Genomic DNA, 252,798 nt, shown 5'->3' on the forward strand with positions numbered 1-252,798 from the left:
GTGATTTAATGGTTGAAATACATTTTTGGTGCTGATTTTGTGGAAAGACAGCTTGAAAATTCTAGTTTATGGCACATTTCTCAGTAAATTATTTGGAGGGTAGATTGGCATGCCAATAGGTTTCTATTAAGTAATTTTAATGATGTATCTGCATACATCTTATTGTCACCTGACTCCCCAAAGTCTGTACAAGGCACAAGTCAGGAATGTGATGGAATATTCTCCACTTGCCTGGATGAGTGCGGCTCCAACAACACTCAAGAAGCTCGACAATCCAAGATAAAGCAGCCGCTTGATTGGAATCCCATCCATCACCGCTGCACAGTGGCAGCAGTGTGTATCATCTACAAAATGCACTGCAGTAACCCACCAAGGCTCCTTCGACAGTACCTTCCAAACCCGTGACCTCTACCACCTAGAAGGACAAGGGCAACAGATGCATAGGAACGCCATTACCTGCAAATTCCCCTCTAAACCACACATCATCCTGATTTGGAACTATATCACTGTTTCTTCACTATTGCTGGGTCAAAATCCTTGAACTCCCTAACAGCACTGTGGGTGTGTACCTATACCACATGGACTGCAGCGGTTCAAGAAAGCAGCTCAACACCACCTTCCCATGAGCAATTAGAGATGGGCAATAAATGCTGACCTAGTCAGCGATACATCCTGTGAAAGAATTAAAAAACACAGCAAATAAATACTTTGATTATGGATAACCAAGTGCTCATGAATTTCGTGGTACAATTATGCAGGTAGATTTTTATTCAGCTGAAAGATTTATGGATAAAGTTTTGTCTTATCCTGTTTCATATTTGATCTGTCTTTTTGATCATCTAACCCTCCTCCCAAATCAAGAATCAAAGTTAGACATACTGAACAAAGACTCATGAAAAACCGTTAACTGCTTATGTGGAAAGCTTTTTCATTTTGCAATGAACATTTGGTATGCTATGTCTCATCAACATCAAATTGTATGATTTAATGGAAGCCTTTGTGCAGCAATTAATCATGCCTGTGCCTCTTAGGGGGAAAAGATACTACCTGCAAACTCTACCAATGTATGTTCTTTAGAATAACAATTTGGAATTTGTTCCAACAACATAATTCATTTTGAATTAAAAATTGCTAGAAAAGCACATGAAAGATTAAGATGTTAGACCTTTTAGAGTGCAACCCTTCAGTTCAAAAGCCAATCCTATAGCTAAGATTCATGGAGATGTGAATGGTAGAAAATAAAAAGTCATCAGTCATCAAAATTCCAATTCTAAACCCAAATTTCAGACACTGGAGTGCTGTATATTTTAGCCGTTCCCTTCTGACTAAAGTGAGCAACTGGAAGTTGTCTGCTTGGCTCAATTGACAAATCTGTTGCTTATGGGTCAGATAGTTGTAAACCTAACCCCTATATAAAGACTTAAGTTAATAAATTGGGGTAAATCTCCAGTGCAGTATTAGGAGACTTGCATTGTTACAAGTGTCCTTGAAGTGAGTAGCTAAATTTAGGCTTTGTTATAGTTCATGGGCAGAATTTTTAGGTTGGCATGCGGGCATGCCCCCTCAAGCATAAAATAATGTGAGATGATGTTGGGTGAGTGTCCCGACGTCATCCCACGCTCGCACGATATTTCGGTCAGCGAGCATGAGCAAAAGCCGGAAGCACGCCCACCGACAATTAGGGCAATTAAACCCATTAAAGTTCCAAATGTCGCCAATTTGTTGTGGTCTGTCCAACCTTACAGTTGACGGACAGACGAATCTGCCAGGTGGACTTTGCATTTTTGATGAAGCCTCTTCCAAGGGTGAAATAAGGTTTCCGTTATTAAATTAAAATTAATAAAAATGTATGGACAGAATTTTCATCGCGTATATGTTCAGGTGGCTGATTCTGATGTGTGGACATTTTTTTCCCTGGATTTTAAAATCTTTATTAGTTTTAAATGCTTCAGCTCCCTGAGGCAGCTCTCTGCCTTCAGGAAGCTTACATTCCGCACACACCCCTGCATGCCCGCGTTTATGTCAGTGCCTGCCTTCCTCCTGCCCCCACCCTAGCAGCGCTGAGCATTTCATACCACGGGCTCCAGTCTGTTCCCTGGGTTCTCCTGGGCCTGCCAATTGCACCCTCATGCCAACCTAAAAATCCTGCCCTATGTTTCTCCTAAACATCTTTTTATTATTTGCCAGTAGAAGGCAATTTCCATTAATAATCCAAGAAAATTAAGAATAAATATAAAAATAAAATACTGCAGATGCTGGAAATCTGAAATACTCAGGTCTGGCAGTATGTGAGAAGAGAAAAATGTGATGGTTTCAGGTTGATGGCCTTTAGTTTATGACCTGACTAAAGGTGATCGACCTGAAGCATTAACTCTTTCTCTCTCCACAGATGCTGCCAGACCCACTGAGTATTTTCAATTTGTTGTGTTTTATTCTATTAAGAGCTAAAACCACCATCTTTATAGTCCACCTTGTACAGGTTAGGGCCTCCTGGCTTAACAATTAACCATTAATTTTATATTGTTGAAAATGTGGGACGTCCGGTGCATTCACTCAAGATAAAATGTGTGATGCTCGATCAATGTATACAATCTAACCTATTTTGTTAAAGTTATGGGTGAGATACAGAAACTGAAACAATAAGATACTAATGCAACTCAGAAACCAGTTTTACACAATTTGTAAACTTAGTTGACTCTAAAATAAAAAGGTGTTCTAGATTCTGGTTTTTTGAAGCAGCTTCTGAATGATAAATGTTGTGGAATGACTCCTTACAGGTCTTATTTTATATAACCTGAAGCAACAAACTGATGATCCCAAGAAACTCTGTGGATTATAAGATAACCTTTTGAAGATCATATAATTTCTCTCTGAAGTCAAAAGATCATCACTTTTATCACTAATGCAAAAGGTGTGAATTGAGATTTTTGGGTTGATTAAATAGCTTAATTTGACACCTGACAGCAATTGGAAAAGAACTACCACCTTCAGGGGCAATTGTGATACAAAATACCCTATGTTTTTCAACAGATCTATAATCCACTTAACTTAAACAGCAATTTACTAGAACATTAAATCAGGCATATTGGTCCAGAACTTCTGATCTCCAGTTAGTTGGGGGGGGTGGGGGGGTGGCGGGGGGGGGTCGTACCCTGGAGGTACCCCACAAGATACCCACACAAGGACTACATGGGAATTACCTGAGAGATTTAAGCTTCCGATGGGCAATTACCCTGCCCCTAAAGCCATCCGAAACTCTGATTCAATCGGGCACTTGAGATGGTTCCGACTCTCTTAGCAAAATAATTACCCAGGAAAGGTTAGAGGGATTAAAAGCACTTCTAACTCCTCGGTACTATGGTATTGATTCCCACTGGAGCCCCTACCCTTGCCCCACAATTACCTTCCTGACCACCCCCAACCCCTGCCCTACCACCTGACTCCCCCCCCAAACTCCCCCCACCACAAGAACAACTGGACCCCTACCCCCTCCACCTACCCTCATGAATTACCTGAACGTCTGACCCTCCTAATTCTCCTGACCATCTGACACCCCCACCCCTTGACTATCCTCCCAACTACACAACAACCCCCCATGCCATGACTACCACCCAAACCCCCTTCAACCAAACTGCACCCCTACCCCCTCCCCCTGTCATTGCATATCCCTACATACTTATACTTCCGTGGGTCCTGCCAGATGTGTTTCCTCAGTTAGTGTCACAGCTTCACCTGCCCAAGGCCTGATTTTTTTTAATAAGCTTCCTCCTACTGTCTTTCATGCTTTTGAGGTTATCAATTGTTGAAAGAACATCCCTCCTCCCTGATCTCACCTGTCACCTCTCCACTCCTGTCATTCACTTTGAGTTTCTTTGCCTCCACTCTGAAGACCCTGCTGTTGCCCTTTAGCCCAGCCATAACATTTCTGAAAGCATTTTCGGTGCTCTTACTGAATTAGTAAAAGTAAAGTAAGTGACTGATTCCTTTTACTGTAAAGATTAAATTAATGACCTTAATTACCTTCATCATAACTATGTGACCTTCATTTTCCACATTCCTTTATTCATGTTTACCATTTTTAAAAGCTGTGGATACACAGAAGCCAGTATGTAAAATATAGAAAATCAGAGATAAGCACCTGAGCTCTGAAATTTGGGAGACAAGAGGTCTGGATTTGAGATGAAAGTCAGTTCTTTCGGACGCCATCATCTAATCAGTACATGGTCTTTTGGTTAGGAGAGACCAGGCTAGCCTTCTACCTGCCACCCACACCCCCACCTCCAACCTCACCCACCATTACCCTACCCCCCCACCCTCAAATTAATAGGGTGTATTTGGGTGAGCCGCCTTACCTTTCTATGAAACCCAGCATAACTCTCACAAGCTCAGAGCTGGCATGAATTTCATTGAGGGCTTTTCTAAAACCCCAAGGCCACATCGAGGAAGGTGATTGATTCTCTACAATGACATGTCTTGCTTCCTCATTTAAAAGCAAAGGAAACAATAAGAAAGATGTATCATTCAATCTTCTCAGAGTTACTACATTCAGTGTGGCCTGGTGTCATTATACTAAAAAGGCACTACATAAAATGCACATCTTCCTTTTGTGCTTTCCTCCCTATCCCATTGTTTCCAGTGTTGTTGGCTGAAACTTGAATCATCTAGGCCACAGGCTCTGGGTTTCCCTCCTTAAGCCTCTCCTCCTCCCTATCTTCTATTAAGTCCCTCCTACCTCTTGACCAAGTGTTTAGTCACCCATTCTACCATCTTATTCTTTGGACAGAATTGCCCCAGATTTTCACTAAAGTCAATAGCGGATGGGTAAAACAACGTTTTACCCGCCAGCCACATTAGCGGCTTATCACGCTGCATTGCCCCAGACGCCGCATTAATTATACATTCCTGGGAAAAACACTGTTTCCATGGCGAACGGGCTCATATGGTCTGCCCGCCATCATCTCGCCACTTCATCATGCCGGGCACCACACTTAAAGTGTAGCTGCACACACATCTCGGTGCTTCCAGCCCACGACTGCTACACAGAAGACAAGAGGAAAGGCAAGAAGACCACAGCCCCCAGGTTCAATGAAGCATCCCTTGAGCACCTTTTGGACGCAGTGGATGCCAGCCATGATGCCCTCTACCCCTGCTCCGGCCATAGGATGGGCAGCAACATCACCAATCCAGCTTGGGAGGCAGTGGCAGCGGTGGTCAGCGCCAACACCCTGTGAAAGAGGACAACTACCCAATGTCGCATTGGGATGAATGGTCTCCTCTGTTCTGCCAGGGTAAGTCATTCTTCTCATCACTCTCAACTCACACACTCATAAATCCATCACACATCCACAGGGCCCTCACTCACTGCCATTTCACGGTATATCACCATTCACTCCCTCACACACACCTACATTGTTCTCATTCTATCCATGGGACCACTCACCACCTACACATGCCAGGCAGACTTATCATCTGGCCTGGCAGGCATCCTGCTTACACTCGCTCCATCTCTATTCATGCAGGACAAGCTGGCAAGAAGAGAGAGAGGTCGCAGAAGGGTGGAGGAATGCCTGAAATCAAGGACTTCACAGACTTTGAAAACAGATCCATCCAGCTGGCCAGCGAGGATCTGGATTGGTCCTGTGCTGATAGTGAGGTCGGCGCTGCTCTACCAAGTGAGGATCCAGCCGTGCAACATCCATCAGACAACCATGCTGTGAGTGATGTGTCCTATTTCACAGGCCACTGCCATGCACTCATTATCTCTCTTTGCTTTCACAGGCACATCTGGGAAACAGCCAAGACAGTCCACCACCCAGGGCCTCCAATCAAGCCCTGACGGAAGCTCAGATGAGAAATCTGTTGAAACCCTCCCTGAAGTCCCATCACGGTGCTCACCCACACCCTCCACCAGAAAGAGACACAGACCTCGGTGGGACCTAGCTTTAGAGTAGCCTTGGGATCACAATCTGGTGAGAACATTGCACTCTGATTCACAGCAGGCAGTGGCAGGGACTTCTCTGGCATCTGGCACTCAGAGGACTGCTGGAGGACCGAAATTTGCCGAGTCTGAGTCAGATGAGGAGCCTCTGGACTCGGTTATATTTCAGTTGCTGAGCTGCAAAGGCAAGGGATGTCTGCTGCACTCCTCAGATTGCAAGGCACAATGGGAGGGTCCGTCCGCCTTCAGGCTGAGGTGATAGTGCCAGCATGCCAACGCACCGAGGTCAACACTGGTAGGATGACAGTCGCCATGGAGACCTTCGTCCAGGACATCGATCCTGCACTACTGCACAGGCTGAAATCCACCGTTGATGCCATAGTTAGCCTCCAACAGCGTGTACATGAGAGGGGTAAGGGGCAGCCCGATCTCACTCCAGCTACATTTACTCCTCAAGGAATCAGCCAGGGACCCTCGGGCACCCATAGGGAGGATGATCAGCAGGTATACCCCTCGGGGCCATCCATGCAAATGACTCCGGGAGTGTCCAGCCCATCCAAATCCCCTCTTCCTGTGACCTCAGCAGATCCAGCTCCACAGGCCAAGGAGCGAGCCATAGGCCACTTCCTTCCCCACTACCTAGCAAGTGCTTGCACACTACCTTCAACTGCAGATCAGCACTAGCACCCCCCACCCCCCCCCCCACCCCCCATGCGCCTCAGCCACAGGGCAGCCCTTGCCCCCACACCCCCAATGCACCTCAACCTGGAAGTCCAACAGGTTAACTGGGCAAGCGCTGCGCATCGTTACTGTGTAATCACCTCTGAGCTCCCCTCAAAGTGCAGCCCGCCAAGTGCACACCTTATATATGCTGTTGTGAAACATGTCATCATGCAATCACACAAATGCGGGCAGTTGATCCAGGATGATCCAGTGGTGGGGGATGATCCCAGTGGGCTGGCCTTATATTGATACGTAGATGTATTACAATGAGATTCCTGATGTCCAATGGCTGAGCGGATGATCGCAAACTGGTTTCACAACGCTGATTTTTGGCCTTCTCCCCATGTTGTCCGCTCACGCCGCTGAACATGCCAAACTCCAGTGAGCACGGATGATTCTGACCTTTGGTTCAGTGACAGGTTTTTTGATTACACTCCTAGGAAATACCTTTTTCTAAACTAAAATCACTGTATAAATGTACATTGAATAATCCCAAAGTGTTACAACAATGTTTTGTTCACAAACTGCTTTGGCGATTGATTTATTCTTCACAGAGTAATAATCGGGCAAAAATGGATAAAGGGGCCTTGAAGAAGAGAAGGAGGAAGACAATGAGTTTAGGATGGAAATTGGGCCTGGATGGCTAAAAGCACTGTTGCTAATGGTGAGGTGAAGGTAGTGGGAATTGCACACAAGGCCCGAATCAAGAGAAAGACTTTGTGATGGGGCGGGGAGTGGGGCGGTGTGGATTAAGTGTTATAGGGCTGGGGAAGGTTATATGGATAGAGACAGCGAGAGCATGAAGGAATTTAAAGATAGTCAGCTCTGAGTTTGCTAGAGTGGATATCTCACGTGGTACCCTGTGCATTAAACATGCTCCTACACTCTTCAGCTCAAAAATGTTTTGCGCACAAGTTTCTAGGAATGCAAGCCAATAACAGCAGTGAAAGAGCAACAGGGCATATGGGACCTTGGGGAAATATGGGACCAATAGGCCAATGAGATTAAAGGAATTTGAAATAAAGGCCTGAGAAGGAGAAATCAAAGCAGATGGAATCGCTATCAAATCAGGTTCAGAAAGAGAAACAAAAGGCCTCGATGTTAAGATGATCCCACCACCCACTGCCCCATTCCTTCGACATTAAACTCAGCAGGACCTCTGTGTAGTATATTGAAAGAGCTAGCCTCTGTTCTGTTGGGGATGGGCAAATAAAGTTAGTGCAATAATGGCTGACTGCTGTGTGTCCCCATGTTAACCTTATTCAGTGTGATGCACAACAAAAAGATGCCGCCAGGCTGTGGTGGAATTTTCTTTCACATTTCATCTGAGAGATTAAGGACTGAAGAGGGTTGCGATTTTGAGGAAGTTCAAGCGATTTGAAAGATTGTTTCATGTGCCTCATCGTGTTCAGGTACACAGTGGGCGGAATTGTCCCAGATTTGCACTTAATGCAGTAGTGGGCAGGAAAAATGACATTTTATCCGCTGGCCGCAATAGCGGCCTTTCACACCGTATCATCTAAAAGCAACAGCATTAACTATGCATTCCTGGGATGCACGCCATTTCATCACACCACGCACCACATTTAAAGTACAGCCGTGCTCAGTGCTTCCAGCCCAGCACTGCAGCAAAGAAGCCTGGAACACTAGAGCGCCTTTTGGACACCATGGAGGCTCACTGTGATATCATCTACCCCCAATCTGGCCACAGGAGGGCCAGCTATATTACCACACTGGCTTGGTAGACGATGGCTGTGATGATCAGTGCCAATGTTGCACAGAAGAGGCTGGCCAACAATGCAGATAGAGGATGAATGATCTCATCCATGCAGCCAGGGTATGGCAACCATCTCACATTCGAGCCCATCACAAGTTCACTGGCATCTCACTCACTGCCAGCTCAAGGGACATCACCACCCATTCTCACCCACATACCCACACATGCCCATCTGACCTCATCTCCTCTGGAGACTGCCCCCTCAGCCCTCACCATCTTGAGGCCACTTGCACAGATCAACATTTGCCCTCACACACACCCTTGGACACCCTCCTTCCCCAGTAAAGCCCTCATCCTGCAGCCTCTTCCTTTGCATATGGCCACTTCTCCCCCTTCCCCAAGCAAGCCCTAGCCCTGTAGCCATTGAAAAGCTACCCATATATGGCTGACCTGGTAGATAGACACCTGTTGTGAGCCCCCCTAAAAGTGATGTGGTGCTGTGAAGCCTGAGGCTGATAACTGTGAGTGTTGACCAAAGAAAGGTAGGCAAACAAACCTTGAAGTCCTGAGTGAAGTGCAGCTTGCCAAGTGCAAGCCTTATATATGCTGTTGTGAAACACGTTGGCGTGTTTTCCATCCGACGTGGGTGCACGATACAGCGGGGATGGGGATGAGTCCGGTTGGCTGGCCTTATAATGATATGCTGATGTATTACAATGAGGTTCCCGACGCCCAATATTGGGGAACGTGGCTTACCATCGACAGACCTGGCAGACAATTGCAAACTGGTTTCATGACGTTGTGAAACCAATTTTTGGCTTTCTCGTCATATTGTCGACTCACGCCACTGAACATGCCTGATGCCAGCAGGCACGGAGAATCCTAGCCGGTGAGTCAGCATGGTGTGTAATTGAAAACATACTCGTGAAGGCATATTTGGGAACAATGGGAGAATTCAACCCTGAAAGAGGATTGGTGAATGAAGCTTTCACATTTGGCTGAAAGTGAATAAAATAGGAGATGAAGATAAAGTAAATATTTTTTTCACCACGATGGGGCCATATGCTGTTGATGTAGTTTTTAACCAACTTTGCTCGTGAGAAATTCTGGACTCATATTATGGCACGGCAGAAAATGAGATTGCATTGTGAGTTGCATTCCGTGAAAGGAAACAGTTGCCAAGTGAGATTATTGGAGATTACATTTGTCATGAAGAGATATTAATGTCTATAATGTTGTTGGAAATTATTTTTAAATTGGAATTGTAGGGTCTGTGTCTATATGTGTGTCTATAGGTAAAATTTTTAGCTTGGTGGGCAGGCACACAGCTGACCCGACTGAGCATAAAATGACACGTGATGACGCCGGGCGTGCGTCCCGAAGTCATCGCACACTCGTGCAATATTTTGGTCGGCAGGTGCACGCCGGAGTCGACAGCGTGCCAGCTGACAATTGAGAGGCCTATACAGCCATTAAAAAGTTAATTGAAATAACTTTTTCGCTGCCTGTCCACCTTATGGTTGGCGGCAGGTGAAAAGGCCAAATGGCCTTTGCACTTTTTTGGAAACCACATCTACAGCGGGTTGAGGTTTCTAAAAGCAAACAAAAATATAACAGAAGTTTTAAAATTTAATTAATAACATGTCCCTGCTCATGTGACAGAGTCACATGAGGGGGGATGTTTCATAACATTTATAAAATCTTGAATTTTTTTGTGAAATCAGTTCATTTCTCTGCCTCAGGGAGATTATGTGGTGTGCTCTTGCACGCATGCGTAAAGCTTGCACTTCGGCTGGCTCACCTTCCTTCCCCTGCCTGCACAGGCAGTGCCCAGCGCTGCCACTTGCACTTCACGCTGGTTGGGCCTTAATTGGCCCGCCAGCGTGAAATTGCCTTCTGGGTCCAATCACGGGTGCGAGCCCGCACACTAAAGGCAAAACTCTGCCCTATGTGTGTGTCTTAATTGGATTAATGCCAGCATAGCACTTTAAGATGTTAATTAAATAAACATAAGGAGCAGAAGGTAATGGGCAATTTGCATTTTTAAATAAACCATTCAAAAGAATGGCTAAAATCTTGCACCTGGCCGGGAGACAATGTGCTTATATTTCTAATAAAATTGGTGGAATGAAAGGATTATTGTTAGGAGAGGTAAAATTTAAAAATCTAGTAATAGAGTGGAAAATTTACATTCAAAGGGGAAGCTAGGTATAAACAGAAAGGAATTTATGTGTGTCAGACAGAGGCATGTAAGATCGAACCAGCCTGTAAGCCTACAATTGTGCAAAGGAACCAAATTGAAAGGGACCTCATTTTCAATTCATAAGGTCAAATGTGCTTTACCTGGTGTCTGTTTAAAGTCAATGGGTATTTGTTGCCTTGGTGATGATTTACCTGGGAGTGATTAATTTGGGGATTTGTTTAAAAGTTATTATGGTAGTAATTTGTAGACGTGTATGTGTTTAATTTGTGGTTAAATTAATAAATGTTTAACTTAGTTTTATATAAAAAAAACCTCTTGAGGTTTGGTGGTTTTATCCCTGAATTCAGAGCTGTACTTCAATCATACCAATTGAAAATATAGGTTATGACAGTAGTTCAAGTTTCCCTCTGGGATTTAAACAGCTTTTACCAACTGCTGTGTCATCACACATTCTAGAATTAAATAAATTCTCTCGTCACAGTGGATATGGTGCCAATTTACAAGTTGACCTTAGAACCATGTTCACAGGAGGCCTAAAGAACAATAAAATCCAAGCCAGGCTTTTGAGTAAAGGCACTAAGCTGCCATGAAAGGAGGCCTCATACAGAGGCCATCACCATGGAAATGGCAGAAAAAGAGAGTTACAAATTGCAAGGGAGTTCTTTACCTGAGGGGGCTTGGGACGCCCATTGGATTTCAGCGAGATCAAGGCCACAGCAGCCAAGTTCACAGGCTTAGAGTTAAAAATTTAGATGCTACCATCGATATGGGAACCACCAAATGCCCCCAATTCCAGTCCAAGTGCTATGCTTGTCGGAGTCAGTCATATCCATACAACATGCAGGAGTAAAGTAAGGCTCCAGGTCATGATAAGACACCAGGTCGAGTTCATGGTATATTTAAATCTAGTTCAGGCGTCTGGAAATCCTCAAATGTGCACATCGTAGATGTGGAAACAGAAATTGATGCTATCAAACAGGAAGATCAAGAGTTGTGCCCATTCAGAGACTAAGAAAAACAGCACATAGAAGATGAGAGTAAAAGGGCTGAAGATAAAATTCCAGCACCCACAGCAAAAATGAATATCAGAGATTCATAACTTACTTTCATTGTTGTTACAGCTACAGTTGCGTCTATTATCTCAGAAGGACAGTACAAGAAATCCTTAAGTCACATTCCTTTACACAAAACTGGTGTGAAACTGACTAGCTATTTCAATAAGAGTATCCCAGTGTTAAGTCAAGTTAATGTTAGAGTGGAATATGATGATGCACCCAATTACTTGCCATTGTTAGTAGTAGGAGGGAACAAAGTCCCCTGGTGGGAAGGAATTGCCTTAAGAAGATATGGTTAAACTGGGATGCATTACTTACAATAGAGATCAATAAGATTACTTCTGATACTGAGGAAGCGCTAACAGAGCACAAAGTGATCTTTGAGCAACGAGGACCAAGTAATAAAATTAGGCATCACAAGGCTGAAGTCAAGATAAAGGACGATGTAGAGCCAACATTTTGCAAGATTAGTCCAGTGCCTTATGGATAGTTTAGAAGCACTAAGTAAAGAGCTGAGTAGATTCGAACAAACATGGTAAAACACAAGAAAACAATGGGAAGAGGTACATGTCAATTTCTTTGACGTGGAAGGGAAAGAATACATTGTTTTGGTCAATAGCTATAGCAAGTGGATAAATGTTGACTCTATGCCCATTGCTATGAGCCAAAACTATTGAGCCTTTGAGAACAAAAACAGAATTACCTGGAAAAACTCAGCAGGTCTGGCAGCATCGGCGGAGAAGAAAGGAGTTGATGTTTCGAGTCCTCATGACCCTTCAACAGAACTAGGTGAATCCAAGGAAGGGGTGAAATATAAACTGGTTTAAGGTGTGTGTGTGTGTGTGTGTGTGTGTGTGTGTGGGGGGGGGGGTGGGGGGGGGTGGTGGGGGGTGGTTGGGTGGGGGGAGAGAAGTGGAGGGGGGTGGTGTGGTTGTAGGGACAAACAAGCAGTGATAGAAGCAGATCATCAAAAGATGTCACAGACAAAAGAACAAAAGAACACATAGGTGTTAAAGTTAGTGATATTATCTAAACGAATGTGCTAATTAAGAATGGATGGTAGGGCACTCAAGGTATAGCTCTAGTCGGGGTGGGGGGAGCATAAACGATTTAAAAATATTTAAAAATAATGGAAATAGGTGGGAAAAGAAAAATCTATATAATTTATTGGTAAAAAACAAAAGGAAGGGGGAAGAAACAGAAAGGGGGTGGGGATGGAGGAGGGAGCTTAAAAACCTAAAGTTGTTGAATTCAATATTCAGTCCGGAAGGCTGTAAAGTGCCTAGTCGGAAGATGAGGTGTTGTTCCTCCAGTTTGCATTGGGCTTCACTGGAACAATGCAGCAAGCCAAGGACAGACATGTGGGCAAGAGAGCAGGGTGGAGTGGAAGAAGGAGGACATGTCAGAGGAACTGTTTTTGAAGGTAGCATCATCGGAACAGATGCGACGGAGGCGAAGGAACTGAGAGAATGGGATGGAGTCCTTACAGGAAGCGGGGTGTGAGGAGCTGTACTCAAGGTAGCTGTGGGAGTCGGTAGGTTTGTAATGGATATTGGTGGACAGTCTATCACCAGAGATTGAGACAGAGAGGTCAAGGAAGGGAAGGGAAGTGTCAGAGATGGACCACGTGAAAATGATGGAGGGGTGGAGATTGGAAGCAAAATTAATAAATTTTTCCAAGTCCCGATGAGAGCATGAAGCAGCACAGAAAGTAATCATCGATGTACCGGAGAAGGAGTTGTGGAAGGGGGCCGGAGTAGGACAGGAACAAGGAATGTTCCACATACCCCATAAAGAGACAGGCATAGCTGGGGCCCATGCGGGTACCCATAGCCACACCTTTTATTTGGAGGAAGTAAGAGGAGTTGAAGGAGAAATTGTTCAGTGTGAGAACAAGTTCAGCCAGATGGAGGAGAGTAGTGGTGGATGGGGATTGTTCGGGCCTCTGTTCAAGGAAGAAGCTAAGGGCCCTCAGACCATCCTGGTGGGGGATGGAGGTGTAGAGAGATTGGACGTCCATGGTGAAGAGGAAGTGAAGCAGCATTTCACTTGCATTTCCCCCAACTTAGTCTACTGCATTCGTTGCTCCCAATGTGGTCTCCTCTACATTGGAGAGACCAAACATAAACTGGGTGACCGCTTTGCAGAACACCTGTGGTCTGTCCGCAAGAATGACCCAAACCTCCCTGTCGCTTGCCATTTTAACACTCCACCCTGCTCTCTTGCCCACATGTCTGTCCTTGGCTTGCTGCATTGTTCCAGTGAAGCCCAACGCAAACTGAAGGAACAACACCTCATCTTCCGACTAGGCACTTTACAGCCTTCTGGACTGAATATTGAATTCAACAACTTTAGGTCTTGAACTCCCTCCTCCATCCCCACCCCCTTTCTGTTTCTTCCCCCTTCCTTTTGTTTTTTTCCAATAAATTATACAGATTTTTCTTTTCCCACCTATTTCCATTATTTTTAAATATTTTTAAATCGTTTATGCTCCCCCCACCCCCACTAGAGCTATACCTTGAGTGCTCTACCATCCATTCTTAATTAGCACATTCGTTTAGATAATATCACCAACTTTAACACCTATGTGTTCTTTTGTTCTTTTGTCTGTGACATCTTTTGATGATCTGCTTCTATCACTGCTTGTTTGTCCCTACAACCACACCACCCCCCTCCACTTCTCTCCCCCCACCCAACCACACCTCCCCACCACCCCCCCACCGCCCCCCACACACACACACACACACACACACACACCTTAAACCAGTTTATATTTCACCCCTTCCTTGGATTCACCTAGTTCTGTTGAAGGGTCATGAGGACTTGAAACGTCAACTCTTTTCTTCTCCGCTGATGCTGCCAGACCTGCTGAGTTTTTCCAGGTAATTCTGTTTCTGTTTTGGATTTCCCGCATCCGCAGTTTTTTTTGTTTTTATTTTTGAGCTTTGAGAAGTTAGTTTGCAATTTATGGGTTGCTACAAGTGTTGGTATTAGATAATAGCCTATAGTTTGAGAAAAGTTTGAAATATTCCTGAGTAAGAATAGAGTCAAACACACTCTAGCATCACCATATCACCCAACATCAAATGATGCTGCAGAAAGAAGTGTACAAATTGTGAAGAGCCTTCTTTAAATATATAAAAAAGAAGAGAGGTCAAAGTGAACATAGCCCCCTTAGAGAATGAGGCTAGGTAAATATTAATGGGGAACCAGGAAATGGCAGAGCAGTGGAATAAATACTTTGCATCAATCTTTATGGTAGAAGCCACTAATAGCATTTTTTATTATTCATTCATAGGATGTGGGCTTCACTGGCTGGACCAGCATTTTTTACCCAATCCTAGTTGCCCTTGAGAAGATGGTGGAGAGCTGCCTTCTTGAACTGCTGCAGTCCATGTGGTTTTGGTACACCCACAGTGCTGTTAGGAAGGGAGTTTCAGGATTTTGACCCAGCGACAGTGAAGGAAAGGCGATATATTTCCAAGTCAGGATGGTGAGTGACTTGGAGGGGAACTTCCAGGTGTTGGTGTTCCCATCTACCTGCTGCCCTTGCCCTTCTAAATGGTAGTGGCAGTGGGTTTGGAAGGTGCTGTCTAAGGAGCCTTGGTGAATTCCTGCAGTGCATATTGTAGATGGTACACACTGCTGCTACTGTGCATTGGTGGTGGAGGAAATGAATGTTTGTGGATGTGGTGCCAATCAAGTGGCTGTTTTGTTCTGGATGGTGTCAAGCTTCTTGAGTGTTGTAGGAGATGCACTCATCCAGGCAAGTGGGGAGTATTCCATTACACTCCTGACTTGTGCCTTGTAGATGGTGGACAGGGTTTGGGGAGACAGGAGGTGAATTACTCGTCGCACAATTCCTAGCCTCTGACCTGCTCTTGTAGCCACAGTATTTATGTGGCTAGTCCTGTTCAGCTTCTGATCAATGGTAACCCCCAGGATGTTGATAGTGGGGGATTCTGTGATGGTAATGCCATTGAGCATCAAGGGATGATGGTTCGATTCTCTCATGTTGGAAATGGTCATTTCCTGACACTTGTGTGGCGTGAATGTTACTTGCCACTTGTCAGCCCAAGCCTGGATATTGTCCAGATCTTTCTGCATTTGGACATGGACTGCTTCAGTATCTGAGGAGTCATGAATGGTGCTGAACATTGTGCAATCATCAGCAAATATCCCCACTTCTGACGTTATGATGGAAGGAAGGTCATTGATGAAGTAGCTGAAGATGGTTGGGCCGAGGACACTACCCTGAGGACCTCCTGCAGTGATGTCCTGGAGTTGAGAGGATTGACCTCCAACAACCACAACCATCTTCCTTTGTGCTAGATGTGACTCCAACCAGCAGAGAGTTTTCCCCTTGATTCCCATTGACTCCAGCTTTGCTCTGGCTCCTTGATGCCACACTCAGTCAAATGCTGCCTTGATGTCAAGGGCAGTTACTCTCACCTCACCTCAGGAGTTCAGCTCTTTTGTCCATGTTTGAACCAAGGCTGTAATGAGGTCAGGAGCTGAGTGGCTCTGGCGGAACCCAAACTGGGTGTCAGTGAGCAGATTATATATAGCTAAGCAAGTGTCGCTTAATAGCACTGTTGATGACCCCTTCCATTACTTTACTGATGATGGAGAGTAGACTGATGGGGCGGTAATTGGCCAGGTTGGATTTGTCCTGATTTTTGTGTACAGGACATACCTGGGCAATTTTCTACATTGCCAAGTAGATGCCAGTGTTGTAGCTGTACTGAAGCATGTTGGCTAAGTGCATGGCAAGTTCTGGAGCACAAGTCTTCAGTACTATTGCCGGAATATTCTCAGGTCCCATAGTCTTTGCAGTATCCAGTGCCATCAGCCATTTCTTGATATCATGTGGACTGAATCGAACTGGCTGAAGACTGGCATCTGTGATGCTGGGGACCTCCAGAGGAGGCCGAGATGAATCATCCACTCAACACTTCTGGCTGAAGATTGTAGCAAATGCTTCAGCATTATCTTTTGCACTGCTGTGCTGGGCTCCTCCATCATTGAGGATGGGGATATTTGTGGAGCCTCCTCCTCCAGTAAGTTGTTTAATTGTCCACCAACATTCACAACTGGATGTGCAGGACTGCAGAACTTAGATCTGATCCGTTGGTTGTGGGATCGCTTAGTTCTGTCTATCACTTGTTGCTTATGCTGTTTGGCACGCAATTAGTCCTGTGTTCTAGCTTCACTAGGTTGACATCTCATTTTAAGGTATGCCTGGTGCTGCTTCTGGCATGCCTTCCTGCACTCTGCATTGAACCATGGTTGATCCCTTGGCTTGACTGTAATGGTAGAGCGGGGGATATGCCGGGCCATGAGGTTACAGATTGTGTTCGAGTACAATTCTGCTGTTGCTGATGGCCTACAGCACCTCATGAATGCCCAGTCTTGAATTGTTAGATCTTGGTTCATTTAGCACAGTGGTGGTGCCACACAACATGATGGAGGGTATCTTCAATGAGAAGGCGGGACTTTGACTCTGCAGCGGTCACTCCTATCGATACTGTCATGGACAGATGCATCTGCGGCAGGCAGGTTGGTGAGGATGAGGTCAAGTATGATTTTCTCTCAGAACCTGCTGCAGACCTAGCCTAGCAGCTATGTCATTTAGGACTCAACCAGCTTGGTCAGTAGTGGTGCTATTGAGCCACTCTTGGTGATGGACATTGAAGTCCCCCACTCAGAATATGCTCTGTGCCCTTGCCACCCTCAGAGCTTCCTCCAAGTAGTGTTCAACATGAAGGAGCACTGATTCATCAGCTGAGGGAGGGTGGTACATGGTAACCTTGCCCATGTTTGACCTGATGCTATGAGACTTCATGGGGCCCAGAGTCGATGTTGAGGACTCCCAGGGCAACTCCCTCTCTGATTGTATACTTCTGTGCCGCCATCTCTGCTGGGATGGTGATACTGGAGTCTGGGACAATAGCTGTAAGGTATGATCCTGTGAGGATGACTATGTCACGCTGTTGCTTGACTAGCCTGTGAGACAGCCCTCCCAATTTTTGCACTAGCCTCCAGGTGTTCATAAGGAGGACTTTGCAGGGTCTACAGAGCTGAGATTGCCGTTGTCATGTCCGGTGCCTAGGTCGATGCCAGGTTGTCCATCAGGTTTCATTTCTTTTTTGTGGCTTTGTAACAGTTTGTTACAACTGAATGGCTTGCTAGGCTATTTTAAAGGGCATTTAAGAGTTCAGTCTGGAGTCACATGTAGACCAGACCAGGTAAGGATGACAGATTTCCTTCTCTAAAGGGCATTAGTGAACCAAATGGGCTTTTACAACAATCGACAATGGTTTCAGGGCCATCATTAGACCTTTCATTCCAGATTTTTATTGGATTCAAATTCTGCTGTGGTGGGATTCAAACCCGGGTCCCCAGAGCCATTACCCTGAGTCTCTGGATTACTAGTCCAATGACAATACTGCTATGCCATTGCCATCGCCTCCCCCCCAAATATACTAAATAATTAAGAGCAAAAGAGGGGGAGGGAATAAATACAATAACTATCACTAGAGAAAAAATATTAGGGAAAGTAATGGGGCTAAAGGCCAATAAGACCCCTGGACCTGATGGGTTGCATCGTAGGATATTAAAGCAAGTAGCTACGGAAATAGTGGATGCACTGGAAGTCAGTCATCCCAGCTCCAGGACATGACTGCAGGAGGCCCTCAGAGTAGTGTCCTAGGCCCAGCCATCTTCAGCTGCTTCATCAATGACTTTCCTTCCATATAAGATTAGAAGTGGGGATGTTCGCTGATGATTGCACAATGTTCAGCACCATTTGCAACTGCTCAGATACTGAAGTAGTCCATGTCCAAATGCAGCAATACCTGGACAATATCCAGGCTTGGGCTGACAAGTGGCAAGTAACATTTACGCCACACAAGTGCCAGGCAATGATCATCTCCAACGGGAGAGAATCTAACCATCGCCCCCTTGACATTCAATGACGTTACCATCACTGAATTCGCCACTATCGACATCCTGGAGGTTACCATTGATCAGAAACAGAACTGGATGAGCCATATAAATACTGTGGCTATAAGAGCAGGTCAGAGACTAGGAATCATGTGATGTGTAACTCACCTCCTGACTCTGCAAAGCCTGTCCACCATCTACAAGGCACAAATCGGGAGTGTGATGGAATATTCCCCACTTGCCTGGATGAGTGCAGCTCCCAAAACACTCAAGAAGCTTGACACCATGCAGGACAAAGCAGCCCGCTTGACTGACACCACATCCACAAACATTCATTCCCTCCATCACCGAAGCACAGTAGCAGCTGTGTGTATCATCTACAAGATGCACTGCAGGAATTCACCAAGGCTATTTAAGCAGCACCTTCCAAATCCATGACCACTACCATTTAGAAGGACAAGGGCAGATAGATGGGAACATTACCACCTGGAAGTTCCCCTCCAAGTCACTCACCATCCTGACTTGGAAATATATTGCTGTTCCTTCACTGTCGTTGGATCGAAACCCTGAACTCTCTCCCTAACAGCACTGTGTACCTATACCAAATGGACTGCAATGGTTCAAGAAGATCGCTCACCACCACATTCTCAAAGGCAACTAGGGATGGGCAATAAATGCTAGCCCAGCCAGCGAAGCCCACATCCTTTGAATAATTTTTTAAAAATCTTCCAAGGATCCTTACATCTGGAAAAGTCCCAGAGGATTGGAAAACTGCCAATGAGACACCCTTATTCAAAAAGGGAGGGAGACAAAAAAAACAAGTAACTATAGGCCTGTTAGCTTAACATCTGTCATTGGAACAATGTTATAGTCTATTATAAAGGATGCAATAGCAGAGCATTTGGAAATACATAATATAATCAAGCAGAGTCAGTATGGCTTCATGAAGGGGAAATCAAACCTAACAAATTTATTAGAATTCTTTGAGGAGGCAACAAACAGAATAGATAAAGGGGAAACAGTGGATGTAATATATTTGGATTTCCAAAAGGCATTCAATAAGGTACCACACATAAAGCTACTTAATAAGATAAGAGCCCATGGTGTTGGGGGTAGTATATTAGTATGGATAGAGGACTGGCTAACTAATAGAAGATGGAGACTTGGGATAAACAGGGCATTTTCAAGATGGCAACCTGTAACTACTGGAGTGCCACAGGGATCATTGCTGGGGCTACAATCAAAGGGAATGGAGTATAAAAATAGGGAAGTCTTGCTAAAACTATACAAGGCACTAGTTAGACCACACCTGGAATACTGTGAACAGTTTTGGTTTTCTTATTTAAGGAAAGGTACACTGGCATTGGAGGCAGTCCAGAGAAGGCTCACTAGGTTGATCTTGGGTATGGAGGGATTTTCTGATGAGGAGAGGTTGAGTAGGTTGGGCCTGTACTCATTTGAGTGTAGAAGAATGAGAGGCGACCTTATTGAAACATATAAGATTCTTAGGGGGCTTGAAAGGGTAGATGCTGAGATGTTGTTTCCCTTGTGGGAGAGTTTAGGACCAGAGGGCATAATTTCAGAGTAAGGGGTCACCCATTTAAGATAGGGATGAGGAGGAATTTCTTCTCTCAGAGGGTAGTCAATCTGTAGAATTCTTTACTGTAGAGGCTGGGTCGTTAAATGTATTCAAGTCTGAGAGAGACAGATTTTTAGTCAGTAAGAAAATCAAGGGTTATGGGGAAAAGGCAGGAAAGTGGAGTTGAGGATTATCAGATCAGCCATGGTCTCATTGAATAGTGGAGCAGACACAATGGGCCAAATGGCCCACTTCTGCTCCTATGTCTTATGATCTAAAATGTCTTTGCAGAAGTATTTACTCGATGACAAGCTGGGCAGTAATTTCCAGGTTTCTCTTGGACACAGGCCAGACAATTTTCTGCTCTCTTACAGATTAACTCCACAGTCTGCAACAGGTTGCTTACCTTATGAGTTAGTGTTTAAACATGTTGCTAGAACAATGTTTAGTTTGCTTAAGACTGATGCCAAGAGCAAAGTAAGACAAAACCAACACAACATGATGATGAGCCATGATACATGAGGCATGAAACTTAGAGAGTTCAGTGCTGGTGTGAAGGTCATGATGATAAGCTACCAAGGTGATAAGGAAAAGCATGTGGTTGGAATTGTTGTGGCGAGGCTAGGTGCATTCACATATCTAGGGAAGACTGGAGAGTGACTGTCAGTGCTATGTAGATCATTTGCTTGTATGGGGAAATCTGACGAAAGGAGAGCATGATAAACCTCCTCTAGTCCAAATTCTTCTTACTGTCCAAAGTGAAAGTCAGAAATAAAGTGAAAGCCAAAAAGAAACTGAATGTTTGCTGGTATTACAGAATCCACCAATAGGGCAAAGTGAGTTAGGGTTTAAGGTTAAGACAAATGTCACAGTCGCAAACATTAGGTGGAGTTGATAGTCAAAGTTCAGGCTTGACACAGAGATGTTGAGAAAGCAGAGTCAAGCTAATGGAAATGGAAGAAGATACCTGGATAGGAAATGAAAGAAGACAGAATGATTAATTGAAAGTATGTAGGCAGGAAGAAGAAGGAAATTGTCTTTTTCATTACTTGTCAAATTATGATATTTTTGTTAAGCACATACTGGTGTTCAGAAAAATTACTCTGACAATATCGGCCATATACGTTTTGATTGTGATTACAGCAGAAACAAATAACCAACCCAACCTGCTAAATTTCAGGTATTGTTGATATGTATCAGGAAATTATGTACATGAGCTATTTTACATTTTAATGTATACGTTTTTCTAAAGTGGGGAATGAGTGCAGTATATAAGACCTGAACTCTCTGCTGCCCTCTTTGTTCTGTTGGGAGGTGTAAATAAAGTTCGTTCAATAATGTCTGCTGGCTGTGGGTCCACATGTTAATCTTAGTCAGTGCAATACACAATACTCTGCATCATCAGCCTCTCTATGTCTCTGGGTTCTTCTCCCTGCCCCCTACCGCTGCACCCCCCCACCGCCCCCCTCCCCAACCCCCCCAACCCACCCACCCCCATCCCACACCTCAACTAGCATAGTGCACTCCTGCGGCCTCCCCTTAAATATTGTGGCCAAGGAGAGGGAAAGAAAGATTAGATTGAAAATAGAGAAAAAGAGGGAAAAATTTAAAAACGACATTTTAAAAATAACAATTCACTATATACAAAATGGGATTTGTGGATTAATAATTGTGTGCGTCATTGAGACACCTTTATCAGAAAGGTAAAGAACATTATAAGGGCAATTATTTACACACAGAAAATGAACAGAATTATGAAATTTGACCCCTTAACATTGGTAAATATAAATAAATTGGTGAACATAAATCACAGATTATTTTTAAAGAAACAAACAGAATTTGACGTCACCATAAATTAGTAGTCCTGATAATACAGTGTGTGTTATGTGTCACAATACCTCTTTTGTTATAAAGCATCATATTATCTACTCAAAATGAGCAGCTCAATGGATAGTTTACTGGAACTGCAACAAACTATAAATAAACAGATAGGAAACTTACTAATAAAAAACCAGTACCTAAACTTATAATGAGAAACTTTTAGATTCTGTGTTTCTAACTAACCAAGCAAATGAGACATATGGTAAAGATAAATAAATTACAAATTTTACAAGAAAATGGTTCGCCTTATCTGCACAACCGTATTTTATATGCTCAAGGTAAGAAAAGCAACATTTTCCTGAAATGAATTATAACCCTAACCCCGTTTGGGCCTACCCCAGATCAAGGACACTGCCCTAATGATCACGATCACCTGAGTTTAAAATTATTACTTCCTGCAGACACTTGTTTTGGTTTTAAGCAATTGAACCATTTCTCCCACAGGGAAGATAACCATCAAGAGATAGTACCTTCTTTAAATAATTATCAGCTAGGTTATAATTACTCAGATATTATAAAGTTCTGGGGGGTCTCTCTTCAAAAAATTGCATCTCTCCACTTTAGGAGTATACAGAGAGAGGGTCCTTAAAGTTGTGTATGGAATACTATGTGAAACATTATATCTTACTAAATTATTTATAAGTCTCTTAAATTACCATAATATGCAATACACGTTAACATGGATAAATACATCGCAACGTTAAAAATTATAGAAAGATGGAAAACATAGTATTAGCTCTAATATAAAATCCAGTAAAAAAGGCTCTCAAAATACTACAGACTAAAACCTCTTAGGATATCCATCAAATATTTAAAGCTATGTGTTACCTTAAATCCCTGGGTAACTTAGCTGTCTGTATAACAAGACACAAAAACCACTTGATCAAAGTGTCCAGCTCTTCAACAGCTTGAGAAGAATCAGTTTAAGATTTCTCCTCAATTCTTCTGAGTCTTCTGAGTTTCTTTAATTTTATACCACATTGAACTAAATTACATCACCCTTAGTAGCTATGGGTGTGCCTTCTTTCTTTAATTCACTATTATTGATAGTTATTTAATTGTTGAGGATTGCCTTATAATGTGAACACTGTGAGTATTTGTCTGTTCAATAAATGTTTGTAATGTGTTCTAATATCAGCTATAATTAATTTCACTTGTTTTTGTATTTTCATAAAGTATTTTTAAACTCTAACACAGAAATAGTTGTTTTAGGTCATTTAAAGGCACCATTCTTATAGAATCTGTCCTTTGTAAAAGGTGTCTGATAATGTTCAATTCTGGTTAGAAGCCCACTAGTCTTTCATGGTATCCTGAGCTAGATTTTAAGAATCCTTCCTTAATAAAAAAAGACACCAACTTCCAGGCTGAATTGTCATTAATGGATGTTACAATCCTTTTAACATTCCTTAGGTAAGGAATGAAGCATTTATAATTGTGAGAGGATAGTCCTTATTGATACCTGTGTCCCAGAAAAAGTGGGCATTCTAAAATTCCAGTGAATTCTACAAACACGAAGTAATGCTCATCTGTCTTTAATTACATTCAGTGTTGCCCTTGTAAGCGTGTGAAAGGCTTTTGGGTAAAAGGGTTTTTTAGCCCCTTTTCTAGCTGTAATTTATTCAATTCTAAAGCATAATGTCCTAATTATATGCGAGTTCTACCTAATATCTACATTCTACCTATCTTTTTTTTTCTTCATTCATGGGATATGGACATTGCTGCCAAGACCAGCATTTGTTGCCCATCCCTAATGCCCTTGTTCAGAGGGCATCTATAATTCATGACATCTTGTGACAATCCATCAGAGGCTGTGCCTCCCAGAATAATGGAGTGTAATTTCTTGCTATAAAGAGAAGCAAAAATACACAAAGTGACAGGAGCTGCAAAAACAGAATACAAGAAAAAAGTTGCAGGAAAAGCAAGGACAACGAACATACGAACAAGGAGAAGGAGTAGGCCATTTGGCCCCTCAAGCCTGCTCCGCCATTTAATAAGATCATGGCTGATCTGATAGTAGCCTCAAATCTGCATCCCCCCCTTTCCCCGATAACCTATCACCCCCTTGCTTACCAAGAATCTATCCACCTCTGCCTTAAAAATACTCAGACTCTGCTTCCACTGCCTTTTCAGGAAGAAATTACCAAAGACTCATGACCCTCTGAGAGAAAAATGTTTGCCTCATTTCCGTTTCAAATGGGCGACCCCTTATTTTTAAACAGTGATCCCTAGTTCTAGATTCTCCCACAAAAGGAAACATCCTCTCAGCATCCATCCTGTTGAGTGCCCTCAGGATCTTATATGTTTCAATCAAGTTGCCTCTTAATCCTTTAAACTCCAGCGGATACAAGCCTGTCCAACCTTTCCTCATAAGACAACCCACCCATTCCAGGTATTGGTCTATTAAACGTTTTATGAACTGCTTCCAACACTTTTACATCCTTTCTTAAGTATGGTGACCAATACTGTACACAGTACTCCAGAAGTGGCCTCACCAGTGCTCTGTATAACTGAGGCATAACCTCCCTACATTTGTATTCAATTCCCCTCACAATAAAAGATAACATTCCATTAGCTTTCCTAACTACTTGTTGTACCTATATACAAGTCTATTACGATTCATGCACTAAGACACCCAGATCCCTCTACATCTCAGAGCTCTGCAATCTCTCCCCATTTAGATAATATTCCTCTCTTTTATTCTTCCTGCAAAAATGGACAGTTTCACATTTTCCCACATTATACTCCATTTGCCAGACCTTTGCCCACTCACTTAACCTATCTATATCTTTTTGTAGGCTCCTTATGTCCTTTTCACAAATTACTTTCCTACTTATCTTTGTGTCATCAGAAAATTTGGCAACCATCCCACGCGCCTCTTCATCCAAGTCATTTATATAAATTGTAAAATGTTGAGGGCCCAGCACTGATCCCTGTGGCACACCACTCGTTACATCTTGCCAGCTTGAAAAAGACCCATTTATGCCAACTGTCTGCTTTCTGTTAGCCAGCCAATCTTCTATCCATGCCAATATATTACCCCCATACCATGAGCTTTTATTTTACACAATAACCTTTGATATGGCACTTTATCAAATGCCTTCTGGAAATCTAAGTACAGTACATCCACCGGTTCCCTTTTATCCACAGCACATGTTACTTCATCTAGGAATTCCAATAAGCTGGTTAAACATAACAATAAAAGATTTTACAAATATACTAAGTAAAAGATGATGGCTAATGGTAATGTGGGCCCTTAAGAAAGATGCAGGTGCTATTGTAGTTGAAATTAAGGAAATAACATACTTGCTAAATAATTATTTTATATCAGTCTTCACAGTAGAGATAATAAATAAAGTATCAGAGGTACAAGGAATACTAAAAATAAACCAAGGGGAGACTCTTACTAGACTTAATATATTTTTAAAATTGTAATAGAGAAAATAATGCTGAAAATAAGCAAAGCCCATGGTTCAGAAAGAAGTAGGTGAGGAAATCATAGTTGCTTTTGGACATGATCTTCCAAAGCTTTCCTGATTTAGGAATTGAGACTTTCCACTCTCCCTGTACCCAAAGAGGACAAAACCCCAGGTTCAGATGGATTGCATCCATATATTTTAAAGTAATCTAGAGAAGAGATAATAGAGACCTTGCTACTCATATTATAAATTTGTCAGAAGAAGGTATAGTGCCAGAAGTCTGGTGGATAGCTAATGTAATTCTTTAATTTAAGAAGGGGAACTGAACATTTCCAATTACAGACCAGCCAGTTTAACAACAGTGGCAGGAAAAATAATGGAATCCTTACTAAAGGAGAGAATACAAGAACAACTATAAATGAGAATATAATAATGAATAGTCAGCATGGATTTCAAAAGGGAAAATTTTGTTTGATGAGCCTTATTGAATTTTTGATGAGGTAGCAGAGAGAGTAGGTAATGGTAATGTAGCATATAATTTATCTGAATTTTCAGAAGATCTTCGATAAGGTGCTCCATAATAGACCATTGAATAATGTTAGAGAATGTGGAGTCAGGGAACAAGTGGCAGAATGGATTGCCGGCTGACTTCAAGACAGAAAGCAGACACTGGGAGTAAAGGATAGTTATTCAAAGTGGCAGAAGGTGGGAAGTTGTGTTCCACAAGGATCAGTGCTTGAATCACTGCTATTAACAATTTACCTCAACAGTTTGGACTTTGGAATCAGAAATACAATTTCTAAATTTGTGGAAGATACCAAATTGGGGTGGAGGGTTTATAGTCAATACTGAGGAGGACTGCAACAAGTTACAGGAAGACATTACTAGAGTTGCAGAATGGGCAAATAATTGGAGAATGATGTTCAACACAGATAAATGTGTCATAGGACGTATTAGTAGGAAGAACAGGGAGGTCACATTACTTGGAATATGCGATTCCAGGTGTGGTAGAGGAGCAAAGGGATCCTGGAATACAAACACATCGATCACTAAACATTGCACCACAGGTTAGCAAGGCCATAAAAAGGCAAACCAAACACTAGGCCTTATTTTTAGGGGTAAAGAATTGAAAAGTAAGGATGTTATGCTAAACCTGTATTGAACCTTGCTTAGACCGCACAGATAATTGCATGCAGTTCGGGTCACCATATTATAAGCTCATAGAGGCACTGGCGTGGGTACAGAGAAGGTATATAAGGATGATACCAGAAACGCTTGGCCATACATATTGGGAAAGGATTGGCAGACTGGGTTTCTTTTCTCTTGAGAAAAGAAGGCTGAGTGAAGAGCTAATAGATGGCTTTAAAATTATGAAAGGTTTTGATAGAATGGATACAGGGGGAATGTTTCCTCTTGTGGGGAAAACCATATCTAGAGGCCATCAATAAAAGATAGTCAGCAAGAAATACAACAGGGAATTCAGAAGCAACCTCTTTACCCAAGAATGTTGCCAGAGGGAGAGATTGAAGTGAATATCATAGATGCATTTAAGGAGAAACTAGACACGCATTTGAGAGAGAAAGAAGTAAGTAGTTAGGATTGTAGATTTAGATGAGAAAAGATGAGTGGAGACTCAAGTGGAGCATAAACACTGGCACAGACTAGTTGGGCCTTTTTGAGGATGTCTCTAATGTGGTAGATCAGGGAAGGTCTATGGATGTTATTTATATGGACTCCCAGAAAGTACGTGATAAGGTTTTCCACAAGAGACTTTGAGAAAAATGGAATCATGGAATTGAAGCAACCTTTTGAAATGGGTAGGGAATCAGTTGGGATGTAGGAGATAAAGAGTAAGGAGAATGGGTATTGTGATGACTCTATACTGGTTTCATCAAGAGACAGTTAAACTTTATTACATTTTCAGTGTTTGCACGCTCAACCAGATCTCTCATCTGAAAAGCCCCGTGCCACAGATTGCTCACGCTAAGAACTCACTGGTTGGAGCCCCTGCAACACATCACATGGCCTGTGATTGACAGGTGGGAGGAACTATACATCCAGTTACCATGTTTCCTCCCCCTTTAGTTTTTTACAATTACTCTACAGAAAAACAATTAAACAACCCAAAACACATATATACAATTTCAGGTGCTTATAAATCAAGTCTCTGAGGTGTGCTTCCTAAATGGCTAGAGCGATGTACCTCTACCACTGGAGGTTCCTGAACAGAATTGACAGGATCTGAAGCTGCACTATGAGACAAATCATCAGAACTAGGCAGTTCATGATTTGGCAACTCTTCTGAAACATCTGGAATGTCTGATCTGTGTCAATCACATATCTCAGAAGTTGACGGTTCAACATTAACCACAGGTCGATCAGTTAATTGTTGGAATGTCTCTCTGGCACAGATGTGATCTATGTGCTTACGGATGATTCTATCTCCCACTTGTACTTGGAAAGATGATGGGCCAGTCTCTGAAGCAATGGCTCCTGGAGCCCAACAGGGTTGACTGCTAAAATTTCACATGTTCACCGTGTCACTTATACTGAATATGCAAGCCTTACTGTATATGTTACTGTTAAATTTCTGATTACTCTAGTTCTGTGCTACCTTCCCCTCTAAATTCGGAAACACCAAGTATAAATGTGTACGCGGACAACATTTCATTCATATCTCCGACGGTGTTGAACCCATAGTCGAATGTTGTACAGTAATGGAAGAGAAACCATGAAAGTCGAGATTCTAGAGTATCTTTTGATAGCTTTTTCATACCAGACTTAAAAGTTTATACTGCCCCTTTGACTAGATCAATCGATGAGGGATGCCAAGTTTTAACATGTCAGATTCCATTCAGGTCCATAAATTTCTGAAATTCAGTGCTGGTAAAGGCTGTACCATTATCAGAAACAACAACTTCAGGTAGGCCATGTATATTGAGACAGTGACATAGCGTCTCAATAATTGTGTTCGATGTTGGCAATTTGACTTCGTACAGATCCATCCATTTTGAATGTGCATCCATAATTAACAAGAGCATTGTACCTGAGAATAGTCATACATAATTGATACGTAATCAAACCCAGGGTCGACCAGGCCACTCCCATGGATGCCGGGGAGCTGAAACAGGTAACTTCTGTTGTTGCTGACAGTAGATACAGTGCTTGACCATGCTTTCAATGCCACTGTCAATGCCTGGCAACCATACATAGCTTTGTGTGAGCATTTCCACCTTTGATATGTCTGGATGCGCACTGTGGAGCTCTGTCACCAGTGGCTTTCCACTTTGTGATGGTACGACAACCCTTGAACCCCACAACACAATTCTGTCTTGACAGCTTAATTCATTGTTTCTGTCATGGAATGGTCTCAATTCTTCAGATACAAGTGAGTTTGGCCATCCTTGCAAAACAAAGTCATTGGGCTGAATTTTGCCGTCAGTGAGCAGGGGGCGAGGTCTGCTCGCCAACGCACAAAATGATGCGGGATGATGTTGGGGGAACCCCTGACGTCATCCCACCCATTTAAACTTTCAGGAAGGTGGGGGCACAGCCAAATCAACCAATTGAGACCATTGACAGGATCATTAAAACAATTAAAGGACCTGCCTGTCCAAAGTTAAGGTTGGCAGACAGGCCAGGAAAAGAAAAAACGTGAAACCTCATCCACCGGCAGGATGAGGTTTCATGTCGGGTTTAAAAAAATATAATAAAGTTTTTGTGAAATTTATTAACATGTCCCATCTCGTGTGACATTGTCACATGAGGGGGACATGTTAAGGATTTTTTTTCTATTTTTAATGTTTGTACAACTTTCAGCGATCTCCCTGAGGCAGCACTTAGCTTCAGGGAGATGAGCATTTTTTCATGCGCATGCGTGAAAGAGCGCATTCTCACATTTGGGGAATCCCCCCCTCCCCCGCCTGCACAGGAATCGCATAGCGCTTCCCGCCGGATGTCACGCTGGGCGGGCCTTAATTGGCCCACCCACTTAAAATGGCGGTGGGGCCCGCTTCTCCGGTGGGGATCGGCTCCCCGCCCACCAGAGATTGGGTAGGGCCTGCCCGCCCAGTAGGCAGAAAATTCTGCCCACTGACTTTGGACAATATTACAGGCGAAGAATCTGAGAAATTCAATAATATCACTAATTCTTGTGGAATGGGAATATTTACAATACTACCTTGGTAACAGTATGCAATTAAGTGCATCTGCATTTGCAATGTGTAAACCAGGGCGGTACATAAAAGTATTTTCATACGCAGATAACGTCAGAGCCCAGCGTTGTATTCTTGCTGATGCTTTTGGCGGAAGGCCTTGTCCTCGTTGAATAATCCCATTAATAGTTTATAGTCCAACACAATGGTAAAATGTTGTCCATGTAGGTACTGGTGAAACTTTTTTACATTAAGTACTACTGATAATCCTTTTCCTAACTGAGAATAGCCTTCTTGGCTTGGGAAAGGGTTCTCAAGGCATATCCAATGGATCTTTCTGATCCATTTTCCATTTTATGTGAAAACACTGCTCCTACACCATTAGAAGAGGCATCACATGTTAATAGTAGCTCTTTTGATGGGTCGTAATGTATCAATAAACACAACAACTGCAGCAATTTCTTTGCTTTCACAAAGGCTTCTTCCTGTTGTGAACCCCATGACAATTGTGAACCCCATGACCAATGGCGGTTATTATTTTTAGCAGCGAGTGTAATGGTGCCAAAACAGTTGGTAGGTTGGGTTAGAAGCAGCTATAGTAGTGATCATACCCAGGAAGGACTTGGGTTCTGTTACATTGGATGGTGATAGTACATCTTTTATTGCCTGAACTTTATCTTCCAGATGATGTAAACCCAGCGCATCCATCCTGTGACCTTGATAAGTGACTCCTGGGCTTCTTATGTGCATTTTTCCTTCTTGAACCATACGCCGACTTCCAGGAACCTTCATAGCAGCTCCTCCAGGTTGACCAAGTGTTCGGTCTCCATTGGCCCAGTGATGAGAACATCACCCAAATATACTACCACTTGTGGGAGACCTTGCAAAAGACTCTTCATTGTTCTCTGGAAAACAATGCACACTGACAAGACTCCAAAGGGTAGATGAGTGTACTGATAGAGAGATTTGTGTGTGTCAATAGTTGTGTATTCTCTCGATGTGCTATCCAGTTCTAATTGTCGGTAGGCAATCCTGACCTAAAAGACTGGATCCCTCTCCTTTCACTATTATTACAGGTAGTTGGGCTGTCTGTCACTTGTAAGAGACTGGGACAGAGATGATGCCCTTTACTTGAATAGGTTCTCCCATGTAAGTTAATGGGAGTTGTCTGCTCCAAGTTTATTGGCTGTCTTCCTTCATTAAGGTGCCTGAAAGTGTGCTCTCCTACCACCTACCACCGGAGTTGAGGTACCAGTATCCACTCCCATTGTCAGTGGCTTCTCATTCAGGGGGAACGTAGCAAGCTGGATACAAAATTGGCTCAGTGGCTAGAAACAGAAGGTAATTGTTGTTAGTCTTTTTGAGACTGGAAGTCTGTTTCCAATGGAGTTCCATAGGAGTCACTACTAGGTGCTTTTTGTGGTACCTATTAATGATTTGGATGTAAATTATGGGGAATATAAAGAAGTTTGCAGATATCACAAAAATTGGCTGCATGGTTAATAGTGAGAAGGATAGCTGTAGACTGCAGGAAGATCTCAATGGAGTCGTCAGGTGGGCAGAAAAATAGCAAATGGAATTCAACCCAGAGAAGTGTGAGGTGATGCATTTGTGGAAATCAAACAAGGTAAAGAAATGCATAATAAATGCAAGGATACTGAGAGGTGTAGGTGAAATGAGGAACCTTGGAGTGAATATCCACAGTTCCCTGAAGGTAGCAGTGCAGGTCTATAAGGTGGTTAAGAAGTCATATGGAATCCTGCCCTTCATGAGCTGAGGCATAGAATGTAAGAACAGGGAGGTTATGCTGGAGCTGTATGAAATGCTAGATCAGCACATCTTGAGTACTGAGTGCAGTTCTGGTCACCTCATTACAGAAAGGATGCAATTGCATTGGAACGGGTACAGAGGAGATTTACAAGGATATTGCCAGTGTTATGACATGGCAGATGATGTGTGTCAGGTGAACCAAATCCACAAGGGAAACTTGGCTGCGCTATCACAAATGTTTTTCAATTTGTATTTATTATGAGATATGTGAACTGAATTCAGGAGTAGTAAGTCCAAGACCTTTAGAGATTTTAAAAATTACATCAAAATATTTATTAACAAAATATAAAAGGTTTCAAGCACATGCATAAGACTACAAATACTTACTACTATAATAGCTCCCAAAATTCCTAATTAACCTGACTCCCAGTTACACTCCCTTTAAGGCAATGGTCTAAAATAAGTTTTAGATTTAAATCCAACTTAGAAAGTTAACCCTGGACAGTGGAATTTCAAATGGCTTTTCCCCAACGCCAGTTTCGTTATATAGCAGACTTAGGTATAAATGTTGGAGGCTTCATTAAGGCTATTTCACACACTTATGTTAGGGCTTACATGGCCTTCTGACACAGCCTTTCGTTCTCCTTTATATATGTTTCTCTCTTAATATGTAAATTCTATTGTTCCATAAGTCTTTGAAACTGTATCTTCCTCATAACATAAAAACTTTCATGTTACCAATACCGTCAGTAATCTTTGGGAAAAGTAAACACATTTCTTAGTCTTGTTTATCTGGCTAGTTGTAAACAGACTAAGATCCCTTTGAAATCCAAATATCCCTTCATTTATTCTAAAAAGGCAAACTCCCTTCACACCTTAAACGCTAAACCAATATCCATGGTTATTCATTAGCATGTCAAGCACCTAGCTTCTTTTGATGACTTCAAACTTGCACACACAGATCCAACTTTACTTATTCCTACAAACCTACTTTACAATAAACCACAATAATATAATAAAAATATTTATCATGACACCAGGACTGGAAAATTGCAGCTATGAGGAAAGCTTGGATAGGCTGGGGTTGCTCTCCTTGGAACAGAGGAGGCTGAGGGGAGATTTGATTGAGATGTACGAAACTATGTGGGGCCTGGATAGAGTGGTGGGAAGGGCCTATTTACCTTAGCAGAGAAGCGTCGGTGATTTGGGGGCATAGATTTAAAGTGATTGGTCGAAAGATTAGAGGGGAGATGAGGGAAAATGTTTTCACCAAGAGGATGGTAGAGGTCTGGAACTCTCTGCCTGAACTTATTTCAAAGTTGCCTGGATGTGCACCTGAAAGGCCATAACTTCTAGGGCTACAGACCAAATATTGGAAAGTGGAGGTTGGGTGGCTCATTTTTTCAGGTGGCATGGACATGATGGGCAGAATGGCCTCCTTCTGTGCCATAAACCTTCTATGACTCTAGTATTCAGAAATCTGGGTGTGTACTCTGATGTCCTCTCTTTCCTCTACTCTTCACAATATCAACAAAAATGACATCAACACATATTGATATAGCACCTGTAACATAATAAGTTATCCCAAGGCACTTCACAGGAGCATTATGAAAAAACATGACAATCCACATAAGGAGATAGTAGGTCAGTTGATCAAAAGCTTGATCGAAAAGATAGGTTTAAAAAAATGTCTTAAAGGAGGAACTTGAGGTAGAGAGGCAGAGAGGTGTGTGTGTGTGTGTGTGTGTGCGCGTGTGTGTATTGGGGGGAGGGGTGGTGGGGGTAGTTGTATTCTTTAGGGCCTAGGCAACAGAAAACATGGTTATCAGTGGTGGAACAATTAAAATCAGGCTGCTCAAGAGAACAACTTTAGAGGAGTGCAAAAATCTTGGAATGTTGTGGAGCTGGGGGAGATTGCAGAGATAGGGAGGGGTGAGGCCATGGAAGGATTTAAAAACAAGGACGAGAATTTTAAAGTCAAGACATTGCTTGACTGGGAGCCAGTGTGGGTCAGCAGGCACAGGGGTGATTGGTGAACAGGACCTCATGCAAGTTAAAATATGCACAGCAGAATTTTGGATGACCTCAAGTTACCTGATTGTAGAATATGGAATCAGCCAGCAGTGAGTTGGAATAGTCAAGTCTAGAAATAATTAAGGCATGAATGAGGGGTTCAGTAGCAGTTGATCTGAGACAGTGAAGTCAGGTGATATATTACCAAGGTGGAAATAGGCAGTCTTCGTAATGGCATAGATATGAGGTCAGAAGATCATCTCGGGGTCAAATGTGACACCAAGGTTGTGAACAGAATGGCTTAATCTTAGACTGTTGCTAGGGAGAGGAATGGAGTCAGTAGCTAGGAAACAAGTTTGGAGCGGGGTCTGAAAATGATAGCTTCATTCCTCCCAATAATTATTTGAAAGAAATTTCTGCTCATCCAGTGCTGGAGGTTGGATAAACAGTTTGATAATTTAGTAACAATGAGGAGTGGACAGAAGTGGTGCTGAGGTGGAACTGGGTGCTGTCAGAGTACATGTGAAAACTAATGCTGTGCTTTGGATGATATCTCTAAGGGGCAGCATACAGATGAAAAAACAGGATGGGCCAAGAATAGATCCGTGGGGTCACCAGGGATAATGGTGCAGGAGCAGGAAGAGAAGACACTGCCAGTGATTCTCTGGCTATGATTAGATAGATAAGAATGCGAGAGCATTCCCACCCAGCTGGACGACAGTGGAGAGGTGTTGGTGGAGGAAGGTGTGGTCAGCTATGTCTAAGGCTGCAGACAGGTTGGGAAGGATGAGGAGAGAATGTTTACCTTTGTGACAGTCGCAGAGACTGTCAATTTGTGATATTGATAAGTGCTGGTTCGGTATTGTGGCAGAGGCAAAACTCTGAGGGGGGGGGGGGTGAGGGAGGAGAATTTGGTTAATCAGCAGTTTAGTGGGAATAGATTCAAGGGAACAGCAGATGGGTCTCATGGACGAGATGAGCTCAGAATGGGCTTGAGGGGAGATAAGAGAGAAAATAGAGAAAGGTGTGAGTTCAGGGCTGGTTCTGAAGGTGGGGTGGTGTGGGGGAAGGGGTAAGTGTTAGAGGAAGTTTGGCAAGGTGGGCTAGTGGAAGGGGTGGTGGGGAGAGTGACAGAGGTAGCTGATCGGATAATTTCAATCTTGGTGACTAAGAAGCCGATGAGCTCCATGCACTTATTGTTATCCTACCATTTATTGCCTTGCCTTGTTTGCCCTCCCCAAATGCATTACCTCACACTTCCCTGGCCTGAATTTTGTTTGTCACTTTTCTGCTCATCTGCAAAGTTCATTGATATTTTTCTGCAGTCTACAATTTTCTTCCAAACTATCAATCACACAGCCATTTTCTTGTACCATTAACGAATTTCTAAATCATGCCCTCAATATTTACGCCTAAATTATTGATATATACAATGAAAAAGCAATGAATAGTTGAAGGGAAAACATTTCAGGGCAATGGGAAAGAGCAGGAGGGTGGGACTAATGGGATGGATCTTGCAAAGAGTTGGCACAAGTATGGTAGGCTGACTGGCCTTCTAATGTGATGTTTCATGATAAAACTAAGAGCCTCAACAGAAGTAGTTAATAAAGAGGGAAGATGTACATTAATTCAATTTTTTCTCAATTTTTATATTCCTTAGGTCCAAATTTTAAAGCATTTCTCTAAACAGGTGTGGCAGTGTTGCCGATTTGTTATCCTGCTGTTCCCCGGTAGCCCATCAATTAATATGTGAAATTTGTACCTGAGGAAAACAACTTTATGTAGTAGGTCATAAAACCATTCTTTTATTTCCAAAAACCATTAAATTAGCATGCCATTGTCTCTTAGCATATCCCTCAAACTATTTTTTTTTCATATCCATTCATATCCATTCATGCGTTCACTCTTATAAAAGCATAATCCCTAATTTACCATGTGTACTGCCCACAAATGTGACGGTATAGATTTGTATATTTCTAATTGTTATTATTGTCATATATGATTTGCTGTTCCTTTAATAAGCAGCATTATGCCTTCGTTAAGAATCTATATTGAAACCCAAAGTGAATATCCAATCTTTCATATATATATCTATATATACAATAGAAAATTATTTGTCTGACTAAAGAGGAAGCCAGCGGGTGGCAGTAGCGTAGACCCACTGTAAAGAACACTGAACCGACCCTCAGTATGTTACAGACGACTTGGGCTTCCATTTACTGTACAACGCGAGGTCATAATAGGGCTTTGCGAGAGATCTTAATTAATTTTTATTTATTCACTTTTAGCTCCGCCTTACAATTAACTCGCGGCCAATAGAATTATTGCGAATGCTGTTATTGCCGCTTCATTCGATGGCAGGAGCCGATGTGACCGCACGGATGACTCATGGCCACACCCACCAGCTCGTGAGGTCAGCCAATATGAATGAGTGAAACTTACCGACTGCTGGGTAACGGAGTAACAAAATCAGGATTGTATCAAGCAGGGTAGAGACGCTGACTACGGATTGAGATAATGGGAATTGCTGAGACTGCAATTTCAGGGAATATGGAAGCAATCAATTAAAATCATTTTGCTGCTATGAATCCATCATAGATGAACATTGTCTTCAAAGGGCAGGGGAAGGGAATCGGGGGGGCAGGGTATATCAACATGACAGGCGTTAGTGGCAAGAGCGTTGGTGTTAAAGTAGGCAAGCAACCCAAATCAAAAGCTGCTAATACTACAGGTGTAAATCCGGGAACAGCTTCGAGCAATAATGCCAGCAAATCTTCCGGAGAAGAAGACGAGAAAGATGGTGGTGTGCTTTTCTATGTGAATAAAAGTGGCTTCCCAATTGATGAGCGAACTTGGCAAAGAATGTGGATGCATGTAGCAAAAATACACCCAGGAGGGAAGGAGATGGAGGAGAGTATACGGAAAGCTACATTTATACCCCGTGTAAGTGAAAGCCTCTGGCTGTGCAGGTAGTGGCATTTTACTGGTGGGCAAACGAGGTTGTCCTTTCTATTATCATGAGAGCTTCGCATATTTAGCAATCATGCATGTGATTTGGACAAATTAATTTCTAGTACATAAATCCTTGGTGGAGGAAATCGATTTTAGTGGGTCTACTAACTTCATAATTAGAAATTCTTCTCTTGGTTTGAAAATGGATAAATTGGCATTGATTGTTTTGTTTACTAGAGAAGCACCGACAAATCGGAATGAATGTTACTGTGTCTCATTATGTTTTCGTTTTCTTGTTTATTATGTAGCAATAAGATTGGAGCCTTTCAGTGTGACATTTTTTAGTCACTTGGGCAAAGTTAGAACAAAGAATGACATTCAGAAAACAGTTTAAAATATTGTCCATGAACTTTCACTTAAGTGGCAATTCTAAAAGTGTAATAAAATGTCATGAAAATAAATTCCACGTTTATCTAAGTGGGAACGTGCATTACACTCAAATGAGCAAAATAACGTTTATATGAGGTGGATTCGCTCATCTATTGATGCATTGACAACAGTGGGTTGGCAACCTAGATCTTACATTGTTTTTTTTGTGTGTGCAATTTGGACCTATAAGTCCTGAGGAATAGTTCGTGATATTAATCTATTGGTTAAGACCATATACAACTTAATTTGCCTTTTCTGCTGAACTACCAGAATCGTTATTAGTGTGCAACTAATCAATGTGCCTATTTTCTCCCATCTGAATTGTGAGCCATGTTTATAACCAAGAAATAGGTGGTCTCAAATGTTCTTTAATTCAAATTTGCAGTGTTGATTGTAAGTAAGTGTGACAACTAAGCTTTGCATGTGAAATTTTGCATTGCTTGATATTTTTAATATGTTCCGCGTGTTATTGGAGTTCAACATATATCTGAAACAGAACACTTAAATAAGATAGGCAGAGCAATGGCTAATTTAAAGAAGAGAAATTTTAGATGGACAATTGAATAAGGAAAGGCTATTATATAACAAATGCTCAATTTATACCTAACCAGTAATAGCCAGAGAATCACCTCCTATGACTTCTCTTGCTGTGCACTTTTATCTCTGGAATCCATCCTTCCATGGCCTCACCGCTTCCTATCTTTAACTCCCTCCAGCCTTACAATTCTCCAGGATCTCTGTGCTCCTCCTATTCTGGCCTCCTGAGTGACCCTGATTTTCATTACTCTGCCATTGATGGCTATGTCTTCAGCTGCCTAAGCCCTCAGCTCTGAAATTTCCCCCTTTAAGTCAGTCCTTAGAATTTTACCTCTTCAACCAAGTTTTTGGCCACCTGTTCTAATGTATCTATATGGCTCAGTTTCAAATTTCATCTGTTAATGCTCCGTCCTTGGGATGCTTTTACCACATTAAAGGCTCTACATAACTGCAAACTGTGTTTGAGTGTCCCAGGGATCTATTATTGGCCCATTCCTATTTCTCATCTACATGCTGCCCCTGGACAAAATCATCCAAAAGCTGAAGGTCCAGTTTCATGTGGATGCTGACAATGCCCAACTCCTATTGCACCACCACCTTTCTTGACTCCTCCATTGTTGTCAGATTGTTCATCCAACACGCAGTCATGAACCAAACATTCCTCCAATTAAACATTGGGAAAGATGTAGATAAGGGTAGTTTATATGGATTTCAGCAAAGCCTTTGACAAGGTCCCACATGGGAGACTTATAAAGAAGGCAAAGGGTAATTTGATAAGGTAGATTCAAAATTGGCTTAGTTGTAGGAGGCAGAGGATGATGACAAAAGGATGCTTTAATGACAGGAAGCCAGTGTCCAGTGGTGTACCACAGGGATCTGTGCTCGGGCTCCTATTATTTATCATTTATATAAACAACATAGATGACTATGTGGGGGGTAGGATTAGTAAGTTTGTGGATGACACAAAGATTGGCTGGGTGGTTAACAGTACAATTGAGTGTCTTGGGCTACAGGAAGGTATAGACGGGATGGTCAAATGGGCAGATGGAATTTAACCCTGAAAAGTATGAGGTGATACACTTTGGAAGGAGTAATTTGACAAGGAAATATTCAATGAATGGCATGACACTAGGAAGTTCTGAGGAACAAGGGACCTTGGCATGTGTGTCCATAGATCTCTGAAGGTGGAGGGGCATGTTAGTGGGGTGATGAAAAAGGCATATGGGACACTTGCCTTTATCAATTGAGGCATGGATTACAAACGTAGGGAGGTCATGTTGGAGTTGTATAGAACCTGGAGTTGTATAGAGTTGAGGCTACATTTGGAGTACTATGTGCAGTTCTGGTTGCCACATTATAGGAAGGATGTGATTGCACTGGAGGAGTTGCAGAGGAGATTCACCAGGATGTTGCCTGGGATGAAACGTTTAAGTTATGAAGAGGGGTTGGGTAGACTTGGGTTGTTTTTGTTGGAGCAGAGAAGACTGAGGGGCGACCTGATTGAGGTGTACAAGATTATGAGGGGCATGGATAGGGAGCAGCTGTTCCCCTTAGTTGAAGGGTCAGTCACAAGGGGGCATAAGTTCAAGGTGAGAGGCAGGACGTTTAGGGGGGATGCGAGAAAAAACATCTTTACCCAGAGGGTGGTGATTGTCTGGAATGCACTGCCTGGGAGGGTGGTGGAGGCAGGTTGCCTCACATCCTTTAAAAAGTACCTGGTTGAGCACTTGGCACATCATAACATTCAAGGCTATGGGCCAAGTGCTGGTAAATGGCATTAGGTAGGTAGCTCAGGTGTTTCTCATGTGTTGGTGCAGACTTGATGGGCTCTTCTGCACTGTGATTCTGTGATTCTGTGAAATCCAAAGCCTTGACTTTGGTTCCTGCTACTTACTGCATTCCCTAGCTAATAATTGAATTGCCCTCTTTGGCTACAGCCTCAGGCTGAACCAGGCTGCTCATAACATAGGTATCCTATGTGACCTGAGCTGAGCATCCGATACGATTTCCAACCCATCACCAGGACCGTTTACTTCCACCTCCATAATATCACCCGAGTCCACCCCTGTCTCAGCCCATATACTGCTGAGACCCACATCTGTAATTCTTTTCACCTTGTTACGACCCACCCCCAGTTGAGGTTTCCCAAAGTTGTTGATCCAGACGAGATCAATTTGCCACAGTCTGGCTGGGACACCCCCAAATTGTTATGCCCTGGGCGAGGAGGGACAAACTAGCTCCCTGTCTTTATTCAGCACCCTCCCCTCTGTTGGTCGCAACAATAACTAGTCTAAAAAGGATCCCTTTTCACTGACAACTTTTCCCCAGACCCAAAGATTCTGGTTTGTCGGTTTTGGGGTTCCACTAGTGTTGAATTCGGTAGAGAGGGAGAGAGATTGGGATACCTGCAAAATGGCAATTTGCAGGGGTACTGTGTGGCAAATTCACAAATCTGTCTGGGCATTGCTCACAGGATTTCTTGATGAGATGATACTCATCTCCCATTATGTCCCATTGTCTCTACCGAAGGGAGCAATTAGTTTCTGGATGTCTTTAGAAGTTCCTTGTCTGGCAACAGGGTGGGGTTCCATTACCTCTTAGGGAGTCACCCTGCAGCATTGCAGCCAGTGGCTTGTGTGGATTTTTAAAAAATTCAGGTCTTATTTTTAAAACCCAATATTTCCGGATGCAATTCAGTGTTTTTCCTTCATTACCTCGACAACCTCAACTATTCCAATGCTCCTTTACTTATTTTTTTGACCCTCCATAAACTTAAGTTCATCCAAAACCCAGTTCCCATATCTTAACTTACAGCACGTACCATTCACTCATCATCCTGTGCTTGCTGATGTATAGTGGATCCTGAACCACAAATAGCTCCATTTTAAGTTTCTCATCCTCAAACTCAAATCCCTACATGGCCTTTGCCATTCCTATCTCATCCAACCTTCCAAGAAATTGCCTTTCTACAATTATGGCCTCGTGTGCAATCCCACACATCCTTCACCCCCGCATCATGGGCCATGCCCATAACTATGTCGCCTCAAGAACTCCTTCCCTAAATCTGTCCACCTCTTTTTCTTCTTTTAACATGCTCCTTAAAATACTACTTCTTTGGCCATGCAATTGGTCACTTGCTCTAATGTCTTCTTCTTTGGATCAATGTTTTTTTTGACTAAGCTCCTGTGAAACACCTTGGGTTTTTCATTACTTTAAAGTACTATAGGAATGCAAATTGTTATTGTTGTTAAACATGGTATGCTAACAGGACCCCTTTGATAACAATAAATAATATTGTAAAGATCCTGAATTGATAGCTTCCCCACACTTTGCCTTTTTGCTCATTCTTTTATCCTATTTTAGCTTCAGTTGCAGTCAGTGGAGAAATTCAGCATCTAGTTATTGTGGTTCAGGAGCAAATAATGCACGAGGAGGTCAGTTACTCAAAAAGAGATACAGATGCACTGGTCATGATTTTGCAAAATTCCTTAGATTCTAAAATGGTCCCAGCAGATTTGGAGTTAGCAAATGAAACACAGCTATTTAAGAAGGAGACAGAAAATAAAGAGCTACATATCAGTTAGCCTCACAACAGTTGTTGGGAAAATGCTGGAATCTATTATTAAGGAAGTCTCAGCAATGCACATAGAAAATCATAATATACTGTAACAGAGTCAACATGGTTTTACGAAAGGGAAATTGTGTTTGATAAATCCATTGATGTTTTTTGAGGATGTAACTTGTAGGGTAGAAAAAGGGAAGCCAATAGATGTGGAATTTTTTGATTTCCAAAAGGCATTCGAAAAGGTACTGCATAATGGAGGATTAGTTAGCGGACAGAAAGCAGAGAGTAGGGGATAAATGGGGCGGAGAAGGGAGCTGCTGAGGCTATAACAATCTCCCAGGAGGTACTTCCTCTCTGACTCCCAGCCCCTGAATGTTCACATTTTTTAACTTACCGGCTGGAGGCTTGAGGTTTGCAACCCATCTCAACAAGGCCCAGGTCTCCCGGTGCTGCTGCTGAGGCGTCAGGGCTGCTGGCCCTCTGATTGGACTGACGACATCAGGAACCTGCACACTGTCCTTAATTGGATGGCTGCCAGATTGGCCGCCTGTGATAAAACTGCTGAGCCAGTCCTGCTGCTGACAAATGTGGGCTCAGGACCGGAATTTCACACTGAAATCGGGGTCTTGAAACCCACCCTAAAATTTAGCCCAATGTTTCAGAATTGAAGACCAAAAAAGTGTGATTGTTTGTGTCCATTTTTTGGGCAATATTAGTTCCCTTAGACCTCCAAAGTGGTTTTTGAGTCACACTTTTTTGGGGCTAAATCAGCTCAGCCACCATATTGGTGAGTACCTTAATGAATGGCTACCTAAAATATGCAGAGCAGGCAGATCATGACGTTGATCAGCATGCAATGCTGATTTGATGGCAGTGTTGCCATCAGCCAATGCTCCAGCTAATGCCTTCTCTTAACCTTGCATGTATTCAGCAGCAGGAAAGACTAAAAACGACGGAATTGTCCACCATTTATCATCGCCTGTCCAACCTTATGTTGGCGGATGGGCAAATTGGTCAGGTGGCCTTTACATTTTTCCTGAAACCTCATCCTAGGGCGTGATTAGGTTTCTGTTATGAAATAAAATAAAAATAAAAATCTGCGGGCAGCATTTTATAATTCAGGTGCCTGATTATGATGCTCGAACATTTTTTCTCTGCTTTTAAATTTTTATTGGAACATTTTTTGGGTCTGCAGCTCCCTGAGGCAGTTCTCTGCCTTCAGCGAGCGTTCTGACGGTGCTCGCCCATGCCTGCGATGACATAATTGCCCACCGTCCTCCTGCCCCCACCCCGGCAGCGCTGAACTTTTCAGTGAGTGCTTCACACTGGCTGGCCGGTAGTTGGCCAGCAATGTGAAATCGCGGTCGGAGGCTGATTGCACTCAGAAGTCCATTTCCTGGCTGATCCCGGGCCTGCCAATCGTGCCTGCCTGCCAAGATAAAAATTCAGATCTATACTTAAGAGAGTATTGTGGCAGGTACTGAAAGAGTTATTCAAGGCCTTGGCACAAAACAGTTGCTGACTGTCATGGGTGCATTAGTAGATATTTTCCTTGGAATACAGCATGACTGGAATATTGAACAGGGGACAGGCAGAGCAGGAAAGCAATTTAAAGAGGGAAGAAGGGGAAATGTATTACAGTAGTCCCACACTAACCCGATGTGTGCCAGACCCTTATACTACACCTCCCCCACCACTTAGTCCTTATCTAATGCATTTCAAGTTATTCCAGTTTACCCCATGTACTTACATCATTATTACTACCCCATCTCCCCTCTTCAAGCCTGAGTTCATAGGTTCAGGCGGTCTGGAGGCCTTATAACCAATCATTCCATATGTTGTTCATACTACTGTTGGAGGAGAGATCTTTTCATTCAGCTCAGCAACAACTCTAATAAGTTGAGTTGTTTTTGTTTCAGGGAATTCTGTGGAACTCCTATAAGTTTAGCAACTGTGCCCAGGTATTCAGTTCTTTTCGGAATCTTCCTTCCATGGTCACTGACAGCTCAGTAGATGCTTTCACTTCATTCATTAGATCTTCAATCTGTTCCTTAGAATTCACCTTTTCTGCTTTTAAGGTCTGTATTTGCTCTTCCATACTGCCCATCTCATCCTTCATGTTGTTCACATTGGGCCAGTGCTCAAGAAGTTCATCAGTTTTGGTTGTTAATTCTGCTTTTAAGCAACAGTTCTGATTCATCAGCAATTCCTCCTGTTCCCAGCCTTTTACACGATGCTTACCAGAGAATTAATTCATCAAGTTTTAATTGAAGGTCCATTTTTATTGAATTTGTTTCTACAAATTCATCATTTAAGCATTTCAAGCCCTCTTTCAAGTGTTCTACTTCCTGTGAGGAATATTCCAGTGTTCTAATTAATTCTCATTTTTCCTTGTCAAACTTACCTTTCGTTCAAGAAAGTTGATTCTCTACACTGACCTTGACGGAGTATAATTCCTCAGTGCTATTATTCAAGCTCGCATCCTGTAATTGTGCTTCTGCTAATTGTTTTTGAGACTGCTCACATACTTTTGTGAGAACTTCTACATTCTCTTGCCATTCTAAGTTCGCTACTTTTATCTCTACATATATCTTTTTGGAAATGTAATGTTTTTCCAAGTTTTCTTGCAAATGGCCAAACATTTTCTTCAGCTCTGTAGTCTCTTTCTTGTACCTCTGTGACACCTCAAAAATTTGTTTGTTTAGATCTTGAACAGTTTGGTTCATTAATGACTTTAGTGCCTCATATATTTCCAAGGGTATACACTCATCTTGAATCTTGAGTTTCAAATCTTCAAATCCAGTCCTGATATAAACATTTCCAACCTATTTTATTTTCCTTTTGCAGGGTTTGTTTATTTTGGGTTTCTTCACAGCCAGTTGCTCACTCTGCACTGTCACCTGCTGCTGCAGTTCAGGTAATGTGTCAGGATTTCCAAAAAGATATATTTTTGAGACTTCTGGAAAGTTCCCTGCCTCATTGGTGCCCTCATTTGGTTTACTCGAGTATTGTCTTTTTTCCTTTCAGTGCTTTACTGGGTATTTTCTGTGCCTCTTTCTAAGCTCTGTGTACTCCACAAATTGAAGATTAAAATATTTGCCAAAGGCTTTTAATATTTCATCAAAGCTGGTTGAGGATTCATCAATGTACTGCATTAGGGTTACTTCATCAGCAAGTTCATCAAACCAGTCTAAAAAGGTATTAATCTGGACTTCTTCTGACTTTCTATTTGGACCTGACATACTTCAGTAGTTTAAAAATTCTCTTTTCCAGGATTTCGAATTTTTCAGTAGGCTTGGCCCATGGATGAGTTCAAACTGATCTAGTGAGTTGGATTTTTGATCCATGGTTAAAAGTTTTAAAATGTAGGTTCAGCATTAAGTTGTTGCTGAAATTCAAGATGGAGCGACTGTTCATTTGAAGACAAAGGTTTTAGCCTTGCTTCTGGTCTTGGTGGGCTCCCGCTGCAATGGCACTCGTGCTCAGCCTTGAAAATATTGTAAACAATGGCTACTTTCATAGACCAGCTGCAGGCATCCCTGTTTCAACACTATGCCTTAAGATCACAAGAGCGTAGAATCCTGGCCTTTGCAGGTCTTTAAAGTTGCTTCTTTAGTCACAATTCTTCTGAATTAATGAATTAATTTTGTTTTTTTTCTTTTGGATTGAGCTTGGTGCTCGGGCGTCGACTTGGGAATCTGATTTTTCCAATGGAATTTTTAAATGACAATTTCTGACCACTGAACTATTTAAAATTTTCTCAGGACTTGCTTTATCCTGGAATTTAAAAGTTTTAGCTCACCCCTGCTAAGTTTGCTGACTCTGCACTCTGGGAATTGTAGCTGGACTTCCAAGGAATCCTACAGTCTTTTACTGCAATGAGGAATTTTATATTTCCACCTTCAGCTTTCAAGCCTTTCTTTGGAGTTTTTCCGTGGTGATTTTCCTCTGTGCATCTGCTTCTGGAGCTTTTCTTCAGGTCAGAATGCTTCTTTGAATTTTTCTTTAGTCTTGCAGGATTTTAGATTTTCTCTGCATTTTTTGTGAGATTTTGGGTTTTTTCATTCACTGCCACCATGTCAAAGGGTGTTGGATACCATTAGGTAGGTTTTAATGAAGTCTTCATAGCCTTAAGTAGGTTCACTGTATGTATTTATTAACTACAAGAACTATGAACCTATATACAGTAAAGGATTCTAGTCAAGAGCTGTCTCCATGATTGCTTGTGTACATGGCTCTGTCCAACACTAGACTTACCTCTAGGTACAAGTTATATATTTTTTCCCAGCACTGTGTGGGCATGCTGTACTCAGTCCCAAATTAACCCTATACATGCCAGGCCCTTATTCTACAATGTTGAATTGCCTTCCATTAACAAGGGCCTTGTTGATTAACTCCTTTCAAGAGGACCGTCAAGAACTTTCTGTTATGCCTGTGGATCACAAGTGCACAAGTAACAGATCTAAACCTCCGCTATGAAACTCTAGGTTCCAATTTTGCTGGGACCATATAAATGTCATTTGTGGAATGTCACTTGTCATTGTGGGATAATGTTTGATATCTCAGAGATTTTTTTGTCTGGGATCAAAAAAAAATCTTATTCCTTTTCCTCTGAAGTATTATTTAGCTATTTTCTCTGATCATTTGCACGCATGTAGAAAATTAAGTGACTATACAAATTTTACAAGCTCCTTTGGTTAATTCTATGTTCCACATAATATTGTTAAGATATTCCATTGCTCTTAGGCCCATAGTAACATTTTAACTCTTCCCCACCATAAAACTGTAGAAGTTGGTACAAGCTCTGGCAAATGAGAAGTGACACTCCCAGGAACAAGGAATAAAAGAGTGACATTTTAGCAGGATAGCTCTGGTGTCCTGTGGCATGCACAGGTTCTGAGGGCAAGTTAGAGGTCCATGCAAGTCAGCTTAGCTCTATTACTACAAAATCATTTTTACGTCCATAATGTTCCATATTGGAAAATGGTGAAGGTGGGGAAAATGTTCACGTTAATTCTGGGAAGAGATATCACCTTTTGTAAATAGACCCCAAACATGAAGTGACCAAAACTATCCAGCATACAAACATGGTTTGATGGCTAGCAATATGAAGGAGTTGTGCAGTGAAACATGGTGCAGATGGAGTTTTGATAAATTTACAGATGCAAAAGAAATTCCAATAAACCCCCATTGGCTCTCCACTTCCTTCTCCTTTCATGTCTCTCAGTGTAGTCCTCTTAAGGCTATGCAGCTCCTCCTGCATTCCATGGATGCCAGCACTCACACTCTGAGAGGACTGCTCCAAGCTACTGAGGGAGGCTTGTATCCTTTGCAGAGAGTTTCTCTGCTCTTGCTTGCACTCTGAGTGATGATGTAATGTTTCTTCATGAGATTGGCTCCTCTCTCACAAGAACACAGGAAACTCATGGTCGAAGCTCATGCAGTCCAGCCCCTGAGACGAGATGGAACTCATCGCCACCATGGACTCTTCCACTCACAATACGTGAGCTCACATTGCCTCAGGCAACTGTGCCAGATGTTCACATATCTGCTGCTGACGTCCCAAATACTGTGCCCATAAGGTGATTCCTGAGGCCCTACCTCCTTGTCAACTGGAGCATTATTGCGGCTGTCCGCCCTCCTCAGAGGGGGACTGTGCATGGAGGTCTCTGACTCAGGCACCTCCTCCTGCACTATATTGCAGTTACTTCACCCTGTGCCACTGATTCTACATGCATGCTGCATCCCTCCGATGAGATTGTATTCTGTGTTGGTGGGGAATGGGCTAGTCAGATGTACGCTGCTGCCTTGGGCGTCTTTTCCTTCTCCTGATGCTCGAAGAATGAGGCGGCCCGGGGTGGGGGGATGAGCAAGGGATGCTGGGACCTGTGCAAGACACAAAAAGAGGTAATAAGATGTAGCCCTTTACATTATGAGAGCATACTCTGATACATGTCATTGCCTTCAACAATAATCGCACTGCCCTTATCACGCAATCCAACCTTCACATTGACTCTCACACCAACATCCCCTCCTGCTCAGTGAACCAGCAGGATCAGCTCCACCGTTACCACCATGTTCCACAGTGCCTCTACAATCACTTTTAGCACCTATTATGGGCGATTCCCCAAACCTGATGAACAGCCAGGCAGGCACCCTGGCTACCCCCATGGCTGTCTTCTCCACATTCCTGATTGCCCCTAACTTCACGGCCCCACTCCCACTCTGGGCCATCTCGCTGGCATAATGGGCCCAGCTGTCCAGCAAGTACAACATAAAGAATAATGTTAGCCTAATATATAGTGCCGCCTGGGAGAAACCTCTCAAATATGTCAGTGTATCACAGTGTACATTCACATGTCTTCTGTGTGCACATACAGGAGCGGCTTGGACAAGCCTCCATGCTGTAGGAGAGGCATGTGCCAGGTCCCCCACCATAGGTACAGCATTCAAACATGAACCATCACTTGGACTCTGTGTGCTTGTGCTGGACAACTCAACCTGCTTGAGTGCAGCAGAACATGGAATCTCTTCCTACATTGAGTCCAAGTTTTTCAATGGGCCCCTGCTGCACTCATGGCTGTGGCTGTTTCTTGCTATTGTCTCATGGTTGCTATGGGAAGGTTCCAGCGGCCAAGTGCATAGAAAGATTGTGCTCTGTCTCTGGACCTTTTCCACCAGGATCTGGATGTCCTGGTTGCTGAAGCGGGGCACAGCCCCTCTTGTTCCTTCCCCAGTTCCTCTTCAGTGAGACATTCTGGCATGAGAATTGGAAACAGAAAAGTCACGTAAGGCTTCCAATTTTTAATGGTCTCACGCACATATATTTGCTTACATACATGAGCCACATTCTCAATCTCATCAATGCCTAATGTTTTGTGGGGTGGTGGGGGGTCGGGGGGCGGGGTGCGTTGGAATGGGTCTAGGTGAATGCAGGGTAGCTTGGCTTGGGTTCCTGTGACTCCCAGATGACATGCTGTGCTCCCTATCACAAACTAGCCTGCTGGCTTGCTCCCTCTGTGTCAGTGTTCTGTCAGTGACAGTGTGCAGCTGTGAGGGTCCTGGGCAAGGCTTAATTGCAGGGGGGCGCTTGAGGGATGGGTGGAAAGAGGGTAGGTGGAAGGGCAAATATTCATGGCAAATGCAGTGTGTATCAGTCAGCTCCTGAGGCATTATAGTAACTTGAGTCAATACAGGATATTGTGAACAGCTGATGGTGTTAAGATGCTGCCATCTCCATGGCTGTGTCTTGTGAAGCTTTTCCAGCCTGAACTTGGTAGAGAGTTCTCCTCCATTACAATGTGAATAGGCAGCAGTAACAACTATATTTTCTTATGGAAAACCATGATGGACCATATGTTCCAATGTCAGCAACCAGTTGGACAACTAGTACAGTTAGTACTCATCTGACTGTCAATTGTCACAACTGTACACTGTCATGGCAGAACACTATGACTCAGAGGGAGCAAGCCAGCAGGGTAGTTAGTGACTGGGAGCACAGCATGTCACTTAGGAGTCACAGGAGCTGAAACCGTGCTATCCTGCATTCACCCAGGCCCATTCCACTGCCCCCCCCCACCCCCTCAAATGTAAGGCATTGATGAGATAGAGAACATGGCTCATGTATGTAAGCAGATATATGTGCATCTCCTCCAAGTGAAAGCAGCACCTCCGTATGCTAAAAACAAAAAAACTGCGGATGCTGGAAATCCAAAACAAAAACAGAATTACCTGGAAAATCTCAGCAGGTCTGGCAGCATCGGTGGAGAAGAAAAGAGTTGACGTTTCGAGACCTCATGACCCTTCGACAGAACTTGAGTGAGTCCAAGGGTACCTCCGTATGCTTCCTGCCTCAGGACTCCTTAGCCTTTTAACGCTGACGGAGTCATGTAATCTATACTGGCCCTGCCTCCTCCTCCACATTACTTCCAAATCCAGTTAATCCCGGCCTCCCAGGAATGAAAATCCGTACATTTGGGGCAGTTTCTCCCGAGTCTAGTTTGCAGAGTCTGAAACTTTCCCAACTCTGAAATTCAGCCCGGTAGGTCAGGTGTGGTTAAAGAGGTAGAATTTAAGGAGTGTCTTAAAGAAGAAGAGTGAAATAGAGAGGCAGTGAGGTAGGGAGGGAATTTCAGAATTTGTAAGCAGCTGAGAGCATTGTCACCAATGGTAGAGTAATCAAAATTGAGATAAAAGCAAAATACTGTGGATGCTGGAAATCTGAAATAAAAATAGAAAATGCAGGAAAAGCTCAGCAGGTCTGACAGCATCTGTGGAGAAAGAAACCGAGTTAACATTTCAGGTCAATGACCTTTCATCAGAACTGAAGAAAGACTGAAATGTAAGAATTTTAAGCCAGTAGAAGAGGGGAGGGGGCAGGAAGAACAAAAGTGACGATTTGGGATAGGGAAGAGGACAGGAGAGATTAATGAACAAAACATTTCATGGTGCAAAAGCCAAAGAGAGTGGTAATGGGTATAGTAAAGAGACAAATGTTGTGTCCAAATGAGATGTGAATGGCTATAAAGCAGCCATCTGAATGCAATATAAGTGGATAAAGAAAGAAACAAGTCAGCAAACAAGATAAAACAAGATGGAGACAGAAGTTACGATCTAAAGTTGTTGAACTCAATATTGAGTCCAGAAGGTTGTAGAGTGCCGAGATGAAAGATGAGGTGCTGTTCTCCAAGTTTGTGTTGAGCTTCATTGGAACACTGTAGCAGGCCACGGAATTGGAATAGTCGAATCCAAAAGTAACAAAGGCGTGAATGAGGGTTTCAGCAGCGGATGAGCTGAGGCAGGGGAGAGTCAGGCAATGTTACTGAGGTGGAAATTGGCAGTCTTAGTGATGGCCACTCCTGTCTCCCCTCATGCTCTCCATGAGCTCATCTTGTCCATGGGCCCCACCACCTGCTCCCTTGACCCTACTCCCACTAAATTGCTGTTCACCCAACTTCCCCTTCTGGCCACAAGCTCATCTCAAGGTCAAATATGTTATGTACAGACTTTAGTCTAAGATCGTTGACAGAGAGAGGGATGAAGTCAGTAGCTAGGGAGCAGATCTTGAAGTGGGGACCTAAAACAACGTCTTCAGTCTTCCCAATATTTAAGTGGAGGAAATATTACCACATCTGGTGCCAAATGTCAGATAAGCAGACTGATAATTTAGCAAAAGTGGAGGGGTCAAGAGAGTTGATGGCGAGGTAGAGCCGAGTATCATCAGCATACATGTGAAAACTAACACTGTGCCTTCAGATAACATTGCCAAGGAACAGCACATAGATGAGAAATAGGAGGGGGCTAAGCATTGATTCTTGGGGGACACCAGACATAACTGTGCAAGAGTGTGAGGAGAAGCCGTTGCAAGTGATACTCTGGCTATGATTAGATAGATAAGAATGGAACCAGGTGAGAGCAGCTGGACAACAGCGGCGAGGCATTGGAGGAGCATGGTGTGGTCAACAATGTCAAAAGCTGCAGACAAGTCGAAGGATGAACTGGGAAAGTTTACCTTTGTCACAATCACATAGGATGTCTTTGATAAGACAAAAACAAAAATAAAAATACCTGGAAAAACTCAGCAGGTCTGACAGCATCTGCGGAGAGGAACACAGTTAACGTTTCAAGTCTGTATGACTCTTCAACAGACCTAAGGAAAAATAGAAGAGAAGTGAAATATCAGCTGGGTTAAGGGGGGATGGGACAAGTAGAGCTGGATAGAGGGCCAGTGATAGGTGGAGATAGCCAAAAGATGTCATAGACTAAAGGACAAAGAGGTGTTGCAGGTGGTGATATTATCTAAGAAATGTGCTATTAGGTGACATTAACGGTAGAAAACAGGACGAGCAAGGTACAGATAGCCCTAGTGGGAGTGGGGTGGGGGGAAGGGATCGAAATAGGCTAAAAGGTAGAGATAAAACAATGGATAGAAATACATTTAAAAATAATGGAAATAGATGGGAAAAGAAAAATCTGTATAACAAGGTTTCTACCCTTAATGTCACTTATTAGGAAATTTCTTAGCTAATATCACCACCGTCAACACCTCTTTGTCCTTTTGTTTGTGACTTCTTTTGGCAATCTCCACCTATCACTGGCCCTCTATCCAGCTCTACCTGTCCCACCCCCCCTTAAACCAGCTTATATTTCACCTCTCTTCTATTTTTAATTGGTTCTGTTGAAGGGTCATACTGACTCAAAATGTTAACTGTGTTCCTCTCCGCAGATGCTGTCAGACCTGCTGAGTTTTTCCAGGTATTTTTATTTTCGTTTTTGTTTTGGATTTCCAGCATCCGCAGTTTTTTGCTTTTGTCTTTGATAAGAGATGTTTCAGTCCTGTTGCAGGGGCAAAAACCTGAATGGAGGGATTCAAATATGGAGTCCTGAGAAATATGGGCATGGATTTGGGAGGTGATAACATGCTTAAGAACTTTGGAGCGGAGAGAAGGTTGGAGATGGGACGTAGTTTAGAAGACAGTGGGGGTCAAGGGTTGTTTTTTTATGAGGAGGGGATAGATAGTGGTGTTTAAGAGGCAGCTTGACAAATACATGAAAAGGATAGGAATAGAGGAATATGGACCCCGGAAGTGCAAAATGTTTTAGTTTGGCAGGCAATATGATCGGCGCAGGTTTGGAGGGCTGAAGGGCCTGGTCCTGTGCTGTACTTTTTGTTCTTTGATGTCGACAGATTTAAAGGAGAGAGAGAGAGTCAGCACCTGAAGAAGGACAATCGTCAACAATATCAGCTAATGTGAGGGCCAGGAGGTGATCAGCAGTTTAGTGGGAGTAGTTTAGTGGGCCACATGGACAAAATGAGCTCAGGGAGGGCATGATGGGAGACCAGAGAGAAACTAGAGAAAGGTGCGAGTTCAGGGCTAGTCCAGAGAGCTTTGGAGGAAGTTTGGTCAGGTGAGGAATGCAGCAAAGTCAGCTGATCAGATGGTCTCGATCTTAGTGACAAAGAAGTCCATGAGCTTCTTGTCCTTATTGTTGGAGGGGAGGGTGGAAGAGACACAGGAGAGCGGTTTGTGAAGATGGTTTACAGTGGAAAAAAGAAGCCAGGGTCACTTTTCCATTCCATGATGATCCTCTACTGTATCTTCAATTTGCAGTTATGCCTATCATTGTTATTTTTAAATTTGCTCATGGAATGCTTCTCTGGCGAGGGTTTCCCTTATTGCCCATTACTAATTGCCCTTGAGAAGGTGGTGGTGAGCTGCCTTCTTGAACAACTGCAGTCCATGTGGTATAGGTACACCCACAGTGCTGTTAGGAAGGGAGTTCCAGGATTCTCACTCAGCGACAGTAAAAGAATGGTGTTATATTTCCATGTCAGAATGGTGTGCGATTTGGAGGGGACCTTGCAAGTGGTGATGTCCCTGAGCATCTACTTCCCATGTTCATCTCAGTGGTAAGGTTGTGGACTTGGAAGGTGCTGTTGAAGGAGTCTTGGTGAGATGCTGCAGTGCATCTTGTAGGTTGTGCACACAGCAGACATACTGTGCCAGTGGTGGCGGGAGTGAATGTTTAAGGTGGTGGAAGGGGTACCAATCGAAGGGGCTGCTTTGTCCTGGATGGTGTCGAGCTTCCTCAGTGTTGTTGGAGCTGCACCCATCCGGGAAAGTGGAGAGTATTCCATCACACTCCTGACTTGTGTTTTGTAGGTGGTGGACAGGCTTTGGAGAGTCAGGAGGTGCTCGCTGCAGAATTCCCAGCATCTAACCTGCTCTAGTAGCTACAGTATTTATATGACTATTCTAGCTCAGTTTCTGGTCCATAGTAACCCTAGGAAGGAGATGATGGGGTATTCAGCGATGATAATCATGTTGAATGTCAGGGAGAGGTGGTTAGACTCTCTCTTGTTGAGAATGGACATTGCCTGACACGTGTGGCATGAATGTTACTTGCCACTTATCAGCCCAAGCCTGAATGTTGTTCAGGTCTTGCTGCATATGGACACAAACTACTTGATTGAAACAAATAAGATCCTGAAGGGTCTTGACAGAATCGATGTGGAGAGGATGTTCGTGGGAGAATATAGTACCAAGAGCTACTGTTTAAAAATAACAGGTTGCCCATTTAAGACAGAGATGAGGAGAAATGTTTTCTCTCAAAGTTGTGAGTCTTTGGAACACATTTCCTCAAAAGGCGGTGGAAGCTGAGTCTTCAGATATTTTTGAGGCAGAAGTAGGTAGAATCTTGATAAGCAAAGGGGTGAAAAGTTATCGGGGTAGGGCGGGAGGATGGAGTTCAGGTTACAGTCAAATAAGTCATGATCTCATTGAATGGCAGAGCAGGCTCGAAGGGCTGAGTGACCAATTCCTGCTCCTAATTCATACGTTCAGTATCTGAGGAGTTCTGAATGGAACTAAGCACCATGCAATCAGCAGTGAACATTCCCACTTCTGACTTATGATGGTCAGTGATGAAGCAGCTGAAGATAGCTGGGGCCAGGACACTGACCTGAGGAACTCCTGCAGAAAAGACCTGTGGTTGAGATGATTGGCCTCCAAAAACCATTACCAACTTCCTTTTGTTAGGTATGACTCCAACCAGACCAGTGGAGAGTTTTTCCACTTATTTCCATTTACTTCAATTTTATCAGGGAACCTTAATGTTACTATAGTAACTGAAGGTATAGTCTCCTGCTGTCTATCAGGGGTCATGTGATGTTCTCTGAGTTATTGAGGAACAATGAGCCCTAAGCTTGGGCAATCCGTTTGGGGAGGGGGGGGTGGGGGGGGGGGTGCGGTGGGGAGGGGGTTGGTGCGTGCACGGGATAGGGCTTCCTGACGAGAGTCCTGATCGAGCATGTAGCACCTGAAAAGCTCTCTGTAATAAAGTTTATCTGTTTCTTGTTGAAACCTGTTCACTCCATCCAGTCATTACAGTTATGGTCTGTCAAATGCTGCCTTGGTGTCAAGGGCAGTCACCTCACCTCTTGATTTTGGCTCTTTTGTCTATGTTTGGACCCAAGCTGTAATGAGGTCAGGAGCTGAGTGGCCCTGGCAGAACCCAAACTGAACACCAGTGAGCAGGTTATTGCTGAGCGAGTGCCATTTGATAGCACTGTCGCGACCCTTTCCTCACTTTGCAGATGACTGACAGTAGACTGATGGAGCAGAAATTGGCTAGATTGGATTTGCCCCATTGTTTTTTATAGACAAGTCACACTTGGGCACTTTTCCACTTTGTTGGTTAGGTGCCCGTGTTTTAGTTGTACTGGAACAGCTTCACTAGGTCTGGGACATAAGTATTTAGCACTGCAACTGGGGTGTTGTAGCAATGTGGGGGCAGTTAATGGCTTCCTGCAAAAGATTTCTTTTGGCTTTGTGACTCAGTTGGCGAACTCCTGTGCTGAACCTTATCAAATGTCTTTTTGAAGTTCAATATAGACAACATTCATAAACACTCCCTTATTCACTATGCTGGTTACCTCCTCAAAAGATTCAACTGTCAGACATGACTAATCCTTCTCGAACCAATACTGACTCTATGATCAACTGACACTAGTGTTTCATATACACTAAAGCTATTTTAGGATACCAGTATTTTTTTTGTAATAGTTAATCAAATCAAATATCTTTTAAAAGGACAGTTTTAAAATTATAATGGAGAAAATGAATAACAACTGAAATAATTAGGTTAAATGAAAGCATCCTTTTTCTTTTATGACATGAATCCAGAGCTCCGAGGGGCCACAGGACACAGGCCAGGTGATTTTGATCTGCAAGTTGACAACTTATCTGATTATCCTTTGCAAGGCATTAATTCAGAATGCAAGAAGGAAAATAAAACAGCAAAACTTGGGAAATAAGAATACTGATCCGAACTGGTCTTGTATATCTTAAAATGGAACACCCGTAAAAACTGGGAAATAACAGTACTGGTCTGAACTTTTTTTTTCCTTCTGCGAAGCTACATTCGATCAAGCTAGTAGCATGGAATCATGGTAGCGTAGTCTGTATTTGATGCAGGTTTTGATTAGAACTCCATAGCTAGACTGAAGATGCATTTGTCCGTTACTGGCTATTGCTTCCAGTTCACTGGGTTAAGCCACAAATCTGAGTCCCTGCCACGAGGTGGAATTCTATGGAGGTCCAGGTATGTTCCATGTAAAATTATTTTAAAAATGCTACAAATCTTAAAATGTTCCCTTGCTTTGGCCTGAATTTTCCTTTTAAAAGAAAAATCCCTTGCTTTGGGGGAACATAGAGGCTGTCTGGAGTGAAAGGGTTTCTAGGTGAAACTCTGCCCCCCTAAAAATGACTGCGAGCTGCATGTGGCCTTGGCCCCTTACCGGGGGTACCCTCTTCCTTGCTACCTGGCAGATATTTTCTAAATGCCTCCCTTTAGCCTTTCTATGCTTTTCTATATTCAATATATTCAGCTTGGTTTTCTTCTGTATTATTGGTCTTAGATAATGTCACACATCCCTTTTTTTTAAGTCTCATTTGAATTTTTAATGTCTCTACCATTTAAGGAACTCTAGCTTCTGCTGCAGCTCCTTCAGTTTTTGTAGGAATGTGTCTAGTACATACCCCGAGCACATCCCATTTGAAAGATTTCCATTATGTAAAACCATTTATTCATCAGCCAGTTTTTCCTTCCAATTTAGGCGAATTGCCATTTTATCTTGTTGAAATTTGTATTGTCTACAACGGAGCATAAGTTGACTGAAGATAAGAATGTTTTTTTTACTGAAACTGTAAATGGGAACAAGGTTATGCAAGATGCTGTTGTGTAAGACTGCCTGAACCCTGGACATTTATCAAGCTTTCTACCAAACTGATTTATTTTTACTGCAGTAACAAAGTGGAAAGCGACTAGGTCAACGTTGTCCACATCTACAGCAAATTTAATTTGTGATATTTGATAGTATTTTCGATTATGGAACAATACATTCTAGTCCTATTGAGAATTAATTTAGTGGTTTTTGGAAAACAACATTTACTTTGAGACATGAGCATGTTATAGCTTCTGGAGATCACGAAAAGCCAATAATTTACAAAAAAAAATAAATTGTGAATGGATTTTTTAAGGTCTATTAGTAATGTGGTTGCACAGTCAGCCCCAGACGACTGCAGACACAAAAGTCATGGTTTCAGGATCAGCAACAATCCTGTAATGTAATTTAAGCAGCATTTCAAGCTTTCCTATGGTTTAATTATTACTGTGTGATGCTCATTATGGGTGAGCACTGCCAAGCAAATAAAACACGCTGTTAAGCCATGTTGAGTGACTGTAGGAACATGATTTGTTTTCACTTCAGCTCCTGCCTCGCAATGCCTTCAGGGAAATGAGTTTCAATCTTTTGTTGAACAAAATCAAAATGAGAAGGAAAGCAATCCTGAAACACTGGCAGAATCTAAAAGGGATGTGTCAAGTCTTTACTGTGTAACATAACAATGTTTTTAAATGCATTTACATGCTGGATATTTCGTACCAGATCCTGTATAAATCATTGTGCAGGTAGAATATATTGTAAACATAAAATTTTGCAACATTGCAAAGTTCAGCCCTATGCAGCTAACAGTTTCGGCGCTATTGGTGCAGGTTTAGGAGAAAAATGGCATCGGCACCACTACCATTCACTTCCAGCACAGCCAATACCACACCTCATGTTGATGAGGGCATTAGCCCTGGACGTGCATGTACCGGAAATTTGCAGAGTAAGCAGATCATGACATCAGTCAGTATCTAATGCTGATTTGACAGATGATTTGCCATTTTCAACTTCACAGCTCTAGTTAACAGCCACTCTTAAACAGCACAGCTGCATGCATTCAGCAGCACAAGGGACCCCAGGAGTGCTATTTAAAGCATCATCATCTAACTTTGCAGGTTGGTAGCTTATTACTTTCCGCTAGTGGGTGATTGGATGAGTTCATAAAAGTTGGTAAAATCTGCAAGAACTGGTGCCGGATGTTGGGAAGGTATTCCTTGTTACTTCAAAGCCTATGAATACACCACTTGCTCCCAATCAACTCCCTTGGGCTGCCAGCATCAGAGGGAGATGGAGCAGAGGCAGAAAAGAAGAAAAGATAAGGGCATAGGGAGGAGGTGAAAGGCTCTCAGCAGTACCTAATGTCTTCAGAGAGCATTCCTCCGATCACCTTGGCCAGAAGCAGTGTGTTTGGCAGCTACCACTCCTTGGAACCAGACCTTTGATTTAATTTACAAGATGGACAGTCATTGGGGCATGCCCATGATTTTTAAGAGTGCCTTGTTAACTCAGCCCTAATAAGCCAACATGTATAAACAATAAACACTTACTCCTACAGATTGGGAAAGAACCTCTCAAAGAACTCCTGTGGACCTATGGGCTTCCTCAGGACATGAAACCTTTCGGTGCCGAATGTGATAGTTTTGAAATCTTGTGTAAATATCACAGACATACCTTTTTGGTCTTTCCCCACCTCGGTACTTACTTAAAACCTGTTACATCCCTGACTTCTTCAAGTTCCATTGGAAGGTAATCAACCTGAAAAGTTAACTCTGTTTCTCTCTCCACAGATGTCACCAGGCCTGCTGACTCTTTCCAGCATTTACTATTTTTATTTCAGATTTCCAGCATCTGTAGGATTTTGCTTTTGTTCTTTGGGTTTCTGTTTTTGCACCTTTGTAGCATTTATTTTGTATTTCATGGCTGCCATCACTGGATATGTAAAAATTGGAATGCATAAAGAGTTGTTGCTGGTCAGAAGTTTCAGTGTGGGGATTGCACATGAAAATGTAAACTTTTTAAGACCTAATCTCAGTTATAACATTTGTCTTTTGTGTTCATTCAGCCTCCAATTCCATCATTGCCAAAATACAAGCCATCCACATCAATTCCAGAATGGCTGCGCACAATACAAGGCTACATGAAGCTTCTGCAGTATCCTTTCTACTTTAAACGTTTGAACCAACAAATTAGCTGTGCTACTTCTCAGTGTTAGGAAATACATTAATCTGTGGCATCCTTATACAAGGCTACTCTGGAGGTTAGATTTGATGTACATCGGAACTCGAGCTCTAACCCCTTTCTAGTCATTATTTAATGACGTTCGTTCTAACCTTATTTGTATTATTCCTAATGTTTTTATTGGCCTTTTAAACTGGGGTTATTTTAATCACTGATAATTAATATCATTGCCTCTTTCAAAGCTGCCTTTAATGACATTGCAAACATTGAATAGTGAAATTGTGGTCTTTCTGAAGTAAAAGTTCCACAGCTCTACGTAACCAAGAATATTTGCTAAGCGATCATTTAAATTTCGAAAGAAACTTCCCCTTTCTTTTGCCTTCTCACAAGATATTGTCAAAATGATTAAATGTATATAGAATGTGTGTATGAAACTATACTCCTTGCTCATTGTCATGGTCTTTTTTAATTGTGCATTGTCTTTCTCTCTGAGCCAATGATGGACACTGTTTATTGATACAATAAACACAACACATTACTATAAGTTCAGCCCCATTTTTAGGAAAGTTTGTTATAAAAGAGTTATTTTAATATAGTTATCTATTATTGTGCAGCCATAAACGTGTACAACTACCTTGTAGCAAAGAGGTTTTTTAAGGAATGCAGGCATCTATCACATTATACAATCTAACAGATGGTTCATTGATTGATTGCAAAGGTATAAGATGTTGTTTTTTGTGTGTGTTCTTGAGTGTTTGTCCAAATCTGCACAGGCCATTATAGCCATGTGATCTGAGCCATGTCCCGTTCACCATCACCCCTGTGCTCATTGATTTACACTGGACCCCGGTCAAGCAACATCTTGACTTTAAAATTCACATTCTTGTTTTTGAATTCCTCCATGGCCTTGCCCCTTCCTATCTCTGGTGTGCTCCAGCCCCACAACCCTCTGATATGTCTGCGCTCCTTTAATTCTGACCTCTTGTGCATTCATAATTATAATTGCTCTGGCTTTGGTGGCCACTCCTTCATTTGCCTAGACCCCAAGCTCTGGAATTCCCTTCCTACACTTTACTGCCTCTACCTCACTTTCCTCCTTTTTAAAACACTCATTAAAAGCTACCTCACTGATCAGCCTGTGGGTCATCTGGCCTAGTGTCTCCTTATGAGGCTCAGAGTCATATTTTGTTTTATGATGCTCCTATGATGCACCTTGGATTGATTAATTATGTAAAGGTGCTTTATAAATATAAGTTGTTTTTGTTAATCATTCATTATTGTATTTAAAGCACCATTGGTATTGATACCCAGCAGCTGACAAAATATATTTTTGTTTGCTATTTTGTAAAGGAAGGATATTAATGAGTTGCCACTTTGCCTTAAGTATTTCATGGTCAGCTAGATTTAATATATATTATTTACCAGCACCTTATTAAATAAAAAACATTACTCAGGCACCAGTTTGTTAATAAGCCTAATTATTTGGTTATTGGAAGAATAAAGGAAAACAATGTGATCTTTTACAAGTTTCTGCTGTTTGCTTTATTTATTTGTTAATTACATTTTCATGTTCAAATTAATTTTGTTTTTTATTGAAAATTCCATTGTTATTAACTTATTAATCACAAACATGACCTAGCTTTCTTCCTCTCCTCCATGATCTCCTAAAAGCAGTCTTTTGTGCAGCTTCTTTCAGTGCAGAGCACAGGGAGAACAACTAAGGTTTTGTAGGCGAGCAGTTTTGCTGGTGCTGATAGGCGAGAGGGGCTGTATTAGGTTGTTTGATCATTTCTTTCTTCCCATTTTAAGCCTCTGTTGCCAAGGGATCCTGTTCATCAGTATTCAGCAATCAACAAAACTCATTGTAAAGTGAGCTGAGAGATTTAAATGTCATAATGGCCTGAGAGTTAAAGCTATAGCAATGTGCTGCCACACCAGGCTGTATTTAAATGAACAGATTGTAGTTGCACATTTGTTTTTCACAGTAGGTACATTTAAAAATGCAGTCAGCACTGAACAAAGCATGACAGATTTCCATGATCTTCGCCAATTTTTTCTTATTTCCTGATATTGCCAATCTTGATCCAGGGCAGCTCTTGTACTGCTGTTTCAAATTCATTTTTTTTTTTGTATGCAGCAGACACCCCTTTCATTTGAATATCTGGCTAACTTAAAATTGACTTCATTTATAAAGACTACTCTGCAACTTATGGAATAATTTTGGATGAAACATAACTGTGGAAGAAGCCCAGATAGTATCTGCTGTTATTTCTTTGGTTTCTGTCTTTAAAGGAGACAAAGCTGTTACAGCTAGGCTCATTTCCTTAGCTTAATAAATGACAGATACAATCACACTGGAACCCAGTTCTTTGAGATTAAGAAAATCAGACCTTTGAGTTGGTAAGTAACAACTTTGCCCTGCTGGGAAGCCTCATCACATTTCAGTGCAATTTGGGGCTTGACAAAATTTTCAAAGAATACATACAATATTTAACATATTTACCTGGGTAAAAATGATATTGTTTGAGTCCAAATTGTAAAAGACTATAAACCCATCTTCATGTGCTGTTCTGTGGTAGATGTATAGTAAGTTGGCTTCTGTACAAATGTTCTGTTTGGATTTCAGCTTTATGATGGACTTTACTTTTTGAGAAAATCAGTGGTGAAGATGAATGAAAGCTTTCATGCATAAATTACCATTTTGACAATGGTTTTGTTTATTTTGAATCTTTTTTTTATAGCATGTTCAGGTCAATTATCGCTGTTTTTCACAAATACGCCTATCTGATTTTGGATACCATGTTAAATGGAAAACTAAGTTAACACCATTTTCCAAAAAAATAAATTCAGATTAAAATTTTCTTTGTCTAAAAATAGATTCTATATTTTGTAATTACAACCTAGATATTAATTATTTTGAAGACAGGAAACTGAAAGAGATGCCTTTCTATTTTCAAAAAGGTCTGCAATTTGTGGATGATACGTGATTATATATACCAGTTGATTTCCCATGACATTGTACATAAAGAATCAAGATCAAGGATAAAACTTAATTTCTACCCCACCTCCCTGCAGGAGGGTTCTGAGACAGGATTGTGTTGGGGGGGGTGGAATGGGTGGTGTTGGGGGCAGGAGGGTTGCTGCTGTGTGACAGACAGGAGCGTATGGGCTAGAGATTCCACTGCCTTCCTGCCTCCCTCTGATTTTGTCCAGGGTAGCAAGGCGCGAGGATGGCCTTCCCACCTGAGGCCAATTGAGCTCTTTAAATGGCCAGCTAAGGGCCTCAGCCTGCTGCCGCTAGTATTTAATCAGTACCCCCTAGCAGTGGGGCCACGGCACCATGCGTGCTTTAAAAAAAATTTATCCATTCATAGAAATTGCTTTGATGACAGCCCAATAAAAGTATCAACCCAAAATCCAGATGTCTGGGCATTCAGCCAAGAATACATAATGGCCTGAATTTTATGCTCGTTGGGCGCACATGACGGGTGGGCCTGGGAGTGGACGGGAAGCTGTCCCCCGACCTCGATTGGCCTCTGACTGTGATTTCACCCTGGCTGGCCAATTAACCGCCAGCCAATATAAAACGAGCCCGGAGAATAGCTCAGCACTGCCAATGGGGGCGGAAGGAGGACGGGCATCAACATCACCACCAATGCTGGTGAGTGCTTCCACTGAGCTCCCTGAAAGCAGGCAGCTGCCTCACAGAGCTACAGATCTCCAAATAATAAAAGAAAGCACAAAAATGCTGCAAAAGATGTCCATGCAGCACAATCAAGTACCTGTAAGCATGCCTCATTTAAAAAAAAACGGTCCCCAGATATTCCTCCTTATCTTAAATCCAAATGGAGATTTCATCCCGTCCTTGGTTGAGGTTTCATCAAAAATGTAAAGCCTGCTTGGCCAATTGAGTTGTCTGCCAAAAGTAAGGTGGATGGGCCACAAAAAATCGCTTACAATCGGGCCGTTAATGAGCTTAATTGCCCTCTTAATTGTCAATGGGCGCCCTTCCGACTTTTGCATGTGTCCACCGAGTGAAATATTGCGCGAGTGGATGATGACGTGGGGACACTTACCCGACGTCAGCTTGCGTGATTTTACGCCCGTTCAGGTCAGGTGTGCGCCCGCCTGCGAGATATAAAATTCTAGCCCATGAGGCTTGGCTGAGGACCCAGACATCCATTAGAGTGTTGAAGCAGCTGCACCCCAGACGAAACATTACAGTTTCTGCTATTGATACTTTACAGGGTCTGGATGATTGACACTTTTACCAGCATGTAGTAAAAGCAGTTTTTATGAATGAATGACTTTTTAAAAAAATAATTTTTAAACTCATCTTATTGTCTTATATGGTTCATTGGTTCTATGCAGAGTGTAGTGGGTAAGTGGGCATAGAAGTGCCATAGCTTGGTATGGAGGCTTTGAGGGGGCCATGGGGATGGGGTGAGGGAAATAGCTTGGCATAGAGGATATGAGGGGCCTGGGGGGGCATAGATTGGCATAGAGGATATGAAGGGCCTGGGGGGCATAGCTTGGCATAGAGAATATGAGGGGCCATGGGTGTGAGTTGAGGGTATGGATGGGGCATGGGAAGTGTGTGGAGGTGAGGTGGTGTGAGGACTGAGAGCTAAAACACCTTTCTGTTTTTATTTTAATTGGGACAAAGTCCCAAAGCACCGAGATGGGCCTTTCACACAGCCTGCCTCAGCATCCAACTCTGAACTCTTTCTGCGGTGGCAGGCCTGACGCTTGTTAACAATTGCCTCCCTCCCAACCCGTACGAAAATCCCATCTTTGTGGCCACTTTCTCCTGAGGTGGCCAAACCGAACTGAGAAATTTCCCGGCTCCCACTACCTGTCTTGAAGATGAAAGTTCAGCCCATTATCTATGATGCTTCCTTCCCTGCCCACATTAGACTCAGTCAAAGATATCATGCTTAAGCTGCCTTCTGGGAGTTATAGCCCATCAGAGTGACAAGCTCAGTGCCACTAGTAAATTCTGGACGTAGATCTAGGTACATACAATGTTGGTGAGAATGCAGCAAAACAAGCTCTTTGTCTCAAAAGGGAGTTAGGCCTAACTGGGCCTAACTCCCTTTACCTTGCTGAAACTTTGCTTGCACCCTCTGCCCCATATTCACATTGACAGTTGATTGTCAAACTACCACGAGTCTGACCTGCTAAATTTTGCTTTGACAACCATAATAGATGTATGTCCAACACTGAGCAACATTGTTGGAAGAAAATTGGTACCCAAGAGGAAAACCAGAGACCAGAAGAAAGAATCAATAGATCTTACGTATAATGCATATCATACTTTAAATGTATATGTCCTACTTTAAGTTCATTTCTAACTTGACACACCATCCATTACACTTTGCTAATTGGCACACTAGTTCAAATAACTTTTATTTGTTAACCATGCTGATTCACTTAAGTATAGACAGATACTAAAAGCTACCAATCATGTACTTCAAAGCATGCAAAATCACAATTGCTCATTTCATAGAATCATAAAATGATTTTCTCCTGTACTGTAACCTTTCAGCCTCCTGTGCACGCCAGCTCTCTGCAAGGGCAACAGAGCTAGGCCCACGCCCTTACCCTTTCCTGCAATATTTTTCTCTTCAGGTGCTTATCACATTCCCTTGTAAAAAAACAGGATTGAATCATCCACCATAATCTCAGGCAGTGCATTCCAGATCCTAACCACCCACTCCATAAAAATGTTTTTCCTAATGTTGCCTTTGGTTCTTTTGCTTTTGAAAGTGACCAATAAGGAATCAACAACCACCACAAATCAGGAACATCTAACTTTTCAAATCCAGCCAGGAAAAAGAGTTGGGGTGGTTTTCAACCAGAGTTTTCTCGCTTGAATACTATAACTATGGGGAAAGAGTTGTGACAGATGGAGGGAGATTCCAGCTATTGGTTGGACACCTGTCTCTCCTCACTGAAAATGATAGAACAGGATACGGGAAGAGGAAGACTGAAGGAGGAGCAAGTAAGGTGAGGTCAGGAACAGGGTATGGAAAGGGGAAGGGTGAGATAGGACGGAGGAGGGCAAGAGCAAGCATGGGATACAGAAAGAGGAAAGCTGACAGAATTGGGGGCAGTGCTAGGGCAGGAACACCAAGAGTAAACTATTTGGAACCACCATCAGTCAGTTACATCAAACATCCCACTCTGGAACTCATTACTTTTACCAAAGGCTCTGAATGACTTGAAGAATAACTTTTCATTTCTTTTCCTTTAGTTTTCTGTTTTTTTTCTGTATCTCTACATCATGCTGTTAATTCGAACATGTATAACCACCAACATCCTTGTACTAATTTAACCAGTTTATAATCAACCTTGGTCCCCACAGACAAAAACACCCTCCCTCTAACAGCAAAGACTGATGCATTGGCACACAGGCCAAAACTGACACCAATATAACTATCATGCCAGCCAGAAACAATAAAAGTTGGCTTGTAAGTTCTTAATGTCAGTTAAGAATGTGATTAAGCATAACGTTACAAAGAGAGAGATTACATGAACGGGCAAAACTGTGGCAAATGGATTTCAGTGTAGACAAATGTGAAGTCATCCACTTTGGACCAAAAAGCTAGAAATAGTGGTAGGCCAAAGAGACTTGAAGATCCATGTATAAAGATTATTATAATACTATGAATAAGTACAGAAAATAATTAAATTAAATAATTAATTACCTACAGGGCTAGAATACAAGGACTTTTAATTATACTTTCACGGGATATGGGTGTCACTGACAAGGCCAGCATTTGTTGCCCATCCCTAATTGCTCTTGCTAGGCCATTTCAGAGGACAGTTAAGAGTCCACCACATTCCTATGGATCTGGGGTCACATGTAGGCCAGACCGGGGAATGATTGCAAATTTCCATAGCCTTCCAACAGGCTACAGTGGCCAAAAATCCATGGCCATTCTAGTGCATTCATGCTATAGTCCTGGAGGTGTGCAACAGAAGGGTTGCAAATTAGTCTGAAACCCAGATACGTCAGACCCCGGACCTACCCTGGAGCCTCTGCTGCCCCAAAAATGATTAGCAGTAATGGAATGTGGGTGACTCAGGCTACAAATTCCTGCAGCCACAGCTTGGGGAACGTTGTGAAGAGCATTGGCAGTCAGTACACCAAGTGAAACTGGACTTATCGGTCTGCCAAATGCAGATTTGGGGCACTTCTGTGGATCCAGACGAATGAATGCCATAAACCATTAGTTAAATGTGCCCACTCACTCAACTTGGTGATTTAGACAAGCTGAGTGAGTGGGCAAATACATGGCAGATGCAGCATAACGTGGGTAATAGATTGGAAAATGTTGATGTACAAAGGGACCTGGGTATCCTTGTACGCCAATCACTGAAAGCAAGCATGCAGATGCAGCAAGCAGTTAAGAAGGCAAATGGTATGTTGGCCTTCATTGTGAGAGGACTTGAGCACAGGAGCAAGGATTTCTTACCGCAGCTGTACAGGGCCTTGGTGAGACCACACTTGGAGTATTGTGTGCAGTTTTGGTCTCCTTACCTAAGAAAGGATATACTTGCCACAGAGGAAGTGCAGCGAAGGTTCACCCGACTGATTCCTGAGGTGGCAGGATTGTCGTATGACGAGAGATTGGGCCACATATGCCTGTATTCACTAATTTAGAAGAATGAGAGGGAATCTCATTGAAACACATAAAAGCTTGATAGGGCTGGACAGGCTGCGTGCAGTGATGATGTTTCCTCTGGCTGGGGGATCTAGAACAAGGGGTCACAATCTCAGGATATGGGGTAGGCCATTTAGGGCTGAGATGAGGAGAAATTTCTGCATTCAGAGGGTGGTGAACCTGTGGAATTCTCTATCACAGATGGCTGTGGAGGCCAAGTCACTGAATATATTTAAGAAGGAAATAGATAGATTTCTAGACTCTAAAGGCTTTAAGGAGTATGGGGAGAGAGCGGGAGTGTGGCTTTGAGATGGCAGATCTGCCATGATCATATCGAATGGCTGATTCAATATGAATCCAGCTCGAAGGGCCGAATGACCTACTTCTGCTTCTACTTTTCTATTTTTTTATGTTTCTATGTTTCTTTGCCCATTTAATCCTGGGATATTCTGCATTGCAAGTTTCTGCGAGTGTGAGCTGATAACATTGCAAAGAAGGAAACTAGCAATCTGGGACCTGAGTGAACAGGGAAAACAACTATGTATTTCCTTAACCAATCATATTGAAGGATTTTGAAATTAATAGTGCAAAGACTGAGACACAAGTCTAGGATGGTATTAGGTCAGGTACAGAAAAAGAAATAGAGAGAAAAAGAAAGAAAGATTAGATTAAGATGGAGATATAGGAGGCAGAAAAGGAGAAGCAAATTTTATTTTATTTTTAATTATGTTTTTAAAGTTTCTACCAACAATTAAAACATGCAGAAATGAAATCCTCACTTGTAATGATTGATTTTCAGTGCCGGAGAGGTTGATTGGCAGTAATTAACACTTACCGTATTCTTAAGAAGGTACTGAGACTAAAATGGACAAGACTTAACATTATGTGATAGGTTTAATTTGTTTCTACCATCTAAATGCTGGAACATCACACCACTAAATGCATTTTAGTGATGAGGTAGGCAGCGAGATGCCAATTTCATGGTTAATAATAAAGCAACTTCTCTCAGACAGAAACATTTTGATTTCTGAATTTAACCATGCATCTTCACTCATCTGAAGTTGCTGTGCCATTTGCACATAAATAATGTCAAATGTTGTTATCCTTGCTGTTATTTACCCTTTTTTTAAGTATAGTTTTCCCCTTCACAGAGGACCACTCTCTGCCCAGATCCAACTCGACCTGGCAAGATTCCCATCAACAGGCCTGTAACTGAGATGTGCTCCGAGGTGTGTGGGTGATAATCTGGGTTGTTTAAGTTAATGGATCTACCCCAGGCCCTGTAAACATTGCTGGTGGTTCCTGTCGATGTATTCCCCTGGGATGTCAGTCGTGTGGACTTTTGGCCCTCTGCAGGTTATTGTGGCTTTGGGTAATAGAATAAAACATGCAATATTGACTTACAACCCCCATTAAACACGCACTCCTGGAGCTCAATTTTTAGCCCCCATGCCCGGATGGCATGTCGGTTCCCTGGTTTCAGCCCGCCCCCAGGCCATTTTCCCAGAGATGGGGTGGGGTGGGGGTGGCAGGGCTACTTGCCCACAAGCAGTAGATAGCCAACTGATCTCTGCTAAAGGCCTAATAAGGTCTATTGCTGGAGATCGACTGGGATGTTTCAGTTGGCCTCCAGATACCTGGAAGCATCGGGGAACTGTGTCGCTGCCTAGAGGTGGCCTCCCAGTTGCAGACTATGGGGCCAGTGTTCCAAGCAGACTTAGAGGCCCTCCATGCCTGGCTGGCTTTAGCTGCAGCCACAGACTGCGCTCAAGAGCTCCCGACCCTTAACTCCCTCCACAGTTCTGGCCTGGCTGCTAAGGGGTTTATATTCAATCTTGGGGCACCCTCTATCTCACTGACCTTGAAAGGCAAGCTTCTGCTCCTTCAGTGCTGGAGGACCTCCTATTGGCTCTCCAGCTTCAAGAACAACCCAGTGTCCGTAATGGAAGAGTAAGCCCACCCTCTGGCCACCAGTTGGGCAATTTGGGAAACATCACAAAGGAGTGGCGGAGTCCACACTTCTGATCCCAATTTGAGACCAATGGCGGAGTTCTGAAACACGCAGGGAAAATCCTGCCTCTGATTTTTGTTTCCATTGAAACTGGTGGTGACCCAATGTCAAAGTTGACCCCTATGTCTTTAAATATTGCAATCTGACAAAATGGTGCTCATGTGAGTAGGATACAGCACTTATTCAAAGTAGTGGCAGATCTCCTGTTTTGGTTCAGCAATTTGGTTGATTGGCTATTAAATAAGAACAAGTTGTTCAGAACGTGTTGTGCTCAGAAAGAGTTTTGGCTCACCAAGGGCCACAAAGCATAAGTGTAACAATTGAAGTCAGTTAGTGTTTAATTGCTGTTAGGTAGGTTAGAAAATTTTGTGAAACGGAATTAATTTCAGTGTCGGACTGCAGCTCAAAAGCAAGCAACATTTTAAGAACGTCTTGCACCTCCAACAAAGTGTATATATTTTTCTTATTTTTTCCCTTGGCAATGTTGGAAAAATGCAATTATTGCTCATCCCTAGTTGTCCTGAGGAAAAAAAAAGGGAAAATGTACGGCGCAGCAGTGAGGGCAGTCTGTAACCATAGCAATATCTTTCCATTGAGAGCTGCTTGGGGTTCTCAGGTGTCTGCAGCCCAAACATACCTCAGTCCTACAGCTGATCAGGAATAAAAATTACCCACCTGAACAGTTGTTAGCCATCACCCAAAGAACACAGCATCGCCACTAATTCTGTATTCTAATGAAAACAAATACATTCTATCGAATGACATTGATGTTGCCATCTGCGGCTCAACAATGAATTGTGATGGGCTTTCTTACAATCTCCAAAACCACACCACATGAGGAAAGAGAACTGTACTGGGCTAGTTACAAAAATCACATCATTAGCATTTAGCCAGCCAACCTGGAACTTGGAAGATATTTGTTTCATTCTTAGAGTAACAGGAAAGGTTCAAAATGGATGTTCATTATACTCCTGAAAGATACCTGTGCAACTCACTAATGATTCTGCACTCTTAAATAATGCAGTGATCTTATAATAAGAAAAGGTCTTTTTGTTCTTTCTGTTGAATTTTTAACTTGTATTTTATATTGCTAGAAATATCATGTAAGCTAACTGACCTTTATTAGGATAGGATCAGAATTTGGATTATGGTTAAATAGAGCAGAATTTAATGTACCGTGGGTGGGCCTGTGCCCGACCTGATCGGGTGTAAAATCACGTGCAATGACATTGGGTGAACGTCCCAATGTCATCGTGCGCTTGCGTGATATTTTGGTCAGCGGGTGCGAGTGGGTGCCAGACCTGTGCCCGCCATTAATTAAGAAGCCACTTAAGGCCATTAAAAAACTAATTGATGGCAATGTTTTGTTGACTGTGCAATTTCACGCTTGTCGAACCGGCAAAACGGGCAGGCAGGCAGCCCACAATTTCCAAAGCCTCATCCAAGGGCGGGATAAAAATGGTCAGCAGCATTGCCAATATGAGCAGTGACGAGTTTGGTAGACAGTTTGCTGCTGGTGACTTATTGGTACTTGGCATCTCTGTTTGGGGCTTCATTGTTAGCATTTCCAGGCTTCATTTCAGGACTCATTGGTGTCCCCAAAGGTCCCAGAGGGATTCAGTCCATGTGGCCCCTTCCGTTACCGTGGTAATGGGGATTGTGCTCTCCACTGGTGGCACCTCCTCCTCTGAGGAAGAGAGAGGCAGAAGGACAGGAGGCCAGGTGTCTCTATGCAACTCCCAGGAGAGGGATCTGTGGGAGGAGAGGTGCAGGCACAGGCCAAGGTAGAAGGGGACACAGAAGAAGCCACTATCCTGCTGCCAGGGTTTACAGGCGGTGATGCAGCTACCTCAAAATGTCCAAGGTGCAATGCCGAAGGAGGCTCCACCTCTCAATTTTCCAGATGATTGGGCCTGAGATCAACTCCAACTATGTGGGTGGACACTCCATGCCAGTGCATCTGAAGGTCACAGCAGCCCTCAACTTCTATGCCTCCGGCTCCTTCCAGGTCTCAGTGGGGGATCTTTCTGGATTCTCCCAATCAGCTGTCCACAGTTGTGTCAAACTGGTGACAGAAGCTCTGTTCAGGCAGGTACTGACCTTTATTCTTTACTGGATGGACAAGGCCAGCCAGGCTGAGTGAGCCAGAGGCTTTGCAGCAAATGCTGGATTTCCCTGCGTCCAGGGTGCTATAGACTGCACATATGTGGCCATCAAGGCGCCAGTGGGTCAGCCGGGTGCCTTTGTCAACAGGGAGGGCTTCCACTCCATGAATGTGCAGATAGTGTGCGACCACAGGAAGCAGATTGTGCAAGTCTGTGAAAGGTACCCAGGCAGCTCCCTTGACACTTACATCCTGAGACACTCCTAGGTGCCGAGGCTCTTCAGTGCTCCAGCCCGACTGGATGCATGGCTGTTGGGTGACAAGGGATATCCGTTGAAGAGGTGGCTCATGATGCCTTTCCACCACCCAAGAACAGAGGCAGAGCAGTGTTAAAATATAAGTCATGCCTCCAGAAGGGCGGTGATAGAGAGGACCATAGGTCTTCTGAAGATGCACTTCCAAAGCCTGGGCCATTCCGGGGGTGCACTAGAATAACCCCCAGAACTGATATCACTGATAGTGGTTCCATGCTGCGCTCTCCACAATCTAGCACTGGCAAGGGGGGACCCACAGGAAGAAGAGGTTGTTGACACAGCTGCACAGGCCACAGAGGATGAATCCAGTAGTGAGTCAGAGGAGGAGCCCGGTGAAGAGAACGCTGAGGGCGTGGAGGCAGAACTCAGTAATCTATGGAGAGGCAGGGACACCAGGGACACCTTGATCCAACACTGCTTCAGCTAGGCTACCAAAGGTCTGCTTCAATCTCAGGCCAGGGCTTCTGCCTCCATCCCGGATGTCTGAAATGACCCTTTCATTTGCGCCCGAAGTCCACTCCGTGTCTGTGCAATAAAGTTTCAAGCCGCCCACATCTGGCATTACGTACTGGTGTCCCCTGCACCACATTAAATAAAAAAGGTGAAGAATACTCAGGCCATTATGACAAAAGAACATTTATCTCATGTTGACAATCAAAACAAATCAACGGAACCTTCTCTGGTCTTCAAACCCAGACCAGCTAAAATAAACAAAACATTGCACAACAGAACGTCACCCATGACCAGTCCCCCTTGTGCTCATGGTGCCTTAAACTTATGTTTGCGAGTGCTACATCTTGGTGTCCCCCCCACCCCCCCTTGCTGGCAGAGGCATTGGAGACAGCCTGCTGACTCTGCTGTCCTGTTGGCCTTGATGACCTTGGTGGTTGTCCTCTGGCCAGTGGAGCCTGTGCTGGCCCCACCGGGAGGGAGCAGCCAGTTCCACTGCTGGCATCTCCCCAATTGCCACAGTCATCAGGTGGCACGGTCACTGGCAGAGGAGCTGTTGCCGTCATCCAGAGGAGCCCCCAGAGATGACAGGCAGCTTGTGCACCAATGTGAGGTCGCTCTGGACCTCCCTGCTCACCATTGATGGATGGGCACCTAGCTGGTATACTGGGTGACTCATCCATCTCCCACATTGACACTGACCACCGGAAGTCATTGCCTGTATGAGGGTTTGCAGGTCAAGCGCAACCCCAGGAACCCCTGATTCTGTCCCTGGAGCTGCCCCTCCATGAGAGTTGCTACTGTCTCAATGGAGGGGGATGTGCGCTTGTCCGTCAAGGTCACTGCAGTGCTCCTGCTCCGCATGGACTCCTCCATAACAGATACCATGGCACGCATACATTCATGGATCTCCGCCAGACCCACCCACACATCTTGCTGGACATCCAGCATCTGCCGTCTAATGGACAACTCCAGTGGCTCATCATCTGCCTTCGACTGAGCATCGTCCTGGTCTCTAGTAGTCCTCCGACAGCCTGTGCCCTGGGCGCTCTCTGCCTCTGCCTGCACCTCAAGTGAGTATGAAGTGCCCTCACCACTGTGCACCGAGATACTAGCCACTGAACTAATGCCCACCAAGTACTGGCATTTGTGCTGGTGCCTGGTTCAAAGAGTGGGTGTGACATGGGTGCATGTGGAGCCTGGCTTCCTCTGGCATCAGGAGTGGGTCTTCAGGGTCCTGCGATTGGGTGCGTGGTGGCAAATCTAAGGGAGAACAATGACATGTCATTAGTTTAAGTCATCACACTGTCACTGTGTAATCTTACCTTTGTCTGACACCCCAGCCTCTCCCCGGCCGGTTGACCGAGGTGCGTGGTGGTGCCTCTCCAGCTCCAAGGCGTCCTGCTTGTATCTGGTTAGGGTTAGGAGGTTAACTGGGCCTCCGCCGGTCCGTGACTTTTCAATATTGTTACGGGCGGTCTTCTGAAAGGACAGAGGAGCATTGATTAGTCCGCTTTCTACCTGCAGCACCATTGCAGCTTGGCCAACCCCACCTGAGGAGCACCTGGCAGGGCACATCTGGGTCATGGCCCTTGAGGCGCAGGGTACTCAGTCCAAGCAGCCAGGGCTCACCCCCCTTGGCCAACTCCAGTGTCATTGACAACTGGCACTCAGACTCTAACACCCCTGAGCTCCGGCCGGTGGTGGGGGTGGGTGGGGGGGCAACCCTTAATACTTCTGCACACTGATCCATGCCAAAACAGTACTCACCCTTCCTGAGCACAATTGGTCATTAAACTTCTTGCGCAACTGGACACAGGTGCATTGCACCACCTCATGGCTGCTGATCGGCACTGCCACCTTCTCCCAAGCTCTTTTCGTTAGCTGCGGTGACCTCCTCTTTCCGTCCCTGGGTCCAGGAGGACCATGAGGCACTCATCAGATGTGCCCACCCGACCTGCCCTCCCACCTGGCGTCCGCAGCCGCATTATTCTCCATAATTTATACCCCCTTGCTGACAACACCGGAGTTCTCCTAGTTCCTGGCAGCCTTCTGGGGCCTGACTGTGCCAGTTTTAAACTGGCTGCTGGGTCACCATTGGTCCCGGTGGCCGATAGGCCCTGCCCCTGCCCGCCGCTTGCTGACCAGTGAAAAGCTGTGTTTCACGCTTGGTGGGCCTTAATTGGCCTATCAGTGTGAAATCGCGGTCGGGGGCCGATTGCAGGCAGCATACTGTTTCCTGGCCACTCCTGGGCCCGCTCACCACGCCTGCCCAACGACCACAATGGTAGCATCCCTATTTCTGGGCCAGTAGTCCCGCATTTAGGACTTAATGTCCATGGAACGTGCATTCTGTAAACCCTGCTGGCTGGTAGCTCTTTAGTCCCAGCAGTGGCCAACACTGGAATCACATCCCCCCCACCCCCCCACCCCCTCCAACCCTGCTCCAATGATTAGGAACATGGAACTAGAGTCAGAAATTTATGGGACAGAGTTCAAACAGGGTTGTAAATTCTCACACTCCACAGACAGGGCACAGCATCATCCAGGCCCCAAAAGTCACTGCTCTGAAGAAAAGTCACTTTCTACTCGAAATTTTAACTCTGTTTCTCTCTCCACAGATGCTGCCAGACCTGCTGGGTATTTCCAGCATTTTCTGTTTTTTTATTCCAAAAGCCACAGGTGGCCTGGGAGGCTGTGAATCAACTTAAATACCTAAACAAAAACAGAATTACCTGGAAAAACTCAGCAGGTCTGGCAGCATCGGCGGAGAAGAAAAAAGTTGACGTTTCGAGTCCTCATGACCCTTCGACAGAACTTGACTTAAATACCTATTGGATATGACTGCAACACCCTCCACACAAGGTTCCCAAGAATGCAGGGCAGGATTCCCATTTAGAGAACCCCCCACAACCTCTACTAGACAGCAAGATGTCATGTCCAGGTAGAGGACAAGGGCCTGATTGTTATATCAAGTTGAATGGCCATTGTGCAGGACAGATTACTTGGAATGTATTGTGCTAAGGTGGAGCTGTAGCTCTTTAAAGGCCATAAAGTCTAATTGTTCAGTAATCACAAATAGAAGTCAATTAGTATTCAATTGCTCATATCAAATAAAAACAGATAATACTAGAAACACTCTGATAGCCTCTGTGGAGGGAGAATCTGAGCTAATGAGCAGGGATTCAGGGAGTTGGCAAGAGCAGGAAATGTGGCATGTGGGGTGACTGAATTAGGCAGGAGCTGAAATTTGGATTTCCCAGGGGCCGGTCAAGATGCAGAGATTAAGTCAGTGGCATGTTTGCAGTGTGCCGAACCTCACACCAGCCTGTGACAGCTTCCCACTTGTAATACATTTGCATGCCATGAATACTCATTAGTGTAAAATTTTTTAAAATACAAGTCCTACCTTCAGGATAAAGTCAACGGCGCACCAGGATCTCGGCGCACCTAGTTCATATTTGTTTAAAGGTGGTGTGCAACAGTCGGCTTTGTGCAGTGTCTCTGAGGTCAGTGGTTTTCCTTGTTGAAGTCTTTGGGACAAGGAAGGGGAGCAGGGGAATGGCAGCTTGCATCGAGGCTTGGGACTGGCAAGGCTGATTTTAAGGTGGGGGGAGGTGGGACATGTGGATTGGGGCTGGGACTTGGAGGAGTGGAAGAGGGATCCAAGGGAGGACAGTGGGTGGGGTCAGGAGCATAGAGGAGTGGAAGAAGGCAGGGTCTGGCATCCTGGGTGTGCCGGGGAGAGAGGTAGTAGGAACAGTCAGTCAAGGTAAAACAGTGAGGGGCCTGAAGGACAGTGTCAGTACTATCCAAATGTGGGTCCACCTTGGCTAACAGAGTCCTTGCAAGGCTTTGAATTCACCTACAGCATTTCAGTTATTCCTGTGAGAGTGATCTCAGACAATGTCCTTTACAATGTATAGAAAGAAGGACCAGCTGAGCTGCAAATTCGAAGTATAACACTGGACACTAATATGAATATTCAATAGAGAGTGGAAGCAAAAACACGTCATCGCTTTTTCCACAATATATGTCCCTAACTCCCCTGTAACCATCAATATGTGCCAACCATGAGGCATGCCAGTGCAATTAACTCTCTGATTAAGCTAGTCTCAACAAATAATGATGATGCCAACATGAACAAAGTGAAACCAATGTAATGTGAAATATTTACAAATGAAATTTAAGTTTGAAAAACCACCCATGCCACCTTTGTGCTCTCAATAAGTCTTACATTAATAGCAATGAAGTTGGACAGAAAATTTTGGCCGTGATGCAGATTCTCCCTGTTTGCACAGGAGGCTCTTTGATAGCCCTCCCGTAGCTGCAGCATTGTCAGCGAACAGCGGGTTTCACCGTTGAAAAGCATCTGCCACTGTGTGATCACACGTGTTTCCCAAGCTCTAGAGTCACTCAGGAGCCAGCAAAAAGCAGGAAATTGGAAGTGGTGCCCAATTCCTGTTCCACCTTTGGGAATGGCGCCGTAAGGTTGAAATTCCTCTCAACTTTTCAGATCGATGACATTTCATCAAAATTGGAAGATGTTCAACTGGAAGAGTTAGTTGCTACATGGCTAGTAAATTTTGTGAATTGGAATGAATTTATCAGTGTCAGACTGCACTTCAAATGCACGCAATGTTTTAAGCATGTTTTGCAACTTTAAGAAAATGTATTTTTAAAATCTGTTCTCTGAATGTGCACAATACATTTGTTGCCCATCCCTAGTAGCCTGAGAAGGTGGTGGTTGTCATTCTTGAAGTACTTCAGTCCTTGGAGTGTTTGTGCAGTTACAATATGATAAGTAGAATATTGACCCAGTTATGATGAAAGGATGGCAGTATATGTTCATGTCAAGATAGGGTGTGACTTGGAACAGAACTGTGAGACTATGGTGTTCCTGAACCAGGGAATGGGAGTGAAAAGTAATGATTCATTGTCCCTACTCCTATTTACTGCTCTTTGTATGCACATGAATACAATAAATGACGGATAGGTTCAGGGTTTTTATATCCATCATCCAGCTACTGTTGAGTGTCTTTTAACACTTGCAATTGAAGCTCGTTTATTAAGGAAAAACTCAGCAGGTCTGGCAGCATTGGAGGAGAAGAAAAGAGTTGACGTTTCGAGTCCTCATGACCCTTCCACAGAACTGACAATTCTGCCAGTTCTGTGGAAGGGTCATGAGGACTCGAAACGTCAACTCTTTTCTTCTCCACCGATGCTGCCAGACCTGCTGAGTTTTTCCAGGTAAGTCTGTTTTTGTTTTGGATCTCCAGCATCCGCAGTTTTTTGTTTTTATCTCATTTATTAAGGATGGGAATGCAGCTGAGATGCCAGATTGTCAATGTGGTGGAGTCAAACAGTTGCCAAAGCCATACTTTCAGAGGAAGAGGAATCACGGTGGAAAATGAGGAGTTAAACTAAAGCCGCATAAGAAAAATATTGCCATGAAAAAGTAAAGAATCTGTGTGGTGTAGCAGGGAGGATAGTCTGTAGCTATAGTGACGTTTTTCCATTGAGAGCTGCTTGGGATTCTCAGGTATCTGCAGACCAAACATAACTCAGCCCTACAGCTGATCAGGAATAAAAATTAACCACGTGAATAGTCATTAGCCATCACCCAAAGAACACAGTGTCTCCATCAATGTTGTGTTTTGATGAACAACATGTGTATTCTGTGTAATGACATTGATGTTATGATCTGCAGCTCAATAATAAGATCCTCTAAGCATTCTGATGTACTGTCTTATAGAAACCAATGCAAGACCACATGGTAAAAGAGCAATGCACTGGACAAATTCCCCTGTACAAAACTCATATCATTTCTCTTTAACATTTGACATTGTTGCAAACCCCGTAGAGACCGATAACTTTTAAAAAGAAATTTGAACTTCTAGTTAATAGCTGAAAGAATGATGTCAAGACTTCATGTTTTAAGATGTTTATTATAACAAATGACCAAAAGAAAACTATTAACTAACCACTCTCTTTGTGGGCAACTTATACTTTAAACCACAGAACGGAATACCCTCCCACCTTCTTATTCTTAGCCCAGCTGAAAAACCACACCACAGGTATACTTTACACTGCTCTTTTCAAAGACATTCAATTTTCCCAGAATCAATCCAAAATGAATCTTAGCTCCCCAGAGTTTATTTCTGTTCTTTTCTCAGCCTGGTAATTTGGAATCTTAGACTCCCCCTCCAGCTCAAGCTTCATTTTAACTCCCTACAAATTTAATATTTTCAATCCAAGCATGAGCTTCCACCTGCATTCCTGCGCGACAAACTACAGAGACTTTTTTGGCCTCTGGCTGCTCCCTCTCTCCCAGATGCAGACAGACTCAAAACACTGTCTGTGATATTCAGTGATGATCGAGGAAAGCCTGTAACCTGATCTTTACGATGGCTTCCTCTGCACCCTTTCCCATGGCAACATGAATCACATTGGCCTAGTATCTAAGTAGAAATGCTTATTAGCTATCCTTGAGAACCCAACTCTCTTTGATCTTGGAACTAAACGGACAGTTTAAAGCACAACTGTTTACAACCTGACATTCTCAACACTTTTCTGGGACTTTGGAGACTTACAGTCTCCACTGTTAACACACAGACTGCTGTCATTGTCTTCAAGCATAAACACCTTGCACCTTCTTCCCAGTAAAACAATCTAAGCCTTCCTTTGATCTTTAACAATCAAACCACCCAGGCTTGCTGTCAGGCAGACCTCAGAACAGGTCACCTGACTTCTCTCTTTTTAACTTAAATTTAAAGATATAGTCCCAAAATGTGACAATCTTATAAAACTCATAATTGTAATACAAAACAAATTGAAACTTCAATGTATCTGCTGTATTTGTAGAAGTTCATTAGACATGAAATACACACTTTTATCAGACTTGTAAAAGAATTTGTTCTAAGTTGCCCAATTTTAGTTGTTCCACTTTATATGTCAGCCAGTTAATAGGGCCCATTTTCGTGTTTAACATTGGGAGTTTCATTTTAATGTAATTTCATGCAGGGCCTGACATAAGGTCACATGATCTGATTGGCACAATTTTGGAGAAGCTTCTCTCACTCCCTGACCCTCCCAGTCGCTGCTGACCTTTCCTCTGGCCAAGCCTCATGACCGCTGCCAATCTTCACACTTGCTGACACTCCTGGTCACTGCTGACCTTCCCTCTCATCAACCTTCCCAGTTGCCGCCAACCTTCCCTCTCGCCGACCTTCCCTCTCACCGACCTTCCCAGTCATTGGTGACCTTCCATATCGCCGACATTTCCAGTCGCTGCCGACCTTCTCTCTCGCCGACATTCTCTCTTGCCAACCTTCCCAGCCACAACCAACCTTCCCCCTCAGCAACCTTCCCTCTTGCCGACCCTTCTGGTTGTCACCCGACACCCCCGCTGTTGGTGTCGACTTTCCCTTTCATCAATCTTCCCTCTCCCTGACCCTCCCAGTCGCTGCTGACCTTTCCTCTGGCCAAGCCTCATGACCGCTGCCAATCTTCACACTTGCTGACACTCCTGGTCACTGCTGACCTTCCCTCTCATCAACCTTCCCAGTTGCCGCCAACCTTCCCTCTCGCCGACTTTCCCTCTCGCCGACTTTCCCTCTCGCCGACCTTCCCTCTCGCCGACCTTCCCTCTCGCCGACCTTCCCTCTCGCCGACCTTCCCTCTCGCCGACCTTCCCTCTCGCCGACCTTCCCAGTCATTGGTGACCTTCCATATCGCCGACATTTCCAGTTGCTGCCGACCTTCTCTCTCGCCGACATTCTCTCTTGCCAACCTTCCCAGCCACAACCAACCTTCCCCCTCAGCAACCTTCCCTCTTGCCGACCCTTCTGGTTGTCACCCGACACCCCCGCTGTTGGTGTCGACTTTCCCTTTCATCAATCTTCCCTCTCACTGACCCTCCCAGTCACTGCTGACCTTCCCTCTCACTGACCCTCCTGGTCACTGCCGACTTTTTCTCACTGACCCTTCCAGTCATCGCCAACGCTCATGGTCACTGCTGACCTTCTGTTTCGCCAACCTTCCCTCTCACTCACCCTCCCAGTCACTGTCGACCTTCCCTCTCATCAACCCTCCCAGTTGCTGCTAACCTTCCCTCTTGCCAACCTTCCCTCTCGCCAATCTTCTCCCTTGTCAACTTTCCCGAATACTTCACATCTGTCTTCACCCAAGAGAATGAGGATGAAGGTCTTGAACTTGGGGAGAGAGAATGCGAGGTTCTTGATGTAGAGAGTGACAAGGTATTGGAGATGTTGGCAGGCTTAAAAGTGGACATATCTCCAGGTCCGGATGATTTGTGTCCCTGACTGCTGAGGGAGGCAAGGGAGGAGATTGCAGGGGCTCTGACCCACATTTTTAATTCCTCTCTGGCCACGGGGAGGTGCAAGAGGACTGGAGAACAGCTAATGCGGTTCCGCTATTTAAGAAGGGTTGTAGAGATAAGCCAGGGAACTACAGGCCAGTGAGTCTCACATCAGTGTTAGGGAAACAATTGGAGAAAATTCTGAAGGAGAAAATCTATCTCCACTTGGAGAGGCAAGGTTTGATCAGGGATAGTCAGCATGGCTTTGTCAGAGGGTGATCATGCTTAACAAATTTGATTGAATTTTTTGAGGAGTTGACCAGGTGTGTAGATGAGGGTAGTGCAGTTGATGTAGTTTATATGGATTTCAGCAAAGCCTTTGACAAGGTCCCACATGGGAGACTTATAAAGAAGGCAAATGCACATGGGATACAGGGTAATTTGATAAGGTGGATTCAAAATTGATTTAGTTGAAGGAGACAGAGGGTGATGACAGAAGGATGCTTTAGTGACTGGAAGCCAGTGTCCAGTGGCATACCACAGGGATCTATGCTGGGTCCCCTATTATTCGTCATTTATATAAACGACATAGATGACTATGTGGGGGGTAGGATTAGTAAGTTTGCGGATGACACAAAGATTGGCTGGGTGGTTAACAGTAAGGTTGAGTGTCTTGGGCTACAGAAGATATAGATGGAATGGTCAAATGGGCAGATAAGTGGCAGATTGAATTTAACCCTGAAAAGTGTGAAGTGATAAACTTTGGAAGGAGTAATTTGACAAGGAAGTGTTCAATGAATGGCATGACACTAGGAAGTACTGAGGAACAAGGGGACCTTGGGCGTGTGTCTCCATAGATCTCTGAAGGCGGAGGGGCATGTTAGTGGGGTGATGAAAAAGGCTTATGGGACACTTGCCTTTATCAATCGAGGCATAGATTCCAAAAATAGGGAGGTCATGTTGGAATTGTATAGAACCTTGGTGAGGCCACAGTTGGAGTACTATGTGCAGTTCTGGTTGCCACATTATAGGAAGGATGTGATTGCACTGGAGAGGGTGCAGAGGAGATTCACCAGGATGTTGCCTAGGATGAAATGTTTGAGTTATGAAGAGAGGTTGGATAGACTTGGGTTGTTTTCGTTGGAGCAGAGAAGACTGAGGGGCGACCTGATCGAGGTGTACAAGATTATGAGGGGCATGGACAGGGTGGATAGGGAGCAGCTGTTCCCCTTAGTTGAAGGGTCAGTCATGAGGGGACATAAGTTCAAGTTAAGGGGCAGGAGGTTTAGGGGGGATGTGAGGAAAAACTTTTTTACCCAGACGGTGGTGACGGTCTGGAATGCACTGCCTGGGAGGGTGGTGGAGGCAGGTTGCCTCACATCCTTTAAAAAGTACCTGGTTGAGCACTTGGCACATCATAACATTCAAGGGTATGGTCCAAGTGCTGGTAAATGGGATTAAATTGGTAGGTCAGGTGTTTCTCATGTGTCGGTACAGACTCGATGGGCTGAAGGGCCTCTCCTGCACTCTGTGATTCTGTGATTCCCAGTCGCTGTTGACCTGCCTTCTGACCGACCCTCCTGGTCACTACTGACCTTCTCTCTCGCTGTCCCTTCCCCTCACTGCCTCTCTAACTTGAAGCTTACCTCTGCAACTCTGCAACTTGAACCTGTTCATCATGCTTGTTGCTGCTCATCTCTTGAGCTCTTGCTCACAGAAAGGGTCCTGCGAAAGGAAGGTTCAGCGAGAGGGAGGTTTGGCAAGCACAATTGGTGGTCACCGGGAGGGTTGGGGAGCGGGAGAGGCGGCAAGCTGGAAGGTCACACAGGAGGGGCAGCAGGCCTGAGAGGTAGCGGGGCATCGAATTGATGAGTGGGAGAGTCAGTGAATGGGAGAGGTGGTGAGCTGGAGAGTCAGTGAGTGGGAGAGGCAGCGAGCCGGTGAGTCAGTAAGTGGGAAACTCAAGGAGCGGGAGAGGTAACGAGCCAGAGAATCAGTGAGTGGGAGAAGCAGTGAGCTGGCGAGTTGCTGAGCTAGGGAGTTGCTGAGTTGGAGACACAGTGAGCTGGAGAGGCAGCGAGCCAGAGAGGCCATGAGTGGTAGAGACAGTGAGCCGGAGAGGCAGTGGGTAGGAGAAGCGGCAAACGGGAGAGGTGGCGAGCGGGAGGGGCAGAGAGACAGAGAGTCGGCGAGCGGGAGGGGCAGAGAGACGGAGAGTGAGTGAGCGGGAGGGGCAGAGAGACGGAGAGTGGGTGGGCGGGAGGGGCAGAGAGACGGAGAGTGGATGAGCGGGAGGGGCAGAGAGATGGAGAATGGGTGAGCGGGAGGGGCAGAGAGACGGAGAGTCGGTGAGCGGGACAGTCGGCAAGCGGGAGGGGCAGAGAGACGGAGAGTCGGTGAGCGGGAGGGGCAGAGAGATGGTGATCGGCAAGCAGGACAGTCGGCGAGCGGGAGGGGCGGAGAGACAGTGAGTGGGTGAGCGGGAGAGTTGGCGAGCGGGAGAATCATGAGCAGGATAGTCATGAGTGGGAGAGTCATTCAGCATGAGAGCCGCTTAGAGAGAGAGTCATTGAGCGGGACAGGCAGCAAGACAGAGATTCAGTGAGTGGAAGAGGCAGTGACTGGGAGATATGGTGAGCGGGAGGGGCAGAGAGACAGAGAGTTAGTGAGTGGAAGAGGAGGTAAACAGAAAGAGTCAGCATATTTTATATTTTTAAGTTTATTTAATTTCAGGTTACTTCATTTATGAATATAGGAATTTAGCAATATACAATACTTCAACCTACAGGTTATAATGTTTTACTGTTTTTTTTTCTGAAGAGAAACATACTGCTTTTACATTGGTTGTATTGGGAAAATCTGATTTGCTTAACATTGTTTTGTATATAGTTGCACTTCTCAGGAAGGCAACTACAAATTTAAGTGAGGGCTTGCTGCAATGTAGTATCCTGTTGACAAAGAATGAGTTTTTGTCACTATTGAATTCTTAACTTGTATTGTATATTGTTAGAAATACCACACAAGGAGTTAAAAGCTGAGGCCAGACAAGGAAAAACCATCAGCCTAGAGCAGACAGGATGACCACAGTGCAGTTCATGATATTTATTAGATTACTCTCAACCTTCTAAATCCAGGGAATACAAGACACATTAATAACTTAACTCATTAAGCTCCAATATTATCTTCATGTAAGTTGAATGTAGTGGTCCAGCTGGGACTGACCAAGGTTTTGTTCAGCTGAAGCATAACTTCCCCTCCTTTGTACTCCAGGCTTCTTGTGAAAAAAGCCAACATCCCAGTCACCTTTTAGATTTTTTTGTTCCTGTGCACTAGCTTTAACAAATTGTATACCTGAACATCCAAATTCCTTTGATATTATAAATGAAACTGAGACTGAGATTCAGTTGTAGCTTTATAGAACACTCTAAGGCATTATTTATTACCCATGCATTGTGATAAGACTGAGTTGTAATTGTACTGCAATGCAGACCTGTGTCTTTTGTGTATAGAGTAGATGTTGCAGTGTTCAATACTGCATCATTACTCAGTGACTTGGAAGTACAGCACAGGTGATGAATGACCATCTCTCACTGCAGCTAGCTGTTTCAAATCTTACACTTCTGTTTTGCAAATGAAAACTGAATGCACTACAAGGATTTTTTCACCTTCATAGCTCCAATGTAGAAAACCGCATTATGTTCCAACTCTCATCTATTTGTAACTAATTTTTAAAATTCTGCTTTTGGTATCTGTCATGACTTCATGGTACAGGTTACTGCAGATCCTATATTAGTCTGTCAAGGTCGATATTGATTTTACAAGCACAACACCACAAAATTTCTCTCGTCCTCAGCTATACATGGAAATTAACAGGGAAGCCAAAAGCTGCAGTGTAAGATGATGACCTAAGGGTTTGCCAGAGGAACTCAAGTGGCTGAACAACCTAAATAGCACCTGGTGCTGGGTTTGAAACTCAGTGAAAAGTAAGCATCAGAAATTCTGTAAAACTTCTTGAGAAAGGTGGAGCATTCTGTATTGTGAAAAGCCTGTGCTGTATTTTACAGATGTTCCTTTAACAAATGTCCCTTTAAGTTCATATTGAAGGGAAGTCATTGGATACATCAATATTATCCTTTGACCACAAAGATTTTATATTTACAACATGAAATCAATTACTTAGAGTACATGGTAATAGGTTTAGGACCTTTTTACGGTAGTTGAGCTATATTTCTGGTTCTAAGATCTCCAGAATAAAAACAGAAAGTGCTCAGCAGGTTCGGCAGCATCTGTGGAGAGAGAACATATTTTGAGCCCAATGTGACTCTTTCCAGCACTTTCGGCATTTATTTCAGATCTCCAGCACCTGCAGCATTTTATTTTTATCTGAGACCGTTGACTTGGTTCTTATCCGACAGCCAAGGTGAAGTTATCATCTCATCCCAGCTTGGGTACAAATTCAACAAAGCCTGGAACTCTGATTTGGATATTGTCCGGTCTGTGTAATAATGGCCACAATTGCAGGTTATATATCAAAATCTTTTATAGGTCAATTCGGTATGATTTGGTTGCCTTGCATGTGAATTTAAATCATCATAGTTGGAGCTTCAAGGTTAGAAATCTAATGCAGTATCTATTTTAAAGGATGGTGTGTTATTTCACAATCATATATCAAATTTTTGTAGCTAATTTTATTCAGGGAGAAGATTGTATTGGATGGCCTGGCTGTTGCTTTTCAATTTACCTGTATAGATTCTACCCCACCATAGTCCTTGCAACATTTATATTGATAGTCATTTGGTAATGCAGAACTTGAGTATTGCTGAAAAAAGACATTTTGTTGAAGCTTTTCGTCTACACTCATCAGGACGATCCCAAGAATGCCAATGTCAAGGGTAGCAACAACTTTGTGCTGTATGAGAAGAGTGCTGATTGGTTGGAAAGTGGACTCTGATTAGTAGAGGCGTTGTCATGGAGAATGCACCAGTTAATGATGACTGACAGTTAACTGCCAAGCATTGTTTGAAATTTAAACCAGGCAGCTTGACTCTGATTGCTCAAGGCATTACCATTAGGAATGAACCAGGGAATTGCTATCACATTTTGTTCAGCTGAAACAGGCGCAGTATGTGTACATGTTCTTTCTGTCTGCAAAGAACACGGCCCTGTGTATTAATATATATCGCTTCCAGTACATGCAAATGCACCTCACTGCAAGCCTGACTGACAATCTTAAACTGGTTGTCAGCGTAATTTTTAGCATGCAGAGGATTATTTAGCAAATGTTGTCCAATGGCGGAATCACATCTAATGTTGGACACTGTGTTTTGAGTTTTGCAAGCACGGGCTGGTTGGGTATGGTCTGTACACAGCCCATTGTGAACAATGGCTGGGATAGGATGTTTGATATGGTCCTCCAGTCTCTGGGACGTATGGCCAACATACCTAGCATCACACTGGCACTGAAATTCATATCGCACGTCACTCGTTTGTGTGATAGGCTGGATGTCTTCTTGGCTTGACGGCAGCATCCTGTTAATGGTGAATACCATTCGTGTTGCTACTGCATAGTAGCAGCATGAAACAGATAGCTTCACCTGTTGCTCAAATGTTGAGATATCTTGCCCTTCCAGGGTAATCTGAGGTAGACTGGGCACTTTTCAGGGCCAAAAGTGACCGCCTTAGGCCCATTCATGAGTTTGCGTGATATGCAGCGCAAAATGATCTGATCGGGGTAGCTGTTATCCTACAGGATGTCTTTGATGCACCCTATTTCAGCATCAAGCTTGCATGGTGAACAAATGGCTCAGGTCCTATTTACAAGGTTGTTGATAAGGCCAATCTTATAGCGTGGGGAACTGGTGAAGGTAGGCTTGTGGTAGACGGTGGTAGAGAATCACCTGGCAGATTTCTGAAATGGTCTGTCAAGTAAGGGAATTTTATTTCACTGCTCCATTTCAAAGGTGAATTTGAGCGCAGGATGGAGCCCATCCTGTTTCCTCTTGTGGGGGAGTCCATAACTGGGGGGTCACAGTTTAAGAATAAGAGATCTTCCTTTTAAGACAGATATGAGGAGAATTGTTTTTTTTCAGAGGGTTGTTAGTCTGCGGAATTCTTTTGCCCAGAAAGTAGTGGAGGCTGAGTTAGACTTTTGATGAAAAAGGGAGTCAAGAATGGGGCAGGCTGGAAAGTGGATTTGAGACCACAACCAGATCAGCCACAATCTTATCAAATAGCAGAATAGGCTCAAAGGGCTGAATGGCCTACTCCTGCTCCCAAGTCCTACATTCCTATGTTCCAGGATAAGACTGGAATAGTGAGCAGTTTTGACAGGTGAGAGCAAGATCCAATGGTGTTTTATGTGGCCCAGCCAGATCTTTAATCTTTAACTTTTATTCATGTAAATAAGAATCCCAGCATTGTTATTTTTAGAATGTTACATTAAGGTCATTGTGCAGCTGACTGTAACCCAGGTCAGTTAATCACTTCACTCTAACCAGACAAAAAGATAGCTGGGGATTGGCGCATGTATTACTAGAATCATATTTACAGCCGTACACACCTGGTGCTCTTGCTTTAGTGGGGTCAGTGATCTTATGACTCAGCACAAATATCAGTTATAGATTTAATACAAATAATTTCAAAATAGCACTTAATTTGTGCTGCTGTTGTTGTTAATTGCTTATATAACAATTTCCAATCTGATTTGCCTCTGGATACACAGAAATACATAGAAGTTAGACCAGAGAAACAAGCCATTCAGCCCAACCTATCCATCTCAGTGTTTACCCGCCACATGAGCAAATGATCCTAATCACATTTGCCTACCCCTGTCTCTTAACCTTTTTCTTGATCCACCTAGCCAATCTAACCTTGAATGTTGACATAGAGGCTACTTTTAAAAGTTCCTGCTAACCAGTAGCCAAACATTGGTTGGCCTGGCATCCATTTTCCATCCATTCTGATTTTAACGCAGGGTGGGGAACCCCCAGCTTGGGGGCCGGATCCAGCCTGTTGCACTTTTTCATCCGGCCCATACGGCGATTTCAAAATCTGGCACTGCCCCCTCCCACGTGCCACACTCTGAGTCAGCTGCCACCATGTTCTGATTCCTGAGCCTCGGCTGCAGTCACCAGAGGCCCAGGCTGTGGAGAGAGAGCAAGGCCCGAGATTCAGGAGCTGAAGTGCAGGGGACAGGAAGCTGCCGGCTGCTGACCGGGTGGTGAAGTGTGAGTAACCTGGGGTGAGAAGAAAGGGAGCAGGACATCTCGCTCCATCGGTGGTTCACCCCTCCCCCTCCCCTCCCAACTCCATTGGTGTCCCAGGACAGGGTTTTAGCCCCTGCAGATTGAGGAAAAGGTCCAGGCTCCAGGCCCAGGTGCAGCCTTGGACTGGGAGTTAGCCAGAGCCTTGAGTTGTTGAGTCAGTGCCCTGTGCTGGGTTGGGGGTAAGACAGAGTGGGAAAGGAGAGATAGAGAGCGAGACAGACAGAGAGCGAGAGAATGGGAAAGGAAAGCAAGCAAAAAGTTGAGCTGAATTTCAGGAATGCTGTGATTGAGAAACAGAAGTGTTAATCGTTGGGCAGGATTTTCCCGTCGGTGAGTGGGAGGCGGGTCCTGCTCGCTGGCACATAAAATGACACGCAGAACTCCCGCCGACCTGTCAATGGCCAATTGAGGCCATTGACAGAGTCATTTAGCTAATTAGTGGACCTGCCCGTCCAACCTTAAGGTTGGTGGGCAGGCTGGGAGCCCTGGCGGGCTTCAGAAAAAGCAGGAAACCTCATCCACGGGGGTGAGAGGGGGGGATGAGGTTTCATGTAGGTTTTCAAAAATTTCTTAAAAGTTTTTTTAAAAAGTTATGGACATGTCCCAACTCATGTGACAGTGTCACATGAGGGAACATGTCAGGGATTTTTTTTTTCTATTTTTAATAATTTGTACATTAGAGCCAAACTCCCTGAGGCAGCACTTTTAACCTCAGGGAGATGAATGTGCTTGTTCGTGTGCATGCGCGAAAGAGCGCAGTCTCAGGTTTAGGGATTCTGCACCTCCCCCACTCCCCCCACCTGCACAGGGAGCGCGTAGCGCTTCTGTGCAGATGTCATGCTGGGCGGGCCTTAATTGGCCTTATTTGGCCCGCCCACGTAAAATGACGGCGTGGCCCCAATTGGGGACGCCGATTGGAGGCGCATCTCCGTGTGCCTGCCATTTCAACTCCCCCCCCCCACCCAATGGGGGGAAGATCCTGTCCATTAAGGAAAAGCAAACTCAGCCTTCGCATTAAAGCAGTGAATAAGTTGAACGTTTCTGTATTCTCGCTTAAAAAAAATTAAGTTGATGTTTTTGTGTGTGACCCGAAAGTGATTTTGTCCATGCGTGAGTGGTCCTTGATAAGTAAAAGGTTCCCCACCCCTGTTTTAATGGAAAGAAAAAATGAGCAAAGTTTTAAACGAGCACAATGTGTCAGCATTGGTCTATTGTTGTACTCTCAGTTCTGGAGTCTGAATGTTCCAACCCCACTCCAGGACTCAAGCACAATTTCTAGGCTAACGCTTAGTGCATTACTGCGAGAGCACTGTATTCTTGGAGTTACTTCCTTTTGGATGAAATGTTAAACTGAGGCTCCATCTGTCTTGTTCAGTTAGACAGAAGAGATCCATCGGCACAATTTGAAGTTGCATCCTGTTCAACAATTATGTCTTAACCAATGTCATAAAAAGAGATTAACTGGACATTTATCTCAATGCTGTTTGTGGGATCTTGCTGTGTGCAAATTAGCTGTTATGCAAACAAGAGTGACAACATTTCAGAAGTAATTTATTGGCTGCAAAACACTTTGGAACATTCCTGCTGAAGTGAAAGTTGCTATATAAATGCAAGTTCTTTTTTTGTTATATTCATAACAGTGCAGGAATAGTTGACATTGCTTTCCATTACCAGTTACCCTTTGAACTGAACTGCACACCATTTATCTATTCAGCTTGCTATTTTGTGCAAGCACAGCTAGTTTTTGTCCCTTGCAGAGAAGGGAGAAATTGTCAAAGCTACAGGTCCATGATGGTTTTTGCTGCACATTTGAAGCATTTGTTTTTTTTATTTTTGCTTACATTAATTATCTTCCTCTTCCTCAGGTTAATGGACACAGCCAGAGAAATGACTCGTGAATCATTGCCAATCAAATGCCTTGAAGCTGTGATTCTTGGAATGTATCCTTATTTTAAAGGTTTATGTAGCTTTTGTAAGTCATTTTGCAGGCTAAATACTCATTAAACAGAGTAATCCATGCTGGTCTATGGAAATTGATATTAAACTAGAAGGAAGGTCATGTCAGGCAGTCCTGTTGCTAGGAGACCAAAGGAGAATTCCTATGCAGGAAGCCAGGAATAAGAAATTTTTACGCACGAGTTCATTTTGTTCCATCGATTATCATCAAGTCATTTAAACTGGGACAACTGCCAGCTACTTAGAAAAACTGCATAGATTGATGTTTAACTCTTGACATACCATGGTAGGTTTTATTTAAGAAAAAAAATGATTAAATATTCACAAAAAATGACATATATAATCTATACTATACAGGGCTATTTAATGTTTCCTTTGGCATTTTGACTCTTGAAAAATAAAATCCAATCCTTTCCACACTTCCTTAGCTGATTTGTGAATTGATCTTTGTCATTATGTTTTGGGAAAGATTATACTACCACGCTGATATATTTAATCACCATTGCTCAGCAGTCAGCTTCAGAATTTTACAAAAAGAAAACATTTACAAGTGTAGGGGTGGACGAGTGACCCCACATTATGATTTTCTTAAGAAAGTATGGTGACCTAACAAAGATTTTTTTAGGTTCTTTAATAAAGTGGACCAATCTAAAACCTGTTAATTGTGATAATATTATTCACCATTTCATTTTGCCCCATTTTCAGCACTCACTGAAGAAATTTTCTTTCATTGTAGTCTCCAGTTGCAAAATTGTGAGATAATTGAGCCAAGTTATTTGAGTCCCACTATAAGAGCCATTTCTATGATGAGATGAGATGTGTGTGTTTGTTGGAGTGTTTGAAGAAACCACAGGAGCTTAGCTTCTCTGAACACCCGCATGTTCCACCCATTGAGATTCATATGTTCAAATATGGTTTGACAGTATTTTGTTAAAGATTATTTTTAACCTCTGCAGCATTGTAAGCCAAGGTCAATCATCTTGGTTCGCTCATTGTTTTTACTATACTCCTGATGTTAATTGGTTCTGATGTTTGCTGGATATTGTAGGGTAGATTTTAAGAATTTTCACTTCTGATGTGGAATTTTACACACCCTACTGGGCCTACTGGGAATCTGGAGTTCAGTGGCTTTCCAGGATTTTCTATCCATTAAAATGAATTGTTGATATGCACTCCCAGCATTTGAAACTCAGTGCTAGATTTGAAGCTCTTAACATCTATTCTAGTATGTTGATTAAAACTTTCACAGAAGGAAGAAATTCCTGATCAAAAAGATGCATGGGAATTAGGCACACTGACTTTCCACCTGTGGGACATGGCTCAGTCCCTGTCCCTACTTATTGGATAAAATTCTGATTGTGGAGTTCCATTGAAATGACTTCAGTTAGTTTCAATGTCCTTTCCATTGAATGTGAGCCCATAGCACCAATTGGCAATTGTAATTATTCTGGTACTACAGCGTAAATACCATTTGACAGAAACCTGCTAGTACCATGTGAATGGGAGTACTGAATTGTGTGCTCCTTGCCTGGTCTGTTAGAAAGGACAGTAGACTCTTCTTAAACTTTTTAAAATTTAACATTCTAAAAATTTGTACTAGTTGCAGTTATGGTGGAACCTTTTCTTAGCATGTTGCAAGATCACTCCCTCCAAGTGACCTCACACTCAATGGGAAATATTGAACTGCGACAAATCTGCAGTTATAATGTCATTTTTGTATCACTGAGAACTAGAAGCTGATTGATAAAGGAAATAAAATGAACAGGACAAGTGCACACTAGGTCCTTTGAGCCTAGATATTCTGAACAATGTTATTTTAAGATGGGTGGTAACCCATTTAAAATAAAATGGATAATGCCAATCGTCAAATCTAGAGTTTGACATAGAAATTGGAAAAGTTCACACCAATGAATTGCTCTGTATGTGACATGCAGGACACTTGAGGATAAAATGTCCAAATCAGCAAGTTTGTTGGGCACAGCCAATGTCACACATCTCTTTCTCTGTACCAAAACCAAATCTGCAGCATGTAACGTCAGGACAATGTTACCTGCAAGCAATGATCTTCCACCACAACTTCTGCAAATTAGCTGCAGGATAAATACGGCTGGTGTAAAACTGACTCTTTGAACTTGTTTCTAATCTGCAAAAGGCTTTGATGTGCCAGCGCGTTGTCTTTTAAGCTTCCAGTAAAAGAAAAGTGCTAAGGCGATGTTCCTCTCCACTACAATATTCAATATTTGAGTTCTCCATGACACAGTGGCCTAGTGGGTAAATTCACCATCTGATGTAATACAGACACATATAGATTGGGTAAGTTACCAAATTCACTTTCTGCTTTGTGTTGTTGGATGGTCTCAGTTGGGGTCGAGAGAGGGTACAATATTCTTGAATTTAGTGTTCCTGTGCTAGAAACAGAGCAGAGATCCTGCTCCTGAACTGTCACCTTCTCAATCAACACCCACCCTCCACTTCCATTAAGGCCCAGATCTTCTGAGCAGTGGCAACGATGAGCAGATTGCTGCTGATCCCTGACTAAAAGCTGCTGTGCATTTCATCTGAGCCCGGCTGTCGAAGAAACGCACAGCCCAGCATCTCTCGGGGAACTCTGTCAGAGCGGGAGATTGTCAGGGGATGACAGGACACACCCCCTTTTTGCAGCACTTAGCTGTCATGTGGTAAGTTTAAAGGTCCAGTCTTTGAAAGTAAGTGAATGGATGAAGGGGTGACTGGGTGAATGAGTGAATAGTGGTGGGTTAGGTGGGTGAGTGGGTAAGGTGGTGGATGGGTAGGTAGGTGAGATGGCTAGGTGGATGAATGGGTAGTCAGGTCAGGGGTATAGTCAGGTGGTTGGGTTCGTCAGGTCGAAGCGGGGGAGGTTGTTGTCATGGGATCGAGTGTGTAGTCGGGTTAGGAGGTCAGGAGGGGGTGCTTGGAGGGTCAGTTGTGGACTTACCCAGGTGTTAGACCAGGTTTTAATCTGTCTAACATTTCCTGGGTAACTACCAGAACTGTCTGAAGTCTCTGACTCTAACTCAGGCGAATTGCCCATTAGGAATTTAAACTTCCCAGGCAATTCCCATGTTGGATCTTAGCAATTCTGTGTGTCCACAGGGTCAGGGTGTGCATTTTCAGTTGTATGTCTGGTCTTTGGTGAACCAGTGACCGGAAGATTTGGCCCAAAGTGTTTGTAGATATTGAGCAGAGACAGCTGCTTCACTTTGATTTAGAAAACTTGAATGATTTTGCTTCAAATTTCCACCCCTCCTGTATCACTGGGCAGTAGTTAATGCCCTCCCCATGGCGAGTTTGATGGCGGGAGTGCATTTACAGGCAGGAGGTGGTGGATAGGGACCCCACTGCCTTCCCGCTACTGCACTGATAAATTCTGTGGCAGGAAGGCCTGTGAATGGCCTTACCACCCTGCTGCCAATCGAGGTCTTGGGCCTCATCCTGCCACAACTGGTATTCACCAGCAGCAGGCAGAGGAGAACTTGCCATGTGGGAAGCCTGAAAAGCAAATCCTGTTGGTATTGCTTGTAGGGTCTCAAGGGATTCCCTCATTAAAGGCACTCAGTGCCTGATCGAGGGACCTGGCATTGGTAAGGGGGTGCCAACTGACAGCCATACCCCCTTCCCTTCCAGCTGATCTCCTCCACCCCAGTCCCACCAACACTCACCTATGCCTGGATCTATCGATGGTCCTAGGCATGGCTGGGTGCAGTACTGGCAGGAAGTACCACCTCCCTAGCGGTGGTGCCGAGCAACGAAGAGCTGCCAGCCTCTGAAAGGCCAGCACCCGGCCCTTGATGCCAGGGAAGGCCCACAGCTGCCCAGATATGTATCTGGTTGGCACTTAATTTGGCAGCCGTTCCTGAAAAGAGATGACATGGGTCTCCTGCCGGCCCTCCAGCTGGCAGGCGAAACCCCTGTCACTTCAATTAAATACTGCCTATTCTGTGGTGAACCTCTGACTCCACCCTTCACTGTTCTGAACCTCTGCAACTCTATCTGTGGGTATAAGCTCTCCATTAACATTTATTACAAGTCTATTGTGTTTTTCTTCTCCTTGTGCTTAGTAGTAGATAAACATCAAGGCAACAACCACACATAAAGGATTGGTTAACACAAAGATATGTAGGTTCATTTATTAAGGATTTGAGAAGTTGGTAGCAATGTTACAAAGTTAGAGAATTATACACTGAGTTCATAGCTTCCTCAGAACGAACTGAGACTAAGGGCTGAATTTTGCCTTCGGTGAGCAGGGGGCGGGGCCCGCTCACCGACATGTGAAATGATGCAAGATGACGTCGGAGGGAACCCCCAACATCATCCCGGCCCATTTAAATTTTCAAGAAGGCGGGGGCACAGCAAAATCAGCTGTCCACCTGCCGACCTGCCAATGGCCAATTGAGGCCATTGACAGGATCATTGAAAGAATTAAAGGACCTGCTCATCCAACCTTAAGGTTGGCGGACAGGCCAAGAGCCCCAGCGGCAAATAGAGAAAACATGAAACCTCATCCACCCCGGGATGAGGTTTCATGTGGGGATTTAAAATGTTTAATAAAGTTTTAGTGTAATTTATGAACATGTCCCATCTCACTTTGTCACATGAGGGGGACATGTTAAGGACTTTTTTTTTCTATTTTAATGTTTTTAAAAGTGGAAGCGATCTCCCTGAGGCAGCACATTGCCTCAGGGAGATGTGCGCTCTTTCGTGCGCATGCGTGAAAGACCACACTCTCGCTTTTGGGGAAGCCCCCTGCCTGCACAGGAAGTGAATAGCGCTTCCAGCTGGACATCACGCTGGGTGGGCCTTAATTGGCCCGCCCACGTAAAATGGTGATGGGGCCCACTTCTCCGCTGGCGATTGGCTCCCCGCCCACCGGAGATTGGGTCGGGCCCGCCCGGCAGGCAGAAACTTCTGCCCTAAATCTGAATCACATGGTACATTGCATCATTTTGCCTCTAGTGATGTATACAGAAAACATAACCAGACCCACTTAAAGGTGTACCACAGCATACCTCTTTTTTTCAAATAACTAACTCCCCCTTACAAATAACCATAACTATTTACAATACATGAAAATGTTTATTTACACATAACAGAGTTATGAGGTAAAAAACTCACAGGCTTATAAGTCCCTTATAAACATATTGGTGGCCTGTTTCTACGCCCCAACTTAGTAACTGTAGTGTTATCTTGAGGTTGTTGAATTATCTCAATGGTCTGTGCGGGTATAGCACTTGGATGTTACTTTGGATTTTGCCTTGGATCTTATCCTCGATGCAATGGAACTATGCAGCGGCTAAGGATCTTGATTGGTCCTCTGTTCCGTCTCACTGTTGTACCATTGGGCATGACAACCTCATATGATTTCAGCTCCGGACAGATCCTTGTCACTTCAGCTGCTTACAAGTACCTTTTGTGGGATGCTGAATTCAAACCTGTTGTTCTACCATTGAACTTAGCAACAATTTGCCTCCATTCCTGTCATGCACGTCTTTCATCCTCACCTGTTTTTTCAAAAGTTCTTCTCCAGCTTCTGAAAGGGTAGATTGATGAAAACTAGATAGATTCATTCACACTGGTCTGTCAGATATGAGTTCCACCAGTGATGGAATGGTTGCGCTTAGAGGTGTTGCCCTAAGGTGTGGTACTGCAATGTGTAGAACTTGTTTGGTCCATCTGCACTTTAGAATTAAAGATTTCACTGTATGAACCATTCTTTTGGCCATGCTGTTACACCTGAGATAGTGTGGAGAAGTAGTGTGATCTGTTCCTCTGTCCCTAAATGGCTTACCAGTAAATTGATGACTATTATCTGAGACTTCTCCTGGGTGCCCCAAATAAATTGAAAAAGCACTTAGAGTGTGTGCTACAGTTGTACTTGCTGTATCATGCAATTGACAGATGATAGGATACTTAGAAAAGTAATCAGTGACAACTAAGAAACTATTCTTGTGGATGTGGAAGAGTTTGGATGCAATCTTGGCCCAAGGATGAGTAGGAACTTTATGTGGTAAAAATGCTTTGTCGTACTGATTTGGCATATTTTCCCAACATGCCTTGCACTTCTTAACTGTGACTTTAATGTTATTGTTCATACCCAGCCAGTAGACAGTCTCCCTCGCAAACCTCCTCGTACGATCTATGCCCATGTGTGAAGTCATATCGCAATGATTCCAAAATGATGACTTGCTTGCCCTTAAAGATGACTCCTGGGATATGCCTGACATGTCCCGATAATCCCAAAACTATCTCACATGCTCATGGAGTCTGGCTATCGTTTGATAATTGTTATCCCGAGTTCCTGCAGCATAGAGTCTTTCATTTTCTTCTCCTGTAGTTGCTGACACTTCTGTTGTGAAAAATTCATCAGGTCAATGCGTAGAATTCAATGTTAATCAAGTCGACCTGTAGATCTGTATCTTCGCCAGGTAGGGCAACCTGCTGAGTATATCAGAGGTGACTATCCAGTTACCAAGTTTAAACAGGACCTTGCAATCATAGCCCTGTATCTTTACTAGTAGGTGTTTCAGTCTCTGTGGAGGCATGTGTTCAAATCCCACCAATGCCACCATGTTGTGTTTTTCTTCTTGTGCTTATTTAGTAGATAAACATCATCCAACCATGCGTAAGGAATTGATTAACACAAAAATAAGTAGGTTTATTTATTAAGGATTTGAGGAGTTGGTAGCAATATTACACATTTGAAGAACTTGTACATAAGTCTGAGTTAGTAGCTTCCTGAGAACAAACTGAAACTCAGTTTGAGTCACCTGGTACATTGCATCATCTCCCCTCCAATGACATATACAGAAAAGATAACCACACACTAAAGGTGTACCACAACAAAGCCTATCAACTTCCACAACAAACCAAATTAAAGGCAATGTTCACACCAGAGGGTTCCGTATGCTCTAGAAGATGAGTAATTTAATGAAAGTCAATGTGGCAGGAATTCAAATTATCTTCACTTGATTTTCAGGTGTGAAATGCTCACTGGGCTTACAGATTTCTGGTGGTGTCTACCCATGGCCAAACTGCCCTGCCGTAGAGCTGGTGCTGGATCACTTTCTGTGATGCATCCATCATGAATTACTTTTATTTTGATGTTGGTTTGTATTAAAATAAAAATAAGAGTCTGTAGATGCAAATGTTTAGATCAGTGTTATCATTGCATCCTTCTGTTTCTAAATAAGACAAAGCAGATTTGGACAGTGCTTGGGCATGGATTTTTACCTTTCACACCAGCTACTAAACTTGGCATTGTAGATCAGCCTTACTAAAGTCAATGGAAAGGAAGTACAGATGGGATGTATAATGGGCAGCCTATCCAGCTTCACCATCCAGCAGTAAATCTACACCTTTGTCATCTGACCTAGTCATAGTTACAGGACTAGGCTATTTAGCAGATTGAGCCCATTCTGCCATTTAATTATATCATGGGTGATCTATATCTTAATTCCATTCATCCGCCTTGGCTCCATAACCCTTAACACCCTTGGGTAACAAAAATCTATCACACACCATTTTGAAATTTTCAATTGAACTAGCCTCAGTAAGTTTTGGGGGACAGAGTTCCAGGTATCCACCAGGTATTGTGTGAAGAAGTACTACTACCAGATATCACTCCAGGCTGTAATTTTAATTTACCATCCTAGTTCTGGAGTTTTCAGCCAGAAGAAATAGTTTTTCTCTACTAATGCCATCAATTCCTTTGCAAACTGGAGGAACAGCACCTTATCTTCCGACTAGGCACTTTACAGCCTTCCAGACTGAATACTAAGTTCAACAATTTTAGATCATGAACTCTCTCCTCCATCCCACCCCCTTTCCAATCCCCCCTTTTTTCCCCCAGTAATTCATATAGATTTTTCTTTTCCCACCTATTTCCATTATTTTTAAATGTATTTCCGTTCATTGTTTTATCTCTACCTTTTAGCCTATTTTGATTCCTTCACCCCAACCCCGCTAGGGCTATCTGTACCTTGCTTGTCCTGCTTTCTACCCTTAGTTAGCACATTCTTTAGATAATATCACCCCCTTCAACACCTCTTTGACCTTTTGTCTGTGACATCTTTTGGCTATCTCCACCTATCACGGCCCTCTATCCAGCTCTACTTGTCCCCCCCCCCCACCTTAAACCAGCTTATATTTCACCTCTCTTTTCTCTTTTTACTTAGTTCTGTTGAAGAATCATACGGACTCGAAATGTTAACCGTGTTCCTCTCCACAGATTCTGCCAGACCTGCTGAGTTTTTCCAGGTATTTTTATTTTTGTTTTGGATTTCCAGCATCCGCAGTTTTTTGCTTTTATCTGCTTCCATCAATTCCTTCGCTCATTTGAAACACCTCTTCTGAAATAAAGGGAATACAAGCCTAGTCTATAAAGCCTTTCTTTATAACAATCCTTTTAGATCCCATATCATCCCACTGCATCAACACTCTATCCCCTCCAAGGCCAATATATCCTTTCTGAGGCGCAGAGCAGAACTGAACATGGTGTTCTCATTGATTGATGCAATGGGTTGATATGTCAGAAGCAAAGATTTATCTGTTAGGTTATCAATCAGCCTTATCATTATTATTTGTTCCCATTGTTAGAACAGGCACATTAGATCAGTATCCATTTTATTATGACTTCCTTTGTTTGATTTTAAATTACAGTTATTTACTGAATGCATGGAATGCAGTGTTTGGCAATTATATAGCACTTCTGGCTCTGTCTGTGTCAACATCACAGACTATCTATATTCCACTGACATTTATATGGACAGTGCTAGCAAAACTAGGCACAACCTACTGAGATGGTAATCCTAATAATGAAAAATTTTAAATGGAAATAATCAGCTGTTGCGGGAACTTGGTGAAGTTGGGATCAAGCAGTCTTGGAATTCCAGTGACAATTGATTACTTTGTCAGCCTGATTGGACTAAATGCAGCTGTAAGTCTTGGGCCCTCAAAGTAGTGTGTGTTTTTTTGTATGTGTACGTGTTATCCCTCACACACCATTTGAAATTCTTTATTTAAAAGCCAGGGTTCCCAGCTCCCAACAGGAACGTTTTGATGAAAGATTTGTGTGTTCCATGTAGACTTAAGTTGACTGCAGCCTTAGATAAGTATAAAAACATTAAAACTGTGGTGCTGTTTTGCTTAATAAAGACTGCTTCATTTCACAGGCATGCAATTATACCCCATTTTAAATAGTCCTGATTAAAAGAGTTTGGTTATTAAGTAGTTAAAAAATTACTATCCATTTATTTGTTTTAATTACTACCTAGCTTGTTATAAAATAGTTGGGAACCAGGTGCAAAAGTCTTTTTTGTAACTGTCTGCAGAGTTACCGGCTGGGTGAAACAGATAACCTGTTCATTTTACAGCATGAATCAAATTAACGAGTGAGGATGGGAGAAACCTATCTTGCAAAAATATGCTGACTATATCTTGGGGATGTAGCATTTTTAGAGAAATCAGTCAAAACAAAACCTTTTTCTCTGATTCTTTGCTATATCACAAGCAATGTAGAAGATTTATTTACATTGTGCTTTGTTTATTTTCTGTTTATGTTACATACTGGGGCCAAAAATCATGCATTGGGGATGTGTCTCCTGAGATATATACTTAAATGGGCAAATATGCTTCAATATAAGTAGTTTTGATTTAATTGGTGGTTTCTAGGGGTATTCCTGTTGTTATGAAATCAAGGTTTAACTAGTTGGCGAGCTGGAGCCAAGACCTCCAAGCCCCAATAGGCCCCAGGTGTTTCCAAGCATGCAAAGAATGAAAGTGGGCTGTGCATGCACAGTACATCATTTGAAGTCCTTCAGGCTGAGGACGTGGGCCCAGTGCACCCGTTCAAAAAGAAAATGGTGCAAAAAACTCCGATCATATAATCAGGAGCAGTGTACCATAGTCAGAGAAGGGTCCCAGGTAGGGTACAGGGAAAGGGGACAGGACGATGTCCCAGTTGAGAAGAAAGAAGAGCATAGAAAGAGGCTCCACGCAGAAAAAGGCATGTGGTTGGTAGACTTTAAGTGGAGTCCAAGTTCTAATACAAAATAAACAGAGCATAATTCTAAGGTGCAGGAAAGCAAAGTCAGGTACAATGACCCCATTGCCATTGGCAAGATTTTGTGAGTATTTTACTTGCTTTCAGTAATATATTGTTATGATCCCAACTGATATTATTACTGGACAAGTCAGACCCCAGAATGGAACCTGGCTTGATAGATTATAATTTTTATTTTGTTTTTAATAAGGGATTACTGAACAGATTCACAGGAGTCTGCTGTTGACTTTTTAACAAAAGGATAAAACATTTATTAAACAAGAAACATTAACTACATTACACAAGACAACAAAAAGATTGGAAAGATTTCAACAAAGACACCAAGGAAAAAATTATTCAAAATCATGCTATTCTTTTTATCTCAGCAATACCCTTACAGACCCAACACTCCAGTAAAGTACTACCACTGTTTCCACACCAAGGCTAGAGCTGGCTTAGTTTCAAAGCATCTTTTCCAGTGGACTTCAGAACCTTCACTGGATGTCCTTCCACAGTTGGTATCTCCGCTGAGACATCCAAAAAACTCATTCTAAACTCAATATTACTTTAACTTTGGAGCAATAAATATGAGTTCCCTAAACTCATTTCCTCAGCAATTTGGCAGCATTTCCAACTAGAGAATCTTAGACCTTTCCACCTGTACTCTCCAGTATACACATACTAACTTAACTAAACTGCCTTTCTGACTCTCCCTGTCTCTCTGTGGGTCTCTGAACCCCTGTTGCTAGGCAACAGCACAGTTTTTTTCTACTTCATGTTTCTGTTTTAACTGCACTAAACCACTAACCCCCTAGTAACCCATCTCTTCACTCCAAGAGTTGTAAAAACTCATTAAAAATGCACATATACAAACAGAGCCCCAGACTTGCCAGCTCCATCTCAAAAAACTCTAAAATGAAACCACACCGAGGTTTCACCTTTCTTAACACAAATAAAATAAATTAATCTTAAAGCTGTATCTTGTTCCTAACACCCATAAATACAAATATAGCTCATTAAAACTATACCTAGTTCTTAACAATATACATTTTCATAAAACAATTTTAGTTCAAAATAGTTTCTTTGCAATGGCACATAGCACATTACAAGGTGTTTAGCCATTTTCCTCAGAAAGCATTTGGGGGAAAAATAGCTAAATTTAATGTTGGGTTTTAGAAAGCATAGGCCCAGAAATGTGCTGATGATGCTCCCATTTTTAAGTATATATTCAGTGCACAGTGCTATGATCCTGGCCCAGACCCCAAGTTTTTGATACGATTTAGTTAGGGATCAGTAACTTTTTATTTAAAGTAGACAAAGTTTTGATTTCCAAAGACAATTGCGAAAAGAATAAGGCCACAATATTACAACATCAGTATTCTGTACCAAGTTTTGTCAGTAAAATTATTTAAAACTGCGGAATTAGCTAACAAATGAGGTGACAGTAGGCTACAGGTTGGAGCAGTAAAGAAGCTGGCCTGGCAGTGTCTTTTTCTCATTACCAGTCTCCTGCTTTACTTTCATTTGTTCTACATTAAAACTGCAGAAGGACTCAATTGGCTGTAAAGTACTATGGGATGTCCTAATGTCACGAAAGGTAGAGAAGGTAGTTAAGAAGGCATACGGGATCCTTCCCATTATTGGCCGAGGCGTAGAGTAAAAGAGCGGGGAGTTTATGCTTGTACGGTATGAAACACAACTTAGACCACAACTACAGTACTACGTACAGTCCTGGTCATCACATTACGGAAAGGATGTGATTCCAGCAGAGAGGTACAAAAGAGATTTACACAGATGTTGCAAGAAATTGAGAATTTTAGTTTTGAGGAAAGATTGGATAGACTAGGACTATTTTCTTTGGAACACAGGAGGCTGGATAAAATTATGAGGGGCTTAGATAGGAAAGATTTATTTCTGTTAATAGAGAGATCAATAACCAGGAAGCATAGATTTAAGCTAATTGGATTAAAGGGGATCAAGTTTAAAAGTAGAAAGCCTCGTTACAAACAAAAAACTGCGGATGCTGGAAATCCAAAACAAAAACAATTACCTGGAAAAACTCATCAGGTCTAGCAGCATCGGCGGTGAAGAAAAGAGTTGACATTTCGAGTCCTCATGACCCTTCTACAGAACTAGGTGAATCCAAGGAAGGGGTGCAATATAAGCTGTTTAAGGTGTGTGTGTGTGTGTGGGGGGTGGGGGGTGGGGGGGGGGGTGGTTGGCGTTGGGTGGGGGGAGAGAAGTGGAGGGGGGTGGTGTGGTTGTAGGGACAATCAAGCAGCGATAGAAGCAGATCATCAAAAGATGTCACAGACAAAAGAACAAAAGAACACATAGGTGTTGAAGTTGGTGGTATATATCTAAACGAATGTGCTAATTAAGAATGGATGGTAGGGCACTCAAGGTATAGCTCTAGTGGGGGTGGGGGGAGCAGAAAAGAATTAAAAATATTTAAAAATCATGGAAATAGGTGGGAAAAGAAAAATCTATATAATTTATTGGAAAAAACAAAAGGAGGGGGGAAGAAACAGAAAGGGGGTGGGGATGGAGGAGGGAGCTCAAGACCTAAAGTTGTTGAATTCAATATTCAGTCCGGAAGGCTGTAAAGTGCCTAGTCGGAAGATGAGGTGTTGTTCCTCCAGTTTGCGTTGGGCTTCACTGGAACAATGCAGCAAGCCAAGGACAGACACGTGGGCAAGAGAGCAGGGTGGAGTGTTAAAATGGCAAGTGACAGGGAGGTTTGGGTCATTCTTTCGGACAGACCGCAGGTGTTCTGCAAAGCGGTCACCCAGTTTATGTTTGGTCTCTCCAATGTAGAGGAGACCACATTGGGAGCAACGAATACAGTAGACTAAGTTGGGGGAAATGCAAGTGAAATGCTGCTTCACTTGAAAGGAGTGTTTGGACCCTTGGACGGTGAGGAGAGAGGAAGTGAAGGGGCAGGTGTTACATCTTTTGCGTGGGCATGGAGTGGTGCCATAGGTGGGGGTTGAGGAGTAGGGAGTGATGGAGGAGTGGATCAGGGTGTCCCGGAGGGAACGATCCTTACGGAATGCCGACAGCGGGGTGAAGGGAAGATGTGTTTGGTGGTGGCATCATGTTGGAGTTGACGGAAATGGCGGAGGATGATCCTTTGAATGTGGAGGCTGGTGGGGTGATAAGTGAGGACAAGGGGGACCCTATCATGTTTCTGGGAGGGAGGAGAAGGCGTGAGGGCAGATGCGTGGGAGATGGGCTGGACATGGTTGAGGGCCCTGTCAACAACCGTGGGTGGAAAACCTCGGTTAAGGAAGAAGGAGGACATGTCAGAGGAACTGTTTTTGAAGGTAGCATCATCGGAACAGATGCGACAGAGGTGAAGGAACTGAGAGAATGGGATGGAGTCCTTACAGGAAGCAGGGTGTGAGGAGCTATAGTCAAGGTAGCTGTGGGAGTCAGTAGGCTTGTAATGGATATTGGTGGACAGTCTATCACCAGAGATTGAGACAGAGAGGTCAAGGAAGGGAAGGGAAGTGTCAGAGATGGACCACGTGAAAATGATGGAGGGGTGGAGATTGGAAGCAAAATTAATAAATTTTTCCAAGTCCCGACGAGAGCATGAAGCAGCACCGAAGTAATCATCAATGTATTGGAGAAAGAGTTATGGAAGGGGGCCGGAGTAGGACAGGAACAAGGAATGTTCCACATACCCCATAAAGAGACAGGCATAGCTGAGGCCCATGTGGGTACCCATAGCCACACCTTTTATTTGGAGGAAGTGAGAGGAGTTGAAGGAGAAATTGTTCAGTGTGAAAACAAGTTCAGCCAGACGGAGGAGAGTAGTGGTGGATGGGGATTGTTCGGGCCTCTGTTTGAGGAAGCAGCTAAGGGCCCTCAGACCATCCTGGTGGGGGATGGAGGTGTAGAGGGATTGGACGTCCATGGTGAAGAGGAAGTGGTTGCGGCCAGGGAACTGGAAATTGTTGATGTGATGTAAGGTGTCAGAGGAATCACGGATGTAGGTGGGAAGGGACTGGACAAGGGGAGACAGAAAGGAGTCAAGATAACGAGAAATGAGTTCTGTGGGGCAGGAGCAAGCAGACACGATCAGTCTACCGGGACAGTTCTGTTTGTGGATTTTGTGTAGGAGGTAGAGGCGGGCCGTCCTAGGTTGGGCGACTATCAGGTTGGAAGCTGTGGGAGGAAGATCTCCAGAGGAGATGAGGTCAGTGACAGTCCTGGAAACAATGGCTTGATGTTCAGTAGTGGGGTCATGGTCCAGGGAGAGGTAGGAGGAAGTGTCTGTGAGTTGACGCTCAGCCTCTGCGAGGTAGAGGTCAGTGCGCCAGACAACAACAGCACCACCCTTGTCAGCGGGTTTGATGACAATGTCAGGGTTGGACCTGAGAGAATGGAGTGCAGTAAGTTCAGAGAGAGAGAGATTAGAATGGGTGAGAGGAGCAGAGAAATTGAGATGACTAATGTCCAATTCCCTGGCCCCAACCGCTTCCTCTTCACCATGGACGTCCAATCCCTCTACACCTCCATCCCCCACCAGGATGGTCTGAGGGCCCTTAGCTTCTTCCTTGAACAGAGGCCCGAACAATCCCCATCCACCACTACTCTCCTCCGTCTGGCTGCACTTGTTTTCACACTGAACAATTTCTCCTTCAACTCCACTCACTTCCTCCAAATAAAAGGTGTGGCTATGGGTACCCGCATGGGCCCCAGCTATGCCTGTCTCTTTATGGGGTATGTGGAACATTCCTTGTTCCAGTCCTACTCCGGCCCCCTTCCACAACTCCTTCTCCGGTACATCGATGATTACATCGGTGCTGCTTCATGCTCTCGTCGGGACTTGGAAAAATTTATTAATTTTGCTTCCAATCTCCACCCCTCCATCATTTTCACGTGGTCCATCTCTGTCACTTCCCTTCCCTTCCTTGACCTCTCTGTCTCAATCTCTGGTGATAGACTGTTCACCAATATCCATTACAAGCCTACCGACTCCCACAGCTACCTTGACACCCTCCTCACACCCCGCTTCCTGTAAGGACTCCATCCCATTCTCTCAGTTTCTTCGCCTCCGTCGCATCTGTTCCGATGATGCTACCTTCAAAAACAGTTCCTCTGACATGTCCTCCTTCTTCCTTAACCGAGGTTTTCCACCCACGGTCGTTGACAGGGCCCTCAACCGTGTCCGGCCCATCTCCCACGCATCCGCCCTCACGCCTTCTCCTCCCTCCCAGAAACATGATAGGGTCCCCCTTGTCCTCACTTATCACCCCACCAGCCTCCGCATTCAAAGGATCATCCTCCGGCATTTCCGCCAACTCCAACATGATGCCACCACCAAACACATCTTCCCTTCACCCCCCCCCCACCCCTCGGCGGCATTCCATAGGGATCATTCCCTCCGGGACACCCTGGTCCACTCCTCCATCACTCCCTACTCCTCAACCCCCACCTATGGCACCACCCCATGCCCACGCAAAAGATGTAACACTTGCCCCTTCACTTCCTCTCTCCTCACCGTCCAAGGGTCCAAACAATCCTTTCAAGTGAAGCAGCATTTCACTTGCATTTCCCCCAACTTAGTCTACTGTATTCGTTGCTCCCAATGTGGTCTCCTCTACATTGCAGAGACCAAACGTAAACTGGGCGACCGCTTTGCAGAACACCTGCGGTCTGTCCGAAAGAATGACCCAAACCTCCCTGATGCTTGCCATTTTAACACTCCACCCTGCTGTCTTGCCCACATGTCTGTCCTTGGCTTGCTGCATTGTTCCAGTGAAGCCCAACGCAAACTGGAGGAACAGCACCTCATCTTCTGACTAGGCACTTTACAGCCTTCGGACTGAATATTGAATTCAACAACTTTAGGTCTTGAGCTCCCTCCTCCATCCCCACCCCCTTTCTGTTTCTTCCCCCTTTCTTTTGTTTTTTTCCAATAAATTATATAGATTTTTCTTTTCCCACCTATTTCCATGATTTTTAAATATTTTTAAATCTTTTCTGCTCCCCCCACCCCCACTAGAGCTATACCTTGAGTGCCCTACCATCCATTCTTAATTAGCACATTCGTTTAGATATATATCACCAACTTCAACACCTATGTGTTCTTTTGTTCTTTTGTCTGTGACATCTTTTGATGATCTGCTTCTATCACTGCTTGATTGTCCCTACAACCACACCACCCCCCTCCACTTCTCTCCCCCCACCCAACCCCCACCCCCCTCCCCCCACACCTTAAACCAGCTTATATTTCACCCTTTGCTTGGATTCACCTAGTTCTGTTGAAGGGTCATGAGGACTCGAAACGTTATCCCTTTTCTTCTCTGCCGATGCTGAAAGCCTTGTTAATGCTGGTGATTTCCTGCTGCACTCACTGCAGCCTCAATTTGAATCCAGTCCTTCTTGGTAGTGACAAGTGGATTGCGCTGACCAGCAGGGTACAGGGCTGGGGTCCTCCTCTGCACCTCTTCCACTGATATCTGAAGGTCCTGGTCATTATCCCATCCACTTTCTCTCTTGCTACCCATCTATCAGCATGTGCCTACACTGTTGACTCTTGCCCAGCTGGGGCAGCTGGACCCATCCCTTTGCCCGCGTTGCCTCTGTGTGACATTCTATCAATAATAATGTAAGGCGAGAAGGGTCATGAGCCACTCAGATTACAATGCTCTCATTAAGTTTTGTGTGCTTGCATGCACAAACCATTTTCATTATACCTTCAATGAATACTGTTAAAGGTATGCTGGAGAGAATGGCTCTGCACAACTGCCTGGTGCCATGGATGTTGCGGCTGTCACTCTAAGGTAGCATGCTGTGCTCTGTGACCACTGACAGCCCTCCTGGTTTACTCCCTCTTAGTCGCACTGTTATGCCATGACAATGTTCAGAACTGAGGGACCTGGGCAAGAGTCAACAGTGTAGGCACATGCTGATAGATGGGTAGCAAGAGAGAAAGTGGATGGGATAATGACCACGGCAATGTTCAGCATTCATCTGCACACACAGTTTTGGAAACTAACTACATGACTGCAGAATATCTGTACCGGTAGTGGTGGCAAGATGATGTCATCTCTGTGGCTATGTCTTGTGAACTCACTCCATATGTTCAGTACCTCAGTATAGTACATTTTGATTAGGCAGCAACAATAACAATTCTGCCATAGGGAAAGCCCATGATGGGCCATCCGTTCCAAGGTCAGCTCACAGCTGGATAACATATACAGCTTGGGCTGTCACCTGACAAGGCAATGATGTCTCCTCCAGGCTCAGGAAGTTTACCACTGATGAACAACTTCTCAAATGGGTCTTTGAAAAGGCCCGGTTTTGATATGCACCCAAGTCACCCAACCTGCGCTAGGCCTACCTCTGACTCCTCACTACTTCCAGGGTCACCCGCCTCAACTTCTAATCTAGCTTGCCCCACCGTCCCCAAAATCACCCCACCCCGCCCCCAGACCAAAAATTGGAAGTTTGGGCAGCCATTTTTAAAGGTTGGGGTCACAGAGCCAGGCAATCTCTCAACTCTGTGTACCAGACTCATGGACGAAAATCTAGGCCATAGTGTTTAAGTTAAATCTTTTGCCATCTTGGTCCAAACAAGAGCTGACTTCCACAGATGAGTTGAAAGTGACTGCCCTTGACAACAAGGCAGCATTCTAGAGTATAGCTCTAAGAAGCCCTGCTAAAACTGAAGTCAGCAAAGATTAGGGGAACTCTCTCCACTGGTTGGTCATACCTAGCTCAAAGGAAGATAGTTGAGGTTGTTGAAGGCTAGTCATCTCAGTCCCAGGAGTTCCACAGGGCAGCATCTTAGGTCATAACCACCTTCAACAGTTCCGTCATAAGGTCAGAGCTGAAGCTGTTTGCTGATGATTGCATAGATTACGGTTCCATTCACAATTCTTCAGAAAGTGAAGCAGCTCATGTCTGCATGCAATGAGTCCTGGACAACATCAAACTTTGCCTGAGCCCTGGACAACATCTAAACTTGGTCTGATCAGTGGCAAGTAACATGTGTGGTAGAAAAATGCCAGGCAGGGACCATTTCCAAAATATGAGGGCCTAACCACTTCACCTTGATATTCAATTACTTTCCCATCACCATTGGCCAGCAACTCAATTGGACCAGCTTTATAAATGCTGTGCATAGAGCAGATCAGAAACTCAGTATTCTAGGTGAGTGGATTTCCCAAAACTTCTACATCACATACAATGCACAAGTCAGAAATGTGAGGGAAAACTGTCCACTTGCCTGGATAGATGCAACTGCAACTGAACTCAAGAAACTGGATACCATCTAGGATAAAACAGTTTACTTAATTGGCCCCCCACCTAACAGCTCAAAAACCCACCATTATCTTCTCAAGGGAAATTAGCAATGACCTTGCCAGTGACGTAATATTTTGAGAATTGAAAATCTTGAGGCATGATAGAGTGGAGATGGAATTCTAATGTGGCAATAATATCCAATAGCAAGAGGGGAAGTACGGGATATTGAGATTACTTGCACCCATTTGTTGAATGCTATGAATGCTCTTCAAATTCCAAAAGACATCGGCGGTGTTTGGCACACATTTGTGACACGAGCCACACCGCATGCCACATTGGTGCCCATGCAGTGAATGTCCACTGGAAGTTGATGGAGCAGGCAGATCATGATGCCAATTAGCATGCAACACTGATGTCAAGTCTGCCCTTTACCAGGACTGAAAGAGATTTCACTCCCTCAACGTCCAGTTGGTGTGTAACCATAGGCAGCATATCATGCAGGTGATTGCCCAGTATCCTAGCAGCAGTCGTGATGCAGTGATTTTGTGGCAATCTGCTGTGCCAGCAGCATTTGAACCACCATGACAAACCAAAGAGTGACTACTGAGTGACAAGGTCTATTCATTGATGACATGGCTGTTGACTCCAATGTGCTACCCACGCACATGTGCGTCAACCACAATGTACTTCCTTGTTAAGAGGTCAGGCTAACTTTATGCAATACCTTTAAGTGGTGTTAGCCAGTCACAGGTATTCTCTCCCTGTTGATATGTTCAGTTAATCACAACAAAGTTGGCATTCTGCCTGCATTGCAATCAATGGTTGCATGTTAATCACACATCATAACCCCGTGCCTGTCTTGAGGGGCTATTGAATTTAAGCCCCCAAAGTACTCATTCAACACACATGCAGAGAAATTGTTTAAGAAGTGTGCTAATGCTTCTAGCAAGAATTAGCAGCTGAATTTCTGAATGCAGTCAAATTGACAGCTGAATGCAATTAATTTTTTTTAACAGGCTGGAAGAATACTAATATGATTGCATTAATGCAAAATTTTCATGTTTAAACCCACCCCAGTTTATTTTCATCATGATTCCAAATGCAAGAAGCTAACAAAGGGTATTTTGTCACTTAATCGGTACTAATGGGAGCTTGTATCCGTCCTCGTTGTGAGCACAAACAGCATCTCAAATGAATATTAATAAATCTAGCCCACTGGTGAAGTGGAATGTTCAGTTTAAACATTTGGTAATCGTAGCCTTCAGGAATTTCTTTTTATAGACAGGATTTAGAAGTCTTGTTTTAGCTGCTGGAGCTCCATTTATTTTTCTTCTCAGGGATGAGTATGTTTGTATGCTTGGAGGTCTAGTTTATATGAGGTACTGTTAGACCTGAAAATGGGACACTACAAAGGGAGTTACTCAATGTAAATCCACTGTTCATTGAATTAAAACTGGTGGTACCACATGAGGTTTGTTTTAAAAATGGCTTCTGTAGAAAAATGATTCTTATCTCAGAGAGGTTTTACGTATTCCTTTGTCAGTTAAGCCATATGTGGAGTAGCTAGTTACTAAAAGAAGTAAAATGGATTGTGACATTTTCATTTTTAACTTTGTGCTCATCGTTATAGGAGATACCTTTGTCAAACTTTTGAACCCAGTGTTGATCTTAATGGTCTTTGTTTAGATGAGTGGCAGCCTTAACAATGTAAGAAATAGGAGCAGGAGTGGGTCATTCAGCTCCTCGAGCCTGCTCCGCCATTCAATAAGGTTGTGGCCTTATCGCCACTTTCCTGCCTGCATGCCCCTCACCCCCCGCCCCCCACATAATACTTGACTCCGTTATCAATCAAAAATCTAACTCAGTCTTGAATATGTTCAATGACCCAACTCCCAATGCTTGTTGGGGAATTCAAAATCTTCAACAAAAATATATTCCATTGATAAACATAAACTCATTGAGAAATACCCATCTGTGGCTCACTCAGGAAGTTAAGGATAGTATTTGATTAAAAGAAGAGGCTCACAATGTAGTAAAAACAGTAGCAAGTTTGAGGATTGGGATTGTTTTAGAAACCAGCACAGAGCCATGAAAAAGTTGACTAAAAAGGGAAAAACTAGAATATGAGAGTAAACTAGCCAGGAATATAGAAACAGACTCTAAGATCTTTTATTAAGTGTATAAGAAGGAAGAGAATAGCTAAACTAAAAATTGGCCCCTTAGAAGTAGAGGCAGGATAAATTATCACAGGGAATGAAGAAATAGCAGAGTTATTGAACAAATATTTTGTAGTTGTCTTCACAGTAGAAGTCACAAGTTTTATACCAGAAATAGATGGCAATTTAGAGGTTAAAAAGAACAAGGAAATTAAGGAAATTAATATCAGCCGGGAAAAAGTATTGGTGAAACTTGAGGGACTAAAATTCAACAAATCCCCGGGACATCTTAAGGCTCTAAAAGAGATATTTGCAGAGATAATGGATGCGCTGGCCGTGATTTTCCAAAATTCTTAGATTTGGAATGGGTCCAATTAGATTGGAAGTTGGCAAATGTTACACAGCTTTTCAAGAAAGGAGGGCGAGAGAAAACAGTGAACTACAGGCCGGTTAGCCTAATATCAGCTGTTGGAAAAACGCTGGAATATATTATTGAGGGAGTCTTAACAATGCACTTAGAAAGCACAGTATGGTTAGAACAAGTCAACATGTTTCTACCAAGGGGAAATCCTATTTGACAAATTTATTAGAGTTTTTTGAGGATGTAACTAGTGGGGTAGATAAAGAGGAATCAATAAATGTAGTGTACCTGGATTTCTAAAAGACATTCGATAAGGTGCCACACAAAATGCTGATAGGCAAGATAAGGGCTCATGGAGTTGACGGTAATATTTTAGCATGGATAGAGGACTGTTAACGGATAATCAGCAGAGAGTGCACCTAAGCAGGGCTTTTCAAGTTGGCAGGCAGAGAATAGTGGAGTGCCATAAGGATCAGTGCTGGGGCCTCAGCTGTTTACAATCTATATTAATGACTTAGATGAAGAGACAGAGAGTAATGTATCAAAGTTTTATGATGGTACCAAGCTGGGTGGAAAGGAAAGCTATGGGGAGGACACCGAGAGGCTGCAAAGAGATATAGACAGATTAAGTGAGCAGGCAACAAGATGGCAGATGGAGTATACTGTGGGCAAGTATGAAGTTATTCACTTTGGTTGTAAGAATAGAAAAGTAGAATATTTTTTAAAAGATGTGAAACTTGTAAGCATTGACGCTCAAGGAAACTTGAGTGTGCTTATACAGGAATGAAGGAAGCTAGCATACAGGTGCAGCAAGCAATTAGGAAGGCAGATAGCATGTTGGCCTTTATTACAAGGGGATTGGAGTTCAAGAATAAAAGAAGTCTTGCTACAGTTGTACAGGGTTTTGGTAAGACCACATCTGGAATACTGTGTGCAGTTTTGATCTCCATATTTAAGAAAGGATATTCTTGCATTGGAAGTAGTACAATGAAGGTTCACTAAATTGGTCCCTGGGATGAGGGGATTGTCCTAAAATGAGAGGCTGAGTAAGTTGGGCTTATATTCTCTGGAGTTTAGAAGGATGAGAGGTGATTTCATTGAAACCTACAAATATCTGAAGTAGTTTGATAGGGTAGACCACTGAGAGATTGTTTCCATTGGCTGGAGAGTCTAAAACACGGGGGCACAGTCACAGGATAAGGGGCCAATCATTTAAGACTGAGTTGAGGAGAAATTACTTCACTCAAAGGGTTGTGAATCTCTGGAATTCTGTACCCCAGAGGATTGTGGATGTTCCATCGTTGAATACATTTAAGGCTGGGATAGACAGACTTTTGGTGTCAGGGAATTAAGGGATATGGGGAGTGGACAGGAAAATGGAGTTGAAGCCCAAGATCAGCCATGGTCAAATTGAATGGTAGAGCAGGCTCGACAGGGCATATGGTCTACTCCTGCTCCTGTTTCTTGCGTTCTTGGAACTAATATTCTAAACTATAATGACCCTCTGAGAGAAGAAATTCCTCCTGATCTCTCTCTTAAATGGAAGTACCCTTATTTTGAAACACTGCCCCTAGCTCTAGATTCCCCCATGAGATTCCCCCTTGAGGGGGAACTTCCTCTCAGCATCTACCCTGTCAAACCTCCTCAGAATCTTATATGTTACAATAAGATCACCGGTCATTCTTCTAATTGCCAATGAGTATAGGTTCTGTCTTGTAAGACAATGGTTTGCGCCGTGGTGGTCAACTCTGTGTTAAGCATCGCCTAGGGTGGCTCACGAGCCCCACTCTGGCATGGCAGTCTCAGCTGAGAAGGTGCATGATTCGCTGGCTGTTTTCTCTGGGCTCTCTTCTTGGCCAGCCAAGCTTTTTGTTCCTGCTTGCCTCTTCCAATGCCTTTCCAAACATTAAGCCTCCAGAGGTCACGGCTGTCAGCAACTATCTCCCAGTTGGCAGTGTCAATATCCACCATCTTCATATCTCACTTGCACGTTTCCTTGTAATGAAAGTATGAACACTTATGAGGTTGTGACCCAGTGGCCAACTCGCTGCAGAGTAGATCTTTTGGATTTACGGCAATCATCCATCTGATGAACATGGCTGAGCCAGTGCAGACATTGTTGATTTAGCAATGAGTGTACACTGATTGAACTAACACACTCCAGAACCTTTGAGTTGGTGACATTGCCTGCCAAGAGACGTTGAAGATATGTTTGAGACAGCGAAGGTGGAAGTTGTTTAGTCTAGCTTACATCTTCATTTAGATCACAGCAAAACTCACTTTATTCTACCCCGTGGCATGCTTTAACCAAACCTCAGATGAGGATTTGTTTCCACACCAAAGTGTACATCAACCATTCTTCTGGCCTATTTGAAGAAGTTTATGATGATTTATTGTTTTATTGCTCTGTGGCCCTGCACTCACAAAGGATTGCAGTATATGGCTTGAGAGGAAAAAAATCAGCCAGCAGCACCTCACAGTGGAATTGAGCCTTTTTGAGAGAAGAATGGCAATGACATTGAGAAAGTCATCTGTTTACTCCTTATTCCTTTAAGCAGAAAATTGTCTCATCTCGTTGGGATACCTCGTTGGGAATTAGAAACAGAATGAAACTAGATTACAGAAAGCAAAAGATTAAGGGCAGAAATGTCCCAGATTTGCACTAAATGCGGTAGCAGGCGGGAAAAAGGACATTATATCTGCCGGCTGCAAAGGCGGGTCTTCGTGCTGTATTGTTCCATTCCCGCCTCATTCATTATGCATTCATTATGGGAAATATGTTGGGTCATTGGCGGGGCATCCTCTGATTCGCCCGCCACGCCATCACCTCAGTCCTTCAGTAAACGGGGCGCCATAGTTAAAGGCTGCCCTGCACAGCGCTAGCACTCTTCAAGGGATAGGAAGCTGCTGGGAACTGATGGCTGCCCCCAGATTTAGCGACACCTCCCTCGAGCGCCTACTGGATGCAGTGGAGGCCCACCACAATGCCCTCTACCCCAGCTCTGGGCGAAGGCCAGCAAGCAAGGTCACCAATCCAGCAGGGGAGGATTGGCAGCGGTAGTCAGTGACAATACCCTGCAAAAGAGGACAGCCACCCAGTGCAGGAAGAGGATGAATGATCTCATCCTTTGCGCCAGGGTAAGTCACTCTTCTCATCCTTTTCTATTCACATACTCACAAACCCATCACACATCCACAGGGATCTCACACCTCAAGGGACAACACCAATAACTCTCACACACACCCTCACATCTCTATCAGGCTCATATCCTCTCAAGCTCACATCTTCATCCCACCCATGGCTCCGCTCATCACACAAACATTTCACGCAATGCCGTGTGTCCTGCTCACACTCTCTCCATCTGTTTTCATGCTGGAGAAGCTGGCTCACAACAGCACGGAGAGGTCCCAGGTCAGGGATGGAGTGGCCCACATTAGACCCCTCATTTACTTTGAGGAGTGTGCCAACATGCTGACTGGTGAGGATGTGATTGCGCCAGTGGCGATGGTGAGGTCGACGGCAAACACCCATATGAGGATCCTGCACAAGATCATCACTCTCTCAACACAACTGTGAGTGCACTCTCTCTGTTTTTGACTCTGTTGCCATGCACTAATTATCTCTACTTTGGTTCACAGGGAGCTCTGCCAAGTGACTGACACCCTCAGCCAGCCAGTCCCTCAACCCCATCCACATCCTCACCTCCAGCCAAGAGGACATCTTCTCTATTGAAGAGCTAGAAATAAGCAGCCTGGAAGACCCATCACAGCGCTTACCCACACCCTCCACCAACGCAAAGACAAAAACCTCAGTGGGACCTAGTCTTAGAGCAGGCTCGGGTTCACAGTCTGGTGGTCACCACACAGGCACCTGCCCGCAGCAGGAGGAAGGAGGATCAGCCAAGCTCCCCGGCACTTGGGTGACTGCTGGGGAACTGGCATTTGTGAAGTCCAAGTCAGATGACGATCCTCTGGATTCAGCCTTCCCATTCATCGTGGAGAGTCGACTCTCCAAAGGACCCATGCTGAAGTCATCTGAGGCAACAGGGCCAATCATTGCACAGGCTGTCTCCACCCCTGCTCCAGATGTTAGAGCAACACCTAGCAGAAGTACTTGGCCTAGAAAGGTTAAGAATTTCTGATCACAAGTGGTTGCACTGGTGAACATATTGTCACTTTATAAGCTGAAAATATATTCACTTTCACTGAATAATGGGCAATGTTGTCTTTTGGCTTCATTTACAGACTTTGTGAACCCTCCCCCTGCATTCCAACACCCCCCACCCCCCCCCAAAACCCACAAGCAGTTCAGCTGCACGCAGCTGGACCACAAGTGATTCTGGAGGGAGAAGCGTGTGTGTGGGAAGGTCTTTTGGAGCCTCATGCGAGCACTCTCCCACACACACAGAGCTTTCCTCCATCACACTCATCTCAACATTCTGAGCATTTTCAATGCTGCCTGCTGGGGTTCTATTTCAGTTGTCCATCTGAGCCGACCTGCATCTCCACCCACCCACTGACCACACTCCCATGCAGCACCTGCGCCTATCCAACACGAGGCTCCGCTCACTTTCGATTTTAGAAGCATGGTGGTTGCTAAGTATGTCTTCAGCACCTCTGTCCTTTTCCTTCCCCCAGTTACCCATGTTCCTTCTCCTATCACTGTTTACATTTCCCCCTCCCCCCGGTCCCAGGCATCATCCTCCATCTCCTCTTCATTATTTACCAGCCAGAACCCTTTTCTTTCTGGGATGGCTAATTGAACGTGTACAGTCCTTATCTTTCTGAAAATCCCACTCCCCATCCACATTAACCTCCCCGACCACCCCCTTCCCACTTCCGTGTCTGTCTCTGAGTCTCCATCAACCACCCTCGCCATCCTTACTACCGCCACCATCATACCCTCACCCTCCCACTCTACAGCTCACTCTGCCCTCATTCTCACCATTCCCTCCTACCACACATATCCTCTTTGCTTCCCAGGAGGCAGTCATTGACTCCACAGACCCCTCCCTTGCACGTTTATCTGGACATCCTGCCCCCCTTACTCCTTCCTCCCTCTGAATTCCTTCCCTCCTTCCTCCCTTGGACTCCTTTGCCCCTCTGAACTCCGTCCTCCACATAGACTCCTTCCCCCCCTCCAACCTCCTTCCTCCCCCCCCAAGTTCTGCCCCTTTCGACCTCCATCCCTCCTCCAAACTCCCTCCCTTACACGTTCCTCCCCCTTTCCCTATCTCCTCAGTTGCCAGATTGTACCTCATCACAACCTCCTCCCCCCATACTCTGCCCCCACCCAACCTCACTCCCTCCCCCTGCTGACACCATCGTTTCCCTCCCCCCAAACTCATCCCATCCCTGGTACATTTTCCTCTCCCAGTCAAACCTAGACGTTCATCTCCACCCCCTGATGATCATCCTTGACGGTCATGGCCAAGACACTGATGTTCCGAAGCAGACCCCAGACATCAACGGTGACCTTCCACCTTCCATGAGCTGCTTCGCAGTGGAGCCATGTCCATCAGCATCCACCCAGTATGCGATGCACGTGTTCCTCCAGGGTCTGGTAGTTGTAGGGCTCCAGCATCTGCTCCTTGGATGTCCACAATGTGAGCAAGGCCCTAATGGTAAGTCCTGACTTCTGCACTTTGCACTTGTCAAGACATGTTCTGGGCCAGCGTGTTTTCCCTCCGCTGTGTGCAGTAAATTTAACATGGGGGGATGATTCCGGCAAGCAGGGCTTATAATTACATGCAGATGTATTAAAACTAAATTCCCGAAGTGTGGCGGTGGGAAAGGCAGCACGTCATTGATGGAGCGGACAATCGCCAACTAATTTCACAACAGCATGAAACCTACTTTTGGTCTTCTCGCCATATTGTCCGCTCACACCCACCAGGACACCTGAAGCCAACGGAAACGGAAGATTCCGGCCTAAGTTACCCAGTAATTCCCACTTCAGAAAAGTGGGAAGGAGTGGTGGGCAGTGGGGAAGGTGGTAGGAAAGAATTCCATCTGCTGGTTGCTTTTTTTGCAGCACAGGAAAATCTCATTGGTATCTTGTACATCCACTTTGCCTGCCTTTTTTCAGGCAGGTCTTTAAATGGACACAGAAATCCTGTCCAAAACAAAAGGAGGGAGGCTGCTTAAATATGTAAATTGTTGTTCTACGCTAGTTGCAGGGCCGGGATTCCAAACAAAATGTACAAATGGATGGAGTATGTATCAGGCATGCTAGTCCCACTCATTCCAGGCATTAAGTGGCCTAGCTAATGGATCTTACAGAATCCACTGGAGGAAAAGAAAAGGTGCTGAGTTTTCTTTTTAATGGATTTTGTAGGATCAGGAGGAACATTTATGCCCTACAAAAATCTGCTGGCCTGCTGCCAGCCCTTTCTCATTTTGTCCGCACCTAACACCACCCTTTCCCCCCAGCCCCTGCCTGGCCCTATCTGGTGGGTGACCAGTGGACTGTGCAGAAGCTGATCAATTTTCTGCCATTGGGAACTGGTGATCTGTAGAGGATTGCTTATTTGGTGCCCACAGCACCCTAGTAATGAAGCCTGACTCTGAAAATAGCCTGGGCCTCCTGTCTGTGCTATTGGACGAGTGCCATGGGTGCGTGGCTGACTTTGCACCTGTTAAGAGCCAAGAGTGAAAATCTTCCTCCCTCCACCCCATCACCCACAGGTACTTCTAATTCATGCCCCCAGCCAAACCAGAGTCCAGCTGTCTTGCAATGTTAACAGGCGGCATCAACCATCTGAACACACAAGGCAGTTGTGAAAAACAAATCTATTTTCCATTGGGTTGTTTGCTTCTGTTGTGGATTAGCACAGCACAGATAATGTGGTGGAGGCTGGAGGAGGACAAACTGACATAGTCTCTTTGTGATTGCAACACAATCTTCAATTAGGCTGACATACATATGGCTCCTTTTAAACCTTCAAAGGAAGTTTTCAGCCCCCCTTTTGAAGAGAGGTTTGTATTTATAACTTTCAAATTACAGCTTCCTTTTGAAGAATGACAAGCTGAAATCTCCCACAGTGTTCTTAAATTACCACTTTGTAATAGTTTTCATAACAACTTCTTGTTCTAAAACACATCCTTGAAAATTAGGGATTACTCAATGTCCTGAAATATACTAAAAACCATGGAAGTGATATGTGAAACAGAATTCTTCATAGTAATGAAGATGAAGATGGCGAGTTCAAATATTGCATGAGAGTTGGATGTTCCAAAAATGTTGGAACTGACAAAGAACAAAAAGTTCAGTTTTTCTTTTCACATCTTGGGCAGTCAGAAGCCAAGAGACCATTCCATACTTCAAGGCAGACAGGAAACCTGTTTGCAGCTTTCGGCCTATTCCATTCTTGAATAGCTGGACTAGCTCCCTGAATGGTTTCCCTTTCTCCTCAAGTTGACTGTGGCTCAACAGTAGCACTCTGACCTCTGAGTCAGATGACTGTGGGATATCATTCCCACTCTAGAAACGTCAGCAGAAAATTTAGGCTGACATAGGACATAGGAACAAAGGAACATAGGAGCAGGAATAGGCCATTCATGCCCTTGAGCCTGCTTCACCATTTAACTAGACCATGGCTGACCTTCTACCTCAATGCCATCTCCATGGACTATCCCTGTATCCCTTGATGTCATTGGTATCTAAAAATCTATCGACCTCAGCTTTGAACAATGACTGAGACACTGCAGCACGGTACTGAGAGAGTGTGATACTACTGTCTTTTGGGTAAGATGTTGAAAGCGAAGCTCCGTCTGGCCTCTCAGGTAGATGTTAAAGATCCCACGGTCCTATTTTAAAGAAGAGTAGGGGAGTTTTCCCTGGTGTGCTGGTCAATATTTATCCCTCAAACAATATCACTAAAACAAATGATTTGGTTATTATCACATTGTTGTTTCTGGGACTGTGTTGTATGCCATGTTTCCTACATTACAACAGTGACTGCATTTCAAAGGTTCTCCGTCAGATGTAAAGCATTTTGGGACATTCATGAAATGTGCTATATAAATGAAACTCTTCTTTCTTTCCTGCTAGATGTTTCTCATCTGCGCTGAAGTCCCAAGCCTATGTACCTCTCTTCCCTCGTCCCTCAGTAGAATGAGATTGTGGGCCCGTAATGGTAGAGAATCATTCAAACTTTATCAACAGCGCAATTGTCTTCGATTTTTTTTGTGACCCATCCAACCAGGCAAATCGGCCAGGCGGCTTTTACATTTTTCATCAAAACTCATCCAAGGACGGGGTGAAATCTCCATTATGAAATAAAATAAAAATAAATATCTGTGGACAGCATTTTTATGGGGTATATTTTCAGGTGCTCGATTGTAATGCATGGACATTTTTTTGCAGCTTTTTAAACCTTTATTTAGTAACTCGAAGGTCTGCAGCTCCCTGAGGCAGCTGTCTGTTTTCAGGGAGCTCTCTCGCAGGGCTCACCCACACCCATGGTGATGTCACCGCCCATCCTCTTCCTGACCCACCCCGGCAGCACTGAGCTTTTCAGCATGTATTTCACACTGGCTGGCATGAAATCGCAGTTGGGGGACCGATTGCGGTCATTGGTTTCCCAGCCACTCCTGGGCCCGACGATCGCACGCGCCTGCCAAAGGCAAAATTCAGGCTTATGCTACCAAGCTTATAGTACAGTCAAATAGTACATTTCTTCCCCACAACATTTATCTATTCCTGGAATTGATTTTTATCTTGTTGTCTAATTGTGTCCACAGTGTAGAATCACCTACTCATGCAAACAACGTTACAGTGTTTTTCTTTTGAACTGTGCGGTCACAAGAAGGGTACTGTCATCAAAATCACAAAAGCTACAGAGCTGTATGGTCACTATAGTGAACATTGAATACTATTTGAAAGAATTTGACCTTATGTATGATAATCATTTGAATGGCTCAAACTGGTCAGTAATTGTACTGCTCTGCCTGGAGCTGTTCCTCATGTAAGGATGCAAAACACTTAACCAAATTTATAGCTCGCTTTGACCTGCAAATTACAAGAGAACAAATTGATGACTTACTCAAAAGGTTGTTATGCTTAATAAGGTTATGGTTTATTTTAAAATTATTACAGAAAATGGTTACAGATTTTTAAAAGTTGAATAAGAAAAAGTAAGTAATGATTAAAAAACAAGTATGTTACTATTAGGCATACAATCGACCAAAGTGTCAGCTCCTTTTGATTGTAAGTTCCCTTCTTACTGATCAGTCGGGTTTCCTCTCTAAGGGCAGAATTTTACTCTTGTTGGGTGGGCACATACCCACCATTAATAAAGTGGTCCATTAAGGCCCTTAAGAGCCCAACTGACTTGAATTTTTTGCTGCCTGTTCAACCTTTTGGCTGGTGGACAGGCGAAAAGGCCAAGCTGCCTTTAGAGTCATAGAGGCCTACAGCACAGAAAAAAGCCCTTCAGCCCATCGAATCTGCGCCAGTCAAACAAGTACCTAACTATTCTAATCCCATTTTCCTGCACTAGGCCCATAGCCTTGTATGCCATGGCATTGCAAGTGCACATCCAAATACTTCTTAAATGTTATGAGGGTTTCTGCCTCTACCACCCTTTCAGGCAGTGAGTTTCCAGATTCCCACCACCCTCTGGGTGAAAAACTTCTTTCTCACAACCCCTCTAAACCTCCTGCTCCTTATCTTAAATCTGTGCCCCCTGGTTAGTGATCCCTCCACCAAGGGGAAAAGTTCCTTCCAGTCTACTCTATCTATGCCCCTCATAATTTTATAAATCTCAATTATGTCCCCCCTCAATCTCCTCTGCTCCAGGGAAAATAACCCCAGTCTATCCAATCTCTTCTTATAACTAAAACTCTCCAGCCCAGGCAACATCCTGGTAAATCTCCTCTACACTCTCTCTACTGCAATCACATCCTTCCTATAATGCGGATTCCAGAACTGCACACAATACTCTAGCTGTGGCCTAACCAGTGTTTAATACAGTTCCAGCATCGCCTCCCTGCTCTTATATTCAATGCCTCGGCTAATAAAGGCAAATAAACTCATAAAGGCATTGTCTGGGAAAAGGGGAAAACTGTATAGTGGTAAATGTCGGGTAGCTGTAAAAATCAGTATGCTTTAATCACATCATTCTAGTAAACACCTTTAAAAAAATATATATTATATATATTGGTTAGCCTGTTGCAATTGCAGTAAACCTACAAGAGTCAGAGATAAGTGAAAAGAAAAATAAGCATCAATAACATTTTACATTTTTGTGATACCTCATCCACCAGTGGGATGAGGTTTCGACCAGTGATTTAAAAAATGTTAAAATTGTAACACTCATATTCAACATGTCCCTGCTCATGTGACAGAGGGGGCATCTTTTCATTATTCTTAATATCTTTGTTTTGATTGTTAAAAATCTTCAGCTCCCTGAGGCAACTCTGTGCCTCAGGGAGCTTTTACTGCGTGCACCCCTACGCACGCACACATTGACTGCTCCCGGGGCCGCCCGCCACACCCGACCGACGGGGGAAAGATTCTGAAGATTCTGCCCTATGAGACCTCCAACTCACCGGAGTCTGCGCTCAACTATAGTGCTGGTAACTCTAGGCTGCAGCCATGATCCAATGTGTTCAGCCTTTTCTATCCTTTTCAGAGCATTGGGCTAATTGACTATATTGACAGGTCGCACCATCCTTTGAAAGAACGATTCTTTTAAAAACACAATACCCAGTTATATTCTGCACCCTTTGTTTAAACTGTGGGCGGAATTTAATGGAGCCTGCCAGAGCGGGCATAATGGAGGCTGGAAGAATCGGATGGAAGTACCTGTGTCTGATTCCCAGCATCAAGAAAACTGTCCCCAATTCAGTGGGTGGGGGGGAGAGCCCAATGTGGGAACCCTGCCTCTCAGCAGTGGGATGTCAAAAAGGCTCATTAAGGAGCCACTTAAAGCTAATTATCTCTGAGCCCACTGGAATTTAGAGATAGCTCAGGGATTTAATGGGACTCACACAGGTCTCCCTTGCCTCCTGAAGGCTGCCCAGCAAACCCTATTGGGTTTGCCAATGGCCTACTGGGGGTGGAGGCGCAATTCCTCATTGACACGAGGCACTCAATACATGATCGAGGGACCCAGTATTGGGAAAGTGTCTTACCCTCCCTAGCGACCGTCCCTCCCTCCCTCCCTCCCTATGACCCCAATTCCACCCCATTTACTTGTAGCTAGGGATCCAGCAATGGTCCCTGGTGAAGGCCTCAGAGCATCACCAGCAGCAGCAGCCAACTTCCTTTGTGCTTGGTTTGCCTCCAACCAGGAGAACATTTTCCCCATGATTCCCATTGGCTTTAATTTTGCTAGGGCTCCTTGATGCCACACTCAGTCAAAAACTGCCTTGAATTCAAAGCATACCACTCTCACCTCGTATGTTTTCCCCAAAGCTGTGATGAGGTCTGGAGCTGAGTGGCCCTGGCAGAATCCAACTGAGCATCAGTGAACAGGTTATTACTGAGTAAGTGCTGCTTGATAGCACTGTCGATGACACCTTCCATTGCTTTACAGATGATTGAGAACAGCAATGATGGGGCTTCCTTTCTGTCAATGGCAATTTTACTGGAAGGTCCATAAAATATAGATTATTAATGAACTGTTGTAAGATGGCCTTTCATTGATAAAGGTCTTGTGAGCAATAATGGTAAATGTCAGCGTAAATCAATTTAATATATTTATTATTAATTTAACTCAATAACAACCAATGTAAGAAGCAAATAGATTTTTTTTAATGAATTCTCCAAGGCTTCCCAAAGGGGAGCAGATTCCATGAGGATATGTGAAGCCTGGAGTCTTGGGGCAGTTGGGTATTTCACAATTAGCTGTAATTTCTAAGATATACTTGTTTATACTTTGCCTTAGCAGTCATACATTTTAGCACACATAAACACAGTTAAATTGTTACATAATAATCCTACTTTGTTATGTTGCAAAATTATAATGCTGCAATGCCAAGCCAGTACAAGTGGCCTACAGGAATTGGCAGTGTGTAATAAACCACAATAAATCTATCCAGAAATAATAATTTCTTCCCTATCAGAACCTTCCAGTTACTGCCTGATGTTCTGCAGGTCTCGTGCACTACCCTATCAGACATCGGGTGAGAATGTGGTGGAAAACATGGGAAACTGGTTCAGTTACATATGTCAGACCTCAGCCTTCATTGCCCATTCTCACTCTTCCTTTTTTGGGATCTGTACCCTCTCCAAACAAGTTCACCCACATGAGAGAGGTCATAGCCAGAGGAGAGGGGACTCTCCAAGTCAGGATTTTATATTGTTGCCAGACTAGGATCAGTTGCCAGCCTAGTATTCTGTGGGAAAGGAGATTTCCCAGCCAACTGACTGGAGAATTGGATCTCATCTGGAAGCCCAGGATCCTCGGAGATTTTGCAAAACATTTTTTTTTCTTTCCCAGTCCCCTTAATAGGGCCCTATAGTCCACAATTATCTGTTACACCCCTGAGTGCTATGTTTTTTCTGACCCCCTGCAGATGGTGAACATCCACAGTATGCCTATAGGGGCATGAACACTTGCCAGAAATATGTATGTTAAGGAACCTCCCCCTGATCTCAGAAAATCTTGTGGCGTTAGCAATGGAGATTCATAGCAGGCAAGTCTCTCCAACTATGCAAGAATTATGGACATATGGATGGTGGGTCCCACTATGTTTATTTAACTTACTATTTTGCCACACTAATGATAACTTTACATTTGAAGCCATGCCTTTGGTTCTAACAAGTGATCATAAACATTGAACTGAGAGTTATTGTTAGAACTTCAACATATCAAAAGTAACGAGTGAAAATATTCTTTTATGGTATGTAGGGAAAATACTAGTGAAAATGATACCGGGAGCTGACCACCCCAGGGAAACCATAAGAGAATGCTGGAAAATTGCAGATTGATTGAAAAGGAATATGGCATATCAATTGAATTGAAAGTTTTCTCCATTAATGCTGATTTCATGCTTTTTCAGAGAAAAGCAGATCCCTGAGGGATAAAATGATTGATCGGACAGTTCAGCTCCACGAGGCAAAGCAGAAATATTAACATTTGGCAGGCTCACTTGACTGACCTCAAAAGCATGTTGTGACACAATGGGGAAAGTCCAGTCAGCAGAAGGAAATTTCTGAGATATGAACAGAAATGATTAGGGTGTCTCAGTCAGTGGGAGCGGATTGAGCCACAAACACGGAGTGGAATGGTTTCTTTTTATTTGGAAATTATGCCATTTGTACCAGGTCCAAAAATTTACATGATTTGGTAGGATGGTGCACTGTGACAAATCAGTTGTCTTAATCATCAACCTTCCCTATTCCTTCTAAGCATTATAATTTTGCTTATTCTATATGATATTCAAATTAAAGGAAAGCAAAATTTTGATGTATTATACAAAAAATGGCAGTATTGTCTTTGTGTTTTCATGAACGTGTATGGTTTGAAGCAGCCCCGACCCATTTTATGTCTAATTCATTCTGACTATCTATCCTGTGGACATCCTTTGAATCTCATTGCAAGGGCCTGGATTTTAAATTGGCTGTGAGGGCCAGAACAGGAGCAGACGCGCTTTGGAAATAACGCTCCAGAACGGCATGTCAATGTTCCAACACCTCCGGGATGCACTGGAATTTTCAAAGCGAGGGCGGGGATGGAGAAGTCGGGATAGCGCTCTCCTCCAATTAACGGCCTGTTAAGCTCCTGGAGGAGCTTGTTAACAGGCCAGGAGGGCCAGAGGCTATTTTTAATTCATAAATCACCAAACTCACGCAGTGTGGTGCATGTTAGTGCGCAGCTGTCAGAGTCAATGCAGGCAGAAGTTAAAGTGTTCTTTTAAATTTTGAAAGATTTTGAGACCTGGGACATGTTGTTCCAGATCGAGCACATTACTTTTCATTTGGCTGTTTGGCCACTTCTGTGTGTGGCGAGGCTACTGGTCTTCTGGGGTGCTGCCTCCTCTCTTCTGCAAGGCAGCCGCATCATGGCTGCCATTCGCCTTTACTGCTCATGCTCTGCAGGCAGCTCCTGCCTCCTGGTAATGATTGGCACTACTAATTGGGCGTCGAGCTTCCTACTGGCCCAATTATGGCATTTATATTTGAAGAGAGTGCCTCATGAGCGACACAGACACAGCGTGAAGTCAGGACTGAGAAATTACCTGGACATCAGATTCCCAACCTCAAATTGAGAATCGAGCCCAGGGAGGCAACTTACCAGAGAATAAAAATAAAATATTGTGGATGCTGGAGATCTGAAACGTACAAAGAAAATGCTGAAAAAACTGTCTGGCAGCACCTGTAGAGAGAGAAACAGTTAACATTTTGAGGCCAATATGACCCTTCCTTGGAGCTGAAGAGGTAGAAATGTGAACTTACTATAACCTTGTTGAAGAGAACTTGAATCTGACTATCTGTCAAAGACGCAACCTAGATGCTGGTGAAAATAATGCAGTGAGAATGCTAATAGACTTATACCAGAATAAAATAGTTGTAAGAGGTTGAGTTATAAGCTGATTAAACGTAGAATGGGCTATGATTATTCTACCTATACCTTGAATTGAAAATGCAAATGTTACTTTGAGAACTAATTTTCTTACTAGTTTTTGAAAGTTTTCTAATTGAACTGCACAGAAAGTAGACCCAACTCTTCCCAAAGCACTGTTCAAAAAATTGATGTTGAAGAGAAAATTCATAGTGATGCTTTCTGTTAAAATGCAGTAATAAATTCAAAATGGAATCAGAGTATAACATGGAATAACTGTAATGACTTGAAGTGGTGACCTTGGGTTAGATGATTGATGGAACATTTAGCAAATCACCATGGCAATAATCCTCAAGGGATACAGACAGCATTTCACTTCTGCAGGAAAAAATGCCAAAAGAAACATTTTACAGTATGAATGACTCTCAAATGTATTTTTCTGTTGCTTTTCACCCCTCTGCATCTCCAAAAGGATTTATATTCTTGTACTTCTTCATGTGCGAACTTAAACTGAGGGGGTATTTAACAGAGGTGACAGGGGTTTCGCCTGCCAGCTGGAGAGCCAGCAAGAGCCCTGCGGTGCCTCTTTTCAGGAAGGCCTACTACATTAAGTACCATTCAGGTGTTTAACTGGGCAGAAGCGGCCCTTCCCTGCGAATAAGGACCCTAGATGCAGAAGTCCTGCCCACTGAGAACTGCTGGCCAATCAGAGGCTGGCAGCTCTCCTTGATTGGCATCACCAGCAAAGGGACAGTGGCTGCTGCTGGTACTACACCTGCCCGAGGCCGAGGATCACCAACGGACTCAGGTGAGTGATGGTGGGATGGGAGTCACAGGGGAGTGAGGGAGGGACAGCAGCAGCAAGGGAAGAGGGGTGGCTCTCAGCAGTCCACTCGCCCACCCCCCCCAAGCCCAATGCTTGGTCCAATGAACAGGCACCGATGCTCGGTCCAATGAACAGGCACCGAGTGCCTGACAACAAGGAATTCCTCCCTCCGAAGCCTGCAAGCAACCCTGAAAGGGTTTGCTTTCTGGGCTTCCTACATCACAAGCCCCCCCCGCTCCCCACTGGCCACTGACCTAATACCCGTAGCAGCAGGTTGAGACCCTTCTATGGACATTAATTGCCTCTTAAGGGCCTCAGTTGTCGGTGTGGCAGGAAGAGGCTGTCGACAGGCCTTCCCACCAAGAACTTAATTGGGGCAGTGGTGAGAAGGTGGCAGGGTCTCCTCCTGCCACCCTTCACCCACCCCGCCCCCCACCACCAAACCCATCACATAGGGAAGGCATTAAATTCTGCCCTGAATGTGGTAAGGCTATCAGTCCATGGGCAGGGGTAGGGGAATTACAACCGACCCCAATGCTGTGCTTGTGTGTTGTCCCCACAGGTACTTTCCAGCCAGAGTCACGATAACTGTCAGAAGCAGGAAGGCTGGACAAGTTGCTTTTTCTTTCCTTATGAGTGCGAGAACCATTTTCAGTGCTCTTACTGCTTTCCAGGATTATGTAACACAGCACAGACCAGTAGTGCATTGCATAATCTTAGACGTGTTTTGGTTTTGGTTTTGGTTAATCTCATCCAAATTTTCCGCCATGAGTGTCCATAACATAATATACAACTGAATTATTTAGGCAGGTCATTAATACTGTGTTTTATTATTTATCATGATGATCTCAAGCAAGCTACCTTCAATATAAATAGTTGTGCTGAGTCATGTGTGTGTTTTAAAATATACATTTTAAATATTTATTTTAATCCTTAATATAATCACCAGATATCTTACAAATGGACTAGCAGCCGTAGAACGCTTTCCAATCAGCTTTAAAACCCAGTTCTCAGGGAACTGCTTTCATCATGTGGTGCTCGGTGTCTATTATAATGGTCGCTATGGTACGCTTGGCATGAGCAGAAGAGAGGACTTGATGGACAAGCCCTTGACCTTTCGAACTCTCAGTGACCTGTTCTTTGAATTTGATGACTCTTACAGAAAGTATCTGCACACTGTGAAAAAGGTGAAGATTGGCTTGTATGTGTCACATGACCCACACAGTTTCCAGCAGATCGAATGGAAGCATTTGGTTCTAAACACGGGAAAGATGAGCAGAGAAGAGACGGGGAAAGAATTGGAAAAGCATGCCCGTGAGATGAGAATGAAGGTAATTGTGCTACAGTTGTAATTTCGTTATAGTTAATAGAAAACTTTAACTAAAATGGGGTGGAATCTTATGCCCCCCCCCGCCCCCGCCCCCTGCCCCCATGGTGAGTTTGGAGGTGCAGCGGAGGGGAGCCATTTAATCGAACAGGAAGATGATGGTTGGGGACCACCTTCCTGCCACCACCTCGATTAACTCTGTGGTGGGAAGGCCCCTGGACGGCTTTGTCACCCTGCCGCCAATTGAGGCCCTTAAAACTCACTTCAGGGCCTCATCCTGCTGCTACTGGTATTAACCTATTGGGTGGGGGGGGGCTCGACATGCGGGGAGCACAGCAAGCAACCCATGTGGGGCTTGCAAACCTCCGGGGTGGGGGGTGAGGGAGTCCCTCGTTCACAGGCAGTAGCGCCTTTCAAGGGTTCTGGCATTAGGAAGGGGGGTGCCCGCTGAGAGCCAGCCCCCTGCCCTTGCTGCCGAACCCCCTTCACCACACCCCACGAACCCTCTCTTGCCAACCCTGACCTCTGGCCTGGGATCCAGTGACGATCCTAGTCCTCAGATGGGTGTTGTACTGACAACACCCACCACCTCGCTAGTGGTGCTGCCATTCAGTAGAGCAGCTGGCCTCTGATTAACTGGTAGATCTCAGCGGGCAGGACTTCCACCCCTGGGGTCCTTGATCCTGAGGGACAGTCTGCCACTGGCCTTTCAAATGCCTGAGTAGGTAAGATGCGGTGGGCCTTCCCATAAGGAGGCGATGTGGGACTCTTGTTGGCTCTTCGGCGGCAACCGGGGACCCCCGTCACCTCCACACAATTCTACCCATAAACTCCCTGTCACACACTCTCTCTCTCTCTCCCTATATATCCTGTGTATAGATGTCATTATGTATATCAAATTCTCTTTCTGTCTATCTAAATTTCTCTTTCTGTGTATAGGGTGGGTAAATTTTGTCAGGTCAAAAATCATGCGACTATTTCTTGAGTTCTGACATTTGCTTTCCCAAACGTGGAAATTCATCCAAGTTCTTAATAAGCTCAATAACTGAAGTCAGACCCTGAGATAAATGAAAAATAATTGATTTATTTGAGGAAAAAAAAGCATATGGCTTAACTCTAGCAATTTTGGGGCACCAAAGAAACATTGGCCAGAATTTTTGGCTCAGCGAGCGGGGGCGGGGCCTGCTCACCAAGACGTAAAATGATGCGCAGTGACATCGGGCGTGCGTCTCAATGTCATCGCGCATCATTTAGATTTTCAGTTCGGCGGGTGCACGGCAGAACTGTCAAAGGCCTATTAAGGCCATTTAAAAACTAATTAAACTAATAATGTGAGCTGCCTGAGCAACCTTAAGGTTGGCGGGCAGATGAGGAGCCTGGGCGGCCTTCACATTTCTCATGGAACCTCATCCACGGGAGGGATGAGGTTTCATGAAGTGTTTATAAATTGAATAAAATTTTTTAAAAACTCGTTGACATGTCCCAGCTCACGTGACACTGTCACATGAGGGAGCATGTCTTAAAATTTTTTATTTTCTTTATTTAAAACTTAAACTAATCTCCCTGAGGCACCCCTGTGATTTCTGCGTGCTTTCGCTCAGGGACCAACCCCGCCGCCCCCCCCCCCCCCCCCCCCGCCCCCCACTGCCCGCACAGGGAGCGCTCAGCGCTTCCGGGCGCACGTCATGCTAGGCAGGCCTTAATTGGCTCGTCCACGTAAATTGGCAGCACGGACCCAATCGGGGGCACAGATCAGGTCCACTTCTGCCCCTGCCTGCCCCCACACAACACCCCCCCACCCCCCACCCGACAGGGGAAAATTCTCCCCGTTGTTATATTGAGAAACCGCTTCAATCTATAACCAGGTTATTGGTGTACATATGGACTAATTCTTGTAGATGCAACAAGCGACTGGGAAATTTTGGAGAATTTGAAAAAGCATTTTTATACTTTGTCACACAACAGACTTGTGGCAAATGTAGAGCTCATGGAATAAAAGGGACAGCGAAACAAGAATACAAAATTGGAAACAGAGAGTAGTGGTTAATGGATGTTTTTTGGACAGGAGGAACCTTTGCAGTGGACTTCCCCAAGGGTCGTTTTTAAGACCCTTTCTCTCCCTGATACATTTTAATGACTTTGAACTTGGTGTACAGGACACAATTTCAAAATTTGTGGATGATACGAAATTTGAAAGCATTGTGAACAGTGAGGAGGATAGTGTAGAACTTCAAAAGGACCTGGACAGGTTGGTGGAATGGCTGGACAAGTGACAGATGAAATTTAGTGTAGAGAAGTGTGAAGTGAATCATCTTGGTTGGAAGAATATGAAGAGAAAATATAAAATAAAGGATACAATTCTAAAGGGGGTGCAGGAGCACCTGCAGGTATATTTGCATAAGCCATTGAGAGTGGCAGGATAGGTTGAGAGTGTGGTTAATAAAGCATACAGTGTTCCTAGGCTTTATTAGTAGGGGTATAGCACACAAAAGCTTGTATCCAAACATATGAATTAGGAGCAGGAGTGGGCCACTCAACCACTTGAGCCTGCTCCACCATTCAATAAGATCATGGCTGATCAGATTGTAACCTCAACCCCACATTCCCACCTATCCCTGATAACCTTTCATCCCCTTGTTTATCAAGAATCTATCTAGCTCTGCCTTAAAAATATTTTTAAGACTCTGCCTCCACCACCTTTTGAGGAAGTGAGTGCCAAAGACTCATGGCCAGCTGAGAGAAAAACATTTCTCCTCATCTCTGCCTTAAAATGGCGATACCTTATTTTAAAAAAGTGATCCCTAGTTCTAGATTCTCCCTCAAAAGCAAACATCCTCTTCACATCCACCCTGTCAAGTCCCCCCAGGATCTTATATGTTACAATCAAGTCACCTCTTATTCTTCTAAACTCCAGCAGATACAAGCCTATCTTGTCCAACCTTTCCTCATAATACAACCCACCCATTCCAGGTATTAGTCTCGTAAACCTTCTCCGAGCTGCTCCCAACACATTTACATCCTTCCTTAAATAGGGAGACCAAAACTGTACACGATACTCCAGATATCCTGTATAACTGAAGCTTAACCTCCGTACTTTTATATTCAATTATATAGAGCACTAGTTTGGCTTTAACTGGACTATTGTATCCTGTCTGAGCGCCAGACTTTAGGAAGATGTGAAGGCATTAGAGAGAGTGCAGAAAAGATTCATGAAAATTGTCCCAGGAATAGGTAAGTTTAGTTATGTAGATAGATTGGAGAAGTTGGGACTGTTTCCCTTGGAGAAGAGAAGGTTGAGTAGAGATTTGATAAAGATATTCAAAATCATGAAGTGCCTGGACAGACTAGATAGGGAGAAACTATTCCCATTGGTGGAAGGTTCGAGAACAAAAGGGCACAGATTTAAGGTAATTGGCAAAAGAAACAATGGAGACATGAGGAGTAACTTTTTCGTCCAGCAATTGGTTAGAATCTAGACTGTACTCACTGAGAGTGTGGTTGAGGCAGGTTCAATTGCAGCATTGAGTTAATTGGACTATTACCTGAAATGGAAAAATATGCAGGAGTACGGGGAGGGGGCCAGGGAGTGGCACTAGGTAAATTACTCCTTTGGAGATCCAGTGCAGGCATGATCCTTCTGTGCTGTGACCATTCTGTGATAAACAAAGAAGATTTGGAAACAAAAACAGAATTACCTGGAAAAACTCAGCAGGTCTGGCAGCATCGGCGGAGAAGAAAAGAGTTGACGTTTCAAGTCCTCATGACCCTTCGACAGAACTAGTCATGAGGACTCGAAACGTCAACTCTTTTCTTCTCCGCTGATGCTGCCAGACCTGCTGAGTTTTTCCAGGTAATTCTGTTTTTGTTTTGGATTTCCAGCATCCGCAGTTTTTTTGTTTTTATCTCAATGAAGATTTGGAGTTTAATGGATCTATATTATATTGTATTTTTGATTTTCCATGTTGCTTTTTTAATGAGAGTGGAACGTTTTCACTGCAACCTGTGTATGTGTGTCAGTTAACACATTAGATTGTGGTGATGTACTTGTAACAATGCTAAGAGAGCAGAAGGTCTTGCGAAAAGAACACCTAAAAAAGCTGTAAGATACAAAATGGATGAAGCTGTTGCTGTTACTGATAATGAAAGACAAAATTGCAAAGGGCTGACTTGTCCAGATGCTTGCACTGTAACAAGGTACAAGTATTCTGAAGTTCTGTCCATGTTTCACTGTATACAGATGTTAAAATTGCTTAAAAGTAATGTAAACATAGTTAAAATTTATTGAATTTTATCAGATTACATAGAAAAAGGGGAAAACAGTTAATTTTTAATTTATATAAATATAATTGTGAAAGTATTGTGTATACATTGTGAAGGTTGGCAGTCACCTTCCCTTCCAATAATATTTTCACATATACCCCAGAATGTCAGGCTGCTACATTTCATTTACTTCCAAGCCTATTAGTCTCTCAAAGAATTCAGCTATTTTCACTGCCCCTCCTAAAAATCTCAAAGCTGTTTTAATGTCATTGATATATATTTTCCTGTCTCAACAGTTGTAAGATTGTACCATAATTGACAATCTGATGAAACATTGATGGTGTTTGTCGTAGTTTTAATCTTGCAATTTTGCTAGTATTACAGTTTTGACATAATTTAATTTATTACTGCAGGTCATCCATGGGTGAATTTTCTACTTTTAGAAAAAGGCACAAATAGTTCTAAGCTGAAGTTGAGATTAATGTTGTACTTAAGTGCCTTTTGCTAAGTTCTTTTTGCTAAGGCACTTGCTCAGTAGGAGCCAAATCTGCATATTATTGTAATATGACCCAACATATGGTGGATCATATCAAACAGCACATCCTATTGGCTGTTTACAATAGGCAGTGTATAGATTCTACTCGATCAGCCTGAAAAACTCAAAACATAGGGTGCAACATTAAATGTGATTCTGTGATTGGACAGCACTTACTTAACAATACCAATTGTACTAAGAATTACACTAACAACCAATTCAAGATTATCAGCTGGGCTCACACTTACACTTTTTAGAAGCTACCTATATTCAGGGGCAGGGCCCTGTCCAGGCATTATGCTTTTTTCAACTAAACAAAAGCTTCAGGGACAACTGTTCCCTGGGGCATTCCCCATGGCAATCCCTCAACATATCAGAATTGACTTAATGGTTTGAATTTAAACAAAAGTTTGGGAATAATTGTTGCTTGGTGCATTCTCCATGGCAACACATTGATCAACAGACAAAACAGCTAGCCAATCATCAGCATCCTTTTCTCATGCAGTATAAACTGTTGTACCCTTTGAGATTCGGTACTCTTGTGATTCTGCACTGATGAGTGCTAGATGACAAGCTTCAACATCATGTCTCTTTTCACAGCAGGTTCTGAACCACAAAATGGCTATTATTGCAATGCTCTTTTAGATTAGGTAGGTGTCAGTTTCAAGTACTGGGCTATGTTGAATTAGCTAATTTATTTCAAGACATTACAATGAACCTTCTCATACCTTTGTTAGAAGAAAAATAATTTTCTCTGGCCAAGTTTTGTACCTAGTATCAGCTGTTTAGCAGAGTACTGTGTGCCTGAGTGGACAGGTATGCTACATAACCACTCCTTTTAATTCAAAGTTACTTAATTCAAATTAACTAATAATTCCCTCCTTATCTCATTTCAAAATATGTGGTGCTTATTTTTATTCTGAATGACTCTGAGTTATTAGTAGACTCTATTACTCTTTTTCCCTCACAATCTACAACAGCACAGTGCAACCCCAAGCTCCATCACTGTGTATCCTTACATTCAAATTTATGTCTTTCAGTAAGCGCGGCTGTTTTTGCTTCCTCTTCACTCTCTTTGGGAATAACTACTGCCTAAGCAATTGAAGAATCTTCAGGTGCAGCTAATCTTCTCCCATCAGAGATATAAAAAAATTTCAAATAAAATGCATGCAAGTTTGTAAGGACATGATGTTGAGATTTCAAAATGTATTTTCAATAGCCAGGTATCAACGCTATAATTTAGCACAAATAGGGACGGGATTGTCACATTGCACTGGAGTGTATGACCGAGGAGAGAAGATTATTTGCCTTGAGGATCCCATTTTTTCTCTGCTACTGATAATCTGAGTGTTTAGAGCACTATTGAAAAAAGAAAGTTTATCTTACCCACCGCCTTTTTGGAGATGAGCTGAGAATGTAGATTGTTTATGAATCAGCCTGTCATTAAAAGCTGTTTTGTCTGTTGACCTTTATGAAACTATTCTACATACAGTAGCCAAGCTATCCCACAAAGACACTAGACATTCATATTAGCACTAGCATTCACATTCGCTAGCATTAATATTATTTTTATTATTTTATTTCTCATTTGGAAGCAGATTATAAAAACCTCAGGTTCCCAGTCTCCAGTTAAAGAACGACAAAGGGGAAAATCCTTATCTCCACGCCGTCGGCAGATGAGCCCTCCAAGACGACTTAACCGAAGAGATAAATCGTAAGTTGTTTGCTTTTAGATGATGGGTTTTAGCTGAGACAGACCAATCCTAATAATAGAATTACACATGCTTTTATATTATTGTATTATTGTGTACAGCAGAATTTTGAGGCCTTTTGTTTCCTTTATCTTGCAGGTGTTCACCAAATTCCTATAGTTCATTTGGTCCACTGATAGTTTATTAAGTAAAATATGTGTATATGCAAATATACCTCTATTATTGTGTGTTGTTATAGATTAATGATTATCAGTCATATTTTTCCACTATTCCCTGATAGTGTTTATTGCACCATAATATTATACAGCCTGGTAAATAACAGTTTTTTTATTTGATAATGCATAATTCACTACCAGAGTCAGTTTTCAGTCTGCGTTACTAGATGGGTGAAGCCTTTGAGGATGAAAATTTTATTTAATAGCTATATTGCTTGAAACGGCCATAGCAGGTTTGTGCTGCATGGAGCCAGTGCCACTCACTGGAGCGGTGCCTCAGCAATCCTAATAATCTGTTGGGGGTCAGATTGCTAGATTGTTCCGTTAACCTGCAAAGCTATTTGAATGCTGGTATCCACAGCCATGATGGCAGCAGTATGAACTTCTATTGCAGCCTTCAGATGTTGGTTGGCTGCTACTTGTGCTGTAGTAGAATCTGAAACATCAGCCATCAGCTGCGGCATCATAGTTGGATAGTTCCACAAGTGTGCTGGTGGAGTTGACCACCACTTCCATGCTGGGAAGTTGGACTCCAAGCTCTGCACAAAGCTGTGTCAAGTTGGCGCTGGACTCCTCTATGCTTCTAGACATCGACTGCAGGCTTTCTGACAGATGTCTCAATATCCAAGCATTTTGTTGTGTATGTCCATCAGCCTATTCCTGCTTGACCCATTGGAGTCCTCATCCAGGTCCTCTGCAGCAGACTCGAGCAGGACATTGCCTGCCATGAGCTGGAACCTGCACCATCCTTGCCCCTACCATGGCTGCTGCAGACTTGTGCTCAGCGTCTCACCGTATTGTAGATCCTATACCTATGATCTCCTCCAAGTTACGCGCAGTGTTGTATCTAAACTGGTGGCTGCGAGAGTGATATCACCATCACTGTCTTCTTGTTCTTCCTCCACTGCCTGAGTGGCTTACAGTTCTCAGTTATCTGAAAGGCAAAAGGGACAAAGGTAAGATTGTGATTGGGGAGTGAAGAACGTATATCATCAGCAACTTGTAAATAAAAGATGAACGGGGTTGGGGGGGGGGAGTGGAATGTGAGAAGGAATGCTTAGATATAAGGATATCTTCACCTTTAGTTGATCCAACCCCTCTGTTGGCCATGGACTCAGCATTCACCTTTCCCTTAATGGCCAGCATTGCCTCCCCCTTGGGGCTTAGAACATGTAGGTGCACCTGTCCCCACCTTTTCTTGCAAGATGGAGGGAAATGTGTCAGTGAGTGTCATGCAATGTGTTTGGGTGATGTGGCTGTCATGAATGAATAGCTGGCAGTGTTTGCAAAGTGTGAGATGTGGAGTGAGGTTTTCAGTAATGTTAAGTGTGCCTGGGTAAAGTGACGTTAATAATGTTTGGTAGGAGTCCTGATTTTTAGAGATTGTTGGTAGGTGAGTGACTGCAGTGTGGTGAATTGAGCAATGGATGAGGATAGTGCTATAGTTGATAGGATATGGCATTTGAAAATGCATTCATAGCCCTTGACTATTTATGTGAAGCCATTAAACTTCTCATGGCAGTGCATCCAGATCCTTAAGGCTAATCTACTGGCATTGACCTCTGCACTATCTGTTCCCATTACCTTTTCAACGTGTCTGCAGGACTTCCTAGCTATCTAAGGATACAAGAGATTGTTCCTCCTTTTCATCCCTTTCACCAGGACCTCTGGTGCAGAACCTGAAGACCTGGTTGTCCACTGTCTTGCATGATAAACCAATCTTCAGCCTTTTCTAAGTTAGGTTCAGTTGTTGAATGACACCCAGCAGCTACTCCAGCCACAATGCACTTCCCCTTTAAGAGGTGCAGGCTAACTTTAAGTGGTGCAACTTATTAATGACAGTAGGCCCTCACTGGTGCATGCAACCAATGGACAGGGTGTTTAGTGCTGACTGCGTGCAGAAATCATTATAATGAGCAGGCAGCATGAAGTTGGTATGCTGCCTGCATTACACCAAGAGGGTGTGGGCAATCCTACATCGCAACCTCTGTGCCCATCTTAGGGGCTATCCAATTTAACCCCCACAGATTTCAGGAGAGGAGATTTAAGAAGAAAAAAATCAGGAAAATAAAGGAAGGAAAAATTATGGAAATGGAATAGATATAAACAGTAAAGGGGACAATGAAGAAAACTTAATGTAAATTTTAAAATCCTATTTGGATTTCAAATGATTACAATAAAAATATAAGGGGAAAGCCCTTTAACAGATGAATCCAACAATGTTCTTGTCCTTAATATCTTACAATGAATCAAAGTTAATTCCTTGGGCAGGATTTTCCCCTTGTCGAGTGGGCACGGCGGGCGGGCCCAGGAAGGCTGCGAGACCGACTGCCACCCACGATCGGGCTCCAACCATGATTTCATGCTGGCTGGCGTGCTAAGAGCCTCAGCACTGCTGGGGTGGGAGTGGGAGGAGCGCGAGTGCTAAAACGTGCGCATGCATGGGGGAGTGAGCACTGACAGCTCCCTGAATGCACGCAGCTGCCTCAGGGAGCTGAAGGATTTTAAAATGAAAAATAAACTTTTTACATAATATATAAACATGTCCCCACATGTGACTCAGTCACATGAAAAGGGACATGTAAAAAAGGATGTCAAAAATTTTTTATTGATTTTTTTTTAGTGACTGTTGGAAACCTCCTCCCGCCCATGGATGAGGTTTTGTTAAAAATGCAAAGGCCACCTGGCCTATTTGCCCACTGCCAGGAAAGCAGAAGACTACTGGGGTTTGCAGTTATACAGAAGGAGATAGAACGTTTCTGTACTAATTACCGTGAAAAGCTGCTGTACTTGACTGAACCTTCACTTTCTGCTACATGTTTCAACTCTTTAATTTTGCTTGTTGGAATTGTTTTGGTGTTCAAAGATTAACTGGATACATTTTACCAAAAATATTCACATCTTTCCTCATTTGATTATTCCCATAAACTTTAGCATCAGCTTACCTGGGGAAAAAAATAACCTGCATAGTGTCCCAGGAATCTCCCACACTTGAGAATCCCAGTTTCATATATTGTGTTTCTCCTTTTGGTAGACTTAGTGTATTGCTGTTGTTAAGTACATGGAAAAGCTACAGGTTCATTCACCACTTGTCCAGTGACAAGTCAGGCAGCATCTCAATCACAACAGCCAGATGGTCAATCTGTTTTCAGGTCAAGCCAGATGACTTGTGGCACCAATATAAAAACAAAATATTGTGGATACTGGAAATTGGAAATAAAAACAGAGAAAGCTGGAAATGCTTAGCAGGTCTGGCAGCACCTAAGGAGAGAGAGTCAATAACCTTTCCTCAGAACTGGAAAAGGCTGGAGAGGTTATTGGTTTTAAGCAAGTCCAGGGGCAGGATGAAAATAGAAAATGTTGGGAAAACACAGCAGGTCTGGCAGCATCTGTGGAGAGAGAAACAGGGTTAATGTTTCGAGTCCGTATAACTCTTCTTTGGAACTGGGGCAGCGAAATAGGTGGAAAGAACAAAGGGAAAGGTCTGTGTTAGGAATGGATTCCTGAGAGATTAAATGACAAAAACATAAACTGAGAATGTTGGAAATGCTCAGCAGCTGAGGCACAAGTCACGATGGCGTGCGATTGTGGCACTTTTGTTTTCATGATGCAGAAATATAATGATTCCATTATCCAACACCAGGGGCAGAATTTTCACCGACTGGACCTTCAGGGAGTGGGTGGATCAGAAAGTAAGGAGAGAATCTGCCATTCAGGATTGCTCTCTACTCTTTAACTCCACCGTGTGTTAGCGATGTCAGTGATCAATTCCCCACCCAGAGGCCCAGCTTGATTGAGTGAAGGTCTTCAGTTGGGTGGAGAGCCAGTCACTGACAGCCACAGTAACAGGTCAGCCTGTGTGGGACTAGCGGGTTGACTGGACTAGGTAGGAGGAGGGGTTTGACTGGAGGAGGGTGATTGGGTGAGTCAATGGAGGAGGCTGCCAATCCCAGGATGAAGATGGCAGCAATCCATTGCCGGCAGTGTCACCGGGAGCGGTGGTTGCCTGTTGCTGGAAAGGCTCCAAGGACTTCACCGAAGATAATCATTAGATTGCTGGATACAGGTGACGGAGGGTGGGGTGAGGGTCGCAGGGAGAGGGCTGCAGGAGAGAAGGGGAAAGGGGGGGAGGTGCGGTCGGAGGTAAGGGTGGGGGAGTGTCTTTCAGTGCCCGCCTCCCTTCCCAATGCCGAGTCCCTTGATCAGGTACTGAGTGCCTGATGATGAGGAACTGCTCTCAGTAGGTCACTAGCTAACCCTACAGGGTTTGCCGAGAGGCCTTTAGGAGACATGGGAAAGCTGTGCGACTCCCATTAAATTCCAGTGGACTCAGGGATAGTTGATGTCATTTGGCTCATTAATGACCCTGATTCCCCCCTTTACCAGACCCTGAGTACCATCAGGACCTGAATTCCCTTGTCACCAAAAGACTCTGATTCTCCCCATTACCACCAGACCCCACCATTCCTCCCCTCCCACCATGAGGCTTTCTTCCTCTCCCCTCAAGCTCCTGTTGTCTCCCCAGCTGCTGGTATCACCAGCCAGTGAATCCCTCTCCTCCCCACCAATTGAACCTTTTATCCCCGGTATCAACTCTCCCCTCCGATTCAACCTCCTCTCCCTCTCCCCCTCCTCTAGTCTATCCGTACTCTCCTCCCCTGTCAACCCACCTCTGGATTGACCTCCTCCAACACCAGTTAATTAGGCTGGCTTCCAAGCAGGGAACCAATCTACATCAATGAAACACCCACGCATCAGGTCAGTGAAAATTCTGCCCTTTGTCTCATCCAGTTAAAGGACTCAATTGACAACCCCAGATATCTTGTGTGTTGCAGGAGTTTATCTCTATGAGCTGAATTTAGTCAATAGCTGACCTTCTACTTACTTTAGAATAGATACACCATCTAATATAAGTTGCTCTGAAATTCCAGCCCCACTAAGTAGGCAAAATGTGACAATCCCTTGTTTGCAGAAGTGGAAGAGGCAGATTGACTACCAGTTGCTAAACTAAGCTGCTGCACTGGCTTCATCAGAAATAATCCCCTTTCTAACTATGTTAGTACATTATTTAATGGCAATTGGCTACTTCATAGAGTGAGATAAGCTATATGGCCCTTGAGGCATAGCAGGGACTTTAAAATTCATGAAAGGGATCTGTCCCAGCAATTTGTCCTGAAAGACATCGGGTCTATTTTGTGATTGGAAACTGAATTAAATTCGAAGAGAGGAAGGCTGAATGGAATGTAGGTGACCTAATATTAATTGTGAAGAAAGACACTTGCAGAGATCCTTATAAACTAATTTCATACTAAAATGTTAAACTATTATTTTTCTAAGGTTACCAAAGGTAGCTCCCACAATCTTACCAGCTCTTTGTTATTACGCTGCTGTCAGTCAGGCTAACTTCCAAGGAATTATGCAGGAGACAGTAAGATTATTGGAGAGAGGGAATGGCAGAAGCATAAGAGGCTGGAATTTGAGCATAAAAAATTGCACAAGACTGGATGCAGATCAAATCGAGAGCTGTAATGAAGGATGTATACTGATTGAGAGACCTGGTGCAAGAGGGAAATCTACATTGACCAAGAGACAAAGAGGCAGTGAAAAGATGCTAAGATGAAATAAGTTACAGAAAATGCATAGAAAGGGGAATCAGAAAAGTGCAGTAAAAAGCAAGACTTAAATCAGAATTAAAGGTGAAATAAAATAAAGAGAAATGAAGATAACCTACAATGTAAGTAAGGAGACAAACCAAGAAACTGAGAATGAAAGATCAGTACAACAATAGAGAATTTAAAATGAAGGATAAAATAAATCAGTGTAGAAATCAGGGCTAAACAGAATATGGACATAAATGTTAAGGGAAAAAACTACTGTGGTTAATGTTATAGAACAAATCTGTTAAACCAAGAAGTCTTCACAATAATTTGTTCATAAGGCACTGGGACCAGATGAGATATATCTAAGGATACTGAGGGAAGTGAAAGTGGAAACTTGCCGAGACACTGGCCATAATTTTTCAGTCATCCTTAGGCTGAAGGGTAGTCCCAAAGGACTGGAGAATTGCAAATGTTATACCCTTACTCAAAAAAGGGTGCAAAGATAAACCCAGCAACTACAAGCCAGTCAGTTTAGGTTTGGCGATGGGGAAACTTCTAGACACAATAATTCAGGACAAAATTAACATTCACATGGACATGGAAAGCCAGCACGGATTTCCTAAGGGTAAATCATGTTTAACTAACTTGCAGGAGATTTTTGAGGAGGTAACAGAGAGGGTTGATGAGAGTACTGCTGTTGATGTGTGGCACATGGACCTCCAGAAGGCGTTTGATATAGTGCCACACAACAGACTTGTGAGTGAAGCTATAGCTCATGGAATAAAAGGCTCAATGGCAACATAGATATGGAATTAGCTGAGGGATGGGAAACAGAGACTAGTGGTTAATGGATGTTTTTTAGGCTGGAGAAAGGTTTGTAGTGGAATTCCCCGGGGGTCATTGTTGGACCCTTGCTTCTCTTGATATATATTAATGAACTAGACCTTGGTGTAAAGGGCACAATTTCCAATCTGCAGATGATACAAAACTTGAAGCATTGTGCACTGTGAGGAGGATATTATAGAACTTCAAAGGGACGTGGACAAATTGGTGGAATGGGCAGACGCATGGCAGATGAAGTTCAATGTGGCGAAGTGTGAGGTGATTCATTTTGGTAAGAAGAACATGAAGAGACAGTATAAAATAAAGAGTACAACTCTAAAGGGGGTGGAGGAACAGAGGGACTTGGGTGTTTATGTGCATAAGTCATTGAAGGTGGCTGGACAGGTTGAGAGAGTGATTAATAAAGCATACAGTATTCTAGGCTTTATTAATAGGGGCATAAAGTACTAGAATAAGGAGGTGATGTTGAATTTGTATAAGTCACTAGCTCGGCCTCAGCTGGAGTATTGCGTCTAGTTCCGCGTGCCGCATTTGAGGAAGGATGCGAAGGTATCAGAAAGGGTGCAGAAAAGATTCATGAGAGTGGTTCCGGGGTGAGATACTTCAGTTATAAAGATAGATTGGAGAAGTTAGGACAGTTTTCCTTAGAGAAGGCTGAGAGAAGATTTGATGGAGGTATTCAAAATGATGAGGGGTCTGAACCGAGTAAATAGAGAGAAACTGTTCCCACTCATGAAAGGATCAAGAATGAGAGAGCACAGATTTAACATAATTGGTAAAATAAGCAAAAGTGATATGAGGAGAAGCATTTTTACACAGTGAGAGGTTAGGATTTGGAATGCACTGCCTGAGAGTGTAGTAGAGGCAGGTTCAATTGAAGCATTCAAAAGGGAGTTATACTGTTAATTGAAAGGGAAGAATGAGCAGGGCTATGGGAAGAAGGCAGGGGAATGGTACTTGGTGAGTTGTTGTTCATTCAGAGAGCCGGTACAGACAAGATGAGCCAAATGGCTCCCTCTGCACCATAGCAATTCTGTGATTATGTGATTTAAGAATGTGATTTATACAAGTATTGGAACAAATATTGGAAAGATATTTTCCTCAACCTAATACCATACAGTATGCCTCTCCAATGGCTCAGCTGGTTAAAGAAGTGAATAATTGTAGTGTGCAGTTCAAATAAAGGTCCCAGGTCCTATTTGAGAGTAGAAAATGCTGGAAGTTCTCAGCAGGTCTGAAGAGAAACAGTGTTAATGGCTGAGATTTAACCATAAAACAATAGAAATGTTATAGTGCAGAAAGAGGCCATTCAGTCCATCATGTCTGCATGATGTTGGTGATGGGGAGAAGTTTTGGCACACTGTTTGGAAAACTGGTGGGAACCACATGTAACTTCTGTTGGGAAGTCCAACCAAATTAAGTGCTCGTTAGGAACTTAACTGGCCAGCGTCAGGCCTTCCCTGGGATTTGGAACCCGGGGGTGGAAATTCTACCCACCGAGAGCTGCAGGCCAGTCAGAGATCGACAGCTCTCCTTTGCTGATGGTGCTGCTGGGAACTGCAGCTGCTGCCAGTGATGCTCTAAGCACTTCACCAGGGATCATTGTTGTATCTCTGGACACAGGTGAGTGGGGCGGGATGGGGTTTTGAAGAGGTGGTCACAGGAAGGTTGGAGGCAAGGGCAGGGGAGTTGCTTTCAGTGACTCCCCCCTTCCCGATTCCAATCCCTTGATTGGGCACTGAATGCCTGTGAACAAAGAACACCACTATCATCTGAGGCTGCAAGCAAACCCCACATGGAGGCATGGGAGAACATGTGACTCTCCTTTAACCCCTGAGATATCAGGCTGAATCTTGCGTTCCGAGATTGGGTGCTCACCAAAATAGAGCAAAAAGACATCGGGCGGGCGTCCCAACATCATGGCGCACACGTGTAATATTGAGGTTGGCGGATGTGCGTGGGAGTCGGAACAGCATCCGCCATCAATTAAGGTCATTAAAAAGTCTATTGCCTGTGATTTTACACTGCCCCATGCGATTTTTAGCTCATTGCATGGACAAAACAGGTGGACGGTATTCACGTTTTAATCATTCCCTCAATCCAAGGGCGGGATGAAATCTCCGTTTGGATACAAAATTAGAAGAAATGTCTGGGGACTGTTTTATCTGTGAGGTGTTTTGTCAGGTGCTTGGTTGTGCTGCGTGAATGTTTTTTGCAGCATTTTTGTGCTTTATTTCATTATGTGGAGGTCTGCAGCTCCCCGAGGCAGCTGTCTGCCTTCAGGGAGCTCAGTGGAAGCACTCACCCATACCCGCGGTGATGTCGGCACCCGCCCTCTCCCTGCCCCCACCAGCAGTGCTAAGCCTTTCTCAGGGTGTTTTTCATACTGGTTGGCCATTAATTGGCCAGCCAACATGAAATCGCAGTCGGGGGCCCATTTCCCATCTGCTCCTGGGCCCGCTGATCGTGCGCATTCGACGAGCGCAAAATTCAGGCCACCATTGTATTCCGGTAGATCCCGGTATAAAAGTCAACCTGGTGCATATGACGATCCCAATTTTTCAGCACCAGAAGTCATGTTTAGGCCTACACTCGACACATAAGTCGTCTCTCCTTTTCTGCTAAGAAATGCCACCTCAGAAATATATGTTTTACTTATATACACCTTATACGTGGTGCATGAGATCAAGCAGATGATATGGGGTGTATTGCCAAGAAGATGCGCGGGAGTATAAGACCTGCCCACACACAGTAGACCTCATGTGGCGAATGATAAACAGAAATGGGTCCTCCAGCAAAAACAATGAAGTACAAAGCAGGTTTCAATCTAAAAGCCTAACATTTGCTAACTGGTCAAATAATTGTGCTGTAGCAAGGGAATTCAGTGTTAGTGAAAAGCTAGTCCGAGAATGGAAGAATAAGTAATTGGCCCTGAGGAAGATGCCAAGATCGAATATGTGCCAGGAGAATAGGGACCAGCCAATGGCCTGATCTTGAGAAGCATGTATCGGATTGGGCCCTCATAAATCGACAGAAGGGTTACATCTCCACCAGAAATGCAATGCATATAACTGGGCCAAATCAAACCCTGAGTCCAGTAAAAATTTCACAATAGCAGCCAACTGGAGTAGCTGCTTTCTGGAATGAAAATGTCTGTTGTTGCAACAGCAGACCAAGAACTATCTCAGACTACCAAAAGATTTTGATGCCAAAATTACTGTTTCCAGCAACTCATCATAAGACAGCAACAAAAACACGAGTACCCATTATGCCTCATTGGCAACATGAATGAAATGCCCATGAATTTTAATATGCCCAGCAACCAAACTGTGGAGTTGAAACCACAGCACATGAGAAGACAAGATTCATGGTAGTACTAGCCTGCATGGCCGATAGAAGGAAATTAAAGCCTATGGTAATTTTTAAATCTAAAACCCTGTTGAAAATCAAGTTTCCTGCAGGTGTTTTTGTGCATTTCCATGACAATGGTCGGATCATTAAAAAAATGCAGAATATTCAATTCAATGGATGGCGAGGAAGATGGTTTGTTGGGGAGGGATGATTCTAAGACTGAAAGCGCCATATCTGACCCACAGTGGGATCCTTCTGATAATGCCATAGCCAAAGTGACTCAGAATGGATTCGATTAACTCTGCGTCAGATGCCGAAGGTGATGAATTTGATGGCTTTTAAAACTTTTTGTTTTAATAAGTAATTGGCCCTGAGGAAGATGCCAAGATCGAATATGTGCCAGGAGAATAGGGATTGTAGAATTAAGTCTTTCAATAAAATGTGTCACATTGATTTAATTTGAATTATTGGGACTATGTCTTTTTGTCACATTTCAAAATGGCGACCATCTACACCAATACTGGTGGTTGACATTTTATATTTAGCTCATAAGTCGACTCCTGTTTTTGAAAGGATTTTTTGAGGTTTCAAATGTCAACTCATACGCCGCGGCCTATGGTAATTGGTGTCAAATGGCTCATTAATGAACCTAATTGACATCCCACTGCGAGCGGGCAAGTTACATGCTTCCCATCTGGGACTTAATCATGGGTAGCTTTCCTGCCGCTGGCGGACTGATGTGCAGCTTCCTGCGCGATATTGTGGGCATGGCCACAACGTTCCCTGCCTAACATTTCAGGCTGTTGTATCTTCTTGGTTTGTGCTAAATTATCTAATCTTAGCTGGGAGAGTGGTAGGAGCTTTCGAATTGGCCTCAGTACCTCTGGATTAGACAGGAAAATGTTGGCCAGGTTTCCCTTCTTGGTTGCTAACTAATGACTTGTGTTCTTTTGAGTGTGAACCTAGAGTGAGAATACAGAAAGACATGGCTATGATGCCCTGACAACCCATTAGCCTCACAACATTCAATGTCAGATTCATACATGAGGAGTGACCATTTGGATGAGATACTGAAGGCATTGACTCCTTGCTTTGACACTCATGCAACCAAAGCAAGGTGTCAAACCTTTGGAAGAGGAAGAGGGAAAATACATGGAAAAGGAAGTAAAAAGAGCAAGAAAACAGTGGCATTACTTTCTTTAAATTACATATGTTTAATCTGTGCTGGTCTATAGGGGGAGGTCTTGTGGCGCAGTGGTGGAATTCCTACCTCTGGGCCAGAAGGTCCGGGTTCAACTTCGAATTCAAGACCTGGAAGGTTGATGGTAGGTGGTTAGAACAGGAGGGTTCCTAGTCAGCCAGAAGGTGACAGAAAACCACTGCGATAATTTGCCAAACATAATCAGGGACCAATCCAATGGAAGCCAATGGTCGGCAACATCCTCTTAGGGCATAATACCTGAAGGAGGAGGATACTGGCGTATATATAGGCAGATGTAATAAATATGTCTCTTAGGACTGTGTTAACCAAAGGTTACTCAGGAACATTTTCTTAGGGAATATTTGGCTCTGATATCTTTGGATGCCATTTTGAGGCTAAAATGGTGTCTGTATTCTGCGTGCACACACACACACACCTCTGGTGTGGGCCTTGTCATACACCATATTGGGTAAGTCATTCAGATGGGTGCTGGAAGTATGCAGAGTGGGCAGATCATAGAGTTGTTTGTTCGTATCTAATAGGTTCTGACGATGGATGTTATATACCTAGTAGTTCAAGGTTATAAGGTGAAGATGTGTTGGGTAATGATTAGTTAATTATACTCAGATGAGTATATAAAGAAGAGTGAGCCAGCACTGTGGCGATGGTGTTAGAGTGGAGAAGTAAGCTCTGTGACAAGCAATAAACAGTCTCCACCAAAGCATCCCAGTCTCAGTGTCTCCTTCACAGCCAAGCTTGGGAACTTCACTGGTACTGTTAACTCGAGTCAGTGACTTGGAATCGAGTCTAACTGAAGTCAAATTTCTTTTGACTTGTGACTTGACTTGGACATTCCTCAGGCTAAAAAAAGCAGCACTTTTCTTAATTCTGCCACAATACAGTCAATCAATGATTCAGCATAAACCATGATGTAAGGATGAGTCCACTCATTGCCACCACTGGCTGCTTTGGAGAGATCCATAGCAGCGAATGGCTGAGCAGCTTGTCAATCAGGAATGGCCTAGGTGCCAGATTCTCCATTCTCTCCTTTCTCATTGACCACGTGTGAGGTCATTGTGTTGTACCAGTGGAAACACCCAGAGATGGAGGATGCAGCTCCAACTTGTGAGCTAAATAAAACGTTTCAACCCCGTTCCTGCTGTCATGCACTGCTCACCCCAAAACCCCAACACAAAAACTTTGCATGGCTGCCCTCGCCCCAGCTCTTCCATGACCGTCCCCGGGTCTTCCAGTGGTGCTCCTGACCCTTCCATGGCTGCTGCTACCCCTGACCTGACTTCCACAGACGCCCCCAACCCAACTGTTCCATGGCTGCCCCCACCGGAGCTTTCCATGGCCTTGTGCATGAATAGGAAAGAGGGACAGGGGAATGTGAGAACAAAGAGGGAGACAGGGGAGAGGGACAGGAGAGCAGGTCATCAGCACACACAAGGGAAACCATTGACTGTGTTACATCTATTACATTTACTAACCGTATTGAATGCTGAAATGCTGAGGTCACTTTGATCACCATCGTGCGTAACATGTCTATTGCTCTCACAAGCTATACAACAATCATGCCATGACCAGAAGTCTTATCATTTGGTTATAAAAATTATGAAAATCCGGTCACAAAGAGAACTGCTGTCTGTAAAACAATGTCAAAAGAAGGTGATTGATGGCCTTGTGACAACATCAAATGTTGTTCAATTTTGTCATCCTGAAAAGTAAGTTTTAACATTATTTTCTTTCACAAATTAAATGCAATTTTTACATGTGCTTACATTTGAAGAAACACCACTTTTTCGGAATTTATTATTCTGACTGATTTCAGATAATATATTAGTTGTAATATTGTCATTGAAATCTTCCATCATGAATGTACAAAATTCCTTTAACATTTAGGCTACTATTAAATTTACAATCGATTATCCGGTCACTAATGTCAACAGGTTTGTGTCTGGAAAGTAGGCAAAGTTCATCTAACAACAGGAATCAGCCTACCGACTAGGATTATTATTACTCTGCCAACAAATGGAACAAAGTAAAGGCATCTTCAACTTCCATGTTTGCATTTTAGTTCCTTTCAGATTTGCAGAGTACGGTGAAGTAAAGCAATCAGAGTAAGAGGATATATTACTGGCTTTCACTTTAAAAAAAGACTTGTGACTTGACTTGGGGGGAAAAACTGACTTGGTTGTAACTCACTGTTAGTCAGCGATTTGACTCTCGTCGTGCCATTCTCGACCTCAGTGCTCCAGATAATGCCCTTGTTAACCTTGCACAGCTGAATATGTGTTTAGCATCTGGAGCAACCTCAACCATTGCTATTTAAAGAGATCACCAACCACTTTCAGGTTAGTTGCTGATTGATTTCTGCTGGCTGCTGTTGAGTTAGTAGAAGAGTTTGGAGGCTGGTGCTGATATTTAAAATTGGTGAAGGGTTGTGACACATGGTGAACGCCTTGATTCTCACTTTATGGGCTCTGCTCAGACCACTTGCTCCTACTTATGAGTGCTATAGTTTTGAATCCCCTCGGCTGGCAGCATGACAGTGAGAGTGAGCAGAGTTGACACAGAGGAGGACAAGCTACTCAAAGAGGGAGGAGAATGAGGGAGAAAAGGGATCTCAGCAGGGGGCCATATCCAACTAGGATTTTCAGTGAGAAATTCTATCTCAACCTTTGCAAGGTTGTCTGTGTGATGACTCTGTTTCACTAAAGAGGTGCTCACTGAAATCTTCTACCTGCTGTGAGCAGACCTGCAGCCTCAGAGCGGAGGGACAACACATTACCAGTGGTTGTAAAAATGGCCATGATCTGGAACCACTTTGCATCATGCTACATCCAGGCTGGAGCAGGTGACATTTCCAACATCTCCCAGTGCACTGTCTACTAATGCTCTGTATGCAAAGAAAGGGAAATATATTGCATTGTCTCTTTCCAGAGAGAAGCCGGCAAGATAGCAGACTTCCCCATCGTGCAGGGTGCCGTTGCATACACACATGTTGCTTTGGAGATGCAGCATGTAAAGATCATAAGACAGAGGAGCAGAAATTAGGCCATTCGGCCCATCGAGTCTGCTCCACCATTCAATCATGGCTGATAAGTTTTTCAACCCCATTCGCCCACCTTCTCCCCGTAACCTTTGATCTCCTTACCAGTCAAGAACCTATCTATCTAGGTCTTAAATACACTCAATGACCTGGCCTCCACAGCCTTCTGTGGCAATGAATTCCATAAATTCACCACTCTCTGACTAAAGAAGTTTCTCCTCATCTCTGTTCTAAAAGGTCTTCCCTTTACTCTGAGGCTGTGCCCTTGGGTCCTAGTCTGTCCTACTAATGGAAACATCTTCCCCACGTCCACTCTATCCAGGCCTTCTAAACTCCATCGAGTATAGACCCAGAGTCCTCAAAAGTTCCTCATATGTTAAGCCTTTCATGTAAACTCTGAGATGTATTGCAAACACAAAGAATTCCACTCCCAGTGTCTAGCTGGTATATGCTCATACTCAGCACATCATGAAGGTCAATGCCTGGTATCCTGGCAGGTTTCACAATGACTTTATTTTGCAATGCACCATCAGCACTTCAGCCACCATGAGAAAGCAGAGATTACAAGGGCTATCCACTGTCCACCGGGCTGATGACAAAGGTGCACGACCCATGGACACATGAAGCATGCATATAATTAGAGCCATGCTGGTCCTCAAGCAGACCATTGGAGTGCTTAAGCAATGATTCCATTGTCTGAACTGCTCTTCCAGAGTACATGTCATGCTTTGTCATGACCTGCTTCATCCTGCACAATCTTGCCATAATGAGGGCACAGCCTTGCCACCAGTTATACAGTAACAGCTGAGGAGGTGGAGGAGAAAGAGAAGGAGAAGAAGGAAGGAAGCAACCAATACATTCCTCTTCTGATTGGGCTGTCCACGAATAACTCACTCAACCGAGGCACCAATGAACACAACCCCAATTCCCCATTCAACAGCAGTTCCATATCTTATCTTCTCTCTGTCATTGACCATCACAGCATTCTTTTTGCCACAATTCTGAAATAAAAGCCACAAAATAAACTGTCCAAGCAAGTAATCAACCAAACCATCTTATATTCCATACAAGGGTCAACTAATCACCTTTGTGGATTTTCTCAGTATCTGTCTTCTATATCCTTATCTGTCCTAATGCAGTGCCACCCCAGTAACTGCAGCAGGCTGGTAGAAGGTTGCTGACTTTCAGTGAAGGAGACCACAGATGGCCTTGAAGGACAACCTCAAGCAGCTCTGGCCCTAGAGGGCCTAGCTTTGGACTGCATCAGCATGGCAAAGGTAGCAGTAGACTGGCTGACAGGCAACAAAGCACTTATTGACTTGGCAGTGGTTGGAGGATGAATGGTGCCATCCTGAGAGAGGGCAACATGTTTTGCTCCACCATGCCACTACCATTGCCTCAGGGCAATGTCTCAGCAACCTTAGCAATGTGTTGGAGGACAGATTTCTGGACTGCAGTGAGACCCTCCAAGCCCCTTTGCATATCGGTACCACAACTCTGGCAGCACTCTGAGTGTGTCAGGAAGCAAAATGAGCCTTCTGCCTTCTACGTAGCAGCCAGACGTTGAATGAATTCTGCTTATGTTTCAGTTGAAGCTGGAACATTGACCATAGATGCTGCAACATGACTGGGTCTGCCAATCTGCTATTTGAGTTGGCTACCACTTCAACGCCAGAAAGTGTGGACTATAAAGCCTCCGCAGAGTCCTGTGCCAAGTTGGTGTCGGACTCCTCTAATGCTTCTTGATGGTGACTGCCTGCTTTCTCGCAAGTCTGCCAGTGTACCAAGCATTTCCTTGTGTATGCCCATCAATATTCTCCTCAAGGCCATTTCATTGCCGCTCTCATCTGAGTCCTGTGTGGCAGAACACATTGCAACCTCTTCTTCTAGGGAGCTAGCACCTTTTCTGTTCTTAATGCCTGCCTTGGCTGAAAGCCACTTATGGACCAGCATTTTGCCCTCGTTGGGCAGGCTTGGTGAGGGCGGGCGGGAATGGTCGGGAAGCTGAATGCCGTATGCGATCAGGGCCGGACCATGATTTCACGCTGGAGGGCCAATTAAGGCCTACCCAGTGTGAAATGCATGCTGCAGTGCTGGGCGCTGCCTCTGTGTGTGTGGGGGGCCAGGGAGGAGGGTGAGCGGGGAACTTCGCACATGTGCAAAAGCACATGCAGGAAAAGCTCCCTGAGGCACAGAGCTGCCTCCGGGAGATGAAGATTTTAAAAAATAAAAATAAAGAATTTTAAATTGTTAAAAAGCATGTCCCCTCATGTGACACTGTCACATGAGCAGGGACAGGTTATTACTGAAATGTTTCAATTTTATTTAATTTTTAATAGCTGCTGAAAACCTCATCCCGACCGTGGATGAGGGTTCTTAAAAAACACAAAGACCACTTGGCCTTTTTGCCTGCCCACCAACTGTAAGCGAAGAATATCTTTCAATTATGGCTTCACTGGGTTTAGTAAGCCTTTTAATTGTTGGTGGGTACGATGCCGGCTCCTGTGTGCACCCACTGACTGAAATATCACGCGTCTTTCTGTGCTCGTTCGGGTCAGGTGCACGCCCGCCTGACGAGCAGAAAATTCTGGTCGTGGTGTCTGATCACATGCAGATCCTGCCTCTAAGCTACCTACTAAAACACGCAGAGGGCAGAATTTTTTTGTTCTGTAGGCGAGTAGGCGCCTGACCCGAACAGGAGTGAAATAGTGCGGGATGACGTCAGGCGAGCGTCCCAATGTCATTGCACACTCTTGTAATATTTCCCACAGCGGGTTTATATGCAGCTTTTAAATTAGAAGAGATTGTGGGATGCGGGGGAAGTAGATTGAATGGGACTTTTCCAGTCCCATTCATGCTGTTCACAATCATGTCTGGAAGCTCAGTGTGAACGAAAATGACTGGCATGTATCCTAACAAATATACCTTCTTCAATACCCAAGAATGACTAGTTCCACTGGTTAAACCTCTGTGACCTTTCTGAGAGTGATTAAGGATGAACTATAGTAATGGCTGGAATCTGTTCTCTGCTGGAGTGTGGCTTCAAAGACAGGACGTAATGAACCATCCTTGTGTCTTTTTTAAATGTTAAAATGCCCTGAGCTTGAGTAACAGCTGATTGACCACTCCACCTCCACAAGTGATCTCACACAATATCCATCATTGATTCTCAACTTCTTGAATTCACAGGATCATATACTAACCAGTCACCAGTTTCCATTCTGCTACACTTACAACATTTGTGTTTTCGATCTGAGCCAATTTTGGGACATCTCTTTAGGTTATCCCATGACTGTGTTCTATATTAATTAAAAAATAAACTTCCTTTTGTAAAAATGGAAAGTTAGTTGCTGGTTGGTCCTGAAACTCAAAAAAGGAAAGGTACCACATTTCATATTGCCTCCTGCAATTTTACTGGTTTCCGTGAGAGAATACAGCATTGTGTTTAAAAAGATAAGCATAAATGGAATTACTGCTTGAAGTAGAATAGGTTTCTGCTAACCCTTAGCACTGTGAAAAAAAATTCCATACACTGGTTCTGTTGTGGAACTTAACTTCCAGACATAGTCCTCCTCCCTCAGTCAGAACTTGTACCCACTTCAACTTTGAAAAAGTGGCTTCAGACAGTTGAGCTGACAAATTCTGCAAGATTTCCCAGACCAACAGAAAAGCTAAGTTGAAGGTGGCCAAATAAAAAAAACTATCAATGCAAACCTAAATTGAAATAACTACTGCAAGATTTCGCCCTGTGTAAATCATTCTCATATTATTTGGAAAAATTTCCATAAAAAAACTGGTTCGCTGAGCCAGAAATGACAGGATGTCCCCAGGTCCCCAGGTTTGGCTTGCTTTGTTGTGCTAAGTTAGCTGAGTTCACCTTTCATGATAATAGGAGTGGTACAACCAGACTCAAAGCAATGGGCCGAATGGTCTCCTTCTGTGCTGAAAACATCTATGAGTCTATGCGGTGGGGTGGGAGAGGAGGGGGCGGGGGGAAAGAAATTTGAATTCCTGCTGATCATCTCAGGTGACCTCTGATGGCATGTGCATGTTTGTTGTGCTTGAGTGAGCAGGGTAATGGAAATCTGGAACTCTCTGCCCTCCCAAAGATGGAAAAGGCTGGGTCAATTAATAGTTTCAAATCTAAGACGTCAGACTTTTGTTAGGCAAGGATACTGAGAGTTATTAAACCAAACCGGGTAGATGGAGTTCAGTTGCACTTCATTCAGTCGGGTAGATGGAGTCAAATTACAGATCATATAACTTGATATAACCGAATGGTGGAACAGTCTTGAGATACTGAATGGTCTACTCCTGACCCGATGTTTCCCATAATGGAATTGGGCATGGTAGGCTAGACTGTCAGAGTCAATGTCTAGACACATCTAAAGAATGGTCAGAATTACCTGGAAAAACTCAGCAGGTCTGGCAGGATCAGCGGAGAAGAAAAGAGTTGACGTTTCGAGTCCTCATGACCCTTCGACAGAAATTGAGTGAGTCCAAGAAAGGGGTGAAATATAAGCTGGTTTAAGGTGTGTTGGGGGGGAGGGGTGGGGGGGGGTGGGGTTTGGGTGGTGGGGTGGGGGCCCACACACCTTAAACCAGCTTATATGTCACCCCTTTCTTGGACTCACTCAAGTTCTGTCGAAGGGTCATGACGACTCGAAATGTCAACTATTTTCTTCTCCACCGATGCTGCCAGACCTGCTGAGTTTTTCCAGGTAATTCTGTTCTTGTTTTGGATTTCCAGCATCCGCAGTTTTTTTGTTTTTATAAAGAATGGTCACTTGGGCTAGGTACTCCTAGGCTGTTGAACCATATCCAAGGATAAGTCAATGATTCCAGGAGAAGATGAGTGATTGAGGAAAATCAGAGTCTGGTCACATATTTTGTTTGGTCCACACATTTAGTGTGTGGTATATTTAGTGTATGACTTTAAAGTGTTTGGGATCAGAGTCTCTTATCCATACGTGTCAACCTTCAACACTGAGAAGAGCTGTCAATGTGCTATATTGATTTGTGTGCAGTGGGCTACATTATCAGTGGCAGGTAAGTCATTGTGAAAATGTTTTTTCACAGACATTTCATTCACTTAAGTAAGCTGTTCACTTAACTGTATTCTGCTATATTGAGAGAAGCAGAAGGTCATCATTAGCCTTTCCATTCTCAACTTGATAAGAAGCAGATACTTGGATTAAAATGCATGGGCTGTTCAATCATCTGATTATAAGACTGTAATGTTGCATTCTAATCTTAGCAGGACAGTTAAGCATTACAGTAAATTAGTGAAGGAAATGCAGATGGAAGATATACCTTGTGGTGCTCAATGGATTTATGGATGTGCTGTATCAGCAACTGGAAGCCTTACAGTATACGTCACTGCTGAAAGACTGTACTGGAAGCCTCATGTTTGTTAGTCTTGTATACGGCTGATTAAACCATTGTTCTCACTTTACTTCTCTTTATAGGATTCTGATCTCATTTGAGGCAAGTTTTAAATAAGTCTATTTGTTGCCATTAGCAGCAGATATTTAAGGGTGGTTTTGGAATGCAAATCTGTAAAGAGTACAACAGCGCTGACCGAAGTATAAGAGGAGATTTTCTGTAAAAACAGCTTCTGGCCCCGCAGCTGTTCACTTCGTGCATCAGGATATGCAATGTGAACACATTCATCTTCATAGCAAATTATTTTTGACAAGTCCCTCATCTGCTGCTGTTATTGCTTCTGGCTGTCATACTGTAAGCTTCAGCTGTGTGTGTGTGTGTGTGTACTGGGGTGTGTGCACTGAGGCCATAGGTTGCAAAAGTGAAGCCCAAAGTGAAACAACCTTCTGATGTTGTCAGCTTCAGAGCTTTGTTCAAACATGAATTGGAATTCAGCATAAAAATGGCATCCAGTAAACATAGTTTACATAGAAACATCTAGCGAACAAGCTGTTTTTCACAAGACAGTAACTGAAAAAGGCAAGTGCTAAAAATTTGTTTGGACCCATTTTTTGGGGTGGGGTCACAATTCACAGTCTGTCCGTTGAGGCCTCGGATAATTTCAGATCATTTTACATACGTTCATGTGAATTAGGAGCAGGAGTACTGGGCCCTGTGAGCCTGCCCCGCCATTCAATAAGATCAGGGCTGATCTGAATGTAACCTCAACCCCACATTCGTGCTTTCCCTGATAACCTTTCACCCCCTTGTTAATCAAGAATCTATCTAGCTCTGCCTTAAAAATATTCAAAGGCTCTGCTTCCACTGACTTTTGAGGAAGAGAGTTCCAAAGACTCACAGCCCTCAGAGAAAAAAAACCTCCTCATCTCTGTCTTAAATGAGCGACCCCTTATTTTTAACCAGTGACCCCTAGTTCTAGATTCTCCCACAAGAGGAAACATCCTCTCCATATCCACCCTGTCAAGATCCCTCAGGATCTTAAAGGTTTCAATTAAGTTGCCTCTTACTCTTCTACATTCCAGTGGATACAAGCCTAGCCTGTCCAGCCTTTCCGCATAAGACAACCCTCCCATTCCTGGTATTAGTCTACTACATCTTCTCTAAACTACTTCGAACACATTTACATCTTTCTTCAAATAAGGAAACCACTACTGTACACAGTACTCCAGATATGGCCTCACCAGTGCTCTGTATAACTGAAGCATAACCTCCTTACTTTTGCAATCAATTCCCCTCACAATAAATGATAACATTCTATTAGCTTTCCTAATTACCTGCTGCACCTGCAGACTAACTTTTTGTGATACATGCACTAGGACACCCAAATCCCTCTGAATCTCAGAGCTCTGCAAACGCTCACTGTTTAGCTAATCTTCCTTTTTATTCTTCCTACCAAAATGAATGTTTCACATTTGCCCACATTATACTCCATTTGCCAGATCTTTGGCCACTCATTAAACCTATCTACATTACTTAGAACCTTACTACTGTACTCCTTACGACCTCTTCACAATTTACTTTCCTACCTATCTTTGTGTCATCAGCAAATTTAGCAACCATTCCTTTGGTCCTTTCATCCAAGTCATTTATATAATATGTACCAAGTTAAAGCCCTAGCACTGATCCCTGTGGCACACCACTTGTCACATCCTGCCAACCAGAAAAAGACCCATTTATGCCAACTCCCTGCTACCTGTTAGCTAACCAATATTTTATCTATGTCAATATGTTACTCCCTATACCATGAGCTTTTATTTCCTGCAATAACCTTTGATGTGGCACTTTATAAAATGCCTTCTGGAAATCTAAGTACACTATATTCGCCGGTTCCCCTTTATCCACAGCATGTGTGACTCCTTCAAGAATTCCAATGAATTGGCTAAACATGATTTCCCTTTCACAAAACCATGTTGACTCTGCCTGATTGCCTTGAATTTTTCTAAGTGCCCTGCTATAACATCTTTAATAATAGCTTCTAACATTTTCCCTATGACAGATGTTAGGCTAACTGGCCTATGCTTTCCTGCTGTCTCTTTCCCTTTTTAAATAAAGCAGTTATATTTTCTATTTTCCAATCAAATGGAACCTTCCCTGAAACTAGGGAATTGTGGAAAATTAAAACCAGTGCATCAGCTATGATTTCAGCTGCAGCCCAGTGCAACCCACACTGCTGGCTGGCTACACACTCAATAGCATGCGAGGTTAGCACATACTGTGAATAAACCGATTATCAGGAGAAGTATTAGTGTCAAGGTTCATACTTCACTAACTGCCTTGGGATCGATTTAACGTGTGTACATGCAAAACTACATGGAATATTGTTATGATTTAGTATTAGTACCAGTTTTGCTTTTGCATAACTGGTACTAATATTGACATTTGTTGTATGTGGCATGGACGAGTGAAGCCCCTGGAAGTCTTGATGGTCACTGCCTCACCCACATTGTCGCTGTAGATCTGCACCCAACTTGGCTGGCCTCTCTCCAGAGCACCCCCAGGGACCTCAAACATCTAGAAGGTTAAGGGCTGCAGGTGTTTGGGTACCACACCCCCACCTGCAGAATCCCCTCAAAGCCCCATACCCTCCTATCTTGGAACTAGGGACAGAATTTTTTGACTGCCACCAGCGGCGGGAATCATGGCAGGTGGGGACACTAAATTTGGCATGACGGAAAAAGTCAGTTTTCCACTGGCAGAAAGTTAGTTTGGGACTTTGTTCTCCCAACTTTGATGGCAGGCTAAAGGTGGGTCAAATTTCCCACTGATCTATGTTGGGAACCACATTTACATCTCATGAATGCTCATTAAAAGACCAACCCACCGGAATTACATTTCCCCTTCAAAATAAGTGCCCCATCAGCAAAAATTTGGAACCGTTTGTTTCCCGATTTTATATAAGTCACGTGCACCTGGTGAGCTTCACTTCATCAATGACTTTGAAGTCTGTAGATGTTTCTTTCTCCTTCCTGGGGACCTCGCATAACTTCGCTCAAGTGCCAAGTGGTACAAATGCCAATGCTGGGCAAGGCTGGACAAGGGAGGAAGGTGAAGGCTGGAGGGCAGGGGGTAAGGTGGAAGGATAGAGCAAAGGCTGGACAGGGAACGCAGGCTTACTGGGGATGGGGGGGGGTGGGTGTGGGGCAAGAGCGCCTGGAGCAGTGGGGGTGAGGGGGAGGGCAATGTCAGGGGAAGGGAGAGTGTCCAGTAAGGGGGCAGGGGGGAATAATCAGGGAAGTAGGGGGATAGTGTCTTAGAGGGCAGGGTCAATAGTGTCAGTGGTCCTGGGGGTAGAACTCAGGGAACTGCTGATAGGAGAGAACAGTCAGTCAGAGTCAGAAGGGGAAGTGGAATGCGATAGGCTGGCAGGTCCAGGGTGAGAGTCTGGTAGGTGAAGGTCTGATCAGGTGGGTCAAGGAGGAGGACTAGACGTGGTTCAGATAACATGAGGGGACAGGGTCAGGGTGGGCATGGGGATGATAATGGGTGTCAGCTGTGTGGAGAGGAAAGGCATGTAGAGGTGGATCGTAATAGAGTCTAGAGTACTGGGGGAGTTTCAAGGATGACAGAGGAATGGTGATATTGGGTTGGTCTAAGGCGATGGAGGGGGAGGTTGGTGGGTGATGGGGGAGGGTAGAAGGTGGGGGAGCAAGTTTAGAAGGTGATGTGCACCATTTTTCCAAACTGACCCTGACCACACAGCCAGTGAGATCACTCAAAGTGGGAGGAAGGTCCTTTTGATTGGGGGGGGGGCGTTCAAGTTCAGCACATGTGGCCCACTAAAGGGACACCTTAATAATTGAGGCAACTGGATAACAACAATTCTCAGTTGTGTTCAATGGTGAAGCCTGCATGGCAGCAGGTTGGTCTCATTGGTCTCATAACATCAAGATCCCAGCATGATGTGGAGCTGCCATTCATTCTGTGCTATTTGCTATCAGCTGCAGTCAGAGGCAAGGGTGAAGGGAGGGAGGGAGGTGGATGCCTCCAAGGAGCAGAGCTGATGGAGGACAGCCAACTCATGACTCCAAACCTCCATCCTCCTGGGTGAATGGTCATGGCCGACAAGACATCATGTGGTTAGTCTTTCTATGCTGTCAAGGCAGTGGTCTCCCTATAGAATCTTGAGGGTAATGGGGACAAGTGGAAAAGTGTCCAAGTGAGGCTTCTTGCGCATGGCTGTCATCACCCTGGTCAAAGAGGTGCCTCCATGCACAGTCATGTATGAATGGGAGGAAAACCCATCTCTGGACCTCCGGGAGGCCCTTTACATAGAAGGGGTGGATGAGGATGTCATGTCTAGACAGAGGCCAAGTGAAGGTTTTGCCTGCTGGGCTTTCAAATGGAGGGAACCCTGTGGACATGCTTACTAAATGTAACTCTTCATTTTGTTCACAAAAGCACTGAGGCATCGATGATGCAGGCTGCAGGCAACCCTGCCTTGGTAATGGCTCTCATCTAGATGAGGAGGAAGAGGGGCCATCGCTGGTTGGCACAAGGCCATGAGGAGTAAGGGCTTGAGCAGCAAGAGGCAGTGGGGCCTTTATAAGTTCAAGAGGCTGGCGAACATGGTCCACTGCAACAGCGAGCACTGACCCAACCAAGGTGTATCGCCGCCGGTGCTCTTGTATAGAGGTGAACAAAAGCAATGCTGGAGGCACCCTCGTATGTCCCAGGATGTGGTTGCTCACATCTGACAGCTTCTCCAGTATGAGCAGCTGCCAGGACTCTGGAGGAGTAATGCAGAGCTCCTGGCCTGCAGTCAGTGAATGTCTGTCTGGGTGCCGTTTAAATATGGCGCTAGGACCTTCGACCCCATGAAGTAACAACCCTCCATAAGATTTACCGAGCTCTTCACGGATGCTCAATTAATGAGCTGAAAAGCAGAAGATCACGCGTGTTCATCCACCCTGCTGCCCAGCAGGAATTATGCCGACTATTCCGCCTGCCACCGGATTTAATCTCCAAAATGGTAAATTCCACCCTGGGTCGCAAATGCCTTACTGCCACAGGCTCAAGATCCTGGAACAGCCTTCCTAATAGCACAGTTTGTGTATCGGAGCCAGATGGACTACAGCGGGTCCAGAGTCCACTGCGATGCTACCTTTCAGGGAAAAAAGAGAGCAGCAACATATGCTGGCTTGCCAGTAATGTACACATCCCATAAAAGAATTAAGCATGAGAAGCACAACAACATCTAATTATCAATGAACCATGATCTGCCTAATAAGTGTAATAAACTCCTTTTGAGTTCTTTTCCTGTGAACTTTGATGAAACATGATTCGAAAGTCCTGTTTTCTTAAAACAGCTCTGTTGCAGAAGGGCAAATAATAGAAACAAATCTACTGAAATATGGCTTCTGTGATTGAAGTATAGAGTCATTTACAGCTCAGAAGGAGACCATTTGGTCTATCAAGTCCATGCCAGCTCTCCATGGAACTGTGTTCGATGGCCTGTGTGGTGTGGTATTGAGCCAAACTGGTGGATCTCCAGCCCTGTTCTGTGCTGTTAAAGAACTATGTTAAAAGTGCTGTATAAATGCAAGTTATTGTTGCAATGTCTGGAACTGGCAACAATCCCCAGTCCCTGTGTTAGGGCCACCCCATTCAATTACCAATAATAAACCAGACTGACTGCTCATTTCTTGATGGTACCTTGAGGTATGGAGTCCAGTGTTGTTGAGCTATCAGATTACAGGGCAAGCCGTTGGGAATTGACTCTACTTCCATCATGAGCTTTGGTATGAGGCTTGAGAGATGGCTGTCAATCAAAATCACTCCTTCAGTTGGGCTTTATTCTTTAATTGGTGACATATAATAGGACTAAGATAAAATTAGAAAATGCTGGAAACACACAGCAAATCAGGCAGCATCTATGGAGAGAGTGAGTAGAATTAATGGGGGGAATGTTAAACCCCCCCAAAGTGGGTGGGTTTGGGCCAGGTGGGAAGAAAGAGGAATAGGTTTGCAAGCCTGAATGCAACTGCCCCTGGAACCCACCCACTTCCAGTTTTCACAGAGAAGAAAGCAAACAGCCAACACCCATAACAACACCGCAATCTGATACCCTCCCAATGTCCTCTCATGCCTATGATTTCCTCCCACTCCCTCCCCTACCATGTCCTCCACAATTTTCTTCCTTTCTTATCTGACCTCTCCGACCCCCCCTTCCACAACCTTCTTCCCTCCTTTTCCAATCACTCTGGAGCTCCCATCAATGGCCATTCCCCCCTACCTGCATCCTGACCCCTGATTGCTCCTGACCTCCCACTGGTGTCCTCTCTATCTCTTACTAACATCGATTTCTCCCTCTCCCCTGAGTGACCAGATTTTCAGAAGTCAAAACCAGGACACATTGAAAGCCTTGGGAAGGCAGGGCTCCATGATGACATGTTGTGCGACCAATGGCAGGAGTCAGGGGAAGGGGCAGTTGAAGGTAGGAGGTCCTGTGATGACATCTCCTGGAATATGTCCAGCCAGAGTTGGCAACACTAAAGACACCCAATAAGACAGCAGTTACAAACCACAGACTTTTGTTTCAATGACATTTCTGCTTTATTTCCTTAAAAGTAAAACTAAACCAAGGCTTTGTTTGCCACACAATCCTATTTCAAGGAAGAGCAGGGGAGTTATACCTGATGTCCTGACCAATATTTATCCCCTAATCAGTATCACAAAACAAATTGCCTGATCGTTATCATATTGCTGTTTTTGGGAGCATGCTGTGCACAAATTGGCTGTTGTATTTCCTACATTACAACAGTGACTAACATACAAACATACGAATTAGGAGTAGGAGTAGGCCTGCTCTGCTATTTGATAAGATCATGGCTGATTGGGTTGTGGCCTCACCCCCACTTTCCTGCATGCCTGCCTCTGATACCCTTTGAGTTCATTGTCAATCAACAATCTATCTACCTCTGCCTTAAAAATATTCAGTGGCCCTGCCTCCACTGTTCTTTGGGGAACAGAGTTCCACAGGCTCAAGACCCTCTGACAGAAAAAATTCTCCTCATCTCCATCTTAAATGGGACACCCCTTATTTTTAAACTGTGCCCCCTAGCTCTGGTCTCTCCCACAAGAGGAAACACCCTTTCGGCATCCACCCTGTCAAGTCCCCTCAGGATCCTCTATGTTCAACAAGATTGCCTCTCATTCTTAGGAATTCCTGTGGATACAGGCCCAGCCTGTCCAACCTTTCCTCATAAAATAACCTGCCCAATATGGGAATCAGTTGAGCGAACCTTCTCTGAACTGATTCTAATGCAATTATGTCCTTTCTTAAATAAGGAGACCAAAACTGTACACAGCTCTCTAGATGTGATCTCACTAATGCCCTGTACAACTTTATATTCAATTCCTCTTGCAATTAATGACAACATTCCGTTTGCCTTCCTAATCACTTGCTGTACCTGCATACTAACTTTTGTGATTCATGTACCAAGACATCCAGATCCCTCTGTATCTCAGAGTAGTGCAATCTCTCTACAGTTAAATAGTATATTGCTTTTCTATTCTTCCTTCCAAAGTGGACAAGTCCACATTTTCCCACATTATACCCCATGTGCCAAATTTTTAACTCACTCACTTGACCTATCTATATCGCTTTGCAGACTCCTTGGGCAGCCCCGCTCACTGACATGTAAAATGACGCGGGGATATGTCGGGCATGCATCCCGACGTCACCCCGCGTCATTTAGATTCTCAGTTCGGTGGGCACTCAGCCGAATCGGCTGCGCGCCTGCCAAACTGTCAACAGCCTACAAAGGCCATTAAAAAACTAATTAAGATGATTAATGGACCTGCCCACTCAACCTTAAAGTTGGCAGGCAGGCTGGCAGCCCAGGTGGTCTTTGGAAAAAACGTGAAACCTCATCCACGGGCAGGGTGAGATTTCATGAGGGTATTTAAATTTTTATGAAATGTTTCAATAAAAGTTATGGACATGTCCCAACTCATGTGACAGTGTCACATGAAGGGACATGGCAGGGAAATTTTTTTATCACCATTATTTAAAGGTTTCAATTGAAGCCAATCTTTCTGAGGCAGCACTTTGCCTCAGGGAGATCTGAGCGCTCTTTCGCACGCATGCTTCCTGGTGGATATCACACTGGGTGGGCCTTAATTGGCCTGCCCACGTAAAGTGGCGGCGCCCCCCCCCCCCCCCCCCCCCCCCCCCCCCCCCCCCCCCAACAATACTACCCTTCGGGACTCTGATCGGAAGGCTGCCTGCCTGCGCCTGCTCCCGCACTCCCCCCCTGCCCCCCACCCCCTCCCAACGGGGGAATAATGTTGCCCCTTATGTCTTCTTCACAAGACTACACTTCAAACATGTACTTCATTGGCTGTAAAGGGATATCTTGTGGCCATGAAAAGCACTTTATAAATGCAAGCTGTTCTTTTATTTCTACAAAGGGTTCAAAAATTTTATTTCTTACTCCTAAGGAAGCAATGTAAAAAACACATTTGGAAATCTTGAACAAAAACGAAAATGCTGGAAAAACTCAACAGGTCTGACAGCACCTGTGGAGAGAGAAACAGAGTTGAAGTTTCAAGTCTGTATGACCCTTCTCCAGTCTTACCCTGAGCTCTGGCAGTTCAAGATCAGCCAATAAATTCAAACCTAGCTGGCTTCATGTGTTAGTTTAAAATTAAAAACCAATATTCCATCTATTGAGATTCTTGGAATCTTCTTTGGAAAATTCAGGTATATTGTTCTTAGGGGTGAATTGATTGCTTGGTCAGTACCTCTTATTAAATTATGATCTGAAAATAAAATCTATTTTATGCTTTTATCACTGTATTTTATATTAAAGTTAACTTGTTGGAACTTTTCATAAACAAGTTGGTTTGATAAAAAGCTGCTTTCAGGATTTGGTTCATATCAAATTTAATAGGTTTATTCAAAAAATGACATTCAAGTAAATTAGTAGCTAAATCCCAATTTTCATTGGGTCTCTCTGAAACTAAGACATTTTTGAGAAAGCTTTGCCTTTTTGGAGAGTGTTTGTCTTATTATACCAAAGGGCTTCTGTCTTTTATCATTTACTTTATGCCTTTAAGAAATCGTATATTCAACAGCAATTATCATCTATGTACTTATGAAGGAAAGCCTCAGGGAGTTTTACAAACTCCAGCTGCTTCTTCGTCCCAGTCCAGGTTGCACCCTTGTTAACATAGGCCAGCCAAGTGTCTACTAATGGGGGAGGTTCAACTCCATCTATCAGGGTTCAATGAGTTTTGAGTGCTGCATCTTCACATTATTATCACATCAGCGATTGGGCTGAATGGCTGAAGATATTTTTGTGGCCTAACATTGTTGGCTTTCTCATGCAGCTGTTATTGTGAACTCTGCACTCACCAGTCATTTTGTCTTCGTATTGCGCCAGTATTGGCTCACTGGGACAGTACCATAACCAGTATCAGGACTGTTTCAAGTATCATTCGCGACAAATGTTTCCCTGACTGAATGGGAATCAAATATTGGGACCAAGAATATATGGTATCTGTGTCCTGGCCCCTTGCAACTGTTTGATCAGGCAGGAGGGTGGGGAGTTGGGACCCCACGGCCTTACTCACTAAGAGATAGAAAACCGCGGGACCATTTAAAAGCCTTATTTATTTCCTGGACACTTACACACAATGTGACGATGGGTTCATCTACTTCTAACAATAAAATAGATATTTTCAGCCGGCCAGGATCTGGAAACGAGCGAGCGTACCTCAAGCGTGAAGATGCAGAGCTGCAAGCAAAAAAGCATGTGACATTCTCCCCATGTCAAATGGGAAGTTTGGTTACATGCAATGGCTCAACACAATTTGCCTGCCGTCTCCCACTCAGTGCTGATTGGTGCTACCTCTAACAAGTGCAGCTTCCAGTTGGTGGGCACTGCTGTCAATCAGCTCACCCAGATGGTTCTTGGGATAAAAACAAAAAACTGCGGATGCTGGAAATTCAAAACAAAAACAGAATTACCTGGAAAAACTCAGCAGGTCTGGCAGCATCAGCGGAGAAGAAAAAAGTTGACGTTTCGAGCCCTCATGACCCTTCAACAGAACTGAGTAACATTAGGAGAGGGGTGAAATATAAGCTGGTTTAAGGTGGCGCGGGTGGGTGGGGGGTGGTGGTGGTTGGGGGAGAGAAGTTGGGGGGGCGGAGGCTGTGGTTGTAGGGACAAGCAAGCAGTGATAGGAGCAGATAATCAAAAGATGTCACAGACAAAAGAACAAAGAGGTGTTGAAGGTGGTGATATTATCTAAACGACACACAAGGTACAGCTCCAATGGGGGTGGGGTGGAAAGCCTAACAGGGCATAAAAGGTATAGATTTAAAAATAATGGAAATAAGTGGGAAAAGAAAAATCTATATAAATTATTGGAAAAAACAAAAGGAAGAGGGAAGAAACGGAAAGGGGGTGGGGATGGAGGAGGGAGTTCAAGATTTAAAGTTGTTGAATTCAATATTCAGTCCGGAAGGCTGGAAAGTGCCTAGTCGGAAGATGAGGTGTTGTTCCTCCAGTTTGCGTTGGGCTTCACTGGAACAATGCAGCAAGCCAAGGACAGACATGTGGGCAAGAGAGCAGGGTGGAGTGTTAAAATGGCAAGCGACAGGGAGGTTTGGGTCTTTCTTGTGGACAGACCGCAGGTGTTCTGCAAATCGGTCGCCCAGTTTATGTTTGGTCTCTCTAATGTAGAGGAGATTGCATTGGGAGCAACGAATGCAGTAGACTAAGTTGGGGGAAATGCAAGTGAAATGCTGCTTCACTTGACAGGAATGCTTGGGCTCTTGGACGGTGAGGAGAGAGGAAGTGAAGGGGCAGGTGTTGCATCTTTTGCATTTGCATGGGGAGGTGCCGTAGGTGGGGGCTGAGGAGTAGGGGGTGATGGAGGAGTAGACCAGGGTGTCCCGGAGGGAACGATCCCTACAAATGCCGCCGAGGAGAGTGAAGGGAAGATGTGTTTGGTGGTGGCATCATGCTGGAGTTGGCGGAAATGGCAGAGGATGATCCTTTGAATGCGGAGGCTGGTGGGGTGATAAGTGAAGACAAGGGGGACCCTATCATGTTTCTGGGAAGGAAGAGAAGGCTTAAGGGTGGCTGCGTGGGAGATGGGCCGGACACGGTTGAGGGCCCTGTCAACCACCGTGAGTGGAAAACCTCGGTTAAGGAAGAAGGAGGACATGTCACAGGAACTGTTTTTGAAGGTAGCGTCATCAGAACGGATGCAACGGAGGCGAAGGAACTGAGAGAATAGGGTGGAGTCCTTACAGGAAGCGGGGTGTGAGGAGCTGTAGTTGAGGTAGCTGTGGGAGTCGGTAGGCTTGTAATGGATATTGGTGGACAGTCTATCACCAGAAATTGAGACAGAGAGGTCAAGGAAGGGTAGGGAAGTGTCAGAGATGGACCATGTGAAAATGATAGAGGGGTGGAGATTGGAAGCAAAATTAATAAAGTTTTCCTGGCCCGACGAGAGCATGAAGCAGCACCGAAGTAATCATCGATGTACCGGAGAAAGAGTTGTGGGAGGGGGCCGGAGTAGGACTGGAACAAGGAATGTTCCACATACCCCATAAAGAGACAGGCATAGCTGGGGCCCATAGCCACACCTTTTATTTGGAGGAAGTGAGAGGAGTTAAAGGAGAAATTGTTCAGTATGAGAACAAGTTCAGCCAGACGGAGGAGAGTAATGGTGAATGGGGATTGTTCGGGCCTCTGTTCGAGGAAGAAGCTAAGGGCCCTCAGACCATCCTGGTGGGGGATGGAGGTGTAGAGGGATTGGATGTCCATGGTGAAGAGGAGGCGGTTGGGGCCAGGGAACTGGAAATTGTTTATCTGACGTAAAGTGTCAGAGAAATCACGGATGTAGGTGGGATGGGACTGGACAAGGGGAGAGAGAAGGGAGTCAAGATAACAAGAAATGAGTTCCATGGGGTAGGAACAGGCTGACACGATCGGTCTGCTGGGATAGTCCTCTTTGTGGATGTTGGGTAGGAGGTAGAAGTGGACCGTCCGAGGTTGGGCGACTAGCAGGTTGGAAGCTGTGGGAGGAAGATCTCCAGAGGAGATGAGGTCAGTGACAGTCCTGGAAACAATGGCTTGATGTTCAGTGGTGGGGTCATGGTCCAGGGAGAGGTAGGAGGAAGTGTCTGCGAGTTGACGTCAGCCTCCGCGAGGTAGAGTTCAGTGCGCCAGACAACAACAGCACCACCCTTGTCAGCGGGTTTGATGACAATATTGGGTTTGGACCTGAGAGAACGGAGTGCAGTAAGTTCAGAGAGAGACAGATTAGAATGGGTGAGAGGAGCAGAGAAATTGAGACGACTAATGTCACGCCAACAGTTCTCAATGAAAAGATCAAGAGAAGGTAAGAATCCAGAGGGAGGGTTCAAGTGGAGGGAGAATATTGGCGGTGGGTAAAAGGATCTGTTGAACGGGGAGAGGATTCCTGCCCAAAGAAGTGAGCATGGAGACGAAGACAGCGGAAGAAGAGTTCAGCATCATGCTGAGCCTGAAATTCATTGAGATGAGGGCGTATGGGTATGAAACTAAGTCCTTTGCTGAGCACTGAACATTCAGCGTCGGAGTGGGGAAGGTCAGGGGGTATAGTGAATACACGGCCAGGGCTGGGATTGGAAGATGGGGTAGGGATGGAGGGACAGGCAGGGGTGGAGAGTCCTGGACGGGTGTTGGTGTCGATGATTTGTTGGAGCTTGCGTTCCTTAGCATTTGAGAGAAAGAGAAAAAGTTTCTTGTTGAGGAGTAGGATGAGACGAAGAATAAAATGAAACTGGGGGCACGCGCAGCTTTGATAAAGGGTGCGGCGGTGCTGCTGGAGGGAGAGGTCGCGTGTGTTCATATGGCGGCACATGGCACTGAGTGTGGATCTCAGAATGATTCTCGGGGTGGCTGGGTTAAAGGGGCGGGGCCTCTGGAGCTGAAAACCTGGGGGATCTGAGTCATCTGGAGAAAACTGTGGGGACAGCGGGACGCTTAGGGAAAAGCCTGGATTGTCTGGTTTGGCCACCTTACACCCCAGCTCCCTGGCTGCGGCCTGTACTGCCCAACAGCCAGCCCACCTCTCATTTTTTTCTCGTCATCTCATCTCCACAGCAGCTCCCTGCCTTCAGGGAGTTCGCTAGAAGCACCCCACCTGCAGCCTCACTTTTGTCGGGTGCCCATGCTCTCCCCACCACCTCGACAGTGTGAAATTGTGTTCAGGGGGGCTGATCGCGGGCGGAAGCGCATTACGCATCCATTTCCAGGCCCATCGACTTGGCGCACTTGAAATTCAGGCCATAGTTAAAGAGTAGTCAAAGGAAGGAAGGGACTCGTTTGGAACCAATTAGGAAATCTTGTGCATACAGAATCATGGCTGAGGTACTAAATGAATACATTTGTCATCACTAACAAAGAAGATGCTGCTAACGTAAAGGGGTAAACAGTAATCATATGGAATACCTGCTCACCCAATCCAGATGGGATGCATCCCAAATTACTGAGGGCATTAAGAGTGGAAATTACAGAGACTTAGGCCACAGACTTCCAACTCTCCTTGAATATGGGAGCCATGCCAGAGGACTGGAAGATTGTTATTGAATGTTACAACCTTGTTCAAAAATGGGAGAGGGACAAGCCTGAAAACTACGGACAAGTCAGCCTAACATCAGTGGTGGGTAACTTTTAGGGGCAATAATCCATGACAAAATTAATTGCCATTTGGAGAAGTGTGGATTAATAAATGGAAGCCAGCACAAATTTGTTAAGGACAAATTGTATTTGACTAACTTATTCAGAGTTTTTTAAGAAGTAATAGAGATATTGATAAGGGTAGTGTGGTTGGTGTTGCATACGTGGACTTCTAAAAACGTGTTTGACAAAATATCACATTGGAGACTGGTCAGCAAAACTGAATTCCATTGGATTAAAGGGACAGTGGCATAGATACAGAATTGGCTAAGGTTCAGAAAGCAGACAGTAATAGTGAATGGCTGTTTTTCAAACATGAGGGATGCAGACAGTGGCGTTCCCAGTGGTTGGTAGGCCCACAGCTTTGAATTTTTAATGACCTGGATTTAGGTATAGAAAGCATAATTTCAAAGTTTGAAGATGATCTGCAACTCAGAAATGTAGTAAACAATGAAGACGATAAGAATAGACTTTAGGAGGACAAAAGCTGGTAAAATGGACAGAAACACAGTAGATGAGGTTTAACAGAGAAGTGTGAAATGATACATTTTGGTAGGAAGAATGAAAGGAAGCAATATGGCCCAAATGGGATAATTTTAAAGAGACTGCAGGAACTGAGATAACCAGGGGTTATGCACACAAATCTTTGAAGGGGGCATGACAAGTTGTAAGCAGTGAAAAGATGTAGATTTTTGGTCACCCACCTTTGGATAACTTCTCTGTTTTTATGGGCTGTCATCTCCTTTTAAAAAAAAGTGTGAGAATGACCTTGGTTTGGCATGAGATGCAATCCAGCCAAGTGTCAGCATGCAGGCCACAGTGGGGTCATAAAAGGGGATGGAACCAAACAATTAAAGATGATGGCCTTCTGCAGCCGTCTCAGTTTAGCTGGTAGCAGCTTGTCAATTTGCTCTAAGGCAACTTGAGATACTGCATGGTGCTGTTATTCATCTAGTTTCATGAACAGCATTACTGCTGAAGCTGGGACTGATACCAATGAAAATAGAATGATAAAATGTATGTATCACCCAATTATTTAGCAAAATTTTACAGCTGCTTCCATCACGAATCAGGCTCAATTCAAGTCAGATTATAGGTAAGGGAACAGAACTCCATTTCCATTAGTTTATGCATTTATTCTGGTCTAGCTCCTAAGCAATTCATACTACAGTCGGCATCAGGGAGCTGAAGATCAATAGGCTTTTAAATGAGACTTTTCAGTGCAGCATCTTGACCTCTTTGACCCTCCCTTTCCCTCTGTGGATTCATGCAGTATCATGGATTGCTCAGGGACATTTTCAGAGTAGATCGGAAAATAGCCAATCACTTGGAAGGGCTTTCAATGTAGAGAATTCTCCTGGTTTTGGTAGAGAGACAGATTTGTAGAAGAAGAAAGAATTTTGTTATCTCTGCTTCCAAGAATTGGCCTTACATATATGAAATTGCCATACAGTGAAACATCTGTTGTGGTTTAATTTCTTGTTTGGTTGTATTTTTAATGATTAGATTATTGGGTTGTTCAGTGCAAATAGATGGTTTATTTGATATGAAATACTTCATATTTAAGTACTGGTGCTTCTGATCTATTAACATCAGTGGCAGCATTGCATCGTAAGTCAGGTGCTGCAGTTACAGTGTGGTAATGGACACTCATGCTGACAACAGAAAATATAGGTGACTGTTGCTGCTGGCGGTTGCTGCTATTTTTCCATATTATCTAAATGGTGAGAGATTGCAGAGCTCTGAGATTCAGAGGGATCTGGGTGTCCTAGTGCATGAATCACAAAAGACTAGTATGCAGGTACAGCAGGTAATTAAGAAGACTAATAGAATGTTATTATTTATTGAGAGGGCAATTGAATGCAAAAGTAGGGAGATTATGCTTCAGTTGTACAGGGCATTGGTGAGACCACATCTGGAGTGCTGTGTACAGTTTTGGTTTCCTTATTTAAGGAAAGATGTAAATTTGTTAGACGCAGCGCAGAGGTTTACTAGACTAATACCAGGAATGGGTGGGTTGTCTTATAAGAAAAGGTTGCACAGGTTAGGCTTGTATCCACTGGAGTTTAGAAGAGTAAGAGGTGATTTGATCAAAACCTTTAAGATCCTGAGGGGTTTTGACAGAGTGGGCGTGGGTAGAATGTTTCCTCTTGTGGGAGAATCTAGAAGTTGGGGTCACAGTTTAAAACTATGGGGTCGCTCATTTAAGACAGAGCTGAGGAGAACTTTCTTCTCTCGGGGTCGTGGACCTTTGGAACTCTCTTCCTCAAACGGCAGTGGAAACAGGGTCTTTGAATATTTTTAAGGCAGAGCTAGATAGATTCTTGATTAACAAGGGGGTGAAAGGTTATCGGAGTAGCAGGAGGTTACAATCAGATCAGCCATGATCTTCTTGAATGGCGGAGCAGGCTTGAAGGGCCAAACGGCCTATTCTTGCTCCTACTTCGTATGTTTGTATGAGTGCACAACCCTCATGTATGGGACAGGACTATTGTTTTTACATTATTGGGCTGTACAGATTTTCTCAGTCATCTGGGAAAAGCTCATGGTCCAAAATAAACAATACTCGTTTACACTTGTTCACCAGTGCTGTGGAATCTGCTTCACATTGTAAGTTGTGTGAATTCCCAAGCATCGATGCCCAAGCATATTAAAACACTGTGCGTGAAAAGGTTCTGTGTTATAACAGGCACAGGAAAGTGCTACAACTGGTAGCTACTTGGTATTTGTCAGTTTATGATTTGCCCTTATTAAGATTTGCTAGCAGAAAATGCTTATTGTGTTTACACAGTGCAAGTCTTAGAAATAAATTTCTAAACTACCCATCCAGTTTTGTTTAGGGCAGAGATTAGACATTGTTTCATGGGATCAAATGAAATTAAGTTTCAAAATTTATCATTATTTCTAATACTGGTTGAAAAAATATCACTTACATGTGAATGGAGTGAAATAACTTCTGCTCTATCATTTTAATCGTTAGCTGTGTTTGAATGGAGCTACCTACCTGGTGAACAGTCAGTGAAAGCCAATTGCACCAACTTGTCTGCTTTCAGAGACAACTGAGTCTTTTATCTAAGCAAATCATGTTTAGAAAAAAGTGTTATAAGAATTTTAATTATGAGTTTGTGCTAATAAGAATGGTATTTTATGTCTAGTAGAAATGGGTAACAGAGAAATGTTAAATTTAAATGTATGGGAAGAATTTACCCCTGTGCTCTAAGTGTATTGAAATAGCAAATCTATTTATAAAGTAAGTGCTTACAATTTTGCTACAACCTGACCATCACTGGATCGTGGACAGGCAAGCAGCAGCTGCAGAAGTTGCACACTTCAAACTCGTGGAGAGTATGGAATGTTCATGCTGTGGTCAGGAAGTGGGGGTGGGGCAATACACTCTCACAATTTATGTGAGTTGTGCTGTTCATGCTAAGTTCCCATTACCTGCAGTCCAGCACCTATAGAGAACTCAAGCCCATGCTTACCATTTGGTCACTGGTCAATTAGTGACTATCCTCCTGAGATGGAGGGTGTCTTTAGGCCAAAATAACTCCAAAATGCTGCAGTTGGTGATGAAATTTCTGAACCAAGCTAGCTGTCCATGGCAAACTCATTAACCTAAGATCCAACCCAGACAGGTTCACGGTAGCTCAGGATATTGTTATTATTTGTCTACCAGCCTGGCTCATTCATCGGAGCTGGAAGATATCTATCACTGGGGGTCAGGATCCTTCCCACCCACTTCCAGGTAACTTTGGATATCAAAGTTCTAAGGAGTAGGGTGGCCCTGGATGGACACACAGCCAGAGGCTTATTGGTATTTTGTTCCGATAAGCAGTGCAGTTTTAAGTGATTAATCTCCAGCACTGCCTGGGTATGCTTGGGGGTTCCTAAACATTTGCTCTGCCAGTGTAGACCTAAGTTCTCTGGTCATTGTGGGGAAAGAGTGTTCACTTCATATTGGGCAAAGAAACCCTAAAAATAGATTTCTTAACTGCTTGAATTGGAGACTCTTAAATATGGTATTTGTTTTTACATGTGTCAAATATACTGCTGATCTAAAAGAAAAAGTGACAGTCAGAATCTGAATTGTATATTTTCCTATATTTGTTGAATGTGTAGCATGTTATTTCTGTTAACAGTATGAAAATGAAAATATCTTTGCAATGTTGGTATTGTTTTCCTTTAGGTTGATGATGATGCGGATGCTATAACATGCCTGACTTCAGCAATTAACCCTGGGGACCATGTGCAGTCATCTGTGTTGTCCTTCAGCAACTGAGTACTTCCAGAATAGGAACATCCAAGGCATGAGGAAACAAATGTGTGAATTTTTGTTCTACTGACTCCCTGACTTACTCCCTGGAGTCAAGTGATTTTCTAATGGTTATACCTTGTACCACTGTGCATTAGATAACTGAGTCACCTTCTTTGATTCCACATTATTGCCCCCTTCACACCCCCTCAGGCCTTTCCTATCCTCCCAGCCCTGGGACCACCTGAACTTACCTGGGCCTCTGATGCCTGGACTTAGGCTCCGATGTCCTCCTGCATTTGTTCTTCTGTCCACAGGGACTAGAGAGCTGCTGGCCAATCTGATTGGCTGGCAGGTCTCTAAGGCAGGACTTCCTCCCAAGTGAGAGGCGGAAGTCCTGCCTGCAGCCACTTAACGCTCATTCGAGTGCATAATGGCTGTGGGGCAATATTTCTGGTCATGTCATCATAGATTTCAGGGAGTAACAACCCTTTAAAATATTCCTGTTTTAAGTAAAAAAAACTGAGGATAATAGACCTATATTTCATTCTTAGCTATTATTCTCTGCCAGAAACTAGGGCTAGATTTTAGCGTGTGGGAAACCTGGAAGTAGAGTAAAAGTCAGTGACTTTTTAACTCAGTCATCCCTGTCTTCCTGTCCAGTTTCCATCAGTGGGCGTGATGATGAACCACATGATGTGATTTTCAACTCCATTGTTTGAAGGGACACTCCAAGCATTCATGTTGAAATACTCTGAGTTGCAATGAAGAAAGAAAACATCTTGGAATGTAGTCAGTAGAGGGAAAGGCTATGCCCCACTTCAGTTTCTCCCTGGATATGCTATTGGGGCCTATAAGGAGCTGGAGGGAGCTACTGTTTCCTCATAATGGAAGGAAGAAGCCTGCTGCTTTCACAAGAGATGTGTTTGGACATTGTCCAAGAGGTTAACAGTAGGAGCATGGAGCTCCTGGATCCAATACAGGAAGTGTTCCAATGCCCTAAGCAGGACAGGAAAAGTGAGAGCAATGGCACATCCTGAACACATATAACCCAAGCTCCTCACTCTGGCTTTTCAAACTTACTCTGACACATCACTGCTCACACCAGCTTACCTTACAGGTGCACCCTTTCCTTTTCGCCTGTGTACTTCCTCCCCATCTATCCATCCACCACTGACATGCACCTCAATCCTTATGCAATGTAATGCTTATTCCTTATAGTCACCCTCAATAAATGCTCTCCATTCATCCATTAAACACATGCCTCTCACTCATAGATCTCTTCTTTCCCTCCTTGTAGAAGAACACAAGGGAAAGGCTGAGAAGTGAACATGGTCTTTCACAGCCCTCCCAATTAACAGAGCAGGAGGCGCTGGAGATCAGTTGAGTCTCAGCATACCTGAACATTGGACAAGGGGAAATGGGAGACTCCCAGTTACCTGATGACAGAGTTAAAACCAGACAGCCATATGGCAGATAACACTCAGTCATGTTGACTTGATGTTAACAGTGACTGAAATATGATCAGATGCATATTGATAACAAAGCATTCTTATCTTAAGGGTAGTCATTCATTCTTTTATCTTCCCAAGGACCTTCTCACGTCCATCAGAAGGTGGTTGAAGTCACCCACAGTGATGACAGCTTCTCAGAGGACTTTGAGGTTGCACCTTTATAGGACTGATGCAGACCACGCACTAGCCCAGATACTCACACCGGTGGCAGTGGTTACTGACATAGTTGGTTCTCACACAATGAACAAGAGCAGATAGTGGAGCCAGGGACAGCACCCAAAGCCACACTCTCTTGTAGATTTAAATTCGCCCTGGCTGTCTACACATGTTAGCAGACCAGAGCTAGTGAAGACCAAATGTTACAACTGAGGAATAAAAATGGGGTGGAAACTGTACGCAGTTATTCTGTTGGCTGTGTATCCCAAAGCATTTGTCTACATAGATTACAACATTGTTCCTTCTTTTTTGATTATGGAGGTGACACCATTGACGCCGCCGAGTTTCAAGCATATACAATTCTGAATACTGAATACCTCTCATAAATCTTATCGGGTTAATTCTTTCTGAGGTACTTCCTAGCAGAGGAGCCCATTCCAGCAAAATGCTATTAAAATATCGTAGAATCAGAATCAAAGCTTTTGACCAATCTGAAGGAAAATGAGAGAAAAAGTATGATTGATTGGTTTTGATCTGGTCCTGGAAGTGAACTGGACTAAATTCCAGAAAACAGCGATAGGAGCATACAAGCTCCAAAGACCAGCAAGACCATCAATTTTATTAGTGACCTGCCTGAACACAGCCAGCTTCACTACCTGGACAGAGGGTAGGAATCTGACGACAGAAGGCTGCAGTCGGAGGTCCAGGTAAGTGGCAACAGGAGATCGGGACGTGACTGAGGGAAGGGGAAAGTGGGGGAGGCTGTGCTAAGAGAGTCTTAAAGCTTCTTTGTCAGGCTGGAAGGAGCATGCCTACTCCTCTTGGCCCGCAGGGAAACCTAAAACAACATGTTAAAATTTACCTGCCTATTGGTGCCTTCCAGCCCACACTCATTAGGGTTGCCAACTAGAATTAAATGTATCCCTGGCGGTTTTATCACATGACTTGCCCCCATGCTCCAGCCATTAGTCAGCGAACACATCCATCTTTGTGACGCACTGCCTTCCTACGCCAATTGGAAAGCAAAAACTCTCATTTCCCAATTGGATGATGCTTAACTGTTAGCCAAACAGCCTTTATTCCCCTCCATTTTCAACATTTTCGTATCTGGTAAAGAGAGATGTCCAAAGAAAATGACAAAAGAAAATCTTTTTTAAAGCCCTGATGATTTTTCTACAAGTTTGCAAACAGCAGTGTCGTGGAGATACATCCTTAATTCCTGGAAACTCTAGGCCCATCCTGGAGGTCTGGGAACCCTAAGCCTGATCCGTATATTTAAAGAAGGATCTCTGGTCTTCCTTCTGATGTCCCGCACGCCTGCTCAAAACAGCAGGTTAACATTGGAACTTGGCAGGACAGCAGTGGGATCACAGCGGGTAACTCATTTTAACTCTTGTAAACCTCACCCCCACCAAGTTTCCAGAAGACAAGGTCTTTGTCGAGCATGAAATTCTCATGATCTCATGACATACAAATCACATGGGGATGCAGCTGACATTGGAAATCTTAGGGAAGTTCCACCATGAAGTTTCACAAGGGTTGTGGATTTTTTATCTGTCAACAATTATAGTGGAAATGAATGAGGTGAATGTGACTACCAGATACATAAAAGAACTATTTTATAGTCTGTGGCAGTTAAAATTTCAAAACAATCTGCTAGTTATTGAATCAATTTTAAATTTCTTTAAGAGGGCTTTCTACATTCACTTAACTTAATAAGTCTTTGTTTGTTGCTTACATAGGGTAGGTTACACAACTTACGTGTATGGGGAGAATTTTCTCCCTGTTGGGCGGGCAGTTCAGGAGCGGGCGCGGGCAGGCGCATAGCTGATCAGCGCTCACGATCGGCTGCGTGTTGCCATTTTGCGTGGGAGTGCCAATTAAGTTCAGAATGATGCGTGGTGATGTTGGGACGCATGTCCAACATCACCATGCGTCATTTTACATGTCGGCATGCGGGGTCTGCCCCCGCACACTGTACAGAAGATTCAGGTCGTAGTCTCGGGTGGCAAATAAATGGGCATATAATATCCTGCAAACAAAGCTCCATTTTCTATGCTGTACATAGGCAAGTCTCAAAGATAAAATATACTGAACAAAATTACCAAGCATTTATGGAAAATGTCTTACCACACCTCAAGCAATGAAAAGACCAAGCTTTTGCCATGGTGTCACTATGATTCCAAAAGCTGCCATTAAAACTAGGCTCAATACAGTCATAATTTTATATAAACTAAGAACTCGCTGCATTATGTGTTTGCAGAGTCTAAAGAGCACTCCAGGCACTCAGCTGTCCAAATTTAGTGGGTGCTGTTTGGAATATCCTTCCCTATGTTCTGACTTTTTAGCTATAACAGGGTGGGTGTCTTTGCTTGCTTGGAATTATTGCTGACTTAACCACAGTATTCATTATCAGGGCTAAGCAATCCCAGATGGCCTACTGATTTAAGTAAAGATGAATAGATTATGCTTGCCTGCACTTGAAACATAATAGGTCAATTGAAAGGCATTTTTAGAGTACAAAATTCTAATGCTTTATTTGACAGCTTGTTTCTTTAATATTTTTACAAGGGACTATTGAAAGAACTTTGTTGCCTTTTTGAGTAATTTGAAAGACTCCATGAAAACCATCAGATTGTAAAGCTGTTTAATTTGTGGGTACTTGGGAATGAAGGAAAACTGCTGAGCTGGATATGATTTCACTACTTATTTTAATTCAAGTTATTTATGTGTCATGACTGTTGTGTTGCAACTTTTGTGCTCGCCTATTGGTTGGACCCTAATTGTTGGCTGTACCAAGGGTCCTACATTTGGAGCATTAGTTAGTTTATTGACCATTAATGTCAAGCCTGATTAATCATGCATTCCAGGGAAATATGCTCTTTCGATGATGTGCAGGCTCTCATTTGCCCGCCACACTGTCACCTCTCTGTTTCCTCATGCCTAGTGCTATATTTAAAGTGCAGCTGCGTGCAAACCTCTCAGTGCTTCTAACCCAAGACTGCTGCACAGAAGACATGGCCCTGAAAGGTAAGAAGACTGCAGACCCCCAATTCAGGGATGCATCCCTGGAACACCTTTTGGATGCCGTAGAGGCCCGCCGTGATGTTCTCCACCCCTGCTCTGGCTGCAGGAGGTCCAGCAATCTCAGCACTCACCACTCTGGTAGGCAATGGCAGTGGTGATCAGTGCCAATGCTGCAAAGAAGAGGTTGACCATCCAATGCAGAAAGAGGATGAATGATCTCATCTGCGTTGCCATGGTATGGCAACCGTCTCATCACTCTAAACTCACACACTCACAAGACCATCACACATTCACTGGCATCTCACTCACTGCCAGCTCAAGGGACATTGCCACTCTCTCTCTCTCACACACACACCCTCAGATCTCCATCTGCCCTCATCTCCTCTGGAGACTGCCTCCTCAGCCCTCACCATCTTGAGGCCACTTGCACAGATCAACGTGTGCACCCACACACACCCTGGGATACCCCCTTCCCCAGTACAGCACTTGCCCTGAAGCCTCTTATCTTGTCGGAGGCCACTTCTACCCCTTCCCCAAGCAAGCCCTTGCTCTGCAGCCATTGAAAAGCCAGCCCTGCCTTATCACTGGTCTGGTAGATAGAGACCTGCCTGTGAGCCCCCCTAAAAGTGATGTGGTGCTGCCTGTGAAGCTTGGCACTGGTGATTGTGAGTGCTGCCTGAAGCAAGGTAGGCAAACAAACCTCGAAGTCCTGTATGAAGTGCAGCCCAACAGGTGCGAGCAGTCGCGCTGATGTGCTTGGATGATCCCGTGTGGGGGCGATGACTCCGACTATCTGGGTTTAAAATGATATGCGGATGTATTACAATGAAGTTCCCGATGTCTGACAGCGGGAAACGCGGCCCGTCATTAACGGACAGAGCGGATGATTGCAAACTGGTTTCATGATGTCGTGAAATTGATTTTTGGCTTTCTCATCACATTGTCTGTTCACGCCGCCAAATATGCCCACCACCAATGGGAGCAGACGATTCTGCCCTCTGATTTTAAGTAGATGGATCATACCACCCATTTGTAGTGGTCTGGAGGAAATCCAGAGTTAATTTTTCATGGAGTAAAGCCCTGTGCTGCTGAACAGGATATAGGTTTGTTTACAACTAATGGGCTGGATTGATAAGAGGTAAAGATTTTTCAAAATTGTAATCACTAATTCCTCAGATATTTACCCACTTTTATTTTCATGTTTGTTTATTTTGTTTTAAAATTCTACTCCCAGCACAAGGTTTCTACAAAATAATAGCCCTGCTGGTTAATATGGGTCTCAGCCTTAAGTTACACATTATTGAAAAAAAGCCAAAGATCTGCACCTTTGTATTTACCTTTACTAAGTAATACTACAGATAGTGGCTGTACAGGTAACATAAATAAAAATGAGACCACATTTCTGTAGAAAATAAGTCTAAACTTATTTAAATGCTTTAAGCCAAAGAATGTCAAAAAATGAAGAACAAAGCTGCAGACTATTCAACCACAATGGTACCTGTATACATGTGAAAGGCTCATAACCTGCGTACAACAGATGTGATCATGTCTGCATAGGTTTCCATAGCTCCTAATTGTGTGGAATTCTCATCCATTTCTGTGTGGATTTTGATTTTAAATACATTCTGTTCTTCAAATATTGTGGTCAGGTATCTTACTGCATTGAAAATTATCCTTTACTTCCATGGACTAAATCTAAACCTAATCTTTGTTGCCTACAGCACTGTTACACATTGCATGACCACCGGTGGCTGGGTTATGGGGTTTTTAGGCCTACCTAGTATCTGGTGCATGGGCTGTGTTTGAATATGGTCCCGCGTATTAGACTCAATGCAAGTTTATGTAATCTAAGGGATTGTTCCATAACGTTCTTGCAGTTCCTGAAGAGTGCTGCAGACATGAGAGCCCAGATGAAATGAATGCTTTGTTGGAACTTCCCCCCTACATTTTGGTCTTTTAGCTTTAACAAGGTGGATGTCTTGCTTGCAACTATCTATGAGTCTCTTTGGTTACCCTGTTTGCATGAATTGCTTTGCAAGAAATAAATTTAGACAGCGTCCTAAAACTGGACCCTAACTGTCTCTGTGCCATGCTTCTAACATTTTTTTAACATTTTCTGCCAGTTCCCCATTAACGACAGCTACCAGCCCCATAAGCTCTGGATACTTTGCCCCCTCTGCTTTGTGTAATCTTTATGCATCCCCAATGAATCATACCCTGTGTACAATGCTAATATTTGAAGCAGCCGAATTTACGTCACTACACAGGTCAGTTTGTGTCAGTGCCAGTGTCAGGGTGCCTGAAGAGAAATTGATCCCATGTCATTGTGACCAGGCCATGCCATTGTCTTCCTAATGGAGTCAAGCCAAGATTGATTTTGGTCATAATTGCTAAATCTTTCAAATCGATGTGTAGTGTGAGAGATTGATTTGAGTTTTAATTGTGTGTTTAAACATTCTACAGTCAAACTGGATTCTTAGGCTGTTATTTCTGTTGTTTTTCAGACCTGCAATAACAGAACGGAAGCCAGCAGAACTCAGCACACTGAATGATGTTGGATATCAAATCCGCATCTAAAGAAGCCATGGAGTAAAAGCATGTACTTTTTCATAATCTTCAATGGTGCTCTGTCTTGCACTTTACCTACCAGTCATTTGTTTTAACAGATCAACATCATTTATGAAGATTTGTTCTTTGGACTACAGAACCCAGAAGCTCAAAAAAGCGGAGCACAAATCCATTCATCTAGTTTATTTAAAAAAATGTACAGAATTTTGTTCCCCAATTGTAGCACTGTGATTAGTATTCTCATTATTGGTTTGCAGTTGCTGGACGACATTATGGTGTGAACCTCACACTTAATACTTGCTTGAAAATCAGATGGCAGTGCTTCCTCAATGCTAACACAGTAGCTCATATTTGGGGTCTGTAAATAGGAATATGTGAGTAATTTTAAAGCCAAGTAAAGCAATATAGAACAGCTTTGGGAAAATGTTTACTTTCCAGTATTAGAAATAGCTAATGAAAGAAAAGAAACCCTCTCCAGAGCAACTGCTATTAATAATTTTCAGTGTGATTTGTAAAGATTTTTAATACAACCTAGGAAAAATGGAAGAAATCAGTATTTTGGATTATTTTCAGTGGGGTAAATATACCAAACTGATCAGGAAGGCACCTAGTTTGATGTCTGGCCTGTATTTGGCTACCTAATTTCAGCTTGGCCCACAGTGTGGGAACAATTGTCCTCAGTATCTCTGGGTTAACAAAGGTAAATAATTGAGCCAGTCCTGCTTCTGATTGTTTGAAAATAGGTGGGTTGATAGATGAGGCCAAATAAAGTTTGACCATAATTGCCGCAGGGCAGTGTTGAGTATTCTACGACAATCATTGTTTATGTTTACATATGAAGAATGGCCACTTGCGTGTGTAACTGTACCAGAACATGATGGGGGGAGTCAAATTAATAAGCTTTAGATTCTTACAAAATGATTTCTTTTGAAACCTTCTGTTTAATCTGTGGGAACATTTTGTAATTACTCTCTTGATACTTCACAAAGATGTGTGAAGATGAGAAATCTTGTCAGGGAGATAGGAAAAGACAAAATGAAAGGAGCAAAGGATGTCAATTGTCCCTGATGCAATTTTAAATATTCATTACCCCAAAATGGTCACATGGTCATTTGAGGTAAGGAAGATCTGAAGGAATGTTTTGGTCTTACAATGGGCTTCAAAAATTAGGAATTCTTTGAAACATCTGCTGTGAAAAATTTCAAGGTGCCCTGTGCTCAGTTAGGAGCTGTGAGTTTGAATGAGCAGTGTGGAGTGGGTGTATCTCGGGCTTTTATTTTCCTGATTATGCAATTTTGTCTTGAATTTCAAACAAAAATAATTACAATTGCAGAAACCTCTTCTGGCTGTAACCAAACACCCCTCTCACACACCTGATAGTAAGAAATATAACTATCCTTGTGATTAATAGTCATTTTCAACATCAATCAAACTGTAAGATATTCCAGGAAGCTCAGGGCTGAAACTCTGTGTCCCATGCATCAGAAAACTGGGGTGGCCAACTACCCATAGGCTCCCAGGCAGCCCCACTCTCCACCACACCCAGCCCCAGCCATGTCTCCAATCAAAAGGACCAATCGCGTAAGTAAATTTTAATCTTTGGCAGTCTGTGCTTTTGTCAGGTCTAGATCAGACAGCTGGGGCCCTTGTGAAGGCTGGCATGCCACATATCTCTCAGTACATTAGCTGGTGTAATTTTCTCTCAGAAGCTCTGTAGCAGGAATTCCTAGTTTATGGAATCTCTCTCCTGGCCCATTGTTTCCTCAATAAGGAATTGTCAAAGTTCTGCCTTTACAAACCAACTGGGCCTGTTGCCTTGGCTTGTCCACCAGTTACAGCAGGAGACTGATAGAGCCCCACTGACACTTTGGAGTCTCAATTTGTTAGTGAAAGTCCACTTAATAACTGGTGACAAGGAACCTGATGCTTTTCAAAAGTTTAGCAAATTGGTCAGCTTTTTGGTTACTTTTCTCTTGAGGCAAACTTAGCTGAAGGGATTCTGTCCCTTTGACTTGGGACTGCTTTTTTCAACCAGCCCATTATCTCTCTCTAAAGTACCTAATTGGCAGCGTAGTTTCCTACAGTGGGATTTTCTGCACCCATCCGCTACCATGATCTTCCGGTCCCGCCGCAAGTCACTGGACTTCTGGCTGGGGCACCGCCTCGCCTGCGGCAGGTCCTGCCTGTGGTGGGGCCAGGAACCCCGGCCCTAGTCTATGAATCAAATCACTCTCTCCCTTTCCACAACTCCCACAGACTCTAGGTAGATAGTCAAAATGTGGTTATTGTTTTCATATCTTCACCTCCATCCCTTAGAGAGTAGTGGAAAGAGATGAAAACAACAGTCTGACTGAACTCGACATGAACACCACTTCGATGGCCATAACTATCTTTATATCAGCCAACAGGGTAGTTAGTCCTATATCAGGGAGGGTTTTATGGGCTTCCAGAATCCATAAGGTGAGGGGGCCACACACACATCCACTAGCTGTCAATCCAGAATTCAGAGGTGGAGTTCTGGTCTCCACTTGCCAAGACTAGTGCAGGGTTTGAGAATTCTGTATATTCAGAGTTAGAGGCAGGAATGTTAGCACTTAGCCAAATGCTCACTCCTGCCAAATCTTTGAGATGACATTATACACTTGGTATAGCATGTCAAGTTGAATTAATATACTAAGAGTTATTTCTTTTATGGGAGACCAAGAGGTTGGATTGAAACAAAAAAGAACAGATTCTTCTCCCAGCTCATCTGGGCTTTAGTAATTGTTTTGAGATCACAGGGAGGTACAAATTCCTCAATGGTTTGGCATGGAGCCTTTACTTTACATTTAAAATGGCCATCTAGCAGATAGGATACAAAGTTGTCTTTCTTCTTAACTGTAAATCTTGTTCATCAAAACTTTGACATGTGTATTAATTGGGAAATCTGGAAAAAATATATAATTATGTCCCTCCTCTCCAGAAATCCTCTGTTTCATTAATTTCTACTTCTCTCTATATTTTCCAATTGCAGATCTTACTCTCAGGACTGTCCAACAAGACCAAACCCTTTGAATGGGCCACTCCCGTCTTGCTGTACTTTTTGTACTCTTGTTATATATTTAACGTTGATTGCAATAATAGTTTTCTGCTTCAATTTTAGAATACCCTTTGTTGGAAGTTGCTGGATGTTTCAAGGGTGCTTTCTTTATCCTTTAATGTAGCTAATGAGAGGCTTTAATTGTAGAAGAAACCCCATTGTCAATATGGATCAGTCTAAAAGTTTCAGGCTCTGGAAGCTCCATTTTGGCATGTCTACAGGCTCTAAGTTCAACTTCCCACACTCCAAATTAACTTCAATAATTCTTTCTTAATAGACTGCAAGAATTTTGCATAAACTTTGACAAGGAGCAAGAAAAATCATAGTTCAGACAAATATGTATTCACATCCTTTTGAATCAATTCTACTGAAATGAGATAGGAATATTCTGACTCAACAAATCAGCCCTTAAATTTGACAACAATCATTCAAAATTGCATTCAGCTATAGGAGGCAAAGATTCATGGACTTTTATATCCAACCACTTCATAATTCAGAACGAATTCTTTTTAAATAGTTCTTGTCCAACAGTTTCAAATTCTTGGAAGTTAGAATTATCGTATTAACAGATCCTTCCCCGAGTTTATACAAGTTGGCAGCCCCATCATCATAATCTCAATCTATGATTCTTTGTGCTCTTACCCTTGTGATTCGAGAGTTTCTAAAGGATCAGCTGACCATTGTGCTATTTTATTGAAAAATTCAGTGGAAAAACCTGTTAGGTTGGTAGTTTTTGAACACTAAGGGACCCAAGGGATATGAGAATAGGGCAGGAAACTGGATCTGAGGTAGAAGATCAGCCATCATCATCATTATCATCAGCTGTCCCTCGATTCGAGGATGACGTATACTCAGGGTCGCTAGTTTCTGCCATGCGTCTTCATGTGACTGAACAGGCCGATTCCCAACCCGCAGATTTGTGGACACATAGGGCAGGACATCCCACGAGGTAGTGGCATCCGGAGTGTAGGATATGCTTCATTTTCTTTCCTTATTTACCCCCTCTGCCTCATCATTAAGGCATTTGGACTCAAAGCACAATGCAGCTTGATGGACAAGTTGGCGCCATTTTAAATGATTGGTACCAAGCTCCTCCTGGTCATTAATGTCAATGCTACCACACTTCAAGAAGAGCTTCAGAGTGTCTTTGTAACGTTTTCTTTATCCTCCCCAGAACCATGGCCATTTGAGAGTTGAGAAAACCTGGCAGGGGAGAAGCTTTTCAGTCATCCGGACATAGTGTCCGGCGCATTGTAATGACTTTGCGGGAGCTTTACCTGAATGCTTGTCAAGCTGGCTTAAAGAAGGTCACTAGTGTTTGCTCGATGGTCCTCCCATTGAGTCCAGAGGCTGGGGCAAAGTCATTGCTGGTGGAATTTCTCTGGTGATCTTATGTATCGCTGATACGCAGTCCAAGTCTCACTGCAGTACAGCAGTGTGGTGACAACAACTGCTCTGTGCACTAAGACTTTTGATTGACTATAATCTTACTGAATGGCAAAGCAGCTCGAGGGGCTTTATGGCCTACTCCTGTTCACAAGCATTTATGTTCATTCAATGAACTATCTAGCAGAATTTCTATTTCTTCATTCCCTATACATGAAAGTATATGAAGCCAAGAAACCTAAGGGGGAAGTTGAAGGGAGGTGAGCAAAGTCAGGTGCATGGAGGTGAGGAATAGAACAAGTCCCAAAACAGATTATTTTCAGTATCCAGCTTTGCAAAATGGTCAACGAGCTTTTCAGGTTGAAGAAACCTGAGGGTATTTTTGTGTTATACTTTCAACGTCCAAAATTGTAAATCTTGTGGGAAATTCAGTGCTAAGGGATACAAAGCACCTTCTATGCAATGCCATCTGAGGGAGCTGTGTGTTCTAACAAGCAGCGTGGAATAAAGGTGTGTGTGTGTGTGTGCGCGCGCATGTGTGTATTTCTGATTTATGAAGAGAAACCTATAGTGCAAATTGTACCAGTAGCCATGATTTGTCCAAGTGTGTGAAAGTGAGGGAATGCTGTATTTTATGCACAGTAACTTCCTCTTGATAAGTTGGCTATTGGAAGCCATACTGTTTGGTCAAATCTCAGTGTTCAACATTATTTCCATGTGCCAGTAACTGGACTCTAACCTAGCTGAAAGCTATTTTATTCATTGCATGACTTTTCCTTGAAGATGTCTTGAAATAAAAATACAATAAACCTTCATGAAAGATACAAGCGTACCAAGAACAAATGAAGTTCATGTATGCATTCTTAGGTATCATAGTGTAGTGTTATGTTACTGATTGATGATTCTGAGAATCTGAGTTCAAATCTGACCATAGCATTTTGAGAACTTGAATTCACTTTCTTTTAGTTTTTTGTTTAGAAAAGAAACTATAAAGCTATCTGATTGTTGTTGAAAACTCAAATGGGTCACAAATGTCCTTTGGAGAAGAAAACCAACCGCCCTTACGTGGTCTGGCTTATGTGTCAGTCCAGTCCTACATCAACATGGTTGACTCTTACCTGTCCTCTGAAGTAACATAGTGAACCAATCAGTTGTATCAAATCTTCGACTTCAACTATTCAAGAAGGAGGCACACCACTATCTTATGGGGATGAGCAAGAAACGCCGGACTTGCCAGCAATGCTCATATCCTGAGAATGAATTAAAAGAAGTATTTATAGTTTGAGTATAGATTAGAAAGATAAATTTTATAAAAGCAATCTTAATCCTGAAGGATGGCAACATTTCCTCAATGATATTTTATTATTACCTTTAACGTTTGACAGGTCTTTGACCTACTAGTTCAATATTGATAAAGATGTTTTTAAAAAAGATATTGCTTTACACTGAGCAAAAGCTGCATTGCAATAGTGAGCATATGGGACAGTATTAGAATTACTGCACTGGAGCTGAGGTAAAAATGTGAGAACAAAACATTGACTCACAAGCTCCAATTAATTTTTTTTAGCATTTTTGGAACAAGAATTTTTTTATTATGCAACTTGAACTATCTTGTGTGAAACCTTTGATCACAAATTAATTTTTATCAAACTGATTGTTAGCTGAACTTGGTTAAAATGTTTCTATTTATTACACTTATGAACTGCATTTTTAATGAATACAAGAATAAATGTTGTCTCAAACTGTTAGTTTGCATGCTTTGATGATGGGATAAAGTGTAAATTTTACACCATGCATGAGATGTTTTAATAAAGTCGTCAAAATCAAATTCTTTCCAAATGTAGTTGTATTTGGCATTTACTTAATAGCAAACCTGCTGGGGGAAGACATTCCCTCAATAATGTTTATTCTACAGGTCAAAATCAAAGTTAGCAAGACCTGCATACCTCCAATGATTGTCGCTAATTGATCTCCTGTATGGATTCTGGAGTCCAATTCTTATTGTCGTTCTGATAGTTACTGTGCTACCGCTGCAGCTTAAAGGTGATATTAGTTCACGTTTTGCTGCAATATGTCAAATTTATTGCAGAAATGCATTCCTTTCTTGCCGCAGCATAAAATATTACACACTGATAGATATTGAAATATATAAGCCTTCTCAGTATAATAAGCACAATGCTATCCATCTAGCACTGGAGAAAAGCAAAATACTGCATATGCTGGAAATCTTCTGGATGCTGAAATAACAACAGAAAAAGCTGGAAATACTCCGCAGGTCTTTCAGTATCCATGGAGAGAGAAATAGAGTTAAAATTTAAGGTCAATAACCTTGGGGGAGTTTTGGCACCAGCATGCCAATCCCGACACCGGGATGAATTCCAAATGGGAAACCCAATAGAGGAAGAGGCAGACCAATGGGCAGAATCTTCTTGGAGGCAGTCAGTTAAGTAGCTACCTCCGGGAACCCTGTTGAATTAGGAATGATGGTCAGTTGCTAGCATCAGGATGACCAGTGGAGATGGCCATCATCCACTTTTGCAGTGTGGGCGATGCCCAGATATCAGCAGGAATAGCAGTGGTGCCATGGAGGCAACTTCAGTGGGAGGGAAGCATAAGACCATAAGATGTAGAAGCAGAAGTAGGCCACTTGGCCCATCGAGTTTGCTCTGCCATTTAATGAGATCATGACTGATCTGATAATCCTCACCTCCACTTTCCTGCCTTTTTCCCTTACTGATTAAAAATCTGTCTATTTCAGTCTTGAATATACTTAATGACCCAGCCTCTATAGCCCTCTGCAGTAAAGAATTCCACAGATTGTCTACCCTCTGAGAGAAAAAATTCCTCCTCATCTCCGTTTTAAATGGGCGACCCCTTACACTGAGATTATGCCCTCTGGTCCTAGACTCTCCCACAAGGGAAACAACCTCTCAGCATCTACCCTTTCAAGAATCTTATATGTTTCAATGAGTTTGCCTCTCATTCTTCTAAACTCCAATGAGTACCCAACCTACTCATACTCTCCTTATAAGAAAATCCCTCCATACCTGGGATCAACCTAGTGAACCTTCTCTGGACTGCCTCCAAGGCCAGTGTGTCTTTCCTTAGATAAGGGGACCAAAACTGTTCACAATATTCTTGGTGTGGTCTAACAAGTGCCTTGTAAAATTTTTAGCAAGATTTCTCTATTTTTATACTCCATTCCCTTTTAAGTAAAGGCCAACATTCTAGTTGCCTTACCTATCACCTGCTGAACTTTTATGCGAGCATTTTGGGGTTCATGCACAAGGGCCCCCAAACCCCTCTGTGCTGCAACTTTCTTCAGTCTTTCTCCATTTAAGCAATATTCAGCTCCTCTATCCTTGCTGACAAAGTGCATAGCTTCACACCTTGTCACATTATATTCCATCTGCCACGTTTTTGCCCATTCACTTAACCTGTCTATATTCCCTGTATTAACTCTTTGTGTCATCCTCACCACTTGCCTTTCCACCTATTTTTGTGTCATCTACAAACTTGGTGATAGTACATTCACTTCCCTTATCTAAGTCATTAAAATATATTGTAAATAATTGTGGCCCCAGCACTGATCCAAGTGACACTCCACTGGTTACAGGTTGCCATCCTGAAAATGCTGCCATTATCCCAACTGTCTGTCTTCTATTAGTTAGCCAATCCTCAATCCATGCTAATAGACTACCCCAACACCATGGGCTCTTATCCTATTAACTAGCCTTTTGTGTGGTACCTTATTGAACACCTTTTGGAAATCCAAATATTTTGCATATACTGGTTCCCCTTTATCCTGCTTGTTACCTCCTCAAAGAATTCTAATATATTTGTCAGGCATAATTTCCCCTTCATGAAGCCATGCTGATTCTGCTTGGTTATATTGTGCATTTATAAATGCTATGTTATTATATCCTTTATAATAGACTCCAACATTTTCCCAATGACAGATAACTAAGCTAACTGTCCTATAGTTACCTGTTATTTCTCTCCCTCCCTTTTTTGAATAAGGTAGTTTTCCAATCTCTGGGACTTTTCCAGAATCTAAGGATTCTTGGAAGATTACTACCAGTGCGTCCACTATCTCTGCAGCTATTTCCTTTAATAACCTAGGATGCAACCCATCAGTTCCAGGTGACTTATTTGCCTTTAGCCACATTAGTTTCCCTAGTACTCTTTCTCTAGTGATAGTTATTGTATTTATTTCCTCCCCCACCCCCCTTTTGCCCCATGGCTATTTAGTATTTTTGGTATGTTATTAGTGTCCTCTACTGTGAAGAATAATGTAAAGTATTTATTCAACTTCCTCTGCCATTTCCTAGTTCCCCATTATTATTTCCCCAGCCTCATTCTCTAAGGGGCCTATATTGACTTTGGCCTTTCTCTTCCTTAAAGGAGCTCCTACTGTCCATTTTTATATTACTTGCCAATTTACCCTTAAAGTTTATTTTCTCCGTCTTTATTATTTTTTTGGTTATCTTCTGTTGATTTTTAAAACTTTCCCAATCCTCTGGCTTACCATTAATCTTTGCCACATTGTATGTTTTTTCTTTCACTTTGATACTATCCTTAACTTCCTTGGTTAACCATGAGGTTGGTTTATCTCCTTCCTAGAATCCTTCTTCCTCACTGGGGTATATATTTGCTGTCAGTCATGAACTGTTTTCTTAAATGTCTGCCATCGACCGTCTTTTCTGCTAAGCTCCTTTCCCAGTTCACTCCAGCTAACTCTGCCCTCATTCCTTTGTAATTACTCTTATTTAAGTTTACCACAGTTGTTCCTGAAAGTAAGTTTCTCACTTTCAAACTGAATGCTAAATTCCATCATGTTATGGTCACTGTTTCCTAGGGGATCTTTTACTCTGAGATCATTTATTAAGCCTGACTCATTACACATTACCAGATAAAAAGTAGCCTGATCCCTGGTTGGATCCACAACATATTGTTTTAGGAAACCTTTGCCAATTTGATTTTCCCAATCTACGTGAAGATTAAAGCCACCCATGATTAATATACTGCCGTTTTTACATCCCCTCATTATCTCCTGAGTTATTCTCTGTCCTACAGCATAGCTACTGTTAGGGGACCTATAGACTATTCCCGCCAGTGTCTTCTTCCCCTTGTTACTTCTTACCACCACCCATATGGATTCCACATCTTCCGATCCAAGATCATTTCTTGCTACCATACTTATTCCATCTCGTACTAGTAAAGCTACCCCACCACCCATTCCCTCCTGCCTGTCCTTTCAAAAAGTCACACCCACCTGAATATTTAGTTCTCAGCTTTGAGCTCCTTGTAAACATGTCTCCATAATGGCTATAAGATCATATCCATTAACCTCTATTTGTGCCGTTAATTCATTTATTTTGTTCCAAATACTACATGCATTTAAGTAAAGAGCCATTAATTTTGCCTTTTTACCACTTCCCCCTACCCCTGACCCTATTTGCTGCTTTTTTTCATGTTTGTACACTCTTTCCCTTCCTGTCACACTCTGGATATCATTACCTAAGCAGCTTCCCTGCAATGCTGCCATATCCTTTTGCTTTGTAAGCCTATTTATCCCCTCTCCAGAACCCCCACCCCCCCCTCCCCCCACCACCTCTATTTAGTTTAAAGCCCTCTCTACAACAGCTGCAATTGAAGCAGGAGAAGCATTAGCAGAGACGTCAGTCTGTGTGAAGTGGCTGCAAGAGTATGCCTGCTGTTTGAATTATCACCAGTAAGTAAATTTAATTCTTCAGCTGAGTTTTAGCTTGGAGCTCCTGCTGTGAAGACAGCCCTGATCCATTGCCGGGCTCCTGACGCAGCAGGGGGCCTGTGTGCCCCCGGGATAATCTCTGGTGGCAGATAATCGCATTCCTGCTGTGGCTGGGCCAGTTGCCATTAAACCTGCTAGTCAATCTCTGGGAAAAGCACATGGAGGCAAGACCAAGTTGGGGAGGCTGACCTGATGCACACATTTCCAAATTTCGTTATGCCCCACCACAAAATTCGCCCCTGCAAGCCTAGGAAAATTCCAGCCTTTTTTTCAGAACTAGAAAAAGTTAGAGATTTAACAGGTTCCAAAGCAGATGGCAGGGAAAGGAGGGGTATGGGGAGGATATAACAATAGGGAAGGTCTGCGAGAGTATGGAAGGCAGGAGAGGTTAAATGACAAAAGGGGTGATGACAATGCAAGGGAAAATGAGATTGTAATACACAAGTAAAGAAACAAAACATGGGTTTAAAGGAGGTGTAAATTGGGGACGCAGAATCTTCACAAACAGCTGTTGTCTGAGAAAATAGAGGCAGAAGTTATGAGATGAATTGAACTCCAGTGCTGCATCTGGAAGATCGTAACATGTCTAATCAAAAGATAAGGTGCTGTTACTCAGGTTTATGTTAATAAACTTCATTGTAACAGTGTAGGAGGCTGAGGACAGGGAGATCAGAATAGGAGTTGAGCGAAGACTTACAATGACAGACAACCAGAAGCTCAGAGTCACACTTGTGAACTTAAAGGGGTGTTCTACAGAGCAATCACCTGATCTGCATTTGGTCTCCACAGCATGAGCAATGAATACAGTATTTGCGTATTACATTGAAAGAAGTACAAATAAATTGCTGTTTCATCTAGGAGGAGTGTTTGGGACCCTGGGCAGTAAGAAGGCAGGAAGTAAAAGGGCAAGTGTTGCATCTCCTGTACTCACATGGTAAGGTGCCATGGGAAGGGGATGCAGTGTTGGGGGTGAATGAGGAGTAGACCAGAGTGTTGCAGATGCAACAGTCCCTTCAAGCTACTGAAAGGGGATGAGTGAGAAGTTTTGTTTGGTGGTGGCATCATGCTAGAAATGGCAGAAATGGCAGAGGATGATTCGTTGAGTATAGAGGCTGAAGGGGTGGAACATGAGGACAAGAGGAACTATCATGGTTCTGGGAGGAGGGTAAGGAGTGAGAGCAGGTGTGGAAAATGGAACAGACCTGGTCAAAGGCTCTGTCAACCATGTTGGAGGGGGTCGAGGGCCCCTTCAAGCAGGGTGGAGGGGGTCAAGGGCCCTGTCAACCATGCTGGAGGTGGAGGGTGGGGCAGCAGTTGAGGGCCCTATCAACCAGGATGGAGGGGATCGAAGGCCCAGAAAACCATGATGGAAGGGGTCCAGGGTCCTGTCAACCATGCTGGCGGGGGGGGTGGGGGGGTGGTTGAGGGCCTGTCAACCACATTGGAGGCGGGGGTCGAGGGCCCTGTCAACCACAGTTGACAGTTCAGCAGGCCTTCCCGAAAAGCGGCAGCGTGGGTGTCTTGCCAGATCTCCAGCTGGCGGGAGAGACCCCAGACATCTGAACAAGATTCTGCCCACAGAGTCATGAAGATGGGGGAAGGGTTGAAATTGAAAGCAAAGTTGACTAAATATTCTAGTTTGGGTGAGAGCAGAAAATGGCACTGATTCAGACGTCAACATACTAGAAAAAGAGGTGAGGGAGGGGAACTTAGTAGAACTAGGCTGAAGAATGTTTCACAAAGTCCACAAAAAGTAGGCATTGCCAGGACCCACATGGGTTCCCATAGCAACACCTTTTATTTCGAAGATCTGAATGGAGCTAAAGGAGAAGTTGCTCAATGTGAGAATATTTCTGTTTAGTATTAATTATTTTATCTCAGCTTTTTTTTAATCCACCAAATTGTGTATATGCGATTTCATTATTTAGTAGAATTGAGGAATTGACACAAGTGTGTTACTGTAATGTTGAATCTATGGCAGCTGTTTGTTCTTTATTAATGTCACATTTTCCTGTCAGTTTCAGCACATTTTGCACATTCCTTTTAGAAGAATTTACCAACCTCCAGACCTCAGGGATTAGCTGAGACAGTTGCCAATAATTTCATCTGAACCTGCTTTGCTAAATCATATAAGTGTGCAGTGAACAAATATCAAGGCTGCCTCAGACCATGACTCTGCCACTGTTAAATGGATAACGCATGTCAGCCCCAGTAAGCTCTTATGAGAGTCGTCCTTGTGATTTTATTATTCAGCATTCAAGCTGCCATTTTACTTGAGACCAGTCTGAAATAATAGATTTTAAACTTAAAATCCCACAATGTCTGAAAACCACTTCATTCATACAGTCCATTTTCTTTTTCATCTCCTGATTTTTTTTTTGTGTTCAGTAAAGACAAAGATAAAAGCGATGGGCAATGGGACAGTTTGTCATCAGGATCGGACAGAGTCAGCATGGATTTATGAAAGGAGATCATGCTTGGCAAATCTACTGGAATTTTTCGAGGATGTAACTAGTAGAGTCGATGAGGGGGAGCCAGTGGATGTGGACTTTCAGAAGGTTTTCGACAAAGTACCACATAAGAAATTGGCGCGTAAAATTAAAGTGCATGGGATTGGGGGTAGTGTATTGAGATGGATAGAAAACTGGTTGGCACACAGGAAACAAAGAGTAGGAATAAACAGGTCTTTTTCCGAATAGCAGAGACTAGTGGGGTACCCCAGGGATCAGTGTTGGGACACCAGCTATTCACAATATATATTAATGATATAGATGAGGGACCTAAATGTAATATCTCCAAATTTGCAGATGACACAAAGCTGAGTGGGAGGGCGAGCTGTGAGGAGGATGCAGAGATGCTTCAGTGTGATTTGGACAAGCTGAGTGAGTGGGCAAATGCCTGGCAGATGCAGTATAATGTGGATAAATGTGAAGTTATCCACTTAGGTAGCAAAAACAGGAAGGCAGATTATTATCTGAATGGCTATAAATTGAGAGAGGGGAATGTGCAACAAGACCTGGGTGTCCTCGTACACCAGTCGCTGAAGGTAAGCATGCAGGTGCAGCAGGCGGTAAAGAAGGCAAATGGTATGTTGGCCTTCATAGCGAGAGGATTCGAGCATTGGAGCGGGGATGTCTTGCTGCAATTATACAGGACCTTCGTGAGGCCACACCTAGAATATTGTGTGCAGTTTTAGTCTCCTTATCTGAGGAAGGATGTTCTTGCTATAGAGGGAGTGCAGTGAAGGTTTACCAGACTGATTGCTGGGATGGCAGGACTGACATATGAGGAGAGATTGAGTCGATTAGGATCATATTCATTGGAGTTCAGAAGAATGAGGGGGGATCTCATAGAAACCTATATAATTCTAACAGGACTAGACAGGGTAGATGCAGGAAGGATATTCCCGATGGTGGGAGAGTCCAGAACCAGGGGTCATAGTCTGAGGATATGGGATAGACCATTTAGGACTGAGATGAGGAGAAATTTCTTCACCCACACAGTGGTGAGGCTGGGAATTTGCTACCACAGAAAGTAGTAGAGGCCAAAACATTGTATGTTTTCAAGAAAGAGTTAGAGTTTCGCTCTTGGGGCGAAAGGGATCAAAGGATGGGGAAAGGGTGAGCAGGCTATTGAGTTGGATGATCAGCCATGATCATTATGAATGGCGGAGCAGGCTCGAAGGGCCGAATGGCCTCCTGCTCCTATTTTCTATGTTTCTATGGGCAGAATTTTGTGCTTGATGTGCGGGGGACGGGCCCTGCATGGCAGCGCGTGAAAGGACGCACGGTGACGTTGGGGGCAAGTGTCCCAACGTCACTGCTTGCCATCGCGATATTTTGCTGGGTGGGCGCTATGAAATTTGACGCTCGCCCATCATTAATTAACGGGCTAGTTAAGGCCCTTAAGTGGTCAATTGACACTGATTTTCAGGCGCCTGTGCAATCCTCGGCTCGGCACACAGGCCCAGCAGGCAGGTGGGTAAGAGAATTTTTAATAAAACTCATCCACAGGTGGGATAAGAGGGCTCAGTGGGGTTGTCAATCTGGTCTGTGAGTATTTATTGCAGAAAGTTTTTTAAACTTGCCTGTGTGATCTGTAGCAGTTCAGAACGAATTCCAGTAGCTTTCTGTGTACATTGAACCTTCAGGTCAGCACCTTGCAGTCTTTATGGGGCTTGCAGCTTTCCGGAGGCCTCCCTTTAGCCTGGGTATGGGTTCTGACATCTCCACTGGAGTCAGCTCCTCTGAGGAGGAAGGGAGGGCTAGAATAAGGAGGAGGCCAGGAGTGGACAATCAGCCTCCAGGGGAGCCACCTTTGGGAGTACAGGCGCAGGCACAAGGGGCGCAGAGCCAAGAGGTTGTCCAATGTGGAAGGGGCCGCAGAAGATGCCATTCTCCTGCTGCCAGGGTACACCGGTGGCGAAACAGCTACCTCAATATGATTGAGGTGCAATGCCGAAGGAGGCTCCGACTGTCAAGTCAACTATATCTGTCAGATGATTGGCCCTGAGATCTCTCCTAACTGTGTGGGCGGGCACCCCATGCCAGTGGCTTTGAATGGCTACGCAGCCATTGCTGGCTTCCCCCATGTCCAGGCTGCTATAGACTGCACACATGTGGCCATCAAGGCGCCAGCAGGTGAGCCCTGTGCCCTCGTCAACAGGAAGGGCTTCCACTCCATGAACGTGCAGACAGTGTGTGATCACAGGATGCTGATTCTACAAGTGTGTGCAAGGTACCCAGGCAGCTCCCACGACGCCTACAACCTCAGACACTCCCAGATGCCTGGGCTCTTCAGTGCTCCGGCTTGGCTTGATGGATGGCTGCTGGGTGACGAGGGCTATCCCCTCAGAAGGTGGCTCATGCCACCTCTCCGCCATCCAATATTAGAAGCTGAGTAGCGCTACAATAGGAGCCATGCCTCCACAAGGGCTGTTGTGGAGAGAGCCATTGGTCTTCTCGAGATGCGCTTCTGATGCCTCGACCACTCAGGGGGCGCACTCCAGTACCCCCCAGATCGTGTGTGGGTGGTAGTGGTTGCAAGCTGCACTCTCCACAATCTTGCGCTGGAAACACAGTGGACGATGAAGACGTTGATGCAGTGGATGCTGCTGCACACGATGAGTCCAGCACTGATTCTGAGGATGAGGAGGCACAGGGGAATGATGAGGGGCTAAATGCTGACCCAGGACCACACCAAGGAGGCAGGGCCACCTGGGACACTTTAAACCAAGAGCCTTCAGCTAGCTCCACACAAATGGATCAGCAGGTCCAGCCTTGCCTGGCACTTCCATACTCGGCACTTAAGTGCTAAATCCGCCAGGTCATCAGCTGCAGCTAAGGGCTTTGGACATAAACCTCAATGTCCACTCAAACACTCATGACATGTATGTAAAACATACAAATACAGGACAAAGGACCCACCCTCAGCCATGGTAACACATCTGGTTTTAATTTTCTCCATCATAAGGTCACAGAAAATGAAAGCAAAATGTTTTTCAACCATAAACAAATAATAATTTCCTAATCTAGGGCTAACAGAAAAGCACCAGTGAGAAACCCATGGAGTGCCTAAGGTGCCTTATGCTTACATTGACGGGTGCTATGTCTTGGTGATGTCCCATCGCTTAGAGTGGCTTCTGGGATAGCCTGCTGACTCTGCTGTCCTGTTGGCCTCGATGACCTTGGCAGCCGTCCTCTGGCCTGTGGAGCCTGTACTGGCCCTGCTTGGGAGGGAGCTGCCAGGTCCACAGCTGGCATCTCCCCAGTCACCGCAGCCTCACCCGATGAAGTGGTCACTGGGAGAGGGGCGGAGCAGCTGTTGCCCTCATCCAGAGCGCCGTGAGAGGAGCCTGCAGATACAACAGGCAGCTGCTCCGCCGACGTGAGGTCACCCCGGACCTCCCTGCTCACCGTCGATGGCTGGGCAAAGAGCTGGGAAACTTGAAGCCCACACCATCTCCCACATTGGCAATGACCAGCTGTGGTCACTGGTGCTGTGAGGGCTTGCAGGTCCAAGTGTAACCCCAGGAGAACCTGCTTGTTCTCCTGGAAGGCCCTCTCCATGAGAGTCACCACTCTCTCCATGGAGGAAGCATGATGCTCTGCTATGAGGCTCATGTCATCACTGATGCTCTGTATGAACTCCTCCACCACGGACACCAAGTGAAGCATCGTCTCATGCAACACTCCCATTTGCTCCCACACACCTGGCCGCATTTCCTGCAGCTGCTGCATCGCAGATGACTTCAGAGGCACGTCATCACGCACTGACTGAGCATGTGCCTGGTCCCCCTGCAGTCCTCCCACTGCTGGTGCCATTGGTACTCTCTGTCTCTGCCAGATCCTCCAGGATTGTGAAGTGCCCTCACCACTGTGCCACGGGACACTAGCTGATGTTGCAATTCCCACTGATGTGCTAGTACCTGCACTGGTGCCTGCCTCGCAGAAATGGTGTGACACAGGTGACAGTTGAGGGCCCTCAGTGTGAGGGGGCATCTGGAATTGCTCCTGCTGGACAGGCTCTGATGATGCTGAAAATAACAACAAGGACAGTAGATCAGTTAGTGTGCATACAGTAACATACTTCATCCCTTTCCCCCTGGCTCATTATGCACTCAATCTTCCAGAACCTATAGACACAAATATTAGTGGGGTGGCAAATAGTCAGGAGGAGGCCCAAACATTACAGGCGGATACAGATGGGCTGGTCAGATGGCCTAAGGTATGCCAAATGGTATGTTATGCGGATAAGTGTGAGGTGATGCACTTGGGCAGGAGAAACAATGTACGGGAATACAGAAGGAATGGTAGGACCATGGAAAGTAAGGAGGATCAGGGAGACATTGCTGGGCATGTCATCAGGCCCGTTAAGTTAGCGGGACAGGTACATAAGGTGTTTAAGAAGGTAAATGCCATACTTGCCTTTATTAGCTGAGAAATAGAATATAGGAACAGGGAGGTCATGTTGCAAGTGCAGAAAACGCTGCTTAGGCCACAGCTATAGTTCTGCGTGCAGTTGTGAAATGCGCTTCAAGGGAGGGATGTGATTGGAGTGGAGAGAGTGCAGAGGTCGCTGACCAGGATGCTGGCTGAGCTGGAGAGTTGGAGTTATGAGGAGACATATCATAGACTGGGGTTATTTTCCCTGGAACAGAGGAGATTGAGGGGTGACATTATTGAGCTTTATAACATTATGAGGGGCATGGATAGGGTTCCTTTCTGTAAAAGGGATGAGTAACCTGGTGGCATTGATTTAAGGTAAGGGACATGAAGTTGATAGGTGATGTGATGAACAACTTTTGCACACAGTGTGTTGGGAATGTGGAATGCACTGCTTGAAAGGGTGGTGGATGCAGAAACCCTCCTAACGTGTAATAAGTATTTGGATGTGCAGTTGCGATGCCATGGCATACAAGGCCATGGGGGTAGTGGTCGGAAATGGGATAAGGCGCTTGGAAGGTGCTTGACACGTGCATCTTCAAAGGGCAGAAGGACCTTTGTCTATGACCCACACCTCTGACTCTATCACTCTGTGACCGAACAATGTTGCAACAATAACAAATCAAACAATCATCAGTGCTGTGGATGGTGGGAGGACATGGCAGATGTCAGTGTAGATCTCAAATACCTGGCTGCTCTACCCCAGCCTCATCGATAGCCGTGGACCTGAACACATGGTGCCTCTCAAGCTCCAGGGCCTCTTGCTCCTATAGGCTTAAAATCATCAGCTGGGCCTGGCCGCCTTCAGTCCTCGAATGCTCAGACGCATTGTGAGCATTCTTCTCCTGAAAAACAGAGAAGACTATTCATTGCGGCTGATCACACATGGACTCTGCGCACACACGCTGCACCCCAACCACAGTGGCCTATTTCAGGCCTCCAGTGCCTCCTCTCCCCGCTACTGCTGATCAGTCACAAAAAGATAGTACGCCAGCTCCCAACCGCCCCCCCCAATGGCCACCTTGGACACATTCTGCGTCCGTCGCTTTATGAAACACACAGTTTTTGCTCCCATAGCAAGGAGGTGCAACTACGGGCAGCGTCGAGGGCAGCAGATGGCTCTTGGCCACAAGATCTTGAGGCTCCCCTTCCACAATCTCATCGCTGTGGATAGGACATGTGTTGGAGTTCTGAGTATGCACTTAGCTACATCTCATGCACATTGCCCCCAGACTAGTCATGTGTGGCTAAGAGCAACACATGTTGCGGCGGAGAACTCATCTCCTCATGAACCACTCAGGCTGATCTAAGCATGGGCACTACCTGCTTGCCCACCCAGCGTATGAGAAATGCCCAACATGATTCAATGCAGTCATGACAGTAAGACTTGGAGGTGGTGGCCTCTAAGCCTAAGGCTTCCTGTTGGGTTAAATGCACAATGCCAACATAATACTCACCCTTCCAGAGCACAACAAATCATTGAAGCGCTTACAGCACTGGATCCAGGTGCCGCACCACATCACGGGAGCTCACCAACTCCACCACCTCCTCTCAGGCACGTTTGGTCATGTGGGAGGCCTCCTCCTCCCATCCTGGGGGACCAATACCTCCCACTGTGCTGCCACCTCCTCAAGCAGGGCAGCAAGGCAATCATCAGAAAAGCGAGGGGCGCATGGCCCCCTGCTGGTTTACCCTGCAGCCTGGCCTGCTCCTGGGGCAGACCCTGCATCCTGCCCTCCTCCTCTTCCCTTCCCTCCAGTGTGCCCTGCTCAGCTGACCCCCTGCAGTGTGACCTGGATGTGGCCATTGTGAGCAGCCTACAGGAGACTGCCAGGCTTTCCTTTAAACAGACTGCCGGGTCGCCATTGGACCTGGTGGTCTGTGCACGCCCACCACAACGCACACACTCCCGCTATTCACTGGAGTTGGAAATGCGGTGGGCGGGCCTTAATTGGCCCACCCGCGTCCACTCCTGCTCTGCCCACCTGCAAAATGGAAAATTTTGGCCCATGTTTTTATTATTCTTTGCACTTGATGCCAGTATGATCATTGCCTGTCGAGGGATAGGGTAAAGTTCCCTCACCTCTGACCCAAGAACGCACCTGAACCTCCAACTGAGAAGAGCATTCCCACTATGTCAATATGAATTTATTGCATTTCCTACACCAGCCACCAACAATTGATTGACCTAGTAGGCCATTCAGACAGCACTGAGTTAGGTTCGTAACATGTTCAGGTGTTTTAAGCAGCTGTTAGGGTACCATTAAAAACCAGACACAATGCACATCAACTTCTATTCCAGGAAGATGGACTATAGAGAAAACAAAAGCATGTGGCAGAGATGCAGGTTTTGGCCCTGAAGAGAATGAGGAGACCATGGGTGAAATGTAATGTAGAAGATGGGGGTCACACTCACTGGAGAGCTGCTGAGAGCCAGTGTCACCTCTTTTCGGGAAGACCCGCTATATTAAGCGCCAATCAGGCACTTAACTGGGCAGTGGCTGGCTATCCCCGGGATCAAGAACCCTGGGGGTAGAGGTCCCGTCCACCAAGAGCTGCCGGCCAATCAGAGACCAGCAGCTCTTTGTTGCTTGGTAGCGCCATTGAAGAGCCTCAGGCTGCTACTAGTAATGCACCCACCTGAAGAACCCAGAACACAGGGGAATAATATTGGGGGGGGTTGGGGGGTGGGGGGGGGTCACAGGGTGGGTTACGAGGGGATGTTGGGTGTCTCGGCAGCAGGAGGTTGTGCCTCTCAGCAGGCCCTCCTCCTTCCTGATGCCAGGTCCCTAGATCAAACACTAAATGCCTTTGAACGAGGACTTCCCCCTCTTCAATCCAGAAGCCCGCGTGTACCACAACAGGATTTGCTTTTCAGACTTCCTCCATAGCAAGTCCTATGCCCACCATTGGGTGAATACCAGCGGCAGTGAGATGAGACGCTTAAGTGGGCGTGAATTGACCACAAAAGTCTCAATTGGCAGCAGAGCAGGAAGGCTGTCCAGCCGCCTTCCTGCCAATGACTTAATTGGACAAAGGCAGGAAGGTAGTGAGGTCTTCATCTGCCACCAACTCCCCGATTAAATGCCCCCCTACCACCAAACTCACTATGATGAGGGCATTAAATTCTGGCCCAAGTGCAGAATTTAATATAGGTGATGGGGTCACACTCACTGGCTGGAGAGCCGGCGAGAACCCCACATCACATCTTTACGAGAAGGCCCATCAGGCACTTAACTGGGCAGCAGCGGGCCTTCGCCAGGATCAAGGGCCTGCACTAAACTGCACTAAGCTTGGGCTTCACATCTCTTTCTTCTTTTGCCCATTTTCTTGTCTGTCCCAAATTCCAATGGAACTAGATTTTTTGGAAATATATTTCCACTGATACTGTTGAAGCCACTAGAACCAGAAAATGTTAATTGATGCAACTCTAACCACTATATCTTCAGCTTATGAATGGTATAATAAACTATATATGACAGCGCTGGTCTGCATTGGACTGCCAAACCCTCAGCTTCTGAAAGGTTAAGCTATGGAAAATACAATGTTCTTTAAGGACGTTAGAGCAGACAGTTGTACAAATTGCATGGACACAGGTTTCACCTCAGGATAGATACTAACTGTAAGAAGGTCATTGTAGAGAAAGAAAATATATTTAGAGAATCAAAAGCAAAACATAATAGAACATTACAACACAGAAATATGACATTCAGCCTGTCAAATCTGCAGCTGTGTTATTCTCCATTTGAGCTATCCAGTCTAATCCCACCCATAGATGTATCAAAAAGGAATAAAGTTAAAAGTGAAAAATAATGAATAATAAATAATCTATCATAACATACCTTATTGTAACCCTTCATAATCTATCAGGTGCCACTTAAATGTTCTCAGCACTAGTGAAAAGTTTCTCTTTATAATTTTAACCCACTGTGGGTGGTAACATCTTAGTGAACCACATTGCTCTTTTCCATTGTTTTTATAGCCTTCTTTTATAAGAGAACTGAACTTTGGAGTAAAATGAAAACAAACTTAGATACGTTTGTACTGAGTCTCTGGAAAGAGTTTTTTTTCCAAAGGAAGTATTTATCTGTAACATATTAGCATGTAACAGGAATAATTTCAAGCACATTGCTTTCCCCAGTTATTACAGGTCCTACTATCAGTTTCCAGTCATCATTGGATACTATTGCTCCCCATTCATCAAGATAATTGTAACCATTTTATTTACTTCCAGAATTACATAAGATTTTCTTGCTGTCAACAATCAAACACAGACATTTTATCCCAGAAGTTTTACAGGTAAGTCACTGCTCCTGGGTGACGTGAATGCATGAGAAATGCTCTCAATAAACCCTTGTTGAGTAGGGACTTCTGATGAGAGCCCTCTTCCCCTTTCTTCTTCACAGGGCTTCCCCTCTTTGCATTGTCAGCTTCATTTCCTGATCTTATTGCAGATCAAGAGGCAGTGCCACCACAGCCCCAATACCTGGGTCATCCTAGATATTCCTCTGTCTCCCTCTCCCCCCCTCAATTGTAAGCACCAGCTCTGATAAACCAACACCAAACACAAAGGATAGTGCTTACACAAGCTCAGCCTAAGCAGAAGCTAGCCAAAAGCAGCTCACCTGCTACTTGCTGACTTTAAATAGCACTGATGCAGGGCCCATTTCACAGCTGAACGCTAGATCTCTGTTGAATGATGTGCAAATTTATTGAATGGACCTGCATTGTCCACATTTTTAAAATGGACACCACATCAACACTTATGGCTGTGCAATGTTGTGTTCTTCCCAGTTCCTTTGCTTCCGATGCTCACAGGGGACACAGGCACAATTCCATCTCAAGATAGTGTGTTTGGCTGGCAGCGTAGCTTACATCACCAGGAGGGTGTTCGACTTCAGTAGTACAATCTCCAGCAGCATTGCTGATCTGAATTTCAAGCCTGAAACCTTTTGATGCATGGGGGTTGAAATTTATGGGCAGAATTTTCCCCCCATCATGTGGGGGAGGTTGAAGAGCGGGCACGCGGAGGTGAACCTCCGATACGTGGGCAGACCAATTAAGGCCCGCTCAGCGTGATGTCCGCATGGAAGCGCTATGCGCTCCCTGTGCAGGCGGGAAGGAATTCCCTGAGCCGAGAATGCGCTCTTTTGCCCAGGTGCATGAAAGAGCACACTCATCTCCCTGAGGCTGTGCTGCCTCAGGGAGATCGGCTGTACAGTAAAAAGCCAGAAAAATAGAAAAAAAAATTTCCCTAATATGCCCCCTCATGTGACACTGTCACATGAGTTGGGGAATGTCCATCACTTTTAAATACACTTTAATTGCATTTTTTAAAAACCTACATGAAACCTCCTCCTGCCCGTGGATGAGGTCTCATGTTTTTTATAATGCCCACCAGGGCTCCTGGCCTGTCTGCCAACCTTAAGTTTGGAAGGGCAGGTCAATTAATTACTTTAATGACTCTGTCAATGGCCTCAGTGGGCCATTGACAGCTCAGTGGGCCCACAGCTGATTCTGCTGAGCCCCCGCGGTGAGGTCGGGAGTTCCACCCTACGTCATCCCGCGTCATTTTATGCATGGGGAGTGGGTCCCTCCCCACCCTCCGCTCGCTGGCCAGGAAATCTTGGCATATATCCTCATTACACATTCAGCTGTGCATGAGATTGGTCAATGCTGTGAAGTACGTAAGAACATCTACAAAATGAAAGATCATTTCTTTAGGATAATGACCAGCCATTTGATATTGAATGTGAATTCTCTTGTGATCAGAGATTCACAGAAATCTCTTCCATTTAGAATCATCGCATCATAGAACGATACAACAAGGAAGAAGGCCACTCGTTTCATCTTGCCTGTGCTGGCTCTTTGAATGCAGTATTCAATGAGTCTTACTCCTTGAGCCTTTACCCATAGTCCTACAAATATCCCCCTTCAAGTATTTATCCAATTCTCTTTCAAAAGTTATTACTGAATCTGCTTCCACCACCCTTTCAGGCAATTCCAGATTATAACAACTCACTGTGTAAAATATTTTTGCTTCACCCTGTCTGTGGCTCATTTGTCAATTATCTTAAACTGTGACTTTGATTACTGGCCCTTGTGCAACTGGAAACAGTTTCTTTTTATTTACTCTATCAAAATCCTTCAAGATTTTGAACACCTTATTAATTCTCCCCTTAAACATCTCTGCTCTAAGGAGAACAACCCCAGCTTCTCTAGTTCCTCTACATAACTGAAGTACTGCATCCCTGGCATTATTCCAAGTGATCCCTGCCCCCTCTGTAAGGCGTTGACATGTGTTCCAAATTGGATGCAATACTACAGCTGGGGCCTAACCAGCAATTTATAAATGTTTAGCATAATCTTGCTTTTGTACTTCAAGCCTCTGTTTGGCAAAGCGAATCACATCAAATGCTTTTTTAACAATCTTCTCAACACCTTCCAGCTTCAAAGATTTGTGTATGTATACCCCCAGGACTCTCTGAGCGGGATTTAATGCAACCCATTGCAGTGAGAAACTTTGCAGCCAGGCCCACTTAATCGCGGGAGAGGCCAGCGTCAGTCTCTCGGCGGTGGCAAAACCTCTTCCAATTCAGTCGGAGGATGGAAGGAGGTGCCACGGGATTCCCAGCCACCAGCAGCTGGATGTCAATTAGGCTAATTAATGAACCAACTGATGGAGAGACTTCTCCAACAGAGGACATTTCAAATCTTGTTCCTTGCATGAACCCCCAGATGCCACCTGAGCAGAACATCTCCAATGGGGAGGTTCAGGACAGTTTCCTCAGCCCATCCAAAGTGAGGCAATTTGTGAACACTATGGGTATGCAGGAGCAGACCAAAGGTCTGGAACTCTCAAAGACAACAAGTTTGGTAAGAGACTAAATTCTTTAAAATGGGTGTAAAGATTGTATCCATAAATGTGTGTAGCATTAAATCTACTACGCGATGTGTTGTGACCTTGGACTACCTTGCCAAGGTCAAAGCTGACCTGTTGTTTCTGCAGGAGTGTGCGATACCGCACCTCAGCTCCTACAGGCAATGGTCATGATGGTAGTCCCATGTGCCATCAATCTGGTCGGGAGGAAACGACTCTCGTTCCTCCGGCCTGGGTATTCAGCTGCGGGGACGCAGCTTCACCATCTCCGAGGTTAAGGAGATGGTGGGCGGGCACCTCCTCATAGCAGATGTAATGTACAAGAATGCTCCACTCCGGGTAATTAATGCGTACATCCCGGCACAAAAGGGTGAGTGGCTGGAGGTTTTTCAGCAGCTCCCACTGCTGCTGGCGACCTCCAGGCCGGTCTATTCTGGGCGGTGACTTCAACTGCATCATCGATGCGGCTGGATGATCCGGCAGGGCCGACAGCAGATTGGACGCTACGTCCAGATCCCTGATGGAAACAGTAAAGGATGCCAAGCTGCACGACATCTTCAGCAGATGGAGCACAGCGTACATACACCTGGTTGCAGCCAGACGGGTCCATCCGTTCCAGGATAGACTTCCTGTTTATGTCCCTTGTGTTCGCAGTCAGATCCTCCGAAGTCAAGCCGGTGTTCTTCTCTGACTACTGCCTCCTCCTGGCTGAATGTCACTTAGAGGAAGACCAGAGGGTGGGCAGGGGGCCATGGAAGCTAAACGTGCAACTGCTGACCCCAGAGAACATTGAGGAGCTCAAGAGGAATTACAAAGGTTGGAGAACTGTGAAACCGCTTTTGAAGTCCCTGACATACTGGTGGGAAGCGATCAAGGGAAACATCAAGAGGTTTTTCATTCTCAAAGGCACCCAGAAAGCTAGAAAGGAACAGAGGAAAATGTCCCAACCCCAGGAAAAACATGCAGAATCTGCTCTGGCTACGGTCAATGGGGGTCGATGTCAAGGAGGAACTCCAAGAGGTGAAGAGCCAGCAAGCCTCCCTCTTGGCCTCGGAAGCCTCCAAGATCATCTTCCGGTCCAGAGTCCGCTCCATGGAGCAGGATGAGACGTGCTCACGTTTCTTCTTCCAAAAGGTACACAGAGAGATCTCTGTGATCAGCAGCCTGAAGGAAGAAGACGGCTCAGTAAAGTCATCGCAGTCCGACATTTTGAGGATCAGCAAATCTTTTTATGCTGGATTGTATGATGTGAAGCCCACAGACAGCACGGCCTCCCAGTCCTTCCTGTCCTGTATCATGGAGGTCTTAGACGACAGCACACGGGAGAGTCTGGACAAACCACTAACTCCTGATGAACTGACTAAGGCCCTTGAGTCCTTCAAGAAGAGTAAAACTCCCGGAAGCGACGGCTTGCTGGCGGAGTTCTATTCGGCTCTGTGGGACTGGATCGGCCCTACCTGCTAGAAGTGTACGAGAGTATGCTTCTGGCCAGCAGCCTGTCAGAATCCATGAGGAAAGGCATCATCACCCTCATCTACAAGCACAAGGGGGAAAGGGAGGAAATTAGAAATTGGCGACCCATTTCACTGTTGAATGTGGACTATAAGATTCTGTCCAAGGTCATTGCCAATCGAGTCAAGTCCGCTCTGGAATTGGTGATCCACCCCGACCAGACTTGCCCTGTGCCAGGCAGGAAGATCTCTGACAGCCTCGCGCTGCTCAGGGATACGATTGCCTATGTACAGGACAGGGGTGTGGATACCTGCCTCATCAGCCTGGATCAGGAGAAGGCCTTTGACAGAATATCGCACACCTACATGGTGGATGTGCTCTCCAAAATGGATGGAATTCGCAATTGGATCCAATTGCTCTACATAAACATCAGTAGCACAGTCTCAATTAATGGGTGGGAATCAGGTAGCTTTCCTATTAAATCTGGAGTCAGGCAGGGCTGCCCTCTCTCCCCTGTCCTGTTTGTGTGTTGCAGAGAACCCTTTGCTGAGTCCATCAGGAAGGATCAGGGCATAAGAGGAGTGATGATCCCAGGCAGTGGAGGCACTCAGGTCAAAGCCTCCCTGTACATGAACAATGTCACCATCTTCTGCTCGGATCCGCTGTCGATGAGCAGACTGATCCACATCTGCGACCAGTTCGAACTGGCCTCAGGAGCCCAGGTAAATCATGGGAAGAGTGAGGCCATGTTCTTTGGGAACTGGGCTGACCGATCCTTTGTCCCCTTCATTGTCAGGGCTGACGGCCTGAAGGTGCTGGGGGTATGGTTCGGAGGGACCAGGGAGCGCGTTAGAAACTGGAAGGAGCGAGTGTCTATGGTGAAAAGAAAACTGAGCATGTGGGAGCGACACTCCCTCTCCATTGCGGGTAAGAACCTGGTCATCAGGTGCGAGGCACTCTCGCTGTTGCTGTACGTGGTGCAGGTCTGGCCCATTCCAGACTCCTGCGCGAGGGGATCCCCGAGCCATCTTTCACTTTATCTGGAGGTCGAAAATGGATCATGTCTGCAGGGACATGATGTACACGCCTCTAGATAAAGGAGGAAAACCAACTGCCCAACATCGCCCTCATACTGATGGCCACCTTTGTGTGCAGCTGCATCAAGCTGTGTGTAAACCCTCGGTATGCAAACACCAAGTGCCACTACGTGCTGAGGTTCTACCTGTCCCCGGTGTTGCGAAGGATGGGTCTGGCCATGCTGCCGTGGAACGCTCCAAGTAGTTGGACTGTGCCATACCACCTGTCCCTCGTGGAAAAATTTATGCAGAGAAACACCTTTGACCACAAGTCCATCAGGCAGTGGTCAACAAGTAATGTCTTAGAGACCCTACAGGAAAAGGAGGTGGTGGATCCTATGGGATGGTTCCCCGAGCAGACTGTCAAAGTCAGTTGGCAGAATGCCTCATCGCCAGGACTTTCCAACAAGCACCAAGATGTAGCTTGGCTGGTAGTGAGAAAGGCCCTCCCCGTCAGATCCTTCCAACACGCCAGGAGATTCATTCCCTCTGCACGTTGCCCTCGAGGTGGCTGTGGTGGGGACGAGACTGTTGTTCACCTCCTTGTGGATTGTGCCTTTGCAAAGAAGGTCTGGAGAGAGATGCAGTGGTTTCTGTCGAGGTTCATCCTGAGCAGTTCTGTGACACAGGACTCTGTGCTCTACGGGCGGTTCCCAGGGACACACACCGAGACATACATCAACTGCAGCTGGAGGATCATCAACTTGGTGAAAGACACTCTTTGGTCTGCCCGAAACTTGTTGGTCTTCCAGCGCAAAGAGTTGTCCCCGACCGAGTGTTGCAGACTGGCACATTCCAAGTTCCAGGACTACGTGCTGAGGGACGCACTAAAGCTTGGGGCAGCTGCTGCAAAGGCGCAATGGGGAAAGGTCGCTGTCTAAGACCTTTCTGCCACAGTGCACTGAGGAGCTGGGAACTGTTGAGAGCCCCTCGGGCTGTACAGCTCAAAATGAATGTATGCAGTGAATACTAATTGTATTATAGTTGTATTGAAGTACCTCAGAGTGCAACATGATGTATGTTGATAACTCCAATACCATTGTCTGATTGTTTGCATTGACCATATTGAAATGATTGTAATATTCATTGATTGTATTGATGCACCTTGTGATCCATGTGTCAAAATTGAAAACAAAAATAAAAATAAAAATACCTGGAAAAACTCAGCAGGTCTGGCAGCATCTGCGGAGAGGAACACAGTTAATGTTTCGAGTCCGTATGACTCTTCAACAGAACAAAGGAAAAATAAAAGAGAGGTGAAATATAAGCTGGTTTAAGGGGGGATGGGACAAGTAGAGCTGGATAGAGGGCCGTGATAGGTGGAGATAGCCAAAAGGTTTCAAAGACAAAAGGACAAAGAGGTGTTGAAGGTGGTGATATTATTTAAGGAATGTGCTAATTAAGGGTAGAAAGCAGGACAAGCAAGGTACTGATAGCCCTAGTGGGGGTGGGGTGAAGGAATCGAAATAGGCTAAAAGGTAGAGATAAAACAATGGATGGAAATACATTTAAAAATAATGGAAATAGGTGGGAAAAGAAAAATCTATATAAATTATTGGAAATAAAAGGGGGGATCGGAAAGGGGGTGGTGATGGAGGAGAGAGTTCATGATCTAAAATTGTGGAACTCAATATTCAGTCTGGAAGGCTGTAAAGTGCCTAGTCAGAAGATGAGGTGCTGTTCCTCCAGTTTGCATTGAGCTTCACTGGAACAATGCAGCAGGCCAAGGACAGACATGTGGGCATGAGAGCAGGGTGGAGTGTTGAAATGGCAAGCGACAGGGAGGTCTGGGTCATGCTTGTGGACGGACCAAAGGTGTTCCGCAAAGCGGTCACCCAGTCTGCATTTGGTCTCTCCAATGTAGAGGAAACCGCATTGGGAGCAATGAATGCTGTAGACTAAATTGAAGGAAGTGCAAGTGAAATGCTGCTTCACTTGAAACGAGTGTTTAGGCCCTTGGACGGTGAGGAGAGAGGAAGTAAAGGGGCAGACGTTGCATCTTCTACAGTTGCATGGGAAGATGCCGTGGGGGGTTGGGGGGGGTGGGGGGGGGGTGTGTTGGCAGGGTGCGGGGGCGGTTGAGGTGTAGGAGGTGATGTGGAGGAGTGGACCAGTGTGTCCCAGAGGGAATGATCCCTGCGAAATGCCACCGGGGGGGGTGAAGGGAAGATGTGTTTGGTGGTGGCATCATGCTGGAGTTGGCGGAAATGGCGGAGGATGATCCTTTGAATGTGGAGACTGGTAGGTTGGTAAGTGAGGACAAGGGGAACCCTATCATGTTTCTGGGAGGGAGAGGAAGGTGTGAGGGCGGATGCGTGGGAGATGGGCTGGACACGGTTGAGGGCCCTGACAACCACTGTGGGTGGCAAACCTCGGTTAAGGAAGAAGGAAGACATGTCAGAGCAGCTGTTTTTGAAAGTGACATCATCAGAACAGATGCAACCGAGGCAAAGGAACTGAGAGAATGGGATGGAGTCCTTACAGGAAGCGGGGTGTGAGAAGCTATAGTCGAGGTAGCTGTGGGAGTTGGTAGGCTTGTAATGAATATTGGTGGACAGTCTGTCACCAGAAATTGAGACAGAGAAGTCAAGGAAGGGAAGGGAAGTGTCAGAGATGGACCATGTGAAAATGATGGAAGAGTGGAAATTGGAAGCAAAATTAATAAATTTTTCCAGGTCCAGACGAGAGCATGAAGCAGCACCAAAGCAGTCATCGATGTACCGGAGAAAGAGTTGCAGGAGGAGCCCAGAGTAGGACTGGAACAAAGAATGTTCCACATACCCCATAAAGAGGCAGGCATAACTGGGGCCCATAGCCACACTTTTTATTTGGAGGAAGTGAGAGGAGTTTAAGGAGAAATTGTTCAGTGAGAGAACAAGTTCAGCCAGACGGAAGAGCGTAGCTTTGGATGGTGATTGTTCGGGCCTCTGTTTGAGGAAGAAGCAGAGAGCCATCAGATCATTCTGGTGGGGGACGGAGGTGTAGAGGGATTGGACGTCTATGGTGAAGATGAGACGGTTGGGGCCAAGGAACTGGAAATTGTTGATATGATGTCAGGTGTCAGAGGAATAACGGATGTAGGTGGGAAGGAACTGGACAAGGGGAGAGCGAGTGGTGTCAAGATAGCAAGAAATGAGTTCCGTGGGGCAAGAACAGGCTGACACAATTGGTCTGCCGGTGCAGTCCTGTTTGTGGATTTTGAGTAGGAGGTAGAAGCGGGCCGTCCGAGGTTGGGAAACCATCCGGTTGGAAGCTGTGGAAGGAAGATCTCCAGAGGAGATGAGGTCAGTAAAAGTCCTGGAAACAATGGCTTGATGATCAGTGCTGGGGTCATGGTCCAGGGGGAGGTAGGAGGAAGTGTCTGCGAGTGTCTGTAAAAGTTGAATCTGATTGTACTTTTGTGATGGTGATTTCGAAATGCTTTGGAATGTTCTTCCAGATATTTTATGAATAAAGTATATTTTTCAAAAAAAATTAGGCTTATTAATGAACCAATTGACATCCATTAGCCCTGGGCCCACTGCAATTTAGTGGTGGTTCAGAGACATTAAATAGAAACCGCACAGCTTTCCCACACCTCCCGACAGCCACCCAGCAAACCCCTGGCCTCCTGGTGGTGGTTGTTGGGACGTCCTTCATAGTCAAGCACTCTCTATCTGATTGAAGAACCTGGCTTTGGGAGGGGAAGGCCACTGAATTCCACCCCCTGCCCTTACCCGCCTTCACTTACCTTTGGTTTGGGGTCCCTCAGCGATCCTGGACCTCTGATGGGTGTGTTGCCAGCAGCTGCAACCACTCCTGCTGGCCCTGGCGTGATGAGGAGCTACTGGCCTCTGATTGGCCAGTAGCTCTTGGAGGACAGGACTTCCACCATCAAGAACCTCAGTCGGGGGGAAGATGGTAGCCACTTAAATGTGTGAAGGGCACTTTATTCTGTCAGTACTCCCCCATAGAACTGATGAAGCTTCCCCAACAGTTCTCCCCCGTCAGCTGACAAAACCCTGGCCCATGTTTGCATCTGAAACCATGGCATCATGGTGGCAAGTTCCTGTCCACAGCTGTTGTTCCAATTTGCATCGATTGTTGGCTAGAATTTCCCACTTTTCATGATGATGTTGAAGGCTTTCATGTCTCTTTTGACAGCATCCTTGACTTGGAGTTTTGGGCACTCTTTTCTTGGTCCGGGCTACCACCCCTTAAAGCATATCCTTGGGGATGTGGCCACCTTCCTCCCTATGCACATGTTCAAGTCACAAAGCCTTCTCTAATTAGCGCCAGCATGCTCAGTGTGTTTGCCGTAGAAAGGACTGCTTCATTGGTGACTTGTCATTCCATGTGATGTCCAGGATGCACCATAGACACCAGAGATGGACAATATTGAGACTTTTTTCTTGGTAGGTGTAGGTTGTCCTGGCTTCGCAGCCATACAGCATTGTGCTAAGGATACAGGCCTTGTAGATAAACAAAACAAAAACAGAAATACCTGGAAAAACTCAGCAGGTCTGGCAGCATCGGCGGAGAAGAACAAAGTTGATGTTTCGAGTCCTCATGACCCTTCAACTGAACTAAGTAAAAATAAGAGAGGGGTGAAATATAAGCTGGTAAGCTGGTTTAAGGTGGGGGGTGGGGGTGCGGGGGTAGACACCTTGGTCATGCAGGTCAGTTTCAGTTTGTCATTTTTCCACACCCATTTTGTTAGTGGGCCAAAGTTGGTGGCTGCCTGCCCAATGCATGTGCTGAGTTCTTCTTCAAGAGGCAGGTTATCTGTCATTGTAGATGCAAGGTAGCAGAACCTGTCGACTGCTTCCAGTGATGTGTTGTTGATCGTAGGCAGAGACACAACGCTCCATCCCATAACTATAGTTTTCTTGACACTGATGGTGAAGGAGAACATGACTCAGGCACGGGACAGGTGATTCAGGAGCCTTAGGGGAACTGGACTTTCGTCTCAGCAACTGTAGTGCAGCACCATTAGCATACAGATGTTCTGTGATCAGGATGTGTTGCCCTATCGTCTTGGCTTTCAGTATTGATAGGTTGAGGAGTTTCCTGTCTGATCGTGTGTGGAGTTGTACTCCCTGCATGTTGGCAGGGAAAGCATTTGGTCAGGAGGACAGAGAAAAAGATGCCAAATAGAGTAGAGCATACATATTAGGAAAAGGATTGACTGGCTGTGTCTCTTTTCTCTTGGAAAAAGAAGGCTTGGATGTGGCCTAATAGATGTCTTTAAAATTGTGTAATGTTTTGATAGAATGGATACAGAGAGAATGTTTCTCCTTATGTGGCAGAGCATAACTAGACATAGTCATATAAGATAGTCACCAAGAAATCCAGTAGGGAATTCCGAAAAACTCCTTTACCCAAAAAATGTTGAGAATGTGGTACCCGCTACCACAGGGAATGTTTGAAGTGGATAGTATCGATGCATTTAGGAAGAAGTGAGACAAACATATGATGGGGGAGGGAATAAAGTGTTATGATGATAGATTTAGATGACGATAAATGGGAGAAGGCTCAGTGGAGCATAAATTCTGCATGGACTGATAGGGCTGAAAGGCCTGTTTCTGTGATAAGTAATACCCTACATAATCTTATGTAATCTGCTTTTCACCTGATGTATGTATAAATAATGGGGAGTGTCATTAGCCTTATCATTATTTTGACAGAAAACTCTAGCCCTTTACATTTAGTCATCCAGGGACCTCTAGCTTTGGATGTCTTTCCTTTCTCCCTCCTGAGTCTGTGTGGCATTGATACCCATGGGCTCAAGGGCTCTGCCGAGCAGTACTTGCCCCTGGTCCTCGCATCCCAGGGAGGTGGACTAGTTGTGGCTCTGCTCACATGTTGTGTTTCCACCAAGACCATCCCAACCAAAACCTGCACAAGGTGTGCCTGCTATACTGATCTGGGAGGATCTAAAGAGGCGAACCTCAATTAAAACACATGTTTACAAGTCCTCGCCAGACGAACAGGCAAATGAATGTGCACATCAATGGCTCTGAAGACAGATGAAAGTTGCAGTGGGCTTTGACACTCACCAGTCTTCATGGCTTGCTATGCCCTTGGGTAAAGGTTGTCAACCCTTCAAGATTGTGCGGTTGTCGACTATGCACCAACTACCTCACAATCAAAAATGACACATGCAGTCCTCTGCCAGGGACACCAAAAAAGTCCTACAGCAATGGATGAGTGGCATTGAAAATACGCCTGTGAATCTGGAGATCTCATCATCAGCAATGCTAAAATCCTCCACTAGCCCTTCCCCGGATAGCCACCTACACATTCAGCTATAGTCATTGATGGGGAGATGTTAGAAGTCATTGAACACTTCCCATATCTCAGCAGCTACCTTTCTCAAAAGGTCACCATTGAAGAGGAGATCCAGCACAGAATCAGCTGTGCCAGCGCAGCCTTCCAAAAATTGCACAACTGGGCCTTTAACAACAGAGATCTCCAGAACAGGACAAAGGCTTTTGCCTACAGCACTGTTGTTGTCAATGCCCTTCTATATAGGTCACCTGCCAAAGGCATCTTCAGGTGCTGGAGAATTTCCACCAGCGGTGTCTCTGCAGGATACTCAAAGTCCAGTGGGAAGACAGGCTTACAAATTCCAGCATCCTCACCAAAGCCAATTCCTCCAGCATTGAACCTTAATCGTGCCAAGTCATTTCTGCTGGCCTGGACACTGCATCCACATGACAAATAATTGGCTTCTGAAGCAGACCTTCTTCTCACAACTTAAGGGTGTCACCCGATCTCAAGGAGAACAGGGAAAACACTTTAAGGACGTGCTAGACAGCCTCATTGAAAGGGGGAAAAATTAACACCGCATGGGACGAATTTACTGTAAACCTTACAATGTGGCAGCGCCTCACCCAACAAGCTGCAATACGGCCGGAAACTGACCACATAAACTCTGCTACAGAGAAGCGGCAAAAGCTGAAGGAGATAGACCAGAACACTGGGTTGAGAATAACCCTTCTTCCTCAGGACAACATCTTGTCCCCTCTGTACCCACATGACTTTTAACTTTTTAAAAAACAAGTTGGGAGCTGAAATAAAATTATACAAACAATGCCACAGACATCATGAAGTGATTTCATGAATATGTTAACCATGAAATAGCTAATTTTTTCTTTATTCATTCAAGGGCATCACTGGCTGGGCCAGCATTAATTGCACATCCCTAATTGTTCAGAGGGCAAGTAAGAGTCAACCACATTGCTGTGGGTCTGGAGTCACATGTAGGCCAGACCAGGTAAGGATGGCAGTTTTCCTTCCCCTAAAGGACATTAGTGAACCAGATGGGTTTTTACAACAATCAACAATGGTTTCATGCTCACCTTAGACTTTTAATTCCAAGTTTTTTTAAAAATTCAAATTCCACCATCTGCCGTGGTGAGATTCAAACTTGGGTCCCTAGATCATTCCGCTGGGTCTCTGGATTACTAGTCCAGTGACAATACCACTACATCATTGCCTCCCCAATCAGTTCACACAAATATGTGCTCGTCCAGATTTAAATGACTGTCTTGAACATTGAAGCCCCATGGCCAAGCTTTAAATAACACTTAAAAGCTAACAGCTGTGGTTCCATTACGTCTGTGTCAGCACCCACATCCCTTGGAAATTCTAATTTCAAAACTGCTTCAGAGGGGTCAAACTTATCCACCAAAATGATGATGCTGATAAACCCACAATAATTCTCCATCAAAAAACCTTTATATGTTAAAGGACTGTTCAGGAACACAGGATCTGGAATTGATACTAGATTTAAGATGTTACAATCAAAAGAGGGGTTTTGTGTCAATCCATTGTCACAGGTGCGATTTCCTTGTGCTATAAGAAGCGTGTGTTTAGGGTCAAGGGAGTGATTTGCAAGGATTACCGCAGGCTGATGGAAACATACCCCCTGAGTGATCGTCAAGGTGGGAGCTGTTTGAGATTAAGGAAAGTAAAAGGGAGCAGAGTTTGTGGGTATTGATTGAAACTGAAGGGAGAGGGTACTGACATTGTATGCCACTGGTGGTACAATAAGCAGTTAAACGAATACTGAGTTGTACTGAGTTGTAAGCCTTTACCATTTTACCCTACCCAGACGGATTCAGGCCAGAACCTGGAATTAGAGTGTAAGAGGGACATGGTGCTATGTGAAAATCATATCTTTGAATTACGCATTGTAAAAGAATTAAACCGTATACTCAAATTCTGTAGCTTTCACACATGTCAGTATAAGATTAAGCATTACAATTTAGAATCGAAATGGACCTTTGTAACCTTGGCTTGCATATTGCCTTTAAATGCATGAAGCTGTAACACAGAGATAAAAACAAAAAACTGCAGATGCTGGAAATCCAAAACAAAAACAGAATTACCTGGAAAAACTCAGCAGGTCTGGCAGCAATGGCGGAGAAGAAAAGAGTTGACGTCTCGAGTCCTCATGACCCTTCAACAGAGCTAGGTTAATCCCCCCTCCTTGGATTCACCCAGTTCTGTTGAAGGGTCATGAGGACTCGAAACGTCAACTCTTTTCTTCTCCGCCGATGCGGCCAGACCTGCTGAGTTTTTCCAGGTAATTCTGTTTTTATTTTGAAGCTGTAACATTCTGGCTAGAAGTAGTATTAATTGATAAGGTGTCTGTATGTTTGAGAATCTTCTTACTTAGAAGTGTGATAGATTAGGAGCTAACATCAGATACACATGGCCAATTAAAAATCAGTTATGTACCCTAGTAACCAATCAATTGGCTCAGGTGACTTGTAGAGGAGGGGGCTAGATAACAGCTATGTGTATAACGAAGAAGGTTGAAATCATGTTCTTAGTAATGGAGAGAAAACAGTTCCAATAGAAGGGTCTACTTCCTCAGGATCTGAGAAGTACAAGGAGCCTGAACAGAGTACAGATGTTCGAAGAGACTACAAGAGTTTAATAAGTCAGTAAGAGAAATCTACAAGACAAATCCAGTCCAGGTTTTTGTGTACTCCATTGCCCATTGCTGAAACAGGGAAGTATAACCTGTTAAACTGTGTTAATTACTGCCTAATTTACCAAGCCATAATTAACACTTAATAAATATTTCCATTTTGCAATAATTTGATGGTTGTACTGTTGCCTATTGATCACCCCCAAATTCCTTACAGGGTTCACCTACCTACACTAACTATAACATTAATCACCAATTGAAAACAAGAATAATGATGAAGCCATACTCGAGAGAGAGGATAATTGTGTTGTGTAGTTATTCATGCAAGTTATTGATGTAATTGTGAAACTTTGATTGGGCTATGCTCATTTTACAGGCATAAGACAAGCACCAAGAGTCCAATATGTGACAAGTATGTGCTCATTCTGCATGGGAGTACTCAGTCTGTCATATTGGATCAGGCTGCTCAGTAAGGAGCTCAATGTGCTGTGAGATCAGTCTTGGTGTTGGTTTGCTTATGCAACTTGGAGCCTAATACCTGCTTCAAACCCCTTTGAGAAATTGGTTTGTAAATGATCATGGCGTGGTCAGTTTTGTCAGGCATTCATTAGTCAAACCAATGATCGTTAAAGAGCCTGCAGGAGGCTGCACCCTTTTCACTTATGTTCATGTGGAGCCAGAAGAAGCAGAAGTTCTCCTTCAAGCTCCACATTAAAGCCAGCCACCTGCCACCGCTCCTCCCCCAGACTGCCATGGCACCCTCATTCTTCCTCCCACCCCACCATGATCCTCGAGCTGCTTCTGGGGCTGCAAATGGTGTCCGTAGCTTGCATTGCCTGTCCAATGAGATCAGTGAACCAATTTGCCATGGTCCTGCTGCTGACCTCAGTAAACAAATGCAATGTATGCACACCACAGCCATGTTCTGATTGGGACATGATCCAATTCCTAAGCCTCAAGTTTTAGTTCTTTGACTTAGATGCTGATTCATTGGGGATTCAGTATCAAATCACTGTTTTCCTATTTGTATTCAGGAGCCTGAAGCACTATTTATGCTACTGAATAACTATTACATTTAAATGTCATGAATACTCATTACAATAGCTGCTCACGGGAATCATCTGGCCCACCCCCATCCCCCCTGTCCCCCCGCACCCCCCGCCCAACTGTCCCCTCACGTTGGATCATCAGGGATCAGGGCATATTGGCATCTAATTAGAATGATGTGTTTCACAACTGCATACAAGCGATGTGCACCTAGCAACCTGCACTTCACTCATGACTTTGAGCAGGATTTAATGCAGCCTACCTTGCATCACGCAGTGCTCGTGGCACCTCGGACTCTATGCCAGGCTTCGCAGGCAGAACCACATCACTTTCAGGGGGATTTCACAGCCAAGGCTTTACCTACCATAGCAATAGTAAGGCATCTTGTAATGCACTGCAGGGCAAGGTCTCGACTGGTGGGGTTGCTGCAGGGGCGTTGGAATCGGACGGAGAGAAAGGAAGGGGTTGCAGGGCAAGAGCTCAACTGAGGTGGGGAAGAGTGGCAAAGATTGCCCTCAGACACATGATGGGGAGTGAAAGCGTCCTCTGGGCCAGAATGGGAAAGAGTCTCTTACAGAGGGACATAAGAGAATTGGGGCCAAAATGGGAGGAAGGTAGAGTGAAGAAGTGCTTCAGTTTACGTTACTGACCTTGTAAAGTCTGTCCTTGTCCCAGTCCAGTGAGGGGGAAGGAATATTTGTCCGGTGTCAGTACTGGCCTAGCCTGTTGTGTGCAGTATGTGGTCGTGACATCAGGCGTGTCAGTCTGGGGTATTTCTGCCATAATACTGGGCCACAGATGGCACACCCACAGGCAGGGGAGGCCTCTTCAGCCTATAAATGGGGAAAAGATAGCGTAAGGGCATTCAAAGGTCTCATGGGGCTGCGGGGGCTCTATATTTCACTCTGCAATAGGTCTCAAAATGGGGAGGGGTAAGATCCACATGGGGCACAGGCGCATCCACCTCAAACGATCCACTGGGTAACACAGGGATAACAACCACAATCACAATGGGATCAAGAATTGGAAAGGGAGGCTTGAGAGTTATTGTATGGAGGGAAGCCAGAAAATTATACTCCTCCAGGATGATGAGAGGGAGGATCCAAGCTGGTCTGGTAGTAAGACCTCAGCACCACCATCTTGCAACCTGAAGCAATGGCACAGTACAAAAATCAACTGAGGAAAAACTCAGATGATAAGGATGCCTGCATTGTATGGGGGGGTGAGTAGAGCCATCCAGGGTATGAGGACATCAGCTATACAGAGGATGAGCCCAGATGTGAAGGTGTGTGTGAGAGAGCGAGTGGTGATGTCCCTTGAGCTGGCAGGGTGTGAGATCCCTGTGGAGTATCATCTTGCGAATGCCTGATGGGTTTGTGAGTGTGTGAGTTGAGAGTAATGAGATGATTGACTTACCTTGGCGGAGTGGATGAGATCATTCATCTTCTTTCTGCACTAGCTGGCTGACCTCATGTGGTGTTCATGTTGGCCCCCGATGCCGCTGCCTCCCAAGCTGGAGTGATGAGATTGGTGGACTCCTCCGGCCTTGACGGGAGTAGAGGACATCCCAGTGCACCTCAACGGCATCCAGCAGGTGGCCCAACGAGGCATCACTAAATTATGGTACATCATGCTTCTTACCTTTGGGAGCCATGTCTTCCATGGAGGAGACCTATGCTGTAGACATTGAGAAAGCTATGCGGGATGCGGTTTAAATATGGCGCCCGGAGCCATGATCTGCTGAGCTCACGGCGGGGCGGGTGAATCAGAGGCCTCCCACCTTCGATCCAATGTGTTTCCTGCTGATGCATGATTAATGAGGTGGGAAGTGGACAATATAGCACGCAAACCCACCATTGTGGCTGGTGGAAAAAACGTTGCTTTTCATGCCTGCCACTGCACTTAATGCACGGAGGGGAAATTCTGCCCAATGAAGAGGAAATTTTGAAATCAGTGGTGAGCCATGCTGGACAGCAAAGTAGACGGTAGAGAAGTCACTTAACAGCATGAGGGCAAACTACAATCTGTGCTCCTGTCCAATAAGTGGTGACCTAATGACTTCCATTAAACAACAAATATAAAATGTAGATGTAAATCAGACATGTTTTTGAATGTGCTCTTAAATATAGAAAAATGGCATATTTATTGCATGCGATATGGGCCTGATGTTGCATTCAGCTACCGGGAAGTTGAAGAGCTGGGTCAACAGGCCTCAGGCATAATTTCCACCCAGTTGCTTCTGCATGTGATTTTTCTGCCTGCTTTATTTTGAGAGCTAGTGGTTGTGCACATTTTATGTCACAGTCTCATCAAGGTCCCAGAATATATGCACAAATATTTAAATAAACATGTGTGGCAAATTCGTGACCTTTGTGAGAATGGTGCACTTATTAACCGAGAAAGCCCATTTTGAATGAATGCAAGAGAAGCTAATGGCCAAGCTCCCCACTTAGTTGGAATCATGCAGAAAGGCAGTTGTAAGAGAATATGTTTGTGCTTTTATTTGCTTGTGATGCAAATTTTCAGTATTTTTTTACTACAGAGTTGACACTTTTATTGAGGAAATATAGTTTTGAAATAACCTCTGGTAGATGGGAGCATCCTGTAATAAATAATCTATTATTACCTACTAAGTTACTGGAAAAACTAACATTTACAGGATTTCAGTAGAATAGGTCAAATTAAATTAAAAAAAACATAAAAATGAATCATTCAATACCAATTTTCACAATTGCTGAGGGAGACACAATGTAATTAGATGCAAAGGGGTGCAGTTGAAAGTTAAGTAATGATGGAAGTGGCTTTGATGCATTCTGAAATGAAGAGTTTAATGATTGAAGTGGAACAAGATGAATAAAGACATGTTAGGGGGAGAGTAGGGATGTAAGCTGCTCTCACCACAATGCAGTAATGAAATAAAACATGTCTGGTAATGTTGACAGAGCTATCTACCAACAAAGGACAAAAGTCTCCTCAGGTCTGGGTCAACAGGATGTCAGGGACAGAGCTTTGTCACCTAAGACCATAAGACCATAAGACATAGGAGCAGAAATTAGGCCATTTGGCCCATCGAGTCTGCTCCACCATTCAGTCATGGCTGATAAGTTTCTCAACCCCATTCTCCTGCCTTTTTCCCGTAACCTTAGATCCCCTTACCAATCAAGAACCTATCTATCTCGGTCTTAAATATACTCAATGACCTGGCCTCCACAGCCTTCTGTGGCAATGAATTCCATAGATTCACTACTCTCTGGCTAAAGAAGTTTCTCCTCATCTCTGTTCTAAAAGGTCTTCCCTTTACTCTGAGGCTGTGCCCTCGGGTCCTAGTCTCTCCTACTAATGGAAACATCTTCCCCACGTCCACTCTATCCAGGCCTTTCAGTATTCTGTAAGTTTCAATCAGATCCCCTCTCAGCCTTCTAAACTCCATCAAGTATAGACCCAGAGTCCTCAAATGTTCCTCAAATGTTAAGCCTTTCATTCCTGGGATCATTCTCGTGAACCTCCTCTGGACCCTCTCCAGGGCCAGCACATCCAGATACGGGGCCCAAAATTGCTCACAATATTCCAAATGTGGTCTGAGCAAAGCCTTATAAAGCATCAGCAGCACATCCTGCTTTTATATTCTAGTCCACTCGAAATAAATGCCAACATTGCATTTGCCTTCCTAACTACCGACTCAACTTGCAAGTTAACCTTAAGAGGATCCTGGACTAGGACTCCCAAGGCCCTTTGCACTCCAGATTTCTGAATTCTCTCACCATTTAAAAATAGTCTATGCCTCTATTCTTCCCACAAAAGTGCATGACCTCACACTTCCCCACGTTGTATTCTATCTGCCACTTCTTTGCCCATTCTCCTAACCTATCCAAATCCTTCTGCAGCCTCCCCGCCTCCTCAATACTACCTGTCCCTTCACCTATCTTTGTATCATCTGCAAACTTAGCCAGGGTGCCCTCAGTTCCTTCATCTAGATCATTAATGTATAAAGTGAAAAGTTGTGGTCCCAACACAGACCCCTTAGGAACTCCACTATTCACCGGCCGCCATCCTGAGAAGGACCCCCTTATCCCCACTCTCTGCCTCCTGCCAGACAGCCAATCTCCTTTCCATGCTTGTACCTTGCCTCTAACACCATGGGCTCTTATTTTACTGAGCAGCCTCCTGTGCAGCACCTTGTCAAAGGCCTTCTAGAAGTCCAAGTAGATGACATCCATTGGCTCTCCTTTGTCTAACCTACTCATTACCGCCTCAAAGAATTCTAACAGGTTTGTCAGGCATGACTTCCCCTTGATGAAACCATGCTGACTTTGCCTGATTTTACCATGCACTTCCAAGTATTCTGAAATCTTAGTCTTAATAATGGACTCTAAAATCTTACCAACGACTGAGGTCAGGCTAATCGGCCTGTAATTTCCCGTCTTTTGCCTCACTCCCTTCTTAAACGGGGGGTTACATTAGTGATTTTCCAGTACTCTGGGACCCTCCCTGACTCCAGTGATTCCTGAGAGATCGCCACTAACGCCTCCACTATCTCTTCAGCTATCTCCTTCAGAACTCTGGGGTGTAATCCATCTGATCCAGGTGATTTATCCACCTTCAGACCTTTCAGTTTTCCTAGCACCTTCTCCTTGATAATGGCCACCATACTCACCTCCGCCCCCCCGACTCTCTTGAACTTTGGGGATGTCACTCGTGTCTTCCACTGTGAAGACTGACACAAAGAACACTTGCAACAACGCGCAACTTTGGCACTGGATCGTCGAACTCAGCAGTACCTTCAAATTATCCACCTCCGTTTTATTCCCTGTAGCACTATTATGCCAGATAATATTACCACCCACACACATTAAGCAGGGAACTGGTGCATTAGTCATGATGGTCAGCACTTTCAATTCCTTTTCTATTGAAGAGCAACAGAAGAATGGTATACTGCTTAATTTGACTACCCTTCTGCTTTTGAGAAATACCAGAGATCATTGATGGCTGCCACATTGTCACCCAACCAGGAAGTTTCTGTTCCTCTTCACACTGGGACTCATTGGTGATACTACTACAAGTTCATAAATTGTATCCTCCAGGATGTGTATAGCTTTGATGATGATGAAAGTGTAGATGAGGAGAACCCGGGGTGCTGTCTTGCTCAGGGTTACCAGCGGTATGGTATATTACAGACCAATAATGACAAATAAGAAGCCAATGCTAGAGTGCTGATCATAGCAAATACTTTCACAGGTTACCTCACAATACATTAATTGTGTGCTTGCCAATGTGGATAGGCAATTGGTATGAACAGGACAAGCCATAAGAGCGTGGTGATATTGACCCAGAACCTATCGCTTCCCTGTGCGGCTACATTGGCTTTGATGTCCTGGGTAGTTACCTCCAAAGGGGGAGGGCTCATGATTTTTGACCTGTTACCTGAGCAGAGAAATATTCTTCAGATGTTGTTCAATGAAGGAGCATGTCATACAGGAATATTGTAATCTGGCAGCAGATGGGGAGGCCGATCAAAAAAGTGGAACTTTGCTACCATTGGTTAAACTGAGGCTCCTAAGCTTACATTTGTCTTTTGGTTACACAAGGCCACCACTTCGAGGGTCAGTGGGTGGAAACGCCCTTGCCACTGGCGTTGGGCATGTTCAGTGGTGTGAGCAGACAATATGGCGAGAAGGCCAAAAATTGGTTTCATGATGTTGCGAAACTAGGTTACAATCATCTGCTCAGCCTATTAATGGTGGGTCACGTTCCCCGCCCTCGGATGTCGGGACCTCATTATACTACATCAGCATATTATTATAAGGCCAGCCCGCAGGATCCCCGCCACCCCCCCCCCACCCGCCCCACTGGGTCATCCACTCATGTCAGCAGGAAAACAAGACGGTGCAGAACACGTCTTGACAACTGTGACCTGCAGCAGTCAGGACTTACTGCCAGGGCCTTGCTCACATTGCGGAGATCGGAGAACAGGAATGGCACACCGGAGGTACATCCATGGCATGCTGGATGGATTCTCATGGACATGGTCCTGCTGCAAAGCAGCGCATGGAAGTTGGAAAGGCACCATTGATGTTCACAATGGAGGATGGTCAAGAAGTTGGGAGATGAAGGCCTAGGATCAACTGGGAGAGGAAGAGGTCTCAGGGGGGTGAGGCTGGGATTGGGGGGGAGTGAAGGTGTTGGGGTGTTTGAGGTTGGGAGGGGGGGGATTGAAGGTGTCAGTGGCTGAGTTGGGGGGAGAGGGGGTACGGGGAGGAGGAGGTAGCGGGGGAGAAGATGGCAACTGGGGAAGTAGGTGTAAGGGGGGTGGAAGGTGTAAGGGAAGGTGTTCAGATGGAGGAAGGAGTGCGGAGAAGGAAAGGAGTCCAGGGGCAGGAAGGAGTGCAGAGTGGGGAGAGAGTCCGGCGGTGGGGGGGGGTGGTGGTGGGATGGTGTGTGGAGAACAGAGGGAGACCAGGAGGAGGAAGGAGTGTGGAGATGGGAGTAAGCATGGAGTAAGAAGTAAGGGTGGAGGAAGGAGTCAGGAAGGGAGAAGGACTAAGGTTGGAAGGAGAAGTAAGAATGTCTGAGGGGGTCAGGAATGGGGAGGGACTAAGCTGGGGGTAAATTCTGGGGTGGGGGGGGCAGGGTTGGAGGACAGGGGTTCTGGGGAGGAAGGGGTCTGGAGGGGGGATATCCAGGTGAATGTGCAAGGGAGGGGTCTGATGGGTCCATGACTGCCTCCTGAGGAGCAAAGTGAGGGTGGATGTTGTACGATGGAATTTTGAGAATGGCCGAGGACAGAGTGGGGCAGTAATGTGGGAGGGTGTGGGTTCAACAGTAGTGGTAGAAGGGACAGCTAGGGTTGTTGGTGGGGACTTGGAGGCAGACACGGACCCTGGGGCTGGGAAGGAGGAGGTCAGGGAAGTGAATATGGATGGGGGTGGGATTTACGGGAAGAAATGGAACTTGCATGTTCACCTGGACATCCCAGAAGGAAAAGGGCTGTGGCTGGTAGGTCACAGAGGGGAGGTGGAAGGTGATGCCGGGGGGGATGACTGCGATGGGGGAAAGGGAATGGATGACTGTGGGAGGGGAAAAGATTGTGGAGCTGACTGAAAAGTGAATCCAGACCATGCTGTCCAAATCGAAAGTAAAATGGCAGTCATGGTGGGCAAGATCAGGTGCTGCAGGGGATTGTGGTCATTGGGTGGGCGGAGATGCAGGTCAGCTCAGAGGGACAACAGAGACAAGGTTGAGGGGCTCACAGGCAAAGGGGACTCAGAAGGAGAGGGCAGCTTCTGATATTCCTGAGTGGATGACACAGGGGTGTCCAGCTGCTGCTCCTCCTCCCATCGCGTGCCCGGCAGTCCCAGCCTGACTCCTTGAGGGGAAGAAGCACCTAGAAGGATTTAAGGTGCCCCCTTTCCCTCTTGTGTTGCCGCTGCAGGAACTTACCCATGGCTACTGCAATGGAGTGTAGGTCTGCATGCATCTCAGCATTCAGCTGGACCAGGTTCTCTATGGCGACTGCCATCATCTCCATGGAGGCCTCCATACGTGCATAAGTGGGCACCACTTCATCAGGGAGCAGGCAGACGCACTCCACTGACTCAAGTGCCACTCAGTTCAGGGCTTCCAACAGCTCTGCGTGATGTTCCCGCGCCTTCTGCTGACTCTCCACGATGAGTTGGAAGGCCAAATCCAGGGACTCGTCATCTGACTCGGACCTCACAGATGCCTGATTCCCAACAGTCCTCCAAGTGCAGGGGAGCTTGACTGAACCTGCCTCCTACTGCTGTGGACACGTGTCCATGTGGTGATCACCAGATTGTGAACCTGAGCCTGCTCTAGATCTAGGTCCCACCGAGGTGTGTGTCACTGCGCTGGTCGAGGGTGTGGGTAAGCGTCGTGATGGGTCTTCCAGGCTGCTCATTTCCAGCTCTTCAATGGAGGAGTGTCCTCTTGGCTGGAGGTGAGGACCTGGATAAAGCTGATGGACTGGGTGGTTGAGGGCGTTGATCGCTTGGCAGAGCTCCTTGTGAACCAAAGTAGAGATAATTAGTGCATGGCAGCAGAGTCAAAAGCAGGAAAGAGAGCACTCACGGTTGGGTTGAGGGAGCGATGATGTGGCACAGGAGCCTCGTGAGGATGTTAGCTGCCAACCTCATGGTCCACTTCCTCACCAGTCAGCATGATGGCACGCTCCTGAAAGCGAGCGAGGGACCTAATGTGGGCCTCTCCACCTTGGTCTGGAACCTCTCACTGCTGATGTGAGCCAGCTTCTCCTGTATGAAAACAGATGGAGAGAGTGCGAACAGGACACATGGCACTGCATGAAATGTTTCTGTGTGAGCGGGGACATGGATGGGATGAGGAAATGATCTCCAGTAGTTATGAGCCTGAGGAAGATGTGAGAGTGTGTGTGAGAGTAAGAGGTGTTGTCCCTTGAGGTGTGAGATCCCTGTGGATGTGTGATGGGTTTGTGAGTGTGTGAATTGAGATTGATGAGAAGAGTCAATTACGCTGGTGGAACAGATGAGCCCATTCACCTTGTAGAGGCACTGGGTGGCTGTCTATATTTGCCGGGCATTGGTGCTGGCCACCGCTGCAACCACCTGCCAGGCTGGATTGGTCTTGCTGCTGCCCCTCCTGCAGCCAGAGCAGGGGTAGAGGACATCACGACAGGCCGTCACGGCATCCAAAAGACACTCGAGGGACGTGTCACTAAACCTGGGGGCTGCAGTCCTTTTTTGCCTTTCGGGGCCATCCTGTCTTCCGTGCAGCAGTCCTGGGCAGGAAGCACTGAGAGGTGAGCGCATGGCTCCACTTTAAATATGGCGCCCGACGTGATGAAGCGGCGAGGCGATGGCGTGGTGGGCGAATGAGAAATGGCGTGTTTCCCGGGAATGCATAATTAATGTGGTGCGTTTGAGATGATATGACGTGAAAAGCTGTCATTGCGGCTGGTGGGTAAAATGTTGTTTTACCTGCCTGCTACCGCACCTAGTGTGAATCTGGGACGATTCCACCAATGGCACCATAGGAAAGGGAAAAGCACAGATTGTAAAATTAGAAATTCACAAGGTAATTATGGATGATTCAGCCCATCTAAATTCTTCCAATCAGAAAGATTTAAAAATCTTCCTACTTCAACATCCAGCTGGTCCTTCAATGATTCTAGGACTTTTCCCTCCACTACCCTGTCAGGATGTGATTTTTTATGGGAAGAATTTTGCCCCCATTGAGGGGGAAGTGCAGGAGTGAGCACCATCCGATCGGCATCCCCAATCGGGATCGCCGCCATTTTACGTTATGCACTATGTGCTCCCTGTGCGGGTCGGGGGCGGGGGGGGGTGGTTGCGGTGCGGGTTGGTGGGTGGATTCCCTCAGCCGGGAGTGTGCTCTCTCGCGCATGCGCGTGGAAGAGTGCACTCATCTTCCTGAGGCTAAGCGCTGCCTCAGGGAGATCAGCGCCAAATTTAAAAATGGTGAAGGTGCAAAAATAAAATTTCCTTGACATGTCCCTCATGTGACACCATCACATGAGTTGGGACACGTCCATCACTTTTAATCAAACTTTTATTAAATTTTAAAAAACCCTCATGAAACCTCATCCTGCCCGTGGATGAGGTTTCATGCTTTTTCAGAAGCCCTCCAGGGCTCCCGGCCTGCCCACCAACCTTAAGATTGGACCAGCAGGTCTATTAATTATCTCAATTACTTTTTAAGTGGTCTCAATAGGCCGTTGACAGGTCGGCGGGTGCACAGCTGATTCTGCTTAGCCCCCACCAACCTGAAAATTGGAATGAAGCGGGGCGACGTCAGGAGTTCCGCCCAACCTCATCCCGCGTCATTTTACGCGTCGGCGAGCAGGCCCCATCCCCCTGCTCACCGACCTAAATATCCTGGCCTCTGTAAAGAATAATTCCCTCAATATCAGACCTAAATTTATCTTGAACTCAATTTTCTTTGTCAAATTCTCATAACTTAATTTGAAGTCATATTTCAGATTCCATGTTTATTACTCTAATTATTTTCTATCCCTCCACCTGAACTGTCACTTTTTTAAGGCTGGAAAGCTCAAGTTTCACCAGTCATTCCTCAAAACTGATACCTTAGATACAAGCGATTAGCCTTTTGGTTCTTCTCTGTGCCGCCTCCAGTTCTTGCATTGCAATGACCAGATCTGGATCCAGTATTCCAGGAACAGACTAGCCAGAGCAGTGTACAGTTTGGTTATAATATCCCCTGACTTATATTTGACTGTTTTGGCAATTTGCTTCAATATCCTATTGCTTTGCCAATTGCTGCTCTGCTTTTGTTGGCAATGTTTAGTCTTCAAGAAGTTCTTCAGCTTATCATCTCTTTAAATGCATTCATATGACTTTCTTTCTTCCCAAGCGCATTAGTTTACACTTTTTTGTTTTAAATTTCATTTATGAGGTGTCAACCTGGTGAAGCTACAACACGGGGCTACTTGCACACCAAACAATGATAGCAGCACACAATAGACAGAGCTAAGAGATCCCACAGCCAACGGATCAGATCTAAGCTCTGCAGTCCAGTCGTGAATGGTGGTGGACAATTAAACAGCTAGCTGGAGGAGGAGGCTCCACAAATTTCCCCACCCTCAATGATGGGGGAGCCCAGCACGTTAATGCAAAAAACAGGGCTAAAGCATTTGCAGTCACCTTCAGCCAGAGTGCCGACTGGATGATCCATCTCAGCCTCCTCCTGGGGTCCTCAGCATTACAGATGTCAGCCAATTCCATTCATTCCACATGATATAAAGAAATGGCTGAAGGCACTGGATACTGCAAAGTCTATGGAAGCTGACATAATTCCAGCAATAGAACTGAAGAAACAAAAACAGAATTACCTGGAAAAACTCAGCAGGTCTGGCAGCATCGGCGGAGAAGAAAATAGTTGACGTTTTGAGTCCTCATGACCCTTCAACAGAACTAGGTGAATCCAAGGAAAGGGACCATCACCCCTCTCCTTGGATTCACCTAGTTCTGTTGAAGGGTCATGAGGACTCGAAACATCAATTCTTTTCTTCTTCGCCGATGCTGCCAGACCTGCTGAGTTTTTCCAGGTAATTCTGTTTTTGTTTTGGATTTCCAGCATCCGCAGTTTTTTGTTTTTAATAGAACTGAAGACTTGTGCTCCAGGACTAGCTGTGCGCCTAGCCAAGCCGTTCCAGTACAGCTACAACACTGGCATCTACCTGGCAATGTAGAAAATTGCCCGGGAATGTCCTGCCCACAAAAAGCAGAACAAATCCAACCCGGCCAATTACCATCCCATCCGTCGACACTCGATCATCAGCAAAGCGACGGAAGGAGTCAGTGCCATTGCTATCATGCAGCACTTATTCAGTAATAACATGCTTGCTGGTGCTCAGTTTGGGTTCTGTCAGTCCACTCAGCGCCTGACATCATTACAGCCTTGGTCCAAACATGGACAAAACATCTGAACTCAAGAGGTGAGGTGAAAGTAACTGCATTGGCATCAAGATAGCATTTGACCGAGTGTGGGATCAAAGAGCCCTGGCAAAACTGAAGCCACTGGAAATCAGTGGGAAATCATTCCACCGGTTGGAGTCACACCTAGCACAAAAGAAGATGGTTGTGGTTGTTGGCGGTCAATCATCTCAGTTCCAGGACTTCACTGCAGGAGTTCCTCAGGCCCAACCAACTTCAGCTGCCTCATCAGTGACCTTCCCTCCATCAAAAGGTCAGAAGTGGGGATGTTCGCTCATGATTGCACAATGTTCAGTACCATTCGTGACTCCTAAGATACTGAAGAGGTCTGTGCCCACATGCAGCAAGACCTGGACAACATTCAGGTTGATAAGTGGCAAATAACATTCGCGCCACACCAGTGCCAGACAATGACCTTCTCCAACAAGAGAGAATCTAACCATCTCCCCTTGACATTCAATGGCATTACCATCACTGAATCCCCCACTATCAATGTCCTGCAGGTTACCATTGACCAGAAACTGAACGGGAACAGTCATATAAATACTATGGTTACACAGCAGGTCAGAGGCTGGGAAGTCTGCAGAGAGTAACTCACCCCCCAATGGCCTGCCTGCCATCTACAAGGCACAAGTCAGAAGTGTGATGGAATACTCTCCAACACCACTGAAGAAGCTCGACATCATCAGAACAAAACAACATGTTTTTGGCACCTCAACCAAAACCTTCAACATTCACTCGCTCCATCACCGACACACAGTGGCAGCTGTGTGTACCATCTACAAGATGCACTGCAGCAATTCACCCAGGATCCTTCAACAGCACCCGTTTACCCCCTAGAAAGACAAGGGCAGCAGTTGCATGGAAATATCACCATCTGCAAGTTCCCCTCCAAGTCCCAAGCCTCCCTGATTTGGAACTATATCACGTTCCTTCACTGTCGCTGTGTCAAAATCCGCGAACTCCCTCCCTAACAGCACTGTGGGTATACCTACACCACATGGACTGTAACGGTTCAAGAAGGCAGTTCACCACCACCTTCTCAAGAGCAATTAGGGAAAGGCTGGCCTGGCCAGTGACACCAACATCCCATGAAAGATTAAAAAATAATTACTTCCTAATTTTGTGTTAGAACAAACTTATTACTTGGTCTTGAATTTCTGAATCCATGAGGTGTACATAAATTTGAAAGAGTAGTGGTCCCAAAAGTTACCCACTAGGGCACCCCACGAGGAGATTCCCTGCACTCTGACAACAAATACCCATCATTTTCTACCCTTCAGCCAGTTTCCTATCCATTTCCAATGTTTACTCCAAATTCCCACAGCTGTCAGTATAATTAATAGCCTTTTTCATGGAACTTTGTCAAACTGCTTTTGGCACACCCCTGACCGGCCTCCCATATTCTATCCCCCACAAGCTTGATGTCATCCAAAACTTTGCTGCTAGCATCCTAACTTAAAGTCAGACTTGTAAATCCTGCTTTTTGTGCACACACACCTATGTTGACACCCAGTTAAGAAAAACCTGGATTTTAAAATTCTCGAGCTTGTTTTCAAATCTCTCCATACCCTTGCCCCTCCCTGTCTCTGTAATCCCCTCCAGCCGTACAACCCTCCAAGATATCTGCACTCCTCCACTTTTGGCCTCTTCACCATTCCTGATTTTTAGTTGCTCCGCAATTAGCAGCTGTGTTGTCAGCGCCAAAGCCTTAGGGAAGGATTCTCCGGCCTCGCCTGCTGCCAGGATTGTCCGGTGCCACAGAAAGTCACGTTCCCAGCTTTTGACTGGGATGCCGAATATCCCAAGGTGTGTCCCACCGTGATGACACCAGAAAATCCCAGCCTTAGTCTATGAGTTCTCTCCCTAAAGCTCTCTGTCTTTCTTCTTCTCTTTCCTCCTTTAAGACATTCCTGAAAGTGAGACAATTCTTTGACCAAGCTTTTGGGCATTGGCCCTAATATCAACTTATATGTTTCGGTGTCAAATTTTGTTTGATAACGTTCCTGTGAAGCGCTCTGGGATTGTTTATGACATTAAAGGCACTATAAAAAACAAGGGGCAGAATCATCTGAGATTTGCACTAAGTGTGGTAACAGGTGAGTAAGATGAAGTTTTACCTTCCGGCTATGATGGCAGGTTTTTGGTTGGGTATCAAACCAACCCGCCACATCAGTTATGCATTCCCAGGAAACACGTCGTTTCCAAGGTGGGCAGGCTCTCATCCACCCGCCACGCCATCACCTTACCGCTTTATCAAGCCTGGTGCCATATTTAAAGTGCAGCCCAGCTCAGTGCTTCCAGCCCAGGACTGCAGCAAAGAAGACATGGCCCCATCGATGGCAGGAAATGAACATGTTGGGTGATCATTGAAGGGTACATTGGGGTATGTAGTTGGCAGAAGAAGGCCATGTGATGAAAACTCCAGAGATACGTCCAAATAGAGTGACCCCTCTCCTGATGGTTGTTAGAGTCTCACAAATCTCCTCCCTTATTCCCTTCAGAAATCTGGAATAAGTTCCATCTATCCAGGGGATTTATTTGTTTTGAGTCTTTTAACTTGTCCATGATTTCCAACTCATTTGTACTAAATTGGGCTGAATTTTATGGACTTTTATGGGCTTTTGCATCAGAGGTTCCTGTCAGTCAACTATCAAAGAAGCATAGTGTCCTGTACAGGGGATCTAGGGTCGGTGTGAACAGGGCATGCAATGCGTGTCTCCTTAACCCAGTCAGATTATAGAAAAATTTATAAATAGTGCAGAGTTTGAACCAGAAAGCAAGAGTTAAAATAATGAATTCAATGTCAAAATAAAAGAGACAATAAGAAAAGGTTGAACAAATTGTTCTGTTTATTATTTTTATTTTATTAAATCTCCAACAATAATTAAAATCTTACAAGATTGAGACTCCACACTTGTTAAAGTTATAAATCCAGTGCCACAGAAGTTTTTTTGGCAGTAAGTAAGGCTTAAATTGCTGTTAAAAGAATATTTACACTGGAATGAACAAGCTCCCAACTTGTATTGGTACATATTAGTATGTATATATCAGGTATAGTTAGCAACATCATGCCATTCCATGTGTCTCAATGCTGAATATCTCAGCAGGGTATCCATCATTGCTCTGTTTCTTAAGCAGCAGGGCATTCCAGACAGCAACTTCCTGATTTAAATATTTATGTCCACGCATGGTTGCTGAAAGTTGCTGTCTGATTTACATGATAATAGAAGTGAGCTCTGTTAGCCTCACCATTATTTTATCAGAAAATCCATCAGATGGTTTTGTTTCAGCAATGTCCTTTTGGGAAGGGCATATTCATCACATTTTTCCTTGTGAATACTTAAGGGAAGTAATCAGTCAGATTTACCACGGGCATTTCATAATCTGCCTAATTCAAATGACTTAAGGCTACTTACATAAGGGAAAATTGGCCTATTTCTCTTTTGCCCCAACCAGAAAAACACTTCTAAATGAACCTGTAATTTTTTACTTTCTTAATTACATAATGGGGTGTTCCCTGGTCTTGTAATTCTAATTCTAGAGAAAGGAATGCAGTTCAATTTATTTTCCTGGACGTGGTCCATAACCACTAATCATGCCTTTCTAGTGACTCCATTCCAAGGGTTTGCATTTTCCCTAGTGATGTTCTAGAAAGTTCAGAAGTAGAGCCATTACCAGGGTTTGCCTTAGCTTAGAAGTAAATAGGTTTCCCTTGGTGTAATAGAAAGCTGCCTGATTTCCTCCCTCCCCTGCAGCATGCTATTATTTTGTCTGTAACAATTTAAGAGATTTTTTTGTAATAGCAGATTGCACCAGGGAATTATAAGGCCACCTGGAAGAAACAAATGTCTGGCCATCTGTTCAAACTGCTTTTGCTGATACAGTTGCCAGATGACCTAATTATGAATGCTTAGCTGAGCTCCAAGGATAGTTAATAGACTCAGCTCTGTAGGCAATGTTTATACAGCTTGCAGGGGAGTGCTTGCTTTGTTTGATTGACATTTTTTAGCTTGTCATAATCTGATCTCTCTGTGAAAAGGTTTTTCATTGCCTATATGTTTATCAGGACAAGATTAAGAGGTATGACGTGGATTGAAGATTTTCTCAATGTGACTTTCACTGCTTGTGATTGATTGACAACTTAATGAGAAGGTAAGAGGAGCAATGTTTTCAAAGGGAAGGTTGAATGGCTGATTTTTCTTTCGGTTCCCAACTTGCAATTAGGGTTTTCCTCTGGTTCACAACTCTTCTGAAGTGCCGTGAACCATGTCTACTAACAAAACTAGCCTGGCTCTATAAAAATTGTACGGAGATGGAAACGCCCACCCTTGCATTTGTACCGACAAGGGCGGGAGTGCTGCATGCATGTTCCTTCCCTCCACTCTTATCTCATGCTGAAAAAACTGCCAGGGATGGGAATGGGGGTAGGAAACCTGGAATCGGGGTCCACCGCCTTTTCTAAAAGACTTGGTCTGACTCCACAAAAATCCAGGCCTTTATCAGACAATTGTAAGGAAATTCAAGATGTAAGGTATTGAAGTGAATATAGATGTTTAGAACTGAGAGATGGCTTGAGAATATAAAGCAAAGAGTAGAAGTAAATTTTCTTTTGGATGGGGAGGTATAATATTATGAAATTAGAATGCGAAAAAAACTAAGAAGAATGCGAAAGTTTTTAGGCAGGTCAACAGAGGGAGGCAGATCGGTGGAAGATGCAATTCAATGCAAAGAAATATGATGCAGTGCATTCTATGACTCTATCCTAAACAGTAAGATTCTTAACAAAGTGAAGGAACAGACAGATTTGTATATATATGTTCAAACTGGAAGCAGTTAGAAAAGGCCATAAAAATGCAAATGGGATTTCTGGATTTAATACGTAGTTCAGTGAATTTAAAAACAAAGGAATGATGCTAAATTTGTTAGAACCTGGTTAGATCACAATAAGAGTATTCCAGCAAGGCAGTTCTGGGAACTGCCTTGCTGGGAGGCCATCAGAGTCACTGAATTATCATGAAGATAAAGTGGTATAAGGCCAGGATTGAAATTGTCACTGGGGATAGTGCACTGCAATATCAAGCCCCACTGCTTCCTGAGCGGCAACAAATGTGAAAATTTTGTCAACCCACCTAATTGTTTAACTTAGGTTAACTGAATACGAGCTCCAGGTTTGTAAACTCAATAAGTAAATAACTGTTTATGAACGAATTGTCTTTAACTAGTGGCAAAAGAAATAAACATGAACTGCTCATTTCTAACTCTATAACCTAAACTTTACCCCTTCTTAAATCCCTATACACAAACATACAATACATATAAAGGCACAGAAAATCATGGATATTAAGGGTGGGATAATTAAGTTCAAAATCATCAATTCCGGAGTACAGGGTTTGATGGGTTGATTTTGATCAATGTCTTCTAAATTCCTTTCAGTTCTTTGTTGATGACACGAGGTGGTCTTCCAGCACTTTCAGTCTTTAGTTCACTGGTTGAGCACTTGCTCAATGTTTCTAATGGTGATTTTCCTCTTTTCCTCTTGACAGGGGTTTTCAGAGACAGAGAGCGGGTTATAGAGATATGAGGAGAAAAAGCCAGTTAGCTGTTATTGTAGAATTACTGGGATCTGACACACAGGAGACAGAGGTTTTAGGTATGTTTTCCTTTCAGGCTAGGAGCTATTCTGCTGCTCTGCTCTCACATAAACCCTGGTCACCTGGTCAGGAGCCTGTTGTCAGGCAGTTCCCCATTAGACCGGACTCCTCCTTGGGACTATCCTGTCTTTCATAGCACACTATGTACCAGGACAGCAACACTGTATATATCCCTTACACTGTTCCAGTAGACATGTCCTTCAAACTGCAGACATTTTAATTTTAATCCACAGTCCAACAGAAATAAAAAGATGTTATTTACAAGGTTATAGTTATGAAGAAAGATTAAAATATGTCACTTTTTCACTATAAATGAAAGTTGAAGGACTAGCTAATGGAGAGATTCTATCCAGACAAAGGCTGCAATAGGTAGGGGGGGCTGTAACAGCAGTGCCTCTGGAGTACAACAGGGTTCCTCAGTTTCCATTGGTTGGCAAATTGGTTGCAAGAGTCATAGACTCAGGCTTATCAATAGAACAAATGAATCATCTAAAGAAGTATTCTCAAACAGAGTGGTATAAGATCATGAGGCTACTGTGTTCTTGCGCCACCTTTCATGTGTGACCCGTGCCTCCTGGTTACTTCCTGTCTGGCTCAAGCAATGTTTCTTCAGGATGAAGATACACACGGGCCCAGAAGACATTGATTCTATGCTATCCTTACACCACACAGCCCAATTGCATGAACAGGCTGCCTCTTCAAATGTTCATTCAAATAGATACAAGCGTGAAGCTGCAACATGAATCTTGCACTAGTGTTATTTAAAAGGTCAGACACCTTAGTTAAAGGGAAATCAATTTTTTGGATTCTTTTCTCTGGCAAAAGTTCTGGAAGCAGCCAGAATCAGTATTTCGAGGTGTTTTAATGAATTTCTGGATGGCCATAGAGTGTCGCCACATCCCCACAGGAATGGCAGAGGAGTCCACACAAAGGCTGGTGATGGAAGTGGAAGTGGTGTGGTGGAGTTGGGGGTTTGTAGTGGCAGTGTGTCTGAGTCTGCAGGATAACAAGGACATAGGCAGAGTCAGCAGAGTACAAATTCTTATAATGTCCTCTACCAATATGGAGATGGATCCCTCCATGCCCCTTCCGTGACAGGAAGATGTCTAGCAGGCCAGCCAATATGCCCAGTCTCTTGGTGTGTGCATGCCCAATCAGCACTCTCTGTATGCCACTCTATTGGGATCCTCATCTGGGTTCTCTACTGCAGTTCTTGGTTGCTGAGCTGGTAAATGAACCATCCTTGAACCCTTGGCATGCTGCAGCCCCTTTGATCCTGGTAGCTCACTAAGTGCCAGTTCCAACTCTATACTATTAAGGGCAGTGCCAGTGCTTGAGCTGGTGGCTGTGAGTTTCACATCAAGTGCCTTTTTATCGGTGCTGTGCTGTTGCTTTCTTTCCTTCCCCGGGGGATGCTGTGGTTGCATAGCTGGTTAGGTGTCTGAAAGCAAGAACTCAGATGGGGAAGGTTGATGTGAGAGAAGTGGGTGTTGGGGTGGAAAGCAAGTGGTCCATGATCAAATGGGTCCATGATATGCATCAGCAGCTTGCTCATCATGTCAGATAGCAGGATAAAGGTGAGCTGCGAATTGAGAAGGGGAATAAGGCAGGAACATAGCATCAGCCTCAATATTCTCAGTGATGCTGCATGCCATAGGCTCTGTCACAGACAGCCCCTGTGATGTGGAGAACCATCCCCTCCACAGGGTTCAGAAGATGCAGTTGTCCTTGCCCCGCATCAGTTCTGCTCTTCTTCCTTTTGTTGTGTGCTGTGTTATCCTGCAAGCGAGAGGAAAAAAATGTCGGTGATTGTTTGGATGATGAGCCTGCCATAGTTGAACAGCTGGAGGTCTGTGGTGGCAATGAGAGGTGGATATGAAGCTGTCAGCATTGGTAGGCATGTGAGAGTGCGATGGAGTATCTGGATGTTAGGCATGAATCCTAAGTGCTTGAGAATACTGCTGGGTCAGTGATGAGGGTGTGATGCATTGAGCAGCGTGAGAGACTGTTGTTGTGGTGGGTAGGTGAAGATATATTCACAGCTGTTGATCATCTGCATGAGGTCATTAAACTTCTTGTGGCACTGCTGCCACATCCTCATGTCCGACTCTGGGAGTTGAATTCCCTGGCCACCTACTCCCACTCTTTTGAACCTGGTCCCTAAGGGCTTCCTGGGTCTCCTTTGCAAGGATGACATCTCTCTTCCACCTGCACCAATAATGCCTCAAACACCATATCCATCATTAAGGAACCCCCGGTCTGCCCCGGTATTCACTTTGTAATAATTTACATCGCAGCAATATTTTTTGTGCAGCTTCCCTTTAAAGTACAACCTGACTTTATAACAGCAGGCTGGTTTTACCACGTGATCAGCAAATAATGCTGCTGCGGCCTCCTGCTGTGCGCAGAGGACACAGGCAGCCTGGAGGCCAGAGAAACATGACTGAAGTCATTTGGGCCATTGCACAATAATGCAGATGTGGCACATACATGAATTGTTTGGGCCCCACCACAACATGCATGGGCAGGCCAAAAGCCAGGATAACCCAATTTTTATCCCTATATTTGATAGGTATTTGAAAATAAGAACATGGAAAGGAATTTGGGAAAGGGCAGGGTAATGGGAAAGCTGCAGTTGAAGAACTAGCAATAGCACACATGTGATGGGATGAATTGCCTGCTTCTGAAATTGTAATCATGTAATTGCATGATTCAAGTGAAAGCATTGCAGCTTTTACACACACCCTTCCTCCTTCCCACTACCCCCACAATAACCATTATCTCATTCTGCTGGCAGACAACAACCCCCTCTATACTACTTCTCTACATAGCTCATCCCATCACGACAGCTCACTTATCCCAATAACAGCCTACAGCTCGAAATGAATGAATAAATAACATGTCAGTTGTACATTCATTGTTTGTGTGTGACATTTATTGAATCCTGACTCTCAAATCTATAGGAAAAGAAATTCACCTACATAACAGTCACTACACTTCAAAGTAATTTCTTGTGTCTGAAGCAGTTGGAGATTGTTCTGAGAGATGTAATAAGTTGCTCTATAAATGTCAGCTTTTGTCCCTCCCTTCCTTCGAATGACAGATTTTCCCTTAAACTGGTAACTGAGAAATTAGTCAGAATTAATTGGAGAGGATGACCATAAATGGGTGGAGAGTATTAAGCAAGAGGTGAAACATCTTTGTTAGAAATCAGAGAGCTAAGCCACTGCCCAGCACACTGAGCTCATCATGTCTACTTTTCAGAATAATCAGGCAGAAAGTCTCAGTACAGCTTTGACCTTATGCTGATAATTAGGCTAATAGGCAAATGTCTAGCTTTCTGCTTAAATTTAAATGACCGTGTTCACATCAAGGTTAGTGAAGGCACATTGGGGCAATATTTTATAAAGATTCACAGTGTATTTTAAATATTTGTCAGCCTTTGACAAGATTTAAGGGAGCAGGAGAAACACCAAGCAAAAGAATTGAAAGAAAACTCAATGTGGGGGCATTTGGCGTCTATGAGCAAATGCCAGAGGGACCTATAGCGGAATTGTTCCAGATTTGCACTAAGTACTTTAGCGAGCATGAAAAAGGGCAATTACCTGCTGCCGCAAAGGCGGGTTTTGGTGCCATATCATCCACTTCCTGCCACATTAATTATGCAGCCATAGGAAACATGGCATATCGCTGGCGGCAGCCTCTGAATTGCCCACCATGCTGTTACCTCACCGTGTCCTCACTCTGGGTGCTATATCTAAACTGCAGCTGTACACACAGTTCTCAATGCTTGCAGCCCAGAACTGCTCCAGTGAAGAAATGACCCCGAAAGTCAAGAAGAGTTCAGTGACCCGTCACTGGAATGCCTCTTGGAGGCTTGTCATGATGTCCTCCACCCCTGCTCTGGCCGCAGGAGGTCCTGCAAATGCACCACTCCAGCTTGGTAGGCAATGGCAGTGGTGATCAATGCCAATGCTGCACAGAGGGGGTTGGCCATCCAATGCAGGAAGAGGATGAATGATCTCACTTGTACCAGCAGGGTAAGTCAACCATCTCATCACTCTAATCTCAAACACTCAAGCCCATCACACATTCACTAGCATCTCACTAGCATCTCACTCACAGCCAGCTCAAGGGACATCACCACTCATTCTCTTGCATACACCCTCACACCTCCATCTGGCCTCATCTCCTCTGGAGACTGTCTCCTCAACGCTCACCATCTTGAGGCCACTTGTACAGATCAATTTGTGTCCCCACACACCCTGGGATAACCCCCTTCCCCAGAACAGCACTCACCCTGAAATCTTTTCCCTTGCCTGAGGCCACTTCTCCCCCTTTCCCAAGCAAGCCCTTGCCCTGCAGCCATTGAAATGCCACTCCCGCCTTATGGCTGGTCTGGTAGGTAGAGACCTGCCCATAAGCCCCTCTCAAATTGATGTGGTTTTGCCTGAGAATCCTGGCACTGATGATCGTGCGTGCTACCCGAAGCAAGTTAGGCAAACAAACCTCGAATTCCCAAGCAAAGTGCTGCTCGCCAAGTGCACCTCACATATGTACAGCTGTGAAATATATTGCATGCAATCACGATGATGTGCCTTCATGATCCAATGTGGGGGGATGATTCTGGTGAGCAGGCTTATAATAAGCTGCTAGAGTTTTGAAATTAGGTTCCCGACGTGCAGCAGCAGGAAACGTGGCCCACGGTTGGAGTGGATGGTCACAAACTGGTTTCACAATGCCATAAAATCAATTTTTGGCCTTCTCACCATGTTGTCTGCTCACGTTGCCAAATACGCCCAGCGCCAATGGGAGCATAAAATTCCGCCCATCGAGTGGAATTTAATGGTCATAGCAGTGGGCCTGTCCACCAGCTGAAGAGCCAGTGGCAACACTAACATGGCCATTCCAGTCCCCCAACCCAATTTAACGCCAGACAGGCACTTAGCTGATTGGTGAAGCGATCCTTGGCATCTTCAGGAGGAATTTTCCATCTCCAAGAGCTTCCAGCCAATCAGAGGCCAGAAGTCCCCCAACACCGGCAGCACCACTGGGATTGGTGGCCACTGTCGGTAAAGCAGTAGGCCCTGGAGGCAGATCATCACTGGAGCCCTGGAGGAAAGTTAGGTGAAACGGGATCACCAGTCAGAGGCCCCAGTGAGGGGAGGGTGGGTATGAGTTTGAACAGCAGGTGATAGTCTTCCCCTGTAGGTGACCCTTACCACAGGCAGGTCTCTCTGTTGAACATGGGCTGCCCAAGTAGGAGGGGCCCACACCACCAGGCCGCTGGCTTGTTAGCCAGGATTTATCTGCTCATGTGATGAGGCCCCTGACTGCCACTGGCAGAATACCAACTGTGGTGCGATGAGGCTCTTAAGTGGCTAATTAAGGGCCCCAAATGTCCTCAGGGTGGAAAGGCCATCCTCTACCCTTCCTGCCCTGGTCTTAATTGGGGGGGAGTCAGTGAAGCAACAGGATCACCAACCCCCCTACCTTCTTGCCTGATTAAATGGTTCCCCTGTCTACCAGCCCACCTCATTCAGATGCATTAAATTCCACCCACAGCATCTAACCTTCTTGGAACTATCGTAAACTGTGAGGATAGTGATAGACTTCGTGAGGATATAGAGAGGCTGGTGGAATGGGCAGACAGGTGGCAGCTGAAATTTCATACAGAGAAGTGTGAAATAGTACATGTTGGTAGAACAAGGAGAGACAATATAAAATAAAGGGTACAATTCTAAAGAGGGTGCAGAAAAAGACAGATCAAGGGCTATACGCACACAAGTCATTGAAAGTGATGTCAGGTTGAGACAGTATTTAAAAAAGCATAGAGGATCCTGAGCTTTGTAAATAGAGCTATAGTGTACAAAAGCAAGGAAACTATGGTGAAACTTTATAAAACACTGGTCCAGCTTCAACTGGAATATTGTGTCCAATCCTGGGCACCACACTTTGGTTTGAATTTTCATAAAGTCAGAAGCGCTCCACGCCTTAGCCAAAATGGTGATGAAGCCCCAATTCCAAAGGTCCCGTTCCCGAACCTGGCATCCACCATTTTCATCGAGGGAAATGGGGGCAGGACGTATTTTTTCACTTCTGCAGTTCACAGAGGCAGCGGCACCTTTAAAAGTACAGCTGCCTTCAGTGAGAAGCAGTTTTTGTCACCAAAAGTTTCTAAAACACAACTTGTAGGATTTACAAATTTGAGGAAAAGATCTAAGCTTGCTGGAGTTCTTTTGATAGGTCAGGCACCCCTTTGGAATTAAGGGTCGACATGGATGTGCATAAAAAGTAGATGAAGTCTGTGGAATTGTCAAGCTATCAAGTCATTTAAATCCCCTGCCCTCTAAAAAAAAGCCCATCATTAAAAAAACAGTGCATGTAATTTGTTGACATAAAACTGGGGGTTATCATTTTATGGTGTTAGTGCTGCTTGGCTGCTTCCATAACCTATCATTCTCATAGCAGGATGCTTATAAGTTCACAGTTTGAGTGACAGCTCTCAGTGGTTATCAAAAGAATAGCTGCAATCTTTGATGTGGAGCTATGAATACAAATGTTTATTTTATAAGGGAATAAGAACTTGAAGGGGTTTAAATGCATTGAAAGGGCTTTTATCAATGGGAATGTTTTTTTTTCATATGGTAAAGTCCATAATATATACTTAGAACTTTATTTCATCTCAGCGTGATTTCTGAGTACTGCCCATGATGGATACTGGGTGAATTGGCATGGAGTGAGTAAGGGCAAAGGGTGGATGGTGAGGGTGTGGATTGGCATGATGGCATTAGTTTGGCAAAGGGGTTATAAAGGGTTATGGGTGTGAGTAGAGGGGCATGAGGTGGCATGGAGAATATGAGGGGCCATTGCCTGTAGGTGGGGAGCATGGTGTGGCACGGATGGGACATGGAAGTCCCAGAGCACCAAAACAGGCTGGTTAAAAGGCTTGCCTTGGCAATCAGCACCTTTGTTTCTGGGGTTAGAGCATCCAACTCCAGTTAGCATCCGCCCACCAAATCCTCTCCCCCCACCCTGCTACCCCCTCCCCTACCCAGAATGAAAATCCAAACATTCAGGCAAGTTTCTCCTGAGTTGGGTTTGGGGAGTCGGGAATTTTCCTAACACTGTGCACCTGACTCGGGAAGTAAAATTAGGTCTTTTAAGAAGGATGTGAAGACTTTAGAGAGCGTGCAGAAAATATTTACAAGAATGATTCCAGGTATGCAGGCTTTCAGTTACATAGATAGATTGGAGAAGCTGAGGTTATTCCCCTTAGAGAAGAGAAAGCTGGGAGGAGATATGATAGAGATGTTAAAACTCATGAGGGAAGTGGACAGATTAGATACAGAGAAACCATTCCCATTGGCAGGAGGTGGTGCAAGCTGAGATAAGTGGCTGTTGTGTCCCATCTATGAAATGGAACTCCAGATCTTCCTTCTTGTCATTGCATTGGGTTGTCAGACTAATTAGTCCTCTCGGTGTGAGTATCATGCCATCATATAATCTCAACCTTACTTTCAAAGGCTTCATTTTCAGATCTCTATGTTGAGCCACTTCACACAGATCTGAGAAGGTCATTGTGTTGCAAGATGCGTCTGTGTCCATCTGTTGTTCACTTGATACTTTCCATTTGCGGTCATCATGGTAATAGTTACAAACTATTTGTCACCTATAGACTTGACTGAACCAACCTGATGTATCCTGTATAATCCTTCGTCAGATTCATCCACTGATATCTCTCTCGTGGCTATCTGTATAGGTGTGTTTTGCTTCTTTCTAGCCAAACACTCGTATACAAAATTATTCTGCTTCTTGCAGTTAAAACATTGCTTTCCCCATGCTAGGCAATCCTCCTTTTCCTTTGTATGATGTCATCCGCAATATTTGCATCCTCTCCTTTGTGATTGCTCTGCTATTTTGGCCTGATAAGTCTCTCAGCATAACCCTGGTCTGCTCTGCCATAGGCTCTAGCTGATGTTTCACAACTTCCACATTTCAACATACCACTATCGCTTTTTTTAGCATCAGTTTCACATCTTTCAGTAGATTTGTTCTCACTGAGGGGTCTCTCATGCCTGAAACTAATCTTTAATCAGATCATCTTTTAGCTGCCTGAATTCACATGATGTTGCCAACTGCATTATTGCAGTCACGTACCATTCAATGGTCTCATTTTCACCCTGAACTCTAGTGTTGAATACATATCGTTCATATGTAGCATTTACTTGGGTTTCAAATTGTGTGTTTATGGTGTTCAAAATTTCTGCTGTCTGTTTTCTTTGCTCATCAGTTAGATTTAAGGCAGTATACACTTTGTGGCAGTCCCTCCCCAGCAGAGTTAAAAGTGTGGCTACTCTCATTGATTCCAGCTTTGTAACTAAGACTGTTGCAATCTCATAGTCTTGCCATTGTAAGTGGAAAAGCTGCCAGCTTTTCCACATGTCATTATTCATTTCAACTGGAGATGGAAGTGGAAAATTTACTGCAGTCATTTGTACTCACTCAATAATTTACTAGCAGCCTTTGTTTGTGTTTCCTTTGTCCTTTGGTTTCTGCTTTTCCTTTGTCCTTTTGCAGCTTTTAACTTTTCAGTGTGCCTTTCTTAGCTGTGTCTTCTCTGTAGCCAGTATTGTACTAGCTTGCAGCTTTTCTCTTTGTCCTTTTTTTTAGCAGCTTTTTTGCAGATTTGAACTTGCTGTGCTCCTGGGTTCTCAAAGTCTTCTCTGCTTAATTCCCAGGGTTGAAAAATCTATTTTTTCTCCACTTTCTGACACAATGTTTCATGTATTAGGACAGCAGTCTTCATTAGAGTCTGCCTGGGATGTCATGCATCATCAAGGGCTCTCTAGCTTGTTTAGCTTGGTGCTCATTACATGCACTGCAGTGGCCAATGTGATCTTTAATTTTATTACTCATGTTTGGCCAGTAAAGCACATCTCTTGCCTTTCTCAGAGTCGATTCAATTCCTTGATGGCTTGTGTGGATAGGTTTCAGCATCTCTCCGCTCATCTCCTTAGGAATGATGATTCTATTTCCTTTGCACAGGAAGCCATCTTGGGCCATCAATTCACCTCAGAATGCCCAATAGGCTCTTGTGACCACAGGTGTGTCCTTGTTGCTCTCAGTCCATCTTTCCATCATTATTTCTTGTAGTGCTTGTAGAGTTGCATCTTGTTAGGTAGCTTGTTTGATTTGAGCAAGGCGCTTGTCTGTCAAATTCAATGTCTCTGCTTCATGGCTTCCAGATCATGCCTCATGGCTGCTTCACATTGAATCTGGAAGATGTCGCATTCCGTTGTGGCCTCCTCAACTTTCTCCATGAGGAGAGTTGCTCTTGACAGCAAGTCAGCAATGTACATCTGTTTCCCTTGCTTGTGTGTCACATCCAGATGATATGTTTGTAAACAAAGTAACAACTTTTGCAGTAGCTTTGGAGCAGATAGTAGTGGTGTTCAAAAAATGCTTAGAAGTGGCTTGTGGTTGGACTCCACTTTTACATTGTCTCTCCCAAGCAGGTACTGATGAAAATGCTTACAAGCAAAAACAGTAGCCAGGGTCCCTTTCTCAATCTGAGTGTAGTGTCATTCCATTTGCATTAGTGCTCTAGATACAAATGTGACTGATTGTCCTTGCTGCATCAGAGTTGCTCCCAGACCCATCTTGCTGGCATCACACTGTGAGGTGACTTCCTCATTGGCATCATAATACTTCAACACTGACATTGTTATCACTAGTTGTTTGATTTTAGAGAATGCCATTTCTTGTTTTGTTCCCCTATACCTCAGCACCTCCTTGGCAGTGAGATTCTGTAATGGTTCACTCTCAGCTGACAAATTAGGCAAAAATTTAGCTAAATAGTTCACAAATTCAACAAATTGTTGCACTGCTTTCACATCTGTTGGTTGTTGTATTGCTGCTACAGTTCTCATCTTATTAGGTGAGGGCTGTTCTTTTGCCATCAATACATGACTTATGTACTTGACTTCAGGCATTTTCAGTAGCAATTTGTCCTTGATCAGCTTCAGATTCATCTAGCGAGCTCTCTCCAGCAGTCATATTAAATTCTGATCATGGTCAACTATGGCTTCTTCCATTGTGTCTCCACATCCATAGACTAGTAGATCATCCACTATGGCTTCCACTCTGGGAAGATCATTGACTACCTCATGCTGTCTGCATTGATACCCTTCCGGTGCGGTGGAAATGCCAAATGGCATGCGCAACCATCTGTATTTCCCGAATGTCATCCAGAATGTAATTAGAAAGCTGCTGCTTTCATCCAGCTTCACTTGCCAGTAACCATCCTTCACACCTAGCATAGTGAATATCTTTGCATGACAAGTTGTGGCAAAATGTCTTCAGTGGTTGGAATGGGGTAGTGAGATCTCTTCAGTGCTTTATTTGGATCTTTCAGTCTAAACAAAGTCTTAGCTTTCCAGGCTATTTCATTGCTACCATGCTGCTAATTCAGGTTGTAGGAGTTGTCACTTTTTTGATTACTCTCCTCTTTTCCAGCTCTTCTATTCTGTTTTTTATGTTTGACTTGAGGGCAACTCGAACTCTTCTTACCAAATGCTGAATTGGTCTTACACTCTCATCTATCGCTAGATGACATCCTCCTTGTAGACAGTCTTACCCTGTAAACACATCTTGGTGCTTCTCTAGGATCTGTTCTGCCTTCAATGGTCAGTCTCTGTCTTAGTGAGAGGCTTTATTGAACTGCTGTAAGACGTCTGCCTCCAGAGGCAGCCTAATGGCATAGTCACATGACTACAGAAAGCAGTATTCAAAACCAAAACACGTTTACTGGCCTCTTCATGAAACTGTCTTCCTAAACTGGACTCGGCAGCTCTATCAGAACACTCAGTTAAGTCCCTTCATCATTTTGATACATTAAGTCCAGTGCTATAACAGATCTGGGCACGGACAATACTTCCCAACCACATGTCGCACATCATTGTGGTTTTTTGCATTCTTCACAATTTTGCAGTGCAATAGAGACCATATATAGAGATGTCAGTTCAACAACATCACCAACGCATTTAAATATCCCAAAGTACTTTACAGGAATATTCCCAAACATTTTTTGACCCAGAGCAACAGTAGGAGACTGTGGGGCAGGTTTTAAGGGGCATCACAAAGGAAGAGATATAGGGATGCAAAGAGGTTTCAGAAGGAATTTCCAAAGCTTTAGGACCTTAGACAGCTGAAGGTTGCAAATGGCACTGTGATAAAAATTCAGGATGTGCAAGAAGCCAGAATTAGAAGCATGCACAGTTCTCAGAGGATTTTAGGGCTGGAGAAAGTTACAGATGCAGGGAGGAGTGAGGCCAAGGAGGAATTTGAGAACAAGGATGAGAATTTTAAAATCGAGACATTGCTGGGCTGGGAGTCAATGTGGGTCAGAGGGCACAAGGGTGATGGATGGCCAGGACTTAGTGCAAGCTATGGTATGGCAGTAGAGTTTTGGATAAATTATGGAGGATTTGGAAAGTGGGGAACTGTTCAGGAGAGCATTGGAATCATTGAAGCCAAAGAATCAAAGGCGTGGATGAAGGTACCTAACTTTGAACAAGGTTGTTTCTGTCCTAGCTAGAAACAAGTCCAGCTTTGTCTTCAAGGAATTTAATGAACATCATTCACCGCATGAGTCAGCAGTCTGTTCCACAGAGAAAAGAACCACCCTTTAATACCTAACATAATTTTTGACCTTACATTCCTTGAGATTGTGATATATGTTCCTACCTAACCTGTTTATTTGAAACAAACTGTCTACAGCAATACAATCTATTGTCTTCATCATCTTATAAACCTTGAGCAAATCATCTCTAAGCCTACTCCTCCCTAAAGTGTAGACTTCTAGCTCTTCAAGCCTACCCTAGTAACTAGGATGTTTTAAACTGGGATATATATAATGTCCATTAGCAATTATTTGATATACTCTAACTCAAAAAATTAGTAAAACAGGAAATGTTATGCCAGCATGATTTTATGGTCCTGCCGAAGTCAATAGAGTTTAGAATGACTCGCCGCATTTCAAAGCCCGGTTCCTGCTGCAATAGGGTCATAAAATTCTGGCACATATTTTCCTAGCCTTTTTAAGTGTTAGCTAATTAATTTTATGGAATATAGAGCCAGGATTTTAATTCCCCGGCTTCAACTGTATGGGCCCTGTCAGTCTTCCACCTCAATCCAGAAGGAAGTGTTGGCTTCCCAATGGGCTGGTGGGAGGGGGGGTATTTCAGGCAGCAATTAGTCAAAGCAAAGGGCAGCGACTGTCAGTAAGTGCTGAGGAGGAGGCCAGAATGCCATCATAGGTGAAGAGGGTGGGGAAGCTAGGGCCAGTGAAAGCTCAAGCCTAGAGGAGCACTCCTGTACCTTCTGGCCTATAAGGAAACAGAAGGAAATTTAAGTTATTTACCTTTCTGTGGTTCTCCTGCCCCAGATCCAATTGCATGCCCCAATCCCCAACACCTCTCCCTACCCCCACCCCAGCCAGTTCACCTAGTAAGAAAGAAGAAAGCCATGATGGCTTCATTGAGCAGCCTTGGGTTAAAATTAGTCAGCCTTTGTTCTTCATCCCTTGCCCTAAACATAAGATATGCCTGCATGATACATGATGCTGTTCTACTTGGATGTCATTGCGAGGAATGTGGTCTACAATTATGGGTTCTTACAAAAGTGATTGTTGCAAAGAGGATCCTTTTTTTAAAAATCTCCTTTTCAGCTGGAATGACCCAATTCTTACCCCCAAGGGAGTGGCAAACAACTGTTTTGAAATTCCTGGCTTCATGTGGGCTGGACATTCATGGAGCATCTAAATGGTGTGGTCAAGCGCACTCCCCTCTATATAAATGGCTTGTCCTCTGGATCAGGGACAGTCTAGCAGGTATCAGTCACACATTTGTCAACAGAGCAGGGAAGCTGAGAGATGTGGATGTAAGGCTTCCAACAGTGCATGAGGAGGAGGTGAAAATATAAATATGAAGTATGAGATGTCGTTGATTGTGTTGGTGTTCTTGAAAGAAGTAGGGTAGTGAAAACTGTGTTAATCCAGTGGTGCAGTTGGTGGGTATATGGCATTTACAAACCTTGAACACTCTTGTGAAGTCATTCATCTTCTCACTGCATGGAATCCAGGTCCTTGCAGCTACACTGCTGACATTGGCCAGCAGTCTGCTCTCATCGGCTTCACAGTATCATGACAGCTGTCTGTTCATACTGCCTTTAAGCACCTCCTTTGGACAGAGGACCTCTCTCCTTCCATCCATTTCCTGCACTAAGGCCTCCAGTGCTCTTTTTAATCCTGTTAACTGGTTCCAGAATGCTGCATGTGATCTGGTTCAGTATCTTTTACACTTAAACTAGAGTAATAGACCTGTGTGAAAGTTTATAGTCTGCTAGGCAATGTCTGCTGTGGCTGATATTTATCTTTCCAAGTAACCTAGGCTTATTGGAAATCCTACCTGCTACCTGGCATCAATAGAAGTTCTCATTGTTCAACTGAGGCACATTATTCCAGACGATTTTCCACACAAGATCATGTTTCAATTCATAGAGTAAGAGCTTACCTACAGAAGTGAACTTTGCATTAGTTACAAAGAGAAAGTAAATATCTGGAATGAGCATGAACTGTAACATTGGTTTTCCCTTATAATGTGGCCTGGTGGAAAACAGTGTTCAAAGACAGCAAGCTCCTTGCATTACTCATCAGGAAGGGCAATTAGAGAATGGATTGCACCATGAAACCTATATTAACCATATGTACAGAAGACCCATTTATTTGGACAATTTGTGTCATGCCACAACTGTGGTCTCATTCACAATTGCTTCCTAGGCTCTCATTTCTTTTTTTAAAAAAGTGAATCTGTAACTGAGAGACAATTATTTCAGTTTGTGCTATAGCAAATTCATGTGGTTTTGGTTCTGTGGGTCTTGCATCATGTTGTGAAACTGAGTCCCGCCAGAACTATGTGGATGAACGGAATTTGCTCTACTCGTTTAGTACCACTGTGCAGAGATAAATTAATCTGATAGTAGCCTGTCAGACCTATGAATTTATGGTTTCCAATCCGAAGAAAGCACCTTTAAATGCTACTGTTGGCAGTTGATGGCAGTCCCTTAACATAAAATGACGATAAGAAGCATTCTTCACCCACTGCTTGAGTGAACTGGTACTCTGACTTGCATGCTTGAGAAAGTTACACGAAAGGATGACCTCTCGATTATGTTTTCTGACGTGTGACTTGAAATGCCAAGGGGGTTTAATGAGTAGCATGGACTGTGTGAAGGATTCAGCCTGGACTGTTGCAATAAATCTCTGCTGTCTTACTGGTTCCAGAGTTCTACATGATGCAAATTTGGGCAGTCTCAAACCAGATTCTACAGCTTAACTTGGCCACCAGAAAACTGATGTGAAAAATGGAAACATCTTACTCAAGTTACAATGTTTTCCTTCTGAGGTTAAAGATGAACATAGCAACACAAATCAGTCTTTCAGTCCATGGAGCCTATTCTGCCATGCTTTATCTGTATCTCAGCTCTGGAGAACAGAGGGGGCTAAAACCCCTGGGAGAAGCAGTAAAAGGTTGGGGAGCAGAGGGACTAAAAACCCCCCAAGAGAGAAGCAGGCAGAGGTTGGAGAGCAGGAGGACTAAAACCCCTCGAGAGAGCAGAGGGACTTTCAGCTGCCTCTGCTGCTGCTCCTGTGGAAAGTCAGAGCTGCGTTCAAAAACAGAAATCAGGGAGTGAAATCACATAAAACCCATAAACAGATTGGCTGGTGAGTATTGCTGTTTAGGGACTGAGTCTCAAAAGCAGATTAAAAATGCCAAAAATAACAAGGGATAGGCCGAATAACTCCACTTACCTTTGTACCATAAACCTTGATGGACTTACCTAACAAATCTATTGATCACAGTCTTTAAGCTTGTGACTTTTCAAGCATCCATTTGGGGAAGATAATTCCATATTTCTGCTACCCTTTGTGTGAATTAATGTTTAATTTTTTGAATGGCCTAGCTCTAAATTTATTACACCCCTAATCTGCACTTCCTCACCAAAGGAAATAATTTATCTGTATTTACTGTATTTGAATTTGTAAATACTTTGATCATCTGTCAACCTTCTATGCAATACAAGCCAAGATCATATGGAACCAGGCGTCACAATTTAACCCTTTAAGCCATGATATCATTCTAATGAATTTCAATTGTATCCCTTATAAGGCCAACATTTCACTCCTAGTGTTTGGTGTCTAAAACTTAACGCAAACTCTTGATGGGCTCTGCGCACTGAGACCATTATTTCCTTGCTACTGAATTCCAATCCCCTTGAGATAAAGACTAACTCTTCATTTGGTATTTAATAGTCCTCTGTTAGTAAGCTCAATGCATGGGAATGCTTAAGTGTTTGAATGCCATTTTGTCAATTCATGTACTCTGCAGATGCACATGAAATAGGCACAGCTATGCCATAATAAAAATTTTAGTTTAATTTATAGCCCACATAAGCTCATTCTTTTTAACTGCTCCACAGTTCCAGTTTCAGACCAACACCTCTAGGACAATAAGCATCTTAAGGCACCTGCTGGGGCTGGTTGATGCTGCTGTTAGTTACATGAAATGACAAATTGTATCGATGATATAACCAGATTCCAGCATCAATCCATGTTGACACCATAGATCAATCAAGTCATTGAAGAAAAAAATATAGCATGTACTAATCAGGATAATTCCAAATTCATTGCAATATTACAAACAAGACTTAGGCCTCTGTAATGTTGTGGTGATTTTAATCTAGCAAGAAGCTAAACCATTCAGATCACCCAAGGTGTGATACCTGGTCTTTAATGTGTGCAGCTCAGCCAGGCTATCTACAGAAATGCTACAACAAGCCTATGCTCCTTGGGTTAAGCAGGAAAATAGTTAAGTGAGGGCAGAATGAGATGCAATTGTCCCACAATTGAATAACCTGTCAAGACTAATAGTCAAGGCAAACACATAAATAATGGAAGCTAATAGCAAGAACATAAGGAATAGGAGCAGGAATGGGCCCATCAAACGTGCTCCACCATTCAATAAGATATGGCTGAATTATTACATCAACTTCACTTTCCCGCCTTATCCCCGTACCCCTTAATTCCCTTAGTGTCCAAATGGTAAGGCACTGGTAGGTAATTGCCCATGTAACTGCTACCAAGTCTGAAGTAAATTATGTTCAGGACAATGATAATTGGCAAGAGAAAGAATCCATCCAAAAGAATGCATCCATGACTAGAAATCAATTAATTTAATATGATTTGACAAAAAAAGAGCCTGCCATTAAAATCTGAAGTTAAAATTGTCAATATAGATACAATACTATTCAAAACACATATTTTTGCTTCTATTTCTCCTTCAATTTTTTGTGGACTTAGTTCTAGCTGATGTTCAACAAAGATTCAGTATTAAAATATCTACAAATAGCTTCTTCCCTAAATTACATAATGACATCATCCGTTTTGTCAACCGCACTCTCAAATTCAATCTGTGTTTCTTCCACATGTGCAACATTGCTCATCTTTACCCCATTTCAATACCACTAGCACCAAAATCTTTATACATGCTATTTCAGATTTGACCACTAATGGTGTCCTGTTACAAATTTCAAAATGCCCCAATTTTCGCTGTTCACATCCAGTACAAGGTCCCATTTGTTCATAACCACTGTTATCACTGGTCTTCACTGGTTTCCTGTCCCCCAGGGTACTAAATTTTACGTTCTGCTCTCGGGCTATAGATCTCTCTACAGCCTTGCCCACTAGACAGCTGAAAACTCATGCAGCTGTATAAGCCCTCTCAAAAATGTTGTTTCTCTGAATCATGCCTCCCATTCATCTCCTGCTCATTTCCATTCACCATTGGGTTCATTGATTTTACTCTCTGGATCTCTTCGCCTCTCTATCTTTAAAAACCTCCTTAAAATCCATCCCTGCAGTAAAACTTGCTAACATTATTTCTTATAAGGCCTTCTATTTCTCATGAACATGCTGATGCATGCTAACAGCATCTGAAAATGTACCAGGTTCAACGTGCACAGCTCTGTCTCATAATCACCAGTGTTCCCAAGAAGCTATGCTGCCATGCAGCAACCCAAAGTTGTCACACATGTTGCATTCAAGTTAGTCCCTATAAATAACAATGTGCCCTCTGAAAAAACCCTAGAGGGAATGGTATCTTGAACATTGGGCTATCTATAGGTTGTCTGGCTGCTTGTTCAGCATCCAGCCTTAGAGCAGAAATTTACTCATTAAATATTGGAAAGCCTGAAGCTTTTATTTTTAGCCCCAATCTCAAACTTTGCTATCTAGCCATCAATTTCAATTCCCTTCCTGGCTACTGTCTCAAGCTGAACCAGATTGTTGTTTGGTATTACAGAACTTGAGTATTGCTGAAAAAAGAGGCATGTCAAAGCTTTTCGTCTTGCACTCATCAGGCCACTTAGCAAGCATGCTAACATATTGGGGAAACAACAATTTAAACTGTATGAGAAGAGAGTACTGATTGGTTGGCAAGTGGGCTCTGATTGGTAGAGACATTGCCATGGGGAATGCACCAATTTATGGTGTCTGACAGTCAACTGCCTAGCATTGTTTGAATTTTAAACAAAGCAGCATGACCCTGATTGGTCAAGGCATTGCCCTGAGGAATGAGTCAGTGAATTAGTTTATTTATTTTGTTTAGCTTAAATAGCCGCAACGTGTATACAAGATGGTAACTGGTGAGGTAGGTGTAAGGTGGGGGTGGAAGGTGTAAGGGAAGGAGTTCGGAGGGGAGAGGCAGTACTGACAGGGGAAGAAGTCCAGTGGGAGGAAGGAGTGTGGAGAGGGGAGGGAGTCCAGGGGGAGGAAGGAATGCGGAGAGGGGAGGGAGTCTGGGGGGGTGGGAGGGTGGTAGAAAGGATTGTGGAGAAGGCAGGGAGTAAAGGTGGAGGAAGATGTAAGGCTGCATAAGGGAGTCAGGAAGGGGGAAGGAGTAAGGCTGGAGGAAGAAGTGAGGCTGGAGGAAGAGATAAGGCTGGAGGAAGAGGTAAGGCTGGAGTTGGGAGGGTGAAGGACTAAGGGTGGTGGAAGAAGTAAGGGCTTCTGAGGGAGTCGGAAGGGGGAGGGACTAAGCGGGGGAGGAGTCCAGTGGGGTGGGAGGACTAAGTGGAGGGGGGAAGGTGTTCCTGGGAAGAAGGGGTCCTGAGTGTGGGGGGATATCCAGGTAAATGTGTAAGGGAGGGGTCTGATGAGTCCATAACTACCTCCTGGGGAGCAAACTGAGGGTGGGCATGGTAACAGGGAATGTTGAGAATGGCAGAAGGCAGATTGAGGCAGTAGGGTGGGAGGGTGAGGGTTCGACAGTAGCGGTAGGAGGGACAGTGAGGGTGTTTGGTGGGGACCCGGAGACAGACATGGACCCTGGGAGTGGGAAGGAGGATGTCAGGGAGGTGAATGTGAATGGAGGTGGGTTTTTTGGGAAGGAAGGGATCGTGTGTGTTCACCTGGACATCCCCGAAGGAAAAGGGTTATGGCTGGTAGGTCATGGATGGGAGGTGGAAGTTGATGCCCAGGGTGGGAGCCAACTGTGATGGGGGAAAGGAAATGGGTGACTGGGGGAGGGGAAAAGATGGGGAGCACCCAAAAAAACCGAATCCAGTTGTCCAAATCAAAAGTGAAATGATAGTCGTGGTGGGCGAGATCAGGTGCTGCATGGGAGTGTGATCATTGTGTGGGTGGAGATGCAAGTCAGCTCAGATGGACAATTAAAAGCGCCCCCAGCAGGCAGCATTCAAAATGCTCAGGACACTGAGGTGAGTTTGATATGTTAAAGGTCCGTGTGTATGTTAGAGTGCTTGCAGGAGGCTCCAAAAGGCCCTGCCACACACACACGTCTCCCTCCAGAATCACTCGTTGGCCAGCTGCTCCCTCTGTGGTGACAGAGGTTGAGGTTGAGAGGCTCACAGGAAAAGGGGACTTGGAGGAAAAGGACAGCCTCTGAGGTTTGAGGCAGGCGATGGCATAATGGTATTGCCACTGTACTAGTAATCCAGAGCGCCAGGGTAATATTCTGGGACCCAGGGTCACATCCCACCACCATCCCGCAGAAGGTGGAATTTGAATTCAATAAAAATCTGGAATTAAAAGCCTAATGATGACCATGAAACCATTGTTGATCATTGTAAAAACCCATCTGGTTCACTATATCCTTTAGGGAAGGAAATCTGTCGTCCTTAGCTGGTCTGGTCTACATGTGACTCCAGATCCACAGCAACGTGGTTGACTCTGAAATGGCCTAGCAAGCTACTCAGTTGTAACAAACTGCTACAAAGTCACAAAAAAAGGAATGTAACCAGACGGACCACCTGGCATGACCTAAGCATCAGAAACAACAACGGCAATCTCAGCCCTGTCAACCCTGCAAAGTCCACCTTACTAATAGCTGGAGGCTAGTTCCAAAATTGGAGAGCTGTCTCACAGACTAATCAAGCAACAGCCTGACGTAGTCATCCTCACGGAATCATACTTTACAGATAATGTACCAGAAACCACCATCACCATCCCTGGTTATGTCCTGTCCCACCAGCAGGACAGGCCCAGCAGAGGTGGTGGTACAGTGGTATACTGTTGAGATGGAGTTCCCCTGGGAGTTCTCAACATTGACTCCGGACCCCATGAAGTTTCATGGCATCAGGTAAGACATGGACAAGGAAACCTTCTGTTGATTACCATGTACTGCTCTCTCAGCTGATGAATCAGTGCTCCTCCATGTTGAATGCCACTGGGAGGAAGCACTGAGGGTGGCAAGGGCGCAGAATGTACTCTGGGTGGGGGACTTCAATGTCCATCTCAAAGATTGGCTCGGTAGCACCACTACTGATTGAGCTGGCCGAGTCCTAGATGACATAGCTGCTAGACTCGGTCTGCGGCAGGTGGTGAGGGAACCAACAAGAGTGAAAACATACTTGACCTCATCCTCACCAACCTGCCTCAGGCAGATGCATCTGTCCATGACAGTGTCAGTAGGAATGACCAACAGACAGTTGTGGAGATGAAGTTCTGCCTTTACGCTGAGGATATCCTCCATCATGTCGTATGGCACTACCAACAGATCTAGCAACTCAAGACTGGACATGCATGAGGTGCTGTAGGTCATCAGCAGCAGCAGAATTGTACTTAAACACACTCTGTAACCTTACAGCCTGGCATATCCCCCACTTTACCATTACCCTCAAGCCAGGACATTAACCCTGGTTCAATGAAGAGTGCAGGAGGTCACGTCAGGGGCAGCATTCCTAAAAATGAGGTGTCAACCTGGAAAAGCTGTAACACAGGGTTACTTACATGCCAAACACCATAAGCAGCAAGTGATAGACAGAGCTAAGTGCTCCCATAATCAATGGATCAGAGCCAAGCTCTGTAGTCCTGCCACATCCAGCCGTGAATGGTGGTGGACAATTAAGCAACTAACTGGAGGAGGAGGGTCCACAAATATCCCCATCCTCAATGGTGGGGAAGCCCTGCACATCAGTGCAAAAGATAAGGCTGAAGCATTTGCTACAATCTTCAGCCAGAAGTGCTGAGTGGATGATCCATCTTGGCTTCCTCCAGAGGTCCCCAGTATCACAGATGCCAGTCTTCAGCCAATTCAACTCACTCCATGTGACATCAAGAAATGGCTGAAGGCACTCGATCCTGCAAAGGCTAAGGGCCCTGACAATATTTCAGCAATAGTACGGTAGACTTGTGCTCCAGAACTTGCTGCCCCCTAACCAAGCTGTTCTCCAGTACAGCTACAACACTGGCACCTGCCCGGCTATGTAGAAAATTGCCCAGGTATGTCCTGTACATAAAAAGCGGGACAAATCCAACCCAAACAATTACCACCCCCATCAGTGTACTCTCGATCATCAGTAAAGTAATGTAAGAGGTCATCAATAGTGCTATCAAGCAGCACTTGCTTAGCAATAACCTGCTCACTGATGCTCAGTTTGGACTCTGGCAGGACCACTCAGCTCCTGAGCTCATTACAACCTTGGTTCAAACATGGACAAAAGAGTTGAATTCACAAGTTGAGGTGAGAGTGATTGCCCTTGGCATCAAGGCAGCATTTGACTGAGCATGGCATCAAATAGCCCTGGCAAAACTAGAGTCAATTGGAATTGGGGGGAACCTCTATGCTGGTTGGAGTCATACCTAGCACAAAGGAAGATTATTGTGGTTGTTGGAGGTTAGTCATCCCAACTCCAGGACATCACCACAGGAGTTCCTCAGCCCAATTATTTTCAGCTGCTTCATCAATGACCTTCCTTCCATCATAAGGTCAGAAGTGGGGATGTTCACTGATGATTACACAATGTTCAGCACCATTTGTGACACCTCAGATATTGAAGCAGTCCATATCCAAATGGAGCAAGACCTGGACAATATCCTGACTTGGGCTGAGAAATGGCAAGTAACATTCACACCACAAAAGTGCCAGGCAATGACAATCACCAACAAGACAGATTTCAACCATTACTCCTCGGTGTTCAATGGCATTACCATCACTGAATCACCCACTATCAACATTCTTGGGGTTACCATTGGCCATAAACTGAACTGGACTAGCCATATAAATGGGTCTGTGTTCAACACCTCTGTGTTCTTTTGTTCTTTTGTCTGTGACATCTTTTGATTATCTGCTCCTATCACTGCTTGCTTGTCCCTACAACCACACCACCCTCCCTCCACTTCTCCCCCACCCCCACCTTAAACCAGCTTATATTTCACCCCTCTCCTTGGATTCACCCAGTTCTGCTGAAGGGTCATGAGGACTCAAAACATCAACTCTTTTCTTCTCCGCTGATGCTGCCAGACTTGCTGAGTTTTTCCAGGTAATTCTGTTTTTGTTTTGGATTTCCAGCATCCGCAGTTTTTTGTTTTTATAGCCATATAAATACTGTGGCTATAAGAGCAGGTCAGAGGCAAGGAATCGTGCGACGAGTAACTCACCTCCTGACTCCCAAAGCCTGTCCACCATCTATAAGGCACAAGCCAGGACTGTAATGGAATACTCAGTTTCCTGGATGAGCACAACTCCCACAACACTCAAGAAGCTGGACACCGTCCAGGACAAAGCAGCCCTCTTGATTGGCACCACATCCACAAACATTCACCTCCTTCATCGCCGACACACAGTAGCAGCAGTGTGTACCATCTACAAGATGCACTGCAGGAATTCATTAAGGCTCCTTTGACAGCGCCTTCCAAACCCACGACCACTACCATCTAGAAGGAGAAGGGCAGCAGATAGATGGGAACA

The 252,798-nt window shown here is 44.3% G+C and overlaps 1 protein-coding gene across 1 annotated transcript; it reads left to right on the forward strand.

Annotated features, from left to right (window-relative positions):
• The first annotated feature begins 35,830 nt into the window (after positions 1–35,830).
• On the forward strand, positions 35,831–176,817 carry vash2 (vasohibin 2). The gene is made up of 7 exons (XM_041179488.1): positions 35,831–36,337; positions 57,668–57,756; positions 60,127–60,183; positions 87,783–87,857; positions 124,998–125,379; positions 131,769–131,884; positions 176,728–176,817. The coding sequence occupies exons 1-7, from the start codon at positions 35,993–35,995 to the stop codon at positions 176,798–176,800; spliced, it is 1,137 nt and encodes a 378-aa protein (XP_041035422.1). The 5' UTR covers positions 35,831–35,992; the 3' UTR covers positions 176,801–176,817.
• The last annotated feature ends 75,981 nt before the right edge of the window (positions 176,818–252,798 follow it).

This window comes from Carcharodon carcharias, chromosome 2, assembly GCF_017639515.1.
Source record: "Carcharodon carcharias isolate sCarCar2 chromosome 2, sCarCar2.pri, whole genome shotgun sequence".
NCBI classification, from domain to species: Eukaryota; Metazoa; Chordata; class Chondrichthyes; order Lamniformes; family Lamnidae; genus Carcharodon; species Carcharodon carcharias.

Excerpts from the sequence above, each read along its gene's own strand:
- vash2 (XM_041179488.1), top strand. The coding sequence starts at position 35,993 with ATGAACATTGTCTTCAAAGGGCAGGGGAAGGGAATCGGGGGGGCAGGG. Across the intron at positions 36,338-57,667 it reads AAGCTACATTTATACCCCGT|CCTCCAATTCCATCATTGCC; the intron begins GTAAGTGAAAGC and ends GTGTTCATTCAG. Across the intron at positions 131,885-176,727 it reads CTTAACCGAAGAGATAAATC|ACCTGCAATAACAGAACGGA; the intron begins GTAAGTTGTTTG and ends GTTGTTTTTCAG.